The 288,358-nt window shown below is 45.4% G+C and overlaps 1 protein-coding gene across 2 annotated transcripts; it reads left to right on the top strand.

Annotated features, from left to right (window-relative positions):
* Nucleotides 1-92,452: 92,452 nt before the first annotated feature.
* Nucleotides 92,453-284,002, top strand: LOC138265036 (putative nuclease HARBI1). 2 transcript variants are annotated; one of them, XR_011199299.1, is made up of 6 exons: nt 92,453-92,636; nt 112,052-112,146; nt 131,006-131,102; nt 131,892-132,082; nt 153,033-153,182; nt 283,687-284,002. XR_011199299.1 is itself a non-coding variant. In XM_069212589.1 (5 exons), exons 2-5 carry the CDS (start codon nt 112,099-112,101, stop codon nt 153,108-153,110), a joined length of 414 nt encoding a protein of 137 aa, XP_069068690.1. In that variant the 5' UTR covers nt 92,453-92,636; nt 112,052-112,098; the 3' UTR covers nt 153,111-153,297. The 2 variants fall into 2 exon arrangements, 1 of the variants encoding a protein (XP_069068690.1); XM_069212589.1 differs by lacking the exon at nt 283,687-284,002 and having other exon boundaries at nt 153,033-153,297.
* The last annotated feature ends 4,356 nt before the right edge of the window (nt 284,003-288,358 follow it).

The following is a 288,358-nucleotide window of genomic DNA, read 5'->3' as shown; positions in this document are numbered from 1 at the left end:
TACAAATCAGTGTCTCAGATACATGTGCATTTCAGTCCATTCATAGTAAGCATGTTCCATACATTGACTTTACTCAACCAAGGGTCACTTCCGCCTGTCTCCCGACCGTCTGTGTGCTTAGTAGCTCACGGCTTAGTGAGTACACATTCTTGACTGAAGGTTCCCTTTCGTGTGCCTAGTTCTTCTTTTCCTGCCTTAGTTTGTACTCCCGTCTTCTTTGAGGGTTCTGATCTCTGGTGTTGTTTTTACGTGGCTGGAATATGCAATTAGGTTCATGACATTTCTTTACACGAGAGTCAGGCATCACCAATCTCAGCTTTGGCACTCCACCTAAATATGGCACAGAGTCAAAACAATGAAGGAGTAATGAGTCCTGCCTAGGTGTCGTGTTACTATAGTAATAACTATGCGTTTTACATTGCACAATCTTCATACATATTCAATAAGCTCTGACCTTGTCTGTTTCTCTAAACATGCTACTTTTTACTTGGCACATGGTCGATATACATTATAGCTCCCTTCGCATTTATCCTTTTTCACATGCTGCGAATCTGCATTCATTTCTGAAAAATATTTGTGCGAGTGCTGATACAAATCAGCATGTTTGTGAAGAACTAGTACAGGGAGCGTGATATCTGCAATCTGACATTCCAAAGGCGACGCAGCTGTTGATTGATAGCTATTGGAGGTCAACAACTCTAAAAAGCGCATAACCAGTAGGTGGCGCCTGGCTCCACCCTGTGTGCCGTCCCATAATAGGATATCTTTAGTGAACTTTTCACCCTCTGTTTAAATAGTATTTTGTAATAGTATATATACAGTGCTTACTACCTCTGACGAGGCGTCGAAAAATGGTCTTTCCTTTTCTATTCTATTCCATTTCTACTGGTCGTAGCACCAGTCACCAATCCATTGGATATGATATTTAAATAGCCCCAAAGCACACTGGCGAGATATCCTGTAAGATAAGGATAAGAGACCTACCAGCTCTCAGTCCATATTACCAAGCTTACCTGAGTTGAACGGCCCCAGATTGTAGTGATACTATCTCACTGGTAAATTGTTATATTGCATAGTAATAAAACATTTCCAAAAACTCAGAACACCAAAGAAATGAAAGATATTTACACATGCATACAATCATTGAATCCTCACCTGTAACATATGAAAAAGAGGCCAAAATGGAAGTTCCCCGTGTCAATTAATGACAATGATGTCCAGGCAGATCATTGAGGAACCAGCAGCTCCAGGTATCTCACTCCAAGTCTCAATTATTGTCATTCATCTGTCATTAGATGGTTAACCAGCTAGACCAAGATTCCAAGGTATCCTTTTTGGTGGCTTGTCCAGTTTTATCTCTGTTTCCTATCTGGATTAATAACATTACAGGTTCCTATGCCACCAGCTCATCATCACCCTTCCAGCTTGGGAACACATGGGCAATTTAGACTTGCTGTTCCTAACCCATACTGTTGTGCATTGGGAATGGGTAGTGTGAGGTTTCACTGCTTGATCGTCAGCCCTGAGCAGTTCATGGTTTAAACAAAAACAAAACATAGGACTGACTATATCAATGCCTCCCCATCGTCATCAGGAAGATCCTCACAGTCCTCTGCCAAGCTAATGATGTCACTGCCCTCAGGACTGTAAGATCTTTAGTCAGCATTTGCTGAGATCTTCGACCTAGCAAACATTGGCTGCATGGTACCTGTACATTAGTGTATACAAAGCGCCTGGCAGCCTGATTTTGACATGATACATGCCTGTCAGACTGACCTTTGCACAGTCTGACAGACCTTCAACATGCACTGGAAATGCAGCAGGTTGAAGCTCAGGTACCTGAGCTAACGAGACCCCTCAAGTGATCTAGGGAAAGTAAAAAAAAAACGGTGTTGTCATATAGCAGAAACTACTTCACTCTTACTGCCTGCAGAATAGCATTTCTATGTCTACAGTTCAGGAAATAAGTGATGATTGCTGTGTGTCTGCTGTTTCAGATGACAGGCTATGGATTTCAAGCCTAACCTTGTGCCTCTTAATGTATGGTTGAGAAATACAGTCTTTACCAATCTGCTAGTGACAGAAAGGGCAGCTTGGAAATTCTGGCTAAAATCTGTACAGTAGTTGTTAGCATGGTATCCTTAGACTGCCTCAAAGGAAGATATATGTCAGGATGGAATCCCTAGTCTATCCCAAAGCCAGATATATGCCTACATATGTTATACGTGTGCGATTGCAGTATGGACGGGGAACCAGAAAAGACATTCTGTGCTTGGTTTTGCACTATGAACAGGCCTTCTCTTCTGAACCTGGGTTCAACAGAATCAGACCTCTGTCTCTACGCTCCAGAGCATTATGGGTTAAAGGGTGGATTGGATGTGGTAGGAAACACAGATATTGGGTCAGACTAGATAATACCCAGGCCTCCCTAATCTCCACCAGAGCTTGGTTACAACTCTCTCTCCTCAGAGGATGAAGCTGGTATGTGTGGGGGGTTAATTCTTTCCTTATCTCTCCATCAGCTTATCTTTGTCTCAAGCCACATTCGAATTGTACAGATTAGTACATTTTGTAACACCAGTCTGTCACAATATTGAAATCAGAAGAAGACAATTGCTGCACTTTAAGAACAAATGTATCTCGTCTGTAATTCACTCTTTCACCTTCAGCTGCAGCTCATCTTTGCCACAAGTTCACCTTCCATGTGTTTAGATTTGTGTGTTTATGCCACTTGAGTGTCAAAAAGTAAAAAATGTAGACGGTCAGAGCACAAGAGCTCAACTGCTGCATTGTAGGAGCAAGAGTGTTTCTGCTGTATTTCTCTCTCTCAATGTCATCGCCATCACCAACTTTTTGCCACCAGCTCCTCTTTGACACAAGCTCATCTTTGTCAACAGCTAACGATCCAAGTGTTCAGATTAGTATGTTTTGTGCCACCACTGTTACAAATGTTGAAACTGAAGAACACTATACAACTGTTGCATTGTAGAAACTAGAGAGTTCTCTAATTTGCTCTCCTAACCTCCTCTCTGTCGTCAGTTCATCTTTACTACCAACTCTCCTTTCAGTCGTACAGATTTGTTTTTTTGTGCCATTAGACTGTCAATAATGTTGACAATAAGAGCACAATAACACACCTGCTACATTGTAGGAACATGTGTGTGCTTGTTGTAACTCACTCTCCCAATCTTATCTTGATCTCCATCTCATGCCCACAATGATTTCTGTCATAATATTTTACTTGTATATGTTTGAAGTATTTAGTACATTTATTTTAATTTTGGGGGTTATATTTTCATGACATTTCATCTAATCCTTTCCATGCATTTATCATTTATTTTTATTACACATTTATTTTAGAATACATTAACAAACAATATTACAGATATGGCATGCATTACAACAAATTCTAATGATCATTTGAGATTAATGTAATCTCTAACTATATGTTTATGTTATAAAAATATTCCAAATATGTTTCCTGTACTCCATTAACTAAAACGTATGTTTCCCACAGAGTAAGTGACTCATTCTATTGTTGCTACATTAGAAAATTTGGAGAAATAGGGATCAGATGTCCAAAGCATTTTAGCAGTTGCAAACACACCAGTTCAGTATTTGCGACTATATACATGTTTTCCTATGTACTGATCCCATTTTAGGAGACACCTAAAACAGGATTCAAATGGATATTGAGTCGGTATCTGGAACGGGCTTTTTGTAAGTGTTCTTTCTAAATACTGGATCAATATGTTATGTATCAATGTCTTTTGATCAAAATCTGGCTGCACAAGTTTAATATTTTGCCAACACCTCAAGGTAGGTGGTAATGCATTCACCAAAGGAAAGGGGCTCCTTTAGTACCCCTTCTCCTTTGTGAATGTAGACAGAGAGGCTCATTTACATGCCCCTTGCTCTGCCTTAACGTCATTTTTTTTTTCTGCTATGGTGGTGCAGAACGGTCCTCCACCCTGAACCATGATTAACAACTGGTGCAATGGTACTTTCGCGCCAGTTTGCAAATCCTTGTGCCACATTATATCTGCACTAGGTAAAATGTTATGCAGGGGAGGCGTTTCCCCACTAGGAGGCCCGCAGGAATGGCGCAATGAAATCTACAAGGTTTCACTGTGTCATTGTATGTATGTATGGTGTACTTGATAAAGCGCATTTTGACCAAAGGTATCAAAGCGCTATAAGGAAAAAAAGATTTCTGCTGCAGCTCCAGGTTAGGATTGGACTAGCCTTGTTATAACTTGCTTGCGGAAAGGGAGAAGAATGGGGATATTCCTAATTTTAAAAGGGAGGGAATTCCATAATCTTGCAGCGGCTGCTGAAAAAGCTTTGTCCCCCCATTTCACTTTCTTTGTCCTGGGAGGGCACGCTGGTCTAAGATTAGCTGATCTGAGGTGGCGACCAGGCATGTCCCACCTAATGGATGGAAGAGGGGAATAAGGGCTTTGTAAGTAGAGGGCTTTCTGAGCAAGACACAATGGGGGTCATTTTGACCTCGGCGGTCTTTTATCAAGACCGCCGAGGGACCGCTGTGCTGAAGACCGCCAGTGGTGGCGGTTTTCCGCTCGGCGTATTATGACTGTTGGCAGCCCTCCGTCCTTTTTCGGATGGAGAGCCGCCAACAGCCATACTGGCAGTCGGCGGGGAAGTGGAGGTTGCTCCACCTCCACCGCCACGTCAAGAGAACACCACCCACCGAATCACGTCCTGTGATTCGGCGTGGCGGTGTTCTGTTGACGGTGTGGTGTCGGCAGAGCAGCCCCCATGGATCCCGTCCCCTCCCGGAGGATCAACGGACCAGGTAAGTTGATCGTCCGTTAGGGGAGGGGGTGGGAGGGTGTTGTGTGTTGTGTGCGTGCATGGAGGTGTGCATGTGTGTATGTAGAGGGTGTGTGTGTGTGCGTGTATGTGTGTCGGTGGTGCCTGCGTGCGTTTCGGGTGTGAATGAGTGATGTGATGTTGGGGGTAGGTGTGGGGAGGGGGGTCCTGCCACCTTTGGGTGGTGGCAGGGGGTGTAGGGGAGGGAGTAGGGTGGGGGTAGGGGGTGGGGAGACCCCTATCAGTGCCAGGGAAGGAATTCCCTGGCACTGATAGTGCTTACCTCCATGGATTTCATGGCGGTTCCAAACCGCATGAAATCCATGGCGGTCAGCTGGGTCCAAATACCACCGGCGGTATAGTGACGACCGCCGGGCTGGACACCCAGGTCTCCAGCCCAGCGGGCGGAACGGAGAAGCGGCGGATGACCATGGCGGTAACCGCCATGGTCATAATTGCAAAAATTTGACCGCCAGCCTGTTGGCGGTCTTACCGCCGCTTCTCACCCGTCCGCCAGGGTCGTAATGACCCCCAATGTCTTGAAGATGATACGTTTTCTGATAGGTAGCCAGTGGAGTTCCTTCAGACTCTCTTTGGCGGATGCAAACTTGCCTAGTCTCAGTACCAGTTTGATACTGGATAAGTTGTAGCTTATTTAGAAATGCTTGATTGATATTAAGATACAAGGAGTTACAGTAGTCCAGCCTTGATCCAATCAAGGCCAGAACTACCGTTACTTTAAGGTCCCAATGTATAAAAGGAAGAATTTTCTTGGGCGTCTTAATAATCCAAATGCACGAGTTGGTGATTTTATTGACCTTGATATCAAAGGTTAAGGCACAGTTGGAGACAATCCCAAGATTTTGACCGCATCAGAGGGAACTTGAATGCCATGTAGAAGGATTGGCACCAAAGATAATGACCTCAGTTTTGTCCCCGTTCATCATAAGCCAATTTAGATACATCCAGTTTTTTACTTCTTTCAGAAAGGACTGGAATTTCTTTGCTATGTCCATAGTCTTATCTTGAAAAGAGACTATAATATGGGTGTCATTGGGATAGGAGGACACCTGAAATCCAAAGGAGCGCACCAAGTCCGCCAGTGGTACGACATACAAATGAAACAGGGTTGGGCTAATAGAGGACCCCTGTGGAATTCTACAGGGGAGCTGAAATGGGGCCGAACTGAAGTACCCACATTTAACTAATAATGATTTGTCCTGGACGAAGGATGTGAGTATGTTCAAAGCTGGTCCTCCCAGTCCAACCTGAGAAAAACGATCAGTTAGTGTGAGGGGCAAGAGGGTATCAAGTGCGGCTGACAAATCCAACAAGATTAGGATTACGCCACTGCCTGAATCTACCTGTTTCCTGAAGGCATCAGTAGTCATAATCAGGGCAGTTTCCGTACCGTGATGCTTCCGGAAACCATGTTGGGATACATCCAGGCAGTCATGACCAGTCAGGTAGGAAGTAAGCTCTTGATTTAAGTGATTCTCTAACATTTTTGCTAGTGTAGATAGAAGAGCAATTGGGTGCAGATTCTTAAGATCTTCTAGGTTTCCCCCTGGATTTTTTTAAATGGGAACTATTATTGTTTCTTTCCATTCAGGGGGTTACACTCACTGTTCCAGGATTCTGCATACATCTTCTCCAGGGGTGCTAACACCGAGTCGCAGACCAGTTGTAGCACACTAGGGGGTCAAGGGTCCGCAGGAGAACCTGAATGAATCCTGGATAGGAGTTCCTTAATTTGTTCAGAAGTTAATGGTGCAAAATTCTCCAATGTGGGAACCTCCATCGGACCTGCATTAAAACAGGTATCTTGGTCTCTCACAGGTGACTGAGGGTCCAAAAAAAGAGAGTGACTTTTGGTGATCTTGGTGGTCATTACAACCCTGGCGGACGGTGGAAAAGGTGCGGTAATACCGCAAACAGGCCGGCGGACAAAAAAAGGGAATTATGACCCTGGCGGAAACCGCCAACAAAGACAGCCACTTTAACACACCGCCCGCCACGGCGGTACAGACAAGCAGCGCGGCGGTTACCGCCAACAGACAGGCGGAAGACAATGTACCGCCCACACCATTACAACCCGCCAATCCGCCACGTTTTCCGGGGTGGATTCACCGTGGATAAAAACACAGCGGAAACAGCTTTTGCTATGGGAAAACGCTCACCTGAACACATCCCACGAGGAACGACGACTCCATAGACCCGGAACTCCAAATACTACCTGCCCTTGTCTTTCTTCTCGTTTACGACCAACAGCGACGTAGGCACAGAAGATACCGGTGAGTACTGCATCTACGACACGGGGGAGAGGGGAGGCAAAAGTCAGAGGGACACCCACCAAACACCCCCACCCCCACCCTGGCATTAGACAACATACACACCAATGCAGTCAAAAATATCACATTAACAACCCACAAACCCCCCGGAAGAATGCAAAGACCAAGCGAATTTCGGGCAAACATTGTAATGTGCCAATATACATGTCATACAAAAATATACTGATATATATCTCTAAATCACTCATAATTATGTATACAATACAAGGGGTCGTGGCCAACATGGCGACCGGAGCAGCAGGGTAAACTGCAGCTCCGCGCCTGGCCCACTAAAATATCCTGAATACGGCGCCTATCACCTTCTTTATGGTAGGCGCCATCTGCCCAGCTGCCCAGGACCACTGCCAGGAGCAGTGACCCTCTTCGGGACACCGGGGTCACCTCACACGCCGAGGAGGAGCTGACGGCCTGCTGAGCCGACGCCCGCGGCTGGTGAGTGTGCTGCCCGGGGCCGCGGGCCGGCTCCGCCCCCGGCCCTCTAGCACTCGGCGCTGAATCAGAGAGGCCCGCGGGGAGCTGGGATGCGCCGGCGGTCGGCGGGACCCGCGCCCCGGGGATCGCGCTACTGCAGAGCGCTTGCACGCGGCCCACCCCCTGTGGCAGAGATATCGCTGCAGCGCTGGACCTTGCGGGGTGCCCAGCGCCGCGTGACACGACGGACTGCGGCCGCGCTGGGGCCCTCCGGCCCACGGTGCTCCCTTCCCGGCTGGGCACCGTCTCTCCCTGCATGGACCGGACGGCTCCTGTGATGACCACTGAGGCTCCCGTGGCGCTGGAATATTGTGCCTGATCCGGGCACGGCCCGAATGTGCTGAGGCCCCCAGGACTTAACAAGCGACCTGAGTGCTGTTGTAACAAGGCCGCCAACGTGCCCGCGCCGACCGGGGCAGCCACTTTGGGGACCCCCTGCTGGGCCCCAAGCGCCCACACGCGGTTGGAGCGGCAGGGAGCTGCACACCCTTCGGTGACACGGACCGAGTCGCGGTCTGGAGGCAGATCGCTCTCCACCCCTTGGGGCCTGCCCACGAGAAGCAGACAGCAGAGGAGTTGGGGTGTGGGAGACACCATCCCTGGCTCTATTGGCTGGGCAGGGATTCAGCGTTGCCCCAGGCCCTTGTCAACTTGTTCATTCCTGATCTGCTTCCTCTCCGACGACCTACGGCATTCATGGCATATTGAAGTAATGTGCTGGTGCGCCCACTGCCTTGTCCGCACAGTGCACTCCTCACATCCTGGTCACATCGTCACCCTGGCATTGAGTTCATCATCGAGGCTCCGCTAGCGTGGAGGTTGGGGGCGAAGTCGCAGCTCCCCGGCAGAACCAGCGCTCCTATCGGACCGCGTCGCGCGAGCCCGCAGCGATCTTCACCAGACCCTCGGTGTCACTAATGGTACTCTCATTGCTTGCAACTGGGGAATCGCCAGGAGTACTGAATTTCGGGCTGCCCCCTTTGGCGAGGGGCACCACGCATAGTACCGGGCCCAATTGGGTCCTGCTTGCTATTTGGGGCGGTGTCTGCTATGCGGCGAGGAGCAGCTAAGTACCAGACTGGGCCCAAACCTACAGGGACGGAGTAAGAAAATGGAGGAACTAAAATAGACATCAACACCAGAACGGGACACGCAACTCCCTCCTGAACTTCAAGCCAGGAGTGCTAGGGGACGTGCCGGGGGGAGACCGAAGGCGGGGGCGGACGCTCCTGGCAAACAGTTGGCTGGTAACCCTGGCTGAACGAACGGGGCAGGACAGCAAGAAAATAATTGTCAAACCAAAACACCCCAAAACGGGGTTTATGGGAGAAGGAGACCTTCCCCAACCGACTGGCCATGCGGAGACGCAATCGTCCACACTGCTACAGCTGAATGAAACATTACGCACGCATTCCCTCCAATTTGATAAAATTATGCAAGCAATAATGGACACTAAATCCTCGCTAGAAGGGAAAATTGATGCTGCAGTACTGGAAGTCTCATTGCTGCGCGCTGACCACCGCAAATTAACTGGAAGGGTCCACGACACTGAAACGTCACTGAAAACTATCCAGCCAGAAGTAGTAGATATGAGAATTAAAATGCAAAAAATGGAACTGGACATAACTCAACTACAACGTGGGGCTGAGGAAGCTGAAGGACGGTCCAGACAAAATAACATCAGATTCCTTGGAATCCCTGAGAGAATCGAACACCCTAAGGCAGAGGTGTTCTTAGAGACCTGGCTGAGGAACACACTTAAAGAGCAGTACCCCACTACAATACCAGTGATCGAAAGAGCACACAGAATACCGAGCAGACCACCTCGTCCGGGAGCACCGCCCCGACCACTAATAGCTTGCTTCCTAAATTATAGGGACAGAGACTTGGTCCTTCAGCACTTCAGAACGTCTGACCAGATCATGCTGGAGAACAGCAGAGTAACTGCCTACCCTGACTACACAATGGAGGTACAAAGCAAGAGAGTTGCGTATAGCAAGATCAAGCAGTTGCTCCGAGAAAAAGGCATCACTTATTCCCTTATGTTCCCGGCACGACTACGCATCGTCATAGATGAGAAAATCCTAATGTTCCCCACCCCTGAAGATACATGGACATGGATCCACGCTAAAGGATTGGTCGATCCTGCTAAGGAAGACACATTATCTGAAGAATGGTGTACCGCTAGCTCCAGAAAGAAGAAAAAAAATACTAAAACATCCTCCCGCCCCACAAAAGTGCAAATGGCACTGGACCGTGCGCAAATATTAAAAGACACTAACTCATTCGCTCGTGGGATGCTGGATACCAGGAGCAAAACGGACACCAATGACACCGCCTCACACGGGGGAGACACAAGCCCATCCCCCTCCCCGTTGCTGACGGGCCCGGACCTCACGCCGCGATCGGCGGACGAGCTTTAAAAGTGAAGAGCTGGCGTCCGTGGCCCCTCCCCAGCGGTGGCAGCGACTAAGGTGTTGCATGCCACCAGCACCGGGACCCTCTCCCCGAGATCCACAGTGAATAACAGCCATTAATATGAGAAGCAATGACTGAATCCTCGAAAGCTGCACAAAGGCGCATGGGACTGCACAGGTATGAAGTATCCTGTAGGTGGGCCACCCAAGGGCCCGATATCGAGTAACCAATGACCCCCTACACCTGAACTGTAAACGAATGGAACTGAGTTCCCTGGAAGCCACGTTAGGCACCGGTTGTGCCACTTTGTTTAACGGACGTACACAGTCTGCAATATCCTTTTGGTTGTTATATCTGTCTATTTCTTTTCTATCCTTAGCCCACTATGGGCTTACTCTTCACTCCTCGGACCGCCGGGGGCGGGGCGGGTGGGTGGGGGACTCGGTGTGGGTTGGTGGGGGCGCCGCTGGGAGGATGCGGGGGGGGTGGACGGGGCGGGAACAGATCAGATAGCTCTCTACGCCACTACACAACATAATGAATAAGGAACCCAGATATAATATCATAACTTGGAATGTGAAGGGCATGGCCGGTGCTAGCAAACGTCATAGAATACATGCGCCACCACATACATATAGCAATATTACAGGAAACACACATTACGTCTGCAGAGGCAGCTCGATTAGAAAAGTGCTGGACGGGCTCAATATACAGCGCTGGCGACTCTTCCTTCGCCAGAGGGGTGCTGATCTGGATAGCGCCGGGTGTCCCTTACACAGTACAACACAACACAAAAGACAAGGAGGGCAGGTTTATACAACTAAAGGGGCTGTTGGACGGGGAGGAACTTGTGATAAATGGGCTATATGTCCCGAACATCAAACAAGTCGAATTTTTACAAACTAAGGTTTCACAATTAACCAACGACCTAACTACATCATGCGTATGGGGAGGGGACATGAACTGTGTTCCACACATAGATAAAGATAGATCACACCCTCCGCTTGTGGCCGCCCCAACAATGAAAAATTCCCTAATACTGGGCGCGTGGATGGAGGAATGACGACTGATCGACATATGGAGGCACATGCATCCACATGAAAGAGCGTATTCCTACTATTCCCCAGCACACCTATTACATACCCGAATAGACCTCATCCTCACCTCACAGAACCTAACACATAAAATAATGAGGGCTGAGTAATCTGCTGAGTAATCTGCTAGGGTAATCTCAGACCACTGCCCACTCAGTACAAATAAGATGGGGCAGACCTCGCTCATGTATTCCTACCTGGCGACTGCAAACGCAACTATTACAAGACCCCCCTTTTAGGAAGGATATTGCTACACACATCTCAGCATATTTCACGTTAAATGATGGGACGTCCAGTTCAAGGGCCATCGAATGGGATGCACATAAGACAGTCATAAGAGGGGTATGCATATCAACCACAGTAGGAGTGCGGCAAACATTGATGCGCGAACTCCGAGTATTAGAACAAGAAATTCAGTCAGCTGAATGCGAATTCGCTAAAGGCTCAATAACATCAGCGATACTCACTAACATGCGCTCCAAATGGACCGAGACAGACGGCCGCCTCAGACACTTCGACTATCGACATTACATGGCCCGTAAATGCAGAAGGCGACAGATCTGGTAAATTATTAGCGTGGCTTATAAATAACGAACGCGGGAACACCCCCATAGGTGCTATCCGACTGGAAACAGGGCGGATAGTTAACACACAGGCAGAGATAAATAATGCTTTCAGAGAGTATTATAGCTCGCTGTACCAGGCACGGCCTCCGCCCTACCCAATTAAACAACTTCTTCGGCAGCATCACCCTGAGCCACCTGACCGCTTCTCAAACTGCAGAGTTAGATAATCCGATAGAGATAGCTGAAATCCAATGAGCATTGCTGCAGTTAACACACGGCAAAGCGCCCGGCAGCGATGGTATACCTATAGAATACCACAGCACGTTTCAATCTCAGATTTTAGCCCCATATCTGGTAATGCTGAAGGAAGCTCTGGAACTGGGCCAGCTCCCTGATACATGCCGTGAAGCATTGATAGCAGTATTGCCGAAGGCAGGCCGTGACCCATTGGATGTTCGCTCATATAGGCCATTATCATTACTAAATACAGATTGCAAACTACTCGGCAAAATACTAGCCAACCGCCTGCTCCCATACGTATCAGAGTTGGTACATCAAGATCAGGCAGGCTTCATACCCGGTCGCAGCACATTCAGCAACATCAGGAACCTACTACGCCTAATGAAAAATTCCCCGGTAGAAGGTGAGCAGCAGGTGGCAGTTTCATTGGACATAGAGAAAGCGTTTGATACGCTGGGATGGCCTTTCCTAACAGAGACACTCAAACGGATGGGCTTCGGGCAAACATACATTGGCTGGGTGAGAACATTATACACTGACCCAACAGCTAGGGTTAAGACGGGGGACATGATCTCCGAAAAATTCAACATTGGTAGAGGCACCAGACAGGGATGTCCGCTATCTCCATTGTTATTTGCTTTAGCTATTGAACCTCTGGCCGCCCGCCTTCGCATAATGGCCCCCACATGGGGTGTCTTGGATGGCCAGACACACCAGATAGTCTCCTTATATGCAGATGATGCGCTGATCTTTCTACGAGATCATTCGGGAGCCCTTCCGGGCCTGCTGGAACTTTTAGAAAAAGTTAGCTCGGTGGCCGGGTTAACAGTGAACTGGGCAAAATCCTGCATATTCCCTATGCGCCCGGTCCCCGAGGCACTCAGAACACTATCGGGTCCGGGTGGCTTGAAATGGTGCTATACAACATTTAAATATCTAGGTGTAAATATATACCATGATAGTCAAGATCTTAGAGATGGTAACCTTGGCCAAGTGATCAGGTCAACGAGGGGCTCCTTATCCTTCTGGTGCTCACTCCCATTGTCCCCTATGGGCAGAGTAGCCATTGCAAAGATGATAGTGCTGCCACGACTCCTCTATTATTTTATGGCATTACCCTTGGTACTCCCGGGCTCCTTTTTCAAACTATTGAATAGCTTACTAACGGACCTAATATGGGGCAATGGCCGAAGACGCGTCGCATTAACAAAAGTGCTCCAACCGCTCAAACTGGGGGGATTGGGCGCCCCCAAATTTGAAGCGTACTACGCAGCTGCTCAGATACAATGGATATCCACTTGGGTTGGAAACTCCACCGGGGCCGAAACTCAGAGGGTGTTGTTAGATCTCGGCGGTACAGAAGTAATGCAATACCTCATGATTCGGACCGATCCAGTACACACTAGTAACGTGCTGCTGTACACCGCACACTGGGCTTGGGCCCGGTATGCTCTGCAACGCGCAAAAGATCCGCAGTACTCACCGAGGATCCCACTGTTGGCTCAACCGACATTAGCAAAAATAGCAGCCAAAGTGGGCCTGAACACATGGGGTAGCAGGGGCATACATACACTAGGGGACATTTACCAGGATGGGCAACTTCAAACTTACGAGGCATTAGCCGATAAGCATGCGCTGGGTCGGGGAGGATTCATAGCTTACGGGGCAGTCCGGCAGGTAATGCGAGAGTGCTGGAGAAGCGGCAATTCGGAACCAGATGTCTCCCCTTTGCTTCACGAGCTGCTGGGGAGCACTAACGCCCCATGAAGTATATCGAATATATACAACATCCTCGCTGCCCAGTCTGAACACAAACAGGAACATGCAAAAAAAAAAATGGGATCGTGTGTTACCGGAACCACTAACACACAATTCATGGGAACAGGCGATGAAAATGACTCGCGAGGTCTCACGTAACCCCTGCTTCCGATACACACAGTTTAACTATGTGCATCAGACTTACTTATCACTACACCGCATAACGCGCATGTTTCCCCGATCACCGCAGACATGCCCCAGATGCGACACAGAAGAGGCCACTTTCTATCACATGACATGGGAAAGCCTCCCGGTCCAGAACACATGGATAGATATAATAACGTTGTTAGCTGAATGGACAAACACCACATTATCTCCCACTCCTGAGGTGTCCCTACTGGCTATAACACCCCTCCCCAAAACACGCAAACATACATATAAATGCATTTCCCTGGCATTGGTGCTGTATAGACGCCTTATTGCCATGAAGTGGAAAGCCCCGGGCGCTCCCAGTGTTGCCCAGTGGCGAGAGGAGGTAATACGGTGGGCCAAAGCAGAGACTCAGACACTACAGATTTTACTGGATAAAGGTATACTAGTTAAAGGCCTAGAGGTATGGAATTCATTTGTGATAGCTGCAGAAAACAAAGACAATGAACGCCCTCCCTAATATAAGAGATAATTGCCGTCACCTCAGCGGCCACAGCAAAACATTATTGTAGAGGCTGATTGATGCGCATGGGGGAAGTAATGAACCAATATAAAACCGCAACATCCTTCGCTTGAACCCCTAGGCGCATCACTGGTGCTCTGTGGTGTGCTGGCGTGTGATGGGGCTGGGGGATGCTGAACCCTGCTGTGTCCTCCTATTGTGACCCGCTGCCCACGGCTAGCAGCGGGCTGGACCCCTGTGGATCTGGGGCAGCATAGTTGTGTGCCGGTGTGACGACGTCACCGGGATGAGCATGCAGACGCGCTGCACAACTCGTGGAGAGTGCCTCTCTTCCCTCCAGCACCTGGTTCTTCTTTTCCTGGGCCTTCCCCCCCTCCCCCGCTGGTCTCCCTCCCCCCCTCTGCCTGTGACCGCCGGAACCGCCTCAACCCCTATCTTACTCTCTCTTACTATGTTGCTTGTTTCTTTAATAACTTTGCACATGTTGAATACACCTTGTGTGTAAAGATACAACTCGTAAGGCCCAAGCTGGGTAATGGTGGACTCACACGGGATTTGCAGAATGTGCAAGCAAAATAATTGACATGAACAATGCATGATGAAACATAATGTAACCTCTTGTTTTTCATTTAAATGTTGCCAATTGGCTGGTAAAACAATAAAAACATTTAAAAAAAAAAATGATATATACAATACACGAAGTAGTGCAGATATGTACACAACAATGTCCGTGCACCAACAGTCCAAAAATGCATGGGCAAGGCCCACAATAGATACCTGACCAAAATACGAGAGATCACTGCCGGGGCATCAGATAGAAACACTACAGGCACCTCAGGGGGAAGGGAAGGGGAGGCACCTCAGCCGGATGAATGCTAAGCCAGATCCACGACGGGGCTCCATGCCCATTGATGTATCCTGGGGAGTGCAAAGCCACAGTTTTACAAGTCTCTACAGTGGGTGGTTTGCCCACTGTGCCTTCCTGGGGAGTGCAAAGCCACAGTCTCTCAAGTCTCTACAGTGGGTGGTTTGCCCACTCTGCCATCCTGGGGAGTGCAAAGCCACAGTCTCTCAAGTAGATGCAGGTCTCCTCTGGTTCTGGAGGGGGACTGGTGCCCAGACTGGATGAGTCTCCCCGTGAAAGTTCCTGTCCTGTCACTGTCCCAGCTGCACATGGGATAAGTATGCCTGATGTGGCGGGCCATTCATTCCTACCCGGTCTTTGCCCTGTTCAGCGGTGCTTTGCCATGGCGGTCTCTGCCCTGTTCAGCGGTGCTTTGACATGGCGGATTCTGCCCTGTTCGGCGGTGCTTTGCCATGGCGGTTCAGGACTGTTCAGCGGTGCTTTGCCATGGCGGTCTTTGCCCTGTTCAGCGGTGCTTTGACATGGCGGTCTTTGCCCTGTTCAGCGGTGCTTTGACATGGCGGTCTCTTCCCTGTTCAGTGGTGCTTTGACATGGCGGTCTCTGCCCTGTTCAGCGGTGCTTTGACATGGCGGTCTTTGCCCTGTTCAGTGGTGCTTTGACATGGCGGTCTCTGCCCTGTTCAGCGGTGCTTTGCCATGGCGGTTCTGATACTGACATTGGTGTGTGGCATGACGATCTCCACACTGGACATTGGTGTGTGGCATGACGATCTCCATACTGGACATTGGTGTGTAGCATGACGATCTCCACACTGGACATTGGTGTGTGGCATGATGATCTCCACACTGGACATTGGTGTGTGGAATGACGATCTCCATACTGGACATTGGTGTGTGGCATGACGATCTCCACACCGGACATTGGTGTGTGGCATGACGTTCCATCATTGGCCAGCGGGGCTGTGGCATCCTGGCCCCTCCTGGGCACTGACTCCGGCGGTGGTCTCCTGACCAGTAACGATACTTGGGCCCTCCTGGGCTGTGACTCCGGCGGTGGTCTCCTGACCAGTGACGATACTTGGGCCCTCCTGGGCTGTGACTCCGGCGGTGGTCTCTGGACCAGTGACGATACTTGGGCCCTCCTGGGCACTGACTCCGGCGGTGGTCTCTGGACCAGTGACGATACTTGGGCCCTCCTGGGCTGTGACTCCGGCAGTGGTCTCTGGACCAGTGACGACGGTGCTGGCGGTTGTGTCTCGACCGCCGGAAATGATGGCGCACTTCTCAGCCGTGACACTCACAACAAGCTGGGGAGACTTCCTCTGGACCTTCCCCACCTTCTTTGGAGTTACAGCTGACTCACCAATCGGCTTGGATCCCATTTCACTTGTTGTCCCACCAGGAGTCTTGACACGGTCCCGTCGTCCACTCCCCAATTTCAGAGCCTTTACAGGGGGTGGGCTGCCAGTGCCTTGGCTCCGGGTCTTACTGCCTGCCCTGGTGGACGGTGCACTCCAAAAACCTGGAACACGCACCACTGGTACTGGAGGCTTTTTGGCTAAGGCGCTACAAAGGGACTGATGAATTGGAGGGGGGGTTGGTGGCAAAAAGGTAAATTTGACCTAGGGACAGTTTCTGACGGACACTGGGATGGGTAGCTGGAGGGGGTCTGGGAGTGGAAGGAAGAGGAGGTGGTTGTAGGAGGTGTCACTTTAGGTGTTTTGGGTGCAGGTGCAGGTACTGGAGGCTGTCGTGAGGTGGATGGATGTTGAGTGAGTGATTGCTGGCGTTTGTGTACTTTGGGAGGGGGCGTCACAGACACACTGGGAGAGGACACAGGGGACGTGTAAATGGCAGTGGAGGTGGTGAGTGCAGGTGAGCGGCTTGTGGTGCTGGGTGTCCTGGTGAGAGTCCTAGTGCCTGTAGATGTGGTGCATGCAGGTGTGTGTGTAGACGAGACTGGGAGGGAGGAGGGAGAAGAGGAGGAGGGGGACACAGCGGAGGCAGTGGATGTTGCTGTGTCTGTATGGGTGTGATGCTTGTGTGAGTGCCTGTGATGTGTGTGGTGCCTATGTTTGCTTGAGCTACTTTTGGGTGTTGACTTGTGTGCATGCTGGTCTGTAGGTGTGCTTGGGATGGGCTGGGGTACAGGGGATTGGGTCTGGGTGGAGGAAGTTGGAGGGGGGAGGCTGGACACAGGGACAATGGCTGCCATCAGTGCTGAGGCCAGAGATTGCAGGGTTCGCTGAAGGGCAGCCTGACCAGAATGAATGCCCTCCAGGAATGCATTACCGTGTTGCAACTGTCGTTCTACACCCTGGATGGCATTCACAATGGTAGACTGCCCAACAGTGAGGGACCTGAGGAGGTCAATGGCCTCCTCACTGAGGGCAGCAGGGGTGACTGGGGCAGGGCCTGAGGTGCCTGGGGCGAAGGTGATGCCCACCCTCCTGGGTGAGCGGGCACGGGTCGAACGCTGAGGGGCTGCTGGGAGGGCGGTGCTGGTAGGGGAGGTGGCGGCTGTACCTGTAGAAGTGGGGCGCACAGATGGTGCTGCCACCACAGGGGAGCTCCCATCGGCGGACGAGTCCGTGTCGCTGGTTGCTGATCCGGTGGCCGACGTGAAGCTCCCCTCGCCCTCCGTCCCACTGGTGCATTCAGAGTCTGTGGTGTGGCCCTCCATGGCCATGTGGGATGCAGCTCCCTCGTGCTCCTGTGCCACTGTACCTCTGCCTGATGATGCTGATGTACAAAAGGACAGGGAGAGCAGGAAAAGGGTGGGGGGAGACAGTAGAAAGAGAGTTTTAGTGCATGGCATACCGCTACCGTTGGCGGACAAGACAGACGCAGCAGCCCCATGCATAATGCCGTGCTCCTGGCCTCTGCACATGCAATTTCTGGGCTATGGCCTACATGGCAATGTTAGAAATCTGCACACATGGATGCCACAGGGGCAACTATACCTCAACTTGCCACTCTTCTGAGCTGGGGTAGAGTGCCACATGGCCTACATTACGGAGGGCCTTGCCTACCTAACTCGCCCTGGCCTAGGGACACACACAGCCCACCTCCCCCACCCAGACCCCTCCACTGCACGCAAAGTCCGCAGAATGAGAGTGTACTCACCCCCTTGTGTCTGCTGTGATGTCCTCAAGCGCCCATCCAACTCCGGGTAGGCGACCGCCAGGATCCGAAACATCAGGGGGGTCATGGTGCGACGGGCACCCCTCCCACGTTGGGAGGCCATCCCCAGCTGAGCCTCCACCGTCTTCTTGCCGCAGCGGCAAATGTCCTCCCATCTCTTACGGCAGTGGGTGCCCCGTCTCTGGTGGGCCCCCAGGGTCCGGACTTCCTTGGCGATGGCACGCCAAATGTCCCACTTCTGGTGGGCGCTGACCTACATGACATGCACAAGGAAAGAGGAACAGTCATTACCAACTGCACCGTCAATGTGAGTGGCCCCCTCCCTATTCTGGCCATGTGGCCCATTCATTCACATGCATTAATGTTCTATGAACTCTGCCCCCTTCCCTCTTCCACCCAGCCCTGTCCACCCAGCCCTAGCCCATACAACGTGCTCCCTGTGTACTAACCTGTTGGTCTGGAGGACCGTAGAGTAGCATGTACTGGGGGAGGACCCCATCCACAAGTTTCTATAACTCCTGTGCAGTGAAGGCAGGGGCCCTTTCCCCAGACGCAGCAGCCATCGTCGCTTCCAGACCGAGGTCACAGCAGCACTAGCAGTGTAGGTCCTCTCCTGTCGAAGGTCAGGTATCTAGTGATTCAACAGATAGAAAATGGCGGTGATGTCTGCGGTGGTGCGCATCATCACCGCCGGTGCACCTGTTCATTGGCTCCTGGGACCCAAGGGGTCCAATGTTAACCAATGCAGCATTGCGCCGTGGTCTACGACCGCCTACCGCGACGGTGTACAACGCCAGCGCTGTTACCCCACAATCCCATTGTCCCAGTTTAGAGGTCAGGCAGCCGCCATTTCAGGGGCCCCCATGGCTTCATTTACTACTGCGTCACACATACCGAGCCCTACACTCAACACACATTTAGGAAGGGTTTATTGTCTGGTGTAGTCTTGTGTGTGACTGTGGGTACATACCTGGAGGAATAGTGACTGTTTCTTCGCTGTTGTCCTTCGTAGGCACCGTCAGCTGGGACATATGAGAAGATGGCGGAATCCGCCGTTGTACCGACCGCTGGTGGACCTGTTGACAATGGAAAAGAGACATTTAATCGTCACCTACCGGTTTGACCGTGCCACAATCCAGCAACTATGTACCCAGTTGGAGCCAGACCTGATGTCACTAATCTGCCATCCGACTGGAATCCCCCCTGACGTGCAGGTGCTGTCAGTGCTCCATTTCCTTGCAAGTGGGTCATTTCAGACAACAGTGGCCATAGCATCAGGGATGTCCCAGCCTATGTTTTCCAACGTGTTGTCCAGAGTGTTGTCTGCCCTGCTGAAACACGTAAGGAGATACATCATTTTCCCTGAGGTGGAGGATTTGCCTACAGTGAAAGGTGACTTCTATGCCCTTGGACATATCCCCAACGTCATAGGTGCCATTGATGGGACCCATGTAGCTCTGGTCCCCCCCGCAGGAGTGAACAGGTGTACAGGAACAGGAAGAGTTATCATTCGATGAATGTCCAGATGGTCTGTTTGGCAGACCAGTACATCTCGCAGGTAAATGCAATGTTCCCTGGCTCTGTGCATGACGCCTACATCCTGCGCAATAGCAGCATCCCTGATATGATGGGTCACCTCCAGAGGCACCGTGTATGGCTATTGGGGGACTCTGATTACCCCAACCTTTCCTGGCCACTGACCCCAGTGAGGAATCCCAGGACCAGGGCAGAGGAACGCTACAATGATGCCCATGGGCGGACTAGGAGGGTTATCGAACGCATCTTCGGCCTCCTGAAGGCCAGGTTCAGGTGCCTCCATATGACAGGTGAGTCCCTATTCTACTCACCGAAGAAGGTGTGCGACATCATCATCGCCTGCTCCATGCTCCATAATTTGGCATTGCGACGCCAGGTGCCTTTTCTGCAGGAGGATGATCCAGATGACGGTGTTGTAGCAGCTGTGGAGCCTGTGGAGCCTGTGGAGCCTGTGGGCAGTGATGAGGATGAAGCTGAGGAAGAAGAAAACGACAACAGGGAGTCAGTCATACAGCAATATTTCCAGTGAAACAGAGGTGAGTACATTTTCAGGTTTCACATTATATTAACTTTCACACGTCTACCTCTATCCTGTACCGACATTTCACTCACTATTTGTTAACTGAGTTGTCCCCTTCCATTTCAGTTTCACAAATGTGGTAACCTACGTGTCAACTGCTTGCATCCTTGAAGGGCTTGTGATGTGTGACATTGGTATGTTAGCCTTCCAATGGGTAACCCATTATCACACTGTAATTGATAATACAAAGTTCAAAATCATAGACTGACTCCAGTTTTTTTAGTGTTTCAAGGGTGTTTATTTAAGTGCTAAAAAATGAAGGGGGGTTGTGAAATGGGGATGGGTGATGGTGGAGGAATGTCCATGGCAGAGTCCAGTCTATTAGTCTCACAAGTACATTCCACATCTGGCCATTGGAAGTGGAGCTGGGGCAGTTCTGATTTGGACAGGGTAACAAAGTTGGACAGTGGGGGGACAATCAGGGTGGTCTTATTTCCTGGCAGGGGTCTTGCCATCTTGCTCTGTCCTGTTCCTGGATCTCAGGGCCCGCTTTCGTGGTGGTTGTCCGTCTGCAGGGGATGGGGTGCTGCTGTGGTGGTCCTGTGGCGGGGCGTCCTGTCCACTAGCGCCGGCGGAGGTGGTGGGCAGTACGTCATCCTGGCTAGTGTCAGGGGCCCCTTGGAGTGCCACGGTGTCCCTCAAGGTCTTTTGAATGTCCGTCAGCACCCCTACGATGGTGCCCAGGGCGGAGCCGATGGTCCTGGGCTCCTCCCTGAACCCCAAATACTGCTCCTCCTGCAGATGCAGGGTCTCCTGCAACTTGTCCAGGACCGTCGCCATCGTCTCCTGGGAGTGGTGGTCTGCTCCCATGATGGGGAGAGGGCCTTGTGGAGAGTAGGTTCCCTTGGCCTGTCCTCCCTCTGTCGCACAGCAGCCCTCCCAGTTCCCCTATGTTCCTGTGCCTCCGTCCCCTGGACCGTGTGCCCACTACCACTGCCCCCAGGTCCCTGTTGTTGTTGGGGTGGTGGGTTAGCCTGGGTGCCCTGTAGTGGTGGACACACCGCTGATTGACCTGTCCTGGGTAGGGAGGTTTGGGCCTGCTGGGTGGGTGCTGTGCTGGTGTTACCAGAGGGTGGAAGTTCGGTGTTGGGCTGTGGCTGGGCAAGGGGAACCGACTGTCCTGAGGCCCACGATGGTCTGGGCTGGTCATCAAGATCCAGTAGGGCAGAGCTGCTCTCGTCACTGTGGGCCTCTTCTGGGGTTGGAGTGGTGTTGTCTGGACCCTCTGGTGTGGTGACGTTCCTTCGGGTTCCTGCGGGGGTATAAGTACATGATTATTGCATGTGTGTGTTTCATGGTGTGCAATGGTTGGGTGTGCGTGAACCCCAGTGCAGGCATTCCTGTGTGGGGGCTTGTGTGCTGATGGTTGGGGGGTGTTCTGGGTATGTGCAGTGGGCATGCTTTAGTGATGGGTGTCCATGCTTAGTTGGGTCATGCAGGTCTTGGGGTTGGGATGTGTAGTTGGTGTTATGGGTACATTAGTGAGGAGTTAGGGTGATAGGGGAGGGTGTGAGGTAGGGGGTGTGTGATAGCATGCAGGTAGGGTGGGGGATATGATAGTGAAGATTTGACTTACCAGTGTCCGTTCCTCCAACGACTCCTCCGAGGCCCTCAGGATGCAAGATGGACAAGACTTGCTCCTCCCATGTTGTTAGTTGAGGGGGAGGAGGTGGGGGTCCGCCGCCAGTCCGCTGTACCGCGATGTTGTGCCTGGATACCGTGGAACGCACCTTCCCCCGTAGGTCGTTCCACCTCTTCCTGATGTCCTCCCTATTTCTTGGGTGCTGTCCCACAGCGTTGACCCTGTCCACTATTCTTTGCCATAGCTCCATCTCCCTGGCTATGGATGTGTGCTGTACCTGTGAGCCAAATAGCTGTGGCTCTACCCGTAGGATTTAATCCACCATGACCCTGAGCTCCTCCTCGGAGAAGCGGGGGTGTCTTTGGCGTGACATGGGGTGGTGTGTGTGATGTGTGGGGTGGTGTATGTGGTGATGAGTGTGGTGAGTGTAGTGGTATGTGGTGTTTTGTGCGTGGATGTTGTGTGGGTGATGGTGTTGTGTGCCTCTGTGTGATGGGGTCCTCTATTCTGTGCTCTCTCTCACCTTCTCTCAGAATTTTTGGTTGTAGGGGTTTGTGGGTGATGTGGGTGTGTGTTTTATATTGTATTGGATGTGTGGGTGTGGTGTGTGTATGTGTATCAGGTGTGTGTATTTGTAATTGTCCAATGTGGCGGTGTTTTGGAGCTGTGTGTGTATTTTGAGCGCGGCGGTGTGTACCGCCAATGGAATACCGCGGTTGAAAGACTGCTGCGTGGATTCGTGGGTCGTAATGGCATGGTCGTGTTTCTGTTGGCGTGGAGGTGGAGGATTTGTTTCCGCATGTTTATCGCTGACCTTTGGTGTGGCGGTATTGTGTGGGTGTCTGTATTTCGGCGGATTCCGTGATGTGTGTCATAATAGCTGTGGCGGTCTACCGCCGCCGCAGCAGTGTATTGGCGGTCTTCTGCACGGCGGTAAGCGCCTTATACCGCCAATGTTGTAATGACCCCCCTTGTCTTTAAAAAACTAGCTACCCTGTCACGGAAAATCTGCAAATTATCTAGTCCATGAGATACAGAGGGGATAGTGAGGGACTTGACAGTCTTAAACAATTCTTTTGGGGACTACCCGGCATTTAAAATTTTCTGAGAGTAATAATTAATCTTAGCCTGTTTAATGGCTGATTTGTATAGGTCTCTTAGTTCCCTCAGCTTCATACTTTCAGACAAGCTAGGGTAGAGACTCCATTTCCTTTCCTGCCTTCTGCAATCTCTTTGACGAGTCTTAAGTTCTGGGGCGAAACATTGGCCCGATGTTATTGTTACTTTCAAGCAGTGCACTACCTTTAAAGGGGCCACAGACTCACTGGCATCCCTAATCCATGTATTAAAGTCAGCAATTCAGAAACCAGGTATTTCCAAAGGTCGCCCCTGAGTTCCCCCTAAAATAGAGGAGAGATCTTCACTCTTTATCTGATCCCATTTTGTTAGAAATGGGGTCTTTGGTTGACAGTCAGGTTACCCCCTGTTCAAGCAAGGACCCTCACTCTAGTCAGGGTAAAAGAGAATCACCCTCAGCTAACCCCTGCTTACCCCCTTGGTAGCTTGGCAGAGCAGTAGGCTTAACTTCAGAGTGCTAGGTGTAAAGTATTTGTACCAACACACACAGTAACCTAATGAAAACACTACAAAATGACACAACACCAGTTTAGAAAAATAGGAAATATTTATCTAAACAAAACAAGACCAAAACGACAAAAATCCAACATACATAAGTCAAGTTATGAATTTTTAAAGATTAAGCTCAAAAATAGCGCTTAGAAGCAAAAATGCTTCGATGAGATGTTAACACGGCGTCGCGACAGAGTCGTTCCCAACAAGCCGACACCAGTGGCGCCGGACACGGAGTCATGTAGACCCCCAAGTACAGTACCTTTGGTGAAGAGTAAAAACAAGCCGATGCGCGAAGTCGGGAATCGCGGCATCTGTGCGAAACGTTGAATCTGTGCACTTCGAGCGGCGTCAGTCACGACGTGGTGCAGCGACTTCCACGGAATCGCGGACTTCAGCGGGGCTGCTGCGGCGTCGGGCCTGCGAAGAGCGTCGCGTTCCAGCGAAGGTCACGGCGTCAGGTGCAGGCGGCGTTACCGGATTCAGCAGCGGCGTCGGTCCGAAGTCGTCCGAAGTCGATTTCCTTGGATTCCACCAGCTTTCCTTTCAAGGGCTCAGGGACTGGATAGGGCACCACCTGTCGGGGCAGGAGTCTCTCCAAAGACTCCAGGTGCTGGCAGAGAGAAGTCTTTGCTATCCCTGAGACTTCAAACAACAGGAGGCAAGCTCTAACTCAAGCCCTTGGAGATTTCTTCACAAGATGGAAGGCACACAAAGTCCAGTCTTTGCCCTCTTACTCTGGCAGAAGCAGCACTGCAGGAAAGCTCCACAAAGCACAGTCACAGGCAGGGCAGCACTTCTTCCTCAGCTATCAGCTCTTCCCCAGGCAGAGGTTCCTCTTGGTTCCAGAAGTGTTTCTAAAGTCTGTAGATTTGGGTGCCCTTCTTATACCCATTTTAGTCTTTGAAGTCACCTTTCTTCAAAGGGGACTCACACCTACTTGTGAAATCCTGCCTTGCCCAGGCAAGGCCTCAGACACACACCAGGGGGTTGGAGCCGGCATTGTCAGAGGCAGGCACAGTCCTTTCAGATGAGAGTGACCACTCCACCCCTCCCTCCTAGCAGTAATGGCTAATCAGGAAATGCAGGTTACACCCCAGCCCCCTTTGTGTCACTGTCTGGTGCGAGGTGAAAAGCAACCCAACTGTCAAACTGACCCAGACAGGGAATCCACAAACAAAGCAGAGTCACAGAATGGTTTAAGCAAGAAAATGCTCACTTTCTAAAAGTGGCATTTTCAAACGCACAATCTTAAAATCAACTTTATCAAAAGATGTATTTTTTAATTGTGAGTTCAGGGACCCCAAACTCCACATGTCCATCTACTCTCTAGGGGAATCTACACTTTAATCATATTTAAAGGTAGCCCCCATATTATCCTATGAGAGAGACAGGCCTTGCAACAGTGAAAAACGAAATTGGCAGTATTTCACTGTCAGGACATATAAACCACATTACTATATGTTATGCCTTATCCATACACTGCACCCTGCCCTTGGGGCTACCTAGGGCCTACCTTAGGGGTGCCTTACATGTAAGAAAAGGGAAGGTTTAGGCCTGGCAAGTGGGTACACTTGCCAAGTCGAATTTACAGTGTAAAAATTACACTTACAGACACTGCAGTGGCAGGTCTGAGACATGATTACAGGGTTACTTGTGTGGGTGGCACAACTAGTGCTGCAGGCCCACTAGTAACATTTGATTTACAGGCCCTGGGCACCTCTAGTGCACTTTACTAGGGACTTAACAGTAAAACAAATATGCCAATCATGGAGAACCAATTACGTACACATTTTAAACAGGAGCACTTGCACTTTAGCACTGGTTAGCAGTGGTAAAGTGGTCAGAGTAACAAAAACAGTAAAATCAGAGTCCAGCACACATCAACCACCTGGGGAACAGAGGCAAAAAGTTAAGGGAGACAACGCCAAGGATGAAAAGTCTAACACATTTCCTATAGGTAATGGCATGAGGATGTAAAGCATCATTTTGGCCCAATTGAGTTAGATCAAACGAGATGAAACTGTGATTTGTCCAATCAAGTTGATAACATTCCCCTATAGTGAGAGTGTTAGCTGTAGTGAAGATGCCGTCATGGGTATGATCTGCAAGATGGGTGGAAGAGCTAACCACCTAGGACCATCCTAAACATGTCATCAGGTCTAGGAGAATAGAGGTATAGTTATTCTCTTTATCTTCCAAGTAGAAATTAAAGTCTCTGAGAATTATACTCTGATCTAGCAAGTTTAAGGGTTCAATGATCCGGGCCCATGTGTCCAGAAACTGCTTCTTAGGTCCAGGAGGGTGATATAACAATATCCCTTTCATTTTTTATAAGTTTCAGGCTTTAATTTTAAAGTGTTCACCTTCGCAAACGTCTAAGTTATCTCGTAATGGAACAAGACTGCAATTCAATGGCTTTTTAAAAAGGATTGACACTCCACCCCTTTTGTCTTGTCTGTCCAATCTTGTGACATCATAGCCCAATGGCAAAGCCGGTACAAAGTCAGGGTCTGAATCCACTCTTGCCCATGTTAGGAATAGTCAATCCAGGTTTTATTTATGATGAGTTCCCTAATTTGCAGGCTATGTTTAGCAAGCGACCGGGTGTTGCTCAGCCACATTTAGGCCCTCATTATGTACATTGCGGGAAAGACCTCACCGCGGCGATGGTGGTAATTGCCACCAACAGGCTGGCAGTCTGCACCGCCAAACAATGAAGCACATGAAAAACAGGCAGCCTGAAACCACTCTCCGCCAGCAGAGGAGTGCCGACAACGATGGAAGAGGCCGCCCACAGGTCGACAGAAAGGCCCTACCCGCCCAACAAATAATGAAGCACAAGACAGCCATCAGTTCGGGGGCGGGAACCACCGCCACTCAAAGCCTGGCGGAAACTAACCAAATAAAAGGAAACACTCACCGTAGGCACACACAACACGCTGAAGGAGACATGGAGAGAGAATTGGAAATCATGCCAGTGCTGCTCCTTGCCATATACCTCTGCGACCGTGACCGCCGCCGACGACGATGGTACGTACCACAACCTACCAAACATGGGAAGAAAGGGCACAGTTACATATCCATCCACTCCACCCACCCCGCAACGCACCCATAACCCCTCACAACATCACAAGCCATACACACCTGAGCAAGAGGTAAATACCCAACACAAGGCCAAGACAACTTGCCCAAAGTACACACATGTGCACAACACAACCCCCCACAATGAAACAATGAACCATGTATCAAGAGTGTGCCAACACCAACAATGGGCACACAAACTTTATTACAGATGTAGTAGTAGCAGATTGTCCATATGAGGCCATTGGCCAGTCCAACACAAAAAGGCTGATGGGCCCAAATGGCCCAAACTTGACTCTCACATGTGCAGATGGTACTCCACCATAAAGGGCCATCAATGGGGCAGCCAGGCACCTCGGAGAACAGGGGCAGGGGTGGTGGGGGTGGAGACTTACTTCTGGGGGGGGGCTTGGGCTTACGTTTGGGCAGTGGAGGGGGTTTTGGTTTAGCCTTGGAAGATGGGGGCCGGGGGTGGCAGAAGGACCAAGGCCTGCATGTGGCTTCTTGCTCACTGGGGAAGGAGAACAGGAATGGGAAGGGAGGACAGGGGCGGACTTGGACGTGGAGTGGACAGGGCAAGGAGGTGGGCACGTTTAGGGACGAGACGGGGTGGGCCAGTGGGTTGGAAAAGTTTTTTAGGGGCAGTCGGGGTGGACATGGAGGAAGGTGTGGGAGTGGAGGTAGAGGGAGTGGTTGTAACAGATGGAGGTGTGCGTGACATGGATGCAGGTGCCTGTACAGTATGCTGAGGTGTGGTGGATGTGTGTTGGTGGGTGTGTGCGAACGTTTGAGTGTTCTGGGAGGAGGGGGGGTGGACACAGTGGGACAAGACAGGCTGCCAGAGTAAATGGATGTTGTCTGGGTGTCTGCAAGTTTGGTGAATGTGCTGCAAGTGTCACTCAAAGTTGTTGTGGTGAGTGCTGGTGTAGTGTCTGGGGTGCATGACTGGATGTCAGATGTTGTGGTGACTGCAAGAATGGGGCCAGCAGCAGTGACTGAGGGTGCAGTGCTTGTGAGTGTGCATGTAGAGGTGACAGACAGAGATTCAGGAGAGGTGGACACACTGGGGAAAGTGGATGTTGTCGTGTGTGCCTTTGTATGTTGGCTGTGTGCATGCCGGTGGTGGTAAGTGTGGTGCATGTGTTTCTCTGTATGTTTTTTGTGTGTTAAGGTGTGTGTATGGCTGTCTGAACGTGTGCTTGGGATGGGTGAAGGGAGTGGGGTGCTGGAAGGTGTAAAGGTGTTTGTAGGGGGGATGGAAAGACCAGGGACACAGGCTGCCGTCAAAGAGGAGGCCAGAGCCTGAAAAGATCTTGGTAGGCCAGACATGGCACTGTGAATGCCTTCCAGGTGTGCATTGCATTGCTGCATCTGGGATGCTAGCCCCTGGATGGCATTCACGATGGTCGTCTGTCCTTCAGAGATGGTCTTCAGGAGGTCAATAGCCTCCTCCGTGAGGGCAGCAGGGCTAACTGGGGCTGGGGATGAGGTGCCTGGGACGAAGGAGATGCCCACCCTTCTGGGTGAGCAGACACGGGCAACTGGGTGGGGAGCAACTGGGAGGGCGGTGATTGTACAAGGGGTAGCGGAACATGTCAAAGATTGGGTGGGCCCACTAGGGTCCGCCACCACCAGGGAGCTCCCATCGGAGGAGGTATCAGAGTCACTACCTCCAGTGGTAGTATAATCCCCTGTGGTACTCCCCTCGCCCTCTAACCCACTGGTCCCCTTGGCATTGGTAGACTCTGCCTCCTTGGAACCGTGGGCCGCTGCATCCCCACTAGCCAGTGCCACTGCTCCCTCGCCAGATGATGCTGATATACACAGACTACACAAGAGTATAGGGGGGGGAGACAAAACAGGAGATACATTTGTTAACACCTGAATGGATGTACATATTTGGTTCACTCATACTCCCACCCAGATAATACACCAACACGCAGCACCTACAGCTATAGTCATGCCTATGCCCCTGACTAGTGGCCACAACCCTAGCAGACAACCATCTCCCACATTACAGAAGCACTTGAGGAACTGCAGACCTGCCCCTAATCATCTAATTGCCCATGGCGGACGCATTTCTATCAGACACCAGTCAGAGTCCCTGCCACTAGACAGCATACATACTACAGCACCCTCAGACATCCATCAAGAAGGCAGAAAATGGTTTTGGTACTCAGCCCCTTGTGTCTTCAATGCAGCCTTCAAGCGCCAACCAAGCCTGGATATGACCCCTGCCACGTTGGGAGGACTTCCCTAGCTGGGCCTTGCAGGTCTTCCTGGCCCAGCACCACAGGTCCTTCCAACGCTTCCTGCAGTGGGTGTTCCACCGGTTGCAGACCCCCAGGATCCGCACCTACCTGGCGATGGCCTGCTTGAGTCCCGTCTTCTGATGGGCGCTGACCTGTAGGGGACACACAGAAAAGTAACACAGAGGTCAGAAAATGCCCATTTGATACCGCTGGCTATACTTCCCCTTGTGGGACGGACACTTAACAACATCATTCCACCACCTCACTCATGCTGATTGTCAAACATTCAACACCAGTGCTGTTACAAATCATGCACACATACATACAGGCATCCACCACCATCACCCACATCCATGCACCCCATCCATCTACTCACCCGCACCCCTGGTCGCCCATTGGCATACAAGGGTAGGACCCCGTCCACCAGCTTCTCCAGCTCCTCCGTGGTGAAGGCCGGGGCCCTTTCCCCTGTGACTCATGCCATTTGAGTAACCAGAGTCAGGACACAGCAGCACACTCAGTGGAGTACTTCCATGCACAGAATCTGGGAGTCAAGTGAACCTGGGGTGATGAAATGGCATACACTCCGTGGCAGTGTGCACCGTCACCGCCGGGAGCGATCATGATAGGCCCATATTCCCAATTGACAACCATGTTAACCAATGAATGGGTGCACAGCGGTGAACACCGCCTTACACCATTACAACAACTGCTAGCAGTATGAGGTCACTTCTACTGCTACATATCTGGATGGTAGGGGGCTGTCGATTTTGCAAGTACTATGCAGATCTTTCCTGGTCATGGGCCCCATGCAGGCCCTATAGACTACAGCCCTCATTTGCATGCCCAAATGACTATCTACTGCCCACAACAGTCCAGATGTATCAGTTAAAACATGTCACTCCAGTTGTACATCCTACAATGCTTATGTGTAACCTACATGTTGGATAGCAGTGTTTTATACACAACAGGTTGTGCAAATGAATGTGTGTCCCTCACATGTATTCGCCACTCCTCGTAGGTACAGACCCATGTGGCGAGGGAGGGCCCCATCTGTGCACAGACCTCCTGTTGATTTGGAGAGCATGGTCCAACGTCACATCATTATCAAATACAGACTCACTTGTGCTACTATCCATGAACTTTGTGCATTACTGGATCCTGTAGTGAGACCGGCAAATCAGAATCAGCATGCCATCCCTACTGAAGTGCAAGTGCTCTCTGTACTCCATTTCCTGGCCACAGGCTCATTTTAGGTGACAGTGGACATGGGTGCAGGTTTCTCACAGCCAATGTTTTGCCTTTTCCTGTCAAAATTCCTGGATGCATTTGTACAATACCTGCAGATATATGTGAAGTTTCCCAAAAGTGCTGAACTACCTGCCATCAAGTCAGGCTTTTATGCCTTTGCCAACATTCTCCATGTGATAGGCGCCACCCAGATAGCTCTCATACCACCAAGGGTAAGTGAACAGGTGTACAGAAACAGGAAGAACTTCCACTCAATGAACATACAATTGGTGCGTACTGCAGACCAGTACATTTCACATGTGAATGCCATGTTCCCTGGATCAGTCCATGATTCCTTTGTCCTGAGGAACAGCAGTGTGCCACACATGATGGATCAACTACAAGGGGACAGAGGATTGCTCATAGGTGAGTGTGTTTGACACTTTTTCTGTACATAGCTGACAGCCAGGCTGTCTGCAACTGATGGTAGTTTGTTACAGTCCTGTTTCGCCCACTTTTGCAGGTGATTCTGGCTACCCCAACATGCATTGGCTCCTGACATCAGTGAGGAATTCTAGGACAGATGCAGAGAGGAATTACAATGGGGCCCATGGACGTACTAGGAGGGTGATAGAGTGCACTATAGGTCTCCTGAAGGCTAGATTCCATTGCCTCCATCTCTCTTGGGGATCCCAGTGTTATGGCCCTGAGAAGGTGTGTAGAATAGTGGTGGCCTGCTGCATGCTGCACAACGTGGCTGTGAAAAAATCTATCCCCCTACTGGAGGAGGAGGGTGCTGTATATCCAGACCTGCTTCCTCTGAGAGAGGATATGAGTGATGGTGATGATGAAGAGGGGGCAGATGTTCACTCCAGGAACCAACTGATCCAACTATACTTCTAGTGACTACGAGGAACTATTCACTGATGATGTTGTCTGCACTGCATAATGTCAGTCTGACTTATTCACTATGGGGATGTGTGCTCTGTAGTCATTGACACGATTACATGAATTTCAGGTGCCATGTGCCACGATGAGCAACATGGTGTTCATTTCTGTTTACTACACACAATGATATGTGTGGGATGCCATTCCTGCAATAAAGGTTTGATTTTTAATTTGACTGGAAAATGCATTCACACTTACAATTGATTCAACATAATGACAGGGGACACAGAAATTGGTGTACATGTGTTTTAATTGTTGTAAGGGATGCATTGGTGCTCTTTACAGTGATAAGAAGTGGGCTGATGGTGGATGTCCATACTGGCTACATGGTCTCAGCGATTGGTGGCAGTTGGTCCATCTGTACCTTGCAAGTTGTTGATTTGCTATTGACTGGTGAGGATGGTAGCACAGTGGCACACTTTGGAGACAGTTCATGTCAATGTCACTTCTTTGAGGGTGCCTTGGTCTTGGCAGGTGTACCAATGTGATGTCTGGTCTTAGGGACCGTTTTAGTGTCTGGTGCTGGGCTGTACGGGTAGGGGTGCTGGTCTGCTGTGTGTCCTTAGATAGTGGCACCAGTCCGGTTGCTGCTGCTGATGTTGATGGCTGGTCTGTGTCGTGGTCAGTGGTAGGGGCTTCCTGATTTGTAGGGGTCTCAGGCTGGGTTGGGTTGTGTTGCTGCAGCACCCCTGCAATAGTGGCCATGGTGACATTCAGTTGTTTCCACTGCTCCATGGTCTCTTGATGTTGGGCTATCTGCAGCCTTTGACTCTGCTCCAGGGTGGCCAGGATCTGGCAAATCCTGTCTTGGGTATGGTGGTATGCTCCCAGGACCTCAGAGATCACCTCCTGGGCTGCAGCATCCATCCTTTGGCCTCCCCTCCGGGCCACTGATACCCTCCCACTGGGCCTAGACCCCTGTGCCTGTGTCCCCTGCACAGGTCTGGCAGTACCACTTGTACTGGGGCCATCGTCATCCTGCCTGTTGGTAGGTGGAGACTGTGGCCTTTGTACTTATGTACCACCAGTCTGTGTCCTGGATACACTGGTGTGGGGTCTTTGGCATGTGCAGATGTTGGTGGCTGGGTGGTAGGGGTGTCAGTGGTGTCCTGGGTGGGGCTGCTGGAGGGTGACAGTCCAGAACTCTGTGACAGACCAGGGTATTCCTCAGTATCCTCAGTTCCCTCTCCAGTGTCCTGAGTGGTGCCTCTGTCTCCATGTGGGGCACTGGCACTCCTTGTCCTTTCCGTCAGGGTGGCATGGGTGGTGGTGCCTGTGGGGGGGGAATGGACATGTAGGTTACATTTACTAATTTGGATGAGGGTACACAGCTCTGGCCTATTTTGTGCAGTTGTTTCCCCTGTTGGGCCATGCAGGGACCTTTTGTGGAGTTACCATTGCATTTTGCATGGGATGTGGTGGTACATTGTGGATGGTGTAGTGCCATTGTGATACCTTGCTGGGGTGGGTGGCTGTGCACAGGGGAAGGGATGTGGGCCTGTTAGTGGGTTTGTGGGCATGCATGGTGACTGGATGTACTGATTGTGGACTGGGTGAGGTAGTGGTCCTGGTGGTAGTTGGAGGGGTGGGGTGGTACATGCATTACAGATGTGGTGGATATGAAGTAATTGTAGATGACTTACCCAAGTCCATTCCCCCAGTGAGTCCAGTGAGGCCCTCAGGGTGCAGTATGGCCAATACCTTTTCATCCCAATCAGTGTATTCGGGGGGTGTAGGTGGGGGTCCTCCCCCAGTCTTCTGTACCGCAATGTGGTGCCTGGATGCCATGGACCGCAGCTTCTTGCGCGAGTCGTTCCATCTCTTGCGGATGCCATCCCTCATGCGTGGATAGTTTCCCGCTGTGTTGACCTTGTTCACTATTATCTGCCATAACTCCATCTTCCTGGCAATGGGTGTGTGCTGGACCTGTGCCCCTAATATTTGTGACTCGACCTTGAGTATCTCATTCACCATTGTTCTTAGCTCCCTTTTTGTGAAGTGTGGGTGCTTAGGGGGTGCCATGGTGTGTATTGTGGATGCTGTGTTGTGTGGATATTGGTGAGGGTGCTGCTGTGTGGTTGGGTGTGTGAGTTGTGTGATGTAGTTTATCCTATTGGCGATGCAAAGGATTGTGGGGTGGGTCTGTGAATGTTTTATAGTGTTGTGGATGTGTGTCAGGTGTGTGGGTTTCAAACTTGCCAATGTGTGCTTTTCTTGCTGTTGGGTACCACTGCTGGACGTGGCGGTCTGTACCTCCAATGGTCGTTCGGCATCCACTAACCGCTGCAGTGATTTGTGCATCATTATTTGGAGGGCGGGGGATTTGTGTCCTTGGAGGTGGCGGGGTGGGATGTACCGCCTTTCTGCCGACAAGGCCCTGGCGGTGGCTGTTGGTAACAGAAATTTGGGCTGATTCTGTTTTTGGCATCTTTATATGGCGGGTTTCTGTTCACTGCCAATGGCGGTCTTCTGTTCACCGTTGCCACGGCGGCCGACAGTGTTTACCACCATGTTCATAATGTCCCCCTTAATTTGTGCCATGTATGTTAATACTGGCACGCTCCAAGGGACCATGTAACCCGTCCCACAAAATTTCCTCCGCCTGGCGTTGTAGTGTGTTTGATCAGGTGTCCAGGTGCAAGCTTGACATCTCCAACTTGCCCTGAGGGGGAAAAGAGGAAAGTAATCTCCTCTTTCCTACCGCAAGAGTTGGGCCTAAGGTTCATATGTTGGGTACCTGTATAGTACATCGGGGGCCCAAATTGCCTGGAATCAGTAGAAATCCTGGCCTCTGGTCCCGGACTGGCACGGACGGGTGCAGATGGGCTTACCTTAGGCACGCCCATTCCACGCCTCTGCTGCGTGTCGTCCCCCGGCTATATGGAGCTTGACTGACCATGTGATGAAAAAGGGGCATGACTCCAGTTACAGAAGGCTGGTCCGCCATCCCCGAGTACAAAAAACACAAGTAAAATGGCTCCCCCCGGGCTCTAAAAGACCCTTCTGAGCAGTGAATAAAATCAGTGCAATATAAACAATTTAAAACGCTAAGGTTATTAACAATCTAAGCGACGTGCCAAGTGAAATTAGATAAAACAAATAGTGCTTGGAGACAGGCCTCTGATACGCGGAGTAGCTCAGAAGTCAATTTTACCTATTGCGCGTTCGCATCCACCCCCGGCTATATGGAGCTTGACTGCCCACGTGATGAAAAAGCAGAATGGCACCAGGTAAAAAGGCTGGTCCACTGTCCCCAAGTACAAAAAACACAAGTAAACTGCCCCCCACCCCGGGTTCTAACAGGCCCTTCTGAGCAGTGAATAAAATTAGTGCAATATAAACAATTTAAAACGCTAAGGTTATTAACAATCTAAGCGACGTGCCAAGTGCAATTAGATAAAGCAAACAATGCTTGGAGACAGGCCTCCGATATGCGGAGTGGCGCAGAGGTAAATTTCATTTTAGCGTCATTTTTTAAAGCCTGCTCAAGGGCAGATGTTAAAGTGACGCTAGGCTGTGTTAATTGATGCTGGACTAGCATCAGAAATGTTGACGCTAGTCCAGGAAAGTGCCACAACTGGGTCAGAAATTCTGAGGCAGCAGTGCTAACAAGTGCTATGGTGTGCTGTATTGTAAATACTGTGCTAAAATTGTGTTGTTAGGGGGGGCACAGGGCAGCACAAGCAAACTGGTGCATTGTGATCGATGCTCCAGTTTGTTGTAAATGAGGCCCTAAATATTTGTTGACCAGAGGACCACTTCCATCCCTTAAACAAACCAAAAAAAAATTGTAAACTCTTCTTTTCATAAGCATTACTGTTTCCTTGAAGGAAATTGGGCTGGATTTAAAAACAAAAAAAACACTGTTTAATTAAGAAGCAATCACAGATATGGTAGACTACTGACCCTAGCATTGCCGCCATCCCTGTGATTTACTCCAAATGTAGTGAGCCTCGTTTTGTGACCTACCTCATTAATATGCATGAGGTAGGTGGGATTCCGACCCACTGTGATTCAGATTTGTAGGAACTAAACTTTTAGTACATAGATCAGTTGTTAAAAATCTTTACTGGTCACAAAAAAGTTAGTCGGAATGTGCAACCAGACGTTTGTTCATCTGGCACTTACAGATTTCATTATTTCTAGACCTCAATTTTAACAGTGAACTAATGTATTTGCATAAAATACGTTTTTAGCTACCATAACTGCTGTTTGACACCATAGTTTAGCTATAGAGTGCTATGATATGAATTTATTAAAATTACTAATTGTATTTTCTTAAGTGCAATGCCCCTCAAACTTTTCAACAGACCTTGTCTATCACCAGTATACAAAAGGTTACTCTTCTGTAGAAGTTTACATATCTATCTAACTACACCTCTCAAATTCATATTGCCAACATATTTCTTATTTTAACAATATGTTTATTTTTATTGTTCAGGAGTCGGTGCGTTCAAAAGCATTATGGGGGTTATTACAACTTATGAGGAGGTGTTAATCTGTCCCAAAAGTGACAGTAAAGTGACGGATATACCACCAGCCGTATTACGAGTCCATTATATCCTATGGAACTCGTAATACGGCTGGTGGTATATCCGTCACTTTACCGTCACTTTTAGGACGGATTAACACCTCCTCCAAAGTTGTAATAACCCCCTATGGTGGTCATTCCAACCCTGGCGGTCATCGACCGCCAGGGTGGATGACCACGGAAGCACCGCCAACAGGCTGGCGGTGCTTCCCTGCCCAACCGCCGCGGTCAGAAAAGGGGATCCGGCGGTTTCCCGCCGGATTTCCCCTGTCTGGGCTGAATCTCCATGGCGGTGCTGCAAGCAGCGCCACCATGGAGATTCCGACCCCCTTCCCGCCACCCTGTTTCTGGCGGTTTTTACCGCCAGGAACAGGATGGCGGGAACGGGTGTCGTGGGGCCCCTGGGGGCCTCTGCACTGCCCATGCCAGTGGCATGGGCAGTGCAGGGGCCCCCTAACAGGGCCCCAGCATGATTTTCACTGTCTGCTTAGCAGACAGTGAAAATCGCGACGGGTGCAACTGCACCCGTCGCACCCCTGCAACACCGCCGGCTCCATTCGGAGCCGGCTTCTGGGTTGCAGGGCCTTTCCCGCTGGGCCGGCGGGCGCTCCCTTGGCGGGCGCCCGCCGGCCCAGCGGGAAAGCCAGAATGGCCTCACCGCGGATCGGTCATTTGACGGGGTAAGTTTGCCGGGCGGCGACCGCCGCCCGCCAAACTTGGAATGACCCCCTATGTCTGTTGTGTTAAGATATCTGCCATATGCACCTGTATTTCAGATATTAATGTCAAAGTTCCGTTATGTTAGGTTTTTTAATATGTATGGCATATTAACTTTGGAATCATAAGTGCTATCTTTGTAATTCCACAATTACTCTATGATCCACATTCCGAAGTCCCAAGTAATCTCGATAGGTCTGGTAACAGCAACTATCTGCTGATTCGGGATTGCAAGAGCCACTGTTTCTTCGAGTAGTGTTCAAAATGAAAGAAAACGAAAACAACCGAGCAAGAGTTATACGTACTAAGAAAGCTGTACACAGGGAAAATAAACCAATGAAATGGGAGTGAATCCAGCATTTTATGACAGGTGCCCCTAAATCAGAAAATCCTTTCAGACGTTGCACGCGATGCAGTATAAACACGTTTAAACACGCTTAAAATTACAGAAACACGGAGTGCTAATAAAGGGATTCTCATCTAAAAAAAAAAAGTGCATCTTGCTTGTGACAGGAAAAGACATCCTACCAGTCAAGAATGTTTTTTTCAGTTTGCCAAGAAGGCAAGTCCCAGAAAGTGCCTTCATCCATGAATTATTGCTTACCTAAAGTTTCAGTTGAAGCTCTTTGCTAATTGGAGACTAAACTGAACAAATACTGGGAATCTACAGCCAATACTTTGTAGTGATCCACTGATGATCTGCATTGACCTAGAAAGTGGTTCTTAGACATTGGGGCAGTGTCATTTCCATCCCTTCCACCCCTCCCACGTCAAGTTAGAAGGCGTTCTTTAGGAAGCCTCATCTACCCTAGTTGTAAGGACGTATGCTTACAGAGATTTGTACTAGATGTCTCTACTGGCATGTTTTTATTTTCCTGAAGTTTCCCGTATCTTCATGGCGTAAATCAAATTGACCTTCCTCACAGCTCTGGCTTGGTGCTCTGCTCCCTAGCCATAGGATGCTTCTTGCAAGTAGTATTTCAAATGAGTCATCACTTTAATGTTGCTGCTGATACAGTAATTATAGTTTCCATACTACCTCTATGGCTGCACCTAAGGGTGATATTTATCAATTTCTCTGCTTAATAGTCTGTCAGCTCCCAAAACAATATCCAATTTGTCCTTCACTTCCAGCATGTGAAAACCCTGAAACTAAGGGGCAGATATAAGACTTAAGAGCCCCTAGCGTCACTGGAGCGTCATTTTTCATGACACTCAGGTGGCGCTACCACTGCTCCATATTTACAAGGAGGTGTAACGCCACTTTTTGTCGTGTTACACCTCCTTGTAAATATGGGGCCCTTTGATACAGTTTTCAGCATCAGAGGGCCGTGCGATGGGTGTTGTAGTGGGCGTTCCACTGCAACACCATTGCTTTTCATGCTGTCCCAGAGCAAAACGAGGAGGAATGCTTTTATTCCTCCTCGTTTTTTGCTTTTTCTATGTGTGCTGCATTCTCCATTTATGTGCAGAAAGGGACACCTTACTGCACATAAACCATCTATCCTCTCAACGCTGACACCCTTGCACTATGGTACAAGGATGCCTACGTTGGCGCAGGCAGCTTAATTCAGTGCCGGCACAGTGGGAAACGCCGGGGTGCGCCATATTCCTGCAAACATGGCGCATCCCGGCGTTTCAAAAGGGGCACAGCACGGCAATGCTATTTTTGGTGCAGCACCGCGCTGTGGCACTTTGGCATAAATCAGGGCCTAAGTGTTCAGTGTGACTTGTCAGTTAGGGCTAAACATGTTAAATGAGAGATAGCCTCCTGCATCGAGAAACAAAATGGGGACCCAGAGTCTTTATTCCATTGCCTGCTGTCTCTAGGGAAATTCACAAAACTTCCTGCTCATGCACCTATACCAAATAGAGGCTGACAAAATAATCTGTAGACCATGTAATAACTAAAGCGCCAAAAACAGCCTGTTACAAGGGAAACAAGTCTTTTTCTGGAAAGCATTAGAACATCAACCAGGCAGGTAACTCACATGGGGATCTTGTTTCTATAATGCAGTGATACTCAGAGTACGGCCCTATGGTCAACAGCAACACTGTGGTGCTGTTAACTGGACTCAGCACTAACACTATCAATTTAAAAAAACAGGCAATTATTTATTCAAAGGCTAATTGAATTTGAAGGAAGGAAGTAACTGGGGTATGCTGCACCCCTTAATTTAAAAACACCTTCATTAATGGACATCTTGCAGCAAAAGTATAAAAGTATGATAAAGGGGGTCATTACGACATTGGCGGGCGGCTGATCTGACCGCCATGCGGCCGCCAATGCGGCCGCACCCCCGTCGCGGCCATTTGGAGATCCCCGCTGGGCCGGCGGGCGGAAACCTGGTTTCCGTCTGCTGGCTCTGCGGGGATCACGGCCGCAACATAGGAGCCGGCTCCAAATGGAGCCAGCGGTGTTGCGGCCGTGCGACGGGTGCAGTTGCACCCGTCGCTCTTTTCACTGTCTGCACAGCAGACAGTGAAAAGCCACATGGGGCCCCCAGGGGCCCCACGACTCCCCGTACCACCAGCCTTTTCCTGGCGGTTCAGACTGCCAGAAAAAGGCTGGCGGTCGGGGACTCGTAATCCCCTGGGCAGCACTGCAAGCAGCGCTGCCCTGGCGGATTACATCCGCCGGGGCCATTGTGGCAGTAAACCGCCGGCCCCGGCGGTTAGACCGCGGCGCTACCGCCGCGGTCAAAATACGCCGGGAGGCACCGCCAGCTTGTTGGTGGTGCTCCCGTCGTTTTGGTCCTGCGGTTATAATACCGCCAGGGTTATAATGACCACCAAAGTCTGTTAGGAAATTCAAAAAGTGCATTGCATTAACATGCAAAACTGTTTCACCTTGGTACACAAGATTATACCAGTGCATTAAGAAGTATTTGTTTTTTTAAGTTAAAGTTTTCAAACATTAATTTAGAAACCTTAATTAATTCCCTCCAACCCTGACAACATGAGTTGTGAACTAAGAGGTAAGTTGGTTGTTATGTGAACTCTTTGGGAGGTCTGTGTTTCTATTATACCTGAAAAATATTATAGTTTACTAAATCAGACACAGAAGGTTTTGTACAGCGCACATCCTGAAATCAAGTATTTCAAGGTCCTCATATGTGATAATGAAGACAAAAGGAAAAAGGGAGGTAAAGTGAAATAAAAAAATTACCTAAGATCACACAATTTGGTAAAGTGGGGAAGTGAGGATTTATACCGAAATTTATTGTTTCACAATGTGCAATTCAGACACTAGGAGCCTCATTTAGTAAGAAATGGCACAGCGAGGTGCCGCAAGTAATATTGCTGCACCGAGCTGCATCATTTCCAAAACGCAGGAATGTGCCGTATTTACGAGAACAATGTGCATCCTTTTGTTTCAGCTGCCTAGCACCAACGCAGCCACCCTTGCATCATGGCACAAGGATGCCTGCATTGCAGGGGAGATTGTTTATGTGCAGGAAGGAATACCTTCCTGCACATAAACAATCATAAATGGAGCTTTGCTCCTTCTATGTGTGCTGCAGAATGGAGCAGACATAGAAGGAGCAAAAAACGAGGAGAAATAAAGGTATTTCTCCTTGTTGTACCACTCTAACGCCACCCATGGGGTGGCAGTAGTTTTTGGTGCTGGCTCAGGTTTACTGTTTCTTGTAAATCTGGGGCACCATCAAAAAGCAATGGGTGTTGTGTGGGTACTCCCACAGCAACATCAATTGCACACCCCTTTGCCGCAGAAAACTGAGTTGGGCCGCCCATATTTACAAGACCACGTTGAGCCATGTAAAGTGGCTTAATGCTGCCTTGTAGATATGGAGCAGGGCACAATGCCACCAGAGTGTAGCTAAATGTGACGCTCCTGTGGTGCAAGGTCCTCATAAATGAGGCCCTAGATGTATACACTTCACTTCTCCAATATCCACCTTACTACTACTACCCTACCCCCCACCTCCCGCCCACCACCCTACTGGCATCAGTGTGGCCCTTGGTCACATCACAGACCATACATTATGGCCCCTGGGAAAATGTTTGTGAGTTACCATGCTGTAATGGGAATCTCCAGTGAGAAAGAGAGCCTGCTAACATCAAACCCATAGGTTGGTGCCAGATCTGTGCGATAAGTTTCAGTGGGAGCGGATTCTGGTTCAGTGCCACAACCTGGGAATATAATTTTGGAGTCATACTCCAGCAAAATGAAGAGTTAAATCAATTTGAAGATACAGACTTTTAATTGCACATTTTGGGTAATTTCCACCAACCTCCCTCGGTAACCATGATGCAGTCCCCATACTTGGATTTTACCTTCACCTTGAATGTATGATGCAATGCAGCTGAGTGAGGCCTACTCTAGTTATGGAGACTTGCAGTGCTTTCCTACTGAAGAGTCACTTACCCACTTCCTCTTCGAGCCCCTGAGCCACAATTCGCATCATTTATCTGTGGGGAGGATGGGGCTCCTAGATCAGAGCTGAATGCTTTCCTTAATGTTAGAATTAAGTCTGCACAAAACTATTCTGCTGTTTATCTCTTTCATGACAGGAAGAGCTGCACTAGTAAAGACCATTAGCTATACAAAAGAACGGCATTATCCTCGGGCTGAAGTGCCAAAAAGCTAGAGTTGGAAGCCACCTTGATTCGCTGGGTTGCACTAAAGACCAGCAAACATCCCCCAGATTCCCTCAATTTTGTTTCCAAAAGATTATTTGATGAAATTGATCCATCTAAATTTGGATTACAATTAGTTTACCATGCATAGGAACAGGCAACCCAGCTCTTCCCACCACTATTAACGAACACTCCTAATGAGTCAAGAACATTGTGCTTATTATCAGTGGGGCCAGCGGGAACCTTTCATTAAAGTTTGAAAATTCTCTAGTCCTATCAGGGAAGTAGCCCAGGTTCTCTGGTGCACAGAAATGTTTGACTATCTTGACCACAATCAAAACATTCTGGGGGTCATTCTGACCCTGCGGGCGGCGGTTGCCGCCCGCCTGGCGGGAACCGCCATTTGGCCGCACCGCGGTCAAAAGACCGCTGGTGCCATTCAGACCTTCCCGCTCGGCCGGCGGGCGCTAACATTGTTAGCGCCCGCCGGCCCAGCGGGAAGGGGGCCTGCAACACTGAAGCCGGCTCCGAATGGAGCCGGCGGTGTTGCAGGTGTGCGACGGGTGCAGTTGCACCCGTCGCGCTTTTCACTGTCTGCTAGGCAGACAGTGAAAATCAGGCTGGGGCCCTGTTAGGGGGCCCCTGCACTGCCCATGCCAGTGGCATGGGCAGTGCAGGGGCCCCCAGGGGCCCCTAGACACCCGTTACCGCCAGCCTCTTCCTGGCGGTTTACAGGCTGGCGGTAAGGGGGTCAGAATCCCCATGGCGGCGCTCCTTGCAGCGCCGCCATGGCGGATTCGCCCAGCCGGGGGAAATCCGGCGGGAAACCGCCGGACCCGGTTTTCTGACCGCGGCTTTACCGCCACGGTCAGAATGGGCAGGGAAGCACCGCCAGCCTGTTGGCGGTGCTTCCGTCATTTTAGATTAGAATGACCCCCTCTAACTTTAAAGACTGTTAATGTTTGGTGGGTACCCCACATATTCAGTAGGCTAGCTTATATTACAGCGTTCTACCAGGACTTGCATTTCTTTATTGTGACTGTTGTATCCTGCATTATTGGTACCAATAGACCTTGTACTAGTCACTGTTAGATGAAATCTTGGATTATTTTGCAAGGTAAATCAAAAAGGAGTTCCCCAAGGATTCTCCGTGACCCAATTCTTTTCAATGCTTACATGATCCTTCTAGCCAGCATCATCTGCTCATATTAACATCCTCCCCTGAGCCAATGTCATGCAACTCATTCTCTCCCTTACGGACAAGGCACCCAGTACCCAAATAAAGTTTAGTTCCTGCATGACTGCAATCACTCATTGGATGAAGTCCAATTGCCTAAGGCTGAACACTGATGAGACAGAAATTATGATCTTTGGGGACTCCATCTGATGGCCAACAGAGCTAAGACTGGCACTCCTTCCCACCACCCACACCAAGAAGCTTGAGCTTATCATCAATAGCAAACTCAACATGACTGCCCAGGTCAATGCCTTCACTGTCTCATGCTTCCAGACCCTGAAGATGCTGAGGAATATTTTTAAATCGTTTCCAATCAGCACCCAAATAACTGTCATGCACTCCCTGATCAAAAGCAAGCTGGACTATAGGAACCCCCTCTATGCCTGGGTCAACAAAAAACTCACCAGAAGGCCGCAGACTATTCAAAACACAGCAGACAGAATCACTTTCAATCTCCCACAACCTACTTACAACACACCACACCTTAAGGAGCTCTACTTGCTCCCCATTCACAAACAAGCAGAATTCAAACTCCTCATCCGCACTTTCAAGGCACTACAGAACACTGGCCCAGCCTACCTCAACAATCCCATCTGCTTTCACAAACCTTCAAGACAACTCCCCTCTTCAGGACTTCTACTTGCACAAATCCTATGCTTACAGAAAGGTAAATATGGTGGTCAAGCTTTCTCCTTTATGGCATCTAAAGCACAGAATTACTTGCAACAACACATAAAAGCCTCCTCCATACTACTTGAATTCCTCAAGAGCTGAAGACCTGGCTTTTCGAGCATTCCCACTAAGCCCAAGATGTACCTAGACTCACACATGCTCAAGAACAGAATACCCTCTCTGGTGATAGTGCACTCTACAAATCTGCATAACATAACGTTTCTGACTAGGGCTCCATCTCAATCGGGCTCAAATTATGCCTAGGTCTTGGTCTGCCACTTCCATACAGTACTATAGCTTGACACTATTTTCACTGAAATATTTAAAAATGTATATCTAATGTTCCCAATATTGGATTTCTGGTGTCATTACATTTTCCTGTATTTTTCTAATTTGGTTTGGGTGTTTTATTACTTGTTTGTTTTACTTTATTACTGTTTTGGTACTGCATAAATACTGGCCCATATTTATACTTTTTTAGCGTCGCATTTGCGTAAAAAAATAACACAAATGCAACGATTTGCGGTTATCCCGCATCTCACTTTTCTGTGTACCAAGTTCTCTGTTTTGAACCAAAATTACTTGGTCCAATCACCAATCTCCCTTTCACCTACTACTTTTATACTTCATAAAAAAGGGCTTACACTATGTATGTAGTTCTCAATAAAATGTTTTAATGTTCCAAGGTGACATCTGAAAAAATAGTTTTTATGCTCAAATATGTTTAATGCTTAAAATTTAGAATTTAGGGCCAGATGTAGCTGTTACCAATCATGTGGTTCACAAAATTGCAGGGCTTGCACATGTAATATGACTTCTGCAATCTACTAAAACATGTTTGTAATTCAGTAAAGCCATTCCAAATTGCAAAATTAGTTTACCAACTTGTTCCATGTCACAGTTAGGAAGGGGCACAAAAGGAATTGTCCATTCTAATTATCAGTCACAATGGAATGCATCAATAGGTTTTGGAGTGTGTGAAATCTGCAGTTTCATTTGCCATAATTTTATGAAATTTCTTAAGAATTCTTCAAACCTCAAATCTGTCATGTTGTGCTATATTTTAGTGTGAACTGTTTTTTAATGGTTGCCTCTTATGTGTGTTGATGTCCTTTGGCCTCAAGACTTATTCTAATTAGCTGCCTCAGGAGAGATGTATAAGGACATACATTTTTTGTGCATAAATATTAGTCTCACTTATTCAGGGAAATAAGGAAGCACCAATGCATCATAGTGATTACAAATTTAATAGAATATCTTTCAAATGGCCTTATTGCAGGTCACAGCAAGCTGAAATGTCTAATGTCAAGTCTACACGATTAAATGATTTAGCGATCCAGATTGTGTCACCTTTTAAAATGATCAAACACACAGGAGGTGATATAAGGTATGCTTGCAATTTGCCTAACCACTGGCAATCACTTCCAACCTATCATTCATTTGCCCACTATACCACTTCAGTTTAGACCCAGCATATACAAATCAGTCTTCTCTAATCTGCTCCAACAGGGACATTACAATCTGAACTGCTAGACCACATCTTCTGTGAACCGCAACACAAGCAATTAAACACCAGCTTTGCACTGATTTGGGCTCTTCATTCGGGTGTAGCTTGGTTCCAGTGGACTAGTGACCATGAGACCCATGTCTAGGCACACCCTTGCCAATTACGACAGCACACACATGAAAGGTGATGAAAGAAATGCTTACAATTTGTTTAATCACTGTCAATCGCTCGGGTAGCATTGCAACGCATCACTCTTTTTCCCACCATGCCACCTTAGTTTGGACCTGGCCATATGCAAATTACTCTTTACCCTGCTCCAATAGGAACATTTCAGTCCAAACTGCCAGGCTAGGTACTCCCAGAATTGGAGTACAATAATCCAAAACCAGCTTTGTCCTGCTTGTGGCTCTTAAGTCCATTGGAGCTTGGTTCCAGTGGCACAGTGAGCACAGGAACCATGTTTGGGAACACCCTTGCCTCTTGGGGTGGCACATCAAACACACAAAAGGTGATTGGAGGATTGCTTGAGTATGTGCACATAATTCAGACTGGTGAACTGATCCACTACTACCATCAAGAACCGCAGTAGGGGAACCCTTCACTCTACAAGGTATTTCACCCACACCAACATGGGCTAGAGAAGGCTATTTGAATGACCTCCTTCACTCAGCAAGAACATTCAATTGTGACACTCACTAATGGAGTCAGGAATCTGCCCAAGAACCTAACATGCCAAGTTGTTGAGTGTTGCACTATAACAAATCTTGTAATATACCATAACAAAAATATGTATATTTTTTAATGACTGATACCAGTATTCAAGGTGTATTTCATTGTACAGAACACTCTTGCTCCCATAGGAATAAACTTTATGAAATATATTATTTGTATGTCACAAAGACAGCATATCTTCATAGTATGTGTCCTCTGCCTGCATGAAGAACAGTAGGTGTCAGCTTTGTTATGAATCTCCAGTTGCAAATCAAGCAATGTGGGGCAGTCTCAATCAATTCTTGTATGCCTGCTGTCTTTAAGGCATACTAAAATATACAAAAAAGTGATGGTTGGTATGTCTGAATTCTCAGCCCATGGTAATTACTCAGGCCACATCCCATTCTATCATTATTTTGCACCCAATGCCACTTCAGCTTTTGGACCCAGAAATGTGCAAACCAATCTTGACCCTGCTGCAACAGGAACAGCCTCAACTGCCAGGCCAGGTACTTCCTGAAGCTGAACACAATCAACCCAAGACTGCTGCTGCCCTTGTTAGGGATCATCTGCCAGGTATAATTTGGTTCCACTGAAACACTGTGCACTGGACCCACGTCTAAGCATACCAGTGCCACTTATGGTGACAAACTAAAGTGTACGAATAAGTGATGGATGGGATACTTGAATTAATCTCAGCCACTGGTAATCACTCGGGCTGCAACCTAATCCATCATTATTTTGCACATCAAGCCAGCTTAGGTTGGACCCAGCCATATGCAAATCTTTCTTGACATTGTTCCAATGGGAACATTCCTTTCCGAACTGCCATGCCAGGTCCTCCCTGAAGCGGAACACAAGCAACCCCTTTATGGCACAACATAAAGCAATTCTCACTACAAACCAGAGATGGCAAGGGAAACAATTACTGGGCTTACCCTCACAATATTATACAACAAGAATTAGAACACGTGCCTACTGAGTCTGAACCAACTAACAAATCTAGTACTGTCTAACAAGAGTTTTGTATGTCTCCCATGAATGATATTGGGGATCTTCACATCAATTCAAGCAGGGCACGCGATTAGCAATGAATCCTCATTACACCCTGATATTGGCATAGGATGACCTCTACTGGTGCCATATTTACATTCATTGGAATTATTCTGATATTCTTTGAAGTATAACATTCACCAGATAACCCTCCAGGGTGACCATATCAGTAATGTTAGAGTGATGAGGATTTGTTGCTAATACTGCAGCATGCTTACATTGATAGGAGAATCCCTCACGTCATTTTGCAAGATAGCCACTAGGTTTCTTGCTTTTGTATCTTGCCCATGAGTTGATGACTGCTCCTGAGCACTAAAAACGATTATTGGTATTGATTTGTTGGATCTGCCCAGCAGAACCCTAAACTCACTAAGTGCAGCACAGAGACATAATTTCCATCACTGTGCATCGATTTCTTTAGTAAGTTCGGTGAGTGAATATGTGCAAAAAAAGAAACCTTTATTGTATGTACTATTCACCGCTGACAGAACTGCCTTTTCAGTCGCTGTAAGAATGTCTCACATTACATATCAATGCAAAGCAAACAGTTTATGCGATTATTCCTCTGTAAGTGCCTTGCAGTACACGTCGACACTCTCCAATATGTTGTATGTGCCCCTTGTATACATGCACTTAGGGGTTGCCAGGAGTCGAAGCTGTGAGGCTTGGCTTGCCCCAGTTAGAGGGAACTGGACATTTGGTTTAAGCTGTGGTATGTAAAAATGTTTGTAAATATATTTTGTGTGCATCCTTTCAGGTAAGACTGTGTTTTTGTGAGAGAAAGTGTGTGCATATGTGAGGAAGTGTCTTTATGTGTAAGCATGTGTGTGTAAGTGAAAATGAGTGAGTCAGTGACAAGTAGTATGTGAGATTGTGTGAGAATGAATAAGAATGAGTGCAAGTGGGTGTAGGAGAGTGTGAATGTGATGTTAGAATCATGTGACATGCCTTCTTGGAGAAAATAATGGTCAAGGGTCTTATGCTGTCACTTCCTGCATTGCTGTTGTGGTCAAAGTGTATGTGATATTAGTTCCACTACCCCTGGTATTTTGGTGAATCAATACCCATGCCTGTATGTCTTGCCGTTCCAAACAGACACTACCTATTATTATACACCTACCATCTGAAAACCTCACACCACAGGACAAACAGAACAATTATCCATTGCTTGCTATCTGTATGCCAAGTACTGACGGTCAGAGAGGCACATTTTAGGGCGTGACAGAGAATTAGCTGCCTGCATTCTCACTTTTGAGATATTGCATACAACTTGGAGCCTTACAGGGACAGGACATTCCAGGTTTTTGAGGGATGCTGTACCTCAGACATTTTCCTCCTGTAATGTGGAGAACCATGTGCGTCATCCCTAAGCCCAGCACTAGTCAACCTGTACATACGTCCAATGGCAGACATTGTTTTGCCATTTGGGATTTCTATAACCTCATACGCAGATGACACACACTTAGGTGGTCATTACAACTCTGGCGGAGGGTGTTAAAGCTGCGGTAATACCGCAAACAGGCCGGCGGAAAGAAAAAGGGAATTATGACCGTGGTATAAACCGCCAACATAGACAGCCACTTTAACACTCCGACCACCACGGCGGTACAGACAAGCAGAGCGGCGGTCACCGCCAACAGACAGGCGGAAGACAATGTACCGTCCACAGTATCACAACCCGCCAATCCGCCACCTTTTCCGGGGCGGATTCACCATGGATAAAAACACGGCAGAAACAGCTTTTGCAATGGGAAAACGCTCACCTTAACACACTCCACGAGGAAGGAGGCCAACATGGAGCCCGAACTACAAATACTCCCTGCGCTTGTCTTTCTGCTCCTCTACGATCACCATCTATGTAGGTGCCGAAGACAACGGTGAGTACTGCAGCTATGACATAGGGGAGGGGGGAGGCAAAAGTCAGGGGGACACACACGCAACACCCCCACCCCTAACCCGACCCTCAGCAACTACAACACACACACCAATGCATGTCCAAACAGCACAGTAACAACCCCCCCCCCAGAAGAATGCAAAGACAAAGGGGAATCAGTTCAAACATTGTAATGTATCAAAATACAGTAAGCTGATATGTACAGATATATATACACATTCCAGAATTTATACATTACGATTAGTAGTGCAGGTATGCACATATCAATGTCCGTGCACCACTGTGCCCAAAATGCATGGGCGAGGCCCACACTAGATACCTGTCCACAAACGGAGAGAACACTGCAGGGGCATCAGATAGAAATACAACAGGCACCTCAGGGGGAAGAGAAGGGGGGGCACCTCAGCCGGATTACAGCACCACGGCAGATCCACGACGGGGCTCCATGCCCATTGATGTATCCTGGGGAGTGCAAAGCCACAGTCTCTCAAGTCTCTACAGTGGGTGGGTTGCCCACTGTACCATCCTGGGGAGTGCAAAGCCACAGTCTCTCAAGTCTCTACAGTGGTTGGCTTGCCCAGTCTTCCATCCTGGGGAGTGCAAAGCCACAGTCTCTCAAGTGGATAACAGTCTCCACTGGTTCTGGAGGGGGACTGGTGCCCAGACTGCATCAGGCTCCCCGTGACGGTTCCTGTTCCGTCACTGTCCCAGCTGCACATGGGCTAACGATGCTTGATTTGGCGGTCCTTTCCCTTTCCAGCGGTGCTTTGCCATGTCGGTCTTTGCCCTGTTCAGCGGTGCTTTGCCCTGTTCAGCGGTCTTCACCATGGCGGTCTTTTCCCTGTTCAGCGGTGCTTTGCCATGGCGGTCTGTGCCCTGTTCAGCGGTGCTTGACTTTGCAGTTTCTGACCTGTTCAGCGGTGCTTTGCTCTGTTCAGAGGTCTTCACCATGGTGGTCTTTTCCCTGTTCAGCGGTGCTTTGCCATGGAGGTCTGTGCCCTTTTCAGCGGTGCTTTGCCCTGTTCAGCAGTCTTCACCATGGCGGTCTTTTCCCTGTTCAGTGGTGCTTTGCCATGGCGGTCTGTGCCCTGTTCAGCGGTGCTTTGCCCTGTTCAGTGGTCTTCACCATGGCGGTCTCTGACCTGTTCAGCGGTGCTTGCCTTTGCTGTCTGACCTGTGCATTGGTGTGTGGCATGACGGTCCCTCATTGCCCAGCGGGGCTGTGGCTGCCGGAGCCCTCCAGGGCACTGACGCTGGCAGCGCTCTCCGGACCAGTGACTACAGTGCTGCCCTCCAGGGCACTGACTCTGGCGGTGGTCTCTGGACCAGTGACGATTGTGCTGCCCTCCTGGGCACTGACTCTGGCGGTGGTCTCCGGACCAGTGACGATTGTGCTGCCCTCCAGGGCACTGACTCTGGCGGTGGTCTCCGGACCAGTGACGATTGTGCTGCCCTCCTGGGCACTGACTCTGGCGGTGGTCTCCGGACCAGTGACGATTGTGCTGCCTTCCTGGGCACTGACTCTGGCGGTGGTCTCCGGATCAGTGACGATTGTGCTGCCCACCTGGGCACTGACTCTGGCGGTGGTCTCCGGACCAGTGACGATTGTGCTGCCCTCCTGGGCAATGACTCTGGCGGTGGTCTCCGGACCAGTGACTATTGTGCTGCCCTCCTGGGCAATGACTCTGGCGGTGGTCTCCTGACCAGTGACGATTGTGCTGCCCTCCTGGGCACTGACACTGGCGGTGGTCTCCAGACCAGTGACTATTGTGCTGCCCTCCTGGGCAATGACTCTGGCGGTGGTATCCTGACCAGTGACTATTGTGCTGCCCTCCTGGGCAATGACTCTGGCGGTGGTCTCCGGACCAGTGACGATTGTGCTGCCCTCCTGGGCACTGACTCTGGCGGTGGTCTCCTGACCAGTGACGATTGTGCTGCCCTCCTGGGCAATGACTCTGGCGGTGGTCTCCGGACCAGTGACGATTGTGCTGCCCTCCTGGGCAATGACTCTGGCAGTGGTATCCTGACCAGTGACGATTGTGCTGCCCTCCTGGGCAATGACTCTGGCGGTGGTCTCCGGACCAGTGACGACAGTGCTGCCCTCCTGGGCACTGACTCTGGCGGTGGTCTCCGGACCAGTGACGATTGTGCTGCCCTCCTGGGCAATGACTCTGGCGGTGGTCTCCAGACCAGTGACGATTGTGCTGCCCTCCTGGGCAAGCCTCTGGCGGTGGTCTTCTGACCAGTGATGATTGTGCTGCCCTCCTGGGCACTGACACTGGCGGTGGTCTCCGGACCAGTGACGATTGTGCTGCCCTCCTGGGCAATGACTCTGGCGGTGGTATCCTGACCAGTGACTATTGTGCTGCCCTCCTGGGCAATGACTCTGGCGGTGGTCTCCGGACCAGTGACGATTGTGCTGCCCTCCTGGGCAATGACTCTGGCGGTGGTATCCTGACCAGTGACGATTGTGCTGCCCTCCTGGGCAATGACTCTGGCGGTGGTCTCCGGACCAGTGACAACAGTGCTGGCGGTGGCGTCCCGGCCGCCGGGGAGGATGGCGCCTTTCTCCACCGTGCTGCTCTTCCCAGACTGTGCAGACTTCTTCTGGCCCTTCACCACCTTTGGAGGAGTCACAGCTGAGTCGGCACTCCCCCTGGGACCCTTGTGAGCAGTTTTGCCGCCAGGAGTCTTCACCCTGTCCTGTCGGCCACTTTCCAACTTGAGGTGCTTTACAGCGGGGTGGACTGGCAGTGCTTTGGCTCCATGTCACACTGGCTGCCCTGGTGGCTGGTGCACTCCACACACCTTTAACAGGCACCACTGGTACAGGACTTTTTTGGGCTGAGGTGCTACTACGGGACCTATGAATTGGAGGGGTGGGGGTGGTGGCAAAAAGGTCAACGTTGCTGAGGAAGAGTTGCTGACGAAGACTGGGATGGGTAGCTGGAGGGGGTCTGGGAGTGGAGGAAGAGGAGGTGGTTGTAGGAGGTGTAACTTTAGGTGATTTGGGTGCATGTGCAGGTACTGGAGGCTATTGTGAGGTGGATGGATGTTGAGTGTGTGGGTGCCCGCGTTTGTGTACTTTGGGAGGGGGCGTCACAGACACACTGGAAGTGGACACAGAGGACTTGTAAATGGTAGTGGGGGTGGTGTGTGCAGGTGAGCGTGGTGTGGTGCTGGGTGTTCTGGTGCGAGTCCTAGTGCCTGTAGATGTAGTGCATGCAGGTGAGAGTGTAGACGACACTGGGAGGGAGGAGGGAGACAATGAGGAGGGGGACACAGTGGAGGCAGTGGATGTTGTTGTGTCTGTATGTGGGTGATGCTTGTTTGAGTGCCTGTGGGTTGTGTGGTGCTTATGTTTGCCTGAGCTACTTTTGTGTGTTGAGGTATATGCACGCTTGTCTGATGGTGTGCTTGGGATAGGCTGGGGTACAGAGGACTGGGTCTGGGTGGAGGAAGTTGGAGGGGGGAGGCTAGACACAGAAACAATGGCTGCCATCAGTGCTGAGGCCAGAGATTGCAGGGTTCGATGAAGGGCAGCCTGACCAGAATGAATGCCCTCCAGGAATGCATTACCGTGTTGCAACTCCTTTTCTACACCCTGGATGGCATTCACAATGGTAGACTGCCCAACAGTGAGTGACCTGAGGAGGTCAATGGCCTCCTCACTGAGGGCAGCAGGGGTGACAGGGGCAGGGGCTGAGGTGCCTGGGGCGAAGGTGATGCCCACCGTACTGGGTGAGCGGGCACAGGGCGAACGCTGAGGGGCTGCTGGGAGGGCGGTGCTGGTAGGGGAGGTGGCAGCTGTACCTGTAGAAGTGGGGGGCACACATGGTGCCGCCACCACAAGGGAGCTCCCATCGGCGGACGAGTCCGTGTCGCTGTTTGGTGATCCGGTGACCGACGTGAAGCTCCCCTCGCCCTCCGTCCCACTGGTGTATTCAGAGTCTGTGGTGTGTCCCTCCATGGCAATGTGGGATGCAGCTCCCTCGTGCTCCGGTGCCACTGTACCTCCGCCTGATGATGCTGATGCACACAAGAACAGGGAGAGCACAAAAAGGGGGGACGACAGAAGAAAGACAGGTTGAGTGCATGGCTTACCGCTACCGTTGGCGGACAATACAGACACAGCAGCCCCCTGCACTACGCCGTGCTCTTGGCCTCTACAGATGCAATTCCTGGGATCTGCCCTACATGGCTATGGTGGTCATCTGCACACATAGATGACACAGGGGCATGTACACCTGTACTTGGCAATCTACAGAGGTGGGGTGGAGTGCCGCATGGCCTGCATTACGGAGGGGCCTGTAGGAGGCTGGACTGGCTTGTAGTGAGTACCAAGGGGTACTTGCACCTTGCACCAGGCCCAGTTATCCCTTATTAGTGTATAGGGTGTCTAGCAGCATAGGCTGATAGATAATTGTAGCTTAGCAGAGCAGCTTAGGCTGAACTAGGAGACGAGTGAAGCTCCTACAGTATCACTTAGTGTCATATGCACAATATCATAAGAAAACACAATACACAGATATACTAAAAATAAAGGTACTTTATTTTTATGACAATATGCCAAAAGTATCTCAGTGAGTACCCTCAGTATGAGGATAGCAAATATACACAAGATATATGTACACAATACCAAAATATGCAGTAATAGTATTAGAAAACAGTGCAAACAATGTATAGTTACAATAGGATGCAATGGAGACACATAGGGATAGGGGCAACACAAACCATATACTCCAAAAGTGGAATGCGAACCACGAATGGACCCCAAACCTATGTGACCTTGTAGAGGGTCACTGGGACTATTAGAAAATAGTAAGGGCTAGAAAAATAGCCCACCCCAAGACCCTGAAAAGTGAGTGCAAAGTGCACTAAAGTTCCCCAAAGGACATAGAAGTCGTGATAGGGGAATTCTGCAGGAAAGACACAAACCAGCAATGCAACAACGATGGATTTCCAGTCGAGGGTACCTGTGGAAGAAGGGGACCAAGTCCAAAGGTCACAAGCAAGTCGGAGATGGGCAGATGCCCAGGAAATGCCAGCTGTGGGTGCAAAGATGCTGCTACTGGACAGTAGAAGCGTAGGTTTCTGCAGGAACGACAAGGGCTAGAGACTTCCCCATTGGAGGACAGATCCCTCACGCCGAGGAGAGTCGTGCAGAAGTGTTTTCCCGCCAAAAGACTGCCAACAAGCCTTGCTAGCTGCAAATCGTGCGTTAAGGGTTTTTGGATGCTGCTGTAGCCCAGGAGGGACCAGGATGTCGCCAATTGCGTCTGGGGACAGAGGGGGCATCGAGCAAGACAAGGAGCCCTCTCAGCAGCAGGCAGCACCCGCAGAAGTGCCAGAAACAGGCACTATGAGGATGCGTGAAACGGTGCTCACCCGAAGTCGCACAAAGGAGTCCCACGTCGTCGGAGAACAACTTAGGAGGTCGTGCAATGCAGGTTAGAGTGCCGTGGACCCAGGCTGGACTGTGCACAAAGGATTTCCGCCAGAAGTGCACGGAGGCCGGAGTAGCTGCAAAAGTCGCGGTTCCCAGCAATGCAGTCTGGCGTGGGGAGGCAAGGACTTACCTCCACCAAACTTGGACTGAAGAGTCACTGGACTGTGGGAGTCACTTGGACAGAGTGGCTGGATTCAAGGGACCTCGCTCGTCATGCTGAGAGGAGACCCAAGGTACCGGTGATGCAGTTCATTGGTGCCTGCGGTTGCAGGGGGACGATTCCGTCGACCCACGGGAGATTTCTTCGGAGCTTCTAGTGCAGAGAGGAGGCAGACTACCCCCACAGCATGCACCACCAGGAAAGCTGTCGAGAAGGCGGCTGGATCAGCGTTACAGAGTTGCAGTAGTTGTCTTTGCTACTATGTTGCAGTTTTGCAGGCTTCCAGCGCGGTCAGCAGTCGATTCCTTGGCAGAAGGTGAAGAGAGAGATGCAGAGGAACTTGGATGAGCTCTTGCATTCGTTATCTAAGGAATCCCAAGAGACAGAGACCCTAAATAGCCAGAAAAGAGGGTTTGGCTACCTAGGAGAGAGGATAGGCTAGCAACACCTGAAGGAGCCTATCAGAAGGAGTCTCTGACGTCACCTGGTGGCACTGGCCACTCAGAGCAGTCCAGTGTGCCAGCAGCATCTCTGTTTCCAAGATGGCAGAGGTCTGGAGCACACTGGAGGAGCTCTGGGCACCTCCCAGGGGAGGTACAGGTCAGGGGAGTGGTCACTCCCCTTTCCTTTGTCCAGTTTCGCGCCAGTCCCTGAACCGGTGTAGACTGGCTTATGCAGAAATGGGCACCAAATGTGCCCATGAAAGCATTTCCAGAGGCTGGGGGAGGCTACTCCTCCCCTGCCTTCACACCATTTTCCAAAGGGAGAGGGTGTAACACCCTCTCTCAGAGGAAGTCCTTTGTTCTGCCATCCTGGGCCAGGCCTGGCTGGACCCCAGGAGGGCAGAAGCCTGTCTGAGGGGTTGGCAGCAGCAGCAGCTGCAGTGAAACCCCAGGAAGGGCAGTTTGGCAGTACCAGGGTCTGTGCTACAGACCACTGGGATCATGGGATTGTGCCAACTATGCCAGGATGGTATAGAGGGGGCAATTCCATGATCATAGACATGTTACATGGCCATATTCGGAGTTACCATTGTGAAGCTACATATAGGTAGTGACCTATATGTAGTGCACGCGTGTAATGGTGTCCCCGCACTCACAAAGTCCGGGGAATTGGCCCTGAACAATGTGGGGGCACCTTGGCTAGTGCCAGGGTGCCCTCACACTAAGTAACTTAGCACCCAACCTTTACCAGGTAAAGGTTAGACATATAGGTGACTTATAAGTTACTTAAGTGCAGTGTAAAATGGCTGTGAAATAACGTGGACGTTATTTCACTCAGGCTGCAGTGGCAGGCCTGTGTAAGAATTGTCAGAGCTCCCTATGGGTGGCAAAAGAAATGCTGCAGCCCATAGGGATCTCCTGGAACCCCAATACCCTGGGTACCTCAGTACCATATACTAGGGAATTATAAGGGTGTTCCAGTAAGCCAATATAAATTGGTAAAATTGGTCACTAGCCTGTTAGTGACAATTTGAAAGAAATGAGAGAGCATAACCACTGAGGTTCTGGTTAGCAGAGTCTCAGTGAGACAGTTAGGCACCACACAGGGAACACATACATATAGGCCACAAACTTATGAGCACTGGGGTCCTGACTAGCAGGGTCCCAGTGACACATAACAAACATACTGAAAACATAGGGTTTTCACTATGAGCACTGGGCCCTGGCTAGCAGGATCCCAGTGAGACAGTGAAAACACCCTGACATACACTCACAAACAGGCCAAAAGTGGGGGTAACAAGGCTAGAAAGAGGCTACTTTCTCACAGGGCCTAGCCTACGGAACTCACCCTGGCCTAGGGAAACCCACAGCCCTCCTCCCCCACCCAGACCCCTCCACTGTGGGCAAAGTCCGCAGAATGAGAGTGTACTCACCCCCTTGTGTCTGCTGTGATGCCCTCAAGCGCCCATCCAACTCAGGGTAGGCCACCGCCAGGATCCGGAACATCAGGAGGGTCATGGTTTGACGGGCACCTCTCCCACATTGGGAGGCCATCCCCAGCTGAGCCTCCGCCGTCTTCTTGCTCCAGCGGCGAATGTCCTCCCATCTTTTACGGCAGTGGGTGCCCCGTCTCTGGTGGACCCCCAGGGTCTGGACGTCCTTGGCGATGGCATGCCAAATGTCCTTCTTCTGGTGGGCGCTGACCTACATGTACAGGGGAAGAAGAGAAGTCATTAACAACAGCACCGTCGAAGTGGGTGGCCCCATCCCCACCCTTTCCATGTGTCACATGCATTCACAGTCCTTCATGTTCCCTGACCTCTGCCCCCTTCCTACTGACATCCAGCCCTCTCCACCCAGGCAGAGCCCATACAACGTGCTCCCTGTATACTTACCTGTTGGTCTGGAGGACCATAGAGTAGCATGTACTGGGGGAGGACCCCGTCCACGAGCTTTTCCAACTCCTGAGCAGTGAAGGCTGGGGACCTTTTCCCAGACGCAGCAGCCATTGTCTCTTCCAGACCGAGGTCACAGCAGCACTTGCAGTGTAGGTCCTCTCCTGTCGAAGATCAGGTATCGAGTGATTGAACAGATAGAAAGTGGCGGTCACATCGGTGACGTCCGTGCGGTGCATATCATCACCGCCGGCGCACTTCATCATTGGCTCCTGGGACCCATAGGGTCCAATGTTAACCAATGCAGCATTGCGCCGCAGTCTACGACCGCCAGCGCAGATAACTCACATCCCATTGTCCCAGTTTAGAGGTCAGGCAGCTGCCATTTCAGGGGCCCACATGGCTTCATTTACTACTTGCTCAATTTGTTGATGCATTCATAAAACCTGCTGTGATTAAGACATCAGCTTATGTAAGGGATTCCATGGATATTATCAACAAGTTGGAAAATTTAACATTTGAGGAGAACAGTCAGCTGTTGGTTACGTTTGACATTGAGTCATTGTATACTAACATTCCGCAAGACGAAGCTATTGAAATTATCAGAAAGACTTTGAACAATAACATTATGCCTCACACTCCGCCCACGGAATTCCTAGTAGAGTTAGCGACTCTTTGCTTAAAAAACAACTTTTTTATATATAACGATCAGTTATATCGCCAAGTTAAAGGCGTAGCGATGGGCTGTAGCTTTGCCCCAGAGGTCGCTAACCTAGTGATGGATTATTTCGAACACAAATGGGTTTATCCTCAAACTAACCCTTTTAGGGAGCATATTAACCACTGGTTTCGATACATCGATGACATCCTGATGGTATGGCAAGGATCAGAGGAAACTTTAAAAGCTTTCCATGACTGGCTAAACCACCGCACAGTCGATTTCAATTTTACTATGAGTAAGGACAAAACCAAAATTTATTTCCTTGATCTATGGATATGGAACAAAAATGGTAAACTAGCAGTCAGTTTATATAAAAAAACTACTGACCGTAACACTTTGTTACATTTCTCCAGTGGACATCCACGGACACTCAAAGAAAATTTACCTTATGGGCAATTTTTGAGAATCAGGAGGAATTGTACAGAAAAAACTGATTATTTTGACAATGCGGAAGAATTGACTAGGAAACTTATTGAGAGAGGGTACCCCAAAAAATTGGTTAAGAATGCAGCGAAAAGGGCATGGTTTACTCCTAGGGAAACATTATTGGTCCCAAAAGAAAAGACAAAAGATGTACCTTTAACATGTGTGATCACATTTAGCCCTAAGGCAAATAAAATACGATCTATTATTGAACGTAATTGGAAAATAATCAGTGAATTGAATATAGACAAACCACTTTTTTCGTTTAAGAAGGCACGAAGTCTGAAAGATCAATTGGTTAAGGCAGTGCAAAAACAACCAGAAAAAAAGAAAAAAGATTTGAGATCCCTGTTACAACTACCAGCAATCCAAGGGCACTTTAGATGTGGCAAATGTCTGGCATGTAAATACACGCAAGATACCAAAGAGGTTAAAATAAATGGCAGAGTGCATGTGCAAAATGACTTTACTAATTGTAACACTAAAAATGTGATCTATTGCATTTTGTGTCCTTGTGGAAAAGCGTATATTGGACAGACTTCGCAACCAATAAAAACCAGGATCCTGCAGCACCGTTCACGAATTAAATGTGGAGTGAAAGGAGCACCATAAGTCGAACATTTTGTGGATTACACACACACAGAAGAAGACATCTGGTGGACAGTATTATTGGTAATACAAACTAAATCTGATGGACCAACAACGACAAAGAAATTACTAAAAATGGAAGCAAGATTTATTGAGAAATTCCAAACAGCAAAAACTGGTCTGAATGATGATGATGAAATGTGGGCTTTAATTAAATGAGTTCCTGAATTTTTGAGTTACCTATTCTTGAAGTGAGGCTTGGCTCCTTTGGGATTACAATAGACTGTGTGGTATAGTTTATAGTACCAGCTAATATTGATTGCCCTTGGACTGATATGTATAGTCACTATTGTGATGGCAATACCGAAGAAAGAGTGGATACTGTGACGATGGGAGATATAGTGTCTGTGGTGAAATGTTTAATTTTTTAAAAAAAGTCCTGAGAATTTAGTGATACACTTCTCTTTTTGGGTAATAATAACAAAAATCATCCTGGGCAGGAAGTGCTTGTTTCTTTTAAAATGAGGGACAGTAAAGATGGCCGACATAATTACTCTGAGAGTCTTTTTAATATTTAGAGGCCTCTATTTAAATGAATATAGGGGGCCCTCGCTAGTTTGACTCCATCCTATTATTTCCACCGCTTTTCGAGTTCACTAACGCTTGGTGTTCACATAGAGATTGAGAGCTCTCCAGTTTCAGTAACATTTATGCTTGTAGCAAGCAATTAACATAAGACGGTGCTGTCTGTCCTAAGATGGCCACCGATATTGACTCACGTTAGTGTGAATAAGGATCCACATAGTTGAATAACACGGGGATCGGAGGGCTATTTCAGCCCTTAACGTTATGACGTTATTCGTAACGCCATTACGTTTAAATGAGTGCAACGTTGCCACGTTGCTTAGCAACCAGATTGACGCAGAGACGCGACCTGAATCAACGTGGTTGAAGAATGATACGCGATTAGTAAACGCTGTAGCCGGTAAGACTAGCGGTTTAATGTGATTCCTGTTCAACAACTTGTAGAACAACTGCATCTCAAACATAAACCTTAGTTTTTACGAGGTTTTTGTTCGCCCCACTGACAGAAGAGTTTGGAGCCTTGACGGCTTCGATATATTCAATAACCGGCCCGAAATGTGAGATGACTAAAGGGCTTGACCGGTTGTCGTTCTCCACAAAGTAAGTCTATATAATGATGGTTTTTCATTTAAGCTAATTCATAATAGGATAAACACGGGTAAATTAGGTTGTATGGGGTTGTACAAAAGCATTAGATGTTTGAGATTCAAGTTAGATTCACCATTATATATATTTGTTATATATTTTTTATCTTTTTCTTGCTTCTGGTATGAGCTAATATGTTCACAAATGAAAGGTTGTAAATATCAAATAGTCTGTTGTCAGTGAGACCATATACTTTCTAGACCTGATTAATATGTGTAGGATATTGTATGTATAGTTGAAAGAATTGTTTTTTGTCTGTTTAATTGTTTTTTAGAATCACTTGTGCCCTTATCCAGTCCTGATGAGGCCTTAATCTACAGGCCGAAACGCGTTGACTTCTCCTTACAAGTACATTGGGCTTACCGAATTAATGGACTATATAGTAAAAAATATTTCAAAATGCACCAATACACGCTTGTGTGAAAGAAATACACAAGTGAGTGATAGTCAAGTGCATTAAAAGCCCACTGGCTGAGTTAATAGAAGTGGATCACCTTGGCAGTTGTGTTAAAGTGACCACTGTTTAAATGTGTAGGGTATGATGTTTTGTTAGTTTTGTTACTGTACTTTGTGCAATGTGTGGCTCATTGTGGTTTATATATGAGTTTTGTAAATAATAGTGCAGCAATTTATGTCATGTGTATTAGACTTTGGATTACACTACCATAGCTTCCTTTTTTACTATTTAATTTTTTGAAATAAATTTGAGAAAGAAATTAAATCTAGGATTAACAGAATTAATGACTGTTTATTTAATTTAGGATTTAATTTGTCCCTACCTGTCATTTTCTTTTTTGTGACGTTCATTTACTACTGCGTCACTCATACCTAGGCCTACACTCAACACACATACAGGAAGAGTTTTGTATTTGGTGTCGTGTTCTCTGTAGCTGTAGGTACATACCTGGGAATTTGTTGACTCTGTGGTCGCTGTTGTCCTTCCTAGGCACCGTCAACTGGGACATGTGAGGAGATGGCAGAATCCTCCGGTGTACCGACCGCTGGTGGACCTGTTGACAATGGAGGAGCGACAGTTAATCATCACCTACAGGTTTGACCGTGCCACAATCCAGGAACTGTGTACCCAGTTGGAGCCAGACCTGATCTCACCAATCCGCCATCCCACAGGAATCCCCCCTGACGTGCAGGTGCTATCAGTGCTCCATTCCTTGCAAGTGGGTCTTTTCAGACAACAGTGGCCATGGCATCAGGGATGTCCCAGCCTATGTTTTCCAACGTGTTGTCCAGAGTGTTGTCTGCCCTGCTGAAACACGTAAGGAGCTACATCGTTTTCCCTCAGGTGGAGGATTTGGCTACAGTGAAAGGTGACTTCTATGCTCTTGGACATATCCCCAACATCATAGGTGCTATTGATGGGACCCATGTAGCTCTGGTCCCCCCCGCAGGAATGAACAGGTGTACAGGATCCAGAAGAGTTATTCCATGAATGTACAGATGGTATGTTTGGCAGACCAGTACATCTCCCAGGTAAATGCTATGTTTCCTGGCTCTGTGAATGACGCCTACATCCTGCGGAATTGCAGTATCCCGTATGTGATGGGTCAACTCCAGAGGCACCGGGTGTGGTTATTAGGGGACTCTGGTTACCCCAACCTGTCATGGCTATTGACCCCAGTGAGAAATCCCAGGACCAGGGCAGAGGAACGCTACGATGAGGCCCATGGGCGGACTAGGAGGGTGCTCGAACGCACCTTCGGCCTCCTGAAGGCCAGGTTCAGGTGCCTCCATATGACAGGTGGTTCCCTATTCTACTCACCAAAGAAGGTGTGCCAGATCATCATCACCTGCTCGATGCTTCACAATCTCGCTTTGCGACGCCAGGTGCCTTTTCTGCAGGAGGATGGTCCAGATGGCAGTGTTGTGCCAGCTGTGGAGCCTGTGGAGAGTGAAGACGAGGAAGCCGAAGAAGACGACATAGACAACAGGAACACAGTAATACAGCAATATTTCCAATGACACACAGGTAAGAATATACACCGGCATACTACATGTACTTAAACACTACTACCTCTCTACTGTCTGTCGTTTTCACCCAGTGTATGGTAACTGAGTTGTGACTTTCCCTTCCGATTTCAGAGATGTGGGCCCCACTGTGTGACATCTGCTTTGTTTCCCCATGGACTACAGCTGTGTGACATTGGTATGCTCTGCCCAGGGCAGAACTGATGGTTCGTAGTTCCTCCCTGAACCCCAAATACTGGTCCTCCTGCAGGCGCTGGGTCTCCTGAAACCTGGCCAGTACCGTCGCCATCGTCTCCTGGGAATGATGGTACGCTCCCATGATGTTGGAGAGGGCCTCATGGAGAGTGGGTTCCCTGGGCCTGTCCCCCCCTGTCACACAGCAGCCCTCCCAGTTCCCCTGTTTCCCTGGGCCTCTGTCCCCTGGACTGTGCGCCCACTACCACTGCCCCCAGGTCCCTGTTGTTGTTGGGGTGGTGGGTTAACCTGGGTGCCCTGTAGTGGTGGACACACCGCTGATTGACGTGTCCTGGGGACAGAGGTATGGGCCCGCTGGGTGGGTGCTGTGCTGGTGTTCCCAGAGGGGGGAAGGTCTGCTGTGGCCTGTGGCTGTCTGAGGGGAACCGACTGTCCCGAGGTCCCCGATGGGCCGGGCTGGTCATCTAGATCCAGGTCGACAGAGCTGCTGTCATCACTGTGGGCCTCTTCTGGGTGTGGAGTGGACATTTGTGGACCCTCCTGCGCGGTGACGTTGTGTTGGGGTCCTGCAGGGGTATAAAACCATGATTATTGCATCTGTGTGTGGCATGGTGTGCAATGGGTGGGTGCCCGTGTACCCCAGTGCTTGCATTCCTGTGTGGGGGCTTTTGTGACGGTGGTTTGGGGGGGGGGATGGGTATGTGCAGTGGGCATGCTTTGGTGATGGGTGTCCATACTTTGTGGTCGCATGCAGGGCTTGGTGTTGGGATGGGTGGGTTGTGATGGTGAGACATTTGCCAGGAGTAGGAGTGATGGGGGTGAGGGTGGGGGTATGAGTTGCCATTCTGGTGGGGTGGGGGGGATGAAGTAGTGAAGATGAGACTTACCAGAGTCCATTCCTCCAGATACTCCGCCGAGGCCCTCAGGATGCAGGATCGCCAAGACCTGCTCCTCCCATGTTGTAAATTCTGGGGGAGGAGGTGGGGGTCCGCCGCCAGTCCTCTGCACTGCAATGCGGTGTCTGGATACCACGGAACGCATCTTCCCCCGTAGGTCGTTCCACCGTTTCCTGATGTCATCCCGATTTCTTGGGTGCTGTCCCACAGCGTTGACCCTGTCGACTATTCTGCTCCATAGCTCCATCTTCCTGGCAATGGACGTCTGCTGCACCTGTGTTCCGAATAGCTGTGGCTCTACCCGGATGATTTCCTCCACCATGACCCTGAGTTCCTCCTCAGAAAACATGGGGTGTCTTTGCGGTGCCATGGGTGGTGTAGGTGATGTGTGGGGTGGATTGTGTGGTGCTAAGTGTGGTGATGTGTATTGGTGTGTTGTGTGAAGTGCGTGGTAATAGTGCTGGGTGATGGTAATATGCGCATCTGGCTGCTCGGTTCTCTATTTCTCTGTGCGTGGTCCCGATTTGTTTGGAGTGGGGGTTTGTGGGTGATGTGGGTGTGTGTTTTATATTTAATTGGGTGTGTGGGAGTGGTGTGCATATGTGTATCAGGTGTGTGTATTTGGAACTGTCGAATGTAGCTGTGTTTTGTAAGTGTGTGTGTATTTTGAGTGCGGCGGTGTGAACCGCCAATGGAATACCGCGTTTGAGAGACCGCCGCGTGGAATTGTGGGTCGTGATAGTGTGGGTGTATTTCTGTTGGCGTAACGGTGTCGGTTTGGTTATCGCCAGTTTCTCGCTGGCCTTTGGTGTGGCGGACTTTTGTGGGTGTCTGTATTTTGGCGGTTTCCGTGTTGTGGGTCAGAATGACCGTGGCGGTTTACCGCGGCCGCGGCGGTATGTTGGCGGTCTTCTGACAGCGGTATGTACCTTTTACCGCCAATGTTGGAATGACCACCATAGTATATTCCCTAGTTACTATAAAGCGTGGCAGGGCCCCTGGCTCAGATGGTGTTCCAGCAGATTTGTTCTCAACTGATATTGCAACCTGGTCAAGATAGATCACCATCATAGCGAATGCAATAGCATCTGGGGCGGCAATCCCTGAGTCCTGGAAAGGGGCTATTGTCGTCCCGATCTTTTAAAAGGGCGACAGATTACTCCCCTGCAACTACAGGCCAATCAGTCTAATCGATTGTGCGCAAAAAGTAGTGTTCTGCCACTGTCTCTTGGGGAAGATCGAAGACTGGATGACTGAATACAATATCCTTAGTCCCCTCCAAGCTGGTTTCCGGAAAAAAATATCTACCACTGAGCAAGCCCTCAGGTTCCTATTTTTATATGAGAAAACAGTGCTCATTGGCAAAGGGAACTTATATGTAGCTTTTGTGGACCTAAAATCTGCATTTGATCTAGTACCCCTCAACAAACTATGGGACACTCTTTCCCGAATGGGAATTCCCGAGCACACCCTAGCACTATTGATACGGCTCCACGAGGGCAACTATGCACGCGTCAGGTGGGACAACAAGGGGCAACTAACTGATAGAATCCAGGTATCAATGGGTGTGCGGCAAGGGTATTTCCTTGCCCCTACCCTCTTCTCCTTGTATATCAATGACATCGTCCCCTCTGTGCTTAGAGTGGAGGCTGACACACCATCACTTGGCACACAAAAAATCCCTGTCTTGCTCTTTGCAGACGACACTCTCCTGATATCCAAGACCCCCAGTGGATTAAGGAAACTCCTCACATGCTTTGAGAAATTCTGCTCCATGTGGGGACTTGAAATCAATGCCTCAAAAATTAAATGAATGACCCTCAATCCCCATAGATCCTTTAGAGGGAAGTTCACACTAGAGGGCACCACGCTTGAGAAGGTGGGCACCTTCAGTTACGTGGGTATAGCATTGACTGATAACATGTCTTAGAAACCACACATAGGAAAGCAAGCTTTTAAGCTAAAGCAAACAATGGGGGTACTAATAAAGGATTTTCACCTCTCATATACAAAACAATTCACCCAGCAATCCAGATATACGGAGCTCAGACTGTGACCTCAGCGCTTTACGGGGCTGAACTATGGGGCTATGTTAAAATCCAAGATATAACCATCCCTGAAAACAACTTCCTAAGAAACCTTGTGTCCCTCCCGCCAAGCACTCCACTGTTCCCCCTTTTTAAGGATCTTGGTATGAAACGCATTGGTCACAAAGCCCGTCTACGCTCTCTTCTGTACTGGCGGTGTCTCTGGACTACCCCAGAGCTCGAATCCTTCACTGCAGCCCTGCAGGTCATTTTAGAAGCTGACCATCTTCATAGCATCCCCTGGCTTAGATACATCAAGGGGTTACTCTACTCACTTGGGCTTAGAGAACTCTGGAATTCACCAACCACCTCCTCCTTGCCCTCAAAAAGCAAACTTAAAAAACGGTATTGTCACATGGTAGACTCCAAAGATCTGGGGACCGCACTTCATACTACATTATTTTGCGACTTTGTCAACCTAAAAGAGACATGCAAGTACGAGGCTTTCTGGGACATAATCACAGTACCAAGGGAAAGGAAACTGTACTTTCAGTTCCGTATTGGCACGCTGCCACTAAGACCGTTTACCAGCCGCTGGTCACACGAAGAATCAACCACTTGCCCAGGCTGCAAAGCCCCCATTGAGAACCTCCCTATGTCCTATTTGCTTGCCCCGCCTAGGCTGCCTCAAGTAGGAAATGGCTGGCCCTGGCATGCAGACTGCTGGGAGTCCGCAGTTCTGCAATAGCCCTCCGAATCCTCAGATCAGACACTCGGCCAACGGTAGTGATCGCCGTCGCCAGTTCCTCGGAGCTAGTTGGATTGTTAGAGGAAATTTTTTATCTGTTTAATGGTTCCAACAAGATTGTTCCATCATACCGTGTGAGTGTATTTTATCTTTATTTTATTCTTATTTTATCAGCCATACGTATCATTATATTTATTTAAATTGTGTATTTATTTGTATTTATTGCTGCTATGTGCTTTTATGGCTCTTGTAGCCAAAATAAAGTTCTTTTGACTGACTGACAGATGGATGAACAACTCGTCTTTCAAATCAAATGGGGACAAAAAGGAGCTCATGATGCTAGGCAATCATATCAGTCCTCATAAGAGCTTGGGCTGGCTGGACTGTCTCGGGACAACTCCCACACCCATGATGGTTATAAAGAGTCTGGGGGTATTGTTAAATACATCCTTGACCATGGATACCCAGGCAGTAAAATGTTTGGCAATCTGCAACAGAATTCTCAGGATGCTCCAGAAAATTCTGCATTTGCTCCCTTTGCACTCAAGAAGGCTAGTGACCCAGGCACTAATCCAATCTTGTCTTGACTAAAGAAAAACTCTTTACTTGGGTGGACCCAGGAAACTGCAAGTGGTTCAGAATTCCTCAGCTCGGATTCTGCTTAATATTCCCAGACATAAGTTAGGCAGACTGGCCGTGGAATCCCCAGTGGCTCCCAGTTGCTCAGAGGATTAAAGTTAAAGCCCTCTGTGTTGCTCATATGGCTCTCCTACACAAAGACCCCTTCATTTTTCACCCATTGATCTCTCAATATATCAAGCAGGATCCTTCAATCCACCAGGGCCCACTGGGCTGTGGTATCTACCTTCAGAAGGGCGAGAAGCGGAGGGTGGTCCTTTGGCCCCACGTGACCAAACTATGGAACTCCCTCGGCTACACTCTGTAGATATCCTATAAGAAATTACCTTCCGAGAACTCTTAAAAACCTGGCTTTTTGAGAGGAGTCCCCTCTGGAACACTCTGGTCAGACTGTGTCACACTACTAGTGCTGGGATGCCCAGGGGTAGCTATGTGTTTTATAAATGGCGAATAGAATAGAATAGAATAGAATAGAATAGAATAGAATAGAACCCACCCATTGTTTACCATAGTTTGGCTTAATTGTCACTTTCATTTTCTGCTTCCTAATTGGAAAGCATGTGCTAGCTTCACTTCCTCTTCTTTCCTCTGGAGCACATACCAAGTACAGATTGATTAGTCTTGATTTGTGTCCTTCTTCCGCTGTTTGCACTGTGATAGAGGTACTATTTTTTTGCTTCTTCTCCTATTGATGGTGCTTGCAGAGTCCTACCATACTTTAAATACTTTGAAAAGCAGTTTTGTAAATTTACATTTGCGTGTTTACTGTTTGCAGGACAACAACAAAAATCACAACAACTTATCACAGTTAAAGCATAGCTGCACAGTGTCTCAAAAGCTACATCATGCACAACAGACAGATATTTAGGATTATCCAGTTTCAGCTTCTCTGGGGCATATACTTTATCTTCTAGCTCTCGTCCATGGTCTTGAAAATTCAACTACTGTCTGCAACGAAACAATAGTTTTAAGTCAGGCTGACATGCTGATTCTTGCAGATTTTAGCCCTCAATAAAATAAAATCACTTGAAAAACACACTGTAGGTAATTAACCAGATTGAATGGAAAGTGGGGAATACAATCACAACCAATGACAGCTTCAAAGGTACAGCAATACCACAAAGTAGTGCAGCTTTGAGAACATAGGATAGGCAGCAACAGCGAAGTCATTCATTGCACACAACAGATCCAAAACATTCAGTACTAGCAGTGCTGTAATTGAAAACAAACATTGACAAAGCTAATAGGTCTCGCCTACGCAAGAGCTGTTGGCTTTGATAATGCCTTTTAGCAGTTTTGCCATGTTGTGTACAGCATTGCTAAAAGTTAGAAATAAATAGCTATTTGTAATCCTAGTACATGCAACATTGCTAAAAGACTTGTCGAAGCCAATAGCTCTTGCATAGGCAATGCCTATCATCTTTGTCAATGCTTGTTGTATGCCTACTGCCCATAGTGTCACAGTCATTACTGGCTGTTGTATACCTGCTGACTGTCTGAATGGCAGACACACCCCACTGTTTGTAGATTTTCAAATGGCTTCCTATCTGCGGCCAGAAAACTGTCAGTCAGGCCCTGGTCACAAGCAAGCTGGACTATGGTATCACCCTCTATGCCAGGATGAACAAAAAGCTAATGAGAAGGATGCAGGCCATTCAGAACTCAGCAGCCAGAATCACTCTTAACTTCCCTTGCTGCACGCACATCATATCACACCTGAAGGAGCTTAACTGGCCCTCAGTTCACAAACAAGCACAACTCAAACTCCTTACCACAATTTTAAGGCACTGCATAACAGTGACCCAACATACCTCAACAATTGCATCTGCTTTCACAAACCTTACAGACACCACTGCTTGTTTGGACTACTACTTGCACAAATCCAGTGCATAAAGAAAAGCAGATCCAGTAGTTGAATCTCCTCCTGCATTGTTCCTACTGCTACTCATAAGAACCTCCTCCTCACTTCTTGTATTCTGCATGAGCTGAAGACTGGGCTTTTCAATTAATCCCGCTAGGCCCGAGGTGAGGCTAGACTTACACATGTTCAGTGCCAAGATACCTGCGTAATAGTGAGCACTACAAATCTGCATAACATAACATAACAACATCACTGCTGTCTATATTTCACCCTGGGCAGGCGGATCCCATTATTATATCCCTTCCTTTTATATTCCAGTCATTGCTGGGCAGACACTTCCCATTATTCTCTTCCTGCTCTCTATGTTCTACTCTGAGCAAACACTCTCTTTGTTCTATGCCTGCTGTTTAGTTTCCATCCTGTTCATACACTCCCTTTTTATTCCATGTCTGCTCTCTATATTTCAACCTGGGTAGAACTCATAATCCTTCTAGCCCTGCTGACTTTGGTTCACCCAGTCTATTCTCATTCTCCATTATTCCATCTCTACTATCTAGTACCTAGCAGCTATTCCCCTTTATTTTATGCTCGATGTCTATACTCCACACTGGACACACTTGTCATTATCCTATTCCGGATGTCGGTATTCCGGCTAATGCAAGGCAGGCACCCCCTATTATTCTACCCCTGCTGCCTATATTAATTATTGTGTACGGCAAATACACCCCTTAATTGATTTCTGCTGTCTATATTCCATCCTGAAAAAAGACAGAAACCCACATTTATTCTATGCCCACTGCCTAGATTCCGCACTGGGCAGATACTCACCATTAATCTATCCCTAATGTCTATATTCCACCCAGTGCTGGGCAAACACTCCCCATTATTGTATCCCTGCTGTCAGTATTCCACCTATTGCAGGACAAACACTCCAATTTAGCCTGTCCCTCTTTTCTATATTTCACCCTGATTAGACACTCACCCTTATTCTATGCCTACAGTCTATATTCCACCCGGGCAGAAACTTGAATTAATTAATGAATGACTTTGAATGACTATACTTGTAGAGCGTGGGGCTACTAAAGAGTGTCCCGGCGCTAAGGCAAATACATGTTATAGCTAAAGAAGTAGGTTTCTAGCAGCTTCCGGATGGAACTCTCATCAGGCATATTTCTGAGTTGTAAAAGTGCTGATCCCCGATCAAGGCAACTCGAAAGGAGGAGGATCCGTGTTGTCTCTCTTTTGTAGCATGAGACCACTAACAGACGTGCATCCCCCAACTGAAAGGCCCTTGGAGGGCAGTATTCACAGATCCTGGCGTTGAGAGATGGGGAGGCAGTCTCTTGGCCAGCATCCTGTCCATATTGGTGGTGGGCTGGAACCAAATAATAGTATTTCTTTCTTACCTGTGTTGCACTGTAGGTTATTGTCTCTCAGCCACACCAGACCTGCATTTATGCATGTTTAAAATGTCTCCTTGGCTGAGGCAGAGTCGCCTTCATAGGAGAGCAGTAACTGAGTATCGCCAACAAATGACACAATTTTAATGATGTAAGATTCTACTGAAAAAAACAAGGGGAGGCATATAATTATTAAATAAAGAGTGTGACGTAATTGTGTCCCCTGCAACACTACACATTTTAGTGTCTTTGCATCTCAAAAATGGGGCTTCATTCAAACTGCCTGTTCTCTGAGGTTCAAAAAAGAGCTGAAGCATTTCAGAGCTGATCCATTCACACCAATTGTTTCAAAAAGTTGGAGCAAAATACTGAGTAAGACAGTATCAAAAGCCGCTGAGAGGACTAACAGAATCAAGGCGACATTAAGTGAAAGATCAAGATTCAGCTTGATAGATTCTGTAATTTTCAACAGGGCGTTTCCGTAATATGAAATGCTCTGAAACCAGATTGCAAAGGATATAGAAGAATGAAAGTCCCTAAAAACTCTGCAGGTTGTGTATTAACAGTTTGTTCACGGATTTTCGAGGCAGCTCGTAAGAGGGAAATTGGTCTAAAATTTGAAAGAATCTCTGTGCTAGCATTCGTTTTTTTAAAGGGGGATGATATTTTTCCCTTTTCCAAGATTTAGGCACCACACCTGACTGCAGAGGGGCAGTGAACAACTTATGATAAAATGAGTAGACGAACTCTACAATCTGCCGCAAAATGTGTGGAGGACACAGATCTAGTGGAGAGCAGATTTTCACTTTTGTAAGCAATCTTTCAACTCTTCTTCAGAAGGGAGTAGAAGTTGTGAGAGCTTGCCGTCTGAAGATGATGCTATTGAAATATGGGCTGAATCCTCATGATTTTATTTTCGAAAATGTTTCGCATATTAATGCATAAAATCATATTACCTTTGTAATGTGGGGCAAATACATTAGGATAGAAAAGTGTGAGACAATTAAAAAAAATCTCTTTAGGACAATTATTTGCTTCATTATTATTTACTCTATCCCTTCTGTCCGTATTCTACCTAGTGCAGGGCAGATATGTGTTCTTGTGTTAGTAACTGGTGCTCATGTAAAGCACTCCATTACCTTCGAGTCGAGTTTGCGCTATGTAAAAAATAAAACAAATCCCTTTTATTCTCCCTGCTGTCTATGCTCCACCCATAGCAAAGCAGAACCTCTCCTATACTCAGTCTCTGCTGTCAGGGTGAGAGTTATAGTTCCCTTAGGGCACAGTTATAGTTATTGTAGATAACTCTAACTATAATAGGTAAATTTCAATGGTTCTGTATGAGTATATTCAGAGCCTAACTATAACGTTGCTGTAACGTTTGTTTTTTTCAATGAATTTCTAACTTTTTTTAAATTCTATTTCCTAACTATACTGTCCCTCAAACCTTTGTTTTTTTCATTGAATTTCTGTAGTTTTTTTAAATTCTATTTCCTGACTATAACGTCTCTATAACCTTTGTTTTTTTCAGTAACTTTTTATGTTTTTTTAATGTATAGTAATTTTCATTACTCTACGTTAATCCAACCACTGTCGTGTGCAGTGGTGGTTGGCCACAGAGCCTGGCCTGCAGTCATGCCCTGAGTCCAACCCGATATAAGCACCCAACCTTGCACTGTGCACAGCCTTTGCCATTGCGCAGCAGGGGTTGCCCGCAAGGCCTGGCCTAAGGCCCCTGTGGCCAACCCCCCTATCCATCCAACCCTACTCTGCACACTGCCCTTTGGCCAAATGGAAATAGCAAGGACAGTGGAATATTATCACAAATAACAATGATGAGTATAGTAGTTGTTGTAGTAGTTATGATTTTGCCTTTTCTCTCTTTGGCTGCACTGAGATTCTAGACTTATGTATCTGTATTTTTTAGTTTTTCTGTTATATTAGCAGCACACATGGGGACTATGTAGATTAGTGGTGGGGTGTTTAGCACAATACATTTTGTAAAAACTACATATCCCAGAATGCCACATAAAGGCATGGCTTAGAGGATGAGTATAAATAGTGCATGTAATGGATTGATGATTTACCGTGATCAAGACCGGGAAGGTTGAAACGCGTTGGTGTTAGTTGGTGGGGTTTTCTTTTATCAAATAAAAGAAGATTGACGGAATCCTGTGAGTGCTGCATCTTTAACTTTAGTGTTAAACTGGTGTAAAGATTAATGGGAGTAGGTCCTTCCCTGATGCTGGCACCGACGAGTATCAGAAGCGCGCCTTTCTTGGACCTGGTGGAATTGAAAAGATATATATATATATATATTATATATATATATATATATATATATATATATATATGTTTATTTGCTCATAAGATGTTTGTGCCTTGGCAGTTCATTACTTTTTCGGATGATCGATGATATTGAGCGTTTCCCGAGAGGCGTGGGGTTGATTGGTTGATTGGTTATATATATAGATATGGACCCCAAAATGTGTATTTTTTGTTTGGTTGCTGGGCGTCTGGTGGCCAGGTGTGCTCGTAGTACGTATGCGCCCAAGCGCAATTATATATGAATCCTCCGTGATCCTTAATTCACGAAACTGCACTCTGGGCAGCTTGGCGAAAATCCTTTATTTTAATTTGTACCACCTGGCTGTGAACTCAGCGTCTAGCAAACATATATAAGTCTGCCCTGCTCTAATAATAATTAAATGGGGCACTGGGGCAAAAGGCATTTCCTAAAGAAAATGCATCTTTGCCATCATTTGTTAATGGAATCCTAGTCAAATTAATTACCATGTTTTCCTGGTTCACTTTGAGTAGCTCCAGGGCATCATCCCTGTGGGATTGTCTCCACCTCTTTTCCTGCCCTGCCATGCCTTTGTTGCCTCCTCCTTTTCTCTGTTGCTTTGGTGGATCATTTTTCAGACAACCTAATCTTTAAAAAAAAAACTTAGCCTGTACTGTGGTAATTGCTTCTGTCAATGTCACACTCCACTCTTGATCATATTCAGAGCCAGTGTCTGAGCTAGTGTCACTTAAGGATAAATTGCCTCAATTGGTTTACTGCTCCCATTCGTTGTCTCCTAATGTTATCAAAGCATTTAGAGAACGTATAAATCCGTCCATTTTCATACTTTTTTTTCTCTAGTTGAAATTTATGTGCTTTCTTTATTTATATGGAGTCTTCACATTTCGCCACTGTCTTTCTCATTTCGCCATACAATTTCTCCACTGTGTCATTATCACTGTATGTTTGTAGTTTTTCATTCACTTTCTTAATCTGGGAGATGAATCCATCACAATATATTGTAGCATATTTCACTAGGGGAATCATCATCTTCTTAGATGTTTCGGCATTGAGTTCCTCCAACTCCTTAATTAAATCTGGATGGGGACTCTCATAGGTGGGCATAAACATGATTCTGAGGCCTCTTGAGACACTGCCCACATCCATATATATTGTTAAGGATTGGATTTCCCACCAGTTTGATATTTCTTGTTTAGTTAATCTCACTTATTTAGCCAGCAGACTATTTAAATCATTGGTGTTCAAATTACAGGCACCAGACTGCACCAAAACATCAAAACATCCCCAATTTTCTCCTTGGGCTCATCACAGAAGATCCCTTCTGCTGCTCATAGTCTTGCCTCTATGTCCTCTTCAGCCATCCTCATACAACACAGTTGCTTCTGGGTTGTTTCAACACTCGCTAGGCTGCCCCCAAGAAAACAAAACTTCCCGTTACCAGCTCCTGCTGCATGTAAATCCATGTGCTGCTATCACTGGACCAGAGTGGCAGCCTGAGAGTCCTCAGAATCCCCTGTTGCTGAAACTATGTTATCAGCAGTCACTACTCCACACGGGTGGAACACACCAACATCCAATGGAACCTAAACTGTGCATTTGGTCGGCGGGTGCCTGATCGCCGGAGTGCTCACAGTACGCTTGTGCCTGAGTGCAATCATGTGTGAATCCTCTGTGAGCTGTAATTCACGAAACGGTACACCAGGCAGCTTGGCAAAAATTATGTATTTTAATTTGTGCAGCTTGGCTGTGAACCCAGCATCTAGCAAACATATACAAGTCTATCCTGTTTTGATCATAATTAAATGGGGCACTGGGGCAAAAGGAAAGTCCTAAAGAAAATACATATTTGTCATCATTAGTTAAAGAAATATTAGTCAAATTCATTACTGTGTTTTCCTTGCCCACTTCTTTGAGTGCTTGTTTCCAGTCCACGGAGGACCTGGCCTTGCAGTTCGGGCTGTACTGTTCCCATGGAGAGCAGGGTCAAGACTGATTTGCATATGGCTGGGTCCAAACTGGAGTGGCATGTGAGCAAAAGAACAATGGATTCAACCCAGATCTGTGACTTGGGGTGAGTGTTTCAAAAGTTTCAGCACTCAGTCGATCATCCTTTTGTGTTGTTAAAGTTTTCCTAAGTGGCCAGAGTATGCCCAGATGTGGATCCCTTGCTCACTGTGCCACTGGATTCAAGCTAGCCTAGCTGATGAGGGGTGATACCCTGAAACCGGTCTCAGGGATTTTTTCTAGTCCAGGGCAGACCTGGCCTGGTAGTTTGGGCTGGGTTGTTCCCATGGGATTAGTGTCAAGACTGATTTGCATATGGCTAGGTCTAAACTGGGGTGTCCTAGTGAGCAAAAGAAGAATGGATTTAACCCAGATCTGTGACAGGGGGTGAGTGTTTGAAAAGTTTCAGCACTCCTTCCAGCATCCTCTTGTTTTGCTACTGTTCAAGATATGTCAATGTCTATTGAAGATTTTTACAATTCCTTGGCTTTCAATACTGTATGTGAGAATCAATCTTAGACTGCCAAGGCTTTTATTATTGTTGCTAATGTTGTTACTCGTGTCATAGGTTTGGCCCTTCTGGCTCCCTTCTCATTGTAGGTAGGTGGATAGCCCCTACGATAAAATCTCCTCCTCACCTCCTCAAATTGGGCTTCCAGTTCATTATCATTTGGAACAATTACACCTTGTCCATACAAATTCTCCAAACGGGATGCTTCTGATTAGGGTCTTTGGGTGGAAACAGGTCCTGTGCAGTATGATATTGGTAGCAGTCGGTTTTCTACACATTGTGGTTTCAGGATTACTATTACTGATGTAAACATGGACATCTAGTATGTCAGTCAGTGTAGTATCCATGCAGAATGTAAATTTCAAACCACAATCGTTGTTATTGACCAAATCAAAGAACATTTGGAATTCCTCTTGGGTTCCATTTCAGATTAGAAATAAGTGCCACATGTAGTAAAGTCTGATATTGAAACTCGGAAATTGCGAGTCTGTCCGACTCGCAATTTCCGAGTCGCAATATCGGATGCAAAGACCCACCTCATCAATATTAATGAGATGGGTCGCATTTTGCGACCCCATAGCGAGTCCCTGCACTCACAGGGATGGTGGCCTGCTGAAGTCAGCAGACCTCCATGTCTGTGACTGCTTTTTAAATAAAGCAATTTTTTTTTTTCATTTTGCAACCCGTTTTCCTTAAAGGAAAACGAGTTGCAAAATTAAAAAAATGACGAAACCATTTGGTTTCATTTTTTCAGAGTAGACAGTGGTCCATAGGACCACTGCCTGCTCTGAAAAAACCTTTATGCCCACATTCACAAAGGGGAAGGGGTCCCATGGGGACCCCTTCCCTTTTGCGAATGAGTTACCACCAGTGTGACACTGGTGGTAACTGCGAGTTGCTTTAAGACCGCATTCTCGGTCAAAAAGCAATTCTGAATTGCGATGCGAGTCGCAAATAGAAAGGGAACACCCCTTCCTATTTGCGAGTCGCATTCACAAATTGCGAGTCGGTACCGACTCGCAATTTGTGAATGAGCATCATGTTAGGCTGTTTGCATGGCGCAAACTGCGATTTTCGCAGTTTGCACCATGCAAACGGCTACCTACATCTGGCCCTAAGTCTTCAATATACCTCAGCTAAATAACAAATTTGGAGAGATGTGGTTCATGTTTGTCATTCCAAGCAAATTTCCCTCTCCCACCAACCCATGCTGAGGTTGACATAGTTTGGAGGGAAGGAAACCCCCACTCGGTGCCACAGGTTTGCTGGTAGAGTTGGTGGTTATACAGAAAGATGTTGTTATCATGATACATCTCTATCATGTCTAATAGAATAGCATTTCAGAGTGTTTTGTTTCCTAATGGTTCTTTGCCTTAAGAAATATCTCACTGCTTTGAGGCCTATATCATTTTGGTTTGATGTATACAAGGATAGTACATCAATGGTATTTGATTTTGATCATGATGTTGTAGGAGGCTGGCCTGGTTTGTAGTGGTACCAAGGGGTACTTACACTCTGCACCAGGTCCAGTTATCCCTTATTAGTGTAGAAGAGGTGTCTAGCAGCTTAGGCTGATAGAAAAGGTAGCTTAGCAGAGCAGCTTAGGCTGAACTAGGAGATGTGTAAAGCTCTACTATACCACTGGAGTCATATGCACAATATCATAAGAAAACACAATACACAGATATACTAAAAATAAAGATACTTTATTTTTATGACAATATGCCAAACGTATCTCAGTGAGTACCCTCAGTATGAGGATAGCAAATATACACAAGATATATGTACACAATACCAAAATTATGCAGTAATAGCAAAAGAAAGCAATGCAAGCAATGTACAGTCTCAATAGATTGCAATGATAGCACATAGGTATAGGGGCAACACAAACCATATAATCTAGAAGTGGAATGCGAACCACGAATGGACCTCAAACCTATGTGAGCTTGTAGAGGGTCGCTGGGACTGTAAGAAAACAGTGAGGGTTAGCAAAATAGCCCACCCCAAGACCCTGAAAAGTAGGTGTAAAGTGCACCTAAGTTCCCCAGAGAGCACAGAAGTCGTGATAGGGGAATCCTGCAAGGAAGACCAACACCAGCAATGCAACAACGATGGATTTCCAGACGACAGTACCTGTGGAACAAGGGGACCAAGTCCAAGAGTCACACTCAAGTCGGGAGTGGGCAGATGCCCAAGAAATGCCAGTTGTGGGTGCAAAGAAGATGCCACTGGATGGTAGAAGCTGTGGATTCTGCAAGAACGAAGAGGATTAGGAACTTCCCCTTTGGAGGATCGATGTCCCACGTCGTGAAGAAGCTTGCAGAGGTGTTTGCATACAGAAAGACCGCAAACAAGCCTTGCTAGCTGCAAGGATTGCGGTTAGGGTTTTGGGATGCTGCTGTGGCCCAGGAGGGACCAGGATATCGCCAATTATGTGAGGAGACAGAGGGGGCGTCCAGCAAGATAAAGAGCCCACTCAGAAGCAAGCAGCACCCGCAGAAGTTCCAGAACCGGCACTACGAAGAAGAGTGAACCGGAGCTCACCCGAAGTCACAAAAGAAGGTCCCACGACGCCGGAGGACGACTCAGGAGGTCGTGCACTGCAGGTTAGAGTGTCGGGGACCCAGGCTTGGCTGTGCATGAAGGAAATCCTGGAAGAGTGCACAGGAGCCGAAGCAGCTGCAAATCACGCGGTACCCAGCAATGCAGTCTAGCGTTGGGAAGCAAGGACTTACCTCCACCAAACTTGAACTGAAGAGTCACTGGACTGTGGGAGTCACTCGAACAGAGTTGCTGAGTTCCAGGGACCACGCTCGTTGTGCTGAGAGGGGACCCAGAGGACCGGTGATGCAGTCTTTTGGTGCCTGCGGTTGCAGGGGGAAGATTCCATCGACCCACAGGAGATTTCTTCGGAGCTACTAGTGCAGAGAGGAGGCAGACTACCCCCACAGCATGCACCACCAGGAAAACAGTCGAGAAGGCCGCAGGATCAGCGATACAAGGTTGCAGTAGTCGTCTTTGCTACTTTGTTGCAGTTCTGCAGGCGTCCAGAGCAGTCAGCGGTCGATTCCTTGGCAGAAGGTGAAGAGAGAGATGCAGAGGAACTCTGATGAGCTCTTGCATTCGTTATCTAAAGAATTCCCCAAAGCAGAGACCCTAAATAGCCAGAAAAGGAGGTTTGGCTACTTAGGAAGGAGGATAGGCTAGCAACACAGGTAAGAGCCTATCAGAAGGAGTCTCTGACGTCACCTGCTGGCACTGGCCACTCAGAGCAGTCCAGTGTGCCAGCAGCACCTCTGTTTCCAAGATGGCAGAGGTCTGGAGCACACTGGAGGAGCTCTGGGCACCTCCCAGGGGAGGTGCAGGTCAGGGGAGTGGTCACTCCCCTTTCCTTTGTCCAGTTTTGCGCCAGAGCAGGGCTGGTGGATCCCTGAACCGGTGTAGACTGGCTTATGCAGAGATGGGCACCATCTGTGCACATCAAAGCATTTCCAGAGACTGGGGGAGGCTACTCCTCCCCAGCCCTGACACCTTTTTCCAAAGGGAGAGGGTGTTCTGCCTTCCTGGGCCAAGCCTGGCTGGACCCCAGGAGGGCAGAAACCTGTCTGAGTGGTTGGCAGCAGCAACAGCTGCAGTGAAACCCCGGGAAAGGTAGTTTGGCAGTACATTGGTCTGTGCTAGAGACTCGGGGGATCATGGAATTGTCCCCCCAATGCCAGGATGGCATTGGGGTGGCAATTCCATGTTCTTGGACATGTTACATGGCCATGTTCGGAGTTACCAATGTGACGCTATACATATGTAGTGACATATGTATAGTGCACACGTGTAATGGTGTCCCCGCACTCACAAAGTTCTGGGAATTTGCCCTGAACAATGAGGGGGCACCTTGGCTAGTGCCAGGGTGCCCACACACTAAGCAACTTAGCACCCAACCTTTACCAGGTAAAGGTTAGACATATAGGTGACTTATAAGTTACTTAAGTGCAGTGCTAAATGGCTGTGAAATAACGTGGACGTTATTTCACTCAGGCTGCAATGGCAGGCCTGTGTAAGAATTGTCAGAGCTCCCTATGGGTGGCAAAAGAAATGCTGCAGCCCATAGGGATCTCCTGGAACCCCTATACCCTGGGTACCTCAGTACCATATACTAGGGAATCATAAGGGTGTTCCAGTATGCCAATGTAAATTGGTGAAATTGGTCACTAGCCTGTTAGTGACAATTTGGAAAGAAATGAGAGAGCATAACCACTGAGGTTCTGGTTAGCAGAGCCTCAGTGAGACAGTTAGTCATCACACATGTAACACATACAGGGCACACTTATGAGCACTGGGGCCCTGGCTGGCAGGGTCCCAGTGACACATACAACTAAAACAACATATATACAGTGAAATATGGGGGTAACATGCCAGGCAAGATGGTACTTTCCTACAGATGTTCTTCTCATTATATGTATATTTATATATATACAAATATATACATATATATATATATATATATATATATATATATATATATATATACATGTGTTTGTCATGCAGGGCAGGCAATATCCTTTATGATCTATCTATCTATCTATCTATCTATCTATCTATCTATCTATGTATATATAAATATATATATATATATATATATATATATATATATGCATATATATATATATATATATATATATATATACACACACAAGTATATATATTCTATATATAGTCTCTCTCTCTGTATATATACACACACTATACCCAATGCAGGGCAGTCTCTCCCTTTTTATCTATGCTTACTGCCTAGATGCCTGTCCCAAATAGCCCATACCTGCTGTGTGAAATTGAGTATATTTTGCTGAGGCGGCCTGTTTCCGAGCTGGGACGAATTACATTGGATCGAAGAGGCTTAATAGCTCAGGAAGCATTTGGCGGTGAACTTAGAAAAAGGAAATAATATTGTATCGAAGCGCAACTGGGAGTGAATCCAGTTTGGATTTGTTTTATGGGTGTTCACAATGGAAATCAAAAAGGCGAAACGATTAGTGAAAGCTACGATGTTGTTTTCAGAAAAACAATGAGGATTTTGATATACGAGTTCAACTGAATCAAAAGGAAGGAAGTAAACATGTTAATGTCTCTCCAAAGTGTTTGCTCATTCAATTAGAAAGACTCTATAAGAAGGAAATAAACAAGAGTTGGGAAATTATTACATTCGAAAAATATATTGAAGTGAACAGAGTGCCAAGGGGCATTCGTATTTTCACGATACCAACATATCTGAATGTAAGACCTGAACTCCTCCAGAAATGGGGAGAGAACAACATGCAATTTTCCTTAAACATGATGAGAATTGTTATCAAATATGCAAAGTTAAATTTGGAAAAACTACATGAAACGATCAAAGAAACTGAAGAAAACCTATCAGTTCAGAAGAATAAGAATGAACACGTAGGCCCTCATTACAACCCTGGCGGTAAATGCCGCTTACTGCCGTGCAGAAGACCGCCAACATACCGCTGCGGCTGCAGAATTCCGCTACAGGTATTACGACCCACAGCTCTGAATCCGCCATAACACAGACACCCACACAAGTCCAACACACCAAAGGTCAGTGATAAATTGGCGATAACAAAACCGACACCGTCACGCCAACAGGAATACGCCCACACTATCACGACCCACAAATCAAAATACACACACATTTACAAAACACAACTACATTGGACAAATCGAAATACACACACCTGATACACACACACACACCACACCCACACACCCAATCCAATATAAAGCACACACCCACATCACCCACAAACTCTTACTATTAGAATTCTGAAACCATGCCAGAGAGAGACACTACCTTAAACAACACCAGCATCCACAGACACACAACACCATCACTTACACAACATCCATGCACCTCAAACAACACACACCAACACATCCGCTCACACATCACAACACACACCACCTCACACATCACCCACACCACATCATGGCACCTCAACAACACCCCAGGTTCTCTGAGGAGGAGCTCAGGGTCATGGTGGAGGAAATTGTCTGGGAAGAGCCACAGCTATTCGGATCACAGGTGCAGCACACCTCCATTGCGAGAAAGATGGAGCTATGGCGCAGAATTGTCGACAGGGTCAACGCAGTGAGACAGCATCCAAGAACACGGGATGACATCAGGAAGAGGTGGAACGACCTATGGGGGAAGGTGCGTTCCGTGGTCTCCAGACACCAGATTGCTGTACAGAGGACTGGCAGTGGACCCCCACCTCCACAACTAACAACATGGGAAAAGCAAGTCTTGGCAATACTGCATCCTGAGGGCCTTGCAGGAGTAGCAGGAGGACTGGACTCTGGAAAGTCATATCTTAATTAACATATCCTCCACCCCACCTGCATGCCATCACATACCCACACCCTCACCCTCATCCCCATCACTCCAATACCTCACATATGCCCCACTATCACAACCCACCCATCCCAATACCAAGCCCTGCATACAACACCAAAGCATGGACACCCATCACCAAAGCATGTCCACTACACATACCCACACAGACCTCAAACCAAATATCACACAAGGACCAAGCCAAGAATGCAAGCACTGGAGTACAAGGTCACTCACCCATTGCACACAATGGCACACACAGATGCAATAATCATGCCTTTACACCCCTGCAGGACCCCTACCCAACGTCACCGGACAGGATGTACCAGACATATCCAGTCCCCCCACAGAAGAGACCCACAGTGATGACAGAAGCTCTGCACAACTGGATCAAGATGACCAGCCCGGCCCATCAGGGACCTTGGGACAGTCGGTTCCCCTGACACTGTCACAAGCCACAGCAGAGCTTCCCCCCCACACCACCATAGCACCCACCCAGCGGGCCCATACCTCTATCCCCAGGACACGTCAATCACCAGTGTGTCCACCACTACAGAGAACCCAGGCAACCCCACTAACACTGGACGACCAGGGACCTGGGGGCAGTGGCAGTGGGCACACGGTTCAGGGGACAGAGGCTCAGGAAAACAGGGAAGCTGGGAGGACTGCTGTGCAACAGCGGGAGGACAGGCCCAGGGAATCCACTCTCCACGAGGCACTCTCCAACATCATGGGAGCTTATCATCATTCCCAGGAGACGATGGCAACAGTACTGGCCAAGTTTCAGGAGACCCAGCGGCTATAGGAGGAACACTATCTGGGGATCAGGGAGGACCTGAAGTCCATTAACAACACCCTGGTCACTATTGCAGGGGTGCTGCAAGACCTTGTCAACACCAGGAGGGACACAGTGGCACAACAAGGGGCCCCTGACACTAGCCTGGACGATGAACAGCCCTCCACCTCCGCCGGCGCTAGTGGACAGGAGGCACCGCCACAGGAACACGACACCAGCACCCCGTCCCCTGCAGATGGAGAACCACCCCACAAATGGTCCCTGAGATCCAGGAACAAGACAGAAAACATTTCCAGGACTCCCGCCAGGAAATGAGACCCCCCTGAGTGTTACCATTCTGTCCCACTTTGTCACCCTGTCCATCCTTAAACTGCCATTGCTCCACTTCCTATGCCCCTTTGGACAATGCACCTGTGAAACAAATAGACTGGACTCCGCCATGGACACTTCTCCACCATCCCCCAGCCCATTTTACAAACCCCTCCACTTATTTGCACAGAAATAAACACACTTCAATCACAAAACAATCTGGAGTCAGTCTGTGCTTTCACAAACGTGTAATTGCAATAACCATGGAATAGAGCAATGTCAATTTAGTTGTGCACATACCGATGTAACACAGCTGGAGGAAATATAGCAGAGGGCACAAAGTGGGACCCACATCTGTGAAATGGAAAGGCAAAGTGACTTGTAAGGGTCTGCACACTGAGTGAAAATGCAGACTTATGCGAGCTCCAACAACAGTATGAGATATGGGAGGCAGTGACATCTTCTTACCTGTGCCTCACTGGAAGTATTGCATGATTATGTTGCTTCTGTTGTCGATATCCTCTTCTTACGCCTCCTCTTCTTTACTGTCCACAGGCTCCACAGCTGCCACAAGACCACCAGCTGGACCATCCTCCTGCAGAAAAGGCACCTGGGGTCGTAAAGCCAGGTTGTGCAGCATACAGCAGGCCACAATGATCTGGCACACCTTCTTTGGTGAGTAGTAGAGAGAACCATCTGTCATATGGAGGCACCGGAATCTGGCCCTCAGGAGGCCGAAGGTTCATTCAATCACCCTCCTAGTTCACCCATGTGCCTCATTGTAGCGTTCCTCTGCCCTTGTCCTGGGATTCCTCACTGGGGCCAGTAGCCATGACAGGTTGGGGTAACCAGAGTCACCTGCAAATATTGAGGGACAACTGTTAGACACACACTAACCCTTAGGGACAACCCCATACCCAGACACCTATTCACACTATATAGGGTCCTTGTCCTCACCTTTTAGCCACACACGGTGCCTCTGGAGTTGCCCCATCACATAAGGGATGCTGCTTTTCCTCAAAATGTAAGCGTCATGCACCGAGCCAGGAAACTTGACATTGACATGGGAGATGTACTGGTCTGCCAAACACACCATCTGCACATTCATCGAATGGTAGCTCTTCTGGTTTCTGTACACCTGTTCACTCCTGCGGGGGGTACCAATGCAACATGTGTCCCATCAATGGCACCAGTGATGTTGGGGATAAGTCCCAGGGCATAGAAGTCACCTTTCACTGTGGGCAAATCCTCCACCTGAGGGAACACGATGTAGCTGCACATGTGTTTCAGCAGGGCAGACAACACTCTGGACAACACGTTAGAGAACATTGGCTGGGACATCCCTTATGCAATGGCCACTGTTGTTTGAAGACATCCGTCTGTCTCCAAGTGGGCACAGAGTTCCTGGATTGTTGCACGATCAAGTCTGTATGTGACTATGATGTGTCTCTCTTCCATTGTGGACAGGTCCACCAGCGTTCTGTACATCGGAGGATGCCGCCATCTCATCACCTGCCCCAGCAGACGTGCCCTATGGAGGAGAACAGTGAGCAGAGAGTCATCCAACACTGAGGTATCACAAAATGTCATTTGCACACATTTATCAATCCGCAATGTGCCTGTAACTGTGTGTATTCCAGGCCTACATTTGTGTGACGCAGTTATTATTAATGCCATGTAGCCTCCTGAAATGGTGGCTGCCTGACCTGTAAGGTGGGACAAGGGGATATGAGGTAACTGCGCTGGCGTTCTACACCGTCGCGGTGGGCGGTCAAAGACTGTGGCACAATTCTGCATTGGTTAACATTGGGCCCTATGGGTCCGAGGAGCCAATGACGATGTACACCGACAGTGACGGTACGCACCTCCGCGGACGTGACTGCCATTTTCTGTCTGTTCACTCACTTGATACCTGACCTTTAACAGGAGAGGACCTACACTGCAAGTGCTGCTGTGATCTGTGTCTGGAAGCGACAATGGCTAGAGTGTCTGGGGAAAGGGCCCCTGCCTTCACTTCGGAGGAGTTGGAGAAACTAGTGGATGGTGTCCTCCCCCAGTTCACACAACTGTACGGTCCTCCAGAAAAACAGATGAGTACACTGTGAGCATTCTGCATGGGCAATGCCTGTTTGGAGTGGTGTGGATGGAAGATACATGGAGGGGCTGAAGCCTGCATGTGCGGACGGTGAGTGTATGTGCATCAGGGAAGGGGTGGGAAAGGGGGCCAATGAGTATGACGGTCCGGACGGGTAAAGAATTTCCTTTCCCCCTGTACTATTCCTCTAGATCAGCGCCCACCAGAAGAAGGCTATTTGGCGTGCCATCACCAAGGACGTCCGGACCCTGTGGGTCCACCACAGACGGAGCACCCTCTTCCGTAAAAGATGGGAGGACCTGCACCGCTGGAGCAAGAAAACTGCGGAGGCCCAGCTGGGGATGGCCTCCCAACGTGAGAGGGGTGCCCGCCGCACCATGACCCCCCTGATGTTCCAGATCCTGGTGGTGGCATATCCGGAGTTGGATGGGCACTTGAGGGCATCAAGGGGGTGAGTACACTCTCATTCAGCTGACTCTGCACGCATTACGAGGTGTCTGGGTGGGGGAGGTGGGCAGTGGGTTCCCCTAGGCCAGGGCGATCTTGGTAGGCAAGGTCCCTTGTGAGGCAGACTATGTGGCACCCCAACCCCACTCGTGGTTAGAGCCATCTACACCTAGGCAGGTTCCTGTGACTTCCAGGTGTGTGGCAATCGGGCTTAGGCCTTGTTCCCCATGGGCATGTGATTAATCTAGGAACTATAAGTGCATGGCGTAGTGCAGAGGGCTGCTGTGTCTGTAGTGTCCACCAACGGTAGTGGTGTTGCATGCACTGAACATGTCTTTCTCCTGTCTTTCCCCCCACTTTTTGTGGTCTCCCTGTTCTTGTGTGCAATAGCATCATCAGGCGGAGGAGCACTGGCACCGGAGCAGGAGGGAGCTGCAACCCACTTGGCCCTGGAGAATGAAGCAACGGAGTCTGAAGCCACCAGTGGGACGGAGGGCGAGGGGAGCTCCACGGCGGGGACATGAGCAGAGACCAGCGACAGCGACTCCTCCTCTGGTGGGAGCTCCCTTGCGGTGGCGGGCCCCTCTGTGCCCACCGCATCAACAGGTACAGCCGCCACCTCCCCTACCAGCACCGCCCTCCCAGCAGCCCCTCAGCGTGTGTCCCGTGCCTGCTCACCCAGGAGAGCGGGCATTTCCTTCGCCCCAGGCACCTCAGGCCTTGCCCCAGTCAGCCCTTCTGCCCTCAGTGAGGAGGCTACTGACCTCCTGAGATCCCTCACAGTTGGGCAGTGTCATTCTGAATGACATCCAGGGTGTTGGGAGGCATTTGCAACAAACAAATGCATACCTGGAGGGCATTCATTCTGGCCAGGCAGCCCAACAGAGAGCATTTCAGGCTCTGGCCTCAGCACTGATGGCAGCCATTGTCCCTGTGTCCAGCTTTCCCCCTCCAACCTCCTCCACCCAGACCCAATCCCCTGTACCGCAGCCTATCCAAAGCACACCATCAGACCAGCATGCACACACATCAACATACAAGAGTGGCTCAGGCAAACATAAGTACCACACATCCACACATCCCACAGACACTCACACAACCATCATACCCAGGCACACATACCAACATTCACTTCCTCCACTGTGTCCCCCTCCTCCATGTCTCCCTCCTCCTTCCCAGTCTCGTCTCCACTCACACCTGCATGCACTACAACCTCAGCCACTACCTCCATCACCAGCACGCCCATCACCACACACCGCTCACGTGAACTCACCACCCCCACTACCATTCACATATCCCCAGTGTCCTCTCCCAGTGTGTCAATGAGCCCTCCTCCCAAAGTACACAAACGCAGGCGCACACACACCCAACAGCCATCCACCTCACCACAGCCTCCAGCCCATGCACCCTCACCCAAATTCAGCAGACCTACACCTCCTACAACCACTACCTCTTCCTCCACTCCCAAACCCCCTCCATCTACCCGTCCCAGTGTGTCTAAAAAACTTTTCCTGTCAAACCTTGACCTCTTCCCTTCACCTCCCCACCCCCGTTCTTCCCCTAGGGCCAGGCTTTCCAGGTCCTAGCCCAGCACCTCAGCCACCACATCCCCAGGCATAGTGGTGCCAGCAACTGTGGGGTCATGGAGTGTGCCAACCATCAGGGCTGCCAGTGTGCCACAGAGCGAGGGCAAGGACATTCCGCCACCTGCCAAGGTTAAAAAGGTGCCCACATCCCGGAGGGAGAAGCCGAAAACACCTGCCACCAAGGGGTCAGAGAAAACGAAAGGGGATAGTGGCAAGACAACTGCGCCACCATCAAAGGTGGGGAAGGGCAAAAAACTGAAGGGCAGGTCAGGAGAGGGCATGGTGGCACCTACTGAGGGACCAGTGCCACGTCCACGCCAACCTGTACGGCGGCGAACAATGCCACCTGCACCGCAACCTGCACCACTACCTGCACCGCCTCCGGCACGTCTAAAGCCGCTGCGATAGTTCCCAGCCTCTTCCCAGTGGGCAGCTGTCCGAGGCTGCAGGAGACATCCGGCTTTCTCACTCAGCAGGTGCTGACACATGCTCTGCCACCACAGACCCCGCAGCCAGCACCGCTGCCACAGACCTCGTAGCCAGCAACGCCACCACAGACCCCGCAGCCAGCACTGCCGCTACAGACCCCGCAGCCAGCATCGCCGCCACAGACCCCGCAGCCAGCACTGCCGTACAGACCCCGCAGCCTGCACCGCCGCAACAGACCCCGCAGCCAGCACCACCGCCACAGACCCCACCATCAGCAACGCCATGACTGACACCACTGCAATCACTGCCACCAGCCCCACGACATCCTCAGACAGTGGCACCACCGCATACATGCCTACCATCCCAAGTGGTCAGTGTCCGGGCTGGTGGAGAGTTCCAGGACCCTGGGCAGCTTCCATGAAGCATCACTATCATCACAGTTGTCACCTGCATATGGAATGTGAAGCCGCATCAGTGTGGGGTATGTCTCTGCCTCCATGGCGTATCATGCTACCTGTACCTCAGCAATCTCGTGGCACACACACCCAGGCAAGTGTATTGTATCGGCCACACTGCACGTGGAGCACTCTGGGCACAAAGCCCCCTCCAGAACCAGTGGAGAATGACATCCACTTCCTCAGTCCTTGGCAGGATGAAGCACTCTGGGCACAAAGCCCCCTCCAGAACCAGTGGAGAATGACATCCACTTCCTCAGCCCTTGGCAGGATGAAGCACTCTGGGCACAAAGCCCCCTCCAGAACCAGTGGAGAATGACATCCACTTCCTCTGTCCTTGGCAGAATGAAGCACTCTGGGCACAAAGCCCCCTCCAGAACCAGTGGAGACTGTTATCCACTTGAGAGACTGTGGCTTTGAACTCCCCAGGATAAAGCAGTGGGCAAACCACCCACTGGAAAGACTTGAGAGGCTGTGGCTTTGCATTCCCCAGGATAAAGCAGTGGGCAAACCACCCACTGGAGAGACTTGAGAGACTGTGGCTTTGCACTCCCCAGGATAAAGCAGTGGGCAAACCACCCACTGGAAAGACTTGAGAGACTGTGGCTTTGCAGTGTTCTCTCCGTTTGGAGTCAGGTATCTAGTGTGGGCTTGGCCCATGCATTTTGGGCCCAGTGGTCCACGGCCAATGATTGGTGCACTATCCGGAATTGTTTAGTTGGTGTACATAATTGCGTTTACTGGATTTTGAACTTTGATAATGAGATTTCACATGATTACATTTGTTCAAATCAATTCCTTTTGTCCTTGCGTTCTTCCAGGGGAGGGGTGTATATGTAATGTTGCTGCATGTTTTTGTGTGTATGTTGTTGTGGGTGAGGGTGTTGAGTGTGTGTGTCACTCTCTTTTCCCTCCCCCCTCCCCTGTGGTGTAGCTGCAGTACTCACAGTGGTCGTCGCCGCCGTTGTTAGAGCTCCTGATAAAAGAGAAGGAAGACCATCATCGGCAGTATCTGCAGTTCGGGCTCCATGACATCCGGGTTCCTCGTGGGGTGTGGAGAAGTGAGTGTTTTCCCTTCTGTGTACTGTTTCCGCTGTGTTTCTGTTTGCATTGGTTCTGCCCCGGAAAAGGTGGCGGATAGTCCTGTTGTGATAGGGTGGGCAGTACATTGTCTTCCGCCTGTCTAATGGTGGTGTCCACCGCGCTGTTTGCTTGTACCGCCATGGCGGTCGGAGTGTTAAAGTGGCTGTCTATGTTGGCGGTTTCCGCCACGGTCGTAATCCCATTTTTTTCTCCGCCGGCCTGTTTGCGGTATTACCGCCGCTTTAACACTGACCGCCAGGGTTGTAATGAGGGCCATAGTGTTAAGAAAAGATATGGAAAAACGACTAGACAAATAAGAGGAGGAAGTGCAAGACAGAAAAAGGACTAAATTTGTGAGAGATGAGAGAGATTATGAACAAGGAAGAATATTAACATTTGCCAGAAGATTTGACAATTTAAAACAAGAGCTTAATGCTGGTGGCAGTAAAAGATTGTGTCCCTCCTCCGTGGACACCTTGAGTGAGTCTGAAGTGGACCTCAGTGAAGGCGAAGGGTCCATTAGCTCTGAATCTATTACTAAGGTATCTTTTTCAGAAGAAATGAAACTGTTGTATTTGGATCAACAAACTATAAGAGGGAGAGGAAGAGGAATAAATTAGGGCCGAGGATGTGGCCAACACAGAAGACATTTTGCTGAAAGAAGAGAAGAACGCGGAGAACACAAAGAAATAGAAAAGAGTCCCTATCCTCTCAGGAGCCAAATTAAGAAACTATAACCAATAATCTTGATTTAGTAGTGAATTTGTCAAATTATAACCTTACATCTATGGGGCAACGAGTGTTGAATAAGGGACTATCTTTTGTCCAGAAACTCATTTGAATTATGTAGACACTCACATAGATATGTATAAATTCATGAGAAAAATAAAACTGACTAAATTTCATGCATCCCATCCATGTGTAAAAGAGAATAATAATATTGAGATGATGCAATTGGAGACTATGGATTTAAATATTGATTAAGTTTCAGATTTGAGAACTATGATTTATATCATAATCTTCAGGAAGAAGACTTAACGGAAGCTGAAATATTAAAAGAACTGGATATTGACACAAATAGACATGAATATAGTAAATTTAAGTGTAAATACAGATTATGTCCAATTTTATCACCTGGCAGTAAAATTGACATATTTTTTGAACTTGTACTTGCGGATTTGGAGAAAGTGAAAAAGTGATACATCAAGGTAAAAAAGAGAACCTAACTCGAGTTGAATGTATGGCATTGAAAAACCTAACCGAAAATAAGAACATCATTATAAAACCAGCCGATAAAGGAGGTAACATAGTGGTACTTAATGTACAGGACTAAATGACAGAGGCCTATAGACAAATGAATAATGAAAATAATTATGAAAGACTATGAGAGAATCCAATGAATCAGATAGTTCATCTGGTCAACTCCAATCTTCGGATGTGGCATGATAAACTCCTTTTGAATGAAGATGAATACAAATTTATGAAAACTGAAAATCCGACAATGCCTATGATTTATTTTCTTCCTAAGATACATAAGTCTATGGTGAATCCTCTCGGCAGGCCCATAGTTTCAGCTTGTGAATCACCTTTTGAAAAAATCTCCAATTATGTGGAATATTATTTGGCACCCATTGTTAAGACATTGGGGGCCACATGTATCAAGCGTTTTTGCTTTTGCAAACGGTGCAAATAGCAAAATTCAGCCGTTTACGAATGCAAAAATGCCTTTCACAATGTATGAAAGGCATTCGCTGTGCAATTTTAAGGAATTGCAAAAATAGCGATTCCTTAAAATTGTGGCCCCATTTAGAGAATCACAAATTGCGATTCTCTAAATAGGAAATCGCAAATAGAGAATTCCTATTTGCGGTTTCCAAAGCACATGTATCAAGCATTTCCTAAATGCGCATTTGGCATTTAAGAAATGCAATTACCACAAATTAAAGTTTGGTGGTAAGCATGTGCAAATTTTAAAAATGCATTACAAATGCATTTTTAAAATTGACATGTAGCGCACACATGCCCCTAAGGCATGTGTGTGCTTCAGATGTCTGCAAAAAAAAATTGGGGGTGCATCAGAGGGGGTCTTAGGTCCCCGCACCCTGGGTTTTGCATTTCCTAATTTACAAATTTCCGACTGGAATTCGCAAATTGATAAATGCAAAACCATTCTCACCTATGGGCCTACAGGCCTATAGGGTTGAATGGGGTTGCATTCTCTATTTGCGATTCGGTAATAGCATTTGCTAATTTTAAGAAATCGCTATTACCGAATCGCAAAATTCATACATACCATTTTGCATTTCTTTAATAGTGATTTCTTAGAATTTGCTATTTCAGAAATGCAAATCGGTTTTTTGATACATCTGGCCCTAAGCTCCTATATAAAAGATATGGCACGGAACAAAAGAGTAGTTCATGACTTATTTTACCATTTTGAATTCCAATGACGTAGGATTACAATTTACTTAGGAGGCAAGCCGTGAAAGGATTAAACTTTTTGGATCTTATAGTGTGTATTCAGAATGAGCAGATAGAAACCACACTATATCCAAAAGAGACATCTACAAACAGTATTTTGCATGGAGAAAGTTTTCATCCAAAGCCATTATTAGCTAGTATACCATATGGTGAGCTTATAAGAATGAGGAGAAATTGCTTGAATGATGAAGAAGCTTTTAGAAAGTTTGATGACACTGTATACAGATTCAAAATGAGAGGATATAAACAAAGTACATTAAACAAAGGTATGAAAAAGATTATGGATGTTAATCGTAATGATTTGCTAATTCTGAAACAAAGTGGAGAAATGAGGCGAATTAACCCTTGAGATTAATCATGACTTACAGTAAAGAATGTGGGATCATACGAAGAATTTTGAAAAAACATTGGCATTTGATTTCGCATTATCCAGATATAGGCCCGAAAGTGGGGAAGAAACCATCCATAGCATTTCAAAAAGTACTTTCTATAAACAACAGGGTAGTCAGAAGTCATTTTGCTTTGAAACCACTAACTAATTGGCTGGCAGAACAACAGTTGGGTTTTGTCAAATGTAACAATTGCAAAGCATGAAAAATTGGGTGGACACAAAAACATTTTTGGCAGAAGATAACACTGAGTTTTTCATCAAACATAGAATAACGTGTGAACCTAAATTCACAGTGTATGTTTTTGAATGTCATTGTTGTCTTAAGTATACAGGTAGTACCATCTGCATGCTTAGAAAAATAATTCTTGGACACATGAGAGCAATCACAAACAGGGATTAAACATATGCAGTAGCAAAACATTTACAAACACATGGGACAAATGATTGGAAATTATTGAGATAATATGCTATTGACCAAGTTATAGATCATGAGAGAGGAGGAGATAGAACAAGGAGATTGCTTCAACTCGAATCTAAATATATTGTTCGACTTCGAACCAAGATTCCTTTGGGGTTGAATTACGATGAAAAACTGCATGTTCACTTCTGAGAACTACCAATTTGATATGATAGCCTAGTGCAGTAGTTGGATGTGAGAACGGTGTGATATCTATTCCAAAGTTAATCCTCCATATCATTTTATTGCATGATAGTGAAGTAATTTAGTATTATACAATCTGATCTTGAGAACGTGGTATTAATTAGGTTGATAAAATTACTTCAGTAATTAATGCATAGATCAGCATAGGGTTTTTGAATTTTCTAAACATAAGTTATGTAATTTTGTTTGGAGATGTTCCATATCAACAATACAAGTGGACTATACTGACTTCTTATTTGTGTTTTAAATAGTTATTGTTTTAGTAATTCACTACAGTTCCCAGAATGCTTCATAATGTGCCTTTGGGCAGGTTAATACAAAAAGGTGAACATAGTGATAGGAGTCACTATCCGTGAGAAACACCGGTGTGATTGAAACGCGTCGGTGCAGTTGCAATATTCACAATAAAGGCTCATTTAAATTCACGGAGTGCTGTGCACAATTCCTTGGAACATTAATATATATATATATATATATATATACACACACACACACACACACAAGGATATATATTCTATATATAGTCTCTCTCTGTGTATATATACACACACTGTACCCTGGGCAGTCTCTCCCTCTTTTTCTATGCTTACTGCCTAAATGCCTGTCCCCAATAGCCTATGCCTGCTGTCTGATTGCAGCACTGTGCAGCCTCAAACATTTATCTCCTGTCTCTCTGTCTGCTACCTGCATGCAACACAGTACTGGGCAGTCTCTTTGCACCCAGTACGTGATTGCTCCTGCAGTTTTAACCATTAGAGTTCCCCCACCCCCCTCCATTCCACTCCACTCTTCTTCGTTCTCACTCTCATCCCACTTCCCTTCCTTCCTGCCTTCCTTCCGACCTTCATTTGATTAGGAAATAATATCGCATCTCTCCGGTCGAGCCTGCTTTCCCAAGGCTTCCTCTACCCCTCCCATGTTCACACTGTCACCACCTCACTCTCCCTTCCTGCCTCCTTCCTTCTCCAGCTTGTCCTGAGGTGAGTGTGCAGATTTAGAGTTTTTGCACTGCTCACAACTGCCGTGTAACACCAACACTCGCACCCACATGCCAGAGCCAGGTTTGCTCCCCTATGACTTATATCCACGTTTTTTGACGAGGCGTTTGAATTATTGATCAGAGGCAATTTAATGCAACAGTCGGGGATGTTTTGTGAGCAGGCCGAGCGGGTCGTCTTGCTAGGAGTTATTTATTTTTAGCCAAGCCCTGCTTTGGCGCCAGTTGGTTACGGCTGCTCCTGAAACTACCAGGCGTTGCATGTGACCCCCGCCCTCCCCTCGGGTCGCAATCAGACTTCATAATTGATGATCGCGGCACCCCCTTTGATATGACACTACTCTTCCCGGTCGCCACAATGTGTAAACCTGTTCGGATTCATGTGAAACAATCACACAGGGGGACAAGGAGTGTGCTGTGCATGACAGGACCGATATTGTCTTCTGTGGCTCATGGGCTCGTTTGAATGCAGCTCTGTCTGTGAGTCTTGGAGATGAAACACGGTCAGGCAGAGGATAAAGTTCGGACGGAGTTACTCCTTGCCCAGGAATCTGTCTGCAGAATACCAGGCGCCTGGCAGACTCGGCACAGGGAGGGTCTCGTGATGAAATAGACCAAAGTAGGCTTTTATCTGCCTTGAGCATCAGACCTGCTCCCTCCCCAGCCAGGCAGCCGGCATGCTCGCAAGGTGAAGGTGCGAGCCACGGAACGTGGAGGCGAACGTCACGCTGCACACTCCAGCGCCTCTGTCCGGGCGCTATGGCGCTCTGGGGCACGGGGAGGGACTGCAGGTTATGACACTGAATTCGAAGACTTCAACTTTGTGGGGGGGTTCTAACTCAAACCGTTGCAGTATTTAAAGGTGAGTGTTCCCTGGTCCGCCATACTGTATCTCATGTTTCTGAACTATTTATTATTACGGGGTGTGTTTGTGGGTGGAGATGGGGCGGGGCATGTGGGATCTGGAAGGGGCAGGCTGCAACGTAAATACGGGACAGGCTCCTTTGTTGGGGCGGAATAGCGTATATGCCAAGGAATTACACCCTCTGTGTGTGTGTGTGTGTGTGTGGTGATGGGGGTGTCGGGTGTATATTGGAGAAGAAGCTGTGAATAAGGACGGGATGGGGAGTTGGGCGTTCTCTGCTCTCAGAGGCGGAAACTTAGGCCAGTTGCCTGCTGTAAGGCTGCAGCCTAAAGGAGACGTCCGAGCTCTGTGGAGTAAGGTTCCCAGGTCCCATGCATCACGCCACGGTCTCAGGCAGCAGTTGCTGCTGTCTGCAGCGGTAGAGTAAAGTGGCAATTCGATCCCCTGGCAGATGACAGATTTTTCCCCCTGCTGTTGTTTTTGGAGCAACTTTTAAAGGCCCCATCTATCACTATTCAATCGATGGCTACCTTACTCAGACAAAGTAGTGGGCTGTGAAGGGAGGGGGCATCTGGAGCAGACGGGCATGCAAAATGCGGGATGGCTACTGTCAATAGTGAGGTGACAGGGGAAGAATAATTGGGTCCCGAAAATCTGCTGAACTAACGCTCGCCATGTAGCTGCGGACACGTTTCCTCGATTTCAACATGGTGTCCATTCCTGTATCCGTACTGGGTTTCAATAAAGGGACAGAAGGCATGCACCGCGAGGCATACAGGCGGCTGTCTGCAAGGCTGGACGAGGGCAGGGCGTGTCTTCACTGTAGGAACACACATCTGTAACCGACCCTGAGAATGAGGAACGCACATAACTGGCACATGCAGACCCAAACAACCACAGACACACACGGCCAGAGGTATACACCCTCAAACTCGCGAAAACACAGAGACACATGTACACAGACTCATGCTTCCATAAATTCATACGTCTATAAACACAAGCGCGATACACAGAAAAACACAGGCACACGCACCGACATACACTCCTACGAACAGAACTATGATACACACACAAACACAGACACATGCACCGGCGTACACTCCGTGCACTCACACAAACACACCCACGGGACACACAGAAGCACATACATTTATCTCCAACAGGCACATACATACTCTGGTACTCTCATAGACACACATTTACACATACAAACGCAAATACCACAAATAGGCATATATACAAGAATAAACACATACCTGCATTGCAGCAGACTTGCAAACAGGCACGTACACTCACACGTGCGCATCCATGACAAACAACAAACAGGCACTGACACAGCCATATTCACAAAACGCATCCAAAGATACACACACATATGCACATTGTCCCTTTCACGGGCACCAATACGCACAAACACACAACCCCACAGACACACACATTGATTCACATGAACACAAACGCAAGCACCCAATATATCACGTACAAAAATGCCTTTTGAGACAGACATACCTCTTAATGTGCACTCTTCATTTGACTGCAAAGCAACCACGTTAAAATTACGTTCACACCCCGTGGCTTTTAATTTATAACCCCGACACAGTTTCCACTGGGAAGTCCAGTTCACAACACCTTGTGGCCCAGGTCGACTGCTCTCTTTTCATATGTCCTTAAGAAAACGAACTGAGAGAGTCATAATTCTGGAGAGAGGGACTCGTACACAGCCAGTGAAGTCATAGACAACATAAGTTCATAGCCATATACGTGTCTATGTATTTAACGCACATAACATGAAGACGTACATATGTGTGTGTGTGCTGATATTTTTAAAATTGCCAGCACAGTCATACACATACTTACACGCTGAACTAGACATGAACTTTTACATTCACATTGTGTGTAAAACCCAGAGACATTGATACTCAAACATAGGCACAGAAGACATGCACGTTGAATATAGGTGTGTTTCCGTGTGTGTATGTGTATATATGCGTATATATATATTTATGCCACAATGAAAATCAATATGTGTTTGCGTACGTTGATGTACCAGTGGGGGAAATATATATATATATATATATACATACACACACACACACATACACACACCTAACATGTGTATATAGGTCACATAATGAAAAAATACATATATGTATGTTCATACACGCTATTGATGACATTTAGAATAAAACAATAATCATATAATTGCACATACATTTGCGCGTAAATCTATTTAATCGCTCAGCAGATGAAATAATATCAGTTTATTTTGCTAATTTGTGAATTATTATGTGTTTTACTCAAAGCACGCATATATACATGCTTGCATTTGTACTTATATCAACTTACATGGTTCATAAAGTGAAATATTTACCCTCGTAACTCCAAATGTAGTCATCCTTTCTAACTAGTTTTCCTGCATTTATTTTTTGAATAATAGGGATCTTAATAATTTAGTGAACATAAAATTGTCGACACCGATTCTAAAGTTTAGGGGAAATGAATTCCAAGTTTCTGTTCCCATGACTGAACGTGCACCTCTCCCACGTGTTATTTTTATTTTTACCTTTTGTAAATGTATAATAAAACGTACATATTTATGCATATATCAAGACATGTATGCGCCCTCTCGCACACACACACGTTTGTATGTATGTCACCTTAAAGGGGGGGGGGGGGGGGCGGGATGCGGTAGCAGAGACGTGAGAATACAAAACTTCAGTTCATGTTCTTCAAGGCACAATGTACATTCAGAAAGTATTAATCTACTTGCTTTCCCAGTCCTCACCTAAGAAGGTGTTAAGAATTAAGATTTAGAGCAGATGAAAGGCATTTTGCACACCACGTTTTGCCCTATTACAGTCCCCAGTTTGACAGCCACAACTGAGCAAAACCGGCAGGCGGCCCCTCTAGGGAACTCACACGTATAGATTGCCTAAAGATTTTAAAAAATGACATTTTAGCGAGGCAATGTTTACCCTTCAGTAAGATGTCTGCTATTTTCCAGTGCCACCTCCGGAAAGGGTTCGAACTCGGGCTTTTAATTTTTCAACCCAAAAAACGTAAGAGTGCAAACGATTGCTGTTTTATATTTGCCAGATCCCTGTTTAAAGGCTTACATCATCCTGAAGGGCCCCGCTTTAGTGACCAGAAATCTTACCCACGTTTATTTATTTTGGCTGCAGTAAATGGGATTCCTGGTAACGCGCTGTATTTCAAAAATCGGATGAGCAACAGATTAGCCCGCGAAAAGCAGGAGAATTAACAGAGCAGCATAGCCAGAGTGAAAAATGAAGAAAAGAAAGAAGGGCAGGCAATGGAGGGGAAAAGAAAGAAAGACTTAAACATATTTATTTTACATGAAAAGTTAAGAAAGAAGGAAAATAGAACGAACTGCGCACTACATATATTCTAGATCTAGCCAGGTGCACTTCCAACCCACGCGTAGAACACGCTTTACGTGACGAATTGTTACAATACTGCAATCTGAATAGTTTAAAAAGACTAAGATGTGCAAGTACAGGCAGAAGTAAATGCGCACTGCCCTTTATTTTCGTACATGCCGGCTGCGTGCCCCCACGGCGGGTCTGGAAAAACTGGCCGTGTATGCCAGGGGCGCACACGGTTCTGGCGTGGGCTGGATGGACAGGCGGTGTAACTCACTCAGGACGTGGTGAAGCCCAGTTCTGCTGGTCGTCTCGAAAGGCCAATGATATACATCAGGGGAGAATGTTAGGTGTGCCTTGGTCCTAGAGTGACCGGTTGTGTACCTCAGGGGCTGGCGATGGGCAGTTCTGTAGATGGTCTAGACGGGTCGACGAAGCACCGATGCCCAGCCAGGCCCTGGACCAGCGGCATACCAAGTCCCGTCAAGCCCTGGAGAATCAGGGTGCACCTCAGAGCGCTGCTAAGTTTCTGACAGTGTTTTCTGCAGGCTGTACTAGGCTGTAGCTGTGTCTGAGCTCACGGTACAGGAGAAGGGGCAGACCAAAAGCCCTCTCTCAGTGTGTACTTCGTCGGTATCTGGTATAACCGTGCCTCCCAGGCTTCGAACCGTATACGAACCCAAACCCTTTAAGTCGCCCCTTCAAGGGTTGCGTGAAGACGGAAGGGCGCCCACAGACACCGCGGGAAGAGAAGAGCGCGGGAGACGAACCTGACGAGATTATTAATATTATCCACGAGCTGAGACCCTGAGTGGTTCACTCCAGGTCCGCGAATTTCACGGAGTCTAATTTGTGCTTAACCATACGAATCTCATCGATTGTTAACATAAAACGTATATCCGACTTCATGCCCCAGCACCCAGAAGCCTTGAGGGGCTTTCTCAACCTTAGCTTTATTCCACTTTAACTATACACTACGTGCTCGTTTTTACCCTTGCACCGAAAACCGAATTATGAATACGATATACATCTACTTACCTGCGCACGCTTTACTCTTCTTTTTAGATGCACCGAAACATTGCTTTTTACACAGTAAGATTTTTTTAAAAATTAAAATGATATGTTCCAGAGGGATGCAGTCAGGACTGCCAAGTGCCAAACACACAAACGATGAGTGATTGATATTGAATGACTTGCACGAACCCGACTTGCTTGCATTTACAGCGCCCCGTTCGAAACCTGCAATAATTAGCAGATCTCTTTTAATCCGCAATCACAACCCGAAATTATATTTAACATTCATAGCATTTGAAAGAAAAACGAATCGTTTGTTTGTGCTTGTTTTAAGATCTAGCGACTTTTCAGGATATATTACCGTTCCATTTCCCCGGGGTTCTTAATGTTCTGTTTTATAGACTTTAATGGACGACCGCAGCTTGATATATAATTTTGGATTGTTGCAGGTAATAAAAAAACAGAGTTCCAAATTTGCAGTAACAAATTTCATCTCAGTCATCGAACCGTACCTTTTTATGCGTATTCCTACATGCCATTTACTTAATATTATAATTTAAGATGACTGGTATCGACTTATTGGAACGATATATTGGAAAAGATAACTAATTCTGTAGTTAAAATATCCGATTATTTTCGGCGCCCGAATCGCTTCCCGGCGCAATTGACGTGACAGTGGAGAGTTCCAAAGGAGGGCTCATGAGGTGGGGTCTGTTCCAGTTCTTCTTTTACCTTTTTTTTTTTTTTTAATAGAGCGGGAGCTAACAGTAGTAATAAATACAGATGACTCGAGAAGTCCTTTGAAAGATCCCTTGCCAGAAAACCGAATAAAAGCACCGAATATAATTCCGATTTAAGAGGTACAGCAATACCAGACGTTGTTTGTAAATTTACAACACGCAGAATTTTGTTCCAGCACTCCAAGCAGAGCATATCTGTGGCTATCAGACAAGAGAAATATGCATGGAGATATGCCCCAGCTGTTCAGTGCTATATATTAACGTGCTTGCCTTCTCTCCAGGCTTTGATGTTTACATGTATCCATGTAGACCACTTGTACAGGAGATTCGCTTTTTATTTCAGCGCGTATATCTTGCTTAAATAGGTATGCATAACCAGATTCCCTGACAGATAGGTCGCTGGGTAGATAGATGGACAGGCATAACATTATACTCTAGGTAGATTAGACAGGTAGATTCAATAGGTAGATGGATTCGACAGGCTTGTATAGACTGTGTGACCAGTACAACATTTCCAATTCGTGCTGCCATGCTTTAAATTCTGGACAAGCTAGCTTAAATTGTATTAATCTGCTGAACATGTGTTCTCTTTAGTTTCAAGACAAGGCATAGCCACATTACATTTATTGCACCCTGTGTCAACGTGCTGGAAGACTGAGGATTTTTAGTTGTGCAAAATATTTGGTAGTGATTCCTCTAAGAGTAAATAAACCTGAATTGCAGTGCAGGAAGGTGCCCCTCACTTCCCACTTCCTGATTCGAGGTTGATCACCCAGCTCTTTACTATGTGGAAAAGCCTAAAAGGTTGAAGGGTGTGTGCTAGGTCATACATGACACCCCTTGAATGAAGGTAATATGTGCCTATACTGTGTGTCTTTCCTTAGTCAGACAGCTATCTATCTTGGATTTTGCTATGGATATTACAGGCCACTGCGTTCATCAGGCTTCTCCAGAGCATCAGCAAACTCCTGGATTAGCACTGATTTTAATAGAGGTTCCCTAAATTTAAAGCCCAAAATCGCCCCACAAAATTCCGTCTTCTGAAGCCTTACAAAATGTTATCCATGGGGCAAAGTCTATCTCCTCCCCTCCATAGTCATTGATCCTTACTGACTCACTGAGCATAGTGCTGGATATGCCTTTCCAGTAACCAGAATTTTTCTACAGTATTGAGAGCTGAAGACTATATTTCAGCCTGATTACATTATCCAAGCGCGTATTTACATATATAAATACATTAAGAACTTGGATTATTATTTTGGTGGGTGACTGCCAACTTCAAGGAATAACCACAACCCTTGTGAGGGTGAACCATCCAAGTTACAAAATTAACCGGAGCTGAGCTCTGTGGTAGATATGGCACAGAGCAGACCAGCTTACTGTGGGTGTAAAGTGTTTATGCAGCACCAAAACAATAACAAAGGCAAAATGTTAAACAATAAAAGTCACAAACCAAACTAGAAAACTAGAGTAACAATTAATCAACAAAATGACACCAAAATGACAAAAAAATCCAATAAGGCAAACTGGAGATATGAATTTTTAAAGTTTTAAGTAGGCATAGTGTCAAAAATTGTAAGGCCCCAAATATAGTCTCTGGTCATGGGAGATGGGGACCTTAGTGCAATTTGAGACTGACCACAATCAAGCATGAGTTGAATAACACCAAACAGATTTGTCCAAGTCAAAGATATTACTTTCTGACATAGACTTTTAAGTCCCAATCAACCACAGGAGTACACTTCTAACGCCACCCCAGGACCTCAAGAGAGGCAGTTAGAGCCTCACAGGGTGTCAAACAGGGACCAACAGCATTGCCACTCCAGGTCCAGTTGTCACTGGTAAGCTATTTACATCCAGGAGAAGGCCACTTGCAGCTTGTTGTCTCTCGGGCCACACAAGTTAGCCAGCTGACCCTTGGAGTCCACATCTTTTCCTAGGTGTAACATGTATTAGAGGGAGCAAGTCCAGTCCTCAGGGCTTCTCTTAGTTTACACTAAGGAACATAAGAGTGCCCCTGACCAAAAGAATAGAGAGCAACAGAAGCAGGGGAAATAAAAGCAGGGAAAGTAAATAAAAACATTCAAAGCATACTCTATTATTTCACAATTGTACCTCCCACACATTTACCTTATGTAAAATATCTTCCTTGAGTCATCAGAATTATTAACCCAAACAACTAGATACATTTGTCAGGACAACATTTCTTCACTATTATGTCTCTTTTTATATTTCTTTTTTAGCACATTTCGAATTTTTACTTCACATATACATATTCTTAGAAGATATGATGTGATAACGCAGCACTAGGAGTCAACAATATATAAAGCAGGTTTACTTCCAACCACATCCTGTGCTTACTTAAATTTAGAAAAACTCACAAACATACATCTGTCATACCTTATTAATATGCGCACAACACCAAACAATCAAATACATCAAATTAGAGTACAAAGGCCAAACTCAACATACATTGTAGTTTAGAGTGTACCAGAACACAGTTACATTTTTTCGTGATTATGTTTGCATATGTACACTGTTATTTTATATGTATGATCAATATATTCACTACATCTATTTTCAAGTTATGTAGATTTCTATGAACATGAGAATGATGCACTCTCACAAATAAAGTGTTCTTAAGGTTAACATTCAATTAGCGCTGATGCACGTTTCGGTGCAAAACCAGCAATACAGTCACCACCTTCTTCAGAGTGCAGAGAATGATAAAATAGGGTAGGGGAACTCCAAGGTGTAGGAAAGTACCATCTTGCCTGGCATGTTACCCCCATTTTTTCACTGTATATATGTTGTTTTAGTTGTATGTGTCACTGGGACCCTGGTATCCCAGGGCCCCAGTGTTCATAAGTGTGCCTGAATGTGTTACCTGTGTAGTGACTAACTGTCTCACTGAGGCTCTGCTAATCAGAACCTCAGTGGTTATGCTCTCTCATTTCTTTCCAAATTGTCACTAACAGGCTAGTGACCATTTTTACCAATTTACATTGGCTTACTGGAACACCCTTATAATTCCCTAGTATATGGTACTGAGGTACCCAGGGTATTGGGGTTCCAGGAGATCCCTATGGGCTACAGCATTTCTTTTGCCACCCATAGGGAGCTCTGACAATTCTTACACAGGCCTGCCACTGCAGCCTGAGTGAAATAACGTCCACGTTATTTCACAGCCATTTTACACTGCACTTAAGTAACTTATAAGTCACCTATATGTCTAACCTTTACCTGGTAAAGGTTAGGTGCAAAGTTACTTAGTGTGAGGGCACCCTGGCACTAGCCAAGGTGCCCCCACATTGTTCAGAGCCAATTCCCTGAACTTTGTGAGTGCGGGGACACCATTATACGCGTGCACTACATATAGGTCACTACCTATATGTAGCTTCACAATGGTAACTCCGAATATGGCCATGTAACATGTCTATGATCATGGAATTGCCCCCTCTATGCCATCCTGGCATAGTTGGCACAATCCCATGATCCCAGTGGTCTGTAGCACAGACCCTGGTACTGCCAAACTGCCCTTCCTGGGGTTTCACTGCAGCTGCTGCTGCTGCCAACCCCTCAGACAGGCATCTGCCCTCCTGGGGTCCAGCCAGGCCTGGCCCAGGATGGCAGAACAAAGAACTTCCGCTGAGAGAGGGTGTGACACCCTCTCCCTTTGGAAAATGGTGTGAAGGCAGGGGAGGAGTAGCCTCCCCCAGCCTCTGGAAATGCTTTCTTGGGCACAGATATGCCCAATTCTGCATAAGCCAGTCTACACCGGTTCAGGGGACCCCTTAGCCCTGCTCTGGCGCGAAACTGGACAAAGGAAAGGGGAGTGACCACTCCCCTGACCTGCACCTCCCCTGGGAGGTGTCCAGAGCTCCTCCAGTGTGCTCCAGACCTCTGCCATCTTGGAAACAGAGGTGCTGCTGGCACACTGGACTGCTCTGAGTGGCCAGTGCCACCAGGTGACGTCAGAGACTCCTTGTGATAGGCTCCTTCAGGTGTTGCTAGCCTATCCTCTCTCCTAAGTAGCCAAACCCTCTTTTCTGGCTATTTAGGGTCTCTGTCTCTGGGGAAACTTTAGATAACGAATGAAGAGCTCATCCGAGTTCCTCTGCATCTCTCTCTTCACCTTCTGATAAGGAATCGACTGCTGACCGCGCTGGAAGCCTGCAAACCTGCAACAAAGTAGCTAAGACGACTACTGCAACTCTGTAACGCTGATCCTGCCGCCTTCTCAACTGTTTTCCTGTCTGTGCATGCTGTGGGGGTAGTCTGCCTCCTCTCTGCACCAGAAGCTCCGAAGAAATCTCCTGTGGGTCGACGGAATCTTCCCCCTGCAACCGCAGGCACCAAAAAGCTGCATTACCGGTCCCTTGGGTCTCCTCTCAGCACGACGAGCGAGGTCCCTCGAATCCAGCAACTCTGTCCAAGTGACTCCCACAGTCCAGTGACTCTTCAGTCCAAGTTTGGTGGAGGTAAGTCCTTGCCTCACCTCGCTGGGCTGCATTGCTGGGAACCGCGACTTTTGCAGCTACTCCGGCCTCCGTGCACTTCCGGCGGAAATCCTTTGTGCACAGTCCAGCCTGGGTCTACTGCACTCTAACCTGCATTGCACGACCTCCTAAGTTGTTCTCTGGCGACGTGGGACTTCTTTGTGCGACTTCGGGTGAGCACCGTTTCACGCATCCTCGTAGTGCCTGTTTCTGGCACTTCTCCAGGTGCTACCTGCTGCTGAGAGGGCTCTTTGTCTTGCCCGACGTCCCCTCTCTCTCCTGGTCCAATTTGCGACCTCCTGGTCCCTCCAGGGCCACAGCAGCGTCCAAAAAAGCTTACCGCATGATTTGCAGCTAGCAAGGCTTGTTGGCACTCTTTCGGCAGGAAAATACTTCTGCACGACTCTCCACGGCGAGAGAGATCCGTCCACCAAAGGGGAAGTCTCTAGCCCTTTTCGTTCCTGCAGAAACCGCAGCTTCTTCTGTCCAGTAGAAGCTTCTTTGCACCCGCAGCTGGCATTTCCTGGGCATCTGCCCATCTCCGACTTGCTTGTGACTTTTGGACTTGGTCCCCTTGTTCCACAGGTACCCTAGATTGGAAATCCACAGTTGTTGCATTGTTGGTTTGTGTCTTTCCTGCATTATTCCTCTAACACGACTTCTTTGTCCTTAGGGGAACTTTAGTGCACTTTGCACTCACTTTTCAGGGTCTTGGGGAGGGTTATTTTTCTAACTCTCACTATTTTCTAATAGTCCCAGCGACCCTCTACAAGGTCACATAGGTTTGGGGTCCATTCGTGGTTCACATTCCACTTTTAGAGTATATGGTTTGTGTTGCCCCTATCCCTATGTTCCCCCATTGCATCCTATTGTAACTATACATTGTTTGCACTGTTTTCTAAGACTATACTGCATATTTTTGCTATTGTGTATATATATCTTGTGTATATTTCCTATCCTCTCACTGAGGGTACACTCTAAGATACTTTGGCATATTGTCATAAAAATAAAGTACCTTTATTTTTAGTATAACTGTGTATTGTGTTTTCTTATGATATTGTGCATATGACACTGAGTGGTACTGTAGTAGCTTCACACGTCTCCTAGTTCAGCCTAAGCTGCTCTGCTAAGCTACCATTATCTATCAGCCTAAGCTGCTAGACACCCTATACACTAATAAGGGATAACTGGGCCTGGTGCAAGGTGCAAGTACCCCTTGGTACTCACTACAAGCCAGTCCAGCCTCCTACACAAGGGAAAGGTCACCTGTTGGGGAACAATTAAGGCTCTCAGGCTCATTCAAAAATAGCCAAAAACCCATATTGAATAGGAATGGTGTACTCGGACCCGAAAGAAAGAGAAGAAAAAAAAAAAAAAGAAAGAAAAAAGTAAATATGTACCAATACCAAATACCAAAAACATTTCCGACATACCGTTGTAGTAGGTATGTGCCACAGATGCCAAACACCAAGACAGTATATACCCTTGGAAAAAGTCTACTTAAGACGTGCAATATAAAAGGAAAATGTGAGCAGAGATCCGTAATAATCAGTAATATTGCAAGGTGAATAGATGTGTGTGTCAGATCTCCAACCCATGCTACATCCAACCTATTATACTTATCTTAGAACACCAAAGTATATTGGCTGACAAAATTGAGAATTTAATTGAGCCTGCTCAGGTTTTTTCTTGATTGAAAGAACACCCTGAAACATTCCACATCACACCCAATGCCTCCCCCCTTGTGATGATTCTGCAGATCAAAAGGCAATAGCTGGAAAGTCCTTTGGGAAACACATTAAAACCTCAAAAACAGACATAACCCAAATTAGCGAGAGACTTCTGCAATTCAGATTAGTGTCTTCCAGCCATAGATAAATAACAAGTAGTAGCTTAAGATACTGTCCCAAGATACTTTTGACAAAGGAAGCAAGCCAACAGCAGTGCATCTGAATAACTTACTGAGTTACAATGTTGGCTTTCTGCCAGGTCCACTAACCAAGCTGAGAATTTAACCTGGGGTCCTGAACTCTGTGGGAAGTGCTGCCTAACTTTGCCTTGAAGAAGACTGCCCACTACTGAGAGAGGGTCATATTAGTAGTACACCCTCAATGGAAGAAAAACTGTCTAGTAGAGGAGATCACATCCCAGAGGCCCACTGTATGAGGAATCTGTGTAAAGGGACCAAGAAACCACCAATGTATCATTACTGTTAAGGCCTTAGGTTGGATCATTCCTGCAAGGAATTGTGGTGAGTTCTCTCCATCCCAGAAACTCACAGTGTGCACCGCTGATTGCCCCTAACAGAACCTTGAACTTGCTCAGTCCATCTCACTAGCTTATGTGTGTACGGTGGGGTTGCCATCAAAGTTTAAAGCTCTACCATCCACTAGCCACTTCCAAAACCATTAATGAACTGCAGGTAGTTTTCACTTTAAAGAATTCACCTGTGAAAGTCTATTGCAGCAGTTTGCATTCCCAAGCAGGTCTGTGGGTAGCCAGCATGGGAAAAATTAGCCGTGTTTATTGATTTGGTGTTTAGCCATGGCTCATGGTATACCCCCACCTTGAAGAAATTCTTATTGTGATGAACAGTTGTGTAGATATGAGTTCTCCATTTTGGGCCCCTTTAAAAAAAACATAGTTGCGTTCAGTGGCTTGTGCATGTGCCAGTTTTAAAATAGCACTTATTACTCATTCATTGCAGTGCTGGGAAACTCCAGTGCTTTGGCCTGTTAACATTTCTAGTCCCCTGGTGGTAGGGTCACTCGTTATGACTTAGTCCTTGTAGAAAAGGTCTTAGCCATACAGGTCAATCTTTCTACACAATCTAACAGTAACTTTCTAACCCCTACCGCCCAACCCACAGTCATTATCCACCTGGCATTCTGTCCCTCCACCCTACTATAAATTCTCATCACCTTAAATACATTCTAACAACAATTTGTTTTCCTTCCATTCTTGCAACACTGTCTTCTTCTTCTGCCCTCACGCACTGGCCGAGGCACCCCTCCCTCCTGCTGCAATAATATCTCTCCTTCCTTTTTTCTTAAACATGCCATCTCATTTCCTTTCTTTTTCTGAGCTCTGTCTTCCACCACAAAAAAAACCTTCTTATGCTGTGTTCCTTCTGTCCCTCCCTACTCTACGATCACTCCTTCTGTTTCCACCATTCTTTCAAGGCTTCCATCAGCTTCATGAACTATGTCCAGTTCCCTTAAAAAAACAATACACACTCTGTCTGGCTAAAATAGCAATAGTATCTTGTTGTTTATATGAACATGATTCACTACTCCCATGCCACTTGCTTTACAAAAACTAGCTATTCCCTTATTAACCTAATTCCTTGCATTGTCGTTGGCCACTGGTTTCCATTCCCTTTCCACACTCTGCTTGGCAATAGCCTTGTCCACCTTACATCTTTCATTTCGCATCTGTCCCTCACTGTCAACAGATCTTTCTTCATCATTTTCAGCATCTCCAACCCTGACAGTTACATTAGGTCAATATCCCTCAAATAATCCATGACAACATTAAAACTTGCCCTGCTTCCTTGCATATCCCACAACATTGACGGTAGCTGTCCCCATCTAATTTTCTTTGTCCCTTTCCACACTGCTGCCACTTTGCTGTCAAACAGCCCTAACTTCTGGTGGTAATAATGCATACCTCTTTGTGTGCTCCCACCCACTTCATAATGGAATGACCACATATGCCTATTTCATTCTCCATTCCCTCTGCTGGGACCAGTCCTGGAGAGAAGATAAAAAAATAACTTACTGCTCCAATCCCAGGAATTCAGATGTTACATATCCTCACTATTTCATAGATTTCCACATTACCAATTTCTTTAGCCTTTCTTCTTTCCAACCTTACCAAAGGCTTCCATCACAGCACCCATTTTAAAGGCGTGGGTCCCAAACTCTTACTCTGGCCAACCACCTAACCTTAGGCACTTTCTCAGCATTCTCAGCTCCTGCCTGCCAGACACCTCCTCCCGCATTTGAGCTGAAACAGCTTCTCTTGCCCATCTCCTCTCAACTCAAGTTAAGCCTCATTTGTCCCAACTGGAAAGATTTCATTGTTACTCAATCTTTTCAACCTCACCATCATCCCTTTCCCCGCCTATCTCTCGTCCTCCTGGTTAGCTTGATGTTCAAGCCCTCCCTGGTCAACCTCAAATTGGCTTGTCAAATTCATAATACGTCTGTGGTCCCACAACGTTTGAAAATCTGAAGGGCCCCAAAATACCTAATTGAAAAGGTAGCCTGAAATAACCTTGCCAGACATACAAATGTACCGTCAGTTCTTGCCTGGGTCTGAATGTCCTCGAACACCCTTGGCAAAATGTCACTCCTTTCAACTTTCATTGGTCTCCTCTTTTGAGCCTAGCTTTGTAAAAGTTTCTTCACATATTCTTCCAAGTCCATTTTTATCTCCATAAAAGGCCACACATTCCATAGTCCTAGTGTCAATCCTTTTCCCACCAATGTCATTGAAAGTTGCAATACATGGTTGTTCTGTCACTGCATACCTTCCCTGTCATTTCTTCTCCTCCTGTCACTGGTGTGTACAGACACCATTCATGCCTGTCTATATGTAGTGCTATTCAAAGCAGTTAATGAGTCTTCCACTAAATGCTGTATTCTTGCCTCCCTACCTCCACATATTCATGTGGCAGCTGCTTCCCACTGCGTTCTGCTCCTGATGCTACTACATTGAAACTTGGCCACTGGAATGGAACCAGAGCATCTGCTAGCTCATTGTCAAGTCCAAGTATGTTTCTTGCTTGGAACACTACATTGAGCCAAAGTATCTCAGGACTAACTCTCTCAGTAATCTAAAAAAACTCCAAACAGTGCCCAACATCTGATTGACTCACACTGTTATTGTTAGAAATGGGGTCTCTAGTTGGCAGAAGTATACCCTTGTCTAATTAGGGACCACATTCATAGTCAGAGTATTGTCACACACAATCCAAATTATTCTGTGCCCACCCTCTGGTAGCTTGACATTGACCAGTCAGGCTTAACTTAGTAGGGAATGTATAAAGCATTTGTCCAATAAATCATGCAATAACACAGTGAAAACACCACAAAAATACACCACACAGGTTTAGAAAATTATTAGATATTTCTCTGAGTAAATTACATTTTGATAAGCACGAGTTCAAATATCACTTTTGCAATGTTAAGAAGAGTCTTAACTCTTCAAGAATCAACAAATGTCTTTTGTTTGCACAAAGTACCTGATACGCGTCAAAATTACAAGCAAGAAAATCACATAAGTGGAGATGCGTGAAAAATGGAAGGTGTGCGTTGAGTTTCCTGACACGCACAGACGATGCGTTGATTCTGTCTATGCTGCAAGAGCTTTGCATCAATTTCCGGCGCGTAATCTTGGATCCTCACTGCGATGCAGGGTCTTTTGATGCCCTGGGACGATGCGTGGAAATCCTGGGCATGCAGGACGAAGTCACAGGTGCGATGCGTCAGAGTTTCTGTCAGGCAGTGCATCGATTAATCACGCAGGAAGTCGGGTTGTGTCGTTCCAGCTCAGCGATGGGTCAATCCGTTATGGCTGTGCCCAGAAGTTCCAGCCGCAATGCAGGTGCTGTGTCGATCTCCACTTGGGGAGCCGGGCTGCGTTGTTCCGGTTCGGCGATGCAGTGATTCTTTCACCACTGGCCAGACTGTGAGTCGATTCCGGCAGGCTGTGTGCCGATTTTCACCGCACAAGGAGTTTCCTTGAAGAGTAGAAGTCTTTTTGGCCCTGAGACTTCAAGAACAAGAGGCAAGCTCAATCCAAGCCCTTGGAGAGCACTACTCAGCTGAGTCAGAGGCCAGCATGCAGCAGGGCAAAAGCAAAGAAGCAGTCCTTCACAGCAAAGCAGTCCAGGTGAGTCCTTTGGACAGTCAGTCAGATCCTCTTGGCAGGTTGCAGGATCTGGTTCAAAGTGTCTGTCCCAGGAAGTGTCTGAGTTGGTGGGGTCAGGGACCCAGGTCATATACCCAAAAGTGCCTTTGAAGTAAGGGAGATTTCAAAGAGTGGTTTTGAAGTGCACAGGTCCTCTTTCAGTACAGGTCTGTCTGCCAGGGTCCCAGTAGGGGGTTTGGCAGTCCATTGTGTGAGGGCAGGCCAATAGCCTTTGAAATGTAAGTGTCAGGCCCCTCCACCCTTCCAGCCCGGGAAGACCCATTCAGTATGCAGATGAGTGCAGGTGTGACTGAGTATCCTGTGTTTGTGGTTGTCAGGGTGAAATTCTTTGGGAGAAATGCACAAAGGAGCTGTCAACCAGCCCAGCCCTGACTTGGATTGGGGACAGGCTGTAAGGCACAGATGGATTTTAAGTGCAGAGAAATGCTCACTTTCTAAAAGTGGCATTTCTAAAATAGTAATATATAATCCAACCTCAACAATAAGCAGGATTTCGTATTACCATGCTGGCCATACCAAATATGACCTGTTTTCCCTTTTTCTGATCAGAATCTACCACTCAAACAGTATATAAGGGTAGCCCTAATGTTAGCCTATGAAAGGAGCAGGCCTTGCAGCAGTAGAAAACAAATTTAGGAGTTTTTCACTACTAGGACATATAAAACACACAGGTATATGTCCTGCCTTTTACCTACACAACACCCTGCCCTATGGGTTACCTAGGGGTGAGCTATATGTAGAAAAAGGGGAGTTTAATGCTTGGCAAGTATTTTTAAATGCCAACTCAAAGTGGCAGTGAAACTGCACAGACAGGCCTTGCAATGGCAGTCCTGAGACATGGTTAAGGGGCTATTTCTGTGGGTGGCACAACCAGTGCTGCAGGCCCAATAGTAGCATTCAATGTAAACGGCCCTGGGCACATGTAGTGCACTTTACTAGGGGCTTACAAATAAATCAAATATGCCAATTGGGTATGAACCAATGTTACCATGTTTTAAGGGAGAGAACAAATGCACTTTAGCACTGGTTAGCAGTGGTAAAGAGTGCAGAGTCCTAAAACCAGCAAAACAGTGTCAGAAAAGTGGAGGGAGGCAGGCAAAAAGTAGGTTGATGGCTCTCCTAAGGCTGTCAGGTCTAACAGTTATGTTATCTTTGGTTACCATAAGTTATGTGTATTTATAAAACACGCTATCACCTGCAGGGGTATCCTTGCAAAGAGCTACCTCTGAGTCCCATGTTTTTCTCCATTGGGCCTTTTAATAGCGCTGTCCACTTTATTTGATTAACAGGATTCATCATTACTATCCATACCTGCAATCTCCTGCCTGTGTTGGCTCTCTTGGTCAGAGTGACAAGATTTTGGAGGCTCATGTGCGGGGGCCACTCCTGCTCAGTAATGATTAGTAAGGAGTGGAACCTATTTCCCCATACTTTGCAGGCTATCCCCAAGGAAATCTAGTTTAGGAGAGCATTTAAAACCCATCTTTTTACATTAACTTAGCAGATGTTGCTGACATCCTTGATGCTTCAGCTATGGAACACTCGGCTGAGTAGCTGTGTGCTCTACAAATCTGTCATTCATTCTTCAATTGTTCATTCATTCATATCCACAGGTCAGATTCTAACAACTTGTTGATCATGCTCATCACTGCATCATAGTCAGTCATGAAAATTACTCACCTGTTCGCTAGCTCATGTCCTTACAGCCCAGCCACCACCAGCACTGAAAAAAAATCCAAAACCAGAATTTGTCCACAAACTGAGGGACAACCTGAAGTTTCACCCCTAAAAACATTTTCCTTCGTCATATTTGAGGTGTTTCTTTTGAAATGATAACCCTGACTTGACAGTCATATTTTTGTGTGTGTTACAATTGTGTCATACTGCACCTGTTCAACTTTCACTCCATCTTCCATGATTTAATTCTTAACCGCTTGACCAATCTACCTCAGAAAGCCAATGCGGCTTTTGTGTCCCAACCTCTCTAACTAGGTCCCTGCACCCCCTATGTGCATGAAAAAAAATTGGGCCCCCAGAATATACATATATTTTCACATAATTGTATTCTATAAAATTAGCAATGTTTAAATATGTTTAAACATATTTAAACATTCCATTTATGTTCAAATATCCTTTTTAAAAAGCTTTCAATTACTTGATTGTAAACATAATATTCTGGTCAGGCTGGTCTTTCTAAAGTGTGGAAGTATTCACAATGTGATTCTTTACGCACTGGATTTCAGATCCTCCCCCTTTGACACCTACTCGCAGTCCGGATGTGAGTGACAAAATAACTTAGTGATCCCTCATTAAAGGGCATTGCCTGCTGCTCTTTTTCACCAATAAACAAACACTGTTTGATCAGCATGATGCTTCCCTTGTCTGGCACTCCCCTTAGGATCAGTTAAGCCCCCCCCCCCTCCACCGCCAAAGTGGCAGGCCCCTAGTTTGAAAAGCTCTGCTCTACTGTGTCCAGGAAATCACACCAGAGAAAGTACACAATTCACTAACTGATCCACTTTGCCTGTTTTGACTTAAAGGCCCTGACACAGTACAATATAAGAAAGCTGGTTGGTCTTTCATATGGTGGCAACACAACTTCAGATGTCTACAGGTTGAACAACCTCACCACCCAAAGACCTGCTTTGCCCTGTTTATTGGTTCTGCCTTATTCCTGTATTGCACTACTTGGATTACCACAAGACATCTTTTTGTATTATGGTCTTCAATTTTCTTTCCTCTACTGAGAGGAGCACTAAGCTATTGATATCTCACTCAATACTGGAGCAGTTAGTGCATATTTTAATTGTATTTATATAGTGCTTACTAACCCTGATGAGCCATTTAAGCACTTTTTGGGAAGTAGTATGCCACTCTGAAACCCAAATGTGGATTAATGAAGACATATATAAATTGTTAGTGGCAGTAGTGGAAGTGGCAGACATTGGATTCTGTTAGTTGGATGAATAGGGTAAAAGATGGCTAGAGGAGGGGAAAGCTTAGAAAGGAATATTTGGGAGCTCATATTAGCAGAAGCGGTTTGGGAGGAATCAACGATCCTTCAGGATTGGATGAATGGAACAAAGGATGGATAGAGAAGGGAAGAGTTTGGAAAGGGTTAATTGGGAGTTCAGTGTAGTAAAAAAGGGTTGGGATGAGTCAGAGAGTGAAGATAGATGATATTTTGGAAGAAAGGTCACAGAGTGGTGGTTTAGAGAAGTTTGGGGATATTAGTTAACTTTTATTTCTGCAGTGGGAATAAAAGATATAACTATGGAGAAGCAAAACACACATAAGAAGAATACATAGCTAGAGATTTTAACATGTTATGCATATGCAAACGAATCAGGAGGTATACAAGTGTACTAGATAAAGTCCATTTGAACATCCATGGATAATATTTACACATTCAGGCTTTACATTTTTCCTATAACATGTCTGTTTGTTCTTTCCATTAATTAATCAGTAGTATTTATTTTTATCATTTTATTATTTTTGATTTATGTTTTTATAAATGAAAAGTGTATTGAATAGTTTACAATTGCACATACTTAAAAGGTATATTTGAAGGTAAGGGCCTTTGATCCACAATCTTGGAAATGGGAAATACCCACACCTGCCCCAAGGATTACAAACTATTTCAAACATTGGTTTGCAGTTTGTCAGATGTTCTATGTTAATTTCATATGCCATGTATCATAGTTTCTTTTTAACTGTCTTTATAATGGTTTCCTATTTTCTTCTGCAGACATAAATATGTTCTCTTAACATTATATAAATATTTTGGTCAAATGTGATGTTAAGATAATATGAATAAAAATTCCTTTTTCTGCTTTCAGGGGAGTCTGAAAATGTATTTATTTAAATAACTGTGTATCCCAGAAAAATGGAGCGAGTAGATTCCCTAGCATCGGAAAATGAGTCACTCTCCAAGGTAAGAAGAACCACATGGTTATACCCTAATACAGACGTTTCTAGAAACTGTCACATGTCTAGAAGGTTTTGCTTCTACAGTGAGCGAGTGCAGAGACAAGTTCAAGAGAAAGGAGTAAATAACATTTGAAAGTATCAACAACTGAGCACAGTTTTTACAGAAATAGTAAGATTTTGCAAATGTCATCTCTGGTGCCAGGGGCTCTCAGTGATGGGTATTTCTGATTAAAAACACATAACATTTGCAGTAAAACATGGTGGCTATGTTTTAGGTTTAAACCTGTAATAACTGATAAAACATCACCAGAAAGGAAACAACCCTCATCAGAGTAAACGTACAAACAATGATGAACAACAGCACAACCACAAACTAAAATGTCATTAAAAGAGTGGAAAGTGAGAGAGAACGAGTTCTTTTTTTTTCTTTCTGAAGGCACCAATACAGTGTAACCTTATTATACACGGTAGTGGCAAGAAAGACTAGTCTAAAATTAATCTGCTTGTTTTATTAATTTTTTTGCTTTGGGATGTTGGTAAAATATTGATACTTCTTCCATTTGTTTCCTTCAGGTTTATGTGCTTAGATTAAAGGTGCAGGTGTTCGAAGTAAGGTTTAGGTCTGATCTAATTACTCTATGTGTTGTAGAGAACATTAAAATTGGTGGTTAGACAGAATATCGGAAACAAAGATATTGTGGAACTAAATATTGTGTTAAGAATATCGAGGACAAACATGTGGTGAATTTTCTATACGTAAGGAAAGTGTTATCATATGTAACTCCACATAGATGTACCATGCCAATATATATATATCTTCAAGGTACATAGATGTGGAGTTAAGAATGGTAAATCTATTCTTACCTGTTTGCACTTACCTTCTCGATATTTTGGTCCTTGATATTTTTGACACAATATTCTATCTGCACAATAGTTTCGTTTCTGATATTCTGTCAGTGATCTATTAAAATCGTGTTTGATCTTTTGGCAGTGTTTAATTCTTTTAATGAATGGTGCAATGCTTTTGAATGCAGGGGTGAAAATTAATCTGGTGCAGTTCAAATTTGTAAATGTTTCTCCAGGTGCTATGCTGTTTGACAGGTTCTTCGCCCCTACAATGTCATAATATTCAGTGAGAGATGGTAATGAGATGTGAGTGTTAACTAGAGTTCCATCCACAAGCTTTGTATGCTTTTTAAAAATAAAACAGTTTTTATTGGTTTTCAAAGAACAACATACATAGCTACATTCTGCTATGTACGGAATAGTAGTTATGTAAAAAATGCATTGTATCCAACCAATGTGCACAATCTTCTCTAAGTGCTAGGCAATATGCACAGAACAAGCCAAGGTTATGAATCAGACAAAACATCAGATGGGTCATTCACATTGCACCTCAATAAGTAAGAATAATGTGGGGTCCAGATATCCTTGGGCCTGTATATAAGAGGCAGAAGTGAGGCCTAGAGTTCCATCATGATATAACAATAAATGAGGTCACGTAACCAGTCATTAGTGTTTGATCTCCTACTACTAACCTACAACACAGCAATTCGTCATTTAGCTAATAAAGCACCATAGCTGCAAATCTTCTATGTTGTGACGCGAGAGGCTTGACATACCCTAGGAGTGGGAGGATAGGAGCGCTAGGGGAGCGTCAGGGTCAACAGCGTGTTCTAACATAGTGGAAAGAAGTGTGAATATAGCTTGCCAATAATCTTGCATAAGGGTGCAGTTCCAAACTGGATGAGTGAAATCGGCATTGTCTGGTGCACATTTGGGACATTTATGAGAATGTGATGGGTCAGATTTCCCGTAGTGCACTGTGCAATCCGAAACTGATAAAATGGTCCATCATGAAGTTAGTCCTATCAACCTCAAAGATGGAGTGGAGGTCTAGTTTACCATTGGTGAAACGATCACTCAATTGATGGATCTGATGTGTGGCGAGTGACGTTGCACAAATGTTTCCCATGTCATTGGAAGCCATGTGTTATCATTTAGAGGGATATCTGGCAAGTAGAGAATGTCATACTCTAGATATCTTTGAAGCCGAGACCATGCCCAGCATGTCATGGAAAGGGTGTGGAAATGTCAGGGTTCTCAGGGTGATCCCTTCAGGAGGAGGGATAAAAAGGGTAGGTAATCCACCTGGTGTCTTTCTGGTTTCAGGTATGGAAGTCTTGCGTCCGGGTGGTAACAATAATATGAAAAGTGACATTGTGCCACCAAGCAGTAGAGGTGAAAGCCTTGTACCTCAAAGTCACCTTTAAAATAAGGGGGACGCAGTGTGGAAAAGAAGGAAATGTTCAGCAGAACTGGAATTTTGAGGAACAGGTAAAGGAAGACAGGAAGCAATACCATTTTAATAATCACAATGAGACCCACGATGGAGAGTAAAAGCCGTATCCACCTGTCAATTAGGGAGGAGAGGGTGTCAATGGCAGGTGCATACTTATAACAAACTATTTCATCTTTCGGTCTGTGAATGAAGATGCCCAAGTATTTAGGGGAGTCGCCACACCATGTTTGAGGGTACTCAAGGGGATAGAGAACAGTGGCCTCAATGAGTGAGTACAGTTCAGATTTATGCCAATTTATCAGGAGGCCAGAAAGGGCACAGAACCAGATAACTTCCCAGATAATTGGGGAAAGGTGGTGGGATGTCTCACAAAGAGTAAAATATAATTGGCGTACACAGTGGCCAGGATGGGGGTCCCTCTGGAAGCACAATCCCCTGTGTAGATGTCGTTCCTGAAAGAATCAAATTTGTGGCACAAGCTTTCTATGCTTAAAACAATCTAACATAGGTCCATTGGAAACACTGGCAATGGGAAAGACAATGCATACCCTGTATTACATATCATTTAAAATACATTTGTGCTTTATAACAATCACTGCAAAAATAGCATGTTTTGTAAACACTGAAAAACACCATGTGTGTCTAATTTAGAGGTAGATAGCTAAATAAACACGGACAAACACTGATTTCAACATGTATGGAAAACATTGAGAAAACACCACGGAAATCCACAAGAAATAAACACTGAAAGCCTAAATACAGTGAAGCAGTTACATAAAAAAGTGTGCCTGATCTGACAGTAGGGAATGAATTAAAAAAAAAGTAGAAAAAAAGTAGTACTATCCTTCGATTTGTAACGGAATGGAAGAATATATTATATTTTACAAGCTTATATTATGGAGATAGTTGTATATCATAACCTTGTGTGAAAGGTGATTCCATAGAAATTGCAGACAGTAAAGGTAAAGCAAATCCACTGGCCAGGACTTAGCTTTTAAATAAGTAGACTAACATAAAGTCATCTATGCAACGCTCACCTAATACATAGAGGCCACATGACTGAAACATACATTTCAACTAATAGTACTCACACAGAGTAGTGGGTTACTCGCTTCAACCTCTCTTCCTGACATGGGTCTCCTGAAAATAGTGAATTTCCTATGTATAGACACACTGTGTATGATTAATCCAGTGCACATTGCATTCTTCAATGTTTTGCTCCCTTCTACTCCTCCCACTCCATTATCAAGTGAACAAGCGCAATCTCAGCATTTTATGACAAACTGTTGCCACTTTTCTTGTGGGTAGCATTGGTACACAATAAAACCAGATGATGAATTAAATCAACACCGCAACAGTGCCTAAGCCCACCTCCTAGACACTCCACAGATTTGTGAGGCTGTATCACTGGCAGCTGTGTTCTTTATAAATGCTAAAGGCATAACATAACATATACCATAACAAAACAAAATAATAATGTAACATATCATAAAATTTTATCGTGACAATTTATTTTTAAATCATTCCTACTGCACAGACCACTCTCTTGTGCTTTACATTCCTCGTTCACTCATGGTGCCTACCATGGCCGGCTTTAGGGCGGGGTGGGGGGGTGCAGCCGCACTGGGTGCTGACCTGGTTTGGGGGGCGCTCAACTCAGAGGTGCGATGTGTTAAGCAATAAGTTACAAAACTTGCGATTTAAAAGCAACTTCTGAAACATTCCCTGTGGTCCATCCTTCAGGAAACAATTAAAATGTCAAGATACCTCTTGTGATTAATGCTCTTCTAGGGAGAGAGATGGGAGTTTTGGTTTGTCTAGCATCTGCTTAGATTTGTCATAAAGTAGCTGAGAGGGTTAATAAGCCTGCTGAAAAGAACAGAACTATATTTTATGTGGAAAGCTGGGTGGATTAATGAAGCCAGCCTTTCAAGCACTTTAAAACAAATGCATGTATGTGAAAGGGGGGCTATGGAGAGATGAGGAGCACATTTGCCAGGTAGTAGTGAGTGAATCTGAGGAGGTGGTCATGGGGTTGAGGGGCTCCAAAAAAGACTGTTGCACAGGGCGCCACCAGCGCTAAAGCTGGCCTTGGTGCCTACTGTGGTAATTGGTTCCTAGGGTCCCAGGGCAATTAGGGGTTATTGGGCTGCAATTGTGCCAGTTGGAGCTTTTCCTCTGGTAGTGCACGACCAGCTTATTATTGCACCCAAACTGAGCACCAGGTATATATTCTTAGTATTTTCAGACTGAACAGTCCATGGCTTACTCAGGTAGGTGGTGTGGACCAGAAACCTTTAACTCATCAAAGCACATAATATAAATAAGTCAATGTCTAGCAATGCTTTTACTTAAAACAATTATTTTGAACTACACACACACACACACACACACACACAGCTAAATGCTTCATATAAAATGATACAGAGATGCAATCAGTAGTTACTTCGTAAAAAACAAAAAAGCACAGAAACTGAAAGTATTTTTAGGCACCTGGCAACATTGCTTTTGATTGTCAGGGATACAGAATATCAAGGCTAGTTTGTCTTGGTTGCACCCCATACTATCCACCACTTCCTGGTACTTTATTTCAGGTTTGCAGGTTAATTTATCTTCGACAACTATATTTTTTTCTGCCTTTTTTGGTTTCTTGCTCTTGTCGTGGCATATGGAGGTTTCTGTTCAGCAAGGCATAGCCTAAACAGCCCTCTGATACACCTTCAGGCTAGAAAGTAGAACTGAATTGTCTTAAGATCCATTTAGCACTGATAGGAGCACATCTACACGATCAGTGGTCAGGGAAAAAAAAGAGGTTCACCACAAAATCCTTGCATTCCCGATCCATCCCCTGGGATGTAAACAGTCCAGATGTTGCTGGTTTAAGTTTTCACAGCACATCTACTTCATTTTAAGAAGCTGGGCTCATTGTCTAGACAATTTGTTTCTGCTGGGACACCTTCCCTGTACCCTTCCTCACACTACACACATTTCCCTCAAAGCAGGCCAGTCAACACTTCTAGAAAAATTCCCCACCCTTGACTGCCTTGTAGAATGACTAGTCTCTTCATGCAGCTGGGCCGATTATCCTAAAAGTCAGGCTAGCCTCTGTGGGGCTGAAGTATAGCAACCCGTTTTTGTCAACAGGCAGCACTCTTTTCTCCATGCAGCAACAGCTGTCTTTTATGGGTCTGGATCCAGGTTTTATCCCAGGAAGGGAGCTAGCAATCAGAGATTCAAGCCTTGCATCAGAGCAATATTTTCAGCCACCACGGGCATGGGGACCCTTCTCTGGATATTTCCCCAAACAGATCTTGCATGTGCCCTGCATGATCAAAGTATGTTCTTGCCATGCCATTAGGTGACTTTCACAGGAGTTTTCCCAAGACTGGTTGTATCCAGTTCCACGAGTGCTCATTCATTTGAGCCAGACAGTGTAGTCCGTGTAACTCCCTTGCCCTGACTAGAGTGGGTGGGGTCTGCCTGGCTTAGGTGCATACCCTAGCTAACCAGAAACCCCATTTCTAACAATATGTATTACAAAGCAGATGTAAGCATCAAACATGGGCTGTGCTGAGAGTGCCCTGAAAAGGTGTGGTTACTAAAACTACAAAGGAGAGGTTATGCTACCCCTATCCACCTGCTACTCAGTCCAACTAGAGTATAATCTCTTGGGAAAGAGAAACAAATATTTTATGGCCTGTTCTCATTCCAAACCAAAATGAATTGTGGAGTTTCACTTCAAAAGTCCTCAATATTAAGTTGTTATTAATAAAGGACTACCAAGCTCGATTCATTGCCATGGCCAGACAGGCACACACACATGGTCTCCACCCCCATCAGTGACACCTTTAGTACCTTTTAACAGGAGAGGCCAGTAGGTATCTCTCCTCAGCTTTAAACAGGTAAAAAATGCCTATCGGTTCCTCATAAATACATTCATGGTGCCACATTGCTAGTCTCTTTCAAACTGGTCAGAGACACTAGTTACCCTATGAGGAATGCACTCTGGGAATCCCTCCTCTGCACAGTTATGCTGTTGGGTCTCAGTCCAAGTAAATAGGGCGGTCACCAGGGAGCATACACGACCTTTGTGTTCACAGAGGCAAAAATCCAAAAGACTGCAGCAACATTGAGTGTCCATTCCATTAAATCAACATATGGCAGGGGAGCATGTTCTGTAGAGGCATGCTGGCGTTATGTTCATCCTAACGACTTCGTCTAGAGTTACTGAGTAAATGGAAGCACCATGCCTCTCAGAGGAGGCCGCTTGGCCTGATTGAGAATAATCTGGAGTATACTAGGGTTGTCAGCCAGCCACAGTAAAAGGAGACTTGTCCATCTAGTTATGCTCCATTCACCAGTCCAGGGCAATTATGAGTCCTCTTTCTGTATAACCATTACTCCACAGTGCTCCTTGAACAAATAATTCAAATAACCTTCTATGTTTCTGCAAACACAGCTAGCAACTCTCTACAAGTCCAACCTATTGCTAAATGTGCGTTTATGTATTAGGATTGGGCAAACACCGACAACGTACTTATAAAAGAGAGATGCAGCTCTAGGAATGCCTTTCCAGGTGATAAAACTACATAAACACCCAATACTAAGGTAACATGTTTTTGTCTGGCACATATTAACTTTCGTCATAATGCGGTTTATGATAAATTTAACAGATTTTGAGTAACAAATGGAATTCCAGCACATGCTTTGTTACTTGGCACAGCAGAGTATTGCAAATATATTGGAATATCGCAGTATGACACAATGTATCGATTGTAAAGCTGAGAGTGCCTAAAACAGATACGTTTGCGCTGTCAGGTGTAGAAATGCAAGGTTGAAGTTTACCCCAATTAATCAAAACAACAACCCTAATTCTAACCATTTAATCTCTTGGAATACAAAGAAAGTAAATGGTGCCTGATTTAGAGTTCGGTGGATGGGTTACAGCACCAATGTAAATTACCCCAAATAGTTGTTTGTAGGCTCCGCAAATTCCTGTAGCTCCAATCCGGTCTCGGAAGAACTTCATTCCTCGGTGCAAAGAAGCTCATAAGAGCAAATTTATGGGAGGTCCCATTTGACATAAATTTTAAAAATCCCATTAAGTATGTAAGTATGTTAAACAGTGGACAGTGTAAAATGACAATGATAAATGGTGCGTAAGTAACGGTTGGTTGCTTAAAAAAATGAACAATTCTAAAGGAGAAACTGTTCTTGTAGTTCAAAATGTAAAGTGACATTACAGACCTCATTTGCATGCATTGTTCGTGGTGGAATGAATAGATTGGCATATTTATTGAAACATTTTGTAACACCGGTAATATCTATTGTAGATGATTATCACAATTACCACACAAAGCTCATTTTTAAGAGAGAAAATGTTGACGTTAAGGAATGGAGATGGGTAAACTACACCAACAGGACAGTATTCTCCATACTTTAAGGACCTGTGGCTTTTAATTATAATAATGTATATTTTTGAGATCACTTCCAGAAATGATTAGCTTTTGTGATTTCGAAATTCCCAATGACAGCAACTCCAATGTTATGTTCTGAGACTAGGGTGAGAATAAATGCCTGGGATGGTACACGATAAACAGACAGGAGCAGCATTGAGTGATAGCCTCATACTTTTTGGTTATTAGAGGAAGATTGTATGCCTGACCTCAGGATTATCTCCCTTGAAAGTCAGCACTTTCCCTGCACCATTACGCTGATGATACAGTCATTCTGGAAAGAAATACTATAGGATAACAAAGGGTGTTGAATTCACTTAAAATTTATAATGGTAAGAGCAAAGTACACAGCATAAATAGAAAGGTTTTGATTTATGGGCAAAAGAAAAAACACCCTTTTCTGTATAATTCGGCAGATGATTATAAGTTACAACCCTATAACTATTAGGCATTTGGCAGTATAGCAGGGACAGACAAAAAGCACACTTAAATAGCCTAAAGTTGGAAACCACCATTTTAAATCTTTATTTACCAAACCCTATTTTCCCTTACTTTCGCGCTAGACTGAAAGTTACATTTGGGCCAGGATTGGAGTTTAGGACAATTGTTTTTAAAGGAAAAGTCTTGAACTAGTTAGATAACGTAGTTTGAGGTTGTCTGAAAGCCATTTGTATTTACCAGACCGTTGTCAGTAAATCTGCCTATAGCTGTTATTTGACTTGAAATTCTTAATTTGGCAAGACATTTAAATGTATGACCAAGATACAGTTCGATTGTGATAAATCCAATGTTATAATGCCTTAGAGAACTTATTGGTGAGTCCTGCGTAGCCCGAGACTGAAACGCATGGTGTGTTCGAAACATATATGAAGGGCAAACTATAGTAGGCTCATATTTTTTGGATACAATATTATACTGAAATATACAGAAAATATTGAAACAGTAAAACACATTGGGAACATTTAATTGAACTTCCTCCTCGTGCTACTCGATTCAGTCATTGAACTGGGTAAACAGACACACTTTTATCATTGCCAATTGTGGAATTTAGAGGTAGGTGGAAGAGTTAATACATATATGTTCTTTTGCCTTTGTGCTGTCTCCTTTACAGTGACAACAATCAAAATGTTGCTTGCCACATTCATGCGCTGTAGATTGTGAGACATTTTGTTAGCTAAAAGGGTCCTGGAACACGCCCACTGCTTACCATTTGCTGGCTACATTGCCAGTCTCATTTCCTTGTGTCTCATTGGTCAGCGCATGCAAGTTTCAATTTCAGTGACTGTGTTTGTCCCTTCCCCAGACCATGGACCAAACACTGATTAATTGCTTTATTAGTGTCCTTCTGCTGCTTGTGCTCACATTGAGGTACTTTCTTCCCTGCCATTGTTGCTTTATTGTAATTGGTGCAAGACCCTACCACATTGTTGCACGCACCTACCAGCCTCCTATTGTTATTTGCCACGTCCATCATTGTTACTTACCTTCCTCTACCGCCAAACATTGTTGCTTTTCTTCCCATGATTGTTGTTTCGTTGTTTGTCTCCCACCTCTCGCCTTCCAGGCTTTGTTCCTTACTCTCCTGTGGCAGGGAGCATTCCCAGCATTGTTGCTTGCCTCTGCTCCATACCCACTCCTGTCATTAATTCATGCCCCTCCTCCCTTCCACAAGAAAAAAATGCTATGAAGTGGCCAGTGCTGTTTGCAGCATAGGGATTATTTTTCCGTTATTTGTCATGTTGCAAGGCAACAGATGCCGTTCTACATGGCTTAAATATATTGACAAGCCCAATAGCTCTTGCATAGACGAGACCTACCGGCTTTGCCACTGCTTGTATCATTATGTTTATAATGATTTCCTTGCAGAAGGCAAAAGGTGTTTAAGACCTTCATAAAAGGTCAGTAGGAAACTTGCAATTATTCTGATGCCTCGTAAAATGTATAAATTCCACACATGGAACAATGGGAAATTGCATAAAAAGGGTCAAGTTCCATCATGTACCACAATGTCTACTTAATAACCAGGCAGCCGGGCAATGACTTCACATGTTCTCCTTTCTCTCATCTTGAGGGCGGTTTTGATCCACATTGTAGCCCATTTGAGACACTGGGAGCTTTCATTGTCTGTTAAGTATTGCGAGGGAATCTAAATGAGGTTGTCTTTTCTTGTTCTCATTAAATTGTACTATAAAAGGTCTTTAAATGCTAACTTGTGGGATTGATGCTTTAAATGGGTTAACTATATATACATATATTTTTTAAAGTATTTTAGGCCACCTATCACACAACACATTTAATCACGCTTTCAATCGCCATTGTACATTATATTGTACAAACTTGTTTACACTTTTTTTTAACTAAATTGGTTTATCTACTGTATTCTTTGTACTGAACTGGTTGTACGGATGTATTTTGTGCATGGTATTATATTGTAATGCTTTAACATTATCGCATACAATACATTTTAAAGCTAACAGTCAGGACTAGTTACTGCCTTCTACTTCTCTTTTTATTTTGGCATAGCAAATCTGCTAACTACCCTTTTGACCTTAATGGTAATTTACGTTTGATCATTCTTTTACTTTTACCAGTATTTATTATTTTATCATTGCTTCTCTCCAGCATATGCATTTGTATTGTGTTGATGTAATTAAGGGGTCAGCTTTAATAGATGACTAATAAGTGGCCAATATCAGAAATTACAACTCATTGTATTGCAGGGGGCAGGTTGTTGCACATTAGTAAGAGAGGTTCAGGATTGGGCATTGTATTGCAATTTGCAGTGCCTTTTGTTATGCATATGTTGCTCAGAACCCCGGTTGTCTTCATTTCTTATATAGGAGACAACAATTCCTGTTCACCTCTTCCTGAATTAGAAAGGTTTTAGAGGGTTGCTTGTACTTCGTCACCAATTCTCACAATAAACCTAATGGTCTGGAGTCAATTAGGATTTGCTTATCTCCGTAAGTCTGATTCCGGATTCATCTCTTTGCGTTGTGATAAAGCTTCTCTATCATGGGGCCCAATACTTCATTATACGTACCTGTTATGCTGAAGTGGGTTCAACTAAATGCAAGCACATCAGTCATTCACCTGGTACACCAAGTAAGGTTTTTAAAGAAGGAAATATCAATGTTTCAGTCTAGGATTGCATTAAATTTGGCACTAAAAGATTGTCTTTTTTAAACCACAGTCAAGTGAGCTTGGCTGGCACACAAAAACGATCACATGGATTCCTATCATGGGTAGATAATGGTAGAAGCTGGCACTCATTGTTTTTTCTTGTCTGGATGACTATAAAGGGAGTGGCAGTAGCTAGAAGAAAATATGTCTATTCAAGCCATGTTTTACTCCTGTAGTTTGCAGTCATTGCCCTTCCTATAGCTCTTCAGCATCAAGAAGGCTTTTTGGCAGTTAAGAACAAAGCAAGGAGTCAGTCCCGTGATATCATTGAAGGGTCAAGTTGTGTGGGTGGTCCTTTCCACTATACCTGACATTTTGGTGAATTGATGCCCAAAGCAGAGCAGACATCATTCATTGATATCAATCTCTGTACTTATAACAGTCCAAAATTTTCTTTGTAGGTTTGGCATCTGCCTTCATTACAAAGCTCTTCAGGTCCAGTTAAAAATTCAGAATTACATGAAGAGATGCAGAGCTTTGAATTAAATTTTCACCCTTCCTCTTTTTAATTTTTTGTCCCCAAGAGCTTTTAAAGTTTTTTGTACTCTGCGTAATTAAGTACATTTAGGAGTTAATACTAAGGGTCTCAATACAATTTCAGCGGTCAGACAGGTGGCCTGCCAAAACGACAGTGGGGAGGCAACTGCCAAGCCGGTGGCCTCCCCGCCACCATATTATGATGTTTCCCCTGGGCTGGCTGGCGGAAAGAGTGTGATGGCATTGGCTCCTGCTCTCAGAGAGAGCCAAGGCCAATGTTGCAGCACACTCGGAATGTGCATCGTCTGCATAGTCGTGGGCAGTGCAGGGGCCCCGCTGTGACCCCTAACTCTTCCTTTCTGCCAGACTTTTCAAGGCGGTTACTGCTCCATGAAATGGCCGGCAAAAAGGAAAGTTGTGCTTAGCATGGTGGTGCTGAACGGCAAGGCTGTGGCTGACCAGGACTTGCACCGGGGCCAACTCGTCAGGATCTCTGATCCTGGTGGTTGCGACTGTGTGTCGGCAGTCCGACTGCCAACATCCTAATGTGGAGGTCGGACTGCCAAGGTTGCAGCAGTCTGCCTGCCACCCCGAGTACAGCGGTCCATGGACCACCGTACTTGTAATAAGGCCCTAAGTCCCTTTTTAATTTACTTTGGTGTTTTACACATTTATTTCCTACATACCCTCAAGTATATGTAGCCTTTGTCTAATGTATATTCCACTGTATACAGGCTATGTACTCAAAGACTTATCATCTAACTACATTTGCTCATTGTAAGTTGTTTTTAATTCATTGCTAAGTGAAAAAGGCTAAATAAGATACTGCTACATGGTACACTAATATTCCATTAAATATCAAATGCACCTAATTCAGTATACCATGAGATGTCCAGATCTGACAAGGGGCACAAATGTAATGGCTTCTTCTCTCGACATCCCGAGATTCTAAGGCAACTATCAGGTGTTAAACCAAGCAGTAAGTCTCAGCAAGCTTGCCAACATGCAATGAAGCCACAAAGGCAACTGCTGCCACTGAGATGGGGCTCTTGACTCAACAAGCACACTCCACCCTGCATATGCATTCTTCCAGCACAATGCTATGCAACAACAAGTAAATACATATGGAACACATGGCACAACAAACTTCTGCATGCCAGACACGTCTGCACAAAATCTCAGGTCCAGATGGAAAGTTTCATTGAAGAGGTCCCTTAGCACCACAATTCTATGCCAATGGTAAGTGTATCCTATTTAAAGTTATGGAATCTTTAATACTCCATTATTTCCTTAGAAATGCCTTCATTATCAAGCACCTCTCAGCAAGAATGATGAGTGAACTACAGACATATCATCCAATGTGTCGTAGCTGTTACTTCCGTGTCGATTCATAAGTTATTGTCGGAGTTCCATCTTAACCATTTGGTAACTCTGCTGCTTTTCATTTAAGGCCTCATACATTTTCATCTGAAGGACTATTGAACAACACATACATTTCTTAGGATCTATGCTTTGCTTAAAAATGGTGAAGCCTTCCATGGCTTGCACCATATCCTTGTCATATTTGGTGCTAATCCACCCTATCTAATTCAGTGATTACCCGGTGGAGTGCTCCTAGTTTCCTTTACAGCAATGCAAATTATGAAATTCTGATTATGAAATATATTGTTTTTGTCCCAGAGAGATAAGACAACATTGCTAGCTTTCCAAAGGCATCTATCTTTTCTGAAATGTACAGGGGTGCAACACCCTGTGTGCTTGTAACCAATAGTATCTAGACTCACCTTCTCAGAAAAATTGTTCTTATCCCTTGGAAGGGCTTAGCCAATAGGTTTGCTAAAAGCCTCATTAGTATGTGCTGCTTTACTTTTTGCAGCTGTTATATGTCAAAATATCAACCACAAAATATAGTGGTAACAAAATACCATTCTCAAAATATCAACAACAGAAATATTGACTTTACACATATTTATTAAAAAGGGAAACATATTGACTCCCAAAATATTGTGGCCTAAATATTGATCGTATGTTGGTAATCGTGCATTTAATTGTAATTAACATCATTGAAGTTTAAAATAAAATTATTCTTAAAAATACAGCTATCTTTTACATATTGTATTAATTAATCAATTAATAAAAGAGTATATTCACATCTAGTGTATAAATTCCAATTAATGCATTATACTAATACAAATATTTTTAAATAAATATGTAATATGTAACATTTTCCACTAGAAGTCTTTCCACCACAAAATGCAATTGAAAATATTTAATTAAGATGATGTTTCCTGAATTACATTTTTTTAATTGCATTGCCCAAGGAGGGCTGGTCTTTTCCTTTTATGACGAAAAGAGTTCTTTTGGTTTATAGAGGTTTCATTTCCACTGCCTGATACATATATAAAAACATATTTTAAATGTATAGAAATGATAGAATAGAAAAACAATAAAATAAACAAATTTATAAACTTATAGGATTCAGATGTACAAGTCTAACTTCAATCTAACAAACATTGGGAACGTTTATACAATGGTGGGTGACAGGTTGTCTGATTTACTTTATTAACTCTTGTCTGGCAAATATTGTGGAAAGTGTGTATGTTGGGGAGGGCAGGTTTCTATTTTGACTCTAGTCTAACAATCATTGTGAAAAGTGCATAGATTAGGAGGTTAGTTTTACTATTCTAACTCCAATCCAGCAAACATTTGTGCAACTAAGTATGTGGTGGGGAGAGGTAAGTTACTGTTCTAACTTCAGTCTGTCAAATATTGGGAAAGTTCAAACAGAGGGGAAATCAAATTTACTATTCTAACTCCAGTCTAACAAACACTGGAGTGTGAACAGTGGAGGAATGGGGGGTGCTGGGGTGGATCTGAATTACTATTGTAACTCCACTCCAACTAAAACTAGAGAAAGTCCATACACAGGTGAAGAGGATTTGGGTTTAGTATTCTAAAACCACTTTAACAAATATTGGGAAAAGCGAATACATCTGGCTTTAAAATTGAATTATCTAACTAATGACCACCAAATATATGTAAAAACTAATTATTTTGCTAAACCACTCTGATAAATTAACTAATTAAAATCATGCATACAAAAAGGTAATATTAAATCTCATCTATTATTAACAAAATATGGTGGATCCTTAAAAGTTACATTTTGAGAAAATATATTTAAATGAACAATTTAAAATAAAAAATGGCACAATATTGTACAATGTATTAATCATTTTCAAATGTAATTACTAACTATAGTCCACAATAATATAACCCCCCACTGAAAATAATTTTTAACAAATCAATAAAATCATTGTAAATATTATTTTTAAAATATTACATAAATCATTTTAACAGTACCGCTCAATCCTCCTCATGAAACAGTCAAACTTAAAAATAGTAGTAAAACTGTGTTGGTAATGAAAACATTTTGCTAACAAAGAATTTAATAATGAATACCATATTTTATTTTTGATTAAATATGACTTATTTAAAGAAGAAGAGTGGCCACCAAATCTTCGAATACACAGCACTACCTGTAAAAAAAGTCTCAAAAAGGAAGTTAAAATTAATGAAATAATTACAATATTATTAAACATGAAAGCATACAAATTAAAAAAGTTCAATAATTAACATATTAATCAATTAACATCAAATAATTATACAATTTTGGCAGCGGTGAAAGTTATGGTCGGCCACAGAGGTGACGAGTTTAGCACCACCGTGCTGATCAGGACTTTCCTTTCCACCAGCCTTTTCATGGCGGTGGTGAAATGACAGAGTTGGGATCACAGGGTAGGCCCTGCATTGCTCCCCTCTCAGCACCCTCGGATTGCACATTTTCAGCTATGGCAGTGCGCATTCGGAGGGTGCTTGTGACTCTGTCTGTGTCATGTCAATGCCGCTGCACTGTTTTTGCCAGCCCAACAGAAATATCATAATATGGCGATGGGGAGAACGCAAGCTCGGCCGCTGCCTCCCCACAGTCATTTTGGCGGTCCGACGGTCGGACCACCAAGTTCATAGTTTAGCCCTATATTTTGGAGTCAGCATTTAAGGAGAACACCCTTTACAATGAATTAGGGTGTAGCCTGTTTCACTCAATTAGAAGGACAGGGAAAGCAGGATACAAGAATATCAAAACATTATTTGCATATTTATTCCAGTTTTTTTAATCCTTGCGCACCTTCTTTTGCAGCAACTCTACACTAAAACATTAGGCACATTGTGTTCTTCAATCATGCATTTTGAAAAAATATATTAGAATTCAGTGGCAAATGTTGGTTATGCAAGGACAAGTGATGGACAAGATGTAAAACGAGACAGGGCAGTGCCAGTTGGGGCAAGGAGCCACACTCTTCAGATTTTCTAAAATATCACCATCTCTTCTTTTTCTCTGCTTGCATCTCTGGGAGTTGCCACCTATCCTGAAGAAGTAAGAACAAGGTTTTAGTGAACTGTAATCACCACTTCACCTCAATTTAAAAGGAAAGTGCACTATGCCTCCAGTGAATAGGAAGTAACCACAGGAAGGAAAAGTGAACATACAGTGAGGAAAAATGTATATACTAATTGATCATGAGAAGCCCAAAGCAACAGTCTATTTGACTTTGTAGTTGTAAAATAGCTTTCCTTTGTTCTCACTGGGGTGCAGTGGACTTTCTTTATAAATTACAAACAGCTATGATTTTTTAGTTGCTACTCTAAATACCTTTACTGGAGTGTATACAGTGAAAATTATTTGATTTTAATCATTTGCATGGTTGTATCATGTATGTATGCATTGAAAGTAAGCAGTGAATTTACTTCATAAATCATTATATTTTCTAAGTAAATGATGACCATCACATTTGAGAGCACCTTGCAATAATTCAGTTCAAGATGGCACTCTACAAAAACCTGTCTTATATATAATCATAGACCAGTATATTGCACGACATATAATAACAATAAAGGCCTTGTTTAGGAGGTACAAGACAACTGAGTTGCCTCTTCTAAAATTGGAACCAGGTCTGAATAGGAAAGAATGTGATACCCATCCACCAGCTTAATTGCACAATGGCTAGCCAGGATACCTGGTTTAAATCCCAGTTTCCCAGCTAGACTAAACTGTGTGACATAAGGGAATTATATTTCTTTGATGTGCCTACTTTTCCTTAATCATCGCATATGAGAGTACCTTGAAATAATTCAATTCAGGATGAGCACTGCCACTAATCTCTCTTGTACATGCTTTAATACACCAAATGTTGCTCCATAGGCCTAAATAGACAATACAAAACAATCAATGTGCCTCTTGAGTCATGGATAAACTTGTCAGGCCTGAAGGGGTGTGGTTTGCTAATTCTAATAAAAACCACTCAGTGCAGTTATATAATCTAATGTGTTTGAGTGAATAAATCCAAAATGCACTTTAATTTAAAGTTTTGTACCTCAGTTATAATGAAAGTGGCAGGCAGTGACAGTGTCCTGCCCTGAAAATCATGCTATATAAGCCAATATTATCATCAACAGTATATCACAAGGCCTCTTCAAAGATTGGGGCTAGGCAAAACTTGCGACATCTGCCTTCTCACCCCCCACCCTGATGATGTTTCACAATATTTGATGTGATATATCTATGGTCCTGAGGAAGACACTGAACTCCGAGGGGCAATATTTGAGTACTGAAACATGTTGATAGAAAGGAGAAGCAGCTTCTGTTGCGCAACCCTTCTGTTTTTAAAACCTGGGTTAGTGAGACACTAACCATGTTTAATAACAGTTTGATAGTTTAACAAAGGGAGAATGTTGACTTAAGGGAAATAACCTCACCAAATCTAGGAAACCCATAATATAAAAGACTGTATAATCAGTGCCGTATGATACTCTTGTCTTTCGGTGCTATAGAAGTAACACACTGATGATGCATTTTATATTGAACACTAGGTAGGTGAGGGATTTTCATTCCATGGAAGCACATGAATGTAGAATATTTCCAGAAGAAATTTGACTTTTTCTCCCAGCATGTTTCTACATCCTTTATGTTTATGTCTGTATACAGAAACACACACCATATAACAGTCATATGAGAACTCTTTACTTCACTTTTTTGTGTTAGCTACATGGGTTGCACCTGTCTTATATGTGTGAGTGAATCCTGTGATGTCCCTTCTGCTACTGCAAGCTTTCCTCTTCCTGGTCATTATGTTAGGGAATGTTGCATTGCTAGTGCCTATGATGTAGCTTTATTGTAGTGTGAACGTCTGTATAAAACTTTCAACTGCACAAAAGAAAAAACTATTTTGATCTAGTATGTAAATGATCTCTCACAGAATATGTGAGCAAAGCTTGTGCTTGGTTTTAAATGTGAACCATTCAGTTTTTGAGGTGAACTAGACAAATCTGTAAAATGTTTAAACATCACTGACACCTGGCTCCATGTCATGTATATCAGCTGCCAATTCTGGCATTTTAGCCAAGATCACTTTGCATGCTAATGCTCATATTCTGAGGCAACAAAGAAGTCAGTGCAAATTTAGGTTTGCCATACTAAAAACTTTCAAAACAGATTTTGAATAGCAAATGTAAGTATGCCAAAGTTAAATCACAAAGCCAAAGACTGGTAAAAATTGTCAATGTACACATGATGTTGGCTAAAAACAGTGTATCTTTTATCTATATAGAGGATGTCCTGCCTTGAGCAGCATGACCACAAAACATTGGTAAAAGGAATAGCAGGGTAGCCACTTAACTTCACAATGACTTGTACATAGCACAAATAGTCTGAACTCCTATGTTAATGGTATGTCTTGCACTAGGAATGTAGTAATACCACCATGCTTTTCAGCATGTCGGATGTCCATCCTAACTAAACATCAGAGGTGCCAAGGCACAGAACACACTAAACAATAGGGGACACTTGCTCACACCTCTGAGTAAGTTTTGGAAGTATGCCAGGTGAAATCTGAGGTAGAGATCACACCCTTGCATGAATTTGACACTTCTTACACAGCTCATGGACATTTGGACTGGTACTCACCTGTCAGACACAATGTTGCACATAGAGCTAGATCCAGGGGCATTGGAATGGACAGGAGCCAAATACCTGAACAACTTATCAACAGGATATTTGGAGCATGGACCAGTAGGTGGGAAGGACAAACCAGCAGTGTGTATATATAGAGCAACATAGTGGGACATATATGTCACATGTGCATCACCACAAGCTTTTATACAAAAGGGTCAACATAGTATTGTGCCCCTATACACAAACAAATGTCCACACCTGTGTATCAATGTTATAAACTGCACATCTCGGTGTTCCTAAGAGAGCATTTACCTTTAGCACTTACCACATTGTCACAGCTTAAATACTTACACATCATACACTGAACTGATAGAGGGATGTATATGTGTCTAGTCAGTACTTACCCACTTGTGACTGCTGTGCTTCCCACAAACAGGAAGAAGACAAGATGGACACAAGCATCGACAAAGGCAAGAAGGAAAAAGACCAGAGAAAACCCACCACCAACAGAAAAGAAGAAAAAATGTCTACAGGTAAGTGTAACGCGACCGTGAGCATAATACATGCTTCCCAGGACGCGCTACCAAAAAACGAGGGGAACGCGCTCCGAGTGTCGGCAGCGCATTCCTGCCACGAAGGCAGAAAGAGACGCTGCGTCAAGGCGCAGCGTTACAAAATCTATCGGCTGAATAGGCATACAATCATGGACCTATGCCGTCAGTTGGAGCCAGATCTAATGCCTGCTATTTGCAATCCCAATAGCATACCTCCCATTGTTCAAGTCAGACTTCCTGGCCACTGGTTCCTTTCAGAATACAGTTGCCCTAACTGCAGGGATGTCTCAGCCCATGTTCAGTCTGGTTTTGAAGGCTGTACTGTCTGCCTTTCTTAAACATCTGGACGGTTACATCAGGTTTCCCCAACGTGAGGATTTGCCCTATGTGAAGGCAGAGTATTATGCTTTGGGACATATTTCAGATGTGGTTGGAGCCATAGATGGCACACATGTAGCCCTGATTCACCTCAGTGCTAATGAACAGCTATATAGGATCAGAAGAAATGACCACTCCGCCAACGTCCAAGTGGTCTATTTAGCTGACCTGCACATTTCACAAGTTTGTGCAAAGTATCTTGGATCAGTCCATGATTCCTTCATCATGCAGAATACCAATATCCCACTGCTGACACAACTGTACACAGAGAGTGTCTGGCTGGTTGGTAAGTCATAGATGTCAAGTGTGTCTGTAAAATTCTTCTCATGCTATCAGAAATATGCATGCCCAAGATATATATGTTTCTATTGTTGTACCTATTCCTTACAGGTGACTCTGGCTATCCAAACTGTCCTTATTTGTTGACAACAGTGAGGTACCCAACTACGTCAGGGGAAGTCCGCTTCAATAAGGCTCACGGAAGAACAAGTCCTGTTGTGGAGCAGACTTTTGGGTGCCTGCACGCAAGATTTCACAACCTAAACAAATCTGGAGGAGCCCTCCTCTACTCACCTAAAAAGGTATGTCAAATTATTGTTGCCTGCTGCATGCTCCACAACCTAGCCCTGAGATGTCACATACCATTCATACCAGATGAGGGCGAGCCAGCAGATCATGTGGGTGAAAATGCAGATTTGCCAAGTGAGGAAAAGCTTAATGAAGATGAATCTGGAGACATCAGGGTAGGTCTCATCAAACAGTACTTCAACTGACTAAAGGTAAGTGATGTACAAATGAGAGTCCATGGTGTATTGTATGATGTATGCTTGCTATGTCATCGCCTATTTACCACCATCTGTGAGTTCTTAGGTTGCTCCAATGCCAATGACTCTGATGTGCATGCAGATTGTTACTTGGTAATGTGTAAAGAACAGTTAGGTATACAGTGCAATGATTTGTAAAAGCACAAGCAAAGTCACACTTGACCTAATGAAAGTGATGTATCTATACAAATCTGCCCTATCCCCTATCTTTGTCAATCACAGATTAGCTGAGTCTCTGTTTGGCTCATCCTCATTGGGAGATCTGAGAAACTCACAGGCAGATGGGATGATTTGCAGGCAGACATGAGAAGTGGAAATGGATTAAACCAGGTACTGTTTATCATGAGTCTGTGGAGTGAGACTTATATGGCCAGACTGTCAAGATGGTCGGATGGCAGTGTGCTTTTCCACCAAGAAAGCCTGTATGGTACTAGAAGTGGGCAAATGGTGTTATGTGTGTGTCCAAGTGTGTCCGACACATGTCATGATGTGGAATCCAGGGCCTCTTCCATCACATTGGTTTCTCTGGTATGTGACCTACCTTGTACGTAGCTGTAAGTGCGTTACTAATTTGCAGACCAATGTGAATGTCTCTAAAAACTGACATAGGTGAGTTGCAAGCCTACAGCTACCTGACCATGGTAAGTTGAATGGTTCCAGGACTGGGGATATCAGTATTGATTTGGGTCTGTATCATGGGGCAAGATTATTAGGAAGTAAAGGAATGGGTATGTGATAAGGCTTTACCTGGTGATACATAGAACCTATCTATTTGCCTCCTGGGTTGCAGTAAGACGAACATTCCCCTAACGTCAGTATCCTGTGGGTTTGTAGTGTATGACACCTGAGCTGACATTCTGGAGTCACCAGCAGTGATCCTCTATCTGCTGATTGAAAATCTATAAATAAATATTTGGAGGCATACATTACAGCTGCATTTTGTCATGTCTATGTTACACTCCCAATGTCAAATGTATCCTGGTTATTCAGTACACATGTGGTGACTCTAACAAAGGTTGTACATCAGAGTTGAATATTTTGCTACAAGAGTTGTCATACAAGACAGTAGTACACGGTTCATACATCACACTTAGACAGGACCAGTGTCTATGTGGTATTTATTGGAGACTGTACAGCTATATGAGTGATTGAAAAACAAAATAACACAATGAAAATAGTGAAAGGTTCAGTCATGGTGGATGAAATCATCTGGGTAGCTGCTACACCTTTTGGAGACACAAGTCCAATGTCCATGAACCATTGGAAGTTGGAGTTAGGTTTCAGAACGGTAAAAAGGGTGTATCTGTTGCATACAGGGGCAACCAATCAGGAGAGGTTCACTTCCTGGTAGTGAGTTTGGTCTTGGCATCTGCTCCTCCTGGATGTCTAGACGGACGTCCACTTTTGTGGGGAGTGGGTTCTTCAGCAACATAGGGTGGGGTGTCTGAGGCATGTCCTTCCCCTGGCAAGGCCGCCATTCCACTAGAAGCCACAGATGTTGAAGGGCCTGATGATCATTGCTAGTGGAGATGCCTGATGTTGGGTGCCAGACCTATTCAGGGTAGTGTTGATGTCCCGCAGCACCCCAGCAGTGGAAGTCAGAATGACATTTTGGGCCTCCCACTGCTGCTTGGCTTCCTAGTGCCTCTACAGTTGGTGGATTTCTCCCATCATGGTGAGTACCTGGCCCATTATGTTTTAGGAAATTTGGTAGGCTCCCAAAACTTGGGAGATGGTGTCCTGGTCAGTACTGTCCCTTTCAGCCCCATCATCTGGCCCACACCATCCTTCCCATGCACCCTATCCCCAGTTGCCTGTGCTCCCAACAGAGTGCGTCCACTCCCACTGGTGGCAGGACCATCATTGTCAAGGGTGACCTGTACTGGGAGGCACACAATGGTAGAGAGTGTCCTTGCAGCACAGGTTTGGGGGTAATTGGCTGCCTGTGATGTTGATGCAACAGGACTGGGAGGAGTCAATGTGAGCAGGATGAGGCTGACACTTGTAAAATGACCAGGTGTCCCTGATGGGCCAGCTTCCTCTTCGGTGTCCACCCATCCAGGGATGTTGTCCTCACTGGGTCCTTCATCCAGAGGGGTAGTGACAGTCTCTGGTATCCTGTCCATGGTGACATTGGCAAGGTTACCTGCGGGAAAAGTGGAATACACAATTTGTGTGAGTGATGCAGTAAGCGATGTTTAAGTCTGAGTACTAGTGATGTTGTGAGAGATGGACACACTGCCTTTACATGCTCCCCTGAAATGACAAAGACAGCTGTTACCAATTCTTAGTTAGAACAGACTCAAATTTTTCAATTCCATACACCCTGCTCAAAGCTGTTTGACTATGTTGGTAGTTCGATGACTGCTGATACCCTTGTATGCTGTCTGACTAATAACATGAGTGATTATATTTGTTGCCTAGTAACATGTATATTATCAAATATCCAAATGAAAACTGAACAATGCACAATGGTGTCAGAGTTGGCACACAGTATACTAGTTAGCAGTTGACATTGGCCTTTGTCTGGATGCATTGCAAGTGTATACAGTTTGGCATCTAGTTCTCCATCCCAGGTGAGTCAATGTAAATCTTAGGAAAAGTTCTTTAAGGGCCGTTTGTTAGGGCACTCAGCTATAGTTGTGTTTTGCTAATAATGGTAGTGGAAGTGGGCCATTGCATTTCTGTCATTGCCATAAACTGTTTAATAGTGGAACATTCATGATGGGTTACATTACTTGTTAGCTTTGCATGCAGGACATCTAAAATTTAGTGCACTGTACTGGTTTTCTTTATGGATGGAATAGTGCCTTCTGGGAGTTGTAGTGCTGTCAGTTCCCAATACTTCACATGCCATTTCCAAGGACTGTGGACCCAGGTGAGTTCAGTAGACATGTGGAATGTCAGAGAGAGGTATTTCTACATTTGGCACAGAGGGGTGGTTTGGTAACTGAGGTGGGGAAAGGTAATGAGGAAGCATGCAAGACAAAACCTTTTGATGACATGAATGTTGTGGGGACTTACCAGACTCCTCTTCAACAGGTATTCTTGTCAGGCCCTCAGGATACAGGATGTCCAAGACCCTCTCCTTCCATGATGTGAACTGTGGGGGAGAAGGTGGGGGCCCACCGCCAGTTTTTAGTACCGCCAGCTGGTACCTGGATGCCACGGAATGCACCTTTCCGCTGAGGTCAATCTACCTCTTCCTGATGTCCTCCCTTGTACATGGATAGCTGCCTACAGAATTCACTGTGTCAACTATTGTTTTCCACAACTCCATTTTCCTGGCTTCTGGTGTTTGTTGGACCTGTGATCCGAAAAGGTGTGGCTCTACCCTCACTATTTCGTCCACTGTGACCCTTAACTCATCGTCTGTGAAACATGGGTGTTTTTTGGGGACATGGTAGTGGTGGTAAAGACGATGAGGTAGTGTAGAAAAAAGAGGTAAAATTAAATTTTAGTGATGAGGTGTAGGTGCTGTGATGGAAGTATGTGACGTTGTTTTGTATTGGGTGTTTCCATGGTGAAATGTGCATGGGTGCCTAATCTTTCTTTTTGTTTCTTTGCAAAACGTTGCTTCTCCGTGGCTGTGTGTTTTGTTTTTGCTGCAAAGGATTGTGGGTTGTGTATGGGTGTGCTTTACTGTGCAGTGTGTCAGTGTCTCAGGTGTGTGAATGTGTGTCAGGTGTGGGTGATTCAAACTATCCATTTGGAGTGGTGTTCTGACTGATGTGAGTTCAGACCACCGCAGTTCACGCCACCAATGGTTTTTCACCATGGAAGAACCACTGTTGTGATTTGTGGATAGTAAAACTGATGGGAGTATTTTTGTTGGGCTGGCTGTGCTGGTGGTGGAACCGCCTCTTTTTCATCCTCCAGTGTCCTGGATGTTTCAGAATTTTGGCTGTTTATTGGCAAACTTCATAGTGTGCCTCTTAATAGGGTGGTCGGATGACTGCCAACATTGCGGTCTTTTGGCAGCTGCCACCACAGCGGTCTTACCTTCAGACCACCAAAGTCGTAATGAGGCCCATATTGAAATACCAAAGATTAACCTCTATAACAACGTTACTGTTTTAACCACTTTACAAAATAGTAACAAATAACAATATTTCTCCACCGGGAGTGGTGGGAGGGAATTGTACGACTGTGATGAGTAACACTATGATTCGGAGTAACAAAGATTAGGTATAAGCAATCTGAACATCACATTTCATCCCCCTCTTTATCTACACATTCCTTACACATATGAGCATGTACATAAGCTGTGCAAAAATTGTCAACAGACTTATTGAAAAATGCTTGCAGCACCACGTGTAGATTTATTAAATCATAAATCAAAATCAGTTGTTACCGAAGTATGGACAAGATTCCTTTGCATCCGCACTAATATCTTCAAGGGAAGAGCTCACAATGGCTACCCAGGATAAGGAAGCACACCCTTGTGGACCCACCTCGAAACACAGCAGGAACAGTATCCCCTGATCTTTGGCTAAAGAAATGGTCATCCTAACACACCTAGTCAAAGTAGAAGTAATAGAAGTACAAGGTCAAGGAACATTTTTCGTTAAGCCAAACTGGTGAAAGGAGGACATTATTTGAAGGCAAACGTAGAATTTAACATAAAAAACAAAGGTTAGAGGGACCATATAGTTAGGTTCTGAATTTATTCGCACAAAACCAGAGAAATTCAGCAGTTATAATTAGAGTTATTTCAAGTAACTATAAATCGTTGCCTAAGGTAACTATAACTCTCGTCCCCACAATGCACAGCTTTCTCTTTCAATAATTTATTTTCTAATGTTTCATTGCTATTTTTAGTGATGTTATAAAAGTTGTCATGAGCATTGTAATATCTGGGGTAGTTAGGAGTGCATGTCGAGGGTTCAAGTTACAGTTACTTTTTTTAACAAAAATCTGCTGCTCCATCCGCAAATTTTTCCAAGATAAAAAAAAAAGGCTTTTTAACCCTGGCGGGGTCTGTAGAAGACTCCTAGACCAAGGTTATGGGCTCAGGGTGACCCTACTCTGACCCTTTTCTTTTTTTAAAACTTTTTTTGTGGACTCGGCTGAAGCTGAGTCCCAAGATGTATGCCAACACTTCCTTGTTGAAGTGTTGGCAGCCAATCAGATATCAGCACAGGGAAAGTTGGATCCTTGGATTATCCACATGCCTAGATATCTATATTTCTTAAACTCTAGAACTACTGATTGGATTTACATCAAATCATAAAAAACACTCTTTCAGGACCAAGAGCGAGCTTTTTGCCAGATTTGGTGTAATTCTGTTCAGCACTTCTGGTTGTAGTTGAGTTCCAAGATTTGAAAAATCCCTTCGAAGTGGAATTGGGAAAGTTGTTTTGGGACCCCCTCTTTTTCTTTTCCCCTGCTTGAAAGACCACCCCAAAACGTTCAACATAGCAGCTGAACCAACTGAAGTATAAGTTTTGAAAATTTCATGAAGATTCGGCAAATGGCTTCTGGCTATGGCCAGTAGGTAGTTATAGTCAGGACCAACATTTTCCATAGACAGAGCATTTTTTGCTTTGCCAATACCTCTGGTGCTATTTGACAAATCTTCACAGAATTTTCAAAACTAAAACGACAGTCTTTTCAGCTGCTGTGTTGAATCTTTTGGAGTGATTCCTCAAGAGGTGGCAAAGAAAAAGGCAGGGCCCCAAAACACTTTTTCCCCATTCTACACCTAAAGGATTTTTTGAATTTTTGAACACAACTACAGCCTGAACCACTGAACAGATTTTTAACAAATTTGGCAGAAAGCTAGATCTTGGCCCAGATGGCTGAATGGTTTCAAATAAAATTTGGCAGAATACAGATTATGGTGTATAGCTGGTTCTATTGGATAGTACAAGTAAATAGGGTAGGTCTTTTTTAAATTATAATGTGTATGAAATTACTGACATATCGTACTTCTATAATACACACAATTTCTTGGTATTTCGTTAAACTGGTGCAGTACATAGAGAAGACCAGGCATTATGTGACTACTTTTACAAAAGTTAAAGGTGGCCAAGTTGTTTTAAGTACGCTTTGGCTGTGTTCTGTGTTACACCCTTAGATATGGCTTAGTATTAGGTTTGATATTTGTTCCCTACCTACTTTATTAAAGTGGTATTAGGTTGGGAAAATTATTTATGAGGTACTGCTTTGGAGGTACTGCAGTACTAAAAAAGGTAAAACAGTAAATAAGTTAAACAATTATAAGTACACTGTAGTACACTATATTTCAAAAATATAGTATACTACAGTGTAGTTTCAATTTTTTATATTTTTAATTATTTTAAAAAAAAGTCTACCACGATAATACCAGAAAATTACTTCACTGCTTGGATCTCCTTAAACAGCTGTTAAAATATTTAGACAAATACAAATATATTTCTCTACCTATTACTACTTCAATAAAGTGGTAAACCTACTGCTTATCTTTATCGAAGGCCTTAACCCAGAACGCAGCACAAATGTGCTAATAAGTACATGGCTGCCCTTTACATTTTCTAAAGACAGCCATTACCCAATTACAAACTGCCTTCTCATCGTCACATACTGTGGTATGCCACAAAGTTATAGCAGAATACAGGGACAGAATATCTAATTAAGTATTTAAACAGATAAGTTGTTTTCCGGGCAATGGATATCTGCTGGACCTGTGCCAGAAACAGTTGTGGCTCTGCTCTGACAATTACGTCGCCCATTACCCTCAGCTCCTCGTCTGTGAATCTGTTTTTTTTTTTGTGGTGCAATGGTGGCTGGGTTGTGGGTGGGGAGTGGGAGGTATGTGTTGTGCAGGGATGCCTGGTGTGCTATTGTGGGTGTGAGTTAGGGTAATGGGATGGGCATCTGGTTTGTGGTGTGAGCTTGTGTGCAGTGGTGTGTTGTGTAATGCCTGTTCAGTGTGATGGTGCCTGTGATATCTTTGTTCAGTGCCTTCTTTCAGTGTGCTCTTGCCTCTCTCTCACCCAGTTTCTGGGTGCAAAGGGTTCTAGGAATGCGTGGGTGTGTGTTTTGTAGTACTGTGGTCAGGTGTGTGTATGTGTATCAGGTGTGGGGTTATGGTATTGCCTAATGTGGTGCAGTGTTCTGGTGGAGGTGCATTTTTTTCCGCTGCAGTTCGGACTGCCATTGGAAGGGTGCTGTGTTGAGACTGCGGTGCAGATTTGTGATTTTTATTTGGCGGGCGGGATGTTCTCGGCGTGGCGGTGCTGGTAATGCAGATGCCTCCTTCACGCCATCGTTTCGGCCGACGCTGTCATTTTTTGGGTGGATTTTAGGCGGTGTTGTGTTGGCGAATTGTAATGCGGTGGTCTTCAGACCTCCATCACTGGTGGTCTTTTGACCGGCTGCTTACACCGCAGTCTTCGGTAAAGACTGCCAGAGTCACAATGACCACCTGAGTCATGACTGAAAGGCAGCAGACTGCAAGGAAAAACAGCAGCATTCTGGAGCTACCTGTCACTTGACTCTCATTCACTTTCACTCACACACACATTCGCAAACATACAAAAAACATTTTAGCTTGCCGCAGCTGTCACCATAAGTTCTCAGTGTGCTCCATTTCTACACTGATAGTTGATAATAGAACATTATTCACCATTAGCACAATGAAAAATAGCCAGCAACTAAGGAATGTGGAGCCTCGGCATATCCTTGCCTCTGACTTTGCCACTTCTGAGGCCAGGGGTCGCAAAGGCAGTATAATGTGTCATAAGAGACAAGCCAGGCATTGCAGCTGTGACCCCTTGCAACCTCTAATGACAACCATGGTGGTGCATAATTTATAAATTTAGAGTATAACTATAACTTTAAAATCTGTGATATTTGTGTATTTTAAATTTGTTTTCTTTAGAAAGAATAACTAAAGCTCTTCTGACAATCACAAAGGTTTAACCTTTTTTTTCACTGAGTTTCAATACTTTTTATTTTTAATAAACGTCTGTTTCAAATTGTAGAGTTTATTGTTGTTGAGTGGAGTGTCATTAGTTGGAGTGTGGTACAGTAGAGTGGAGGAGAGTATCTCACAGTTTACTGTCGCAGAGTGGAGTGTTCTAGAGTGGAGCAGAGTGGTGTGATGTAGAGTGGCCTGTGGTACAGTGGATCAGCATTCAGTGGAATACCATACGGTGGAGTGTTATAGAGTAGAGTGCCATAGAGTGGAGTGTTGCCGAGTGGAGTGGGGTACAGCTGAGTGGGGTAGAGTGGGGTGGAGCTGAGTGGAGTTTTGTAGAGTACAGGAAAGTAGAGAGAAGTAGAATGGAGTGGTGTAGCATACAGTGGAGCGAATTGTTATATAGTGCAGTGGTGTGTAGTATAGTACAGTGGCATTCAGTGCACTAGAGTTGACAGGAGTACTGTAGTGTCAAATAAGTGTTATAAATTGGAGTGGTGTCTTGTACAGTACAGTGGAGTGGTGTGTTGTAGAGTGTTGGAAAATGTTGTAGTGTTGTATAAAGTGTTGTACACTGGGATGTAGAGGCATAGAGTGGAGTAAAGTGTTGTACAGTGGCATAGATTGGTAGAGTCGAGTAGAGTTGCATAGAGTGGAGTAGAGTGTGGCAGAGTGGAGCGGTGTAAAGTGGACTGTTTTACAGTGCCATAGAGTGGGATAAAGTGTTGCCCACTGGAGTAGAGTGAGTTGGAATTCAGTGAAGTGGTGTAGCATAAAATGGGGTAGCATGTTCTAGAGTAGAGTGGCACTTAGTGGAGTAGAGTGGAGTGACATAGTATGCAGTGGAGTATTGTATTGCAGAGTTACGTGGTGTATAGTGCAACGCCGTGAACTGTAGAGGGTTTAAAATTATTGTAGAGGGAAGTAGAATAGAGTGTAACAGAGTAGATTAAAGCATTGTACAGTGGAGTGGCATGGAGTAGAGTGCGGTACAGTGTGAGTAGAGTGGGATAGACTATCATACAGTTGAGGACCATAGAGTAAGTTACAGTGGAGTGGCATTGAGTGCAGTATTGGAGTACAGTGGAATACACTGGATTAGTGTATCATACAGTAGTGTATAATAACTGGGGTGGAGTGGCATAGAAGGAGTTGTATAGAATTTCATAGAGTGGAGTAGAATGTTGTAAAGTGCTATAGAGTAAAGTAGAGTACTGCACACTGGCTTTGACAGAAGTACATTGTTGCACAATGTAGTGCGATACTTCTGCAAAATAACATGAACTTTTGCAAAAGTACGGTTACAACACATATCACTGAGTTAAAATGTCACATAACTTTAAAAAAAATACTTACCCTATTTACCTGTAGTACTCAAGAGGATCATCTGCACGCCATAATACCCAATCCTGCCAAATTTTATGTAAATTTGTTCAGCCTTTTTCGTGCTACATGAGATACAAAAATCTATGGAAAACGCATTGGTGGAAAAACTTACTTTGGGACCCCCCTTTTATCTTTGCACCCCCTACATCAATTAGCGCACAACTTTCCATCCTTCACAAATGTACAAAATCTAGGCCACTAGGTAGTTATAGTTGGGACCTAGTTACCATAGATGGAGCGTTTCTTGTTTTGCTTATAACTGTGGCGCTGCTTGACGAAGCTTCACAAAATTTTCAAAATGTGTACTTTGTTCAGTTCGCCTGCTGTCTTGAAAGTTTTGGGGTGAACTGTCAAGTGGGGGCCGAGAAAAAGGGGTGGTCCCAACAAACATATGCCCCATTTATTTTTCCATAGGACCTTTAGATATGCCAACAGCCCAAACTGCTGAACGGAGTTACACTAAATTTGGCAGGAAGCTATATCCTGTTATGCAGATCATGCTTTTTGTAATGTGGTGCAAATAAGTTCAATAGTTTATGAGATATTAGTGTGTAAAAATATATATATATAGGGACGCCTCTCTGAATCCGGACCCAAGAATCCGGTTCGGATTGGGGATCTGGGAGGAAAGCAAGGTCCTGATTGGCTGGTCACAACCTGACAGAAAATTTGTGTCTGCCATTTTGTCTGTCGCATCGGCTCAGTGTGGAAAAAAGAGAGTGCAAAAATACATAAGGGGTCAGAATACAGGCATCCTGATCCCATAGGACAGATAGAGGGGTCCCTTAGGGATCCCTCATGGGCAAAAGAATTGCCCCATTTTTTTTCCATCCGATCACCAGAACCATACGTCCACGGGTAGAACTGTGGATCCGGACCTGTAGTTTCACTGGTGGAACCGCAGTTTCAGAGAAAATGTGAAAAAAAAAACACCCATTGCATCCAACCTTATGCTGCACATGGGCAACCCCGGCGCTGCTTATATTTGCGTCTAAGCATGCTAAAAAAGATAGAAATTCACTGAAAAAACAAAAGTTACAGGGACTTTGTAGTTAGTTTCTGAATTTCCTCGCACAAAACCATAGAAATTCATCAACTATAGTTATTGTTAACTCACGTAACTTTAACTCACGCCCAACGGTAAGTATAACTCACGCCTGCATCATGCACAGCTAATTACTCCACATCAGTGATGACAACTTCATTGATATTATTACTGCAACATTTGCAACAAAATTATTGATGAGAAAACTGTGCATTGCAGGGTCACAAGTTATAGTTACCTTAGGGTAAGCATATTTCCTAAATGTCAGGAAAAATCCAAGGATTTTTCCTGACATTTAAAAAAAAAAGGTCCATCTCCCATCTTTTTTTTCATTTTGCCTCTGGGTGGGCCAGGTCCTGTGGGCATTGGGGGACTGAAAGAGAAGGGGGGCATGGGGCCACCTTCTAGGTCTTGTATTATATCCAGGGTTCACCACCTCCCCGGGACAATGACAGAGAAATATGCAGGGGTGCCACACCCCCCAGCACCCTGGGGACCATCACCTCCCGGGCAAAACATTAATTTCAAATGGGGGAGAGCTGTATGGCCTCCCCCACAGCTCTGGGGAACACCACTTCCCTGGGACTAAATGTAAAATTAATGAAGGTGACCCACATGGACACCCTACAACCCCGGGAACTGCCACTGCCCGAGGCTAACTTTCAGTTAAATGCGTGGGAACATGCCTCCCGCCCAGCCCCAGGGACTGCCACCTATCTGGGGCTGAAATAAAAGAATGATGGTGGTCCGTTGCAGACTGGCACCTGGGGACCACCAACTCCCTGGGCTAATACAACATTGGAGAGGGGCCACAAGGACCCCCTCCGCGAACCATAGATTACCCTGGGAACCACCACCCCCAAGAGCCAGGGGATGGAGTCCCTGCGACCGAAATCGGCTGGGGGAGGGTGGCCACACGATCCTCCTCCCTCACACAGGCCATTAACCCAACAAGGTAGCACTAGCTAACCATTAGAAAGTGCTCGAGTTGGATAGACATTTTGTGAAACTGTGGAATCTTGTTGGATAAAAAAGCAGGTGAGCTTCCGTTCTGACCATGATGCTCATCTCACAGAAAGGAAACCTCAACAGGAAGCACCTACAAATATAAACATAGCATGTGCCCCAGTTGAAGATCCACTTCTGGAAAGGACAAATAATCCTAACTTCCGGGCTTGGTGAAGGCAAAGCAAGGGTATTTTCTCCATGATTCCATATTGAAAAACGATCTGCAATCCTTCATGGAGGTGAATGCATCTTTCATATATTAAAGCACAATCAGACACCTCATACCCACATATACTCTCTCACACCCACTCCCACACCCAGACAGACAGACACTCTCTCACAGCCACTCTCACACCCAGAGACACCCTCTAACACCTATTCTCACACCCAGTGAGACAGACGCAGCAGTCGCTCCAACTGTGAATTGGCCAGCGTGGGGGTGGGTGGTTAGGGGGAGTTGGCCGCAGGGACTGACCTCAGCTGCGGTGGATTATATATAGTAATGAAAATTACTTTTCATTAAAAGAAAACATTGAAATTCACCATAGAAATTCACCACAAATCAAAGGGTACAGGGACATTATAGTTCGGAAACAGAGTTTAAAAAAAACGTAAAAATTCACCTAAAAAATAAAGGCTATAGGGACATTAAAGTTAGGTTCTGAATTCACTCATGCAAAACCAGAGAACTTCAGTAGTTATACTTAGAGTTATTTCAGGTAACTATAACTCGCGGCCTACATTAACTATAACTTGCGCCCTCGCCATGCACTGCTAATTACCCCAGATATTACAGCACTTATTACAACTTTTATAACATCAATAAAAAAATCAATGAAACACTAGAAGTTAAATTATTGAAGAAAAAACTGTGCATGGCGGGGGCGTAAGTTATAGTTACCTTAGGCTGTGATCCAACCATCGCCATGGCCAGACCCTGCAGCCAACCCCTCTAACTACCCTACACCCAACACTACACTGGACATTTTAACTTAAAAACCAAAGGGTAAACTGTAAAACAAACTAGCACACTCGTTGGATGATTTCATCAGTAATGTCATCAGTGGTCATCAAGGATGTCATTTGAGATGTCTTGGTAAATGACGTCATGGAACTTGTTATGAGTGATATCATATGTTATGTCATAAGCAGTTCATGATGGGGATGTTAGACATAGTGAGTGCTGCTAAAAATAATTGGTGAATTTCTGTGTTTTTTTACTTCAGCGTTAACCTTGTCCCTGAGAAATTCACCTAACTATAATGTTACTTTAACCTTTTGTTTTTCATTGAATTTCGAAGTTTTTTTAAAAATCGAAACCAGATATTTTTATTACACTTAACTATAACGTTACTGTAACCTTACATTTTTTCAGTGAATTTATAGGGCTTTTTAAAATAAGAATATATTCAAATATACATTGACAGTAAAATCTTTGCACAGAGAAAGTACAAGTACTTTGTTTTTGTAACTCACATATACAGAAATATTCCCAGCATAATTCTCATAGTGTTTGTATGTTTGTTTACATAAACTTCACATTTATATTTCAAAAACGCACTGATCAGTTTTTCCTATACTGTAAACTATGTGTTTTCACTATGCACATCTATTTTTAAGGTGTGTGATCGCTCTAGTGGGAGGCTCGTAAGATGGCACAGTTATACATTATGTTCTAATGTGTTGTACAGAGTTCTTTTTCATTATTGAATACTAATGTTTAATAGTAAAGTCAGTACAGTATGTAGATTGTAATAAGTATTTTGTTTTCAAACTAACGGCTCTTGTGAGATGATTGTGGGAATTAAAGACACAATCCTCTGTATGGACTACAAAGGGGCTCTACTTCCTGTCCGGCTCTCACAAATCACTTGCAACATCGTACATTTGCAATTAAGTTCATAACAGTGTATTTTTGTCATTTTGAAGAAAGTAAAATATGAGAAGTGTTGTTTAAAGTACAAAAATATTTGATGTGATGTTGCATTTGACATATTGAGGAAGTTCTCTGTTTTTTTAATGATCCCTGGGGGCTCTTGTGAGACACCTACAAGATGCCCATGAGAGGAAAGACATTCCAAAGAAGGATTGTGATTGGTTCATATGGATGTCATTGTTTAGCAAAGAAAGATTGCTTCCTTGCTGCTTCATTTGCCTGATGCACTTTTCTGTGATTACACCTTATTGCTTAGCTCTCTGACTTTGCTCTTTGTCTGTAATCAGAATGTCATCCTCTGGTTCAGATAAGAACCCTACTCCTGTTCTTGCAAGTCATTCACACAGGGAGTCCTTGCTCTGGCATTTTCTTCAGATGAAGACTGGTAGGAAGTAAGTGCTTCCCAAATATGTATTTTGTAACATATGCCAAAGAGTTCAGCAGGTGCAGCCGGAACAAGCGACATTTAAGAGCTATACACCCTGAACCCCTTGCTTGGGTTGAGTTAGCCAGTCTGCACAGCTTGATAACTCCTCAGGGGTGTCCACATCTTTTGAACCTGGTGACAGTGTGCCTGCTCAGGTATTCACTGTGCAAGCAGATAACAACTCAGCATATCTGAAGAAAGCCCTTTAATGATGCTTATGCAAGGGGATCATTTTTTCTTCTGAGCTAAGCAATGATGCATGGGACAGGCTTATCCACGCTCATAAATGCCCACCTAGGCAGTAGTTTTTAAAAAACATTTTTCTTTCTACATTTTTCCCCTTTTCGTTTTGAAGGAGATGTTTGTTTACTCCCAGTTTCTTGTTTTTGTTCTATCCCTTTAAAAAAATGTAATAAAAGTTAAAAATGTTAAAAAACAACAAAAAATACAGTTGTTCAAAATGTTAATCAAAAGAACTCTTCTCAGAGCTACACTATACTTTCATTATGTAGGTTGTTTATAATATGTACCCATTTTATTTCTTCTTTATCACTCTTGTGAGACACTTGTGAGAGCTACTGTGCTCCCTTACATAGCATGGGTGACTCTTGTGATCCTCTCTCTAGAGTCAGACTCACAGTCTTACATGTCTACTGCGCAGGGGCAGTGTTTACTGATTTGCAAGACCATACTTCTATAATGAAATTTGCATTTTCACTGAACATATCCTGTTGTAAAAGATACAATTTTCTCACTACCCTTTTTTACGTGCATAATGTATTCTCTCCTTCATTACAGTATTTACAACTTTTACTTCTTTCTCTGAGGATTTTAGGAAAAAGTGACTGTTACAATCCCATCTGTCCACGGTATAGCAGCAGTATACAGCAGGGAGTGAGGAGAGACTGGACTCTTCAAAAGCACATTACCACAAAATAACCACTTTTCATAGTAGGTTGTAGTTGGGACTGGCTGTTCCACTAAGACCTCTCACCAGCACAATAAGAATGCATTACACTGTGGGGAAGGACTGGGCTCAACATTGAGAACTCATTCTTGGATGAAGAGTGCATGTAGTAGCATGTAGTAGCATATAGGAGGAAACTGGCCTTTACACTGGGACTTCTATAAGATCACAGATGTGCATAGCAGTGTGTGGGGAGGTACTGTCTTCTACACTGAGTGCTGTCTCTGGGATGGCAGGTGCATGTAGTAGGTAGTAGGGAGGGACTGGCCTCTATCATCAGATCTCTCTATTGGATGATGGGTATGCATAGTCGGGTATTGGTAGAGACTGGCCTCTCTGCTGAGATATCTCTGTTGAATGACAGTTGTATAACTATGGAGCAGAGAGAAATTAAGCTCTATACAGAGAAGTTTCTCTTGGATGACAAGCATGCAGACTAAGGTATAGATAGATTGCCGGGTCAGCTCAGACATTTCCCCAGAGTAACACATGTGCAAAATAGGATTCGGGTAGAGACTGCTCTCTCTGCTCATACCTCTCTTTATGATAATGAATGTCAATAGTAGAGTATGAAATGGAGTATCATCTTTGTTGATAATGGAGTCTTGGATAACCAGTGTCATATTTGAATGTAAAGAAACACCGCTCTCTCAGACACCTCCTTATGGGGACAGGCATGTGTGGTAGCTGTACACAAGAGACAGTTGTCTGTGGCAAAACCTCTCTCCAGAGTGACAAGCATATATAATAATGTGTGTAAAAGAATTGCTATCTACTCCAGCTGCCAACAGTACGTAGTATACGCAATACTGGTTTACCAAGGCACACCACAGTAGTCCATAAAGTCTATTTCTTAGTGCACTGTATCAATCAAAGTTCCAAATACGTGTCTGTAAACCAGTATTGACCTTCTTCGTGTTGATTGATCCATCAACTGACACAACTGCATCCGAGGTTGTCGGGTGTTGTACCAGTTTGGCACCCTCGGAGTACTTTCTGTGACTTATGGACATTATTTCTCAAATATGTTATACATACGTATAGGAGGTGTGAACCTGTAGCACAGCCACTTTATTATGTAGCTTAAGCACATAGTATACTATGAGGATGCATTTGACTTTGTGCCAAAACCCCTCTCTTGTATAAAAATCTTTATACTGCTGTGGGAAGAAGCACTAATCTCTTTATAGTACCTTAAACATATACATACATCAAGCAGCACAGTTACAGTCCTTGAAGATGAAACTGCCCCTTTAAGCCAACATTGCAAGACTGTAATAATATTTAAATATTTAAAACCTATTAAGGAAAGAAATCAGTAGTAACTTCAGAACTTTTTACTACAAAAACAATTTAATAACATTACAAACAACAACTGTAAAACGAACACAAAAGCAAAGTTAACTAACCTATAACGTTCCTTCCTCACTCTGGCACCAACATTTCCTCTCCTTTTGCTTCATTTGCCTATAGGAGTTTGATGTATGTAGATCTTCTTTTCCTTTGTTTCAGTCACCTTAGTCTGCCAAAAAATATCTGCTTTAATAGTCTTTTTTACTGGCAGGCTAGGTGGCAAAAGAGTCACTTCAAATAAAAATAATTTGCAAAATGCAGTTCAGCCAGGAAATTTCAAACAACCCGTGTGTTACACCATTACAGGAATCTCTACCTGCTGAAGCAGATAACAAACCTCCTTTTCTAAATAAAGCACATTTTTGCTTTTTAGGTGAGCAGATCATTTTATCATCAAAAACAAGTAGAGCTACAGAGAACACTCTTATTCAAGGGTACAAATGTCACTGTAGGCAGTAAAAACATCTGTTATGCATTTTTTCCTTGTTTTCCACACAGTTGCTGCTCCCTCTTTCTTCCAAAATGAAAACGTTTTGTTTTTCTCCTCCATATCTTTCTGGCACTTCTGTTTTTCAAAACCTCTGTTTTCCATTTCACCCTAATAGAAGACAACAAAACCATATGTTACATACTGATCAAAAATTGAAAACAGTGATACATCACTATATACTGTAAAGTTCTTTTTGCAATTTTCATACACAATCACATAATATATGGACTGTACCACTACCTTCATATTTCTTTCTCTTGAAGTGTTCAACATTTCCACAATTAAGTTGTAACATGCCTTCAACCATGGTTCCATGGTTCCATAACAATTTGTAAAGTCCCTCTTTACACGCCTTTCATAACAGTGAGCACTGTGTTTACTCTAGAAATAGCAATATCTCCACTCCGATATCTCATAGGGGAAAATTATGTACACCGTAAGGTTTGAAAGGCCCTAGGTCTTGAATTAACAGATTGTAGATGCTTTGTTTTTATAATTCAGAAACACTGCCTCTTTCACTTGCAATTACATACAGATTGAACATTTCATTTTGTTACACAACATCCAATACTTGTTGATATTGCTCTACATTCTAAATTCTACTTCTCAAAACCTATATTAATAAACATGCACCTCTACAAACAGCTTCTGACTCACTAAACCTTGTACAGAGTCAATTAGTAGTGCACTTGCTGACACTTCCCAACAAAGTTAATAAAGTATATATCTAATTACCTGAACTTAGAGCAGTTTCTTATATATAGCTGAAGATACCAGTCTGTCTCAGTTTGAAATTCAGAAATTCAGTAATTTCTAAATAACTCCAATAGTCTTCCAACTCCTCCAAATCAGCAAGAACAATCTGAGCTATCCCTGGTTCTGCAAATCACAGCATTTCTTCAATCATGAAATAAGAATAGTAACTATTGGTTGAGCCTTGGCCTTTTTTTTTACATCCCCTCGTGTGATCTTGTGAGATTCTCACAGGATCGTAAAACACCTTGTGGCAACGCCAGTAATTTTCTATGTGAGTCCCACAAGAGGTTCCCAGGATGGTAAAATATCTCATGGCTGGCTCAATAATTTACCCTTAAGTCTCACAAACTTCTTGCGAGATTGCACATGTCCATGCAGCAAGCTTCACTCCTTGAACCTTGTGAGCTACTCTTGTGAGAGTCTTGGAGAATTGCAACAAAATTGTAGGGAAATAGTAGTATGCAGGATAGAATATCCTCTCCACTAAGACCTATTTCTGACATGATAGGTGTGTGCAGTAGGATGCTGGGGGAGACTGGCCTCTCCACACATACTTTTGTCTCAGATGACACATGTAGGTAGTAGTGTGCAAGGAGGGACTGGCCTCTTCAGTGAGACCCCATTCTTGGATGATGGGTGTAGATAGTAGGTTCCTTCAGACCTCTTTCCTACATGAAAGGTGTGCATAGTAAGGTGTCTGCATGAACTGCCCTCTCTTTCCACACCTCTTTCTCAGATAACAGGAGTACATAGTAAGGCATAGTAAGGCCCTCTGTTTCCAGTCCTCTCTCTCTCAGATAATGGGTGTGCTTAGTACAGTGTATGGAGACACTGTCTCTCTAATAACTCCTCTCTCTCAGATGACAGGTGTGTGTATTAGAGTGTGTACATGGACTCACCTCTTCTATCAGACCTCTCTCTCAGATGACAGCTATATGTAGTAAGTTGTACGGAGAAAGACTGGCCTCTCCAGTAAGTCCTCTGTCGCAGATGACAGGTTTGGTTAGTAGGGTGTATGCATGGACTAGCTTCTCCTGTCCAACCTTTGTCTCAGATGATGGCTGTGTATAGTGGGACATGTACATGGACTAGCCTCTTCTGTCAGACCTGACTCTCAGATGACAGGTGTGTGCATTACGTTGTGGCCTCTTCTGCCACAACTCTGTCTCCGATAACAGGTGTGCATAGGAAGTAGGATGTGTGGAGAGAGACTGGCCTCTCTGCTGAGACTTCTCTCTTGGATGATAGGCGTACATAGTATGCTCTGCCCAAAGACAGTCCTCCCTGCTAACACCCTTCTCAGATAATGGATGTGCATAGTAGGGAGTGGGAAGAGACTATCCCCTAGTGACAACTCTTACAAAGCCGATGGGCATAAATAGTGCACAACCACCAAACACCACCTCCAGTAATATTTCTTCCTACAGCAGCAAGTGTGCCTACTACAGTCTATTCAACGATCACCAACTCCTTTGTAAAACATGCATTAACCATCTACTCATCACAGTACTTATCTGTTACACACTTCCTCTTAAAAACAATGACTACACTATGCTTTCCCACTAAAGCAGTTTATTCAGAACTCATCTACCTCTTTTAAATATTCACAATCTTGTGAGAGTCCTGCAAGATCGGAAAAATTAGTTAAAAAAATATACCTTTTTTTTTTTTATCATATACCTTAGACACCTCCTCTCCAAACTTAGGTAGACAGCATGCCTTTCAGCTGCCACCAGGCAATCAGAATTCTCACTCTTGCAAGACTTGCGGGAGCCTCTTGCTCCTACGAGAGCAAAACGCTCACGGGAAAAACAAGCCTCTCGACCAATCATAGACCTCAATTTTAAAATTCAGGACTTCTGTGGGACTCTCACCCAACCATACAAATATATAATTATTTTTCACACTTAATTTCTCAAAAACTACGGAACAAATTTACACCAAATCACAAAAGGCACAATCTGTGGACCAAGATCTAGCTTCCTGCAGAGCTTGCTGTAATTCCGTTCAGCAGTTTTTCCTATAGCAGTGTCTAGAGAGGTCTATGGAAAATGCATGTGGATTTTGCAATTTGGGGCCCCCACTTTTTTTCTTGGGCCCCTGCTTGACAGATCACCCCACAACTTTTGAGGAAGGCGCTGAGTTGGATAAACTTTTTTTAGAAAGCTTTGTGAATATTCATCAGATGGGGCCAAAGTTATTAGCGAACCAAAATATGCCCTATCTATGGAAAAGCAAACATAACTATAACTACCTACCGGCGACCACCAGTTATATCGTGAGGACTCTGTAGGAGGCTGGCTCTGTATATAGTGTGTGAAAATGATGTGCACGGTGCAGAGAGTCTAGGCAACTCAACCTTGGTATCCAGAGGTAAAAGTAGATCACCTAGGGCCAGATGTAGAAAGATTCCAAATTGCGATTTGCAATTTGCGAGTCCCTGCGACTCGCAAATTGCAAGTCGCAATTTGGAATGCAGAAAGGTGTCTCAGACACCTTCTGCAACTCGCTATGGGGTCGCAAAGACCCACCTCATAAATATTTATGAGGTGGGTCGCAGTTTGCGACCCCATAGCGAGTCTAGACACTCACGGGGATGGTGGTCTGCTGGAGACAGCAGACCACCATCTCCGTGACTGTTTTTAAATAAAGCAGTTTTTTTTTTCTCTTTGCAGCCCGTTTTCCTTAAAGGAAAACGAGCTGCAAATAGAAAAAAATACCGAAACCTTTTGTTTCGGTTTTTTTTCAGAGTAGGCAGTGGTCCATAGGACCACTGCCTGCTCTGAAAAAATAATTTTGTGAGCATTCACAAAGGGGAAGGGGTCCCGTGGGGACCCCTTCCCCTTTGCGAATGAGTTACCATCCACTTCAAGTGGATGGTAACTGCGAGTTGATTTGCGACCGCTTTCGCGGTCACAAATCAACTTAAATCGCGGTGCGAGTCGCAAATAGGAAGGGAACACCCCTTCCTATTTGCGAGTCGGAAACACATTTTGCGAGTCGGTTCCGACTCGCAAAATGTGTTTCTGCATCGCTTGAGGGCTTTTGCACCTCGCAAACGGCGTTTTTCGCCGTTTGCGAGGTGCAAAAGCCTACCTACATCTGGCCCCTAATGCTCTATTTTTGTGGTAGTGTTGGCGAGCAATTAGGCTAATCCAGGATTTGTGCTAAGCATTTGTTGCATTCACAGTATCAATAAATACACACTTAGAAGAATACCTCAAGACCAATTTACAAAAACAGCGCAGATGTTTATGAATTCTTTAAGCCCGATAACTCTGTTACAAGGTAAGTACTTTTTTAGGTATCAATTTTTAAAGTTCTAAAAAGTCACTGTTTTTATGCATAATTAGAACCATGGGAATTAATAGGAGAAAAAAGAAAAATGCAAATAAATTCAGGCAATGGTCTCACAAGTGTCATATTCTTTTTTTAGGCCGAGGTCATGGAGAGGTCCAATGGTCCAGCTGAAGAAGTTTGGGTGGTTCCCGGTTCGAGCAGAAGCAGAGACTGAAGTTCCTGGAGCTGGTGTGCAGAGGAGGAGGAGTGGGCCACTTGAAACCACACTGCACAGGGGGATTTAAAGGTAAGTCCGAAGGGTCTCCTTAAAGGGAGAAGGTCAAAAATCTTGGGGACCACAGAAGCGCAGCTGGTTGGTCAGTGCAGAGACTAGGGAGGCAATGTGCAGCACAGAGAGATCAACCAGGTATTGTGCGTCTTGCAGTCCTCATAGTCAGGAGCAAGCGGCTTTGAGGGTGCATTGCAGATCAGCTGGGCCAAGGTGAAACAACAGCGACGATTGTCAAGTCCTTGGAGCATCGGGCAGGGTTTGATAGCTTTTTTATTTGTGCAGCAGAGCTTCAGTTCTCGTAACTTGGGTATTTGTTGTCCTGGTCTTCTTGTGTCTACCAAATCGGAGGTTTCTGTCAGGAGATGCCACATAAATACTGTGTTTAGGGGGCATTAAGGGAGTACACCAATGGGCTACCTACCTTAGGGTGTCTACACCCACTAAGTGACCACTTCCTGTGGGAAGGGGACACAACCCTGACCCTAATTGGTTATTCTTCCTATCATCCAAGATAAAGGAAAATACAATTGAGCGGTCACCTTCCCTGCCACACCTGAGGGGTGGTGCAGGCTGAGGGTGGTCACTCCCCCTATTCTTTCTAAGTTTCTCACCAGTTTGCCCACCTAAAGTGTGGGTAGAAATAGTGGGCTGCCTTCTGCTGGTAACAGCAGAGGCTGGGGTCAGATTTCACAGGTAGCAAGGCTTTTGAATCTGACCGCTAGATAAGCGTGCCTGTCTGGGGGAGGAGGTGTGACACCTTCGCCAGGAAAGGCTTTGTCTTCTGGATCCTGAGAGCAAAGGTCCTCACCCCAGGAGTGCAGAATCGTTTCTGTTTGTGGCAGTTTGGCTAAGACCAGTCAGCAACCATGCCAGGGCTTTTATATTTTGCAGGGGACACCAGTAAGGTGCCCTCTGGGTACATTTTGTAATAAATCCCACACTTACATCAGTGTGAATTTATTATTCTGAGTTGTTTGATACCAAACAAATGAGTGTTCAGAGAGGCCATCATGTAGCTGGGGAACTCATAGTGACCTTTGCCCAGGACATGCATTTACTATGGCTTCCCTGTACCCTTTACTATGTCTAAGAATTAGCAAAATCACAGTATGGACATGTCTGCTCATGCACATATGCCCTCACATGTATTATAATGTACCCTGCCTTAGGGCTGTAAGGCCTGCTAGAGGGGTGACTTGTCTATAGTGCATGCTGTGTTAGTGGACATGGCACCCAGGGTAAGTGCCACGTCGAGTTTGCAATTTAGGAGACACCTTCTCATGCAACTTGCAATGGCAGCTCGTTGGGGCCTATCTGAGTGGCACCATTGGTGCTGCAGCTCTGGGGGGCCCTCTTCAGTACCCATATCCTTGGTACCAGGGTTACCATCCACTGAGGACTTACAAGGGTGGCTGAAGTGCCAATCACAGACGAGTTTTGGGGGAAGTGATCTGGACCTGGGAACCTGTATGCAAGGACCCAGGGCACTTACAGTTCAAATGCACATCATGTTCCAGGTACAAAGTGGGGGGCTAACAATGTGAAAAGAGGCACTTTCTCACAGACTCCCTGAGCAAAGTGTAAGGATTCAGTTGTGCACTAATCTGGCTATAGCCCATCTGCAGGATTGTTTTTGTCGACCCCCATAAGTCCGGAAAGGCCTGCCTTAGACTGAGCTGTATAACAAACACTGTGTGGGGAGTTCCAAGACCATACCACCTGGTAGCAGTGACCCTGTATGCAAGAGGTGGGCGCACAGAAATAATTGGGTAACCAGCATGCAAGGGCTTGTGAATGCCTTAATGGGTCAGGAAGGGCAGCCATGGTGCAGGTGATTGCACTGGAGGAATATGTGTTGTGTCCGAAGGTACAACAAGAACCTTGTATGCCAGGAGGGGTTGCTGGTCCTAACGTGCCAAGAATTTTGGGCCGTCGCCCTCACTAGAGTGAGGCTGTGATCAGTGAGTTAAGTCCAACCAACTGGTTCTGCCCTGACTGACCCCGAGGGCCAGGAGGACTCTGAAGACCTCATTGAACTCCAGGCGGAAAAATTTAATCCCCTTCCCCGCTGAGAAGAAATGGACTGACTTCGTCTTCACAAGATGGAAATGAATCCAATCGATGAGGAGAACCGGCCATGCCACTCAGGAGAGTGAACTTGTATCTGCCTGGTGCTGCCTCTGTGGCATGAGCAGCCTGACTTCTCAGAGCAGGATTTAAACTTGTGAGTGCCCACGTTCAGGGCACTCGCAGTAATGTTGTAAACTTGAAGACTTGAACTGGGCCTGTGGGCTCCTGGGGATTCATTGCAGAAGGTGCTTTGGCATCATTAACACTTTTGACTACACTCCTAAGAGTCAAAGGGCAACTATTGAGTACAGCCTATAAGTAAGCATTCCTTAGATGCAGCCACCATTGAATGGGGAGTAACCCCAACCATGTTGTAAGTGAGATGGTGGGACAGGGATGTGTCTGTCAACTGCTATAGCCCCAACCTCAAGGGGATTGTGTTATTGCTCATGAATGTTTTCATTCCTTTGAATGTGTAGAGTTAAAAATAAAATACCTCTTTTTCTTACAAAAACAAGTATTTGACTGGACAGTGATTTATTGTTCGTACTCTGTGTACTTTCAGTTATGAGTTTTGATTACTTAACTGGAGCTACACTCCCCCCTGAGGGAGCCTTTGACAGTTCATCCACAGCTACTGCTGAGAGGCAACTGCAGAAGTGATACTTGGCCTAGTTACTTAGGCTCCATAGTATAGGTAAGACTCTGTGACATCAGGACTAAAAGACCTCAACCACCACTGTAGGGACCAGGGGCACAGGCATGCCCTGTGGCCATCTGTAAGAAGATCTGGCAATTTATTTATAGGTTTTCATAATTTTTCAACTTGGCATAGATGGCACTTGCTAACACAATGCTTTAAAATGTTGCTATATAATGGCAAGAGGCTTTGTCGCTTTCTTCCTCAACGTGGATGGCACTGAGCTAATCCTATGCTAATAAACTCTGCTAGAAAAATACGCACCTGAGGTAAGCAGATTGTGGGTGTTGGTGGTGTTGTAGGCTGTTTCATATAAAGGAACTGTTCTCCACCTAAAACCTGTGAACTACCCAAGGGAACCCTACTCTCTTTTGGATAATTTATGCAGCACTCTATGCCAGAAAGGTAATTGTTTTCATTTATCTTAGTTGCCCTGTTGTGTCTGGACTCATGTGTTAGGGGTTGCTTTTAATCATTTCTTGTTGGATTTTACCAATCCAATCTGTAATACTAGTAAAAGGTTTTTGTCATTTTTCAGCTCTGCAAGGATGCCATTTGCTAATCTGATGCATAAAGACTTTGCTGTAAAAATGGCAAGAGGCTTTTTGTAGGGTGTTACATATACAGTAACTGCTCTGCATTTAAAACATGGGATGTACCAAGGGTTCATTGCTCTCTTTTCCATAATTTATGCAACACTCTAAGTCTGAAAGGGCATTGTTTTGACCTATAATGGTTGCTCCCTTGTGTCTGGACAAAGCTATATCTCTCTGACGAGCTCTAATAAGAATGAATGATGTTAGTGGTTGCTTGCATTCAATCCTGGTTAACTTGAATAGTATTTTACCAAACCAAAGCTGTAATACTGTGCCTGTAATGGCAAACGTCTTCTGCCACCTTTTGGCTCTGTGTGGATGGCACTGTTCTAATCCTATAATTAAAAACTCTACTACAAAAACATGCATTTGAGGTCAGCATAAATAGAAATTTCTCTCTGCCTAAAATTTGGAAAGTACCCAGGGTTCCCTGCTCTCTTATGCATAAAGGACATTGTTTTGACACACACACACACACACACACACACACAATTTATATTGGGTTTTGATATTCACTACTACAATCAGAGAAGGAAACCATACATGTAATCCTAGGTCTTGAGACATATGTAAAAATGAGGAGACCTTGGGTAGGAAAGAAGGTTCAAGCCTTTCAGAACCATCTCATCTTGAATAATGTTAGGAAGGTTCAAAGGAAAGAAGTGCCCCATCTTTTCCTAGTCTACACCTGAAGAAATGACTACTACAGAAAAGACTTTTAATATTAGAAACTTCAGTGACACTTACTCTGGTGCTTCCAAAGAGGGGCACAATAAGGCAGGAAGAGCTAGAGGCAAATCCCGGAAAATAACTGGAGAAAATGCCATAAGCCTCTTCAAATCTCAGGAGATAGGAAGCAAGATAGTCAAAACAAGCAATGGAGGGACCTCTAATGGATGTGATGGCCTTCCATTGGCTACATAATGTAGAAACAACAAGTCAAAGAAAAAACTCATCTGTTAACAAGTCCAAAATATTAGAGCCATCACAGGAAGAAGCCTTGAAGCTCTAGACACACACTGGGAATTTACATGCCTCCAATGCCTATCATATGACCTCATAGCATTAGGTTTCCTGGAACTCTGAATTGACAGAACTACACCTGATGAACAACCGAATGCTTCCAGTCTTTGCCTCCAAACCTTCAGACCTCCAAGGACAATGCAGAGTCTTCTCTGGAAGCATCTGATCTCTCAGGGAAGATGTAAATATTGGAAAACTCTGAGGAGTTTGGATTGCCACTTGACAAAGAAGAAGAAACCAGGGGCCCCAAGACCAATAAGGAGCCACCAGGAGTGCGACCATCTGTTCCTCTTTGATTCTGCAAACTACTTTACTGAGTAATGTAAAGGAAGGAAGGACAAAGAGAAGGCCCCTGGAATACCTGAAACTCATTGCACTTACTGGCCATGCCTGGGGACTTGGAAGAACGGAACAAAGTTTTGGTAAAGGAACATTCTGGTGGTTAGAAAACAGATCTAACCAAGGAGGGCCAATCTGCTCGAATTTCCTGGAACAATAGAAATAGAGAATGGAAAAGTGTCAGTCAACATGTCTGCATCCCCATCATCCATCATTGGCAAATACATCACTGTCAGAAAGATAACACTCTCCTCTGTCCACTTTCCAATGAACTCCAGTTCCTTAGAAAATGAGCACAAATTAGCAGGAACTGCAGCAAGTTCATTCCAATTGGAAGAATTGACTTGCTAAATTCTGGACCAAAGTCCATGGGCTGCATGACCCACCCATCTCCGCACCCCATACCAAACTGCTGGCATCCATAGTGACTGTCACTGGGAGAGGAGTGGCTGGTGCAACTAACTTGTCGAAATGTGAGGGATCCAGCCACAATTGCAACTTCTTTGCTATTCTGAGGAAGCAGGAATCAACAGGATCTAGTTCTTTGTCTTTGGACCCTAGTGTGGCAGAAGATGATTGACCAAATGGTAGCGATAAAGCCGTAAGCAAGGGAACAATATCAAGCAAGCAGTCATCTCCCCTTGGATCATGAGCCACTGTCTCAACAGAGTTGCTAGGGACTGAAGGAGAGTACTCAACTGATAACTCAACTCCTCCTGTCTTACTGGAGGCAAAAAACTCTTACTGCATCCATCATGAAGAGAGCCCCTATGAACTGCCTGGGAAGAAGTTGAGACTTGGCTTCATTCAGTAGAAAGTCATGGGCAGCCAGGATATTGAAACCCAGACTTACCACCTACAGGCCCTTAGAAAAGAAGACATGAAAAAATTTGCCAGTCATCTAGGTATGGAAAAAACAAACCCATGGAATGAATGTTAACGACCAAGGTGTTAAAGTCTTGGTAAACATCCTTGGAGCTGAGGCCAGTAGAAAAGAAGGAACACAAAATTGAAAATGGCTTGCTAAACTGAGAATGCTAGAAACTTTTCAGAACTTGGAGGGATTGGTATGTGCAAATATGCATCCTGGAAGTCTTGTGAAGCTAGGAACGTTCCAAAAGTTATCAGAGGAAGAATGTTTTGCAATAAAACTATCTTGAACCACAGGTACAGAATGGACTGATGTGAGAAAATGGGTTGTTGCTTGACTGGGGTGTGAGGCCTGGTCAAACAACAGCCAAAATCCCTTGCAGGGCGAACCACAAAAAGTCACTAAATGAACCTATGCTTTACCCTGGGTATCTTTGCAAAAAAGCGATCAGGCTAAACTTAGAGGTAATGTATTAAGTATTTATGCAGTACCCAAACAGTAACACAGTGAAAACACAACACAATAACGAAAATAATAGAGAAATGTGTTATAACTTATTTGACATCAAAATCCAATCAGTAGAACCAGAGTTTTTAATTTGTAAAGTTTAAGGCTTAAAGTCCTCAGTTTTGGGCAATTGCCACCTGGGCACCTGTAGCACTACAGCCAAGTGTCCAGGAGTGGATGAAGACCTCCTGGGGGGCTCAAGACTTACTCAGGCTAGATCCAGTTGTGGGTTCAAGATGGTGGGAGCCTTTTTTGTATCTGTGACTTTGAACAGGAGGCAAGCAAAACTAGCCCTTGGAGTCACTTATGAAAGTCCTGGGTACAGGTGAAGATCTAGGGTTCCACAGCAGGGCTGGTCTCTGAAGTTGTAAGGCAGGCACCAGGCAGCAAAACAGTCCTTCAAGATACATCAGCAGTCTGGTAGATTGCACACCAGGTCATGGAAGCAGGCAGTCCTCTGAGAGTCCTTTTGCACATCCAGTAGTGAACTGAAGAGTCGGTCTGCGATCCCTAGCTTTATACCCTGGTCCCCTGTTCCTAGAAGCTGAGAAAAGTTTCTAGTCGTGTTCCTTGAAGTTCCAGGAGTTTCGTGCCTCCCCAGTCCTGGTGGCTAGCTGGCTGCACTGACATTATGGGATTGTTAAGCCTATTGTGTGGTGACAGAGCCCAGCCTATTCAGGTGCAAGTAGGGCTGTGCTTAGCTCCACTCCCCCATGAAGTCAGTTAATGGCCCATTCAGGCTTTGCTAATGCCACTCCTGTGTGACTGTCTGGAAGGAATTCACAAAGTCCTAACTATCAGTTACATCCAGACATGTGACCTAAGAGAGGCTGTAGGCACAGAGGCCTAAGGGCATGAAAATGCCAACTTTCTAAAAGTGGTATTTTCATACTAGCAATGATAAATCCAACTGTACCATTAACAATGGTTTATCATTACAAGTCCATAGATGCCAAGCATGATATATCTACCTTCTCTGGATTAGGAATTACTGTTTATTAAATTCATAAATATAATAAGGAATCCCCAATGATATCTTATGGAAGTAGGTAGGCCTCATAGTAGTGAATAATGAATTTGCGAGTGTTTCACTACTAAAACATGTAAAACTAAACCCTACCTTTTAATTACACAGCACCCTGCCCTCTGGCCTACCTAGGGCTACCTTAGGGGTGACATATGTAATAAAATGGGAGTTTAAGACTTGGGAAGGGGTTTGAAATGGCATTTCGGCAAGGCAGTGAGACACTGCCTTCAGGCTGCAATTGCCAGCCTGGGAAAGTTTTAAGGTGCTACTTAAGTGGGTCGCACAATATGGGCTGCAGTCCCACTGGTGGTGTTTACTACAGAGGTGCTGGGTATATGGTATACCATTCTACTAGGGACTCACATGTACATTAAATATGCCAGTCAGGTACATACAAATTAAAATCATGTTTTAAGGAGAGAGCGCAAACACAAAAACACTGGTTAGAAATTGTAAAGTGTACAGACTCCTAAGGCCAATAAGCAAAAATCCAGCAAAAAGTAAGTGGAGGAAGACAATAGGTTTGGGCCATTTCCCACTACAGGTTTACTCGCTTTAGTTCCCACACTGGCTGGAAGTCTCCAGATGCTTTTTGAACAAACAAACAGTGATGTAATTTGGGCAAGGGGTGATTGGAGTGAGACACCTCCCAAATAAATTATTTTTTGGTTTGGTAGTAAGGTCTGGGGGCTTTGGTCTGCTCAGCTATATCTGTGTTAGTTCTTCTTGTCCTGTTTCTCTCAGAGGTTTTAACTTGTTTATTTTTTGTATCAGGATCTTTGGTAAATACAGTGACTGGTTTACCAAAAAAGTAGTAAATCTACACCCATCAAAGTAGTCTTTGAATGGGTGCAAATTTAGTACTTTTTGAAATTCACAGACATTGGCAGGAGTAGGCTTGGAATATTGTGCCAGGTTCAGCTTTCCAGGCTCACTATTGGCAATCAAACACTCAAAAAGGTGATTAAGCAATTGCTTGCAAATACTCTAACTACTGGCAATTGTTTGTGGGTAGCATTTTGAGCTTTTTACCCAATGTATCATAGAAGTAAATGGGCCTTATTTAGGATTTGACAGCTTAAGAAGAGGCAGAGAGGGTGCCTGAAAACTTTCTGTCTGCCAGTCTACCTTTACTCTACCTGTCAAATTTAGAGATGGCCTTGCGGACATAAGCAAAACATTGCCAGGAAGCGCTGTCACAGTGGATCTTGTCAATGTAGAAAACGTTTGACAAGCCGCTTGTCAAACGTGACTGCTGGCCATCAATCTTTTGTAAAGCTTTTTATTTTTCAAAAACAAGAGTTTGTTTTTGAAAAATAAAAAAATGACTGACCGCCCACACCACTGACAGTAAAAAAATAAAGCCACCTGACCATCCTCTCCAAACAGGGCAGACGGTCAGATGGCTTACCTCTGACAGCCCCTACTTCATTGGACATTTTTTACACACACAGGAATTGTTACTTTGTCAATGTAAAAGTTGCAGTCTGCCTGACTCAAAATTGAGTGGGTATACCTTGTGTTTTGCACCCAGGTTACTCATTGCTGCAATGGAGTGGCTGCCTGCTGAACTCTAAATTAACCTATGAATACCACCTAATACAAATCAGTACTGACCCTGTTACACATGGGAACAGCCCATTCCAAATCTTGGTCATCTCAACCATTCACAATGCAGCCCACAGCTTATTTTAATCAGGTAATATGAGATTAACACCCCACAAATCTCACTTACTAAGCTACGCCCCAGTCAAAAACATTATAAAGTAGCAGCCCTGTCCCACCTTGTGAACTGGTACTGGCATAAATGCACCTTTTAATGACAGGGCCCGAACTCTTTTTTGCAATCACTGATGCTTGACTGGGCAACAGGAGTAGGAGTTTGCACAAAGACATCATCTGTATCTGTTAGGAATCTAGGGCCAGATGTAGCAAAGGGTTTTACCCATTTTGTGTCTATGGGAAAATGTGTTCGTCCATATGGCCCCTAATCTTGTATCCTTCTTGAAGCAACTGAGGGACCTAAAATCTGAAATAGTTGACTGCAATACTTTGAGAAATTGTTGTATTCTCCCTGCAACTTTTGAAGGATTGCCAGAGTTTTGTGGGCAGTTGGAGAGGCTGGTGGAACATAGGGTTGTTGCCAAGCTTTATCCCTGAAGTCACCTCCCTGACCTTGTCCACTAGATGTAGATGCTGATCACATGGCTGGCGAAAGCCAAACCCTCTACCATTTGACAGAGGATGGGTAGGGTCCAAAAGCTTAATTCTTCTGCCGAAGTTTTCACTCATTCCTCCAACTGTACTTCAAACTGCTTGATCCCATTAAATAGAAGATTGCTCAATACTGCTTTCTGTGAATTATCTGCTCTTCATAGCCTCATCCAGATGTGCCTCCTAGCCTCTACTGCAAATCCAGAGGTAGAAACTGCTACACAGAGACTGTCAAAGGATATGTCTGACAGGAATATAACGTCTTGCTCCATACTTGAGAGTTTAACCATGCAGTTTTCTCCTTGCTGGGGTACCTCTTCCAGGGCCTGAAAATCCTGAAGGAGTGACTGAATTGTGTAGGTAGCATACGTCCGAACCCTTAACAATAGAAAGTTGGATGCAGACTAGGCTCTTTTGATAATCCCTAGTACCTTCTCGTCCGTAGCATCCAATGAAGTGGTGCTCTCCAAAAAGATGTAACCACTAGAATCCAACCCCACGATCAGAAAGTCAACTTTAACATTTGTGGGGAATTCATCTTTGGAACATTCTAAAGAATGTCTTCTGGACAGGAATCTAGAAAAGAAACTAGCCTTTTTTCCACATCCCCCACGTAAGTCACTAGACCTCTAAGTACTTTAAGTACTGCTAAGGTATCAGGATCCTTATACTGGTTCTGGGAGAAGAAATACTAATTTTCGCCAGGCAAGGATACTTCAGGCAGAGATAGATTGTCTCTCAGGTGATTGAAGACCTCCTTCAACTCTACCCCTTGTATATATCTTCCCCTCTGCTTTTCCTTCTCTTCTGACACATCAGCATCATGAATTATCTTATTTTTCTTAGGTGGCGCCTGTCTGGCTGGAAAGGCGACTTCAACCACCTTAACGTTAAAAAACAGTAGCAACTACATGTGAGGCTGAGCAGGATCAGAAACAACCTTAGGTTGGCTCCATTTCACTTCATGCATAACACCTTCTGCCAACAAAGACATTTTAGCCAACATGGCTTTCCAAGCTGGGATTTGGACTCAACAATGAATGTGTTAAAGAGCAAAACTACAAGCCCCACAATGCAACGCACTGCTGTCTGAAAAGCTTGAAACGGCTGATGTTATCATATCTCATACTGCCACTTGGCAAACTCAAAAGTAAAACTTACCTCCTGATTTTCTGCCTTTCTTTCTTTTAGGTACGCAAGGGTTAAAGAAGTCAGTGGCGAGAGGGCAGCAATAGCATTTCAAATGCAAATAGGGGCATATCTCTTCTAATGGTCTATTATCAACACTCATTGGAAAATAGGCATGTTTGAAAGGATTTTATTTAATAAACTATTGCGAGCAGCCCTTCTAAAAAGACACAAAGGAAAAACTAAATGCTTGTGCCCCTCTTCCTGAGAGGAGTTTGTAGTGATGCATGTGGAATGTTTGCATCACCATTGTGATGTGGCCTGCCATGAGCAAGTACAGCAAGAGCTGCACGAGCTGCATGTGCTGCTCCACACGACTGCCATCACTGCACTAAAAAACACTTCCCTCATAGACCACTGTACAACTGGACTGCCTTTAGGGTGGTGCGACTAGTGCTGCTTCACTGGACTGGACTGTTGTTTTAAGCACTAAGGTCCATATTTATACTTTCTTTGCGCTGCATTTGCGTCATTTTTTTACGCAAAAGCGGCGCAAACTTACAAAACACAATTATATTTTGTAAGTTTGCGCTGCTTTTGCGTAAAAAAATGCCGCAAATGCGGCGCAAAAGAAGAATAAATATGGGCCTAAATTACGACTTAAAAGCACTTGCTGCAGAGTTCCTTGTGCATCCAGCTTTTAGGAAGCAATTATAATGTCAAGATAACTCTTGTGATTAATGTTCCTGAGAGAGAGAGAGAGGGAGAGAGAGATAGAGAGAGAGAGAGAAAACTCTAGTGGTAGTTTTGACTCACCATACAGTAGCAGGGTTTAATATGTCTGCTGCAAAGAACAGGTCTGCATTTTATGTGGATAGATAAGTGAATTAGTAAAGCCAGCCTTTAGCAGTGTTTTAAAACAAATAAAATGTCTGTAAAAGAGCGGCTGTGGAGAGATGAGGGGCACTTTGGCCAGTGGTAGTCAGGAAATCCGAGGAGGGGGGAAGGCAGGGGGGGTCAGATGCCATAATAAATAGTCACACTGGGCGCCACCAGTGCTAAGGCTGGCCCTGCTCTACAACCTCACACATTTCTGACGAAGCACAACCTATGTAGTGGCATCATAACAGTCCTTTCAAAGCTCTTTGGTCCTTTTTTTCTGGTTTGTGATATGCTGTATGAATGCAAATGTGATACAATACAAAATCGTCACTAAACTTCATTTGATCCTTAGGAAGAAACGTTTACTTTCTGTATTATTTCATGCTTTGGCCCGAAGGGAATTAGCTTGATGTTTTTATATCACATTTTATTGGTTTAGATAACATGATAAAACACTTTACTCGTTAGCATAATAACATAACCTGCCCTGTTTATACATTCTATACATCATATGCACATCAAAACAGTTTACTACTAACCATACTGGTCGCACTAGTTCTTCCATATTTTTTTTCATGATTTTGAGGGCATCCCCTCCCCACACATCCTGGCTCTTCCAGCTTCGCGCACCCTTACATCTCTTCCTGCTGTTCAGCCAAACAAAGGGGATTAATAGAGTTCAAGTGTTTGGCGAGGTCCTTTTTTGCTATCACCATCCCAATCCTCCCCACAGTGCGTTCACCATGGTCCCTTCCAATGTCATCAAAAATACCCGACAGGGTCACACGTAGTGAAAGCTCAACCGGTCTGTTCAAGATCCAGGATAGGATGGCAAAGACCAATACTTGGCTACAACAGCCACTCATAGACCACATGATAAAAGTCGTTAGTGTGTTTGGCACAGCAAATGCACATGTATCCTATTGGCCTTTCACAATTGCTTAGGAGTAAGGTAAGTGTGGTAAAGGTAATTATGATGGATTAGCTGTAGCCTACCTGGTATGACCAGTGTGCATGGGGCCATACAGGCATCCCGCCAATTTTGTCATCCAGGGAGTCTAGGTATCCATCCCAATGGCTCCACAGTGCCTGCGTCAGATCTGGTGAGTGAATAACCAGTAACAAATAATCTTGGATATCCCCCCTTCCCTACGGGACTCAAGAGAATTTTTGCTTCAAGTGGGCTATATTCAGGTGCATCAACAATGGATTCTCGATGGAAGAAAAGGGTGCGACACAGCTATAAATAACAATCAATCTGAGATTTATGTTACCTAAAGTCTGCTTGTAAATATTGCAAGGACTTCATCTGCACTCTAGACCAAACATCCCCCAACTTTAATATTCAAATAAGGTCCCACTCTCAGAAACCCTCAAAACATGTGGAATGTATTAGCCAGGGGCCCTGTCAAAGCGGCATCACTTGAGTCATCAGGTGTTCCCAACAAATCCATTGCTGCACAGTCCACCAGGCAAAGAGAAACACCCTGGTAATCTCGGGAGCGGCTCGAGGAGTGGGATCACCATATAGATGTGCTAGGATTTGCTCCTGACTGATCAATTCCACCTCCCCTGAGAACATGGAATTATGCCATCCTTCATTTAATTTTTCATTGAGACCCGCTGTTTGCTCTGCCCAATAATGCAGACATATATCTGCCATAGCCATTCCCCATTCCCCTGCCAAAAGTGGACTCCACACATTTGCCAAAAAGGGAGGGAGAATTTGCCCACTAGAACGCTTGTACCCTAGTCATCAGTACATGCAACCACGTCTGGGTGATAAGTAGAGTGAAATTCTAAAGCACATTAAATATTTGAGATAGAGCACTCAATTTAAATTGGTCCACCGTGCCCATAATAGTAAGGGGCAATTTAGACCATATGTCTAGGTCGACATGGATTTGAAGCATCAACGTTCACAAGTTAAGGCTCAAAGTGAGTCCAGGTTCAACCACAATATAAATCCCCAGGTATTAAACACTGAGATTATGGATCAGGAGACATGGCCTTCAGGTGTCTTCATCTCTGTCCCTTTTCAAGGGCACCAGAAGGGATTTTGACCAAATAACCCTTAGGCCAGAAGTTTCCCTCTAGGCTTCAAGCATATACGTAAAACGAGACCTGTAAAGGAGTGGTGAGAGAGAAAGAGGATAATTTCACCAACATATAGAGTAATAGCCAGCCCCAGATCATATCCTTATAATTGGGGGTTCCAAATTACTATGGGTTCATGGCCAATGCAAATAGGAGGGGCAACAGGGGACACCTCTGTCTGATGCATTTACATATTGGAAATAAGGGCGTGAAGACATTGTTCACTTGGACCTGGGCCCCTAGTTGATAATATGAGCAGAGGCTGGTACCAAACACCAATTTAAGCAGTGCCCCATCTATCCAGGTCCAGTCCAGGGAGTTAAATGTCTTCTCAAAGTCGATAAGCATTAGGGCACTCAGACACCTGAGGTGCTGAACCTGTGCAAGGGCTGCATGGACTCTGAGTATGCAGTGACAAGTGGCAAGTACTGTAATGTGACACAAACCCACATTTATCTGGGTGTACCAGATGTGACAACACCTGGAGGAACCTCTTCACCAAGGCTTTGGTGTAAATTTTGATCCCCATATTGATAAGAGTGATTGGGCAATATGGGATGCATCGAACTAGTGGTCTTCTGTGGCACTATAGTTGGCAAGTCTACCCCTTGGGGAAAGCATCTCTTTGTCTTGTTGTGTAGACATTTTATTTTTAGCTCCATGCACGATATTTTAGCGCACTAGGCCTGCCGCTGTGCACTTTAACCTAGATATATTTCATTCAGCTTAATGTATTATTTTAACAATAGCCACATGTGCAGTTTTGTTTTATTTTTCTCTATCTAGCTGTTCTTGCTTAGGCCAGCACTACGTTTTCAAACAAGACATTCCTGTTCACTCTGTGCTTCTTTCAAGGCTGCAGTAAGATAGGTTGCCCGTGAACATGGCAAAAGTTTTGTCTCTGGTATTCTTAGAAAAATACACATTCTTACGTAGGGACATTTTCTCAGAACATCAGCTGTTTTATTACAAAAACACTTCCTTGTCCCTTACACGTTATAGGAAGATTCCAGCCAGAGGACCATGACTGTGTGCTAATTGCTGAACGCTACGCTACAGCTGCTTAAGCAGACTTCAGGCCTTTGCTCAGGTATGGGGGATGATGTCTTCCCAGGGGAAACTGAAGGGCAGAACTAGAGCTTAACATGCTGTGCTCTAAGATAGCCTAGGTAGGAATTAATCTACTTGACTCTAGTGACAATATGGTAGCGTTATTTCTATGCTTCACTCTCCTTGTCACAATTCTAATTCTGTCAAGGTTTATCGTCCTGGTTATTGCAGTACATGCTTCACTGTCTAAGATGCAGTCACTTCATTAAAACCTTATTGAAACATATACTACCTCTGTTTGTCATTTGTATATGTGAGACTAATGTAACTGAGAGAAACGGATGAGACCTGAGTAACCACGATTTCCTTGAGGAGTCAATTGTGTCATGCGCTCGGCTGCTCAATCATCCCTGCTCTTGGGTAGGGATGAGGCACTGCTAGTTAGCCGGATTAAAACCCAGATTGGGGAAGCAGGTGTCATCCCTAGTAGTTTAAGACTCAGTCTCCCACACCACAGGTGATTCTGCTGCTCAAATCCAGTGGTCTCATCAGAATAATGAGAGCCTACGCAACAGCCTATTGCCTCCTGGTACATTGCAAAGTGGGGCTGCAAAAGCTGAAGTGAATCTTTCTGTGGTACTCGACCAGGTAAACAGCTGGACCCAGTGTTTTGCCACGATTCATGTCCTGGATGGCATTTTCAATCTTGGTCACTGCAAGGGGTTGTGAAACGTCCTGTATCTTGGCTGGCATCAAGTGTGCAATTGGAAGAGGTCTTCAATTAGTGGGATTCACACTCACAGGTGAAGCATGGCATCTCCATGTACATTTGGCTATAGTAGCCTGCGAAAGCAGAGGTGATCTCCGAGGGCACAGAGACCTGTCCCCCAATCAAGTATGATATGGCCACGCATGTCAGCCTTACCCACTCTCCATATCATCCTGCGGGAGTCCAAGATGCCTGATTAATTTTGAAAAATGCTTTAATCTCCTGTGAAAGGAAGCATGTGAACTATAGATCCACCATGCACCACAAATTATTGTGCCATACTGCTCAACAGCTCACTTTGTCCCTTTCCATATAACTCATCAATGGGGCCTGGTCAGATATGCCCTTTGGGAGCATCTGGGAGCCCTTAGTATGAACGATGTCTGTGGTGGAGAGCAACAACAAGTCAATGCAAGACATTGACTTGTGGGCTGCCAAGACATGAGTGTAACTCTGAGTCTGAGGGTTCTAAACATGTCACATGTCAAACAGTCTCAAACCATTCACCCGCTCCACTAGCCCTCTCCCCTTACTCCACCTTGCTCTGGGGATACTGGATGCATCCAATGCCTCCAGAATGTCCTTAAAGTCTCCTCCAACCACCGTGACACCCTGTGGCAGAGCCACCGATCACCTTTCAAGAGATATAAAAAAGACTAGGTGACAGTCGGAAAGATGTACACTCTCAAAAAGTTACAATGACTGTCTTCGATGGAGCCTTTGATAGCCATGTATCATCCTAAGGGATCAAGGGAGTAATGGGACACAACGAACGGGAAGGATCTATGATTGAGAATTGCCACACCTTCTGGAGCCCCGCACATGCCAAGATGGTACACCCTATATAATACACAGACAATAGTGGCTATTCTAATGGTTTGCACCTCCTTCAGTATGCATATGAAAATGTTGTCCGCATAATATGCTCAATCATGCAAAAGGTGCCTACCGGTACTGTACCCAACCACTTCAAGTGCATTCGTATTGATTGAAAACCAACCTTACTCGAGAAGGAATTATGTACCAGGGCACACCGGTGTGCCATGGCACATAATTCCTTCAATGGTACACCCTATCTTACCCACAATGTGCCAGAAAGGGGCATGCAGTCCCGAGGGGTTGGGTCTCCTGAAACAACAGTACAGCCAGCACCTGGCATTTTGTGAATTGGAGAGTTGCTCCCCCTTAATCCTCTCAAAGAGCCCATTCCCATTCCAAGTCATAACATAAAAGGCGTGCATGAGTCAGATAGGGGGATACATTTATGTGGCACAACAGAGAGTGCCCTGAAGGTACAGTCCCCTCATAGTGGAAGCTCCTGGACATCTCATGAGGCACGTATCAGAGAAGCATGCTGTCTTTGAAAGGCCTGTGCCAGAAAAAATATGGATGGTATGTACAATTTTAAGTTAACAGAAACCAATACTGTCCAACCAACAAAAAAACCTTTGATCCAAACCCCCTTGCCTGTACTTTTTCATCTGAAGCATTTGTTGCCCCTATGAACTAGAACAGTTAAGCTAGGTGGAAATCTTTCTCAAGTTTTTCATTTATCACCTCTGCTAATAAAACCTGTACATGAAGAACACAATGGTGCTGGCACAACTTGCAAATATGAGTGATCAACAGTGTGATTGTACCAGTTTGGCTCTCCCTGTTCATTTTCATATGGGCCCCCAAAACAGAGTGGCACCCAGGCCAGCGTTGGGTCTAGTTCTTACTCGAACACCCTCTGATCCAAAGGCTTCCCCATGTCTCCTGGGTTTATCGGAGTTCTTGTTCCAGCGAGCCAGTGAGTCGGCCCCAGATGAACCCCATTCTGGAACCAAGTTACACTGAAGGGTGTGTTGTTCCATCACCCTGTCCCATGCTGTCTCCAGTGAGTCAAAGAAGTGGGATTTACAGCCACAAATCATTCGGAGATTCAATGGACATGGAGCCAGCTGCCTAGCTCGAGCATCAGTTTGATGTGGTTACTGCCCCATTGTAATCTAGGAAGATCAGGATAGAACCACCATAAAACTATAGCTGTCCTGAGTTCTTCACCACTTTAATAACAGCGTCTCTGTCCTTATAGTTGAGAAGTTTCGTGAGCATCAATACTGCGAGGCACCCAGTGGAGGCCTTTGATTGATTGATCTGAAACAGGATGAGAGTTGTTCCACAGCCATCCATGACCGGATCCATTGTTCAAGAAATTTCTACTGCTCAGGACTCTCCAAATCCTCCAGGAAACCGATGAAGCATAGATTATGCCTCCTGACTCTGTTCTTCATATCTTCCCTGCAGTTTACCAGGTCGTGGATGTCACTGTGAGGCAGGAGACTTCAGCTTAGAGATCTTGTACTATATCCTCCAGTTTGGATGTGTGGCCTTTCTCTGACACCCTGTCTGCCACATTCATAAGTCTTGTCGTAATAAAGCAACATCAACCTACACCGCCCCAGTTTTGGACTTAAGCACAGTTTTGAAATCATGAATGGCATTTAGGATCACATTTGTGTCCCTGGTCTCTGGAGGATGAGCCAGCTGAACACCCTCTCCTCTATATCTCCGTGTGGGCCTGCTGCCAGGCCAAATCTCTAGGGACCATCATGTCAAGAGCAAGCAGGTTGTCCAAAGTGAGTGGATCTCTTCTCACAGCTCCAGGCAAATGCAGCAGCACAGGTAGGTGTCACCTTATGGTGACTACAGTGTCAGTTCCCATTTAACCTGCTTTCACCAAGTGCACGGGCATCACAAGCAGTGGGTCCCCATCACAGGGGGTAATCCAGGCAGCATGAGGTTCCTCTTCACCTCTGGATGGCTCTTGCTGGGCCAGCCAGTCCAGCTGGAAGGGAAAGAGGAAGTAATAAGCCAGGGCAGGCTCCCCCATTAGCGACAGCTAATGCCTGGAGATTGTCCCTCTGGACATCCATGGGATCAGGCAGAGCTATGCATCAGGGTGTGACTATTGCTGCAACTGGATGTCAGGCAGTCATAGGTTAAAAACTAGTCTGAAAGGGGAAATCACCACACTCACTATCTGGTCACCCAGTCATCCCCTATTGACCAGCCTTCAGACCTTTGAGGCACACTGCCTCCATTCCCACTCATGGCCGTCTAGCATGTGCGCCCATGGCCCTCCGCTGCTCAGCCAACCCCAGTTGCGGTTGCTACCATTTTGTCATCACCACCTCCTCAGATCCCCTAGCAGCTGGGTCCAATCGGCAGGGCGCAGCAGTTCCTCTGCATCCAGCCCATAGCCCAGGAATGGGCTGTACAGTCTAGGCCCTGACATGGAACCATGTTACAGTCTCCATTTTGCCACTCACTGCAGTAAGTCTGATTAGCACCGTGATAAGTTCTCTCTGCCTCAGAGTAGCATCTGACACTTTCCCGCATCTAGGAGATGGCAAGGACCCAAAGGAGAAAGGGTGTATGTGTGCCAGCACAAAAGATGCAAGGAGATATTGTAGGGGCACCCGAGAGCTTAAATCTGGGCATCTGCTTGGCCATGCCCCAGAAGCAGCTTAATTTTACAAATCTATGTGACAAAATGCTAATTTCTCATTCAGGTGGGACATGATTAGAAAAGTAGACATGCGGTATTTAGCCCATCAAAGGTTTTCTTCTCCTTGGTCTGCATTTTACATTTTGGCATAGTAAAGCTTAAACCTTAGACCCACTTGTGGAAAACTATTAAAAATGCAATCTCCAGGATATTGACTTTAAGGCAGAAGAGGCTTTCATTGCACTGTGTAAATCTGAAGCAACAATTTGGTGTCATGGTTGTAGCTTATTCTTCTTTATACAGATGTTGCTATGACATCTTTCACTAGGAGGCACGTGCTGCCACTCATTCTAGCGAGAGTAGTGGTAGAAGCTGTTCCTTTATAGTCCTTCTTCCTTGTCAGTAACCACAGAGCATGTGTTCAAAAGTGACATACCCCAGGGAAAGCTGCAGTGCTGCAAGATTGGATGCAGCTGGTTGTTTCTCGTGCTGTCTCAAAAGGCCTCATCCCAGAATGCTCAGAGATTTATTCTGCCCTGTGGATTAAGGGCAACTCTACTGTAAAATGGATTGCTGACGTGAAAATGTCACTGCAACAGAAATGATGTGGGCATAGGAGGCCTCAAACCGTCACGCCTCGCAGGAACAATGACAATTCTGTCACTGTGTAAATTCTGTATGATTCAGGGGGAAGTCACATCATGCCAGCTACGGAGCAGCATAAGTGAGCCCTGCACTGTAGCATATTGATGCTGGTTCTGGGTGGACCCTGAACAGAAAGTTCGTGATATGCAGGGAGGTGTCAGGTTGTGGTTCTGAAAAGTATGATGTATTGTGCAGTTTGTCACTGGATGATGGTGAATAAATATATGCCCAAGCGCAGTTCCCTTATGTGTGTAATCTATTTGCATGCTCCAGGACTGTGGAAGAAGCTACATGCCTTACCAATGTTGCAAGGACAAAGTAAACCATGTTTTGGGCAAGTTCTGAATGCCCATTCTAAACTAAAATGAGATGGCATTGACAGCTGAGCAGGAATTCCTGACTAGGCTGATTAACAGGGATCACAGCAGCCTCCTGTGCGCACTCAGTTCTGCTGTTACCAACGTGATTTCTGTATCCCAACATTCTATTTACTCTCTAGGAGGCCATACCATTCTGTTTACCTACTTTGAGGCCACTTATTACGAGCACTCACACATGGTAATGCTTACTTGTACTATTGTTCTTGTGCGGGTGGCTTACATTCAGGAGTGTAGCTCCAGGGGGGGTTTAGGGGTATTACACCCCGCCCCAATAAATGTATGTATAAGTAGTTGGGTGTGGTGCTTTCAGTCAGTTATTGTGAGATGTCAGTTAGATTTCACCAGGAATTTTAACATACACACAGACAAAACCACAGACACTCTTTAACTCTCTGCTTTGAAAGTCCTCAAACATGCTCGCTTTTTTACAAAATATTGTGCGTTCTCTTTTAGTACTCATACATCTCCCTTTTCACTACTCCATAGGCCCCTCTCTTACACCCTGCTTGGCGTATAATGTATTTAAACATTATGGGCCTGATTACAACTTTGGAGGAGGTGTTAATCCGTCCCAAAAGTGACAGTAAAGTGACGGATATACCACCAGCCGTATTACGAGTTCCATAGGATATAATGGACTAGTAATACGGCTGGTGGTATATCCGTCACTTTACCGTCACTTTTGGGACGGATTAACACCTCCTCCAAAGTTGTAATCAGGCCCTATATGCCAGTCTGATTATTGAAAAATCTGAAGCTCACACTCCCTAATCTTATTGACCAAACTAGGCCCCTGCTTACATTGGCTCTTCTTGTAGTGTCCTTGTTCCGTGTGGGACATAATGTTCCACTATTGCTGGCAAAGTGCCTGTACTACCGGTGATAGGGAAGGCTGAACTGGCTGTTTTGATGCTGTGTCTTCATGGAAGGGAGCGAAGGGAGGGTACGGGAGCTTGCACTGCTGCTGGCTGAGCTGTACCTGTCTTGTGTGTAATAAAGCATATACAGCCCTGTTGATGTTGCCCCTGCGCTACCTCTTGTATGTGTGAGAGAAGCAAAAATTGCTGCTGCTACTTGTTCTGCACACAACCCTTTGTATTCCGGTTCCTCTTGTGTTTGTTTTCTCCAAGGTTGTCTCCGGAGCTTGTCGAATTGTTTTAAATTTTATGAATTGTGTTGACCAATAATGTGTGATATTCAATTTTATACATGATCCTGCAATAATAGACTATATTAACATTGTTGCAATTGAAACAGATTTCATATACTGTAGAGAAGTGAAGTTATTAATACGTTGTAGTTAGGCTACATGTCTGTATAAATCTCCTTCTGAAGAAGATAGATGCTATAACTGTCACTGAGTCCTGCTTCCCACCTGCCCCCGCAACCATCCTCTCCCCACAGACATTGCAGAGCATAAGGTAAACTGATGACATAATCGTTTATTTCCACTTAAAACAGTTGTCTTGCTAGTGTTGAACTTACTATGGTGTAGATGTAAGATTGCAACAAGTATTTATCTCATGGTAGACCAGACATATCAAGCATTTTTCATGTTGCTATCGGCCCGATTCACAGAATCAGACTGTGGGGGTGATTCCAACCTTGGCGGGCGGCTACCGCCGCCCACCAGGCGGGAACCGCCATGCGGCCACACTAACACGGCCCCCATTCCAACATTCCCGCTGGGCCGGTGGGCGCTAACCATGTTTGCGCCCGCCGGCCCAGCGGGAATGAGGCCGCAACACAGGAGCCGGCTCCTAATGGAGCCGGAGGTGTTGCGGCCGTGCGACGGGTGCAGTTGCACCCGTCGGGCTTTTCACTGTCTGCCATGCAGACAGTGAAAAGCAGGCCGGGGCCCTGTTAGGGGGCCCCTGCACTGCCCATGCCAGTGGCATGGGCAGTGCAGGGGCCCCCAGGGGCCCCAGGACACCCCTTACCGCCAGCCTCTTCCTGGCGGTGTAAACCGCCAGAAACAGGCTGGCGGTAAGGGGTCATAATCCCCAGGGCAGCGCTGGCTTTACGGCTGCGGTCAGAATAGGGAATGAAGCACCGCCAGCCTGTTGGCGGTGCTTCCGTCATTCTTGCCCTGGCGGACCAAGACCGCCAGAGTCAGAATGACCCCCTGTGACTGGAAAAATGCATTTTCGTATGCATTAATCCCAAATTAAGATACAGTAACATGTTACCGAATCACAGTTTGAAATTGTGAATACATACTGATTCTGTATTTTGAAGGAGTGTGTTTTTGGGCGTTCCTTCCAAATGCCGAATCGGAATGGGATGTATGAATGTTTTGCAACCGAATTATGGTCGTAAAACATTTGCACCTTACCACCAACTCAAAGTTGGTGGTAACCCATTCGCAAATGGGAAGGGGGTACCATGATGATTCCGCAGCTTTCCTAATTTACTAATTTTGCATAAGAAACCCTTGGTTTTTGGGGTGAGCCAGAAGACTTTCCTTCTCTAATAGGGGTGCTGCCCAATTTTCATATGATTTTGCTTCCCATTGAGACAAAGAATATTTTCTCATTTTACATACTTGGGATAACTTTGCATCAGAGAGCCTTCATGGTATTGACTCTGTACTGTTTATTTTGAAATTTTGTAATACATCCCTTCAACTTTCAATTGATCTAAAGCTCAAATATTGAGAGGACATTATTATCTAATGAACTGTTTTTACTCTGCTTATTGATGTTTGGGGAGGTGCCTTAACATGGGGAGACACTGCCTCATGAAACTGAAGTTTAACACTGCCTCTAATCCAGAAAATGGTGGGAGAACTGATTGAGGTAAAATTTGAGGTGCTCAAATTTTGGGTTTTGTTTTTGCTCTCACAAATCTTGGTTTCAGAGGTTGGTCATTACAGAGCTCCTCCTTTTTGCCAAGAGACCGATATCCACTTTTCCCCTTATGCCCAGTATAGGGAGATAACAGAGTTTCTGGTGGAGTTCCCAATGTCGAGATTTTGCAGACAAATCAGGTTGATGTACTTTGCTCCTAAGTGCACAGGAACAGGTGCTTTTTCCCTGGGGGATTACCATTGGATGGGAGTCTACCTAGTGTGAATTGGCTTTTAAAACTGTATTGTGAAGGGTGCTGTTCTTTGTTTTTGCTGCTAGTGATTGTGAGAGTTATCTTACCTTAACTTGCTGATTTTCATCTGATTTAGGGTGAGCAGGTAAGGTTTATTTTGAGAAAGATTAAGTGAGACTGGTTTTGCAATTGGTTTTCCCATTCCTAGAGAAATTCTACTGTGATTGTTCAGCCAGGGAGCCAAGATGGGATTGGTAAGGTGTCACCACAAAGCTGCTCTGTCATTGGTTGGTTGTAGACGCAGGACACTGTGATAGGTGGGCCTTCGACAAAGCTGAACTGGGATTGGTGTTGTTCACTAGTTTGTTTTGTGTGATTTTTTAGGTTAATTTGTTGAAAAAAACTATCTTTTCTGTTGTACCTTCTATGGAGGGTCGAAAATTTCCCCCTGAGGGATCATCTGTGAGTTAGGAGATGATGGACATTGGGTTCAACAGATGTACCTGAACTTCTGAATGGCATGACTATATTGCTTCTGATTAGGACCTATAGTTTTCTTTAGAAGGTACTATATATAATTAGAAAGCTAGATTTCCTGATAAAGCAATAAGCAATAAATGCAAGAAAGCTGTTGTGTGAGATCCTCATAGTTTGAGGCATTAACAAAGTAGAATCAAATGACTACAGAGAAGGAAAGAAAGAAAGTGAATTAAATGAAGGGTTTGTTAGACAGTGGTTAGAGAACAAGTGGGATTGGCAAATGTTGGTGGGAGGACATAATGGAGGGTGTGAGCATTTTTCCTGAAAAAGTAAAGAAACTGAAGTCAGAAAAAAAACTAATAAGGGAAAAATCTAAATCATGATTCGTGTTATAAAGATAACATTTTAAATTACCATTTGAATTGCAGTCCTCTTCAATATAGAGGCAAGGCACAGGAAACTAGTACTGGTCCTGCTGTAGTACCATATATATCAATGCAGCATGCGATAGTGCCGCAGTATAGATACAGTGCTCACCTACAGATGTGTTTTTTTAGCACAATAGCGAGTACCCCAACTGAAATTACAATGACAGCATTGCCAAGTACTAGCAGTGATATCCCAGTTGTTTTTCAAATTCAAATTGATCCACTTGTTACTACAGTTATGGTTGAAGAGACTGCAAAAGAGAGAACTATTAATTTTGGCCTTCTGAAAATTGAATTTTGAGAAATGTTGCAAAGCAAAATTGATTTAAATAAACTATTGTCATACAATGTTGACAAAATTAGGTTTTGATCAAAGAAGCAGCCAGATGTGCAAATGATCACCATGCTAAATTAGAAGAAGCAACTGATGAATGTGAAGTTGACATTAGAAAAATGAAGAATCTGAGAAATAATTACAACATTGAATTGTCCCTCAGTGAAAATAAAAGAATTGGGTTTGATTACTTTGAAAGTTCACATTAAAGATTTAATTGAGAAGACAAGGGAAGTGAGTGATTTGAATAAATGAAGGAAAAGATGGAAAAGACGACAGCAAGTAAAAAGAAAGTTAAGGAATTAGAGAGCATGTTGAAGGAATAAGCTAGTGATTCAGAAACATTTTTGGAATTTCCATTAAAAGAAGCACATTGGGGAAATTGAGTGACTGTGCCATGGATGACAGCTTATCTTTATGATTTTTACTACAAATTTTCCAAAACTCAGAGTCTCAAAGGTGGTACAAGGAGGTTCATAGGTTGACAGTGATTTCACAGATGTTGTGGACTGATTTGAATTAATTCTTTGAGATTTTAATCCCTTGAGACTTGTAGTCTGAATGTAAAGTTGCTGTTGCTTGGCCGACTGAAGGACCAGCTTGAGTTGCGCCTAATAATTTTCCTTCTGAGAAGATGGCTTATAAATACAGACCACTGAAACATTTGAAAAGAAGGTGTCAGAAAAAGATATTATTTGTGCAAAGATTTTGAGAACTTCACTGGAACCAAACAAGTCAGTGCTTTTTATGAGTGGCTCATTCAGATTTTCAAGAGGTAATGCTGAACCAGAGAAATATGGTGTCAGTGGCTTTGTTTCTGTTCTTGTTATTGGTTTGTTTCCAGAACTGAGTAGCCAAATGCAACAAAATGAAATGTGTTGGCAGACGAAGAGTATAAATGAGATCCTGAAGCTGGCTAAATACAGTAGTGATTGGTTTGATGCAAAGCATAACAAATGGAAGAGAAGCTAATAGTTGCCCAGACAAGGCATTTGAGAGGAATGTCTAAAGACAGTTTAGGGGTTCAAACTTGGGATATGCTGAATCTTGAAATATTGGAATAAATGGAGTGGCTCAAATGCAGGGTGCGAGAATGGAAAATGGGTCAATGCAAATCAAAGGTGGTGGAAAAGGATAATACAAATGTTGATATGTTGAAGAAGAACATTGCTTGTCATTTCTGTGGTGGCATTGGAAATGGGAATGCAGACAAAATCCATATAGAATCCAGAATAAGTCTGTTCCTCAGATGCAGAAAAATACTTTGCCCATGATCCCAACTCAATCCACTGCTGTGGAGAGCATGCATGATCAGAAACAGTTTCACATGACAATACATTCAGCCCCAGTGATGCAACAAAGCATGAAGAATAAAATAAATGCCAAAAAATCCAGGAGTACCAACAGAGTCCACTGAGTATTGATTCATAGTTTTCCATAGGGAGTAATTCACAATGACAGTGCCTGACCCCATTTCATTTTTAATTAATATGAGTGCTACCTGTTCAACAGTTTGTTCTGTGAAAGTTTCATATCCACCCCTCTTATAAAGAGGAGTCCAAGTTGTAGGAATCAGTAATAAGCAAATTGTTAATAAGGTTACAGGTGGATGTCCTAGTTAAAATAAGACAAATGGAGCATAAACATCAGTTCATTTTGTGAAATTAAATTCCTGTGAACTTGCAGGTCAGGGATTTGTGTGCAAAATGAGTGGTAGGATTTACTGCACACTGTATGGTGAATCACAAGAAACGGATTCAGTGGTCAAAATTAAATCACAAGTTTCAAGGATTCAATTGTTTCCAGCTTTAACAAAAGATGACCTGCCTCTTCATTTAAGACATATTGTTAAAGAAGAGGTGTGCAATTTCTCAAGTAGAGAAATGACTGATAAACAATGCAGAACTAGCTAAAATAAAAATAAAACCTGATGCCATTTTCCTCTAAATTAAGCAATATATAAAAATGTTCAAGGGAATTAGAGGAGGGAATACAACCAGTTATTAAAATGATGATTAAGCAGGGAATCCTTTGGGAGGTTTATGGTTGCCCTTGCAGTTCTCCTTTGATGGGGATAGAGAAACTCAGGGGAAAATGAAGGATTGTGAAGGACCTAAGAAACATAAAGAAAAATGTCATGCCATGGTGTGGTGTCCTATAGTATCGACTCCAGCAGTGATTTAGTTCAAATTCCTTCAGATATAAAATGATATACAGTCATTGTCTTATGCCAAGCATTCCTCCCAGGTCCTCTTCATGATGAGAGCCTGTTTCTTATTTTTTATCAATCTCAAAATAAAGTTCTCATGTGGTGTAGAATTCCACAATGGTAAACTGAAATTCCTTCAATCTTTAGCCAAATTCTAAAGAGAGCTATAGCAAATGTGTAATTCAGCCTTAGTATAGAATATTAATGCTTTATTGATTACATCAAAGACAAAAGAGGACTGTAAACTTGACACAATTGCTTCCCTAAATCATTTAGCTGACAGTAGTCATAACGTTTCTGCAATAAATGTGTAGTACTGTAAAAAATAAGTAATTGATCATTTTTACCCTATTGAGAAAGGTGTCAGGGAAGTTTTAAAAGAACGCATTTCTGCAGTTCTTGAAAATAAGTCTTCCTATCACCCAGATGTTTCTGGATATTGTTGGTTACTGTCATTAGTGGTTTCAAACCTTTCCTTGATGCAAAAGCTTTAATAAGGTTAAGACACAGTGCTATGAAAGATCCAGTCCCATTTGACAAAGAATTTTCAGAGGCATTTTAAAGATTGAGAGAGAGTTCATACAATGTACCCACCCTTGTAATGCCTGATATTAATTTGACCTTATTTTTGTATTGTCAGGACAATTGCTTATGTGCAGTACCAATTCTTACACAAAGATATGGTGGGCGATGTGACCAGTAGCCTATCTCTCAGCTGTACTGTATCCAGTGGCTGTAAGTCATCTGGGTTAACTGAAATCACTCGCAGCTTTTTTTGTTGAGGATGAACATAGTGAAGGAATAGTCGTTCCTTCACTATGTATACGGCACACACTCAATTGAGATCCTGCTGACACAAGCAAGGACTTAGCACATGGTAAATAGTCGACTAACTAGATATGAGCAAGTCATCCTTACAGCAGAGAAAATTTCAATTAAGAAATTAAATATCCTCAATACAGTGACACTGCTTCCTGTTGTAGACAAAAGCTTTGAAGACAGAGACACTGGCAAAAAGAAGGATGAAGATAATGAAAGTGAGCATGATTGCATTGTAGTTACCAACATTGAGGAGCTGTGCCAAACAACTCCGATTCCCAACTACGATGTGGAGTTGGAACCGATCTCATGAGATGTTGGTTCCTACCTGACCAGGCCCACATGGCCTTAATTGGAGATAGAGTCCAATTTCACTGAAGAGCTTACTGAGAAACATTAATGGAGGGAATCTGAGTATCCCTATTCCTACACTGACCTCAGCAGGGTCCATGGGGGATGACATCTGGTATGAGGACCTGGCTGATGCCAGAGGTTTGGACACCTCACCAGACACCGGCCTCCTCTTTTCTTGCACAGTGGCTATGGAGGAAAGGGCTTCCTTTGTGATAATGGTTCAGAGGGCAGCTGAGTTCCTGTACCTACAGCTACCCACAATTCAAGTCACAACAAATGTTTTGACAGAGGTGCTTTAACTGGGGTTATCTCCATCAGAAACCTCACTGTCCTTCAACAAAGCCCTCACTGTTGCCTTGCTTGGTACATGGACCAAGCCCTGCACAGTACCAATGCTCACTGCCAATTTCACAGCTTCTGGGGACCCTGACTTCCTTTTCCATGACCCCACCCCTGAAAGTCTGGTAGTCCAGGCCTCAACTTCTCAAATCAATCTCAGTGTGTTCCCTACCACACACCTGGCTAGGGAATCCAAGAAGCTAAATAGCTTTTGAAAGAGGATTTTGTCTTCTGTGTGCTTATTGGGCCATTATTCCCATACTGTGTGGGATACAGTTGTACAAGTGCTGCCTAAGGCCATGGATGAGGCCTAGTCTATCCTTTTCAAGCTATTGCTGACAGGCGAGATGTAGCAAAGCTCACAATCAGATGCGGGTTGGATATGACTGACTCACTGGGCAGAACCATTGCTTCTTCGGTGGTGTTTTGACAGCACAACTGGTTGAGGAATACTGGCTTTTCATAGGATCTCCAAGCCATGCTCATGGACATGCCCTTTGATGGAACTTGACTCTTTCAAGCCAAGGCTGATTCAGCCTTAGAGAGATTCAAGGACAGAAGGGCCACTGGTAGATCAATGGGGCTCTCTGTGGCCCCACAACAGTCACATTCTGCCTTACACCCATTCTGTGGCTATGATAAGGTTAGCATAAGTTTACCCCGGCCAGCACAGGCAGCAGGCTTAGTCCTGTCCTGACCATGGATGTGGCTCCTGTAAGCCTTGTGAGGCACAAAGCCAGAGGTCCATCAACCCCCCCCACCAGCAGCCACACAGTCAAAGACTCTTTAGTAGAATGCCCCCAATCCAGCATTGGTGGCAGAGTCAGATATCATCTGCACCAATGAAGGGAGATCACAACAGACAAATGGATGCTCCAAATTGTCCAACTGGGTTAGACACTCCCGTTCCAACAAACCCCACTGCCACTCCTCTGTCCATGGATCGGCTGACATAGAACCACCTTGTGCTCTTGTGACAGGAAGTACTGGCACTTCTGGCCAAAGGAGCCATTTAGAGGGTGCCATCATTAGAAGTAGATCGTGGTCATTATTCCTGATACTCTCAAGTTCAAAGCAGGATGGAGTCCTCCTTCCTGTCTTGGACTAGTGCCCTCTCAATTAAAGGAAAAATTCAAGATGCTCATCCTGGTTCAGGTCTTATCTCCATTCGACAATGGAGACAAGATCATAGCATTAGATTTGCAGGGCGCCTCTTTTCACATTCCCATCCTGCCTGCCTGCAGACTCTTCCTGCAGTACATGATGGGCCAGGAGCATTAGTATTTTGCTGTGCCTCCCTTTGGCCATATTAGTGCCCTTTGGGTGTTCACCAAGGTTTTGGCAGTTGCAGCACCACAAATGCGGAGGTCAGGGGGTCCAGTTTTCCCCACCTTGATGATTAGCTGTTGAAAGCCAGCTCATCCTATGCAGTCATCTCCCTCCTCCAGGCTATGGCAGACAACCTGCACTAACTTGAGGGGGTTAACTACTTTCCAAAGTCAGACCTGACTCTCTCTCAGATGATCCCTTTCATAGCAGCTGTTCTGGATAAAGTGCAGTTTTGGGTTTATCCTCTGGAAGAATGAGTCCGGAATATTCGGGCTGTGAAACCGATGTTTCAGCCTCTATCCTGGATTTTGGTGAAGCTGACTCTGAGGCTCCCAGCTCTCATCACCTTTCGAATCCTACTGGTAAAACATGCTTGTTACCATATGCGGCCTCTGCAGTGGGACTTGAAGACCCAGTGGGCACATCATCAGGGAAATCTCTCCGACATGGTCCAGATATCGGACGGAACTGCAAAGACCTGCAGTGGTGGCTCATGAACTGCAATTGGGTCAGCAGCACACCTATCACTCTTCCCTACCCAGAGCTCACAGTGGTGACAAATGCATAGCTTCTGGGTTGGAACAGCGATCTGGGAGAGGTGAAGATCAGAGGACTCGGGTCTCTAGTGATTTCTGGGCTTCACATCAACAAGCTGGACCTTTTGGTGATTCGGTTAGCATTGAAAGTCAAGGAAAGGCTACTGCAAGTGTTTATGGACAGCACCACTGCCATGTGGTATTGCAACAAACAATGTGGGGTGGGATGGGGTCATGGACCCTTTATCAAGAGGCCCTGCAGCACTGAACATGGCTAAAATGTCAGGGCATTTCCCTGGTGGTTCAGCACCTGTCAGGATTTCTGAATGCCAGAGCAAACTCAGCAATCAATACCTAACAGATCATGAATAGCATGTTCATCCAGAAGTAGTGCAAGTCCTCTTCGGAGATTGGGGAGAGCCTTGGTTAGATATATTCACCACTGCTGAGAATGCACAATGGCAGCACTTTTGTGCACTAAAGTTTCCAAGGTGGCTCACGCTCTGAGATGCATTTTGTCTCGAGTGGAGCTTGACTCCTATACGCTTTTCCACTGATACCGCTCCTCTCCAGAGTTCTCAAGGAGATCAGGAACGACTGGCTCAAGTCATTTTAATGGTTCCAGACTAGACGCAAAGGGTATGGTATCTTGATCTCCTAAGCATGACTATCTCTCCTCCAGGCAGGTTAGTCATTTGGGGGGATCATTTGACACAGCAACAGTGTAGGCTATCTCACCTGAACCTGTCAATTCTTCATCTTCAACCATGGAGATTGAGTGGCCACTGTTGAGGGTGTTTGCTCTCCCTCCCAAAGTATGTGATGTCATTTTGGCAGCAAAGTGTTCTTCTACTAAAACCATCTACGCCTGCTGATGGGGAAGGTTTGTGGCATGGTGTACATCCGAATCAGTTGATCCTCTGCCTGCATCCTTATGTGAAGTTTTCTTTTTCAATCTTTTCTTGGGCCGGGCAAGGTTTTGCTCTAGGCACAGTAAAAGGATATCTGTCCACTATTTCCCCTTTCCTACAGTGGCCGGAGCAATCTTCCCTGTTCGAGTCATCTGGTGAGACTAGATTTCTTGAAGGTTTGCAGCATATGGTTTCCTCCTATGCCCTTCAATATGCCTCAATGGATCCTTAATCTAGTTCCCACATTTCTCATGTGTTCACCTTTTGAGCCGATGCACAACTGCCCTCTACCACTCCTAATGATCAAAAGTGTCTTCCATGAATGGATAACATCTGCCAGGAGACGTTTCTGTTTCTAGGGATTGTAAATAACAATTGCCACTTTTACCCATTTATTGTTACTCCGTGTTTTGACCATAAAAGTAGGAATTGGGCTTGCCTTAAACTTGTTATCTGTGCATTAAAGACATGTCAACAGCCAGCGTTTCATTCACCGAGCCATCTTGTTGACTCCAACATAGACTTACACTTGAAAAATTAGCAAGTGCATATGTAAAGCATGCATGATTGAGAAAAGAAAGGGGTACAAAACATGTGCCCGACTGTTTTTTTGGCAGGTTTGAGGTACTTAATGCACTGATAATTTCCAAATGAGTACTAATACATCTTCGTACTAAAAAAGGTTTAGGAGTGAACTTGAAACAATCATCAATGCACCTAATACAAATTATATTGGAACTGGCTTAGGCTGATTAAAAATCCAGCGAAGTGCACAAATGAAGCCAGTATTTATATAATAGATGAAGGAAGGATGGTAATAGAGTAGTGTTTTTGAGTAAAAAAAGGAGGCACAATGAAAATAATAGTTACGTTTCTGCAGTTTGCAATGCATTAGAAAATATGGGATGGTGCATGAGGCGTGTGATTTGATGGGGCCTCTTGAATGGTTGTGTGCTTTACAAAAATAACATATTGTAGTCGCAGTTCTTTGAAAACAACATTTTTCAAGTGTTTCTGTATGCAACATATCATTTCCATATTTCACTTTGTAAATAAGCGTAGAAATGGGTGAAAGTGGCAATACTTTTAAACAGTGTGTAACTTGGTAATTACATTTTTAAATTTGTTTACAGAGTAATAGAAACAAAAGGAATGTTTCTTAGGACTGGCTAGACAAAGCAGCTATCTGCCTACTTAATGTTTTCCATACTTGAAAATATTAATTGGAAGGGATTTGTTACCTTTCCATAGGAATATTACTTTGTCACCTGTTTCTATTGGCTCTTTGGTGTATCATTTGCTCTCCTATGGAGTCCTTGAATTGCAATCCATGATGCGCGATTTTACATCTAAAATATACACTAAATTATTACACATTCAATTATTTCTGTCATACAAGCATTATATACTAAACAAACTCATGTTTCCTTTTTTTTTACTGCAGTAGACTTTTTGTTAATGCTTTTATCAGGACTCAAGTGTAAATCTGAGCATTAGATGCCTGGCTAGTGTGTTTAACTGTGAAGTGGCCTGAAGACAAGATAGTCAACCCAATTTTACTTGCATGCTCTGCTCCCTGCTGCCTCCTCCATGCCCAGTCTGTCCCCTGGTGCCTCTTAGACTGCCCGCTGATCCTGTCTGAACCCTGCTACATACTTAGTGTTTGAGCATGGATTTTTGTTTCTCATGAATATTGGAGTCTGACCCTTTATTGAGCCAGAGCATCAAGGCCTGCCCCCTTGAGTCACTGTTGGTACTCAGCCATTAACCTTATTTCCTCTATGTTAATCATTTCCTGTCCGCCTTTTCAATCTTCCAATTTGATCCTCAAACTTCTGCATCTTTGAAACAGGTCTCTTTGTCCCTCCTGAATCTATGTGAGACAGTATACTGGTGTCTCCTCTGTCTCGAATTCTGCCATCTGCTCTCTCCTGTTTCTGTTGTCTGGCCCCAGGCCTAAAGTCTGTAATCTGCCCCTTCTTATGTGCCTATTTACTTAGCCTACTAGTAAGTTGTGTTGTGCCTTTCTAGTTTTCACCTTGTCACCCATAACCCTGTCATCAAGCATCTTCTCTGTGGCTCAGCCTGCCACCTTGTCAGTGACTATTAGTGTCTCTTGGTATCTTGCCACTCTCCAAGTCTAGCCAATAGCCACTTGCCCCACCAATATGTCTGTTAGTGTATCTCCTGTTGAGTCTTCAGTGTCTCAGTGTGTGATGTAGTACTACCTGTGTCTACATTTCTCCTGTAGTGTGTCTTCTTCCTAAACCTGCCCCCTGTGCCTCATCAATTCACTCCTAGACCCATGCCACCTCACTCTGTTTAGATTTGACTGTCAGATTAAGGCGGTCATTCTGACCCTGGCGGGCGGCGGTTGCTGCCCGCTAAGCGGGAACCGCCATTTGGCCGCTACGCGGTCAAAAGACCGCTGCCGGCATTCCAACCTTCCCGCTGGGCTGGTCGGCCTGCAACACAGAAGCCGGCTCCGAATGGAGCCGGCGGTGTTGTGGGCGTGCGACGGGTGCAGTTGCACCCGTCGCGCTTTTCACTGTCTGCTAGGCAGACAGTGAAAAGCTTCATGGGGCCCTGTTAGGGGGCCCCTGCACTGCCCATGCCAGTGGCATGGGCAGTGCAGGGCCCCCCAGGGGCCCCAAGACACCCGTTCCCGCCAGCCTCTTCCTGGCGGTGACAACCGCCAGAAACAGGCTGGCGGGAAGGGGGTCAGAATCCCCATGGCAGCGCTGCTTGCAGCGCTGCCCTGGCGGATTCGCCCAGCCGGGGGAAAACCGGCGGGAAACCGCCGGTCCCGGTTTTCTGACCGCGGCTTTACCGCCGCGGTCAGAATGGGCATGGAAGCACCGCCAGCCTGTTGGCGGTGCTTCCGCCATTCGCGACCCTGGCGGTCAAAGACCGCCAGGGTCAGAATGACCCCCTAAGACCACTTCTTCACATGCTCCCCTTCACACGTTTGTCCCCACCCCTTCACAGACATACAGTCTGCAGATGCAGCCTAAGCACTGGCATACTTGGTATTTCACACCACAGCTATCTCTCCCATAGCTTTGAGGGCAAGATGGAAGAGAGGAGTACAAAACTGCTAGATCAGCAAGTGTCTCCAGGTAGCCAACTGGAATCTGAAAGCAGGAGCGGCTTTCCGAGAGGAGGAGTCCTTTCCGAGAGGAGGAGATGCTTTCTGAGAGGAGGAGATGCTTTCTGAGAGGAGGGAGGAGACGCTTTCCAAGATGACAGAACGCTTCCAAAGGTGGTTCCTGAGTACGAGGGAATGCTTCCATGGCAGCAGAGCCATGGCAAGCAGTGTGCGGTGAGGGGAACGAGTTATGGAGGTGGTGAGACGGCGGAGAGACAGGCGGGGGTGAGGGGGTGGAAAGCAGCAGAACACCCCCGGAACATTCTGCAATTTTTCAAGCCTGGAAACTAGCCAAAACCATTCCGACCTGATACCGAGCCATTTACTAAACTGATTCCAGCCATCTTCATCCCTTCCATACCTCATCCTTGGTGGCCGTTGGTCGAGAAAAGTGGAAGTGAGGGTGAAGTTATTGCTACACTTTTGCTTGATCTTGTGCAGTATTCTGGCTCACTTTTCTACCTGTACTCCAGCACTCCTATTGTTATCACTTCTCAGCTCTCCCATACCTTTGCTCCCAATTTACACCTCCTCCTCCTGTTTTTGCTCTGCTCCTGGTGTGTGCAGCCTCGTACTTGATCCTGCATTAACCCTGCATTCCCAGCACTCTGGCAACTTGCAGACTGAGTGCAGAGGAGGAAAAAGAGAAGTTGACTAGCTAATTAATGACTACTGACTTAGTGCCACAAGGACATACATGGCTGAAGAGGATCTGCAAGATCATTAAAAGAAGACCTCCATTGATCAGCTGGCTGGCCCAAATGACAATCTGATAAGACTTACAGCCAGCAGTATAAGGGCCACATGGTGTGCATGGCAGTGGCGTTAGAACCAGGGGCCTAGGGTAGCTGGAGTGGTGCAGAATTAGCCGGGCTAGGTCTTAGTGTGGCTGGCTCCACTCTGTGTGGTCCCTCGTCACCTTGATCAGTGTGGGGGATACTGCAGCAACAAGGCATACAGCTGTTGGCCACTATGACTATTGGTCCACTATTAGGGCCTGATCACTGTGTGTCACAACGCTGTAGAAAAACAACAGGAAAATGGCATAAAAAAATAGACGAAGTACCAGCGCATGGCAGATGGTCCCGAGACACTCAATGAGAGTGTTCAATAGGCTCATTATGACCCATCCTAATGAAAAAGGATTTGGGGGGAAGGAGTCCAATACTGTGGCAGGGGTTGCTGATGTCCTCTATGGTCCTGTGTCTATAGGGCCTATTTTCTCCCTCTCCGCTCTTTCACTAGATGGCAACAACCATAGCTGCTGTGAGGCCACAGTGAATACGGCCATTCGTAGACCACCTATGAGGCTAATAACTAGCTTCTCCCAGAAGGTGGATAAAGTGTCTCCCCTGCAGCAGATTACTGAACAAACAGAACTAGAGGAGCAAGTAGGGATGCAGGGATATGCTTTGGAGCAGGATGATGGGAGAGAACCTTGAAGTGCAAGTATAGAGGGAGTCAGTGAGGCGAGAGTTGATGAAGATGCTAAAACTGCTTTGTCTGGACCTTGGTAAGAGGTTTGCCCACCATGTTGCCCTCCAAGGTGGTCCTGTCATCTCCTGTCCCTCAGCTGTAGTTGAATTTGTCCTGCCAGGTATAGCTAGACATATCCTTAATATTGCAGACTTTTTCCATATAATGGGGGTTGATGTGTTACCATGCCCTGATATCATTCAAGAGGAAATTAGCTTGGATGAGCAGTGTGGCAGTAATATAGATATGTCGAGGACTGATAATCCGTATGGACTTTGATCTTCAATGTGGGGAAAAGTGAGTGATATTTCAGCCGATGGTAACAGAGTGCGTGAAACCCTGACCATCACTACCCATAAGAAAAACAGTCAAATTAGGATCCCCAATCATAACAACAAGAAAAAAGGGGATGATTGCAAGGACTGGTCATGGGTAGACACTGAATTGGCTGTAGACTCAGGAGCCCCTCCCTGAGTGAGATTTCACTGAGCAAAGAAGGAACCCCCCCTCTATTCTGCCACTCCCCCTGTGCGCATCGTCCCCACAACTCCTCCTTGTAATAACTTGAAGGGGGGCTGTTTAGAGATTTTGTCATGGAATATAGCAGGCCTTGTTAGCAAAATCGAAGATGATGATTAGTTAAAATTTATCAGCTTCAATGATATTTGCTGTTTCCAAGAAACCTGGGCTGTTGGCAAAATATGTACAAATGAGTTCTTGGGATTTGATATGCTGGCTGCCCACCCTAGGAAGGTGCAGCCATCTGGTGGTCTTTCAATATGGGTTTCGTATAAGTTAAACTGCAAATTAGAGCAAGCAGATTTGCTACCTTTCTTGGTTTCTGCCAATATTCAGCATTTGAGACTCAGGTCTGGGGTGGCAAAGGGGGGTGGTTGACATCCTGAATGTATACAACCTGCCAAGATGGTCCCCGGAGGTCCAGGCACTCTGGAAAGAGTGTTCTGTATATATTGGAAGAGTTAGAACGGATATGACAGATGATAAACTAATGGTAGGGAAATAAAGAAGCAGGAATTTGATGTTGGTCTGTGGATATTTCAACACACTATCCTGTGATGCCATCAATAACAGTGAAATCTTGATAGAAGATCGCAGTTTAGATATCCCTGAGAAAACTATGAGTTGTTTCAAGTCCACAAAAAAGGCTGAGGCTTTTACTGATCTCTTGTTAAATAACAGTCTCTGCTTTTCCAATGGGCGTACCAAGTTGGATGGTGCTGCCAAGGAAACCTTTGACAATGGAAGATGCTTTTTGGTTATTGATTAACCTCCCCCTGCACCTCAGACAAAACCCGTCGCTCACCATCTTCAGGAAGAACCTCAAGACGTGGCTCTTAGTATGAGGCCCCTCCCCTCCAGCGCCTTGAGACCCTCACGAGTGAGTAGCAGCGCTTTACAAATATTGATTGATTGATTATGGAATTGTCACAGTGGAAGCATGGATGTCCATTTTTTATATGTCTGTGGTCAACAGATGGAGAGCGCCCACTTGTCCTTAAAATGAGGACGAGTGCTATAGGGTTAGAAAATGTGACAAGGCGGGCCCCGGGGTTCTATGAGTGTGAGATTGTTTCATCTAACTGGAGAAGGAGAATAAAGTGGGATGGTGACAAGTACCTGCGGGAACTCCCGCAACTTGAACATATAATGGCTAACCACAGACTATCTATTATAGATGCCCTGGCCAATGGCAGCCCCGTCAATTATAGCTACTTATGACAGGATGACAGGGGAGTTGAGGGCCCTGTGGTTTAAACCTGCAGCATCTAAGCTAGCTGGGAACAACAGTGGGGGGCGGTCTGAGTGTAAAGGTTGGTTTGATAAGGAGCGTGTGAGGGATGATAGCATGATAGCTGCACTAGGGAAGAGAAATTCAGAGAGTGTAGAAGAGTTTATAAGTGCCTTCTGGCTGCCAAAAAATGTCTGCATCAAAATACTCTATGGACAGAACTGAGAAAGGCCACATCTGAGAATAATTCTGAGAAATTCTGGGAAATGGTAGACAGAGTGGGGAAGGGGACAGTGAATGCTATAGAAACATATATAGGTCCAACTGTTTGAGTTCACCATTTTAGTTCTTTATGTAGTACTGCTTCGGTTGGTTCCTTGGATTCCAAGCACACTTGAGATTTCCTGCCCACCTCTCCGAATGCAATAGAAATATTAATTCTGAAAGTAACCAGAGCATTGGGAGCTATTAAGAAGCATAAGGTTCTCGGCCCTGATTTGATGTCCATTGACCTCTATTGTGAGGCACCTCATTATTGGGATAGACTCCTCACTAAGGTGTTTAATGCAGCCCTTGGGGGGAATGCAGTGCCCCAGGTCTGGTGCTCTGCCATTATTGTCCCGATCTACAAGAAGGGTGATCGCGGCTGCCCTGCTAACTGCCGGCCGTTCTCCCTCCTCGATGGAGCCAAGAAGGTTTTAGTGAAAATCTTGCTCAATCGCCTGCAAGGGCGGGCAGATGCCAGGGATGTGCTGACAGAAGTGTAAGCTGGCTTTTGGTCCCGGGTGGGAACTATTGAGCAGGCCAACCAACTTTACATGATTTCATATAAATTTACAGTAATCAGGAGGTCCTCACTGTATTTGGTCTTTATAGACCTAAAAGCTGCAGTGGACAGGGGCAAATTAGCGTACAGATCTCTTTCAGGTACAAAGGTGAGTCTGGCAGGACTGTGTCCTGGTACCTTTACTCTTCAGCATCTTCCTGAATGACGTGGTTCATTACCTCCTAGAAGAACGGTTAGATGTTCTTGTTGCAGCCAGCAGGAAGGTCCCAGTATTATTTGCAGACAACGCTGTGCTTATGGCACACACAGAAAATGCAGCCCATAGGCTACTTGGTAGTTTTGCAAAATACTGTGAGGAAGAATCACTGACAATTAGCTGTAGTTAGACCATGGGGATGACCTTGTGGTCATCTCCAAGCCTTCGGCGAAAATGAGTGATTAATGATGTACCAATTGATTCCACTAAGCATTTTGACTACCTGGGCGTGCGGTTTTCAGAAAACCTAAATTGGGACAGCCATGTACGGAAGGCAGTTATAGTCCTCAAGTAAGCACTGGGGGCAATAATGACGTTTAAGCATAAGGCTGGAGCTAGAAGTATCAGTACAATCCTGAAAATATATTCCCAAAAAGCAGTGGTCGCAGCACTCTACGGGGCAGAACTCTGGGGAAATGCAAATACTAGTGTGTTGCAAGTAGCTAAGAATAATTTCCTGAGAACTTTACTGGAGTTAGGGCCGGGACCCCCCTTGAAGGCTCTCTTTGAATAGCTCAGCCTGGTGCCATATCAGAACTAGCAGCCCTAAGGCCAGTATTATATTGGGTAAGGTTAGTACGCAACTTCAACGCAGCAGTGTATTTGGAAACTCTTGAAGAGGTAACTGCAAGTGGTGGATCTGGGGAGTGCTCGTGGAGACATATGACAAAAAGACTCTAGGAAATTTACACTTAGAGACTCTGTTGGCGGTTCCGGGTATAGTCAAACAGGACACTGCGGGTCAGGTAAAAGACTGATATTGACAATTCAATAAGATGAGGGTATGCCAGGATCCTAGGCTGAATCAATTACAAGCTGTTACTTTAACAACGGCTTTGACCCTGCCCTCCTAGATTATCCAGAGCTTTTGTACCCCGAACTGAAGCGCTCTCGGTATATAAAATACAGGTTGAGTGTGCTGCCTCTAAGAGGCTATCTGGTATGTACCCGTAGGCTGGCAGCTGGACTGGAGTACTGGGACTGTAGCCATGGGAAGGTAGACAATGTTGCCGACTTTACCCTGTTCTGTAGGAATTTTGGTGCGGCTCAGTGTCTGTAGCTTTACCCCGTTTTTGAATCTAGCAGGGTGAGTTGCACCAAAACTGCCCTAGCACTTTGTGCAAGGCTGGGTAACATCAGTGCACATAATTTGGTAGCTTCATATATATGGGCTGCTTGGCCCTGCTTGAGGGAGTTACCAGCTAACCTGGAGTTGACTGAACTATAAGATCTTATAAGGCCCCAGTTTGATGCTTTGTGAGATGGAACTGTTGCTCCCATCTACATAAATGGGGCTGGTTTGAAGAGACTTATTCAATGCCTTGCTGCAATACAATTGCTGTATGTCGCTATTAATTGCTATATGCACAATCAGTTTTCTCTAGGTCCCCCTTGCAAAGTTTTTGGCATAGATGGAGGGGGTTGTTCTTTTCACAGTTGTAAATGGTGGGTCCGTATTTAAACAGATACATGCATGGTGGTTCTATGATTAATGAATTGCCTGTGTGGAGCTGCTTTGCTGCTCTTTCATTTTTTGAACTAATGATTAATTGATTTTATATGTAAATTAAGCTCATTTATTGCTTATGTATTGTTTTATAGTATTGTAAGGCTTATAGTTGAAACAACAAATTAGTTAAAGGATGTGTGTGTTCTTAAAAGCGTGCCTTGTTGTATACAAATACATTTTAAATTAACAAGTTCAAAAGAATTTACCATGCTTGTTGTTTGTGTAATGATGTTTATCCTGAATGTGCATAATAGTTTGTGTCCTTGAAAGAGAGATAACTCAGTGAAATGCACCTGCCAATGATGAATTATGTCAACATAGAAGCAAACCAGAACTATTGGAGCTCAGCAAGCTTGAAATAAAGAGTTAGTCACTTGATGTTGAGGTGTTTCTGACCTGAATTCACACATTGTTAAGATGTGATAATGAAGGGTGGGCAGGAAAGAGATACAAAGATCTCTTCCTGCTTAGCCTTTGTCACAGATGGAGGATGCTGCCAGTGGAGGATTGAAAAACACTTGGGCCCATATTTATACTTTTTTAGCGCCACACTTGCATCATTTTTTGACGCAAAAGTAGCGCAAACTTGCAAAATACAATTGTATTTTGCAAGTTTGCGCCGTTTTTGTGTCAAAAAGTGGCGCAAATGCAGAGCTAAAAAAGTATAAATATGGGCCCTGATACATTACACTTTTCCAAAATGTGAGTAGAGAAGGTGGTGATGCACAAGGTGACACTACAAACACCTCTCAGCTTCTCCAGGTCCCAGGTTCTTAAAATAGTGGGGGTACTTCGTACACCCCAGTCCATCCTCCCGACTTGTGCCCTGTCCAAATTGATGCCATACTTGATACAAGAAGTCCTTTTTTACTATAACTTTAGATATGTGGACCTAACCCAAACATTCACTGCCAGACAGCAAAGACAACAAAATCAGGCACAGGGAGGAGCCTAAAACTCTCCAAAGTAACCACTTCAGACCACCCTGAAAGCACTCCATTTGCTCCCTTTTGAGATGAGGGTCAAATTCAACAGCCTCCTCACCATCTTGGAAGTGGACTAGAGCAAACACCAACATTATTTATAGAAACTGGGACTTTGTTACGCTCTTACAAGGAACCTCTGTTTATTGTTCATCTAATGAACCTAAGTTCTTTGAAGATGAAGAGAGTTAAACATGGCGGTCCAACACTCTGTGTGCAAGGACATAAACTGTGGAGCACCATGATGCGTAACCTGAGATCAGAACCGAATCGCAAGTGAATGGGGAATCTTTTGAAATCAAAACTATTTCGTCTTGTGAATTACATTACACCTAGATACTAGGGCCGCAACTGATGAACACAGATAGGTCCAAGGTTCTAACCCATACAGCCAACCTCCTCACTTCTTTCCGTTCTTGTTTCCCTGTGCCATTCTCAGCGCAATGAGGTATCCAAATGGTTACAAAGGACAGTGTACAAAATTTCTAAATAAATAATTAAACGTATATTATGTATGAATTGTACAGTCATAGACACCCACTCGCAAACAATCATAGTTTATATGCAGACTTAAATGTAATTCACAATTTGAATTATCCACTATAATTTTTCCAAGACCTTTGTGAATTGTCCCCAAAGAGTCTATTGTACTACAGCAATAAACATGCTGTTTGTATTTCTATCTGTGCTAATATGGAAATAACTTCTGGTAACATTGTTATATAATTCTTAAATTACTTCAATGGCCTTTCTACTGCAGTACAACATAAAATGTCTAATCCTTAAATGGCTCCTAAATTGCATTCAGGATACAGTAAGTTGAGAAAGGCTGCATTCTGTCAATGAACGGAAAAACTTCCAGCAGGAGATTACATGGGCAGAGTATAACATGTACAAACATCTAAACAAGATTGAAATTCTACAAACGCTGGGAAAATCCAATTAAGCCACATGAAAAGAAATGTTAAGTAGGAAGCGGTGTAAAACGTGTTGTCATATATTCTGCTCCCCCTCCAGCTGGTCAGCATAAAGGCATTTCTTAATGAGAGAGGTGGGGCTGGGCTCTCCTTGAGGCAGCCCGAGCTCCCTTGGAATGCAGAAATATCATGCAACTAACTGGGAAAGGGACCAGGTTTCCTGTATGTGTTTGACTGAGCAGGGAGGGAGCATGGGGAGTGGAGTCTAAATCGTCTCCCTGCCTTACCCTACCCTAAGATCATCCAGATGTGATGGGCAGTTAAGCCGGGTACCCTGACCTCCCTTGGAATTTTTAGTTTTGGCCACTCGGTAGATCCATGGTGGCTAGTAGAATTAGTACTGTATCGCAAATTTTATATAGCGCTTACTACACCTATCTGGGGCACTGAAGCACTTGCCTACATGGATAACACACTACACCATGTAGCTTGTGGTGAATAGAGGGTGCTGTCTTTGTTTTGATCCTATGTGGGAAGTATTTCCATGTTGTGTGTAATGACCACATTTGTGTGGTAATCGTGTTACCAAACACAGTGCTAAGCAGTCTAAATAATGAAGAAGTGTGAGAGATGTGCACTCTGCATATCGTTTATAGTATTTTTTATTTTTATAGTCTACTGAACTGATTATTGCATTGGATTGTCCATTCTGATTTATCAAGTTTAAAGTTTATGGTCCTGAGCAGGCATAGATTGGATAAAGACATGTCAGAGATTTGCTGGGATGGACCTTGTAACTATCATCCCATATTTCATTGGCACTGTGAGATGTCAAAGTTGTGACAGTATGTAGCTAGTTGGGACCCACAGTGGTTGAATAAAGTCCTTCACTGGCCAGCACCACATAGCAGATCTTTTCAGCTATTTCATGCTTGTTCAGTTGGTGACGGTTGGTTTATTGCCGTGTGACGGTACAGTAGTGGGTATTGGACATGACTCATAGCAGTTTTGTCTTGTGTGATTGTGAGGGTCTCAAGCCGGAAAAGGAAATTAGTATGCAGTGTGTCTGAACTACAATCAACTGTCCAACCAAAGAGTATTATGGAGTTAGTATAAGCATGAGACAGGAGAGTTATTAGGGTTTGTAATATTTTTGGGGATATTGTTGGTTAATTGGATTTAGTCTTGTACTTTAGTGAAAAAGGGAGAAATGTGAATTCATGCATTGGTTGATGGTTTTAATTGCCACAGGCAATTAGGTATTGTTACGTTGCAGGGGTATGTCTTTTAAAGGAGAGGTTGTAATCTTTGAAATGAGGTATGGGAGATTTGTAGAGACACGATAATAGAGATTACAGCATGCATGGGATGTAGAGTAGGGAGTGCTCATAGAGAAGAAGCTTCCTAAAGCAGAGGTTGTGATTTTTTAAACGAGATATTGGAGATTTGGAGAGACACAATATAAGGAAGTACAGCAAACTTTCATGTGACGAAGCGTAGGGAGTGCTCATAGAGAAGAAGCTTACAAAGGATGGAAATGAAGGAGAGAGTCATTCGAAAGAAAAAGGAGAGTCCACAATCAGAAGTTTTAAGTCAAAGTTAGTTTTTATGCATAGTTAATATAAATATTGTGGGGGCTTTTTGATACAGCATGCAAAACCTGTGGAAAGAAATAACCTTTTTTGCTAGTGTTCCAGTACGATTGTAGTCCATAAGAGCACCAGTAAACATGCACACTATTATAAACTGTGGGTAAGCAGAGTTAAAACAAATATGGTTTAATGTTCCTATAAAATTTAAGGGAAACCAGTACTTTAAATGAATGAGACACTTTTCCCTCTGATGATCACTGTAGGATGAAGGAGAACAGATCTGTTGCAGTGGAATTCTGTAAAGGAATGCTCTCCGGGAAGGTAGCAATGGGAATATCAATAGTCCAGAGCACCCACAACATAGGCACAATGAAGTCTGAAACCTTCTATCTGGCTGTCATTCAGCCTTCGAGCAAGTGACTGCTTCATACCTGGACATTCTATTCCAGTTACAGTAATGAGGACAAAGGTTTTCAGATGAAATGTAGGGCAGAGTATTAATTACTGTCAGGAAACAAAGCAATTGGTACAAGCTGCTACAAAACATTCTTCTTATTGGCTAAGCCCTGGACCCCAGGAAGAGCAGGGATGAGAACAGAAAGGTAGGTGCCAGAGCTATGTGACAGATGATGATGTATTTGTAGAGTTGGCAGAAACTTATCAGGTAATTCATCAAACATGTCTTCACATATCTCTCAAGGTTAGATGTTGAGTGTTAAACATACTTGGTGGAAGAGGCATGGCAGTAAGCAAAACAAAATGTAAGGTTTTACAAACAAAAGTTGAATATTTAGGTCATACCTTATCAGCAGATGGTAAAACATCTAAAGTACACTTGAGTAAAGCCATTAGAGATGCACCCATTCTAAATTATAATGATGTGTTAAAATCTTTCTTAGGAGTAAGCGTGTACTATTCTCAGATTTACTACTGGATATGCTGTAATGGATGAACCATAGAGGAGATTACTACGGAAAAGAATGGAGTTTGAATGGGTAGAAGAACAAGATAGTGCATTCAAAGAAGTTAAGCGTGTAATATTAAATGCTCCAGATCTCAAATCATATGATACTAATGGCAGAAATATCATTACAGTAAGCAAGTGCAGCAGGGACTGGAGCAAGTGCAACAGGACTTGGAGTAGGTTTTTGGCAGATTATGAAAGACAAGGAAAAAACTGTGGCATTTATATCAAGAACACTCAAAAATGCTGAAAACTGTTAGTTACAGCACTATTGTGAGAGAAACGTTAGCTCCTTTTTGGGCTGTGGAGAAACTGAAAACATAGTTATGGGGTAGAAAGTTTGAGTTGGTAATTGATCATAAACATTTACTATACATGATGAATGGGTGTGGTTGAGGCAGTGCCAAAGCATCATCTACGCTTGTGAGGTCAATATCGAGGTTACAGGAATATAAATTTAGAGTAAGGTACATTGCAGGAGGTTTGAATAAATGTGCAGATTGTTTATCTAGACTTCCTGTAATGGAGATGAATGAAGTTAATGGAGATGATGAGTTAGAGTGTGTTGTGGCAGTGCTGAATGCCATTGGACATTGTAGTGGGGCCATTTTAGAGAAAGAATGGGTGGGCAAATTTAACAATGACACAGTACTGCAACAAGTTAAAAAAATATATATCATAGATGGTTAGCCACCAATCAGAAATGTGGATACAATTTTAAAGAATTATTTTCAAATTGCAGATTACTTGACTATGGAGGGAGGACTTTTAATGAGAAATTACTTATTTGTTTCCCATAATGCTTCAAGAAACAAGCTACTGTAGTTAGCACACAGAGGACACCTGAGTGGTACAACCACAAAGAAACTGTTAAAAAGTCAATATTGGTGGCCAGGACTAGATTTTGATGTTGACATGTTTGTTGATAAATCTGGTGAATGTATCAGATCAGATACACATTGGAAGACACATAAAGCAGAAATGCATTTGGTAGAAATCCTGAATGGACCCTGGGTTATTTAATTATACTTACTGATATTTACACTACATGCAGTCGTTATGAATTCATACCTAGTATTACTACTGATGTAGTTCTTTAATGAATTTTTTGCAGTTGGAGGTTTACCAAATATTCTGGTGTCTGGCAATTGTACACAGTTAGAGTTGTATAAAATGGCTGAATTCTTAATTTCTATGGCATTAAACAAGAAAAAACACCCATGTATAGCCCTTCTTCGAATGGTTTAATGTAGAGCGCTAACAGGTTCATAAAAGAGGGTATTCAGACAGCATTGGTTTCTGGTTTATCTGTAAGTGAATATATATGTGAAAAAGTGTGCAGTTATAATAACACATCAGATTCATCCACTGGTCATTCTCCTTTCTATTTATTAATAAGAAGAAAAAGGACATATATTACTAACACCAATGGTTGTGAATAAGAAAAAATTGCAAAACAAAATAAAATAAATTAATGATGATGAACTACAGGTAAAAAACAATATTCTAAAAAATTTAAAGAAAACAAAAAATATCATGATTTAGTTTACAAAACAAAGTTACAAACTTTCAAGGAAGGTGATTGGGTAATTGTAAAGAAACCCGTTAAAGTACAAAAAGGGGAATCAGCCTATTTTTCCACTGTACAAGTACTGAAAGCCACAAATAGTGCATTGTTACTAAAGGAGAAAGGGTGATGGACCAAAATTGTTGTCCTATTAAAACCTGGTCAGGAAGTTCTATGGAAAAATAAGGAAAGCATAGAAAGTAACAATTATTTTGATTTGGTTGACAATACATTCCTACAAAAAATTGAAGACAATGAAAATGCTAAATTTTAATATGATCTTGAACATGAAGGTGACAGAAATGTTGCCAGGGTTATGATACAACATAACAGTGAACGTGGCAGTGTTGGAGAACATCATAAAGTAATGGTTTATCACGTAATTTAGGTAGAGAAAATACTTAAAAAAGTGGAAGAGTAGTCAAACTTTCAGACAAATTCTCAGATTTTGTAATTATTGTTTTTTTCATTTGTATTTGTATTTCTATTTTATTTATTTATTTATTCATTTATTTATTTTTTCTGTTTTCCATTACAAAAAATGAGATGTATATACAGTATAGTTGTTGCTTTAATATCTCCACATGAATTATAGAATGTAGAATGTTAAGAGAATGTATTCATACCAGTGCAATAGAACATTGCGGGAGAAGCTGTTGGAAGTTCTTCAGAGATACTGCTCCTACATGTCTCTGTTTCTCGCTTGTGGGCCTTTTTGTATTTGTCTCAAGTAAATAAACACAACTTATTTATTCATCACATGAGATTTGTGTGGAGCAACCTTACAACACCAAAGTATGTTTTTTTGAAAAAATTATATTTTTTATCAATACATAGGTATAGGCAACATATGCATTGATTGATTAAAATGTACACATAAGATGCTAGGTGTGTTGTGTGAACATGCAGTGATCGAAAATGGTGTGACTGTTGCACTTAGTGATCCCCATTGACAAAAAGAAAAAATAAGTAAAAGAAAACAAAAAACGACTTTTTGCTTCACAAACAGAGTGATTTTTACAAAAAGGAGTAAACATTTCAAGAGTGTTGGAAATGTCTGTATGAACTGAATAAATGAATGTTTTCCAGCCAATAGCTGTCCACGGTATTTCGACCCTTGCCAAGTTATCGATTCATCATCAGGAGAAGAATGAAGTGAACGAAACATAGACTAATAAGTGATGCTGAATATTCAGTTTAATATGAATTAGTCACTATTTATGGTCTGAATTAGAGTTTTGCGGACGCGCTTCTCTGTCACAAACGTGATGGATATCACGCCCACCGTATAGCAATCTCCATAAGCTATTATGGGATCATAATACAGCAGACAGGATATCCATCACATTTGTGATAGAGTAATACCCTCCAACCAACTCTAAATCTGGTCCTTAATCTTGGGCATTATTAATAAGGATTATGAATAATGATGAGAGCAACTGGAAAAACAGTGAAAGGATCTCCGCACTGACCAGGCTAAAGTGACACAGTGATACACTGGTCAGAATGCAGCTCGAGTTATGTGACTTGAGATGAGGGAACTAGTCATGGCGGCCAAAATTCCCGGTACAATGGATTGTGCAGTGAAGGCAGCTCAGGATAGTAGAACAACGAGATTTGCACAGTAGGTCTGGATTGGCAGAGATCCCTTGTTCACACAAGTACTGGAAGGGCACATCAAGTGAAACCCAAATTAAGTGAAACCCACAACATTATTGTTTTAGAATAACATATACAACTTTTCTATTGGGTGTATGGATTGCTCCTGGAGAAGTTAAGTGTTTTAGAGAGAGACACACATTTTAATTTTACATCTGAATGACCAAGCAGGATTCAGATGGAAAGTAAAATGGTCTGCACTATGTCAAAATGCATTATTTTTAAAGTTTCAAAAATGTATTTTACCTTCCCACAACAGAACATACTGGGATGCACCCATAACTGAAAACTGTACAAAACAAAAACCCACACAGCTTACGGGACTTACTCAGTTAGGGTGCCCAGGCCCAGAAGTCCTATTATTAAATGTATTGTTTTACAGAGCACAGTTTAAAGTTAAAATGTGGTTTTGAACCATGTGAAATCTGAATGTCAAAGAACTAGCTATTTCTCTATGCTGCATATATTTCATGCTATTTTCAGCAGTGTGCTTGTTTGGAGACTTAGGTAATTAAAAAGATGGAAACTGTACTGTTCAATAAAAGTTTGAGATCTTGTGTACTATGTGGAGTCTTTCTGAAGGGTGATTTTTCAAACTTGAGGTTATATTTTAGTTAGTAGTTATAGTAGATCATTTCAAGACCTTGATGTTAAGCACAAGAATGTTTAGGAAGATATATCTTCTGGAAGCTATGGCCTGATTTAGATTTCGGCAGATGGGATACTCCATCATAGATATGACCAATATCCTTCATGATGTTTTACAAGTGCAATATATCCTACACAGGCTACATACCACCCTATGCCTCTAAAGCATAAGATCTTATTTGCAGAGTCCCCAGGGCTCCTCGCTCAACCCAACACTCTTCAACATCTGCATGACCCCATTAGCCGTTGTCATTCAAGCTCACAACATAAACATCCTCACAATACTTTCCCTCTTGGACAAAACACACAACACCAGGACCAAGTTCACCACATGCATAAGAGAAGTGGCCACCTGGATGAAGTCCAGTTGCCTCAAATTGAAGGCTGAGGTGGTTGTCTAGGGGACAAATACCTTGCCATGGGGCTCCACATGGTGGCCCAAAGACCTTGGATCCACCATTAGGCCCTACTTCCATATGATAATCCTCAGAATCATCACAGACAGAAAACTGGATATGACTGCCAAAATCAAAGCAATGGTCTCAGATTGCTTTGACACAGTAAGGATGCTGAAGAAAATCTTAAAGTGACTACTGGACAAGCTGGGAAAATGATCACCGAAGCCCTCATCTGCAGCACACTAAAATACAGAAGCACCCTGTTTGGAGGGATTACCAACCATATTACGAGAAGACAGCAGACAGTCCAAAATTCAGGAGTCGGAGCAATCTTCAACCTCCCACGATTGGCCCACATCAGACCACATCTTATAGACCTCCACTGGCTCCCGATACACACGTGCCAGCACTTTAAACTCCTCGCCCACACCAACAAACTCTCCGTAACACTGGCCCTACCTACCTGAAAAGTGGCATTCACAACCACCAATCTTCCAGACACCTCCGGTCTCTCATTAGAACGCACCCTACATATACATAAAAGCAAAGCAAGGTGCCCTGCCTTCTTGTACCTGGCCCTATAAAGCCCAGAACAACCTCCCACAGTACATCAGTCTCCTCTTCTCTTTTTGACTTTTGCAAGAAGTTGAAGACCTGGCTTTTCCACTAAACCTTGAGGGCTGGCCTCCGGCGCATGATACAAAGCTCCTTGGTACCCTCACAGGTGATTATTGTCCTATAAAAATAACATAACATTATATCATAAGGCACTAGTAATATGGAAGATGGGACATCCTTCACATTTGTGATGAAGTATCCTGTCCGCTGAACTTTAAACCAGGCACATATTAGTTTCAAATTGTCCTCCTGCAGAGAAAAATATTGGTTTGTAAATGAGAGAAGATTTCTTTGGTCCTTCGATCAGGGGCATAGCTATCATTGGTGCAACAGGTGCAGCGGCACAGGGCCCAGAGCCCTGATGGGCCCTTTGAACACTGTCAGTGCTGTATTGTGCTACTCCAACAGCAGTCAAATGGGCCATTTTCCTTGCACGCAACAGGGCCCATGGCATTCTTGCTATGCTACCCTGTTAGCGTTATCTCAAACTTATTCAAAACTACTCTGTGGATATTGTAAGGCGAAATACATTCTGGCTCATTTTGTTTCTCCACGTAGGATGTCCACAGTTCTGCAAAAGTGTGCCTTTCGGTGTGATTCAAAATCATTTTGTGTTATACATTTAACAATAGAGAGCAGTTTGCACTCATATGTTATGATATTCGATTGATTCAGATATTAGAAGAACTATTTTATTTTGATGAATTGATATGAAAATAAAAACATTAAAAGGAGTTATTTGTCAAAGGATCATTGTTTGAAATACTGTGATACTTGGATAATAAAGTGAACTAGAGCTCACAATTTAATTATCTATTTTTGGACATATTGAAGAACATAGAGAAAAAGGTCCGCAGAACAAAACTGACATATTTTAGAGTGATGTGAATCTCTTATAAATGTCCATGTGGGGGAATAGAGCTGGGTGAAATCTGACCCACATAGTTTCATGATATCCCGCTACAGATATGATAAGCTTTCTTCTTCTATACATCTTTATCTATACATTTCTGTTCTTCTGTACTCCTCCTTCTCTGCACTCCCTTTTTCTTCCCTAACTTATTCTCTCTTTTCCTTTTCTATTTAATTCCTTTTTTCTTTTCCTTCTCCACAGTCACAGCAAACAGTTCAAAGAAAAATATAGCTCAGATAGTAGTAAAACGAGCTTTTCTCATACAGAGGTACACACGAAGCAAAAAAAAGGTCAGCATTCACTTCCAAACACAAGAACAATATGAAGGACAGCAGTGATGCGCTCTTTGCTTCCATAAAAAATAAGTAAAGCATAGACAAGACCCTCTCCCGACTGCAGAACTAGTGCCTCGCCCCCTTCTCCTCTCATTCCCCTCTATCTTCTTCTCCCCCACATGCTCCTTCATAGGTATCTCAGGCCCTCGCCTCTAATGCTCCCTGTGGGTGTGACTCTGCTCACAGATCAGTCACATGTCCCATTCAGAAGTTTCACACTCTTCAGGCTAGGGAGCTTTCCCGGTCCTTTAGGTTCAACCTTACATTTCAGTGACATTTTGATTATTCTGAACTTTCTCACAGAGATTTGACATTATTAAATATGGGAGGTTCTGATCTGAAACAGTCTCTTAGGTCACTGTGCTTTGAAGAGTTCAACCCTTTTCCTCCCTCATTTTATAGGTCTCACCTGCAGCAGCACATGTATTTGCTAGAGCATGAGCTCTCACTTGTGAGTGATATTGTATTCTATGAAGGGCATGGAGCCTTTCCTTTCCTTACCCTTCCTGGACTTCATTGTCACTTTCATTTTCTGCCTCCAAATTCGGCAACACGGACATCACTTCCTCTTATTTCGTCTGGGACACGGACCAAATACAGATAGCTTCCTCTTGATTAGGGGCTTCTGCTGCTGGCACTGTGAATGAGTTACGACATTTCTTATTCCTGCAATGTCGCTGCTCTTGATTCATTTTTTTCAAATTTTCACGTCCATGAATGACTGCTTCAAAGCATGTTTTTACCATTCCCATGTCATAGCGCTTTCTAAAAACTTTTAAAGCACTTCAAATAAAAAACCTTAAGCCACGCTGCTCTACACATTAGCTAAAAGACGTTGTAAAGCCAGTAGCTCTAACATAGGCGAGAGCTAATTGCTTTGCATATACTGCTGAAAAAAGAAATGACGAGGTAAGTACTGTGACTGACCATAATTTTATCTTTTGACAGACTGGCGACTTTTAGAGACTAGTTTGATAAAAGTCATTCCGTGGGACTCATGCTACCCCTGGTAAAATGTTTGACATCATTTTAACGTTGATCATTGAGGCTTAGGCTTCCAATATCAATTCATGTTACACAGGCTTTAGAAGATCTGGTTGAAACCAGAAACTGCATTTGGGTTGTGTTGCACATACATGGACATGGGAAACCTGAGAGTTTTAGTTTATGCTGATAATAGAGGCAAACCAGAGCTACACTTCAGCTAATTTTTACGTAAATTAATATTTTAAACAACAAAGTTTTCAGATTACGAAAACCTTATAGGCCCAGGTCTCGGGCAACTATTTATCTTTCAGTAGCACGGGCTATACATTCTAGAGCATACAACAGCAGAGGTATTTCTCAGGCTACGTAAAACTTACATGCCAGGTATCAAATAGTAGTGTTAGCCATTGGATGTACAAATCTGTTAGCAATAGATAACAGGTCTGTCTTTTTGTACACTGTTCTCAGAGGCCCTAGCATCATACAGGAGAGATAATACAATATTATTCAGATCGTGAGGGCTTGAATATTTGACTTCTGAGCTGTCTCCAAGTTACAGAGCTCTGAGACCAGAGATCAATCCCTCAAGCGATGCAAATCCCAAAGACTCTCCCTTAGACATTAGTAATCCCTCAGTTTAAATATGTTCACATTAGGCAGAAGTGCTGTCCTACATTTTACAATAACTTTTATCATTCCAAAAGCCATGAGTATGGCCTGAGCCATACCCTCCCAAGCAATTGCTGATGGGAGGGATGCAGCCAAGTTCACCATACGATGTGGGCTGAAAATGACCAACATGCTGGGAAGGGCAATTTTATTCTCATTGGTATGTAAGCACACTGGCTGAGAATTAATGGCTTTTTGGGAGATGTCCAAGCCTTGCTCATGGACATGCCCTTTGATGGCTCTCGGGTGTTTGGAGAGAAGGCTTTAAGGACAGGAGAGCTATGACCAAGCCCCTGGGCCATTCTATGGCCTTGCCAATCCCAGTCCACTTTATGCCCCTTTCATGGCCATGGGAGGGGCTTCCAACCATATTTTTACATGCCAGCCACCCTGGCCAGCACATTACACAATGTCTTCATGGCCTAGGATGTAGTTCTCACAGACCACCTGGAACAGCCAGCCAGAGGTCGAGCCAGTCCACCAACCCCCTAGCAGCCTCTAAGATCCTTTTGTATGCCCCCGACCATTATGGGCATCCAGGGGGGGCAGGATACACAATCACCTGCACCACTGGAGGACAATAACATCCATTGGTTGGGCTGTGCAGCTAGTCCAAAGAGGCTTCTCCCTCCCATTTGTGACTACCCCTCCCAACCATGCCACCTACTTGTGACAAGCTTATGGAGGACCACCTCTCCTTGCTTCATCAAGAAGTGTTAGCACTCTTGGCCAAGGGAGCTATAGAAAAGGTGCCGGCATCAGAAGTAGGTCGTGGTTGCTATTCCAGCTTCCTTCTGGTGCCCAAAAAGGATAGAGGACTTTGTCCTATTTCAGAACTACACCATCTCAGTCTCTTCCTGAAAAAGGAGAAACTCAAAATGCTCATGTAAGTCCTAGCTGTCTTGGGCCCAGGAGACTGAGTGGTATCGCCGGACTTACAGTATACTTATTTTCACACTCCCGTCCTTCCTGCCCACAGGCATTACTTGTGAATCATGGTAGACCAAGAGCATGTTTATTTTGCAGTGCCCCCCTTCAGCCTTACCAGCACCCCTTGGGTATTCATGAAACTGATGGTGGTGGTTGCAGCTCACCTGCGAAGGTCCGGTATTCCAGTCTTTGCCTGCCTCAATGATTGGTTGTTGAAGGTGGGCTCAACCCAGGCAGTATTCTTCACCTTTAGATGACAGCAAACCTTTTGCACTCACTGGGGTTCACTATCAGAGTGCCAGAGTGACATCTGACTCCTTCTCAAATGCTCCCTGGAGCTGTTATGGACACAGTTCAGTTTTTGGCTTATCCTCCCAAGTGGCGAATCCAGGATATTCAGGCTACGGTACTGATGTTTCAGCCTCTATTCTGGATTTTGGTGAGACTGACTCTGGGCCTAGAGCCCTCTGCATCCTTCTTGTGACATATGCCGTAAGCATATAAGGGCACTACAGTGGGACCTCAAGTTGCAGTGGGCACAGCATCAAGTGAATCTCTCCGACATGGTCCAGATCTAGAAGGGAACTGCAAAAGACATGCAGTGGTGTGTAACAAACCTCAATGTGGTCAGTAACAGAGCTTCTCACTTCTCCAACTACAGCTGACTATCATGATAGATGCGTCACTTCTGGGCTGGGATGGCCATCTGGGAGAGATGCAGGTCAGAGGAATCTGGTCTGCAGAATCTGGACTCTGCATCAACCTGTTGGAATTCCAAGTGAGCACTGAGGTCCTTTCTTCCTTTAATCAGGGGAAATCTGGTTCAGGTGTTCACAGACAACACCACTGCTGTATGGTACTACAACAAACAGGGCAGGGTAGGGTCGTCGACTATTTATCAAGAGGCACTGCACCTTCGGACATGGATGGAACATCAGGGCATTTTCCTGATGTTTCAACACCTGGCAGGCTCTCTTATAACTAAGACAGATAAACTCTGCCATCAAGGCCTAGTGGATCACAAATTACATTTCCATCCAGAGGTGGCACACGGTCTCTCCCAAGAATTGTGAGGGCTTTGGCTGGATCTGTTCTCCTCCATCGAGATAGTGCAATGTCAGCAGTTTTGCTTCTGGAGTTTGCAAGGCGGGTTCTTGCTCAGAGATGCTTTACATCTAGAGTGGAGCTCAGGCCTCATGTATGCCTTTCCATCAATACCACTCCTGCCCAGGGTTCTCAAGAAGATCAGGAATGACCGGGCCCAAGTCATTCTTGTGGCTCTGGGTTGGGCACGGAGAGTCTTGTATCCCAATCTGTTGAGCATGAGCATTGGTCCTTCAATCAGGCTGCCCCTTTAAAAGGATCTTCTCTCACAACAATAGAGTAGGGTTCTGCATCTGAACCTGAAAACACTTTCCTTAATGCGTGGAGGTTGACCTGCAACAATTGACAACTTCCAACCTTTCACCCAAAGTCTGTAATGTTATCTTGGCAGTCAGACGTCCCTCAACCAAAACAGTTCATACTTGCCATTGTAGCAAGTTCGTGGCATAGTGTGCAGACAGACAAGCTGACTCCCTTTCTGCACCCCTTTCCCAGGTTCGATTATTCATTCTTACTTTGGCCCAGTAGAGCTCTGCTTTGAGCACTTTGAAAGGATATATTTCTGCAATCTCACCATTTCTGCAGTTCCCAGATCAGCCATCCTTGTCCAAGTCCACTGTTGTACATAGTTTTTTTAAAGGTCTCCACTGCATGTTCCCAACTGCACCATTCATTAACCCACAGTGGGACCTTAAGTTAGTCCTCACATTTCTAATGTCTGTTCCTTTCGAGCCAATACGTAACTGTCCATCAGGCTCCTTACTATAAAAACAGACTTCCTAGTGGTGATAACATCTGCCTGCAGGGTCAGTGATCACCAGGCTGTGTCATTTCAACCTCCGTACCTTACCATTTACCCAGACAAATCGGTCCTTTGGACTAGAGCATTCTTCTCACGAAAGGTGGTAATTCCCTTTCTTATAGGACAGTCCATCACCCTGCCTACCTTTTACAGTCTGCCTCACCCCCTCAAAGAAGAGGAGAGACTCCACAGGCTGGACCCAAAAACAGCGTTGTCATTCTACCTTGACCTCACAAAAGATATCCAGGTGGATGACCAACTATTTGTGGGGATGTCATAGTGCTGCAGAAATGGACCATCTCATGATGGATAGTGCTCTGCATCAAAATCTACTACACATTGGCCAAAAAACAACCTCCTGAAGGTCTACAAGCTTATTCCACGAGAGCCAAGGTTGCAATCACCGTGTTAGCTAGGAGAGAACATGTCCTGGTTATGTGTCAAGTAACAACGTAGTCTTCTCTGCACATGTTTATGAAGCATCACTGCCTTCACAGTCATGTCCCACAAGACAACCATTTTGCCCATTCAGTCCTACAGGACTTTCTAATTTGATCTGTGTTGTAGCTACATCTCTGGGAAGGAACTGCTTGCGTTTCTATTTTAAGGTAAGGAATCTGCAGCTAGAAGTCTCTTTTGGATGAACAATTTACTTGCTTTTGGTAACACCTCATCTGGTAGAGACTCTATTTAGACACAGATTCCTTACTGACATACCCATCCTTCCTGCTGTGGGAACAGATTTCAGAGTGAAGGGCTATTTTAATGGCTGCTGATAATTGATGTTCATTATTATGCAATTTCATGCTGAGCAGACCCGCCAGTGTTCAAATTCACAATACTTGCCTTACTCCAACTAGCCATTTGAATAGCCATGGATTTACCTGATTTACTAATGACGCTATTGAGTCCAGGTCTGATGTATGAAATTTTCATTCTCAAGTGGTTCCAAATTGCCCACTGACTTTTTGCTAATAGAAATGAATTTTTCCAATCAATCCATCTACTAAGATAAATTCTGAATCTTGCATGGATAAGAACAATCTGTTGTGTGTTATGGAACTGTATGGCAGAGTTGAATAGGTATGATTGAGAGGAAAAGATGACTTTGTTTAGATTATTTGTATGAATTGTACTGGTATGTATTGTGTGTATTTTGTGGAGCAAATCATGTATTAAAACAATTGATTATGTATTTTGAAATTTATAAAAAGTGATTAAGAAATTTATATCGATTTTTTGTGAATTATTGTACATGATCATGATATTTATTTGGAGATAGTGAGGTGTTTAGTCTGTATGTGATATTGTTCCCTTTTCTCATTCTCCTATATTTCATTTTAGGAAACCCTTTGTTGACTGACATGGATCACAATCTGACCTCATATTAATTCATGAGATAGGTTACAAATTGCATCTTGCAACTCAATTTGGTTGGTTCCATCACAGGTGATTGTGGCCTGCTGGGGTCAGCAGGCCATCATTTCTCACAAAATCTCACACTGTGAATACCACAGAGAACCCCTATTATGAAAGGCTGTCACAACCACCTACTTCCAAATAGCGATTTGTTATGTCTTTCTAAATCCATTTTGTGAATCGGTAACATGTTACTGAATTATAAGACGGGTTTAGTAGATTTAAAAAAAAGCCATTTTGTTGTTGTAAGCCCTGTGATGTTACCAATCGTAATGTCGCAACTGCAAAATGGCTTTTTCATCAGGTCCTCATTTCCTAGCACAAAATTCAGTAAATGTTGCATAAGATGCTACCAAGTCTCTTGACCGCTTAGGTCACAGGTCAGTATCACTAAATGTAAATCGAATTACATTTGACACTTTTTGCTTTTAAAATGAAGTGCTATTGCTGCATAACAAAAACAGTAATGCCACATTTACAATGCTGTAATACCACCTTACTGAAGGGGAAGGTACTGCCTGTCATGAAAAAGTAAAAGAAATGTACACTCTGCACTTAGAAGAGGGGAAAACCCGTAGTAATGCCATGCCTCTTCTGCGTGTTATTTCCCATTTAGAGCTAAATTTGCCTTTTAAGGATGAATGCTATGAGCAGTAATGCTATTACCGATTTGGAATATTACTGCTCATTTTTTGTGGACCTACAAATGAGGGTTAAACAATAAATTCACATTTTTAAAGTCGAAATATTTAGTGGGAAGCTGCATAACTTTAAGTATATTAATGTGGCATTCGAATTTTCCTGCCAGAACAATAAAATGAAAAAAGTTTCACATAGCAGCAAAACAGATTTTTACAGAGTTACTATATTGTTCTGATGAACAGTTGTGTTAGTTGCATTCTGGAGATCTGATATGTAATCATTTCATCAGATCAATATTTTAAGCCAGAAACGCCTTATCTTTAGAGGGTTACAGAGAAATCTCAAATGCAAAATTTGACTGCCTTGATTGAAAATAAGAGAGATGATCTAACAGCGGCAGTTTAATCTGAGGGCACATTTACCAAATCTTTTTAGAGCTTTGCGTTTTATTTGTTTCAGGTGTGTCAGATGAGTTTCATGTTTGCTGAGGATTAAAAAGGGAACAGATATTCTTCTGTGCTGTATAACCAGCTATGAACTTCAAAGCCAACACTCGCTGCTCAAAGACAAGTCGTTTGCTAATGTAACCTCGTGGTTAGAGGTCATATCAGGGACAGACGCTGCCAGCCTTGGGTGTTCTTTGCAATTGACGTAATATCTCCTGTGATATTCAAACAATATTCTGCTCCCAAGACACCGAGGATTTCAATATGGCAATAATGCGTGTTCGTTAATGCTCTGTAAAAGGATTATGTGGCTCAGGAAGAACAAGGCATCCAATAATCTTGCCTTCGGAGTCATTATCCCCACCATTAACTGAAAGACAAGAATTAACTTCAGCTAGCAAACATGTTTATTTGTAATATCGTCTAATTTAGTTCCCCATAGGTTAGAAGGACGGAGTACTCCAAAATGTGGGGTGAGCGTCTATAGCTCCAGTACATGCAATGCTTTCAATGGGTCGGTACTGTCCGGTACTGAGTACCAGCACCTTTTTATTTTGAGAGGGAGAGTACCTACACTTCTCAAGAAAAACATAATACTTTTAATTGGAGAGTACCAGCTCTTCTGAGAAACAAGCAGGTACTCTGCCACAATTTAACTGCACTTCTATTTTTCCATTTCAACCACTGAGTACATGCCCTTAGCATTTATGACATTTGTAACTCATCCAACTGTTGCTGTCATTGGTCCTGGCCCTGCAGTTAATATTTAGATAATGACAATTTGGAAGGAAGAGAGCACAGTATCACTATAGCCCTCTGCCCCAAGGGCTGACATCTAGGGTTGTTCGAAGTTCACATAATTTGCTTTCACAAGATTTTGGGGAAATTATTCAAAATTCTGCATAATTTCATGAAATGAGAATCTGTCATTCAGGCTATATTTAAGCACAAAATACATCCTTTTGTCGATTGTTGACACTCCGGTGCATTTTGCACTAAAAATATAGCACAAAAACAATTGCTGCAAACAACTGCCACTTGTGTTCTGGTTGTTCATGTTGGTTCTGCACTCCAACACCATAATTTTGCAGTGCATAGTGGTGTAATTATGTGACGTGGTATAATGACGTCATTTTGGGAATTGGGAATTGGGAATAGCAAGCATAATGTGAAATTCTAAAAATTACGGGAATTATGCCAGCATAATTACAATTTCACCGAGGCCTACACACAACCAGCAAAGAACCATCTAAAAAGTTACTTTTTCTCAGCTATTGCCAAGCCATTTTTCCACATGGAACATGCCAACCAGAACAAGTATTTGCAATCCAGTAGGGTCACGCATTTCTCCGAGTTACAGCTATTAGCAGTTGTAAACTCCCAACCGGATTTTTCTTTCCACATTGAAAGAAAAAAACAGTGTGATCGCGCTGCTATAGTTCACTCGCAATGAAAGCTATCAACAAAAGTCCAATTATCTACGTAACCGCCAAAAGTCCAATTAACTATGTAACAAGGTCGATGTTATGCAAAGCACTTGACTTCTGCCAAGCGAGATCGCGCTGCGAACAAAAGATAAAAAGTAGTCCACAAACCAGACGGGAAACAGCGAGCCTCGCATGTTTTCAGTATTTGGTCGCTGCGCTCGAGGAGGGCTAACCACTGGAAAAAGGAATGACGTATGCGTTCCTTCAACTAATGAAAGCAAGCAGATTTCAACAGGGAAGCCCACAAACCAATGAAAGACAACTGATGTGACGTGAGGCTCCGAGCCCTTTTCTAACTCCTAAAGCGCCTCCCAAACGAAACGCATGCGCAAGCGCATGCAATGTAGTCTCGACCCTAAAAAGGAAGCACAGCAGGTAAAAAAGTATACTTTCCTACTGTGTCATGTCAAACACTTTGATCATAATAAGAGTGGGTGGAAATAACATCGAGCTCTCTGTATAAGAAACTACAACTAGTATGGGATGCCTCTGTTTGGCATACTACAATTGTAAACTGCCCTACAGCCTGCACAAGTGGTTAGAAATGACAGCATTATATTGAAATGCATTGCCTTTAGGAGTTGGTGTTGCTGCGTGTTGGCTGGCAGAGCTGCCAACAGTTCTAAAGGCACAGAATATTTAGCAGAGTCCAGCTCTAAACAGGATCACTGTTTAAGGGCATTGGGAGTTTTGCCATTCTTAGGACAGTCCTCTGAAGCTGATTGCCCCTGCATAGGTTTGCATTTCAGGCATGGTGGAGCCAGGCTAGAAAAATCCATAATGGTCGCAATGTCATTGCAGAAACTTTCCCAAGTGTCAGGGTCATAGTGTTTTTTCTGTTTAAGAAACAAACCACAGTTTGGGAGACTGAGTATGAAACAGAAAAAATTGTGAGTGGGAAGCAATAACATTGTTGTCCTGCGACATTTAGGTTGGATGGATATGCTTTCCCCACAACAGACAAAGCATTTCGTTAAAACAATCCCCCGCAAGTCAGGTGGCCATCTCTCTATATCACAGAAGTTCTGGGAAGGCAGAGATGAGGGCATCTGTGCTCCAGCCTAATGAGCCACCTGTCAGTGCCTCACTGACCATTTATGTGGCTACTACATAAAATCTTTTTTAAAGGGCACCTCACTTTTGACTTGTGCTTTCAAGCACTACACCCTAGGGTGAGCCTTTAAATCTTTTACTCAACATCATCTGTTACCCTGAATAATAAATATATTTAATTTGATAGTAAGTCAAACTCCCCCAGTAAATGCATTGCCCTACATCTCACTTTGAGACCTGAGTCTAGCTACCATAGGATTAGACAAAATCTAAATTGACTTCTTTGACTATCAGAAATACTTCTGAGCTCCTACAGCCACTTTTCCTTTCCTTTATAGTGTGAGAAATTGGGTTGTTGGTTGAGGGGTGTGAAAACATACTCAAGCAACAGCCACAATCCTTCTAGGGATGAACCACAAAAAGTCACTTAATTAATCGGTGCTTAACGCCTGGTCGCTTGGTTCAAAAGCCTTTAGGCTTAACTTAGAGGCAATATGTAAAGCATTTATGCAGCATATCAACAGTAATAAAATGAAAGCACAACACAAGAAAAATCTCACACCAATTTAGAAAAGTAAATTTAATTAATTATTTGACATAAACATGACAAAAATCCAATCAGTAGAACTGAGGCTATTCGATTTGTAAGATTTAGAGTAGGTATAGTGCCCAAAAGCACAAAGCGCCACTCATGGTTATCTGGTCATGTGAGACTGGGTGAAAGTCACAGGTTCAGGCCAACTATGATGAAGTTCAAGCTGGATATAGGGACCAAATTAGTCTCACTGAAAAAGTCACCTTCTAAAATCTAGCACCAAGAGCTCAGTTGAAGGTGGAGGAGGCTGCAAGGAGCAGGGAGAGTGTTGCGGATGGTCGTCGCTGTAGCATGAAAAGCAGGCCAGGCATCATAGATGGTCATTGCTGTAGCATGAAGATCCTGTTGGGCATTGCATATGGTTGTTGCTGGAGATTCATGTTGGCGGTCACCGCAGGCTGTCGATGCTGTAGCGCAAAGTGCATATCCTGTGTTGAAGGTGTACACTGGCTATCACTGTAGCGTACAGAGCTGGGTTCACCAGAACTTGGCGATGGCTGTCGCTGCAGGTGGCTACGAGCCCAAATCTTCAGGATTTCTCCTTTCCATCAAGGAGGTGCTCGATGGATGCCACACCAAAGGTCCAGCACCTGGTAGGCACTCCTTGAGGATCAGGAATTCAGTCCAGCAGAAGCCAGCAGGGCTCAGGCAGGACCAGTCATGTCCAGTTTAGCAGGTCAGCTGGGCATATGCAGCGCGACATCTGGACCTTGTTGAGTCCCAGTATCTCAGATCAAGACACCATCTAACCAGCCCTAGGAGTCACTCAGGTAGCCTGAAATGAGGCGTGCAGGTCGAGTCTTCCTTCATAGACAGCAGGGCAGGCCTCAAATAGCAGGGTAGTCCTCTGGCTGCAGCACAGTCCTTCTTCTGCTGTGTCCACAAGTCCAAGAGTGTACTGAAGAGTGAGAGTGAGGGCCCCATTTTTGTACCTGCCAATACCTTTGAAATGGGAGAAGCTTCTAGAGTTTTCCCAACACACAAGTGTCTGGAATTTCCTACCTCCCGGCCTTGGGCCCAGGATCTCTGGAGTCACAATAACCTAGTGTGAAATTCTTCATGTGTGGGCTAAGGCAGTGTCTTTGAAGTGCACGTAAGACTGTGCACAGCTCTACCACCCCTATCCTCCCTTGGATGGCCCATCCTGCCAACACCAAGCCCCTCTATTCAACTACACCTAGTCATGTGACCCAGGAAACAGGGTGCATGCACCAACTTAGGATAAGAAAGTGCGAACTTGCTAACAGTACACCTATATCTATCTCACTCCCTGTCTCTCTCTCTCTCTCTCTCTCTCTCTCTTCTCTCTCTCTTTCTCTCTCTCTCTCTCTCTCTCTCTCTCTCTCTATATATATATATATATATATATATATATATATATATATGCCACAAACATTCTTCGCCTTGTAGGAAAATGAGTGGCACTCACAAGGATGGTGGGATTACACTTTTTATTATTTTACTGATGTGTTTCGCTCATCATGAGCTGCTTTCACAGTTGATGAATAATGGCAACCATATATAGATACATAGATAGATAGATATATTGTCTATCTATCTATCTATCTATCTATCTATCTATCTATCTATCTATCTATCTATCTATCTGCTTATCTTTGTGTGTGTGTTTATATATATATATATATATATATATATATATATATATATATATATATATATATATATATATATGTGTGTGTATATACACAAATACAGAGAGAGAGAGAGAGAGAGATAGCGAGAGCGAGAGAGAGAGGGGTAGGTATAGATATACTCTTAGAAGGTTGGCATTTTCTTGTCCTAAGTTGGAGCATGTGGTCTGTTTTCTGAGTCATCACATGACTAGGTGTAGTTTGACAGTTATCCTTTTTACTGAACTTTCTAAGAGTGCCATTTTCAGAATTGTGATTTAAAATTCAACTTTACCTTTAACCCCTTCGCTGCCAGGCCTTTTCCCCCTCCTGTGCCAGGCCTTTTTTTGCCTATTTGGGGCAGTTCGCGCTTAGGCCCTCATAACTTTTTGTCCACATAAGCTAACCAAGCCAAATTTGCGTCCTTTTTTTCCAACATCCTAGGGATTCTAGAGGTACCCAGACTTTGTGGGTTCCCTTGAAGGAGGCCAAGAAATTGGCCAAAATACAGTGAAAATTTCGTTTTTTTCAAACAAATTGGAAAAAGTGGCTGCAGAAGAAGGCTTGTGGATTTCCCCCTGAAAATGGCATCAACAAAGGGTTTGCAGTGCTACACTCAGCAGCTTCCTAGCTTTCAGGAACAGGCAGACTTGAATCAGAAAACCCAATTTTTCAACACAATTTTGGCATTTTACTGGGGCATACCCCATTTTTGCAATTTTTTGTGCTTTCAGCCTCCTTCCAGTCAGTGACAGGAATGGGCATGAAACCAATGCTGGATCCCAGAAACCTAACCATTTCTGAAAAGTAGACAAAATTCTGAATTCAGCAAGGGGTCATTTGTGTAGATCCTACAAGGGTTTCCTACAGAAAATAACAGCTGAAAAAGAAAAATATTGAAATTGAGGTGAAAAAAAACATCAATTTTTCTCTACGTTTTACTCTGTACCTTTTCCCCGCAATGTCAGATTATGGAAAGCAATATACTGTTACGTCTGCTGGACTCCTCTGGTTGCGGGGATATATAGGGCTTGTAGGTTCATCAAGAACCCGAGGAACCCAGAGCCAATAAATGAGCTGCACCCTGCAGTGCGTTTTCATTCTATACCGGGTATACAGCAATTCATTTGCTGAAATATAAAGAGTAAAAAATTGCTATCAAGAAAACCTTTGCATTTCCAAAAAGGGCACAAGATAAGGTGCTGAGGAGCAGTGGTTATTTGCACATCTCTGAATTCCGGGGTGACCATACTAGCATGTGAATTATAGGGAATTTCTCAAATAGATGTCTTTTTTACACACTCTCCTATATTTGGAAGGAAAAAATGTAGAGAAAGACAAGGGGCAATAGCACTTGTTTTGCTAATCTATGTTCCCCCAAGTCTCCCGATAAAAATGATACCTCACTTGTGTGGGTTGGCCTAGCACCCGCGACAGGAAACGCCCCAAAACGCAACGTGGACACATCCCATTTTTTTTAAAGAAAGCAGAGGTGTTTTTTGCGAAGTGTCTACCTGTAGATTTTGGCCTCTAGCTCAGCCGGCACCTAGGGAAACCTACCAAACCTGTGCATTTCTGAAAACTAGAGACCTAGGGGAATCCAAGGAGGGGTGACTTGCGGGGCTCGGACCAGGTTCTGTTACCCAGAATCCTTTGCAAACCTCAAAATTTGGCTAAAAAAACACATGTTCCTCACATTTCTGTGGCAGAAAGTTCTGGAATCTGAGAGGAGCCACAAATTTCCTTCCACCCAGCGTTCCCCCAAGTCTCCCGATAAAAATGATACCTCACTTGTGTGGGTAGGCCTAGCGCCGGCGACAGGAAACACCCCAAAGCGCAACGTGGACACATCAAAAATTTTGGAAGAAAACAGAGGTGTTTTTTGCGAAGTGCCTACCTGTAGATTTTGGCCTCTAGCTCAGCCGGCACCTAGGGAAACCTACCAAACCTGTGCATTTCTGAAAACTAGAGACCTAGGGGAATCCAACGAGGGGTGACTTGCGGGGCTCGGACCAGGTTCTGTTACCCAGAATCCTTTGCAAACCTCAAAATTTGGCTAAAAAAACACATGTTCCTCACATTTCTGTGGCAGAAAGTTCTAACTTCTGAGAGGAGCCACAAATTTCCTTCCACTCAGCGTTCCCCCAAGTCTCCCGATAAAAATGATACCTCACTTGCGTGGGTAGGCCTAGCGCCCGCGACAGGAAACACCCCAAAGCGCAACGTGGACACATCCAAAATTTTGGAAGAAAACAGAGGTGTTTTTTGCGAAGTGCCTACCTGTAGATTTTGGCCTCTAGCTCAGCCGGCACCTAGGGAAACCTACCAAACCTGTGCATTTCTGAAAATTAGAGACCTAGGGGAATCCAAGATGGGGTGACTTGCGGGGCTCGGACCAGGTTCTGTTACCCAGAATCCTTTGCAAACCGCAAAATTTGGCTAAAAAAACACATGTTCCTCACATTTGTGTGGCAGAAAGTTCTGGAATCTGAGAGGAGCCACAAATTTCCTTCCACCCAGCGTTCCCCCAAGTCTCCCGATAAAAATGATACCTCACTTGCGTGGGTAGGCCTAGCGCCCGCGACAGGAAACACCCCAAAGCGCAACGTGGACACATCCAAAATTTTGGAAGAAAACAGAGGTGTTTTTTGCGAAGTGCCTACCTTTAGATTTTGGCCTCTAGCTCAGCCGGCACCTAGGGAAACCTACCAAACCTGTGCATTTCTGAAACCTAGAGACCTAGGGGAATCCAAGGAGGGGTGACTTGCGGGGCTCGGACCAGGTTCTGTTACCCAGAATCCTTTGCAAACCTCAAAATTTGGCTAAAAAAACACATGTTCCTCATATTTCTGTGGCAGAAAGTTCTGGAATCTGAGAGGAGCCACAAATTTCCTTCCACCCAGCGTTCCCCCAAGTCTCCCGATAAAAATGATACCTCACTTGTGTGGGTAGGCCTAGCGCCCGCGACAGGAAACACCCCAAAGCGCAACGTGGACACATAAACATTTTTGGAAGAAAACAGAGGTGTTTTTTGCGAAGTGCCTACCTGTAGATTTTGGCATCTAGCTCAGTCGGCACCTAGGGAAACCTACCAAACCTGTGCATTTCTGAAAGCTAGAGACCTAGGGGAATCCAAGGAGGGGTGACTTGCGGGGCTCGGACCAGGTTCTGTTACCCAGAATCCTTTGCAAACCTCAAAATTTGGCTAAAAAAACACATGTTCCTCACATTTCTGTGGCAGAAAGTTCTGGAATCTGAGAGCAGCCACAAATTTCCTTCCACCCAGCGTTCCCCCAAGTCTCCCGATAAAAATGATACCTCACTTGCGTGGGTAGGCCTAGCGCCAGCGACAGGAAACACCCCAAAGCGCAACGTGGACACATCAAAAGTTTTGGAAGAAAACAGAGGTGTTTTTTGCGAAGTGCCTACCTGTAGATTTTGGCCTCTAGCTCAGCCGGCACCTAGGGAAACCTACCAAATCTGTGCATTTCTGAAAACTAGAGACCTAGGGGAATCCAAGGAGGGGTGACTTGCAGGGCTCGGACCAGGTTCTGTTACCCAGAATCCTTTGCAAACCTCAAAATTTGGGTAAAAAAACACATGTTCCTCATATTTCTGTGGCAGAAAGTTATGAAATCTGAGAGGAGCCACAAATTTCCTTCCACCCAGCGTTCCCCCAAGTCTCCCGATAAAAATGATACCTCACTTGTGTGGGTAGGCCTAGCGCCCGCGACAGGAAGCACCCCAAAGCGCAACGTGGACACATCAAAAATTTTGGAAGAAAACAGAGGTGTTTTTTGCGAAGTGCCTACCTGTAGATTTTGGCCTCTAGCTCAGCCGGCACCTAGGGAAACCTACCAAACCTGTGCATTTCTGAAAACTAGAGACCTAGGGGAATCCAAGATGGGGTGACTTGCGGGGCTCGGACCAGGTTCTGTTACCCAGAATCCTTTGCAAACCTCAAAATTTGGCTAAAAAAACACATGTTCGTCACATTTCTGTGGCAGAAAGTTCTGGAATCTGGGAGGAGCTACCAATTTCCTGCCACCAAGCGTTCCCCCAAGTCTCCCGATAAAAATGATACCTCACTTGCGTGGGTAGGCCTAGCGCCCGCGACAGGAAACACCCCAAAGCGCAACGTGGACACATCCAAAATTTTGGAAGAAAACAGAGGTGTTTTTTGCGAAGTGCCTACCTGTAGATTTTGGCCTCTAGCTCAGCCGGCACCTAGGGAAACCTACCAAACCTGTGCATTTCTGAAAATTAGAGACCTAGGGGAATCCAAGATGGGGTGACTTGCGGGGCTCGGACCAGGTTCTGTTACCCAGAATCCTTTGCAAACCTCAAAATTTGGGTAAAAAAACACATGTTCCTCATATTTCTGTGGCAGAAAGTTCTGGAATCTGAGAGGAGCCACAAATTTCCTTCCACCCAGCGTTCCCCCAAGTCTCCCGATAAAAATGATACCTCACTTGTGTGGGTAGGCCTAGCGCCCGCGACAGGAAACCCCCCAAAGCGCAACGTGGACACATCAATAGTTTTGGAAGAAAACAGAGGTGTTTTTTGCGAAGTGCCTACCTGTAGATTTTGGCCTCTAGCTCAGCCGGCACCTAGGGAAACCTACCAAACCTGTGCATTTCTAAAAACTAGAGACCTAGGGGAATCCAAGGAGGGGTGACTTGCGGGGCTCGGACCAGGTTCTGTTACCCAGAATCCTTTGCAAACCTCAAAATTTGGGTAAAAAAACACATGTTCCTCATATTTCTGTGGCAGAAAGTTCTGGAATCTGAGAGGAGCCACAAATTTCCTTCCACCGAGCGTTCCCCCAAGTCTCCCGATAAAAATGATACCTCACTTGTGTGGGTAGGCCTAGCGCCCGCGACAGGAAACCCCCCAAAGCGCAACGTGGACACATCAATAGTTTTGGAAGAAAACAGAGGTGTTTTTTGCGAAGTGCCTACCTGTAGTTTTTGGCCTCTAGCTCACCCGGAACCCAGGGAAACCTACCAAACCTGTGCATTTCTGAAAACTAGAGACCTAGGGGAATCCATGGAGGGGTGACTTGCGGGGCTCGGACCAGGTTCTGTTACCCAGAATCCTTTGCAAACCTCAAAATTTGGCTAAAAAAACACATGTTCCTCACATTTCTGTGGCAGAAAGTTCTGGAATCTGAGAGGAGCCACAAATTTCCTTCCACCCAGCGTTCCCCCAAGTCTCCCGATAAAAATGATACCTCACTTGTGTGGGTAGGCCTAGCGCCGGCGACAGGAAACACCCCAAAGCGCAACGTGGACACATCAAAAATTTTGGAAGAAAACAGAGGTGTTTTTTGCGAAGTGCCTACCTGTAGATTTTGGCCTCTAGCTCAGCCGGCACCTAGGGAAACCTACCAAACCTGTGCATTTCTGAAAACTAGAGACCTAGGGGAATCCAACGAGGGGTGACTTGCGGGGCTCGGACCAGGTTCTGTTACCCAGAATCCTTTGCAAACCTCAAAATTTGGCTAAAAAAACACATGTTCCTCACATTTCTGTGGCAGAAAGTTCTGGAATCTGAGAGGAGCCACAAATTTCCTTCCACTCAGCGTTCCCCCAAGTCTCCCGATAAAAATGATACCTCACTTGCGTGGGTAGGCCTAGCGCCCGCGACAGGAAACACCCCAAAGCGCAACGTGGACACATCCAAAATTTTGGAAGAAAACAGAGGTGTTTTTTGCGAAGTGCCTACCTGTAGATTTTGGCCTCTAGCTCAGCCGGCACCTAGGGAAACCTACCAAACCTGTGCATTTCTGAAAATTAGAGACCTAGGGGAATCCAAGATGGGGTGACTTGCGGGGCTCGGACCAGGTTCTGTTACCCAGAATCCTTTGCAAACCGCAAAATTTGGCTAAAAAAACACATGTTCCTCACATTTGTGTGGCAGAAAGTTCTGGAATCTGAGAGGAGCCACAAATTTCCTTCCACCCAGCGTTCCCCCAAGTCTCCCGATAAAAATGATACCTCACTTGCGTGGGTAGGCCTAGCGCCCGCGACAGGAAACACCCCAAAGCGCAACGTGGACACATCAAAAGTTTTGGAAGAAAACAGACGTGTTTTTTGCGAAGTGCCTACCTGTAGATTTTGGCCTCTAGCTCAGCCGGCACCTAGGGAAACCTACCAAACCTGTGCATTTCTGAAAACTAGAGACCTAGGGGAATCCAAGGAGGGGTGACTTGCGGGGCTCGGACCAGGTTCTGTTACCCAGAATCCTTTGCAAACCTCAAAATTTGGGTAAAAAAACACATGTTCCTCATATTTCTGTGGCAGAAAGTTATGGAATCTGAGAGGAGCCACAAATTTCCTTCCACCCAGCGTTCCCCCAAGTCTCCCGATAAAAATGATACCTCACTTGTGTGGGTAGGCCTAGCGCCCGCGACAGGAAACACCCCAAAGCGCAACGTGAACACATCAAAAATTTTGGAAGAAAACAGAGGTGTTTTTTGCGAAGTGCCTACCTGTAGATTTTGGCCTCTAGCTCAGCCGGCACCTAGGGAAACCTACCAAACCTGTGCATTTCTGAAAACTAGAGACCTAGGGGAATCCAAGATGGGGTGACTTGCGGGGCTAGGACCAGGTTCTGTTACCCAGAATCCTTTGCAAACCTCAAAATTTGGCTAAAAAAACACATGTTCCTCACATTTCTGTGGCAGAAAGTTCTGGAATCTGGGAGGAGCTACCAATTTCCTGCCACCCAGCGTTCCCCCAAGTCTCCCGATAAAAATGATACCTCACTTGCGTGGGTAGGCCTAGCGCCCGCGACAGGAGACACCCCAAAGCGCAACGTGGACACATCCAAAATTTTGGAAGAAAACAGAGGTGTTTTTTGCGAAGTGCCTACCTGTAGATTTTGGCCTCTAGCTCAGCCGGCACCTAGGGAAACCTACCAAACCTGTGCATTTCTGAAACCTAGAGACCTAGGGGAATCCAAGGAGGGGTGACTTGCGGGGCTCGGACCAGGTTCTGTTACCCAGAATCCTTTGCAAACCTCAAAATTTGGCTAAAAAAACACATGTTCCTCATATTTCTGTGGCAGAAAGTTCTGGAATCTGAGAGGAGCCACAAATTTCCTTCCACCCAGCGTTCCCCCAAGTCTCCCGATAAAAATGATACCTCACTTGTGTGGGTAGGCCTAGCGCCCGCGACAGGAAACACCCCAAAGCGCAACGTGGACACATAAAAATTTTTGGAAGAAAACAGAGGTGTTTTTTGCGAAGTGCCTACCTGTAGATTTTGGCATCTAGCTCAGTCGGCACCTAGGGAAACCTACCAAACCTGTGCATTTCTGAAAGCTAGAGACCTAGGGGAATCCAAGGAGGGGTGACTTGCGGGGCTCGGACCAGGTTCTGTTACCCAGAATCCTTTGCAAACCTCAAAATTTGGCTAAAAAAACACATGTTCCTCACATTTCTGTGGCAGAAAGTTCTGGAATCTGAGAGCAGCCACAAATTTCCTTCCACCCAGCGTTCCCCCAAGTCTCCCGATAAAAATGATACCTCACTTGCGTGGGTAGGCCTAGCGCCAGCGACAGGAAACACCCCAAAGCGCAACGTGGACACATCAAAAGTTTTGGAAGAAAACAGAGGTGTTTTTTGCGAAGTGCCTACCTGTAGATTTTGGCCTCTAGCTCAGCCGGCACCTAGGGAAACCTACCAAATCTGTGCATTTCTGAAAACTAGAGACCTAGGGGAATCCAAGGAGGGGTGACTTGCAGGGCTCGGACCAGGTTCTGTTACCCAGAATCCTTTGCAAACCTCAACATTTGGGTAAAAAAACACATGTTCCTCATATTTCTGTGGCAGAAAGTTATGAAATCTGAGAGGAGCCACAAATTTCCTTCCACCCAGCGTTCCCCCAAGTCTCCCGATAAAAATGATACCTCACTTGTGTGGGTAGGCCTAGCGCCCGCGACAGGAAGCACCCCAAAGCGCAACGTGGACACATCAAAAATTTTGGAAGAAAACAGAGGTGTTTTTTGCGAAGTGCCTACCTGTAGATTTTGGCCTCTAGCTCAGCCGGCACCTAGGGAAACCTACCAAACCTGTGCATTTCTGAAAACTAGAGACCTAGAGGAATCCAAGATGGGGTGACTTGCGGGGCTCGGACCAGGTTCTGTTACCCAGAATCCTTTGCAAACCTCAAAATTTGGCTAAAAAAACACATGTTCCTCACATTTCTGTGGCAGAAAGTTCTGGAATCTGGGAGGAGCTACCAATTTCCTGCCACCAAGCGTTCCCCCAAGTCTCCCGATAAAAATGATACCTCACTTGCGTGGGTAGGCCTAGCGCCCGCGACAGGAAACACCCCAAAGCGCAACGTGGACACATCCAAAATTTTGGAAGAAAACAGAGGTGTTTTTTGCGAAGTGCCTACCTGTAGATTTTGGCCTCTAGCTCAGCCGGCACCTAGGGAAACCTACCAAACCTGTGCATTTCTGAAAATTAGAGACCTAGGGGAATCCAAGGAGGGGTGACTTGTGGGGCTCGGACCAGGTTCTGTTACCCAGAATCCTTTGCAAACCTCAAAATTTGGGTAAAAAAACACATGTTCCTCATATTTCTGTGGCAGAAAGTTCTGGAATCTGAGAGGAGCCACAAATTTCCTTCCACCCAGCGTTCCCCCAAGTCTCCCGATAAAAATGATACCTCACTTGTGTGGGTAGGCCTAGCGCCCGCGACAGGAAACCCCCCAAAGCGCAACGTGGACACATCAATAGTTTTGGAAGAAAACAGAGGTGTTTTTTGCGAAGTGCCTACCTGTAGATTTTGGCCTCTAGCTCAGCCGGCACCTAGGGAAACCTACCAAACCTGTGCATTTCTAAAAACTAGAGACCTAGGGGAATCCAAGGAGGGGTGACTTGCGGGGCTCGGACCAGGTTCTGTTACCCAGAATCCTTTGCAAACCTCAAAATTTGGGTAAAAAAACACATGTTCCTCATATTTCTGTGGCAGAAAGTTCTGGAATCTGAGAGGAGCCACAAATTTCCTTCCACCGAGCGTTCCCCCAAGTCTCCCGATAAAAATGATACCTCACTTGTGTGGGTAGGCCTAGCGCCCGCGACAGGAAACCCCCCAAAGCGCAACGTGGACACATCAATAGTTTTGGAAGAAAACAGAGGTGTTTTTTGCGAAGTGCCTACCTGTAGTTTTTGGCCTCTAGCTCACCCGGAACCCAGGGAAACCTACCAAACCTGTGCATTTCTGAAAACTAGAGACCTAGGGGAATCCATGGAGGGGTGACTTGCGGGGCTCGGACCAGGTTCTGTTACCCAGAATCCTTTGCAAACCTCAAAATTTGGCTAAAAAAACACATGTTCCTCACATTTCTGTGGCAGAAAGTTCTGGAATCTGAGAGGAGCCACAAATTTCCTTCCACCCAGCGTTCCCCCAAGTCTCCCGATAAAAATGATACCTCACTTGTGTGGGTAGGCCTAGCGCCGGCGACAGGAAGCACCCCAAAGCGCAACGTGGACACATCAAAAATTTTGGAAGAAAACAGAGGTGTTTTTTGCGAAGTGCCTACCTGTAGATTTTGGCCTCTAGCTCAGCCGGCACCTAGGGAAACCTACCAAACCTGTGCATTTCTGAAAACTAGAGACCTAGGGGAATCCAAGATGGGGTGACTTGCGGGGCTCGGACCAGGTTCTGTTACCCAGAATCCTTTGCAAACCTCAAAATTTGGCTAAAAAAACACATGTTCCTCACATTTCTGTGGCAGAAAGTTCTGGAATCTGGGAGGAGCTACCAATTTCCTGCCACCAAGCGTTCCCCCAAGTCTCCCGATAAAAATGATACCTCACTTGCGTGGGTAGGCCTAGCGCCCGCGACAGGAAACACCCCAAAGCGCAACGTGGACACATCCAAAATTTTGGAAGAAAACAGAGGTGTTTTTTGCGAAGTGCCTACCTGTAGATTTTGGCCTCTAGCTCAGCCGGCACCTAGGGAAACCTACCAAACCTGTGCATTTCTGAAAATTAGAGACCTAGGGGAATCCAAGGAGGGGTGACTTGTGGGGCTCGGACCAGGTTCTGTTACCCAGAATCCTTTGCAAACCTCAAAATTTGGGTAAAAAAACACATGTTCCTCATATTTCTGTGGCAGAAAGTTCTGGAATCTGAGAGGAGCCACAAATTTCCTTCCACCCAGCGTTCCCCCAAGTCTCCCGATAAAAATGATACCTCACTTGTGTGGGTAGGCCTAGCGCCCGCGACAGGAAACCCCCCAAAGCGCAACGTGGACACATCAATAGTTTTGGAAGAAAACAGAGGTGTTTTTTGCGAAGTGCCTACCTGTAGATTTTGGCCTCTAGCTCAGCCGGCACCTAGGGAAACCTACCAAACCTGTGCATTTCTAAAAACTAGAGACCTAGGGGAATCCAAGGAGGGGTGACTTGCGGGGCTCGGACCAGGTTCTGTTACCCAGAATCCTTTGCAAACCTCAAAATTTGGGTAAAAAAACACATGTTCCTCATATTTCTGTGGCAGAAAGTTCTGGAATCTGAGAGGAGCCACAAATTTCCTTCCACCGAGCGTTCCCCCAAGTCTCCCGATAAAAATGATACCTCACTTGTGTGGGTAGGCCTAGCGCCCGCGACAGGAAACCCCCCAAAGCGCAACGTGGACACATCAATAGTTTTGGAAGAAAACAGAGGTGTTTTTTGCGAAGTGCCTACCTGTAGTTTTTGGCCTCTAGCTCACCCGGAACCCAGGGAAACCTACCAAACCTGTGCATTTCTGAAAACTAGAGACCTAGGGGAATCCATGGAGGGGTGACTTGCGGGGCTCGGACCAGGTTCTGTTACCCAGAATCCTTTGCAAACCTCAAAATTTGGCTAAAAAAACACATGTTCCTCACATTTCTGTGGCAGAAAGTTCTGGAATCTGAGAGGAGCCAAAAATTTCCTTCCACCCAGCGTTCCCCCAAGTCTCCCGATAAAAATGATACCTTACTTGCGTGGGTAGGCCTAGCGCCAGCGACAGGAAACACCCCAAAGCGCAACGTGGACACATCAAAAGTTTTGGAAGAAAACAGAGGTGTTTTTTGCGAAGTGCCTACCTGTAGATTTTGGCCTCTAGCTCAGCCGGCACCTAGAGAAACCTACCAAATCTGTGCATTTCTGAAAACTAGAGACCTAGGGGAATCCTAGGAGGGGTGACTTGCGGGGCTCGGACCAGGTTCTGTTACCCAGAATCCTTTGCAAACCTCAAAATTTGGGTAAAAAAACACATGTTCCTCATATTTCTGTGGCAGAAAGTTCTGGAATCTGAGAGGAGCCACAAATTTCCTTCCACCCAGCGTTCCCCCAAGTCTCCCGATAAAAATGATACCTCACTTGTGTGGGTAGGCCTAGCGCCCGCGACAGGAAGCACCCCAAAGCGCAACGTGGACACATCAAAAATTTTGGAAGAAAACAGAGGTGTTTTTTGCGAAGTGCCTACCTGTAGATTTTGGCCTCTAGGTCAGCCGGCACCTAGGGAAACCTACCAAACCTGTGCATTTCTGAAAACTAGAGACCTAGGGGAATCCAAGATGGGGTGACTTGCGGGGCTCGGACCAGGTTCTGTTACCCAGAATCCTTTGCAAACCTCAAAATTTGGCTAAAAAAACACATGTTCCTCATATTTCTGTGGCAGAAAGTTCTGGAATCTGGGAGGAGCTACCAATTTCCTGCCACCAAGCGTTCCCCCAAGTCTCCCGATAAAAATGATACCTTACTTGCGTGGGTAGGCCTAGCGCCAGCGACAGGAAACACCCCAAAGCGCAACGTGGACACATCAAAAGTTTTGGAAGAAAACAGAGGTGTTTTTTGCGAAGTGACTACCTGTAGATTTTGGCCTCTAGCTCAGCCGGCACCTAGGGAAACCTACCAAACCTGTGCATTTCTGAAAATTAGAGACCTAGGGGAATCCAAGGAGGGGTGACTTGCGGGGCTCGGACCAGGTTCTGTTACCCAGAATCCTTTGCAAACCTCAAAATTTGGCTAAAAAAACACATGTTCCTCATATTTCTGTGGCAGAAAGTTCTGGAATCTGAGAGGAGCCACAAATTTCCTTCCACCCAGCGTTCCCCCAAGTCTCCCGATAAAAATGATACCTCACTTGTGTGGGTAGGCCTAGCGCCCGCGACAGGAAACACCCCAAAGCGCAACGTGGACACATCAAAAATTTTGGAAGAAAACAGAGGTGTTTTTTGCGAAGTGCCTACCTGTAGATTTTGGCCTCTAGCTCAGTCGGCACCTAGGGAAACCTACCAAACCTGTGCATTTCTGAAAGCTAGAGACCTAGGGGAATCCAAGGAGGGGTGACTTGCGGGGCTCGGACCAGGTTCTGTTACCCAGAATCCTTTGCAAACCTCAAAATTTGGCTAAAAAAACACATGTTCCTCACATTTCTGTGGCAGAAAGTTCTGGAATCTGAGAGGAGCCACAAATTTCCTTCCACCCAGCGTTCCCCCAAGTCTCCCGATAAAAATGATACCTCACTTGCGTGGGTAGGCCTAGCGCCAGCGACAGGAAACACCCCAAAGCGCAACGTGGACACATCAAAAGTTTTGGAAGAAAACAGAGGTGTTTTTTGCGAAGTGCCTACCTGTAGATTTTTGCCTCTAGCTCAGCCGGCACCTAGGGAAACCTACCAAATCTGTGCATTTCTGAAAACTAGAGACCTAGGGGAATCCAAGGAGGGGTGACTTGCAGGGCTCGGACCAGGTTCTGTTACCCAGAATCCTTTGCAAACCTCAAAATTTGGGTAAAAAAACACATGTTCCTCATATTTCTGTGGCAGAAAGTTATGGAATCTGAGAGGAGCCACAAATTTCCTTCCACCCAGCGTTCCCCCAAGTCTCCCGATAAAAATGATACCTCACTTGTGTGGGTAGGCCTAGCGCCCGCGACAGGAAGCACCCCAAAGCGCAACGTGGACACATCAAAAATTTTGGAAGAAAACAGAGGTGTTTTTTGCGAAGTGCCTACCTGTAGATTTTGGCCTCTAGCTCAGCCGGCACCTAGGGAAACCTACCAAACCTGTGCATTTCTGAAAACTAGAGACCTAGGGGAATCCAAGATGGGGTGACTTGCGGGGCTCGGACCAGGTTCTGTTACCCAGAATCCTTTGCAAACCTCAAAATTTGGCTAAAAAAACACATGTTCCTCACATTTCTGTGGCAGAAAGTTCTGGAATCTGGGAGGAGCTACCAATTTCCTGCCACCAAGCGTTCCCCCAAGTCTCCCGATAAAAATGATACCTCACTTGCATGGGTAGGCCTAGCGCCCGCGACAGGAAACACCCCAAAGCGCAACGTGGACACATCCAAAATTTTGGAAGAAAACAGAGGTGTTTTTTGCGAAGTGCCTACCTGTAGATTTTGGCCTCTAGCTCAGCCGGCACCTAGGGAAACCTATCAAACCTGTGCATTTCTGAAAATTAGAGACCTAGGGGAATCCAAGGAGGGGTGACTTGCGGGGCTCGGACCAGGTTCTGTTACCCAGAATCCTTTGCAAACCTCAAAATTTGGGTAAAAAAACACATGTTCCTCATATTTCTGTGGCAGAAAGTTCTGGAATCTGAGAGGAGCCACAAATTTCCTTCCACCCAGCGTTCCCCCAAGTCTCCCGATAAAAATGATACCTCACTTGTGTGGGTAGGCCTAGCGCCCGCGACAGGAAACCCCCCAAAGCGCAACTTGGACACATCAATAGTTTTGGAAGAAAACAGAGGTGTTTTTTCCGAAGTGCCTACCTGTAGATTTTGGCCTCTAGCTCAGCCGGCACCTAGGGAAACCTACCAATCCTGTGCATTTCTAAAAACTAGAGACCTAGGGGAATCCAAGGAGGGGTGACTTGCGGGGCTCGGACCAGGTTCTGTTACCCAGAATCCTTTGCAAACCTCAAAATTTGGGTAAAAAAACACATGTTCCTCATATTTCTGTGGCAGAAAGTTCTGGAATCTGAGAGGAGCCACAAATTTCCCTCCACTGAGCGTTCCCCCAAGTCTCCCGATAAAAATGATACCTCACTTGTGTGGGTAGGCCTAGCGCCCGCGACAGGAAACCCCCCAAAGCGCAACGTGGACACATCAATAGTTTTGGAAGAAAACAGAGGTGTTTTTTGCGAAGTGCCTACCTGTAGTTTTTAGCCTCTAGCTCACCCGGTACCCAGGGAAACCTACCAAACCTGTGCATTTCTGAAAACTAGAGACCTAGGGGAATCCAAGGAGGGGTGACTTGCGGGGCTCGGACCAGGTTCTGTTACCCAGAATCCTTTGCAAACCTCAAAATGTGGCTAAAAAAACACATGTTCCTCACATTTCTGTGGCAGAAAGTTCTGGAATCTGAGAGTAGCCACAAATTTCCCTCCACCCAGCGTTCCCCCAAGTCTCCCGATAAAAATGATACCTCACTTGCGTGGGTAGGCCTAGCGCCAGCGACAGGAAACACCCCAAAGCGCAACGTGGACACATCAAAAGTTTTGGAAGAAAACAGAGGTGTTTTTTGCGAAGTGCCTACCTGTAGATTTTGGCCTCTAGCTCAGCCGGCACCTAGAGAAACCTACCAAATCTGTGCATTTCTGAAAACTAGAGACCTAGGGGAATCCTAGGAGGGGTGACTTGCGGGGCTCGGACCAGGTTCTGTTACCCAGAATCCTTTGCAAACCTCAAAATTTGGGTAAAAAAACACATGTTCCTCATATTTCTGTGGCAGAAAGTTCTGGAATCTGAGAGGAGCCACAAATTTCCTTCCACCCAGCGTTCCCCCAAGTCTCCCGATAAAAATGATACCTCACTTGTGTGGGTAGGCCTAGCGCCCGCGACAGGAAGCACCCCAAAGCGCAACGTGGACACATCAAAAATTTTGGAAGAAAACAGAGGTGTTTTTTGCGAAGTGCCTACCTGTAGATTTTGGCCTCTAGGTCGGCCGGCACCTAGGGAAACCTACCAAACCTGTGCATTTCTGAAAACTAGAGACCTAGGGGAATCCAAGATGGGGTGACTTGCGGGGCTCGGACCAGGTTCTGTTACCCAGAATCCTTTGCAAACCTCAAAATTTGGCTAAAAAAACACATGTTCCTCACATTTCTGTGGCAGAAAGTTCTGGAATCTGGGAGGAGCTACCAATTTCCTGCCACCAAGCGTTCCCCCAAGTCTCCCGATAAAAATGATACCTCACTTGCGTGGGTAGGCCTAGCGCCCGCGACAGGAAACACCCCAAAGCGCAACATGGACACATCCAAAATTTTGGAAGAAAACAGAGGTGTTTTTTGCGAAGTGACTACCTGTAGATTTTGGCCTCTAGCTCAGCCGGCACCTAGGGAAACCTACCAAACCTGTGCATTTCTGAAAATTAGAGACCTAGGGGAATCCAAGGAGGGGTGACTTGCGGGGCTCGGACCAGGTTCTGTTACCCAGAATCCTTTGCAAACCTCAAAATTTGGGTAAAAAAACACATGTTCCTCATATTTCTGTGGCAGAAAGTTCTGGAATCTGAGCGGAGCCACAAATTTCCTTCCACCCAGCGTTCCCCCAAGTCTCCCGATAAAAATGATACCTCACTTGTGTGGGTAGGCCTAGCGCCCGCGACAGGAAACCCCCCAAAGCGCAACGTGGACACATCAATAGTTTTGGAAGAAAACAGAGGTGTTTTTTGCGAAGTGCCTACCTGTAGATTTTGGCCTCTAGCTCAGCCGGCACCTAGGGAAACCTACCAAACCTGTGCATTTCTGAAAACTAGAGACCTAGGGGAATCCAAGGAGGGGTGACTTGTAGGGCTCGGACCAGGTTCTGTTACCCAGAATCCTTTGCAAACCTCAAAATCTGGGTAAAAAAACACATGTTCCTCATATTTCTGTGGCAGAAAGATATGGAATCTGAGAGGAGCCACAAATTTCCTTCCACCCAGCGTTCCCCCAAGTCTCCCGATAAAAATGATACCTCACTTGTGTGGGTAGGCCTAGCGCCCGCGACAGGAAGCACCCCAAAGCGCAACGTGGACACATCAAAAATTTTGGAAGAAAACAGAGGTGTTTTTTGCGAAGTGCCTACCTGTAGATTTTGGCCTCTAGCTCAGCCGGCACCTAGGGAAACCTACCAAACCTGTGCATTTCTGAAAACTAGAGACCTAGGGGAATCCAAGATGGGGTGACTTGCGGGGCTCGGACCAGGTTCTGTTACCCAGAATCCTTTGCAAACCTCAAAATTTGGCTAAAAAAACACATGTTCCTCACATTTCTGTGGCAGAAAGTTCTGGAATCTGAGAGGAGCCACAAATTTCCTTCCACCCAGCGTTCCCCCAAGTCTCCCGATAAAAATGATACCTCACTTGCGTGGGTAGGCCTAGCGCCAGCGACAGGAAACACCCCAAAGCGCAACGTGGACACATCAAAAGTTTTGGAAGAAAACAGAGGTGTTTTTTGCGAAGTGCCTACCTGTAGATTTTTGCCTCTAGCTCAGCCGGCACCTAGGGAAACCTACCAAATCTGTGCATTTCTGAAAACTAGAGACCTAGGGGAATCCAAGGAGGGGTGACTTGCAGGGCTCGGACCAGGTTCTGTTACCCAGAATCCTTTGCAAACCTCAAAATTTGGGTAAAAAAACACATGTTCCTCATATTTCTGTGGCAGAAAGTTCTGGAATCTGAGAGGAGCCACAAATTTCCTTCCACCCAGCGTTCCCCCAAGTCTCCCGATAAAAATGATACCTCACTTGTGTGGGTAGGCCTAGCGCCCGCGACAGGAAACACCCCAAAGCGCAACGTGGACACATCAAAAATTTTGGAAGAAAACAGAGGTGTTTTTTGCGAAGTGCCTACCTGTAGATTTTGGCCTCTAGCTCAGTCGGCACCTAGGGAAACCTACCAAACCTGTGCATTTCTGAAAGCTAGAGACCTAGGGGAATCCAAGGAGGGGTGACTTGCGGGGCTCGGACCAGGTTCTGTTACCCAGAATCCTTTGCAAACCTCAAAATTTGGCTAAAAAAACACATGTTCCTCACATTTCTGTGGCAGAAAGTTCTGGAATCTGAGAGGAGCCACAAATTTCCTTCCACCCAGCGTTCCCCCAAGTCTCCCGATAAAAATGATACCTCACTTGCGTGGGTAGGCCTAGCGCCAGCGACAGGAAACACCCCAAAGCGCAACGTGGACACATCAAAAGTTTTGGAAGAAAACAGAGGTGTTTTTTGCGAAGTGCCTACCTGTAGATTTTTGCCTCTAGCTCAGCCGGCACCTAGGGAAACCTACCAAATCTGTGCATTTCTGAAAACTAGAGACCTAGGGGAATCCAAGGAGGGGTGACTTGCAGGGCTCGGACCAGGTTCTGTTACCCAGAATCCTTTGCAAACCTCAAAATTTGGGTAAAAAAACACATGTTCCTCATATTTCTGTGGCAGAAAGTTATGGAATCTGAGAGGAGCCACAAATTTCCTTCCACCCAGCGTTCCCCCAAGTCTCCCGATAAAAATGATACCTCACTTGTGTGGGTAGGCCTAGCGCCCGCGACAGGAAGCACCCCAAAGCGCAACGTGGACACATCAAAAATTTTGGAAGAAAACAGAGGTGTTTTTTGCGAAGTGCCTACCTGTAGATTTTGGCCTCTAGCTCAGCCGGCACCTAGGGAAACCTACCAAACCTGTGCATTTCTGAAAACTAGAGACCTAGGGGAATCCAAGATGGGGTGACTTGCGGGGCTCGGACCAGGTTCTGTTACCCAGAATCCTTTGCAAACCTCAAAATTTGGCTAAAAAAACACATGTTCCTCACATTTCTGTGGCAGAAAGTTCTGGAATCTGGGAGGAGCTACCAATTTCCTGCCACCAAGCGTTCCCCCAAGTCTCCCGATAAAAATGATACCTCACTTGCATGGGTAGGCCTAGCGCCCGCGACAGGAAACACCCCAAAGCGCAACGTGGACACATCCAAAATTTTGGAAGAAAACAGAGGTGTTTTTTGCGAAGTGCCTACCTGTAGATTTTGGCCTCTAGCTCAGCCGGCACCTAGGGAAACCTACCAAACCTGTGCATTTCTGAAAATTAGAGACCTAGGGGAATCCAAGGAGGGGTGACTTGCGGGGCTCGGACCAGGTTCTGTTACCCAGAATCCTTTGCAAACCTCAAAATTTGGGTAAAAAAACACATGTTCCTCATATTTCTGTGGCAGAAAGTTCTGGAATCTGAGAGGAGCCACAAATTTCCTTCCACCCAGCGTTCCCCCAAGTCTCCCGATAAAAATGATACCTCACTTGTGTGGGTAGGCCTAGCGCCCGCGACAGGAAACCCCCCAAAGCGCAACGTGGACACATCAATAGTTTTGGAAGAAAACAGAGGTGTTTTTTGCGAAGTGCCTACCTGTAGATTTTGGCCTCTAGCTCAGCCGGCACCTAGGGAAACCTACCAAACCTGTGCATTTCTAAAAACTAGAGACCTAGGGGAATCCAAGGAGGGGTGACTTGCGGGGCTCGGACCAGGTTCTGTTACCCAGAATCCTTTGCAAACCTCAAAATTTGGGTAAAAAAACACATGTTCCTCATATTTCTGTGGCAGAAAGTTCTGGAATCTGAGAGGAGCCACAAATTTCCCTCCACTGAGCGTTCCCCCAAGTCTCCCGATAAAAATGATACCTCACTTGTGTGGGTAGGCCTAGCGCCCGCGACAGGAAACCCCCCAAAGCGCAACGTGGACACATCAATAGTTTTGGAAGAAAACAGAGGTGTTTTTTGCGAAGTGCCTACCTGTAGTTTTTAGCCTCTAGCTCACCCGGTACCCAGGGAAACCTACCAAACCTGTACATTTCTGAAAACTAGAGACCTAGGGGAATCCAAGGAGGGGTGACTTGCGGGGCTCGGACCAGGTTCTGTTACCCAGAATCCTTTGCAAACCTCAAAATGTGGCTAAAAAAACACATGTTCCTCACATTTCTGTGGCAGAAAGTTCTGGAATCTGAGAGTAGCCACAAATTTCCCTCCACCCAGCGTTCCCCCAAGTCTCCCGATAAAAATGATACCTCACTTGCGTGGGTAGGCCTAGCGCCAGCGACAGGAAACACCCCAAAGCGCAACGTGGACACATCAAAAGTTTTGGAAGAAAACAGAGGTGTTTTTTGCGAAGTGCCTACCTGTAGATTTTGGCCTCTAGCTCAGCCGGCACCTAGAGAAACCTACCAAATCTGTGCATTTCTGAAAACTAGAGACCTAGGGGAATCCTAGGAGGGGTGACTTGCGGGGCTCGGACCAGGTTCTGTTACCCAGAATCCTTTGCAAACCTCAAAATTTGGGTAAAAAAACACATGTTCCTCATATTTCTGTGGCAGAAAGTTCTGGAATCTGAGAGGAGCCACAAATTTCCTTCCACCCAGCGTTCCCCCAAGTCTCCCGATAAAAATGATACCTCACTTGTGTGGGTAGGCCTAGCGCCCGCGACAGGAAGCACCCCAAAGCGCAACGTGGACACATCAAAAATTTTGGAAGAAAACAGAGGTGTTTTTTGCGAAGTGCCTACCTGTAGATTTTGGCCTCTAGGTCAGCCGGCACCTAGGGAAACCTACCAAACCTGTGCATTTCTGAAAACTAGAGACCTAGGGGAATCCAAGATGGGGTGACTTGCGGGGCTCGGACCAGGTTCTGTTACCCAGAATCCTTTGCAAACCTCAAAATTTGGCTAAAAAAACACATGTTCCTCACATTTCTGTGGCAGAAAGTTCTGGAATCTGGGAGGAGCTACCAATTTCCTGCCACCAAGCGTTCCCCCAAGTCTCCCGATAAAAATGATACCTCACTTGCGTGGGTAGGCCTAGCGCCCGCGACAGGAAACACCCCAAAGCGCAACATGGACACATCCAAAATTTTGGAAGAAAACAGAGGTGTTTTTTGCGAAGTGACTACCTGTAGATTTTGGCCTCTAGCTCAGCCGGCACCTAGGGAAACCTACCAAACCTGTGCATTTCTGAAAATTAGAGACCTAGGGGAATCCAAGGAGGGGTGACTTGCGGGGCTCGGACCAGGTTCTGTTACCCAGAATCCTTTGCAAACCTCAAAATTTGGGTAAAAAAACACATGTTCCTCATATTTCTGTGGCAGAAAGTTCTGGAATCTGAGCGGAGCCACAAATTTCCTTCCACCCAGCGTTCCCCCAAGTCTCCCGATAAAAATGATACCTCACTTGTGTGGGTAGGCCTAGCGCCCGCGACAGGAAACCCCCCAAAGCGCAACGTGGACACATCAATAGTTTTGGAAGAAAACAGAGGTGTTTTTTGCGAAGTGCCTACCTGTAGATTTTGGCCTCTAGCTCAGCCGGCACCTAGGGAAACCTACCAAACCTGTGCATTTCTGAAAACTAGAGACCTAGGGGAATCCAAGGAGGGGTGACTTGTAGGGCTCGGACCAGGTTCTGTTACCCAGAATCCTTTGCAAACCTCAAAATCTGGGTAAAAAAACACATGTTCCTCATATTTCTGTGGCAGAAAGATATGGAATCTGAGAGGAGCCACAAATTTCCTTCCACCCAGCGTTCCCCCAAGTCTCCCGATAAAAATGATACCTCACTTGTGTGGGTAGGCCTAGCGCCCGCGACAGGAAGCACCCCAAAGCGCAACGTGGACACATCAAAAATTTTGGAAGAAAACAGACGTGTTTTTTGCGAAGTGCCTACCTGTAGATTTTGGCCTCTAGCTCAGCCGGCACCTAGGGAAACCTACCAAACCTGTGCATTTCTGAAAACTAGAGACCTAGGGGAATCCAAGATGGGGTGACTTGCGGGGCTCGGACCAGGTTCTGTTACCCAGAATCCTTTGCAAACCTCAAAATTTGGCTAAAAACACACATGTTCCTCACATTTCTGTGGCAGAAAGTTCTGGAATCTGGGAGGAGCTACCAATTTCCTGCCACCAAGCGTTCCCCCAAGTCTCCCGATAAAAATGATACCTCACTTGCGTGGGTAGGCCTAGCGCCCGCGACAGGAAACACCCCAAAGCGCAACGTGGACACATCCAAAATTTTGGAAGAAAACAGAGGTGTTTTTTGCGAAGTGCCTACCTGTAGATTTTGGCCTCCAACTCAGCCGGCACCTAGGGAAACCTACCAAACCTGTGCATTTCTGAAAATTAGAGACCTAGGGGAATCCAAGGAGGGGTGACTTGCGGGGCTCGGACCAGGTTCTGTTACCCAGAATCCTTTGCAAACCTCAAAATTTGGGTAAAAAAACACATGTTCCTCATATTTCTGTGGCAGAAAGTTCTGGAATCTGAGAGGAGCCACAAATTTCCTTCCACCCAGCGTTCCCCCAAGTCTCCCGATAAAAATGATACCTCACTTGTGTGGGTAGGCCTAGCGCCCGCGACAGGAAACCCCCCAAAGCGCAACGTGGACACATCAATAGTTTTGGAAGAAAACAGAGGTGTTTTTTGCGAAGTGCCTACCTGTAGATTTTGGCCTCTAGCTCAGCCGGCACCTAGGGAAACCTACCAAACTTGTGCATTTCTAAAAACTAGAGACCTAGGGGAATCCAAGGAGGGGTGACTTGCGGGGCTCGGACCAGGTTCTGTTACCCAGAATCCTTTGCAAACCTCAAAATTTGGCTAAAAAAACACATGTTCCTCACATTTCTGTGGCAGAAAGTTCTGGAATCTGAGAGGAGCCACAAATTTCCTTCCACCCAGCGTTCCCCCAAGTCTCCCGATAAAAATGATACCTCACTTGTGTGGGTAGGCCTAGCGCCCGCGACAGGAAGCACCCCAAAGCGCAACGTGGACACATCAAAAATTTTGGAAGAAAACAGAGGTGTTTTTTGCGAAGTGCCTACCTGTAGATTTTGGCCTCTAGGTCAGCCGGCACCTAGGGAAACCTACCAAACCTGTGCATTTCTGAAAACTAGAGACCTAGGGGAATCCAAGATGGGGTGACTTGCGGGGCTCGGACCAGGTTCTGTTACCCAGAATCCTTTGCAAACCTCAAAATTTGGCTAAAAAAACACATGTTCCTCACATTTCTGTGGCAGAAAGTTCTGGAATCTGGGAGGAGCTACCAATTTCCTGCCACCAAGCGTTCCCCCAAGTCTCCCGATAAAAATGATACCTCACTTGCGTGGGTAGGCCTAGCGCCCGCGACAGGAAACACCCCAAAGCGCAACATGGACACATCCAAAATTTTGGAAGAAAACAGAGGTGTTTTTTGCGAAGTCACTACCTGTAGATTTTGGCCTCTAGCTCAGCCGGCACCTAGGGAAACCTACCAAACCTGTGCATTTCTGAAAATTAGAGACCTAGGGGAATCCAAGGAGGGGTGACTTGCGGGGCTCGGACCAGGTTCTGTTACCCAGAATCCTTTGCAAACCTCAAAATTTGGGTAAAAAAACACATGTTCCTCATATTTCTGTGGCAGAAAGATCTGGAATCTGAGAGGAGCCACAAATTTCCTTCCACCCAGCGTTCCCCCAAGTCTCCCGATAAAAATGATACCTCACTTGTGTGGGTAGGCCTAGCGCCCGCGACAGGAAACCCCCCAAAGCGCAACGTGGACACATCAATAGTTTTGGAAGAAAACAGAGGTGTTTTTTGCGAAGTGCCTACCTGTAGATTTTGGCCTCTAGCTCAGCCGGCACCTAGGGAAACCTACCAAACCTGTGCATTTCTGAAAACTAGAGACCTAGGGGAATCCAAGGAGGGGTGACTTGTAGGGCTCGGACCAGGTTCTGTTACCCAGAATCCTTTGCAAACCTCAAAATTTGGGTAAAAAAACACATGTTCCTCATATTTCTGTGGCAGAAAGTTATGGAATCTGAGAGGAGCCACAAATTTCCTTCCACCCAGCGTTCCCCCAAGTCTCCCAATAAAAATGATACCTCACTTGTGTGGGTAGGCCTAGCGCCCGCGACAGGAAGCACCCCAAAGCGCAACGTGGACACATCCAAAATTTTGGAAGAAAACAGAGGTGTTTTTTGCGAAGTGCCTACCTGTAGATTTTGGCCTCCAACTCAGCCGGCACCTAGGGAAACCTACCAAACCTGTGCATTTCTGAAAATTAGAGACCTAGGGGAATCCAAGGAGGGGTGACTTGCGGGGCTCGGACCAGGTTCTGTTACCCAGAATCCTTTGCAAACCTCAAAATTTGGGTAAAAAAACACATGTTCCTCATATTTCTGTGGCAGAAAGTTCTGGAATCTGAGAGGAGCCACAAATTTCCTTCCACCCAGCGTTCCCCCAAGTCTCCCGATAAAAATGATACCTCACTTGTGTGGGTAGGCCTAGCGCCCGCGACAGGAAAACCCCAAAGCGCAACGTGGACACATCAATAGTTTTGGAAGAATACAGAGGTGTTTTTTGCGAAGTGCCTACCTGTAGATTTTGGCCTCTAGCTCAGCCGGCACCTAGGGAAACCTACCAAACCTGTGCATTTCTAAAAACTAGAGACCTAGGGGAATCCAAGGAGGGGTGACTTGCGGGGCTCGGACCAGGTTCTGTTACCCAGAATCCTTTGCAAACCTCAAAATTTGGGTAAAAAAACACATGTTCCTCATATTTCTGTGGCAGAAAGTTCTGGAATCTGAGAGGAGCCACAAATTTCCTTCCACCGAGCGTTCCCCCAAGTCTCCCGATAAAAATGATACCTCACTTGTGTGGGTAGGCCTAGCGCCCGCGACAGGAAACCCCCCAAAGCGCAACGTGGACACATCAATAGTTTTGGAAGAAAACAGAGGTGTTTTTTGCGAAGTGCCTACCTGTAGTTTTTGGCCTCTAGCTCACCCGGCACCCAGGGAAACCTACCAAACCTGTGCATTTCTGAAAACTAGAGACCTAGGGGAATCCAAGGAGGGGTGACTTGCGGGGCTCGGACCAGGTTCTGTTACCCAGAATCCTTTGCAAACCTCAAAATTTGGCTAAAAAAACACATGTTCCTCACATTTCTGTGGCAGAAAGTTCTGGAATCTGAGAGGAGCCACAAATTTCCTTCCACCCAGCGTTCCCCCAAGTCTCCCGATAAAAATGATACCTCACTTGCGTGGGTAGGCCTAGCGCCAGCGACAGGAAACACCCCAAAGCGCAACGTGGACACATCAAAAGTTTTGGAAGAAAACAGAGGTGTTTTTTGCGAAGTGCCTACCTGTAGATTTTGGCCTCTAGCTCAACCGGCACCTAGAGAAACCTACCAAATCTGTGCATTTCTGAAAACTAGAGACCTAGGGGAATCCTAGGAGGGGTGACTTGCGGGGCTCGGACCAGGTTCTGTTACCCAGAATCCTTTGCAAACCTCAAAATTTGGGTAAAAAAACACATGTTCCTCATATTTCTGTGGCAGAAAGTTCTGGAATCTGAGAGGAGCCACAAATTTCCTTCCACCCAGCGTTCCCCCAAGTCTCCCGATAAAAATGATACCTCACTTGTGTGGGTAGGCCTAGCGCCCGCGACAGGAAGCACCCCAAAGCGCAACGTGGACACATCAAAAATTTTGGAAGAAAACAGAGGTGTTTTTTGCGAAGTGCCTACCTGTAGATTTTGGCCTCTAGGTCAGCCGGCACCTAGGGAAACCTACCAAACCTGTGCATTTCTGAAAACTAGAGACCTAGGGGAATCCAAGATGGGGTGACTTGCGGGGCTCGGACCAGGTTCTGTTACCCAGAATCCTTTGCAAACCTCAAAATTTGGCTAAAAAAACACATGTTCCTCACATTTCTGTGGCAGAAAGCTCTGGAATCTGGGAGGAGCTACCAATTTCCTACCACCAAGCGTTCCCCTAAGTCTCCCGATAAAAATGATACCTCACTTGCGTGGGTAGGCCTAGCGCCCGCGACAGGAAACACCCCAAAGCGCAACATGGACACATCCAAAATTTTGGAAGAAAACAGAGGTGTTTTTTGCGAAGTGACTACCTGTAGATTTTGGCCTCAAGCTCAGCCGGCACCTAGGGAAACCTACCAAACCTGTGCATTTCTGAAAATTAGAGACCTAGGGGAATCCAAGGAGGGGTGACTTGCGGGGCTCGGACCAGGTTCTGTTACCCAGAATCCTTTGCAAACCTCAAAATTTGGGTAAAAAAACACATGTTCCTTATATTTCTGTGGCAGAAAGTTCTGGAATCTGAGAGGAGCCACAAATTTCCTTCCACCCAGCGTTCCCCCAAGTCTCCCGATAAAAATGATACCTCACTTGTGTGGGTAGGCCTAGCGCCCGCGACAGGAAACACCCCAAAGCGCAACGTGGACACATCAAAAGTTTTGGAAGAAAACAGAGGTGTTTTTTGCCAAGTGCCTACCTGTAGATTTTGGCCTCTAGCTCAGCCGGCACCTAGGGAAACCTACCATACCTGTGCATTTCTGAAAACTAGAGACCTAGGGGAATCCAAGGAGGGGTGACTTGCGGGGCTCGGACCAGGTTCTGTTACCCAGAATCCTTTGCAAACCTCAAAATTTGGGTAAAAAAACACATGTTCCTCACATTTCTGTGGCAGAAAGTTCTGGAATCTGAGAGGAGCCACAAATTTCCTTCCACCCAGCGTTCCCCCAAGTCTCCCGATAAAAATTATACCTCACTTTTGTGGGTAGGCCAAGCGCCCGCGACAGGAAACACCCCAAAGCGCAACGTGGACACATCAAAAATTTTGGAAGAAAACAGAGGTGTTTTTTGCGAAGTGCCTACCTGTAGATTTTGGCTTCTAGCTCAGCCGGCACCTAGGGAAACCTACCAAACCTGTGCATTTCTGAAAACTAGAGACCTAGGGAATCCAAGGAGGGGTGACTTGCGGGGCTCGGACCAGGTTCTGTTACCCAGAATCCTTTGCAAACCTCAAAATTTGGGAAAAAAAACACATGTTCCTCACATTTCTGTGGCAGAAAGTTCTGGAATCTGGGAGGAGCTACCAATTTCGTGCCACCCAGCGTTCCCCCAAGTCTCCCGATAAAAATGATACCTCACTTGTGTGGGTAGGCCTAGCGCCCGCGACAGGAAACACCCCAAAGCGCAACGTGGACACATCAAACATTTTGGAAGAAAACAGAGGTGTTTTTTGCGAAGTGCCTACCTGTAGATTTTGGCCTCTAGCTCAGCCGGCACCTAGGGAAACCTACCAAACCTGTGCATTTCTGAAAGCTAGAGACCTAGGGGAATCCAAGGAGGGGTGACTTGCGGGGCTTGGACCAGGTTCTGTTACCCAGAATCCTTTGCAAACCTCAAAATTTGGCTAAAAAAACACATGTTCCTCACATTTCTGTGGCAGAAAGTTCTGGAATCTGAGAGGAGCCACAAATTTCCTTCCACCCAGCGTTCCCCCAAGTCTCCCGATAAAAATGATACCTCACTTGCGTGGGTAGGCCTAGCGCCCGCGACAGGAAACACCCCAAAGCGCAACGTGGACACATCAAAAGTTTTGGAAGAAAACAGAGGTGTTTTTTGCGAAGTGCCTACCTGTAGATTTTGGCCTCTAGCTCAGCCGGCACCTAGGGAAACCTACCAAAGCTGTGCATTTCTGAAAACTAGAGACCTAGGGGAATCCAAGGAGGGGTGACTTGCGGGGCTCGGACCAGGTTCTGTTACCCAGAATCCTTTGCAAACCTCAAAATTTGGCAAAAAAAACACATGTTCCTCACATTTCTGTGGCAGAAAGTTCTGGAATCTGAGAGGAGCCACAAATTTCCTTCCACCCAGCGTTCCCCCAAGTCTCCCGATAAAAATGATACCTCACTTGTGTGGGTAGGCCTAGCGCCCGCGACAGGAAACACCCCAAAGCGCAACGTGGACACATCAAAAGTTTTGGAAGAAAACAGAGGTGTTTTTTGCGAAGTGCCTACTTGTAGATTTTGGCCTCTAGCTCAGCTGGCACCTAGGGAAACCTACCAAACCTGTGCATTTCTGAAAACTAGAGACCTAGGGGAATCCAAGGAGGGGTGACTTGCGGGGCTCGGACCAGGTTCTGTTACCCAGAATCCTTTGCAAACCTCAAAATTTGGCTAAAAAAACACATGTTCCTCACATTTCTGTGGCAGAAAGTTCTGGAATCTGAGAGGAGCCACAAATTTACTTCCACCCAGCGTTCCCCCAAGTCTCCCGATAAAAATTATACCTCACTTGTGTGGGTAGGCCTAGCGCACGCGACAGGAAACACCCCAAAGCGCAACGTGGACACATAAACATTTTTGGAAGAAAACAGAGGTGTTTTTTGCGAAGTGCCTACCTGTAGATTTTGGCCTCTAGCTCAGTCGGCACCTAGGGAAACCTACCAAACCTGTGCATTTCTGAAAGCTAGAGACCTAGGGGAATCCAAGGAGGGGTGACTTGCGGGGCTCGGACCAGGTTCTGTTACCCAGAATCCTTTGCAAACCTCAAAATTTGGGTAAAAAAACACATGTTCCTCATATTTCTGTGGCAGAAAGTTCTGGAATCTGAGAGGAGCCACAAATTTCCTTCCACCGAGCGTTCCCCCAAGTCTCCCGATAAAAATGATACCTCACTTGTGTGGGTAGGCCTAGCGCCCGCGACAGGAAACCCCCCAAAGCGCAACGTGGACACATCAATAGTTTTGGAAGAAAACAGAGGTGTTTTTTGCGAAGTGCCTACCTGTAGTTTTTGGCCTCTAGCTCACCCGGCACCCAGGGAAACCTACCAAACCTGTGCATTTCTGAAAACTAGAGACCTAGGGGAATCCAAGGAGGGGTGACTTGCGGGGCTCGGACCAGGTTCTGTTACCCAGAATCCTTTGCAAACCTCAAAATGTGGCTAAAAAAACACATGTTCCTCACATTTCTGTGGCAGAAAGTTCTGGAATCTGAGAGGAGCCACAAATTTCCTTCCACCCAGCGATCCCCCAAGTCTCCCGATAAAAATGATACCTCACTTGCGTGGGTAGGCCTAGCGCCAGCGACAGGAAACACCCCAAAGCGCAACGTGGACACATCAAAAGTTTTGGAAGAAAACAGAGGTGTTTTTTGCGATGTGCCTACCTGTAGATTTTGGCCTCTAGCTCAGCCGGCACCTAGAGAAACCTACCAAATCTGTGCATTTCTGAAAACTAGAGACCTAGGGGAATCCTAGGAGGGGTGACTTGCGGGGCTCGGACCAGGTTCTGTTAACCAGAATCCTTTGCAAACCTCAAAATTTGGGTAAAAAAACACATGTTCCTCATATTTCTGTGGCAGAAAGTTCTGGAATCTGAGAGGAGCCACAAATTTCCTTCCACCCAGCGTTCCCCCAAGTCTCCCGATAAAAATGATACCTCACTTTTGTGGGTAGGCCTAGCGCCCGCGACAGGAAGCACCCCAAAGCGCAACGTGGACACATCAAAAATTATGGAAGAAAACAGAGGTGTTTTTTGCGAAGTGCCTACCTGTAGATTTTGGCCTCTAGGTCAGCCGGCACCTAGGGAAACCTACCAAACCTGTGCATTTCTGAAAACTAGAGACCTAGGGGAATCCAAGATGGGGTGACTTGCGGGGCTCGGACCAGGTTCTGTTACCCAGAATCCTTTGCAAACCTCAAAATTTGGCTAAAAAAACACATGTTCCTCACATTTCTGTGGCAGAAAGTTCTGGAATCTGGGAGGAGCTACCAATTTCCTGCCACCAAGCGTTCCCCCAAGTCTCCCGATAAAAATGATACCTCACTTGCGTGGGTAGGCCTAGCGCCCGCGACAGGAAACACCCCAAAGCGCAACATGGACACATCCAAAATTTTGGAAGAAAACAGAGGTGTTTTTTGCGAATTGACTACCTGTAGATTTTGGCCTCTAGCTCAGCCGGCACCTAGGGAAACCTACCAAACCTGTGCATTTCTGAAAATTAGAGACCTAGGGGAATCCAAGGAGGGGTGACTTGCGGGGCTCGGACCAGGTTCTGTTACCCAGAATCCTTTGCAAACCTCAAAATTTGGGTAAAAAAACACATGTTCCTCATATTTCTGTGCCAGAAAGTTCTGGAATCTGAGAGGAGCCACAAATTTCCTTCTACCCAGCGTTCCCCCAAGTCTCCCGATAAAAATGATACCTCACTTGTGTGGGTAGGCCTAGCGCCCGCGACAGGAAACCCCCCAAAGCGCAACGTGGACACATCAATAGTTTTGGAAGAAAACAGAGGTGTTTTTTGCGAAGTGCCTACCTGTAGATTTTGGCCTCTAGCTCAGCCGGCACCTAGGGAAACCTACCAAACCTGTGCATTTCTGAAAACTAGAGACCTAGGGGAATCCAAGGAGGGGTGACTTGCAGGGCTCGGACCAGGTTCTGTTACCCAGAATCCTTTGCAAACCTAAAAATTTGGGTAAAAAAACACATGTTCCTCATATTTCTGTGGCAGAAAGTTATGGAATCTGAGAGGAGCCACAAATTTCCTTCCACCCAGCGTTCCCCCAAGTCTCCCGATAAAAATGATACCTCACTTGTGTGGGTAGGCCTAGCGCCCGCGACAGGAAGCACCCCAAAGCGCAACGTGGACACATCAAAAATTTTGGAAGAAAACAGAGGTGTTTTTTGCGAAGTGCCTACCTGTAGATTTTGGCCTCTAGCTCAGCCGGCATCTAGGGAAACCTACCAAACCTGTGCATTTCTGAAAACTAGAGACCTAGGGGAATCCAAGATGGGGTGACTTGCGGGGCTCGGACCAGGTTCTGTTACCCAGAATCCTTTGCAAACCTCATAATTTGGCTAAAAAAACACATGTTCCTCACATTTCTGTGGCAGAAAGTTCTGGAATCTGGGAGGAGCTACCAATTTCCTGCCACCAAGCGTTCCCCCAAGTCTCCCGATAAAAATGATACCTCACTTGCGTGGGTAGGCCTAGCGCCCGCGACAGGAAACACCCCAAAGCGCAACGTGGACACATCCAAAATTTTGGAAGAAAACAGAGGTGTTTTTTGCGAAGTGCCTACCTGTAGGTTTTGGCCTCTAGCTCAGCCGGCACCTAGGGAAACCTACCAAACCTGTGCATTTCTGAAAATTAGAGACCTAGGGGAATCCAAGGAGGGGTGACTTGCGGGGCTCGGACCAGGTTCTGTTACCCAGAATCCTTTGCAAACCTCAAAATTTGGGTAAAAAAACACATGTTCCTCATATTTCTGTGGCAGAAAGTTCTGGAATCTGAGAGGAGCCACAAATTTCCTTCCACCCAGCGTTCCCCCAAGTCTCCCGATAAAAATGATACCTCACTTGTGTGGGTAGGCCTAGCGCCCGCGACAGGAAACCCCCCAAAGCGCAACGTGGACACATCAATAGTTTTGGAAGAAAACAGAGGTGTTTTTTGCGAAGTGCCTACCTGTAGATTTTGGCCTCTAGCTCAGCCGGCACCTAGGGAAACATACCAAACCTGTGCATTTCTAAAAACTAGAGACCTAGGGGAATCCAAGGAGGGGTGACTTGCGGGGCTCGGACCAGGTTCTGTTACCCAGAATCCTTTGCAAACCTCAAAATTTGGGTAAAAAAACACATGTTCCTCACATTTCTGTGGCAGAAAGTTCTGGAATCTGAGAGGAGCCACAAATTTCCTTCCACCCAGCGTTCCCCCAAGTCTCCCGATAAAAATTATACCTCACTTGTGTGGGTAGGCCAAGCGCCCGCGACAGGAAACACCCCAAAGCGCAACGTGGACACATCAAAAATGTTTGAAGAAAAAAGAGGTGTTTTTTGCGAAGTGCCTACCTGTAGATTTTGGCCTCTAGCTCAGCCGGCACCTAGGGAAACCTACCAAACCTGTGCATTTCTGAAAACTAGAGACCTAGGGAATCCAAGGAGGGGTGACTTGCGGGGCTCGGACCAGGTTCTGTTACCCAGAATCCTTTGCAAACCTCAAAATTTGGGTAAAAAAACACATGTTCCTCACATTTCTGTGGCAGAAAGTTCTGGAATCTGGGAGGAGCTACCAATTTCGTGCCACCCAGCGTTCCCCCAAGTCTCCCGATAAAAATGATACCTCACTTGCGTGGGTAGGCCTAGCGCCCGCGACAGGAAACACCCCAAAGCGCAACGTGGACACATCCAAAATTTTGGAAGAAAACAGAGGTGTTTTTTGCGAAGTGCCTACCTGTAGATTTTGGCCTCTAGCTCAGCCGGCACCTAGGGAAACCTACCAAACCTGTGCATTTCTGAAAACTAGAGACCTAGGGGAATCCAAGGAGGGGTGACTTGCGGGGCTCGGACCAGGTTCTGTTACCCAGAATCCTTTGCAAACCTCAAAATTTGGCTAAAAAAACACATGTTCCTCACATTTCTGTGGCAGAAAGTTCTGGAATCTGAGAGGAGCCACAAATTTCCTTCCACCCAGCGTTCCCCCAAGTCTCCCGATAAAAATGATACCTCACTTGCGTGGGTAGGCCTAGCGCCCGCGACAGGAAACACCCCAAAGCGCAACGTGGACACATCAAAAGTTTTGGAAGAAAACAGAGGTGTTTTTTGCGAAGTGCCTACCTGTAGATTTTGGCCTCTAGCTCAGCCGGCACCTAGGGAAACCTACCAAACCTGTGCATTTCTGAAAACTAGAGACCTAGGGGAATCCAAGGAGGGGTGACTTGCGGGGCTCGGACCAGGTTCTGTTACCCAGAATCCTTTGCAAACCTCAAAATTTGGCTAAAAAAACACATGTTCCTCACATTTCTGTGGCAGAAAGTTCTGGAATCTGAGAGGAGCCACAAATTTCCTTCCACCCAGCGTTCCCCCAAGTCTCCCGATAAAAATGATACCTCACTTGCGTGGGTAGGCCTAGCGCCCGCGACAGGAAACACCCCAAAGCGCAACGTGGACACATCAAAAGTTTTGGAAGAAAACAGAGGTGTTTTTTGCGAAGTGCCTACCTGTAGATTTTGGCCTCTAGCTCAGCTGGCACCTAGGGAAACCTACCAAACCTGTGCATTTCTGAAAACTAGAGACCTAGGGGAATCCAAGGAGGGGTGACTTGCGGGGCTCGGACCAGGTTCTGTTACCCAGAATCCTTTGCAAACCTCAAAATTTGGCTAAAAAAACACATGTTCCTCACATTTCTGTGGCAGAAAGTTCTGGAATCTGAGAGGAGCCACAAATTTACTTCCACCCAGCGTTCCCCCAAGTCTCCCGATAAAAATTATACCTCACTTGTGTGGGTAGGCCTAGCGCCCGCGACAGGAAACACCCCAAAGCGCAACGTGGACACATCAAACATTTTGGAAGAAAACAGAGGTGTTTTTTGCGAAGTGCCTACCTGTAGATTTTGGCCTCTAGCTCAGCCGGCACCTAGGGAAACCTACCAAACCTGTGCATTTCTGAAAGCTAGAGACCTAGGTGAATCCAAGGAGGGGTGACTTGCGGGGCTCGGACCAGGTTCTGTTACCCAGAATCCTTTGCAAACCTCAAAATTTGGCTAAAAAAACACATGTTCCTCACATTTCTGTGGCAGAAAGTTCTGGAATCTGAGAGGAGCCACAAATTTCCTTCCACCCAGCGTTCCCCCAAGTCTCCCGATAAAAATGATACCTCACTTGCGTGGGTAGGCCTAGCGCCCGCGACAGGAAACACCCCAAAGCGCAACGTGGACACATCAAAAGTTTTGGAAGAAAACAGAGGTGTTTTTTGCGAAGTGCCTACCTGTAGATTTTGGCCTCTAGCTCAGCCGGCACCTAGGGAAACCTACCAAACCTGTGCATTTCTGAAAACTAGAGACCTAGGGGAATCCAAGAAGGGGTGACTTGCGGGGCTCGGACCAGGTTCTGTTACCCAGAATCCTTTGCAAACCTCAAAATTTGGCTAAAAAAACACATGTTCCTCACATTTCTGTGGCAGAAAGTTCTGGAATCTGAGAGGAGCCACAAATTTCCTTCCACCCAGTGTTCCCCCAAGTCTCCCGATAAAAATGATACCTCACTAGCGTGGGTAGGCCTAGCGCCCGCGACAGGAAACACCCCAAAGCACAACGTGGACACATCAAAAGTTTTGGAAGGAAACAGAGGTGTTTTTTGCGAAGTGCCTACCTGTAGATTTTGGCCTCTAGCTCAGCCGGCACCTAGGGAAACCTACCAAACCTGTGCATTTCTGAAAACTAGAGACCTAGGGGAATCCAAGGAGGGGTGACTTGCGGGGCTCGGACCAGGTTCTGTTACCCAGAATCCTTTGCAAACCTAACAATTTGGCTAAAAAAACACATGTTCCTCACATTTCTGTGGCAGAAAGTTCTGGAATCTGAGAGGAGCCACAAATTTCCTTCCACCCAGCGTTCCCCCAAGTCTCCCAATAAAAATGATACCTCACTTGTGTGGGTAGGCCTAGCGCCGGCGACAGGAAACACCCCAAAGCGCAACGTGGACACATAAAAAATTTTGGAAGAAAACAGAGGTGTTTTTTGCGAAGTGCCTACCTGTAGATTTTGGCCTCTAGCTCAGCCGGCACTTAGGGAAACCTACCAAACCTGTGCATTTCTGAAAACTAGAGACCTAGGGGAATCCAAGATGGGGTGACTTGCGGGGCTCGGACCAGGTTCTGTTACCCAGAATCCTTTGCAAACCTCAAAATTTGGCTAAAAAAACACATGTTCCTCACATTTCTGTGGCAGAAAGTTCTGGAATCTGAGAGGAGCCACAAATTTCCTTCCACCCAGCGTTCCCCCAAGTCTCCCAATAAAAATGATACCTCACTTGTGTGGGTAGGCCTAGCGCCCGCGACAGGAAACACCCCAAAGCGCAACGTGGACACATAAAAATTTTTGGAAGAAAACAGAGGTGTTTTTTGCGAAGTGCCTACCTGTAGATTTTGGCCTCTAGCTCAGTCGGCACCTAGGGAAACCTACCAAACCTGTGGATTTCTGAAAGCTAGAGACCTAGGGGAATCCAAGGAGGGGTGACTTGCGGGGCTCGGACCAGGTTCTGTTACCCAGAATCCTTTGCAAACCTCAAAATTTGGGTAAAAAAACACATGTTCCTCATATTTCTGTGGCAGAAAGTTCTGGAATCTGAGAGGAGCCACAAATTTCCTTCTACCCAGCGTTCCCCCAAGTCTCCCGATAAAAATGATACCTCACTTGTGTGGGTAGGCCTAGCGCCCACGACAGGAAACGCCCCAAAGCGCAACGTGGACACATCCACATTTTTGCAAGAAAACAGAGGTGTTTTTTGCGAAGTGCCTACCTGTAGATTTTGGCCTCTAGCTCAGCCGGCACCTAGGGAAACCTACCAAACCTGTGCATTTCTGAAAACTAGAGACCTAGGGGAATCCAAGATGGGGTGACTTGCGGGGCTCGGACCAGGTTCTGTTACCCAGAATCCTTTGCAAACCTCAAAATTTGGCTAAAAAAACACATGTTCCTCACATTTCTGTGGCAGAAAGTTCTGGAATCTGAGAGGAGCCACAAATTTCCTTCCACCCAGTGTTCCCCCAAGTCTCCCGATAAAAATGATACCTCACTAGCGTGGGTAGGCCTAGCGCCCGCGACAGGAAACACCCCAAAGCACAACGTGGACACATCAAAAGTTTTGGAAGGAAACAGAGGTGTTTTTTGCGAAGTGCCTACCTGTAGATTTTGGCCTCTAGCTCAGCCGGCACCTAGGGAAACCTACCAAACCTGTGCATTTCTGAAAACTAGAGACCTAGGGGAATCCAAGGAGGGGTGACTTGCGGGGCTCGGACCAGGTTCTGTTACCCAGAATCCTTTGCAAACCTAACAATTTGGCTAAAAAAACACATGTTCCTCACATTTCTGTGGCAGAAAGTTCTGGAATCTGAGAGGAGCCACAAATTTCCTTCCACCCAGCGTTCCCCCAAGTCTCCCAATAAAAATGATACCTCACTTGTGTGGGTAGGCCTAGCGCCGGCGACAGGAAACACCCCAAAGCGCAACGTGGACACATAAAAATTTTTGGAAGAAAACAGAGGTGTTTTTTGCGAAGTGCCTACCTGTAGATTTTGGCCTCTAGCTCAGCCGGCACTTAGGGAAACCTACCAAACCTGTGCATTTCTGAAAACTAGAGACCTAGGGGAATCCAAGATGGGGTGACTTGCGGGGCTCGGACCAGGTTCTGTTACCCAGAATCCTTTGCAAACCTCAAAATTTGGCTAAAAAAACACATGTTCCTCACATTTCTGTGGCAGAAAGTTCTGGAATCTGAGAGGAGCCACAAATTTCCTTCCACCCAGCGTTCCCCCAAGTCTCCCAATAAAAATGATACCTCACTTGTGTGGGTAGGCCTAGCGCCCGCGACAGGAAACACCCCAAAGCGCAACGTGGACACATAAAAATTTTTGGAAGAAAACAGAGGTGTTTTTTGCGAAGTGCCTACCTGTAGATTTTGGCCTCTAGCTCAGTCGGCACCTAGGGAAACCTACCAAACCTGTGGATTTCTGAAAGCTAGAGACCTAGGGGAATCCAAGGAGGGGTGACTTGCGGGGCTCGGACCAGGTTCTGTTACCCAGAATCCTTTGCAAACCTCAAAATTTGGGTAAAAAAACACATGTTCCTCATATTTCTGTGGCAGAAAGTTCTGGAATCTGAGAGGAGCCACAAATGTCCTTCCACCCAGCGTTCCCCCAAGTCTTCCGATAAAAATGATACCTCACTTGTGTGGGTAGGCCTAGCGCCCGCGACAGGAAACACCCCAAAGCGCAACGTGGACACATCAAAAGTTTTGGAGGAAAACAGAGGTGTTTTTTGCGAAGTGCCTACCTGTAGATTTTGGCCTCTAGCTCAGCCGGCACCTAGGGAAACCTACCGAACCTGTGCATTTCTGAAAACTAGAGAGCTAGGGGAATCCAAGGAGGGGTGACTTGCGGGGCTCGGACCAGGTTCTGTTACCCAGAATCCTTTGCAAACCTCAAAATTTGGGTAAAAAAACACATGTTCCTCATATTTCTGTGGCAGAAAGTTCTGGAATGTGAGAGGAGCCACAAATTTCCTTCCACCCAGCGTTCCCCCAAGTCTCCCGATAAAAATGATACCTCACTTGTGTGGGTAGGCCTAGCGCCCGCGACAGGAAACACCCCAAAGCGCAACGTGGACACATCAAAAGTTTTGGAAGAAAACAGAGGTGTTTTTTGCGAAGTGCCTACCTGTAGATTTTGGCCTCTAGCTCAGCCGGCACCTAGGGAAACCTACCAAACCTGTGCATTTCTGAAAACTAGAGACCTAGGGGAATCCAAGGAGGGGTGACTTGCGGGGCTCGGACCAGGTTCTGTTACCCAGAATCCTTTGCAAACCTCAAAATGTGGGTAAAAAAACACATGTTCCTCACATTTCTGTGGCAGAAAGTTCTGGAATCTAAGAGGAGCCACAAATTTCCTTCCACCCAGCGTTCCCCCAAGTCTCCCGATAAAAATGATACCTCACTTGTGTGGGTAGGCCTAGCGCCCGCGACAGGAAACACCCCAAAGCGCAACGTGGACACATCAAAAATTTTGGAAGAAAACAGAGGTGTTTTTTGCGAAGTGCCTACCTGTAGATTTTGGCCTCTAGCTCAGCCGGCACCTAGGGAAACCTACCAAACCTGTGCATTTCTGAAAACTAGAGACCTAGGGGAATCCAAGGAGGGGTGATTTGCGGGGCTCGGACCAGGTTCTGTTACCCAGAATCCTTTGCAAACCTCAAAATTTGGGTAAAAAAACACATGTTCCTCACATTTCTGTGGCAGAAAGTTCTGGAATCTGGGAGGAGCTACCAATTTCCTGCCACGCAGCGTTCCCCCAAGTCTCCCGATAAAAATGATACCTAACTTGCGTGGGTAGGCCTAGCGCCCGCGACAGGAAACACCCCAAAGCGCAACGTGGACACATCCAAAATTTTGGAAGAAAACAGAGGTGTTTTTTGCGAAGTGCCTATCTGTAGATTTCGGCCTCTAGCTCAGCCGGCACCTATGGAAACGTACCAAACCTGTGCATTTCTGAAAACTAGAGACCTAGGGGAATCCAAGGAGGGGTGACTTGCGGGGCTCGGACCAGGTTCTGTTACCCAGAATCCTTTGCAAACCTCACAATTTGGGTAAAAAAACACATGTTCCTCATATTTCTGTGGCAGAAAGTTCTGGAATCTGAGAGGAGCCACAAATGTCCTTCCACCCAGCGTTCCCCCAAGTCTTCCGATAAAAATGATACCTCACTTGTGTGGGTAGGCCTAGCGCCCGCGACAGGAAACACCCCAAAGCGCAACGTGGACACATCAAAAGTTTTGGAGGAAAACAGAGGTGTTTTTTGCGAAGTGCCTACCTGTAGATTTTGGCCTCTAGCTCAGCCGGCACCTAGGGAAACCTACCGAACCTGTGCATTTCTGAAAACTAGAGAGCTAGGGGAATCCAAGGAGGGGTGACTTGCGGGGCTCGGACCAGGTTCTGTTACCCAGAATCCTTTGCAAACCTCAAAATTTGGGTAAAAAAACACATGTTCCTCATATTTCTGTGGCAGAAAGTTCTGGAATGTGAGAGGAGCCACAAATTTCCTTCCACCCAGCGTTCCCCCAAGTCTCCCGATAAAAATGATACCTCACTTGTGTGGGTAGGCCTAGCGCCCGCGACAGGAAACACCCCAAAGCGCAACGTGGACACATCAAAAGTTTTGGAAGAAAACAGAGGTGTTTTTTGCGAAGTGCCTACCTGTAGATTTTGGCCTCTAGCTCAGCCGGCACCTAGGGAAACCTACCAAACCTGTGCATTTCTGAAAACTAGAGACCTAGGGGAATCCAAGGAGGGGTGACTTGCGGGGCTCGGACCAGGTTCTGTTACCCAGAATCCTTTGCAAACCTCAAAATGTGGGTAAAAAAACACATGTTCCTCACATTTCTGTGGCAGAAAGTTCTGGAATCTAAGAGGAGCCACAAATTTCCTTCCACCCAGCGTTCCCCCAAGTCTCCCGATAAAAATGATACCTCACTTGTGTGGGTAGGCCTAGCGCCCGCGACAGGAAACACCCCAAAGCGCAACGTGGACACATCAAAAATTTTGGAAGAAAACAGAGGTGTTTTTTGCGAAGTGCCTACCTGTAGATTTTGGCCTCTAGCTCAGCCGGCACCTAGGGAAACCTACCAAACCTGTGCATTTCTGAAAACTAGAGACCTAGGGGAATCCAAGGAGGGGTGATTTGCGGGGCTCGGACCAGGTTCTGTTACCCAGAATCCTTTGCAAACCTCAAAATTTGGGTAAAAAAACACATGTTCCTCACATTTCTGTGGCAGAAAGTTCTGGAATCTGGGAGGAGCTACCAATTTCCTGCCACGCAGCGTTCCCCCAAGTCTCCCGATAAAAATGATACCTAACTTGCGTGGGTAGGCCTAGCGCCCGCGACAGGAAACACCCCAAAGCGCAACGTGGACACATCCAAAATTTTGGAAGAAAACAGAGGTGTTTTTTGCGAAGTGCCTATCTGTAGATTTCGGCCTCTAGCTCAGCCGGCACCTATGGAAACGTACCAAACCTGTGCATTTCTGAAAACTAGAGACCTAGGGGAATCCAAGGAGGGGTGACTTGCGGGGCTCGGACCAGGTTCTGTTACCCAGAATCCTTTGCAAACCTCACAATTTGGCTAAAAAAACACATGTTCCTCACATTTCTGTGGCAGAAAGTTCTGGAATCTGAGAGGAGCCACAAATTTCCTTCCACCCAGCGTTCCCCCAAGTCTCCCAATAAAAATGATACCTCACTTGTGTGGGTAGGCCTAGCGCCGGCGACAGGAAACACCCCAAAGCGCAACGTGGACACATCAAAAATTTTGGAAGAAAACAGAGGTGTTTTTTGCGAAGTGCCTACCTGTAGATTTTGGCCTCTAGCTCAGCCGGCACTTAGGGAAACCTACCAAACCTGTGCATTTCTGAAAACTAGAGACCAAGGGGAATCCAAGATGGGGTGACTTGCGGGGCTCGGACCAGGTTCTGTTACCCAGAATCCTTTGCAAACCTCAAAATTTGGCTAAAAAAACACATGTTCCTCACATTTCTGTGGCAGAAAGTTCTGGAATCTGAGAGGAGCCACAAATTTCCTTCCACCCAGCGTTCCCCCAAGTCTCCCAATAAAAATGATACCTCACTTGTGTGGGTAGGCCTAGCGCCCGCGACAGGAAACACCCCAAAGCGCAACGTGGACACATAAACATTTTTGGAAGAAAACAGAGGTGTTTTTTGCGAAGTGCCTACCTGTAGATTTTGGCCTCTAGCTCAGTCGGCACCTAGGGAAACCTACCAAACCTGTGGATTTCTGAAAGCTAGAGACCTAGGGGAATCCAAGGAGTGGTGACTTGCGGGGCTCGGACCAGGTTCTGTTACCCAGAATCCTTTGCAAACCTCAAAATTTGGGTAAAAAAACACATGTTCCTCATATTTCTGTGACAGAAAGTTCTGGAATCTGAGAGGAGCCACAAATGTCCTTCCACCCAGCGTTCCCCCAAGTCTCCCGATAAAAATGATACCTCACTTGTGTGGGTAGGCCTAGCGCCCGCGACAGGAAACACCCCAAAGCGCAACGTGGACACATCAAAAGTTTTGGAGGAAAACAGAGGTGTTTTTTGCGAAGTGCCTACCTGTAGATTTTGGCCTCTAGCTCAGCCGGCACCTAGGGAAACCTACCGAACCTGTGCATTTCTGAAAACTAGAGAGCTAGGGGAATCCAAGGAGGGGTGACTTGCGGGGCTCGGACCAGGTTCTGTTACCCAGAATCCTTTGCAAACCTCAAAATTTGGGTAAAAAAACACATGTTCCTCATATTTCTGTGGCAGAAAGTTCTGGAATGTGAGAGGAGCCACAAATTTCCTTCCACCCAGCGTTCCCCCAAGTCTCCCGATAAAAATGATACCTCACTTGTGTGGGTAGGCCTAGCGCCCGCGACAGGAAACACCCCAAAGCGCAACGTGGACACATCAAAAGTTTTGGAAGAAAACAGAGGTGTTTTTTGCGAAGTGCCTACCTGTAGATTTTGGCCTCTAGCTCAGCCGGCACCTAGGGAAACCTACCAAACCTGTGCATTTCTGAAAACTAGAGACCTAGGGGAATCCAAGGAGGGGTGACTTGCGGGGCTCGGACCAGGTTCTGTTACCCAGAATCCTTTGCAAACCTCAAAATTTGGGTAAAAAAACACATGTTCCTCACATTTCTGTGGCAGAAAGTTCTGGAATCTAAGAGGAGCCACAAATTTCCTTCCACCCAGCGTTCCCCCAAGTCTCCCGATAAAAATGATACCTCACTTGTGTGGGTAGGCCTAGCGCCCGCGACAGGAAACACCCCAAAGCGCAACGTGGACACATCAAAAATTTTGGAAGAAAACAGAGGTGTTTTTTGCGAAGTGCCTACCTGTAGATTTTGGCCTCTAGCTCAGCCGGCACCTAGGGAAACCTACCAAACCTGTGCATTTCTGAAAACTAGAGACCTAGGGGAATCCAAGGAGGGGTGATTTGCGGGGCTCGGACCAGGTTCTGTTACCCAGAATCCTTTGCAAACCTCAAAATTTGGGTAAAAAAACACATGTTCCTCACATTTCTGTGGCAGAAAGTTCTGGAATCTGGGAGGAGCTACCAATTTCCTGCCACGCAGCGTTCCCCCAAGTCTCCCGATAAAAATGATACCTAACTTGCGTGGGTAGGCATAGCGCCCGCGACAGAAAACACCCCAAAGCGCAACGTGGACACATCCAAAATTTTGGAAGAAAACAGAGGTGTTTTTTGCGAAGTGCCTATCTGTAGATTTTGGCCTCTAGCTCAGCCGGCACCTAGGGAAACGTACCAAACCTGTGCATTTCTGAAAACTAGAGACCTAGGGGAATCCAAGGAGGGGTGACTTGCGGGGCTCGGACCAGGTTCTGTTACCCAGAATCCTTTGCAAACCTCAAAATTTGGCTAAAAAAACACATGTTCCTCACATTTCTGTGGCAGAAAGTTCTGGAATCTGAGAGGAGCCACAAATTTCCTTCCACCCAGCGTTCCCCCAAGTCTCCCGATAAAAATGATACCTCACTTGTGTGGGTAGGCCTAGCGCCCGTGACAGGAAACACCCCAAAGCGCAACGTGGACACATCAAAAATTTTGGAAGAAAACAGAGGTGTTTTTTGCGAAGTGCCTACCTGTAGATTTTGGCCTCTAGCTCAGCCGGCACCTAGGGAAACCTACCAAACCTGTGCATTTCTGAAAACTAGAGACCTAGGGGAATCCAAGATGGGGTGACTTGCGGGGCTCGGACCAGGTTCTGTTACCCGGAATCCTTTGCAAACCTCAAAATTTGGCTAAAAAAACAAATGTTCCTCACATTTCTGTGGCAGAAAGTTCTGGAATCTGAGAGGAGCCACAAATTTCCTTCCACCCAGCATTCCCCTAAGTCTCTCGATAAAAATGGTACCTCACTTCTGTGGGTAGGCCTAGCGCCCACGAAATGAAATGGCCCAAAACACAACGTGGACAGAACATATTTTTTCACAGAAAACAGAGGTGTTTTTTGCAAAGTGCCTACCTGTGGAGTTTGGCCTCTAGCTCAGCCGGCCCCGGGAGGGGGGGGGGGGCAGAAATGCCCTAAAATAAATTTGCCCCCCCAAGCCCCCCCTGCCCCTGCCCGAGAACAACCCCTGCCTACGGGGTCGCTCCCCCTGCATGACATTGGCGCCAAAAAACAAATCCCAGGTGCCTAGTGGTTTCTGCCCCCTTGGGGGCAGATTGACCTAAAATCGGCCAATCTGCCCCCAAGGGGGGCAGAAATGGCCTAAAATAAATCCCCCCCCCCCAGCCCCCACCCCCGCCCCCGGGAGCAACCCTTGCCTACGGGGTCGCTCCCCCTGCGTGACATTGGCGCCAAAAAACAAATCCCCGGTGCCTAGTGGTTTCTGCCCCCTTGGGGGCAGATTGACCTAAAATCGGCCAATCTGCCCCCAGGGGGGGCAGAAATGGCCTAAATACAATTTGCCCCCCAAGGGGAGCGACGCTTGCCTGATGGGTCGCTCCCCATCTCTAAAAAAACAAACAAACAAAAAAAAAAAATTGGCCCTGGCGCCTAGAGGTTTCTGCTCCCCCCTCCCCCCCAGGGGCAGATCGGCCTAATATTAGGCCGATCTGCCCCCGGGGGGGCAGAAATGGCCTAAAATAAATTTGCCCCCGCAACCCAACCCCCCCCCCCCCGGGAGCGACCCTTGCCTACGGGGTCGCTCCCCCTGCGTGACATTGGCGCCAAAAAACAAATCCCCGGTGCCTAGTGGTTTCTGCCCCCTTGGGGGCAGATTGATCTAAAATCAGCCAATCTGTCCCCAGGGGGGCAGAAATGGCCTAAATACAATTTGCTCCCCAGGGGAGCGACCCTTGCCTGATGGGTCGCTCCCCATCTCTAAAAAAAGAAAGAACAAAAAAAAATAAAACACAAAAAAAAAATTTGCCCTGGCGCCTAGAGGTTTCTGCCCCCCCTGGGGGCAGATCGGCCTAATAATAGGCCGATCTGCCACCAGGGGGGGCAGAAATGGCCTAAAATAAATGTGCCCCCCACCCCCGCCCCCGGGAGCGACCCTTGCCTACGGGGTCGCTCCCCCTGCGTGACATTGGCGCCAAAAAACAAATCCCAGGCGCCTAGTGGTTTCTGCCCCCTTGGGGGCAGATTGACCTAAAATCGGCCAATCTGCCCCAAGGGGGGCAGAAATGGCCTAAATACAATTTGCCCCCCAGGGGAGCGACCCTTGCCTGATGGGTCGCTCCCCATCTTGAAAAAAACAAACAAACAAAAAAAAAAACACAACAAAAAAATTTGCCGTGGTGCCCTGAGGGTTCTGCCCCCCCCCTGGGGGCAGTTCGGCCTAATAATAGGCCGAACTGTCCCCAGGGGGGGCTGAAATTGCTAAAATAAATTTGCCCCCCCCCCTGCCCCCACCCCCGCGAGCGACCCTTGCCTACGGGGTCGCTCCCCCTGCGTGACATTGGCGCCAAAAAACAAATCCCCGGTGCCTAGTGGTTTCTGCCCCCTTGGGGGCAGATTGACCTAAAATCGGCCAATCTGCCCCCAGGGGGGCAGAAATGGTCTAAATACAATTTGCCCCCCAGGGGAGCGACCCTTGCCTGATGGGTTGCTCCCCATCTCTAAAAAAAGAAACAACAAAAAAAAAAAAACACAATAAAAAAATTGCCCTGGCACCTAGAGGGTTCTGCCCCCCCCCGGGGGCAGAAATGGCCTAAAATAAATTGCCCTCCCCCCCAGGGAGCGACCCTTGCCTAAGGGGTCACTCCCTTTGCGTGAAATTCACGCAAAGAAAAAACTCCCTGGTGTCTAGTGGTTTCTACCCCCCTTGGGGGCAGATTGGCCTCATCAAAATAGGCCAATCTGCACCCAAGGGGGGCAGAAATGGCCAAAATATAATTTTCCCCCAAGGGGAGCGACCCTTGCCTAAGGGGTCGCTCCCCACCAAAAAAAAAGAAATGAAACATAAAAAAAAAAAAAAAAAAATGGCCCCTGGTGCCTAGAGGTTTCTGCCCCCAGGGGTGACAGAAAAGGCCTTCTCAAAAAAATGCCCCCCCTGGGAGCGACCCTTGCCCAAGGGGTCGCTCCCTTTTGTCAGTTTCAATTTAAAAAAAAAAATCCCTGGTGTCTAGTGGGGTTTCAAAAGCCGGATTGCAAGCAATCCGGCTTTTGAAACCCTCGGAGGGACTTCAAAGGGAAGGAAATACTTTTCCTTCCCTTTGAAGCCCCTCCGGGCCTCCCTTTTTCAATCGCGCTGGAAGCAGAGCTTCCAGCGCGACTAGGGAGGGGGTGGGGGGGTCACAGGGGGGGGTAGGGGGGTCGGTGGTAGAAGGGGAAGGTCTTCCCCTTCCATCCCGACTTGGGGGGGGAAGGGGGTGCACGGGGGCGCGCTAGCGCGCCCCCAAGTTCCCCTGTGCCATGGACGAGATGATCTCGTCCAAGGCACAGGGGAACTGTAGCCTTGGACGAGATCATCTCGTCCAAGGCACAGAACCGGTTAAGGAGGGTTTTACAATTCCTCAGACACCAAATATGAAATTGGCACCTGCTCCCAAACAAAAGTTAACACTTATCAAATGTAATATTATGGGCCTAAAACAAATGTGAGAGTTTTTCACTCTAGGACATGTAAAACCTAAAAGTACATTTCCAACTTTTTAAATACAATGCACTCTGCCCTATGGGCTGTTTTAGGCCTAGCCTAGAGGTGACATTTATGTATTAAAAAGGGAGGTTTAGGCCTGGCAAAAAGACTTATTTTGCCAGGTTGAAATGCTGGTTTAAAACTGCACACACAGTACTTGAGTGTGGGTACTATAAGTGTTGGATGCCCACTACTAGCATTTAATTTACAGACCCTGGGTGCATGTAGTACACCTTTACTGGGGATTTATAAGCAAATTAAATGTGCCAATTGAGGACAATCCAATTTTACCATCTTTAAGGAAGATAGCACAAGCACCTTTGCACTGGTTAGTGGTGGTGAAGTGTACAGACATCGTAAAGGCAGCAAAACTGAGTTAAGAAACCAAGAGTGGGGAAGACAAAAAGCTGCAGAGAGGGCCAGGTACAACAATTAGGCACTGCTTTTCATTGTGTCCCTCCTGTAAAGAGACTCATGGAAATTACCTGCGTCATTTAGGGTTTGGTGGAGTAGGAGCACCACAGTGCTACTCTTATCTAGTCAAACCTGTGGTTCAGAGTTGGAGATTGGTTCACAGTAACAGTCACCCACCCTGCTTGGGCATGGCAACTATTATTGTTTTTCCTTAGCTGGGACTACCATTTTATGGCACAACAAACATGGCACCAGCTCCACAATGTTCAGTGTCTTCAGAGGCAACACAGCACCGATGGCTCCTCTGAAGAAACAAAGATCCTCACCTGCCTAACAGGAATCTCTAAATATGTCAGGTTGTCCTCTGCTAGAAGAACAGTGACTAGATCCTCTGCTCAACTTGGGGCAACCTTCCGTGCTTTAAATGATCATCTTTATATGTCATATTTAAAGCCTTGGAAAAGTCCTTCTGGTGGTATCAAAACACGTCAGAAGCTGTATATTGTGAACAGAAACAAGCATCTGCAAGTCCTCTCAAACGATCCTGATTATTAATGGCACTCATATGGATTTATCTTGATTGTGTATCGACTTAACAATATAAGATTACAGTTTAAAACAAACACTGGTGTACTGCTCTTACTCTAATGTGTTATATCCATGAGCACACATTATACTGCACAGATACTGACTACATATACAACAGTGTTTGGCAGCAGAGTGTTCGTTTGTGTGTCACACCCAAACTACATGGAATGCTTCTTATTCAACAGAACTCTACCCAGAATAGTTTTAGTCCTCCCTAAAATGTAACATAGGTAGAGGGGGTCATTACAACATTGGCGGTAAAAGCCGCTTACCGCCGTGCAGAAGACCGCCAACACACCGCCACGGCCGCGAAAATCCGCCACAGCTATTATGACCCACATCCCGAAATCCGACAAAATTCCGACACCCACACAAGTCCGCCACACCAAAGGTCAGTGATAAACTGGCAAAAACAAAACCTCCACCGTCACGCCAACAGAAATACGCCCATGCTATCACGACCCACGAATCCACGCGGCGGTCTTTCAACCGCGGTATTCCATTGGCAGTATACACCGCCGCACTCAAAATACACACACATCTCCAAAACACCACCACATTGAACAATTCGAAAGACACACACCTGATACACATACACACACCACTCCCACACACTCAATATTATATAAAACACACACTCACATCACCCACAAACCCCTACGACAAAAAAATCTAAAAGAAGGCCAGAGAGAGACACCACCATCCACAAACTAGCAGCCACAGGCACACAACACCATCACCCACACTACTTCCACGCACAAAACACCACACATCACTACATATCACCACAACTATCACCACATACACCACCCCACACATCACCTACACCACCCCATGACACGGCAAAGACACCCCAGGTTCTCTGAGGAGGAGCTCAGGGTCATGGTGGAGGAAATCGTACGGGTAGAGCCACAGCTATTTGGATCACAGGTGCAGCACACCTCCATAGCTAGGAAGATGGAGCTATGGCGAAGAATTGTCGACAGGGTCAACGCAGTGGGACAACACCCAAGAAATAGGGACGACATCAGGAAGAGGTGGAACGACCTACGGGGGAAGGTGTGTTCCGTGGTCTCCAGACACAACATCGCGGTACAGCGGACTGGCGGCAGACCCCCACCTCCTCCCCCACAACTAACAACATGGGAGGAGCAGGTCTTGACTATTCTGCATCCTGAGGGCCTCGCAGGAGTCGGTGGAGGAATGGACTCTGGTAAGTCAAATCTTAACTATCATATCCCCCACCCTACCTGCATGCTATCACAGACCCCCACCCTCGCCCCCTCCCCTATCACTCCAACTCCTCACTAATGTACTAATAACACAAACCACCCATCCCAACACCAAGCCCTGCACGACACAACAAAGCATGGACACCCATCACTAAAGCATGCCCACTGCACATACCCATAACACCCCCCTCAACCATCATCACACAAGCCCCCACACAGGAATGCTGGCACTGGGGTACACGCTCACCCACCCATTGCACACCATGACACACACAGATGCAATAATCATGCCTTTACACCCCTGCAGGACCACTACCCAACGTCACCAGACAGGAGGGTCCAGACATCTCCACCCCACCCACAGAAGAGGCCCACAGTGATGACAGCAGCTCTGTCCAACTGGATACAGATGACCAGCCCGGACCATCGTGGCCTCGGGACAGTCGGTTCCCCACACCCAGTCACAGGCCACCACAGACCTTCCACCCTCTGGTAACACCAGCACAGCACCCACCCAGCGGGCCCATACCTCCGTCCCCAGGACACGTCAATCAGCTGTGTGTCCACCACTACAGGGAACCCAGGATAACCCACCAACCCAACAACAACAGGGACCTGGGGGCAGTGGCAGTGGGCACACGGTCCAGGGGACGGAGGCCCAGGAACACAGGGGAACTGGGAGGGCTGCTGTGCGACAGGGGGCGGACAGGCCTAGGGAACCCACTCTCCACAAGGCCCGCTCCTCCATCATGGGAGCATACCACCACTCCCAGGAGACGATGGCAACGGTACTGGCCAAGTTTCAGGAGATCCAGCGCCTGCAGGAGGAACAGTATTTGGGCTTCAGGGAGGAACTCAGAACCATCAGCACCGCCCTGGGCACCATCGTAGTGGTGCTGAAGGAGATACTTACCACCATGAGGGACACTGTGACACTCCAAGGGGCCCCTGACACTAGCATGGACGATGAACTGCCCACCACATCTGCCGGCGCTAGTGGACAGGAGGCACCGCCACAGGACCACCACACCAGCACCCCACCCCCTGCAGATGGAGAACCACCCCTAAAATGGTCCCTGAGATCCAGGAACAAGACAGAGCACGATGCCAAGGCTCCCACCAAGAGATGAGACCACCCTGATTGTCATCCCACTGTCCCACTTTGTAACCCTGTCCAACCTTAAACTGCCCCAGCTCCACTTCCTATGCCCATATGGACAATGCACCTGTTAGACTAATAGACTGGACTCTACCATAGACATTCCTCCACCATCACCTATCACCATTTTACAACCCCCCTCCAATATTTAGCACTGCAATAAACACCCTTGAAGCACAAAACAATCTGGAGTCAGTCTGTGATTTTGAAAATGTGTATTAGCAATGACAGTGACAAAATGCGTTCTCAAATGTAATGTCAACATACCTATGTCACACATCTCAAGTCCATGAGGAATCTAAGCAGATAACACACGTTGGAAACCACACCTGTGAAATCGTAATGGAAATGTACAACTCAGTTACCATATACTGGTTGAAATCGACAGACAGGATAGAGGTAGAAGTGTGAAAGTACTTGTAGTAGGCAGGAATGTATTCTCACCTGTGTGTCACTGGAAATATTGCTGGATAACTGAGTCCCTGTTGTCAATGTCTTCTTCCTCTGCTTCCTCCTCATCACTGTCCACAGGCTCCACAGCTGCCACAACACCGTCATCTGGACCATCCTCCTGCAGAAAAGGCACCTGGCGTCGCAAAGCCAAATTGTGAAGCATACAGCAGGCCACGATGATCTGGCACACCTTCCTTGGTGAGTAGAATAGGGAACCACCTGTCATATGGAGGCACGTGAACCTGGCCTTCAGGAGGCCGAAGGTGCATTCGATCACCCTCCTAGTCCGCCCATGGGCCTCATTATAGCGTTCCTCTGCCCTGGTCCTGGGATTCCTCACTGGGGTCAGTAGCCATGACAGGTTGGGGTAACCAGAGTCCCCTAATAGCCACACCCGGTGCCTCTGGAGTTGAACCATCACATAAGGGATGCTGCTATTCAGCAGGATGTAGGCGTCATGCACAGAGCCAGGGAACATAGCATTTACCTGGGAGATGTACTGGTCTGCCAAACATACCATCTGTACATTCATGGAATGATAACTCTTCCGGTTCCTGTACACCTGTTCACTCCTGTGGGGGGGGACCAGAGCTACATGGATCCCATCAATGGCACCTATGATGTTGGGGATATGTCCAACGGCATAGAAGTCACCTTTCACTGTAAGCAAATCCACCACCTGAGGGAAAACAATGTAGCTCCGCATGTGTTTCAGCAGGGCAGACAACACCTGGACAACACGTTGGAAAACATAGGCTGGGACATCCCTGATGCCATGGCCACTGTTGTTTAAAATGACCCACTTGCAAGGAAATGGAGCACTGATAGCACCTGCACTTGAGAGGGGATCCCTGTGGGATGGTGGATTGCTGACATCAGGTCTGGCTCCAACTGGGTACACAGTTCCTGGATTGTGGCACGGTCAAACCTGTAGGTGATGATCAAATGTCGCTCCTCCATTGTCAACAGGTCCACCAGCGGTCGGTACACCGGAGGATTCCGCCATCTCCTCACATGTCCCAGCGGACGGTGCCTAGGAAGGACAACAGCGACCACAGAGTCAAACAACTCAGAGGTATGTACCCACAGTCTACACAGAACACCATTCATACACTGAATATGACCTGTATTTGTGTTGTGCGACAAGGCCTAGGTCTGTGTGACGCAGTTGGTAATTAGGCCATGTGGGCCCCTGAAATGGCGGCTGCCTGACCTCTAAACTGGGACAATGGGATGTGAGGTAACTGTGCTGGCGTTGTACACCGTCGCGGAAGGCGGTCGAAGACCGTGGCGCAATGCTGCATTGGTTAACATTGGACCCTATGGGTCCCCGGAGCCAATGACGATGTACGCCGGCGGTGATGCTACGCACCGCCGCGGACGTGACCGCCATTTTCTATCTGTTCAATCGCTCAATACCTGATCTTCGACAGGAGAGGACCTACACTGCAATTGCTGCTGTGATCTCGGTCTGGAAGAGACAATGGCTTGTGCGTCTGGGGAAAGGGCCCCTGCCTTCAGTGCAGAGGAGTTGGAGAAGCTCGTGGACGGGGTCCTCCCCCAGTACACGCTACTCTACGGTCCTCCAGACCAACAGGTAAGTACACAGGGAGCACGTTGTATGGGCTATGCCTGTGTGGAGAGGGCTGGTTGTAAGAAGGAAGGGGGCACAGTTCTGCGTGCATGAAGGACTGTGAATGCATGTGCCACATGGCAAGGCAAGGGATGTGGGCCACTCACTTCGACGGTGCAGTTGCTAATGACTTCTCTTCTTCCCCTGTACATTTCATGTAGGTCAGCACCCACCAGAAGAAGGATATTTGGCGTGCCATCGCCAAGGACGTCCGGTCCCTGGGGATCCACCACAGACGGAGCACCCACTGCCGGAAAAGATGGGAGGACATTCGCCGCTGGAGCAAGAAGACGGAGGAGGCTCAGCTGGGGATGGCCTCCAACGTGGGAGGGGTGCCCGTCGAACCATGACCCCTCTGATGTTCCGGATCCTGGCGGTGGCCTACCCTGAGTTGGATGGGTGCTTGAGGGCATCACAGCAGACACAAGGGGGTGAGTACAACATAATTCAGCGGACTTTGCGTGCAGTAAAGGTGTCTGGGTGGGGAGGAGGGCTGTGGGTTTCCCTAGGCCAGGGCGAGTTACGTAGGCTAGGCCCCTCCGTAATGCAGGCCATGTGGCACCCCACCCCACCTCTGTAGAGTGCCAAGTACAGGTATACATGCCCCTGTGTCATCTATGTGTGCAGATGTCGACCATAGCCATGTAGGCCATATCCCAGGAATTGCATCTGTAGAACCCAACAGCGCGGCGTAGTGCAGGGGGCTGCTGTGTCTGTATTGTCCGCCAACGGTAGCGGTAAGCCATGCACTCAACCTGTCTTTCTTCTGTCGTCCCCCCCTTTTTGTGGTCTCCCTGTTCTTGTGTGCATCAGCATCATCAGGCGGAGGTACAGTGGCGCCGGAGCACGAGGGAGCTGCATCCCACATGGCCATGGAGGACCACACCACGGACTCGGAATACACCAGTGGGACGAAGGGCGAGGGGAGCTTCACAGCGGTCACAGGATCTGCAACCAGCGACACGGACTCTTCCTCCGATGGGAGCTCCCTTGTGGTGGCGGCAAAATCTGTGCCCCCCACTTCTACAGGTACAGCCGCCACCCCCCCTACCAGCACCGCCCTCCCATCAGCCCCTCAGCCTTCGCCCCGTGCCCGCTCACCCAGGAGGGTGGGCATCACCTTTGCCCCAGGCACCTCAGCCCCTGCCCCTGTCACCTTTGCTGCCCTCAGTGAGGAGGCCATTGGCCTCCTCAGGTCATTCACTGTTGGGCAGTCTACCATTTTGAATGCCATCCAGGGTGTAGAAAGGGAATTGCAACACACAAATGCATTCCTGGAGGGCATTCATTCTGGTCAGGCTGCCCTTCATCGAACCCTGCAAACTCTGGCCTCAGCACTGATGGCAGCCATTGTCCATATGTCTAGCCTCCCCCCTCCAACTTCATCCACCCAGACCCAATCCCCTGTACCCCAGCCTATCCCAAGCACACCATCAGACCAGCATGCACACACCTCACCACACAAGGGAAGCTCAGGCAAACATAAGCACCACACATCCCACAGGCACTCATGCAAGTATCACACACATACAGACACAGCAACATCCACTGCCTCCACTGTGTCCCCCTCCTCGTCGTCTCCCTCCTCCCTCCCAGTCTCGTCTACACTCTCACCTGCATGCACTACCACTACAGCCACTACGTCCCGCACCAGCACACCCACCACCACACCCGCTCACGTGCACTCACCACCCCCACTACCATTTACACGTCCCCTGTGTCCTCTCCCAGTGTGTCTGTGACGCCCCCTTCCAAAGTACACAAACGCAGGCACACACCCACCCAACAGCCATACACCTCACGACAGCCTCCAGCGCATGCACCTTCACCCAAAGTCACCAAACGTACACCTCCTACAACCACTACCTCTTCCTCCACTCCCAAACCCCCTCCAGCTACCCGTCCCAGTGTTCCTAAGAAACTTTTCCTGACCAAGCTTGACCTCTTTCCCAACCCCCCCCTCCTATTCATAGGTCCCGTACTAGCACCTCAGCCAAAAAATCTCCGGGACCAGTGGTGCCTGTTGTTACAGGTATGTGGAGTGCACCGGGCACCAGGGCAGCCAGTGTGACACGGAGCCACAGCACAGCCAATCTCCCCCCTGTGAAGCACCAGAAGTTGGACAGTGCCCGGCGGGAGAGGGTGAAGACTCCAGCCAGCAAAGCCGCTCACAAGGGTCCCGGGGGGAGTGTCCACTCAGCTGTGACTCCTCCCAAGGTGGGGAAGGGGCAGAAGAAATTGCCAAAGTCTGGGAGGAGCAGCACGGTGGAAAAGACCACCATCATCCCCGCTGCCCAGGAGGCCACCGCCAGCCCAATCATCACTGGCCAGGAGGCCACCACCAGAGTCAGTGCCCAGGAGGGCAGCCCGATCATCAGTGGCCAGGAGGCCACCGCCAGAGTCAGTGCCCAGGAGGGCAGCCCGATCGTCACTGGCCAGGAGGCCACCGCCAGAGTCAGTGCCCAGGAGGCCACCGCCAGCCACAGCCCAGCTGCCCAGGAGGACCCCGGCAGCCACAGCCCAGCTGCCCAATGAAGGACCGCCAGCCCCAGCCCAGCTGGGCAATGAAGGACCGCCATGTCAAGCTCCGCTGAACAGGGCAAGCACCGCTGAACAGGTCAGAAACTGCAAACTCAAGCACCGCTGAACAGGGCAAAGACCGCCATGGAAAGCACCGCTGAACAGGGCAAGCACCGCTGAACAGGTCAGAAACTGCAAACTCAAGCACCGCTGAACAGGGCAAAGACCGCCATGGCAAGCACCGCTGAACAGGGAAAGCACCGCTGAACAGGGCAAGCACCGCTGAACAGGTCAGAAACTGCAAACTCAAGCACCGCTGAACAGGGCAAAGACCGCCATGGCAAGCTCCGCTGAACAGGGCAAAGACTGCGAACTCAAGCCCCGCTAGCCCATGGACGGCAGGGGCAGTGACGCAACTGGGACCGTCACGGGGTGAGTGATGCACTCTGGGCACCAGTCCCCCTCCAGAACCAGTGGAGACATGCATCCACTACCTCTGTCCTTCACAGGATGAAGCACTCTGGGCACCAGTCCCCCTCCAGAACCAGTGGAGACATGAATCCACTACCTCTGTCCTTCACAGGATGAAGCACTCTGGGCACCAGTCCCCCTCCAGAACCAGTGGAGCCTGTTATCCACTTGAGAGTCTGTGGCTTTGCACTCCCCAGGATGGTACAGTGGGCAAACCACCCACTGTAGAGATTTGAGAGACTGTGGCTTTGCACTCCCCACGATGGTACAGTGGGCAAACCACCCACTGTAGGGACTTGAGAGACTGTGGCTTTACACTTCCCAGGATGGTACAGTGGGCAAACCACCCACTGTAGAGACTTGAGAGACTGTGGCTTTGCACTCCCCAGGATGGTACAGTGGGCAAACCACCCACTGTATAGACTTGAGAGATTGTGGCTTTGCACTCCCCAGGATACATCAATGGGCATTGAGCCCCCTCGTGGATCTGGCGTCGTGCACTCATCCGGCTGAGGTGTCCCCCCTTCCCTTCCCCCTGAGGTGCCTGTTGTATTTCTATCTGATGCCCCAGCAGTGTTCTCTCCATTTTGATCAGGTATCTAGTGTGGGCCTCGCCCATGCATTTTGGGCCCAGTGGTCCACGGACAATGAATGGTGCATTACCTGCACTACTAATCGTGGTGTATATTTTGTTTAATGTGTATATATATATGTATATATTTGGTTACTGTATTTTGATATATTACAATGGTTCCACTCATTTCCTTTTGTCTTTGCATTCTTCCGGGGGGGTTGGGGGTTGTTACTGTAATGTTTGGATATGCATTGGTGTGTGTGTTGTAGTGGGTGAGGGTCGGGGTGGGGGTGGGGGTGTTGCGTGTGTGTGTCCCTGTCTTTTGCCTCCCCTATGTCGTAGGTGCATAGGTGTCACTGTTGTCTTCGCCGCTGGCATTGATGATCGTCGTATAGGAGCAGGAAGACTAGTGCAGGACGAATATGGAGTTCCGGCTCCATGGTGTCCTCATTCCTCGTGGAGTGTGTAGAGGTGAGCGTTTTCCCTTTGAAATTCCTGTTTCTGCCGTGTTTTTATCCGTGGTGAATCCGCCTCGGAAAAGGTGGTAGGTTGTGATACTGTGGGCGGTACTTTGTCTCCCGCTTGTCTGTTGGCGGTGACCGCCGCGCTGTTTGTCTGTACCGCCGTGGCGGTCGGAGTGTTAAAGTGGCTGTCTTTGTTGGCGGTTTCCGCCACGGTCATAATTCCAAATTTTTTACCGCTGGCCTGTTGGCGGTCTTACCGCCACTTTAACACCGTCCGCCAGGGTTGTAATGACCACCAGAGTGTGGTATAAGGGGTATTGAGGATCTAACACCTTAAATATGATACAGGCTAGGCTGAAATTATTATAAACCAAAAGGAAGCCAGTGTGGCTCTTTCAGAACTGATGTGAGTGATCAAACGTCCTCTTGACTGTTATTAGTTTTGCGGCTGAATGAAATAAAAACAGCTTTCATAGGTGACAGTGAACGGAAAGCAGTCAGGGCTACATTACAAAATTCAGTTTGTGAGACCACAAGAAATAGCACCACTGAGTGGACATTTTTGGGATTTACTGGGGTTTTAGTTTTTGACTGAGTATAATACGAGTAATGCATTTTTTAAAAATGATTTACTGAAGTAAGCAGTCACAGAAGGTTTTTGATCGATCTAGAAGGTGTGTGGTTTTAGTCCGATGTGAGGTTGGGAGATGATATCTTCAAGCTGAGTTCAGCAGCAAATCTTTGGATTAGATTTCTGTTGTCCGGTTATAAGGGCAAACTCAGTTTTGCTTCAGTTGAGAATAAGGAGATTAGATTGTTTTTCATGATAAGCAGGCAATGAAGTGAATTAATGAACAACATCTATCAAGGAAATCCTTAGGGAAATCAGTTATCTCCTGGATATTGGTGAATGGAGACACTTGACCACTATTCTCTCTGCGTCCATGTACGAGATGAATAGTCCCTAAGTGACACCACATTTGAGTGGAAAATGGTCAGACGACAAGTTTCCTAGACTGACCAGATACATATTATTAGACAGGAATTAAGTCAACATGCTCAAGACACTGCCCATGAAGCATGTGTGTAATTCCTGGACATAGATAGCCTTTTCATGATCAATTGTATCAAAGTTCACCAAAAGATCAATCAGAACACGGAGGCACGAATCATCTTTATTTGATAAGCTATATTTATCATCAAGTATTTTGAGAGTATCAGTTTCAATGCTACATGTTTGTGGAATTTATAGGGTGAAAACAGGTTGTTAATTTCCATGAATGTGGTGAGTTTTTCTGAGACACATTTTGCAATCACTTTGCAAAACCAAAGGAGGATTTTGACCAGATGATAGGTTTCAAGCTTCTGAGGTGCAGCGTTTTTAGTAGGAGTGTGATCTGACTTGTTCTTAATGCTTCAGCCAGTACACCATTTTGTAACGGGGAGATTTTTTACTTGACTACATGCCTTGCAAAAAAAGATTACAGTTCTTTTGACCATTGTGGCAGGATTATGTCATCATAGAAGAAGGCTGGGTTTAGCATGTTAGCTGTCTGTTCTTCTGAAATGACTGTAAAATATCAATCACTGTTGAGAAAGTTTTATTATGCCTTGTTGTAGGGCCTATAAAATTCTTGAAAGGTTGATTTTGCTGTGGAAAACAATTTGAAATCTGTGAGATTTGCTTTTGGTTTGGATAGTATTATGAAGATGCTGGTGTTTGGTGTTGATTCTTAGGCCCATATTTATCCTTTTTACGCAAATCAGCGCAAGCGGAGATTTGCGTCAAAAAGTTTACCGCCGGCTAACGCCATTCCAACGTGCCAGCCTATTATTTATGGAATGACGTAAGCCAATGCTGCGGCCTGGTTAGTGTCAAAATAAATTACTCTAACCGGGCAGTGGAGGCGTAGGGAAGAATGGGGGTTGTGCGCCAAAGAATGGTGGAAATCAGGTTAGAGTCAAAAGTATTGGCTCTAGCCTGACTAGCGTCATTTTTTGACACACAACCCCCATGGAAATGACTCCTGTCTTAGAAAAGACAGGAGTCATGCCCCCCTGCACAATGGCCATCCACAGGGGACTTCTGTTCTCTGGGCATGGCCATTGGGCAAAGTGGCATGTAGGAGGGCCCAAGTTAGGCCACTTTTAAAAAAAATACTTACCTGCACTTACCTGCACTTACCTGCACTCACCATAGATGGGTCCCCCCATCCATGGGTGTCCTCCAGGGGTGGGCGAGGGAGGCCGGGAGTGTTCCTGGGTGCAGGGAAGGGCACCTGTGGACTGCTTCCATGGTCTCCTACCATGGAAATCAGCCCACAGGTCCCATAACGGCTGCCTTGACCCAGGCGTTAAAAAACGTCGCAAATCCGGCTGGGCGCCATGTTTAAGGCCCGCCTCCTCCTGTGCGTCATTTTGACGCTCGAGGATAAATAAGGCACAAATGCCTTAGAGTCATTTTTTGCACGGGAACGCCTACCTTGCGTGTCATTAGCGCAAGGTAGTTTTTCACGTACAAAAAAATCGCGCACACTCCATAACTTTGGCGCTAGACGGGTCTAGCGCCAAAGTATAAATAAGCAGTTAAGTTTCTGCCAAATTTGTGCCAAAAAAAATGACGCAAATCCGGCGCAAACAGAGTATAAATATGCCTCTTGCTGTGTGGAAGAGTTCTTTTGGGGTTTTCATGGTGTTTCAAATCGTATCTTGTTTAAAAGTTGCTTTTGCAGGGATGATATTGTTCTTGTACTCTTCCCTAGTTTCTTTGAGAATGGATAAAACTCTGTCAAATTCACTTGGCCTCTACAATCTTCCCAATGCTCACAGTACTTGCTATTAGATCACATGAGAACCATGTCTTTTGAGGGTCTATGCAGTTACTTAATGTTTTATAGGAGCTATCTGGTCATTAGACAGATCTGATTGCTTCATTATACTTATTAAAGGAGGAATTTATTTCCTCATTTCCATTGAGCTTTGTTAAGACCTGTTAGACAATTAGTGCAAGAGTGGATTCAGTAACCTTGTTCAGAACCCTCCTTAGAGTGATGGTAATGTCTTGTTTTCTAGAGTTTGTTGCTTGTGTTTTAAAGTGCAGGTGAGCGATAAAGAGATCTGACTGCTCTACAATGATTGGTTCAAGACAATTAAGATTTGTAAAATTTGCAATAATTGGATTAATGATTTTGCAATTTATGAGTGTTTGACAAAAAGACAAAGGCTTAAAATTGTTTTTCTTTAATGACTTTTGGAAGTGGCCAATGAGAGGGGTTATGGTGTACCTCCAGTTCATGTTGAAGTCCTCAACAAAAACGTCTTGAATATAGAGTTAGCATAGAGGTAGTATAATCTTTAACTGATCCAGAAAGATTCAGCTTAATTTTTAGAGATGAGGTGTAAATTGTTGGCCTCATGACATGAAATGTTCCAAGATATTTTTATTAGATTCTAATGGTAATAAAATTGGATTTTCACCTTTTTGTAAATACGGTTTATGTGTTGGACAGAAGCACTGACACCCTCCAAAACCTTCCTCTTGGTATGGGCTTATAATGGATTACTCTTGGGCACCTCCTTGCATCTACCCACAGGACATGATTTTCTTTTGACATTGGAGGATCAACGTTCTTATAGTCACACTTTCTTCTAAGAAACATTAGACTCAATCACCTAAGAGGCCCACCTGGTGTGAAGTGAGAACACTTAAGTCATTGAGCCCAACTTTTATTTGAAAAAAGTGTGACCATAAGAACCTTGACCCCCATTGATAGAAAAGAAGCGAAGAGCTAAAAATATCAATACCCACTGATGATTTAGCCAGTCAGGATGTAGGCATAACGTTTCTGCATGGTATGAATAGAAGTATGATGTGTGAGTAGGGGAAATTCTCCACTTTTTTGATCTAGTAAGGATTAGGCAATACACAGGGATCCTTGAAATACTGGTCCTGATGAAAGTTTCAGTATCTTCTAGGAAGGCTAAAACATGTAGACAACTAGGAAGGATACTTGGGTAATTAGACCCCACATAGTGTCCACATTTGTTTTTAACACTTCCAAGGCAACACTCTGATATTATTCTGAGGCACTATTATGATAATACAGTTTGCTCATCCTAACATCACAACAAAGATGCAAAATGCTTAGATTAATATTACCTTTGGTGCATTTACTCTTTAATTCTCAAGACATAGGCACACAACAAATATGTATGTACTTCCACTGGTGAGGATATTTGGCCATTCTAGCACCATGAGGTGTGTTTCAAATTCTTATTTAAAATTAAGAAGGCAAGGTGTAGTTTGGGCTGAAATGGAAGTGTGTTCCAGAGGACAATTACAAAAAGAACAGATGATGGCTGGAATGCTGAACAATGCAAGCATTCACCCCCAGTCACAAAGATCTGGGTTTAATCCATTGTTTTTTTGCCCGCCACCCCAGTTTGGACCCAGTCATGTGCAAATCAGTCTTGAACCTGCTCCCCATGGGGACAGTCCAGCCGGAACTGCCAGGCCAGGTCACCCCTGGACCGGAAAGAAGCATCCTAGGACCAGTTTTAGGGTATCATCCCTCATCAGCCAGGCTAGCTTGAATCCAGTGGTGCAGTGAACATGGGACTCACATCTGGGCATACCCTTCACACTTAGGGTGACAAAAGCAACAAGAACAGACAATGGCTGGAATGCTGAACAATGCAAGTATTCAACCCCAGTAACAAAGATCCTTGTTTAATCGATTGTTTTTTTGCCTACCACACCACCCCAGTGTGGATCCAGCCATATGCAAATCAGTCTGGACCCTTCTCCTGATGGGAACAATCCACCCTGAACTGCCAGGCCAGGTCCTCCATGGTACAGAAACAAGCATCCTGGGACCGATTTTAGGTATCACCCCTCATCAACCAGGCTAGGTTGAATCCAGTGTCGTAGTGAACATGGGACCCAAGTCTGGGCACACCCTTCCCACTTACGGTGACAAATGCAAAAAGAAAAAATGATGGACGGTATGCTGAACAATGCAAAAATTCACACCCAGTCTCAAAGATCTGGGTTTAATCCGTTGTTTTTTTGCCCATCACGCCACCCCAGTTTGGAGCCAGTCATATGCAGATCAGTCTTGACCCTGCTCCCCATGGGAATAGTCCAGCTCAAACTGCAAAGCCAGGTCCTCCTGGCACTGGGAACAAGCATTCTGGGACCGGTTTCGGGGTATCACCCTTCATCAGCAAGGCTAGCTTGAATTCAGTGGCACAGAGAGAATGGGACCCATGTCTGGACATACCCTTCCCACTTAGGGTGACAAAAGCAAAAAGAGCAGATGATGGATGGAATGCTGAATAATGCAAACATTTATCCCCAGTCACAAAGATCTGAGTTTAATCCATAGTTTTTTTGCTCACCACGCCACCCCAGTTTGGACCCAGCTGTTTGCCAATCAGGCTTGACCCTGCTCCCCATGGGAACAGTCCAGCCCGAACTGTCAGGCAGGTCCTACCTGAACTGGAAACAAGCATCCTGGGACCAGTTTCAGGGTATCACCCCTCATCAGCTTGGCCAGCTTGAATCCAGTGGCGCAGTGAGCATGGGACCAACGTCTGGGCATACCCTTCCCACTTAAGGCGACTAAAGCAAAAAGAACAGATGATTGTTGGAATACTGAACAATGCAAAAATTCACCCCTAGTCACAAGATCTGGTTTTAATCCATCGTTTTCTTGCCCACCACTCTCCCCAGTTTGGAGCCAACCATATGAAAATCAGTCTTGACCCTGCTCCTCATAGGAACAGTCCATTCCGAAATGCCAGGCCAGGTCCTTCCTGGACCAGAAACAAGCATCCTTGGACTGGTTTAGGGGAATCACCCCTCATCAGCCAGGCTAGCTTGAATCCAGTGGTGCAGTAACCATGGGACCCACATCTGGGCATGCCCTTTCCTGTAGTTGCAAACTATGGATCTCCATAGTTACATCAAAAAGCGGCAATTTGACAATTTTATATGATGAGACACATATGGCTACAGTGTAGCACAGAACTGTGAACGCTCTTGATAAGCAATTAAAGATCAGCTCCCATTCAGGGTTAATATTGTGAAGAAGTAGGCAAGATATAGATTATCAGCATATAATAAATAAACTGACATTGTACATTTTTTCAGTGAAATAAAATCAATTTTGATGGAACACTTTATATGCTGATTTGGTGACCAAAAACAGAGGACTTAACCTAGTAGGCCAATTCTGCTTCAATGCCTATAATTGGCCCACCAATGGGAGCACAGTTGTATGAGTTTAAAAAGAACTGCTAAAGTGGTATCCACATTTCAGAGGACATTGAAAAAGACAATCAAGCTGAAACACATCTGTTTACTGAAGAAATAGAACTGATTTTTGACCCCGCTAGTGCCCGACCTGCTCTTTGGAGGACTTTCTTTATATGAATATGTGAGTCCACCCTCAAAAGCGGTGCACCAGTCTACAAGGAGTTCGGCAGCTTTGGTGGTTACATGGAAAGGATATACATATATATATATATATATATATATATATATATATATATATATATATATATATTGTAAACAACACAGTCAGGAGGTGGTTTCAGTGGCACACTCAGCTGTTGGTTCAGGCTGCCCTTCATCAATTTTAAGCCAATGTAGAAAATAGCTGCTGCACTCCGATCTTGTAATAGTAAGCTATTTTATTAATTAAACAGCAAACACCAACACGTTTTGACTAGAACGAGTCTTGTTCATAGTCAGTGAGTCCTTCTTTGATTAAAACTTAAATACTGAGGCCCATCCTGCATATTAGGAGGAATTCTGGGACATGTTGTTCATGTAAAGCTTTGTTATTCAATACAAACATTTCAACTTGCGGTAATAGTTTGGTAATGCTGGGCTCAATGCAATACAGAATTATGAATTTTTCACAGTCCAGGTGTCTTATCTAATTCATGTCTCTTGACAGTTATTTGGATCTTCATTGTGTGTTTCCCACCAAAAACATTATGTTATGTTTGTCAGTGAAGGTATCAATAGTGCCCAAGACGGTGGGGCTACATTTCCACCTGCAGATTGAGGGTAGTTGTGGGCTAAGTGCCTTGATAGACTCATAGCATTCCCATAGGGATTTTACTCATCTTCAATCTCAGGGCTATTTAAACAATATATACAGTTCAACATGTGAAATATAGCCTATCAATGTACACTTCACTTAACCTTCTTACTCTGTATCAAAAATAGTGTTTTTTTTTCATCACTAATTATTATTCCCCTCTGCTAACAAAGCCTAATGTGTATGCAGCCAAGGCACTAATATTGGACTTAACCACCTTTTCAATGGAAGCAATCAATATTGGTACAGAACTGAGGCTATGGAGAATATTGGTATGTGAATCATAAATCACGATCTATTTTGCAAAATCATGTCTAATACATAACCTCGTAGAGCCCAGTGAGAGAGTCACGTGCAATGGGTAACTAAGTCCATCTTATAAATGTGCATGTAATTCTTCATCCTCGTTTATTGCATGCAGTGCTTTGGCACATAGCCTCACAATGTACTGACTCTCCAATCTATGAAGTTGTAGGGTTCTATCACCCCTCTGTCAATTTTAGGAGCATGCACTATTCCATAGAATCTCATTGTCCTCCAATCCACCTCATGTGATGTGACATAATGTTTTGCTATTGCACAGCATGTGTCATGATGCTGTACCACTCGTATGTGTTCTAAGATTTTTTTCTTTAAGGGGCAGATTATACTTCCTACATATTTTAGGATACATAGACACTTTTTGACGTATATAAGAAAATTCGTGTTGCACCTTATTTTGCATTCAATGGGTATTTCTCTTCCTTTTGGGTCTTTTATAGTTCTCGTAGTTACCCCTACTCTGCATGCTTTGCAGATGGTGCACTTCACAAATACTTTTCTGTGTTCACTAAGCCAATTGTTCAGACGGTAGTCCATAAAATGACTCTTCACCAATCTATCCTTCAGGGATATGGCTTTTCTGTATGTGACGATCAGTCATGTACCTACTGCTTTGGCGATGTCCCTGTTACTTAATATATTCCAATGTTTCTGGAATATTCTTTTAGTCTAAGCACTTTCTTTACTATATGTGGTAATCATCCTCATATTGTCGTTGTTTTCTTGTTTTTGGAATTGTTCAAATCTTAAGATTTGTGCCCAGGTTTTGATCTTTGTCCTGTTAGCACCTTGTTCAATATATGAAGATGGATAGCCTATTTGGTTAAAAAAAATCACTTAATCAGTTTGGACCATTACATCATCTTCTCTGGAACAGGTTTGTCTCATGCGAATAAGTTCATCATATGGAATGCTTTTGATCAGAGCTTTTGGATGGAAACTTGTTCCATGCAACACACTATTCTTGGTTGTAGGTTTTCTATACATTGGTGTTTCCAATTTATCATCCTAAACATAGACCCAAATATCTGAGAAATCAATTTGTTCATGATTGAGGTTGTAAGTAGTATAAATAACTTTATTTTGGCTAAAAGCCATAAAACTGTCCAGTAAAACAGCATACCACAATCATGCAATAAATAAATAATAAAAAATAAAAAAGAAGAGTGCCACATGGTACATTAAAAAGTCTTGACAACTTCCTTCTAAAATAAACTATTGGAGCACACAATTACAATAACAATGCAAAATGAGCATCAAGCTTAAAAAATCTGAAAGAATATTTTACTTAATTTCACCTACCTCAGCCTTCAATAGTTTTGGTTTTGATAGTCAGCAAGGATTCCTCTGCTTCTTATGGCCCATGCACTTTGAAGATATCTTGCGACTGCAAAAACTACCTTATCGCTTGTGTCGCTTGTCAGGATTCGTAGGGATGTATTATATTCCTTTATCCCCATTAGTCTACATAGAGGAATAATCCACTTCTTCCTTGGAACCAAATATCTGGGGCAGAAGAACATAAAATGTGCAAGTGTCTCTAATTGCTCGTGGCAAAAATTGCAGAAGCTCGGGTTACTGTCCTCCTTGCTCCACCTTGCAGTGAATGCCTTGAGTGGCAAAATCCCTAGCCTGAGTTTAATAAAAAAGCATTTGGCATGTGGAGGGTTTATGTTATCCATGTAGGCCTCAAATTTGGGACTGCATTTGTAATCTAAAACTGTAGCATCCTATTGCCTAGGGATTTCTTGGTCCAAATCTGCATCAAAATGGTCTCCCAGTAAGATCGCTTTATGCATGCTTTCACTTCCTTGGTTAAAGTATAAGGATCTCGCCACACCTCCTCCATTTTAATGAGTTGACTCAAATCCCTGACATATTTAAACCAACGAATTTTTAGCATGCCGTCATCCACTAAAAACTCAGCTGCTGCTGCTTGATAAACAGACAGATGTTCGGATGTCCATAGGCGGACCCAATACATAAGAGGTTTTAGGGCAATTTCATTGTGAATCTCATTTAAAGCTAGATCAAATCTGAGGGGCATAAGAGGAGTACTCATCGGCAGCCGCAAAAAATTAATTAATAAAGCGATTTTCTGCCATTGTTAAACTTCTAGAATTACAGTACACCCATAACTCGGCACCATAAATTGAAGCAGCCACTGCCGCTGCCTTGTATACTGTGATGGCAGGTGAAATTTCCCCTTCCAAGGTGTTGGCAATTTTCCTCCCTATCACTGCTGACCTCTGCCGGAGAACGGACAAACTCTTTCCAATCTGTGCCGCCCACTGTTGATCATCCGCTAACCTAATCCCCAGGTGATCAAATTGGCTGACTCTCTCTACCGTTTGTCCAGCTATGGTCATTTTCCCCCTGAATGACTTGTGTGGATTAAAGGCTATAAATTTAGTCTTGGTTGGATTTATTTCGAGGCCCTTTTTATCACAGAAATTTGAAAAAACATCAAGTTCATTTTGGAGGCCCATTGGTCAATAGAGTATCATCCGCAAACATTAAGATGGGAACAGGGACACCTGCTAGCTTTGGGGCATCATGATTACAATGCATCAGCTGTTCTACCACACCGTTGATAAAGAGGTTAAACAGTGTGGGAGCCAAAACACACCACTATCTAACCCCCCTATCAACGGGTATGGTTTTTGTCAGATCTCCACCTTGAGACCAGCGTACCTGAGCATAGGTGCCCTCATAAAGATACTTTATCAATCTCAGCAGTTCTTTGTCAAGATTGTAAGATTCCAGGGCATTCCACAATAAATCACGTGGGACCATATCAAAGGCGGCTTTCAAGTAAAAAAAAGGCCATACAGGTGGCTCTTGCTGAGTATCAGGTATTCCCAGCATAGGAGATTAAACCTGAACGCCTGATCTACTGTACTCACTCCTTTCCTGAATTCTGCCTGAAAATTGGAGAGAATCTGACGCTCCTCTATCCATGTCTGCAGTCTGGACAAGACCTGCTTGCAGAATACTTTCTGACTCACATCAATTAAACTTATTGGTCTGTAGTTAGTTGGTAGTTCCCTTGACCCCTTTTTGAAGACAGGAACTATGATTGCTCCTTGCCATGTGGGAGGAAGCCCACCACCTCTCAAGATCTCATTGCTAAGTGCATTTAAATATAGAGACCAGGTTCTGGGTCGACACAAATACAAGTCACCAGGGATACCGTCTAGCACAGGGGGCCTTTCCTTTACGCAATGTTTGGAGAGCAAGAGTTGTTTCTTTTAGGGAAAAGAGATCCATATCAAAATTAGATGAAATGGCTGCCCCAGACGTTGGTGTACAGGAAAAAGACCCCTCCGGTGTTGGTAAAGGAACAGTGGTGCAGCTAGTCTGAGCCACTTTGTACAAGTTTCCAAAGTGTGACACCCAGATTTCTGGCTGAATTGCTGGATAGCTCTCCACATTTTGGGAATGTCCTTTCCCTGCCACTAACTTCCAAAACAATTTTGTGTCCTTCTCACGGAGAGCATCTACCAGAGCATTCCAATGTTTGGTTTCCCACTCTTTTTTGGCATTTTTCAATGTTGTTTTATATACAGTCCTGGTTGCTCTTATCTCTCGGCGACTCCCTACCTTTAGTGTTCCCAGTAGCTGTGTTTTAGCCTGTCGGCAGGAGCTAGACAACCATCCCAGTTCTTTATCACTCGTTTCTATCCACTTCCTTGCTACCTGGAAATATGGTCTTAATCGATTCACCAAGATACCATGCAAGTTAATCAAGTCAACCAGCGCAAAGTCAGTGTATTTCAAAGGGAAAAGCGTTGATATAACTACCCTATACATAGATATCTGAAAATTTGCATCTTCTGCCACTGTTTCCCATCTCACATTTTTGCAGTCATTCATTGCGACTAAAACATTACTCTTCACCCATTTAGTCAGAGTATTACAATTAAATGTGGAAGCTGAGAAAGATGTACAGAGAGCATGATGGTCACTATTGTCTCATGGAGAGACAGCCATATCAATAAGAGAATTCCAGAGTGTATCATCTACTAAGATCTATTCTAAATGACTCGAGTATGGTCGTTTCCTGTATGTAGGGAGCGCCGGAGTGTCTGACTTCGTGTTTCCATTACCTATTCTTAGCCCCATCGTTTTTATTAGGTTCTCAAATAAATCTAATGCTCCCCCTGTTTTCTTTGTTATAACCTGGACCGGGCCTGATCTATCCCAGGGATCTGCAAACTGGATTCCTTCTTGCTGATAATCATCCTTGCAACTCAGCTGCATATTGCAGTCTCCTGCAACAATTAAGCTCTGCCTCCCTGGTAGTTGGTTCAAAAGATATGTGAGCAAATTTAACAGAGCAATCTGGGTGCTTTGTGGTCCAGGTCTGATGTATATATTTACAAGCACTATGTGAGTAGGCCCCCTTGGACTACTAGGTTCAACCTCCACAGCTAGTATATCCCTAGTTGGGGTAGATAGCTCATTTGCCTTGGGAAACAAATCGTGCTTTAACCAAATTATCAGACCCCCTGATGCCCTCCCAGATGGCGAAGGAAGCGCAGTCTTCTGGTAGGTCCTGTAACCTACTATGTAAATCGTAGAGGGGGCCCATGTCTCCTGAAGTAGAATGATATGATGTTGGTCTATGAAACTGCACCACTCCGGGTTGGTTGTTTTTGATAGCACACCTGCCACATTCCAGGATAGAAGTTTGATTAGTGGGTCATTACCATCCCCAACATTTTGCAGTCTCTCGTTGATCTTATTTATAGGGGGTGCTGTCCCGCAGTCCCTCCCTACTACTTGGTCATTGCAGTGTATTCCTACCTCTGCTCCCACAATGCCCAGCGTGAGATTGCTTTGGGCGCAAGATTCCAAAACCCTTTCAGTGTGTACATCACCCCTCCCTGGCTTCATTATGGGGGCTTTATGTCAGTCCGCAGTTGGAGTTGGGCTACTCCTATGACCCCGCCTTGAAGTGCATATATATTAGTAAGCAGTGAGCTATTAGGACTGCCTCTAGACAACAAGTTAGCCATTGATGGCGGAATCGTTTGGGAGAGAATCACTTGGGATGAGGTACCAGGTCTCGATCTTTGCTCAAGCGCTAGAAGGCCCTTTACTACACTCTGGCTGTTCAATTTCAGCCCTATGAGGTCCGTTTCTGAACTGTCACTTGAGAATCTCTGAGCAGTGACTATGTCATCCTGTATAACGGACCTACACTTCTTAACACCCCTTATCCAATTAATTACTTTATTTTTGAGTGAATCCCCTTGCTCCTTTGAATCGAGATTTAGCTTTGGAATATTTAACATATATACATCATGTTGACTATGCTTAGCCTGGCTTGTCAGAGCACTCCATGAGGGGTCTTTATTGCTGTTATCGAGGGGCTTGTTTCTGTTCACCTCGTGGTTTGCCCCTCTTATCAAGTTGGCATCGTGTTTGTTTAGATTGACCACTTCAGGGACTACATGGTCATCCCATTGGCAGTTTTGTGCTGCCGCTCCAGCCCTCTTTCCCCTATCATTTCCTACTGTAGATATTTCGGGTTGATGGGTTTGTATAAATGGAGGGCTAAACTCAGATTTAGAAGAGGATTTCCTTATATCCCCAATTACGGCGGTTATGTCGTCCAGCTTCTCGTGTATCATGCGACTAAAGGATGGAAGATACTCTCTTAGGCTCACTATCTCTGATCTTATTTGTACTAGCTGTGCTTCTACAGGACTTTCCCCCTGAGTGACCAGTTGTGTTGATACCTTCTCAGCTTCCCTTGGTACACTCTTCTCTGGACTAGAGGATGCCAGGGAGACAAGGGGTAAAAAGCGATCAGAACAGTTTATGGGGGGTGACACACAATCCTGATGGTTAGACACGATCAAATTGGGGTTCACTGTAAAGTTAGCAGAGGTTTCTGGTATGGTAGACTCCATCCGAGTTCCCCATGGTGATTCAGGCAGCAGATCTCTGTTTGCAGGGATAAAGAAAGACTTGATATCTTTGGTTTCAGCATCAGTTCCTCTCTTGGTGGACTTGCAGGATTTAGTGGCTAGCAAGCTCTCTACTTCCTCAATTAGATTGTTAATCTGGGTCAGTGTGCAGTTTTCAGCAGCATGTCGAGGTAGTTTCTTCGCCCCTCCCTGCCCAGTGGGATTGCCACTAGCTTTCCTTTTCCCCATCCTAGTAAAAATAACAAAATTCCTTTAATATAAATATAATGGGGAAGCAAAAACCCAGGAAATAAGTCCTGGCCTATCCCTTCCTATCAATTACAGGCAGAGAACGGGCAATGTTCAGTTTATAGAGGCTTGGTCCCGGCCCCAGCCGCCAGGGGCGAGATCCTGCGCTCCCCTTGACCAACAGGCTAGTTTTTTCACTCTTCTGGAGGCTCCTTGGTCAGGGACTCCCTTAAGTACTTATCTCACTAGTGCACACTTGTGCACGCTGGCTCCTCTATTCCCCCCAGCTGGAGTTCTGTTTGGGCTCTGCAATGCAATGCTCACCTGCAGCAAACTTGAGCTCCTCAGTCCTCGCTGTTCTAGATTCATGGTCTGGTTGCTGGACCCCAATACAAAAAATAAAGAGGTGTGGCCCAGCCCAGCCTCTTCCGGGCGCAGGGCGGGCCCGCCCTTGGCCCGGGCTTTGCCCGGGCACGTCCTGCCCATGTCCCGCGAAGCGGGCGCGCAATGAAATTTAAAGGGGCCTTGGGTCCCGCCCCCAGCAGCAGCACCGAGTCCTGCGCGACCCGCTAAGCGGGCGCGCGTTGAAATTGAAAGGGCCCTTAGGTCCAGCCCCCAGCAGCAGCACCGAGTCCTGCGCGATGTTGTAAGTAAATTTGAGACCACGTTCATTGTTGGTAATTTCCTGGAATATTCCCCAATTGTTGCTGTGTGCCGTGCCACACCAGAAATAATTTGTCAATATATTTTAGCCAAATGACTGTCTTTGACAGATAGTCCTCATATTTCTCACTCAATGCAATCTCCCTCTCCCACCAGCCCATAGTTAGATTCACATTGCTGGGGGAGAAGGAAATTTCCATATCTGTCCCACAGGTTTGTTGATATAATTGATGATTGAAAACCAAAATGTTGTATTGTAGGCATATTTCATTAATTTCCAACAACCTTGTTGAGTGTCTCATTTCCTTAATATTCCTCTGTCTCAGAAAATAGTTTACTGCATTCAGGCCTACATCATGTCTAAGACAAAGATACCACATCAATGGTTACTAATAGAAAGTCTTCCTGCCATTCTGTTTCAGGTATTATTCTCAAGAAGTCACCAGAGTCCTTAATATGTGTTGGTAAAGTTTTCACCAAGGGTGCAATGTAGTAATCAACATATGTCAACATGTTTTCAAAGATAGAGCCAAATCCAGATACAATTGGTCTTCCCTGGAGGATTGATTAAGGTTTTGTGAATTTTCAGTAAGAAATATATTGTAGGCATAACCAGATTCTATATTATTAAAAACTGATATTCATCATTGTTTATTAGCAATTCCTCATGCCAACCTTTGTTAAGGTTTGTGACCATGGCATCAATGGGGTTGTATCCCGGTGTTCTGTAATTATCTGTATTGTTAGTTGTCTCATAGCTTCTTTTACATAGTCATCTTTGTTTAATTCCACAATATTGCCACCTTTATCTGCAGGTTTTAACAATATGGATTAATTGGTTTCAAAATCTTCCAAAGCCTTTCTCTGTGCCACTGTAAGAATTTCTCCTCTGTTATCATTCATTTTCCTTTTCCTTTTTTCCAGTTCCATGATTACTGCTTCATAGAAGATATTCACTTTCTTGCCAGGATTCAGAGTGGAACAAAAGGTAGATTTAGGTTTGAAGGGACTGTATTCATGATTGTTGGTATCTATTTCCAGTTGTGCCATTGAGTTCCAGTCATCTCCTTATCATCAAGGTTGTGCATTAAGTCAAAGAGTACTTTCATATAATTTGCTTATTCACTGAGTAGATCATGAATATCTTTATTTTTTGCTGTTGTGCATCCTTGGTTTCTTTATTAGCAAAATATCTCACAAGTTTAACATTCCTAACAAATTTAGTGTTATAAATTTTTGTTTCCACCAAGTTGCAATGTTGTTCAGGATAAAAGGAGAAACCTTTATTAAGGAGTGTGAGTTTATCTTTGGACATTTGGTGTTTAGATAAACTCACCACTAAATTCTGATTTATTGTGGCTGTCTGTACCATTTCTTTTGTCTCTTTCGTACAGGGTACATTTTTCTCCCCATGCCCTAATCTATTTCTTCTGTGTTTCCTTGAGCTTTTCTTTGTTGGCCTCTGTCCACATTGTGTTCTCTGCTCCTTCCTTTCAAAGTTTGATGATGCAGTAACAATGATTGCATGTCTTCAGAGGCTCCTTCACCCTCACTGTAACCCGTGTCAGATTCACTTATTTCTTCAGACGTTATTGGCTCTTTTCGCTTCAAGTCTGTAATGTGTTGTTTCTTCAGAGCATCAAAATGGCTAGAAAACGTGTATAATGTGCCATTCTGATTATTGTGTTTGTCCCTCAAATATTTTCTTTGTTTTCTGGCTTTAATTTTAGCTTCATGCTTTTCCAGTCTAGACCCCATCTTTTTCCTTAATTTTTTGCTTTTCATCCTTTTCTACGTACATTGAAATCTTCTCCATTTGTTGGATGGATTTAATTAGCTCCTCCAAATTCATTTCTATGTACGTAGTAAGGATCATCATTATGTTTCTCGTACAGGCCATATTGTTCTCACTCTATTCCTTTAACATTTGAGGCTTGACGTCAGGTTAGTTTGGCATTGTAAGTATTTGAAGTCCCCTGTGTATTCTGTTAATTGCTATGTATTTCTCCAAAGTTATTATCTCCCAGCTTTTCATAATTTGTTTGTGATACAATTTCTGTATCTCAGAAAATAATTGTTGTAGGCTAAAAATTAGTGTAAGTAGCAAATGTGTTGTGAGTTGTGACACAATTCAATACAGACCTAAATATGGAAGCAAGGGTGGCAAATTGATCCTTGAGAGCGCAAACATTATTTTCATGTAACTGGTCCGAGATCACAGGGAATACAGCCATCACAACAACAGGGACATATATACAAATTGCTAGCCTACAACAATTATTTTCTCAGATAGAGGAATTGTATTCCAATGAAATTACAAAAAGCTGGGAGATAATAACTTTTGGAGGGCAACACACGATTAGGATCTAAATACTGGTAACAGATACAGATTACATACGACACCTCGACTGTGAAAAATCCCCCTCTGCTGATTGGTGTACATCATTCTGTATTGCATTGCATTGAGCCCAGCATTAAAGTACTATTACCACAAGGTGAAATGTTTTTATTGAATAGCAAAGCTTCACATGAACAACACGTCCCAATATTTAAGTTGTAATCAAAGGAGGGCTCACTGACCATGAACAAGACTCTTCGGAGTAAAAACATGTTGGTGTTTTATATATAAATACATCTATTTTGCTTCCTAATAACTTCAACCCATTTGTGGAATTTCCACTAAGCTTTCCAGACCTATAGCTTTTTCTAGGTTGGCTGATAATGGAAAGTTTTGTGGTGATTTGTTAAACGGGTGCAAAGATAAAAGGGGGTCCCTAAAAGGTTTTTGCACTAATATATTTTCCGTAAACTTTTATATTCGGCATAGTGCAACACTGGCTGAATGGATTTTATTGAAATTTTACAGGAATACACATCATAGTGTGTAGATAATCTTTTTTGCTGTTTCAAATGAATGAGTTTAGTGGTTAATAAATTACAAGGCTCAAACATTTAGTGCTGCAAGTTGTTGCAGTAGTACTGCACTATGTACGATATACATGGTGATGACACAACATAATCTGATTTGCTAATTAAATACTTTCTACAATGAAAATGCTGCTATTTTGTTTGCCACACAGTATTTCTCTGTTGTGTTTTTTATTTGAAAACACAAGTGTTGTTATCTACAATGGGAAGGAACTTTGTAGTGGTAGGGAAACACACTTTTAAGAATTTATAATTTAAAAAAAGATGTTACAGAGTTCCACAGTCCTACTGCGACAGTACCTAGAAAGTCCCTCAATACTTAAAAAAATATTTTTAAAAGTTAAACAAATAAATATATCATTTACTCGTAATGTAGGTAGGGTGGCTCTTAAAGAAGCCTTTTGTTGAATGAAAATTAAACACAGTTAGATATGTTCAGTAAGCCAATTTTTAAAGTTCAAAGAAAAACATGGTTTCCCAAGCTGGCAAAATGTACACAATCTGGATGATACAGTACTGGATTTGGATTAAATGTAAAATGGAGGGCATTTCATGATCTCTAAGGAATGCTGACACAGTCTTCGTAATACGTCTGTGAGTTTTTTCAAACTTTGCAGCATTTAAAGAAAACCATTTTCAATTTTGTCTCTGACAAATGTTAGGGAAGATAAAATATATTTAGGAAAACATTGACCTTAGCTGGTAAAATCTGTCTTTCATCTTAATTTCAAGTTTAAATCCAGTTAGGTGGCCTTTATCATTCCCTCGGCATGGTATTACTATAAAGTGCAGATGGTCACATGCACTAGCAGAGGAAAATAGAGTGAGCAACTGATTCCATCTCCATCCTCTTTCACCAATTAAAGTAATGTCTACTTCTTTCAAGCCAAAATTTGCTTCCAAAGATGTTTTCTTGACATGTTTTCCTGCCACAAAAAATAAAACTGTGGCCATCAGCCCAACACAAATCATCTTCCTTTGTGCTCTTACACAAAAGATGGAGGAACACTCACCCACAGAAAAAAATATACACAGGTATTGATGATTGGCCAACACAAAAACAATTAACATTGATATATTTTAAGGAATACAATGATTGGCTTACATTCATCTACCAATTATATTAAAAAATAAACTAGACTACACATGCTAACTTTCAAAAGTAGTATATAGCCAAGTGAAACACCCACTTATGTTCACCTCATAATGAAAACCAATAAACAAATACATAAAAAGTATAACAAACAAAAATAGCATCACATGATTGGTTGTTAAACTGAAATTGAACTACAAACACAACATAATGGTACTTAACACATATTACTGGTCACATGACAATGAAAACAAATGTAAAGGTAGGTAAATAACAGAATGAAAATTACACTTTCACTGGTTTATGACACTAAATGGGCTAAAATACAGCTTAATACTACTAAATACCTGATACAGTCATAGACACTATGTTGACTGTTGGAAAGCAATACAGCTTTATAGTGTAAAAAAGGGAAATATTGAATTTGGCTGTTTAGTAGTAAAACTGTTTGCTTTTTATGCCTTTTAGCCACCAGAGTTGCTGACTTTTACACATTTCAACAAAAATTTTCTGAAAGAAGCAACAAGAGACATAAGACAAAATCAAAACGCAGAGATAAAAGGAAGATGTCAACAGTATTAAAAAATTTAAGACTGCATATGCACAATCTAAGTTGAATATTACAGAGCTTAACAATAAATAATTCCCAAAGAGAGCAAACTTTCCCTTTACCCATTAAAACAACAAAAATGCTGAGTATTCTAAAAACAACAGTACACTGTGATAAGAAGGGAGAAAATTAGGAACATTACTGCAAGTCTAATACAAACACTTCCATTTATTAGTAAAAAGAAATATAAACTCACACAGAAACAATATGTTCACTATATTGTGGAAAAAGTGTAATGTAAAAAAATGTTTATTGTAATGATGAATCACATCAAAAGGCTGGACCACTTAATTTCAACCTATAAAATGCACAAACTATTCAAGAACCAACTAACAAATCTAAACTTTTGCAACATTTTCCATGGAAAACGGTGACATACTTCAAGTACTGAAACATACTTTCTATGAAGAGACTTATCATCAACACCCTAAGTATCTACTTTCTGTCACACATGAAGGACGTTGTTATGAAGTGTTACATGGAAGTGTAAAAGGGATAGAAAAAAATGTGAAACCACAAACTATATGTACTGATGATTTACAAGAGGGAAAAAATCAAAACTTGTATAAGAATGGAGTTGAACTTCATTTTGCAATATTCAAGATACTTCCATACTGAAGCTATGGTCTTTTCTGATGACATTAAAAAGCATCAATCCTTCAGAAAATTAAATTACTACAGACCTTAGTCCTCTGTCGATTTAGAAATATTACTAACCTACAAGGACATTCTTTAGGTTGCCTGAAAAACTATATATGTGTGACTTTCCATGACATCAAGGTGCTCTTAACACATTGTTCATCTGTGATAAAACTGGGCCGCACATTATACTTTGTGAAAATCCCATGTTTCAATTAGAACAAATCAGTAATGCTCTAGCTCACTCAAATAAAGCACAAGTGAACAGTATTTCAGAGTACATACAATGTAAATACTTTGGTGCACTATTTGACATCAATAACTGT

This window comes from Pleurodeles waltl, chromosome 11, assembly GCF_031143425.1.
Source record: "Pleurodeles waltl isolate 20211129_DDA chromosome 11, aPleWal1.hap1.20221129, whole genome shotgun sequence".
Lineage (NCBI taxonomy): Eukaryota > Metazoa > Chordata > Amphibia > Caudata > Salamandridae > Pleurodeles > Pleurodeles waltl.
The sequence above is the reverse complement of the archived record's forward strand: the minus strand, read 5'-3'. Positions and strand labels throughout refer to the sequence as shown.

What these genes read in the sequence shown, in the direction of transcription:
- LOC138265036 (XM_069212589.1), top strand. Translation starts at nt 112,099, where the DNA reads ATGGAGCGAGTAGATTCCCTAGCATCGGAAAATGAGTCACTCTCCAAG. An exon ending in AAAATGAGTCACTCTCCAAG is followed by an intron (nt 112,147 to 131,005) that starts GTAAGAAGAACC and finishes TCCCACAAACAG; the next exon opens with GAAGAAGACAAGATGGACAC. An exon ending in TCCTCTACTCACCTAAAAAG is followed by an intron (nt 132,083 to 153,032) that starts GTATGTCAAATT and finishes TTCTTTTTTTAG; the next exon opens with GCCGAGGTCATGGAGAGGTC.